The 245,113-nt window shown below is 42.4% G+C and overlaps 2 protein-coding genes and 1 long non-coding RNA gene across 9 annotated transcripts; 2 read left to right on the forward strand and 1 right to left on the reverse strand.

The window, feature by feature from the left end:
* Positions 1 to 33,631: 33,631 nt before the first annotated feature.
* SEL1L3 (SEL1L family member 3) lies at positions 33,632 to 103,890 on the reverse strand. The gene is given in 28 exon segments (XM_030565226.1): positions 33,632 to 34,800; positions 37,856 to 37,928; positions 38,023 to 38,125; positions 46,187 to 46,314; positions 47,619 to 47,728; positions 50,172 to 50,256; positions 50,362 to 50,452; positions 55,429 to 55,512; positions 57,290 to 57,417; positions 59,312 to 59,488; positions 64,779 to 64,841; positions 68,143 to 68,283; positions 70,145 to 70,170; positions 70,173 to 70,260; positions 72,502 to 72,681; positions 74,661 to 74,810; positions 74,812 to 74,873; positions 75,471 to 75,572; positions 75,575 to 75,616; position 76,404; positions 76,483 to 76,614; positions 83,166 to 83,298; positions 84,834 to 84,889; positions 87,368 to 87,483; positions 88,624 to 88,745; positions 90,286 to 90,412; positions 91,807 to 92,374; positions 103,700 to 103,890. Coding segments are annotated over 28 exon segments (3,294 nt in total). The 5' UTR covers positions 103,763 to 103,890; the 3' UTR covers positions 33,632 to 34,657.
* A 5,493-nt stretch (positions 103,891 to 109,383) lies between these two features.
* Positions 109,384 to 135,247, forward strand: SMIM20 (small integral membrane protein 20). 7 transcript variants are annotated; one of them, XM_030564235.1, is made up of 5 exons: positions 109,384 to 109,588; positions 116,388 to 116,444; positions 121,890 to 121,935; positions 132,046 to 132,176; positions 133,073 to 134,001. In XM_030564235.1, exons 1-5 carry the CDS (start codon positions 109,480 to 109,482, stop codon positions 133,195 to 133,197), a joined length of 468 nt encoding a protein of 155 aa, XP_030420095.1. In that variant the 5' UTR covers positions 109,384 to 109,479; the 3' UTR covers positions 133,198 to 134,001. The 7 variants fall into 7 exon arrangements, with proteins under 7 accessions (XP_030420095.1, XP_030420097.1, XP_030420099.1 ...); XM_030564237.1 differs by having other exon boundaries at positions 132,049 to 132,176; XM_030564239.1 differs by adding an exon at positions 123,320 to 123,437 and having other exon boundaries at positions 109,385 to 109,588; positions 132,046 to 134,009.
* A 7,968-nt stretch (positions 135,248 to 143,215) lies between these two features.
* Positions 143,216 to 204,038, forward strand: LOC115651875. The gene is made up of 4 exons (XR_004000476.1): positions 143,216 to 144,991; positions 155,673 to 155,748; positions 156,544 to 156,728; positions 201,479 to 204,038. It is a non-coding gene; the product is annotated as an uncharacterized LOC115651875 (long non-coding RNA).
* The last annotated feature ends 41,075 nt before the right edge of the window (positions 204,039 to 245,113 follow it).

Consider the following 245,113-nt stretch of genomic DNA (forward strand, 5'->3'; position numbering starts at 1 on the left):
CTGTAGTATAAACAAGCAACTTAATTACAGCAATAAATAATATTTTGCAAACAGATGACAGTAGCATGTAATTACTGCTAGTTTACACTATGCAAGAAGCATAAATTACAATTTGGACAATTTATGGGCCAGATTCTGCCCTCGGTTATGCAACATGCAACTCTTAGTAGCTTTAGCAGGAGCTGTGCACATGTAACTGAGGATACAATTCAGTCATTGACTATTTGACTCTGGCCTAGAGCATCAGTTCTCAAGCTGTTTTTCACAGAGAGCTAGTTGGTCATAAGGGGCTAGATCCACAAAGATGCTCAGTCTCTCCTGTTAAAGCTACTTTGCTTTGTATAAATAATCAAATGACCAGAGGCAGCACTATAGTCCAGTAGTTAAAACACTCAGCTAGTATGTGAGAGACTGTGACAGGGTGTTATCAGCAGCTATAAATTGAGCCCTTGGGAAGCACCCTGGGTCACTTAGAATAGCCAGGGTACTGGGTGTAGTTAGAGTATGAGGGACTTAGGTAGCTCGGGTCTGGAAAGGCAGAAGGCATCACTTGCACCTGTAGGGAGTCTGAGGAGCTAATGAAGTAATTAGCTTGCTTGCTGGATAGCTCTGAGAAGAAAGCAAGCAGTGTAAAAGGCAGAGCCTGGGAGCAGGCGGTAGGATGACCAGACAGCAAATGTGAAATATCAGGACAGGGGGTGGGGGGATAATAGGAGCCTATTTAAGAAAAGACCCCAAAATCGGGACTGTCCCTATAAAATCGGGACATCTGGTCACCCTAGCAAGCGAAGGAGGTTCTACATAACTGCTGCTATGCTGCGCTGTGCCTGGCACATAAACAATCATCAAGATGCTGGTGGACTATATGTGCTGCTTAATTCACAAAGAGGGCTTACTAGCTAGTGTTTCCAGGAGCTGAAGAGGAAACCTGTTCACAGAGACACAGATTCAAGTCTCTGCCCCAAATGAACATTTAGTTACTTATACAAAGTGGAACAGCTTCAGCAGAATAGGTTAAGAGACCCACCTCAGAATAGCCAATGGCCTACCGGTTAGGGGACTCACCTCAGATGCATGTTCAAGTCCGTGTTTCAAATCAGGCTTGAAGCTGGGTCTCCCACATCCTAAGTGCGTGGCCTAACCACTAGACGGCTGGCTACAACAGAGTAGGTCTCTCTTGCTGATTTTCAGTTGCTAGGGCATGGGTTACTTAAGCAGCTGACCTAGCTTATGTGTTTTACACCAGGAGATTGTTCATGGCTGAGGATCTCATAGAATCATAGACGACTAGGGTTGGAGTAGACCTCAGGAGGTCATCTGATCCAACCCCCTGCTCAAAGCAGGACCAACCCCAACTATCTTGAGCAGAGGGAAGCACCTTCCTCTGCCTGTCAGTTTAGTCACCTAGAGGCCCTGATCAATGGAAGTTAGACACCTAAATACCACTGAGTTTGGGTTCTAAGCCATTCCTCTTTCCTTTGCATTTCATTCCTGGCTAGCTTAGGTGGCTTCCCTCTTGGATTGCTGGTTTCTAAGGATTCCTTCCTCAGGTGCCTAATTTTCTCCATGCATTGTGCAGGGAGCCTGGGCACTTAACTCAGAGCTGAGAATTCTAGTCATTGGTGGGGTGTTGTAACATCTTACTGCCTTTGTGGATCTAGTCCCTGGTGCTAGCTCCTTCTTGTTGCCGGTTGCTACTTTGCATGAAAAGATGCTAAAAATGCATTAAGTATTTTCCCAGTATTAGTTTTCCATGGAAGAAATTGCTGTAGTTGCCGCAGGAATATTGTATGATCCCAGATGGAAGAGTAGGTGATTTATATAATCATAAGTGATTCTCTCTCTCACCCTTTGCCCCAGCGGGGGTTGTTCCTCAGCACAATTTATAGAACGTGAACCAAAAGACAGTCTAAAAGCATTACTAATCACCATGCTCACAGAGGGAGCAGTCCAAAAAAAATCAGGTCTAGCTTGTTCAGTAAAGCTACTGAGGTTGGTAGAGAAGGCAAGGCCAGATTCAAGCAATCTGAGACCTTGGTCTTGCCTCCCCACACTTGGAATTATGGTGGCGTGGGGATCCCCTTCCAGAGAGGCAGCATGGGGCATCTTCTTCCTCTTAGGAGCCGCAGCAAGGCCACTCTTGACTCAGGAGCAATGTTCCCGGCCAATGGGAGCTGCGGAGGGCCATGCCTGCGAACAGTCAAAGTAAACAAAATGTTTCGCTGCCCATCAGTGGATTACCCTGATGCGCCACTTGCCAAAGGTTGCTGACGACTGACCTAGAACCTTCTGCAGCTCCCTTCTGCCTGGCTTCCTGCTACAGTTTAAAAATATACATAGGCATATATTCATAGTCACCTTGCATACATACAACAGTCATTTTAAGTTGAAAAAAATCTATATTTTAGTAACATTTTTTTCCCTCAGTATGGTATGTATGAAACCCACACCGTATGATGATGGTCATGCATTAGACCAAGCAGAACTGGAAGAGAAGTGACACCTTCTTCAGAGACATTTAATGGCTGCATGAAAGACCATGTATTTTAAAAGGGTCATTTACAGACAGCTGTTATCGCTATGAAAAGAAACGACAAGGAAAAGTTAGTTACATGTTTGAATTAGGCTTTAAGTTTGGGCCAGGGACTGTCTTTTTGTTCCTAGCTGTGCAAACGGGTCCCAGTATGGTAATAAATAATAATAAAGACAAAATTTGGGCTAATTTGGCTTCCTTGAGTTTGGAGGCTCTAGAAAGTTTGGGACGGAGAAGGACAAGTTTGGGGAGATTTACAAAGGCACAAATCGTGTCTGGTACTCAACTCTTATTTCAGCTAAGTGGGACGTAAGTGCCTAACTGTCACTTGTGCCTTTGAAAATCCCCTCCCATTAACTTTAACTGTGTTTTGAGAATTTCTTAGCCCATGTAGCATTAGCAAATCCTAGATCCCTCTACCTTATTAGTAAATCATCTCCTTTTCTTTTGAGTCCCCTCCCTTTCTTCCCTCCCACCCAGCTCCCTTCACTTCAGTAAAACTTTTTAGGGGCACCTTGTGCCCTGTCACGTGCCATTATGCTGCTTTCTGATGCTAACTGCACTTCTGAGTTTCTGGGTAATGCTCATCTGTGTGGTGCATCTAGCTATGATACCTGAAAGAAATTGTCATTCTCTTTTCTGTGTACTGCTCCTTTAAATGTAGAAAGGTCTTCCAGCCCTCTTCGGGGGCAACTGTGAGGGAGATGCCATTTTGTGTCACTTCAGATACAGAATGCTAGAGGGTGAGTCATTGCTCTCTATCTTGATGCAGTGCCTGGCTGTTTTCGCTTGTTTTCCAGGAAGGCAGAGATCTGTAAATCGCACATACTGCAGGTGCTAACTCTATTTTCAGCGTCACTGTTGGTAGTGTTGTACCAAACATCCTAGAGATGTGACAACATAGTCTGAGACCTGCCCTCTGCAATGGTAATGAGGGGCAAAAATGAACTGAAGCATCCACCCAAACTACCACAATTAATTGGTATTTAAACAGGGCTGGCTCCAGACACCAGCCGAGCAAGCTCGTGCTTGAGGCGGCAGATTCTATGGACGGCATTCCCTCGAATCCTTTTTTGTTTTTGCCTCACCACTCTGGCTGCCCTGTAGGGGGCGGCGGTGCGGAGGAGGGGAGTGCCCTGTTGGGAGCGGGCTGCACACTCCCTCTGCCCCAGCTGGTGCCAGGTCTGTAGCAAGGCTGGCAGGACAGCTCGCGTACTTCCCTCCCCACAGACTGGAGCGGCGCGGAGCCCTCCTGGCAGGCGGTGCAGCGGAACTCCAGGCCGGTAGGCGACGTGGCAGAAGCCCTGGCTGCACCCCTTCTCTCACCACCCCGCTCCCTCCCACCCCCTACCCACTGCCCGGGGCACCTCTGGATGCCAGGAGTCCCCCTGCACTTGTGCTCTGGCTGCCCTCCATGGTTTTTTTCGCTCTGCCACTCCAGCCGCCCCACAGGTTTTTTTTTTCATTTTTTTTGTTTTTGCTTGGGGCGGCAAAAAAGCCAGAGCCAGCCCTGTATTTAAACAGTCATTTTTCCAATAATCATCATTCAGCAAGATCTCCCTGTGCTGAGAATAGCACATAATCAAGTACCTCAGATTCCCTGATGTGGAATTTTAACAGCGGGATTTTAACAGCGGCTACTTGTACCTTTGGTCATCGCCATCCTTTATTATAAGTCATTTTATCCAAGCATCTGTTATTAATAGTATTAGCCAAGATAGAATTTCCACAATCGACCTACTGTGAAAGTCCATAGCTGCACAAAGTATATCGCTTAGAAAGGTTTCTTTGACATTGGTGCTGCATTAGGTTATTGTATGTAACAAAATCATGGCGTGTTCCCTCACAAGATTTAGATGATCTTTACTGGAAAAAAAGGCGTGCAATCCAGATGAAGTCCCAGCAAATCTTTCCTCAAAAAGCTAATGACACATGTGAAACTGTAAAAGCCTAAGTCTCATCTTAGTTCTGCCACTGCAGCTCCCATTAAAATCAGTGGGAGGTGGTGTACGTGCATATCAGAAGACAGAATTAAGTCATGAGTGGATAAACTGCCCGCAATTCAAATTCCTCTACTAGGAAGAGTAAAAATCATTGCAATTAAATGGTTGTAAAAGATCCAGTGTGGCCTTTGTTCCATTGCCAGTGAAAGGTGAATTGCATAATAATCACATTTTTAGTGCCATCAACAAATAAAAGTGGTGAGTACTACTGTAAATGTGACCATGAACTGAAATAATCTTTCTGTTCAGTAGTCAGAAGGAACCCTCATAAAATCAGAGCTTTTAATGCCACTTGCTGAGCTGCGATGTACTAACGGCAAAATTTCCCTCTGAGGGAATGTCAGCACCTGTGCAGGCAGATCAGTGTTTGCCAAGTATGTGTCTGAGCATCCATGCTACAGAGCCACAGATGACCATACCTATGTAGCTGCATGCACACTAGCACTGCAGTTACATGGGTTTGATCCCAGGGTTCTTAGCACTTCACTAGCTTGAGCTGCTCTGACATTTAGTTAGCGGTATATTGTGGAGGATTTGTCTGTTCCTCCTGGCCCTCTTTGTGGAAGTGTTCTTAGTCCACCAGCACATCTAGCTGGGACACTTGTGGCTCTGTACACTCCTCGCTTCTCTCCATTCCAGCCAGTTCCAGACCATGGACCCAGAACTGCTTGTGGCTGAACTGTTATTGGAGCAGGGTGCAGCTAGAGGTTCTGTGAGATGGTGGATGATATTACAGCAGCAGTTTTGCCCCTAGGAAGGTGGAAGTAGTCTCTGAGGGAAGTTCATTCATGGCAGACTGGAGACACTTGTTACATATTGCAATCACTGCAAACTCCTCATATGTAGACCAGCACTTCTGGTGCAGGGCCACTGACACAGCATGGTGGGATCCAATCATTATGTGCACCTGGGAAGACCAGCAGTGGCTCCAGAACTTCCACAAGAGGAAGCAGACCTTCATGGAACTGTGTGAGAAGTTTGCCAAACCATCCAGGACCAGGACACACAATTGAGGGAGGCCATTATACCGGACCAGAAGCAGGTTGCTATTGCCATCTGGATTCTGGCTCCCAGACTGCTACAGTTCCATAGCTAACCAGTTTGGAGTTAGGTTGGTAAGTCAGCTCTTGGGGTTGTGGCGATGGAGATTTGTGAGGCAATTAATACTGTGGTGGACATTGCTAATGTGTCTGGAAAAATATCTGGCTTTGAGAGAATGGGTTTCCCACTCTGAGCTGGAGCCATCAATTGCACTCGTATGTCCATAGTTCACCTCTGACAAGGAGCACATGAATATGTCAAATTCAGAGGATGCTACTTTATCATTCTGCAGGCCTTAGTCAGCCACAGAGGCAGGTTCATGACCTCTAACGCAGGATGTACTGGAAAGAGGCCTGAAAACAGGGTGCTGAGACGATTTGGCCTTTACTTGTTTGGACAAGGGAACATGGCAAAAGAAAGGCCGGTTACACACCAAGCAATTGCAGGATGGTGCTGAGTGTCCATTTGGCAGGCTGAAGGCAGGATGGCACTGCCTACAGAACTGTTTGGATGCCAATGCAGCTAGTGCCCTGTGTACTGTTGTGCTCTGCTCAACTTATGCATGAATAAGGGCAAACATTTTTGCCTGGCATGGGCTCAGGACACTGTCATTTTGCAGGGCTGGTGCAGGCAACCAGAAAATGCACCTGCCATCTCTGGGTCGGGGGCCAGACCAGCAAGTGAATCTAGGGATGCACTGTGCACCCATACTTTTAATTTTGGGGTGACATTGGTGGGGAAATATGATGCTCTGGTGGGGGAATGCAATGCTATGTATTTTTGTAGTACCTGTATCAATGTATTTGTTATTTTGCTGATTTGCGATTGTTTATTTGCTATTGGTTTTATGTGATTGCAAGAGAGTTTGATCTTTATTAAAAGCTTTGGATACAACTTCCTTTTTTTCCAAGCACTCAGATACCAATGTATTATACAGCCAAACCAATTTATAAACAAAAGTATTAAAATAACTCAAAGTATTCTGATGACTGTTGCAGGCATCCCAGCTGCCTGTCTGCAAATAATGATGTAAAAGGACAAGAAAGTAAAACAGAGTGCAGAACTGTGCCATTAGCTAAAGTGCAAGCTGTGCAGTCTCCCTGGCAGTGGGACTGGATGTCAAAAGAGTGTCTGTTTTCCTTCCCCATGGCTGAACGGGTTTGACGGGGCGGAGTGAATAGGGTACATCTGCCCATTCCAGTTCAAGGAGCTGCTCAGAGCCCACCCCAAGCCACAGGGCTCTCCAGGGGCTGCACTGGATGTAGTAGTACAGAGGAGAGCCCATGGGCACTGCTTATGGTGTTGGAGCTGCGGGCTGTGAAGTAGTGACCATCAGGGCAAGTAGCTGTTCAAATAGCTGCTCCCTGTGCTGCATTCAGTTCTGATCCCTTACTCATGCTCAAGCAGAACACAAGCAGCCGTGCTCTCCTCCTGCTCCCTGTTTTGCTCCTCCTTTCCTCTGGCAAGCCAGGTGTTTGTCTGACCTGCACCCAATGTCATCTCTGAGCCTCTTCCTTTTTCCACTTTGTTGGGTGAACTCGCCTCAAAAGTCCTGGGCAGCTGCCTCAGTCCAAAGGAAATTAAAGTGTGTGTTATGTTTTGTCCATTGAGCAAGGTGGGGAGGCAAAGTGGAAGGAAAGAATCTCCCCATCCTGGCAAAGCCACAGTTTCTACGTTTATCAGTTTGGTATGCTTTTATTTAGTCCGTCTTTACTGACCTGTTCAGAAGCCCCTTCTAGCCACGTACCCATCAGAAAGACACACTGTGGTCAGAATTTCTGATTTATTTCCATTTAAAAAAATGGAGGTGGGGGTGATTTAGGGCTATGACCAGGGGCCTGTCACCAGTAGTAGTTTTATCATTATTTCAGGCCAGGGAAGCCTTAGAGAATATTAATCAATTGGAAGTTCCAAAGTGGAGGAGGGAGCAGCTTTTCCAGGCCAGGAATTGAATTCCATTTATCTGTGCAAAGGAGATTTTACATTGTTTTCTGACTGAACAGCATAGCGAGGCATGGAGAGGGCTAGTAAGTTATAGGGGTGGCTATGAGAAGTTTACCCTGCCCAGGGATCTCATTGACCATCTTGAGTTTCTTCTGTATTAATAATTCTCAAGAATTACCTGCCAGAAGGGGTGAAATTTTGGGCAAACATTAACAGTATGCCAAACTAGAAGGCAGAGGCTTGCTAACAGCAGACCAGGTTCCCCCTCCTTCCTTTCTCCAGCCTGGACCAGGACCAGGAGGACAAGTACTGATTTCCCAACGGATTTCACTTAGTATATCCACTTGTTCTTTTAATTCAGCAGACTATCTGGGACACTGCTGTAATGCTAGCATCTATATAACTCCATATGAGTCTATCGGAGTGACAGAGTTTCACAGAGAGCAGGTTATGCACTCATGCCTGCTAAGAATGTAATCCTGATTATCCTGATTTTTTAATAAGTGCAATTTTTTTTAATAGTAAGTGCTAATTGCATGTTTAAATCCCTCCTCTCTCCCACTTGGAATCCACCTTGGATAACCTGTGGCATGGAAAGTGAGTAGGCAGAAGGATCAGAACAAACAGGCCTGGGAATTGTGGGGCAGCACTGGACGATTAAGTGAACATGAGCTCTGCAATACATGCTTTAGCTATAACTTCACTGCAAAATGGACAGTTTGGAACATTTCTTAATATGAAACACAGGCCCAAAGCCCGAGCTGTACAAGAGTGCTCAGGTTTAAAACATATACAAGCATGAGTTTAAGGGTTTTAGGTGTGGATAATAGTGTGGTTGGGACTAAACCATGCATAATAACATGAGTTAAACCTGCAACTTAGAGACATGGTTATTGGGACAGAAGATTTCAGCTCTGATATCGCACTCATGTGCAGCTGTTTAACAACAAATTTATTGGCTAATCAGGGCCCTCTACTCTGATAAGCATCTCCTGTCCACACTATAAAAAGAAAGGGAGGAAAAAAGGCATGTAACTGTTTTGGCTGATTGGTTTTCTCTTATCCTGACCAAAAGCTTTTCAATTCTGATTTTAAATAAAGCTGTTCTGAAGGTGGTGAAGCTGTATGTTTTGTTTGCAACCTGCTGCGTTCATGCCCCTGCCCTGGCTTGTTGCATCATTCTGGGGAGGAGCAGAAAGGTGTCTTTATAGAAAGAGTGTGAAATGACACATACAGCAAGCAGCATGGTCTAGTAGTTAGAGCACAGTGTCGGAGTCAGGAACTCTGTGATCTGATGCTGGTTTCTGTCACTAACTTGCTGCAAGTGTGGCCAACTCACTCAAGGTTGATTTTTTTCTGAGAGGTGGACCATGCTAGCTCTGGCTGAGTTCAGTAGTAACTCAACAAATCAGGTCCTTCACTTCTCTGAGTCCCAGTTGCCCGTCTACAAAAGGGAGATAGCACTTACAGAGTGCTTTGAGATTTGCTATAATACTGTGCACCATCCTCTGATAAGTGCTATAGATAAGCAAAATATCACCCTTGTATCACTCTCCACCTTCTCCATCTTCAGTATTTTTGGGTCAGTTTAGGGTCAGTCTAACCCTGTCACTCAGGCCCTGCCCCACCAATGAGCTCCATGTAGAACTCATTTGTAGCTGACTCTTGTGAATTAACACAGCTAATCCAAATCCCTGCTGAGAAAGGGCCTGATCCAAAGTCCACTGATTCAATGGCAGCGCAAAGCCTTTATTCATAGCACAAGACCACATATTCTGTCTCTGGATGTATTAGCCATTTGTAGCCTTCTAGTTCAGCAAATGAATGCAGTTCTGATAAACTACAGCACATTCTGGGCCATCTGCCAGCTCATTCATTGAAATTTCTGCCATAGACTGAGGGGGTGTGTATGTATGTACATATATAAGAAAACTTCCCAAGTTTTCATCAAGAGCTGCTAGAAATCAAACAGGTATGTCATAGCAAGAATGTATTTTCACAATTCTGAACATTGGGCCTTATATAGGGGATAATTTTGCCCTCATACCAGCATAGTAGAGCTGCTTCCTTGCAGGAAAATGAAGTTTCTAGTCAATGCTATGTCAGCTGAGATTTGCTATGAAGATCAGAGAGGAGAATTTCAGCTATGAATCACACTGTGCTTATTTCATCCCTGCATTTCAAGAAGAGATGTGCCCCTCTGCTTTAGATGAATCAGTCTTAAATTGAATAGCACTGTGATGGGGAAATACAAATGCCACCCTGGACAGGCTAATGAGCTGCTGAGGGCTTAATCAGCTCTGATCCAGTCTTCCTGCAATAGGTAGTGGGCTGGAGGGAGGAGTTAATAGGGGACAGCCCAGCTCAGTTGAGATCTAGCTGGGAGGGAAAGCAGAAGAGAAGAAGCCTGGCTGGTAGCAATTAGGTTTGGGCTGGGGAGTGAGGTTCCCCCCCCCCCGGTTTTTGCTCTCACTCAAAGTTTCAGGCTGTGGAGCGTGGGGGAGGTGGCATGACCCCAACACTTTTAAGCAGGGGGCCTGCATGACTTCAGTACTAGGGTTGCCAGTTGTGGTTGGGAGTATTCCTGAAGGTTTCATCACATGATATAATGCTTCATTAAAAAATATTTAATTCCTGGGGACTCCAGGACAATCCTGGAGGGTTGGCAACCATAATCAGTTCAGCTGCTCCCAGAGCAGTCTGAAGGGTCGCTTCAGCTTAGGGTGACCAGATGTCCCAATTTTATAGGGACAGTCCTGATTTTTAGGTCTTTTTCTTATATAGGCTCCTATTACCCCCACCCCCTCCCAATTTTTCACACTTGCTGTCTGGTCACCCTATTTTGGCTGTGCGGTCATGACACTACTGAAATTTGAACTAGCCATATAGACTTTGCCCCCTTCCCCCAAAGAACTATCTGAATTGACACCATTGCTGTCTATGGCCAGGAACTAACTAGAGACTGCTGCTGCCAGCACCTCCCTGCGGGAAGGTAGGCCCGATGCAGGTCTCTCAGTGTGATTTGCTACCCGTGACTTCTCCATTGCTGCTGCATACGACTGCTGCAGGAGTTGCCCTGCCTGAAAGGGGAGACAGCCCAATAAACCCCTTTTATCTTTTGTGACCTAATGGGGCTACAGCAGTGGGTTGCTGCAAATCCAGGAATGACACTGCCACAATCTCTAAAATAAAAACAGCCTGTATTGTGAGCTGGCCCTAACAATATTGATACAAAATCATATATTAATTTATATAACAAATTTTTTCCCCACTGGCATTTAAAGATGTTTTAATCTCCCCAGCTCCTTCAATGATCTTGATAAAAAGTGGAATTATGGGTGGCCCTGACCTATTTGTTTCATATCACATTGATTCTGAGCTACTTATACAACATGATGGACCAAATTCCACTCACTTTCACCAAGGCCAGCCCAGGATCGAGATTTCACACTACTTTTTCCTTGACCTTCTCTGGAGCTGAATCATCAGTTTATCCTAGAAATTATCTTATCGAACTAATGAGCAGTTAATGAAGAGCAAATAACTCATGAGAATCGTGTGGGAGCATGTGCTGAGGGATACACTGAAATGACTGTATTTTGCTCTGCAGGCGGAGAGCGTTTCCTTTCCAGAACAATCACAACACAGAAAGGGAAAAACAAAGCAGGTAAGAGTCATGCATTTGTTCATTTCAAGTTGATTTATTTGGGTCCTGTAGAAATGTCTGATAGATGGCTCTGTAGGCTGCCTGGCCTTTCACCCTCACCTCCTAAGGATTTTGATGGTCTGGATTGAAATCTTTGCAGTATCTGTCCCATTTATTATTATTACAGACAAAACTACAGCATATAAGGAAGGCGAGGCAGTGGGATTCCTTCAGTTTATATATTGCATTTTAGTCCAAACCCATTGTCAATCAGTGGAAAGAATCCCAGTGATTACAATTGGGCTTTGGAGCTGGCTTTCACTGAAGTCTCCTGACAGTTGTTCTAGGAGAATCTGTAAGAGATTGCTGAGTGTTGCCTCTTTTGCAACCAGCTGCAGCCCTGCATGCTGCAGGAATTAGCAAAAGGATGTTGATGTGGCACATTTTCAGAAGCATGCCTGTATCTGAGTTTTGTACAATGTGTTTTTGGGATGCAAACAAGAAATCTTAGGCAAAACTTGGCCAGCTTGCACGATTAGTGGTGCTTTAACTGCAAAATACTCAGAATTGTGTACTTTCTCCTCTCAGCTCCAGCACCCCACCCCTTCTCTTTACTATCTTGAAATGAATTCCTCTTAATGTATGCACAACGTGCCTTGGGTGGTAAGTGACTAGGGTTCATCACCAAATTTGGTTTGCTGGTTGGATCATTAACTTCCCTGCTTGGGCCAGATCCTGACAGGGAGTGCAATATGAATGCTGATCCCTGCCCCTCTTGAAACCAATTTAAGAGACACGCTTAAAATTAAGACTCTCTTCTTGCCTTTCCCTCCGTCTCCAGACTGCCCCCAGCATTGCCAATTTAGCTAGGAGTTCACATATGATTTTCTAAACAAAAGATTCATTTTTCTTACACTTTCTAGAAGGTTCACATTCTTACCCTGACCCCAGCTTCCTGTTGAAGGGCTTGATCCAAAGTCCATTGGAGTGAATGGAAAGATTCACATTAACTTCTATGGGAATTGGAAAAGGCCCAAAATTAACAGGAATCTCCCTTGTCCCAGTGCTTTGTCTAAGCTATGTGTATGTGTTGATTTCCTGAGATTGGATCACAGCAAAGAGAGAGAATGTTATCAGATAAACTTAGCACAAAAGAGCAAGGCCCTGTGGCTGAAAATGTAATGGTTAAATTGCGAGATAAACCTTTTCTCTTTACATATGACTAGAGGTTCTGGTAGCCAGTCTGACTCTGTTTGACTGGAGCTTCAAGGAGCGTTGTTTTTGTCCTTTTCTAAAATAAGAATATTTTTCTTTTGAAGCAGATGTATTTGAGAAATTTGAGACCCCCAACCTTGTATATTGTGGACACCTTTGCTGCAGGAGACCTTTGCTCTGGCAAATGGTAAGATAAGAACCCTAGAAGAGAAGTGTATGTTCAGCTTTTCACTTTTTGGTTTTATTGCAGATTTTTTCCCCAGGATATGTTTCATAAAACCCTATCTACAAATGAATATGACTAAATCCATCAAGTTTTATAGTCTACCACTGAAAACCTTTTGAGCAAACCAAACGGTCATTAGTCCAAGATGCGTCACCTGTCCTTGTAAGCCACACATGCTAGGAACTTATACCGAGATAGCACCTTCCATCTGAGGTTCTCCGTGTATTTAACATTTTTTGTCCTTAATAGGAAACTGTCATATTCTTTTTTCTGTACATCTCAACCTGACAGGACACAAGTGTAGGATACAGTGTATGACAAAGTCCCAACAGAAGGGCAGAGAAAAAAAATTATGTATCTAGGAGGTTTACAAAGACATGGGATTCAATTCTTTAGTGGAAATGACTCTGTCTCCTCTCTGTTCCATGATTCTGTATTTCTGATGGAATAATTTATGATAATAAAAGAATGAGAGAACATCAGGGTGGTTTTTTTTTTAAAACATGGGTAGATTCAAGACAGGTCCATTTACTTGGTACTTCTGTGGCCACATGAGTGTAATAACTAAGCAGCTGGGGCTATGGGGAGGGTGGCATCCCTCTAAATGAAGGGCATTGTTCATGGAGATGGGGTGGAGAGGCATTTCTCACCAGTCCATTGTGTGTCGGAGGCAGAGAGGTCAAAGCTGAACGTCAAAGGCTAAATACCATTTGCTACAGCATGTGTGTTCTGGTTGAATCAATACTCACCTGCTTGTACCATGCACCCTTGCACAACAAGGAAGTGTGAGAGGGAGGGAACTTAATGAGGAAACCCACAGCAAAACTATCCAAATATATTATGCTGACACTGGCACAGACTGATTCCTGACCCCTGGTCTACATCATAAATTTACACTGGTATAAATACATTGTTCAGTGATGTAGAAAATCCACACCCATGAGCAGTGCAGTTATACCAACATAACCCCCAGCGTAGACAGGGTTACATTAATGGGAGGGCTTCTCCCATTGACACAGCTTCTATCTCTTGGGGCGGTGGATTCCCTACACTGACAGGAGAAGATCTTCCATTGGCATAGGTAGTGTCTTCACTTAGCATTAACGTGGAACAGCTGTACCAGTGCAGCACTGTAAGCGTAGGCAAGCCCTTAATTACTTAAGTGTTGTGTGCACTCATAAAAGGCAGCAAGTCTGAATACTAATGTTCAGTCTCCTCAGCAACAAGATTCTCCTACTAGTAATTCACTCCCCGTATGGGCTGTGCTATCCTTGTCTCCTGCTATTCTATAGGTCACGATGAAAGAAACACTCAAATCAGCTACTGAGATGAACTTCCTTAGCAGCTCTGTTGTCCCAGAGAGGGCTATCAAATGAGTCTGAGAGGCATGATCGACCTGCTGCTGAGCCCGGTGGTTAGGAAGGCCAGACATGCAGAATGAAGTCCTACACAATGAGGAGGTTCTTCCCCTACAGCAGATTCAGCATGTCTGGTTGTGATCTAGCTAACAGAAGCCAATCTGAATTAGAATGACCACTTACCAGAGTATCAGAGGGGTAGCCGTGTTACTCTGGATCTGTAAAAGCAGCAAAGAATCCTGTGGCGCCTTATAGACTAACAGACGTTTTGGAGCATGACCTTTCGTGGGTGAATACCCACTTCTTGAGATGCATGTGGTGGAAATATCCAGGGGCAGGTATATATATGCTAGCAAGCAAGCAAGCTAGAGATAACGAGGTCAGTTCAATCAGGGAGGATGAGGCCCTGTTCTAGCAGTTGAGGTGTGAAAACCAAGAGAGGAGAAACTGGTTCTGTAGTTGGCAAGCCATTCACAGTCTTTGTTCAATCCTGAGCTGATGGTGTCAAATTTGCAGATGAACTGAAGCTCAGCAGTTTCTCTTTGAAGTCTGGTCCTGAAGTTTTTTTGCTGCAGGATGGCCACCTTAAGGTCTGCTATAGTGTGGCCAGGGAGGTTGAAGTGCTCTCCTACAGGTTTTTGTATATTGCCATTCCTAATGTCTGATTTGTGTCCATTTATCCTTTTCCGTAGAGACTGTCCAGTTTGGCCGATGTACATAGCAGAGGAGCATTGCTGGCATATGATGGCATCTATTACATTGGTGGATGTGCAGGTGAATGAACCAGTGATGGTGTGGCTGATCTGGTTAGGTCCTGTGATGGTGTCGCTGGTGTAGATATGTGGGCAGAGTTGGCATCGAGGTTTGTTGCATGGATTGGTTCCTGAGCTAGAGTTATTATGGTGCGGTGTGCAGTTACTGGTGAGAATATGTTTCAGGTTGGCAGGTTGTCTGTGGGCAAGGACTGGCCTGCCACCCAAGGCCTGTGAAAGTGTGGGATCATTGTCCAGGATGGGTTGTAGATCCTGGATGATGCGTTGGAGGGGTTTTAGCTGGGGGCTGTATGTGATGGCCAGTGGAGTCCTGTTGGTTTCTTTCTTGGGTTTGTCTTGCAGTAGGAGGCTTCTGGGTACACGTCTGGCTCTGTTGATCTGTTTCCTTATTTCCTCATGCGGGTATTGTAGTTTTGAGAATGCTTGGTGGAGATTTTGTAGGTGTTGGTCTCTGTCTGAGGGGTTAGAGCAGATGCGGTTGTACCTCAGTGCTTGGCTGAAGACAATGGATCGTGTGATGTGTCCGGGATGGAAGCTGGAGGCATGAAGGTAGGCATAGCGGTCAGTAGGTTTTCGATATAGGGTGGTGTTAATGTGACTATCACTTATTTGCACCGTGGTGTCAAGAAAGTGGACCTCTTGTGTAGATTGGTCCAGGCTGAGGTTGATGGTGGGGTGGAAGCTGTTGAAATCATGGTGGAATTTTTCCAGAGTCTCCTTCCCATGGGTCCAGATGATGAAGATGTCATCAATGTAGCGTAGGTAGAGAAGGGGCGTGAGTGGACAAGAGCTGAGGAAGCGTTGTTCCAGGTCGGCCATAAAGATATTGGCATATTGTGGGGCCATGCGGGTGCCCATAGCAGTGCCACTGATCTGGAGATATATATTGTCATCAAATTTGAAATAGTTGTGTATAAGTATAAAGGCACAGAGCTCAGCAGCCAGTTGTGCTGTGGCATCATCAGGGATAGTGTTCCTGACAGCTTGTATTCCTGACAGCTTGTGTGTGTGGGATGTTTGTGTAGAGAGCCTCTACATCCATGGTGGCTAGGATGGTGTAAGCTGTCTAAACTCCTACCTGCCACATGGGGCCACAACCGTGGTACCCCTAACCCAGCCAGCAATATCGTCAATCTATCCAACTACACACTCATCCCAGAAGAAAAGTCTGTCCTATCTCGGGGACTCTCTTTCTGCCCTGCCACCCTCACCAACATGATACAGTTCTGTGGCGATCTGGAAGCCTACTTTCGCCGTCTCTGATTCAAAGAATACTTCCAGGACAACACTGAACAGTGCACTGATACACAGGTGCCCTCCCACCAACAGCACAAGAAGAAGAACTCCACATGGACTCCTCCTGAGGGTCGAAATGACAGTCTGGACCTATACATTGAATGCTTCTGCCGGCTTGCACAGGCAGAAATCGTGGAACAACAACATCGCTTGCCTCACAACCTAAGTCATGCAGAACGCAATGCCATCCACAGCCTCAGAAACCACCCTGACATTATCATCAAAGAGGCTGATAAAGGAGGTGCCGTTGTCATCATGAACAGGTCTGACTACCAAAAGGAGGCTGCCAGACAACTCTCCAATACCAAATTCTACAGGCCACTTCCCTCAGATCCCACTGAGGAATACACTAAGAAACTACAGCATCTACTCAGGACACTCCCTACACTAACACCAGAAGAAATCAACATACCCCTAGAGCCCCGACCAGGGATATTCTATCTACTACCCAAGATCCACAAACCCGGAAATCCTGGACGCCCCATCATCTCAGGCATTGGCACTCTCACTGAAGGACTGTCTGGATATATGGACTCTCTACTCAGACCCTATGCCACCAGCTCTCCCAGCTATCTCCGTGACACCACTGATTTCCTGAGGAAACTACAATGCATTGGTCACCTCCCAGAAAACACCATCCTAGCCACCATGGATGTAGAGGCTCTCTACACAAACATCCCACACACACAAGCTGTCAGGAATACAAGCTGTCAGGAACACTATCCCTGATGATGCCACAGCACAACTGGCTGCTGAGCTCTGTGCCTTTATACTTATACACAACTATTTCAAATTTGATGACAATATATATCTCCAGATCAGTGGCACTGCTATGGGCACCCGCATGGCCCCACAATATGCCAATATCTTTATGGCCGACCTGGAACAACGCTTCCTCAGCTCTTGTCCACTCACGCCCCTTCTCTACCTACGCTACATTGATGACATCTTCATCATCTGGACCCATGGGAAGGAGACTCTGGAAAAATTCCACCACGATTTCAACAGCTTCCACCCCACCATCAACCTCAGCCTGGACCAATCTACACAAGAGGTCCACTTTCTTGACACCACGGTGCAAATAAGTGATAGTCACATTAACACCACCCTATATCGAAAACCTACTGACCGCTATGCCTACCTTCATGCCTCCAGCTTCCATCCCGGACACATCACACGATCCATTGTCTACAGCCAAGCACTGAGGTACAACCGCATCTGCTCTAACCCCTCAGACAGAGACCAACACCTACAAAATCTCCACCAAGCATTCTCAAAACTACAATACCCACATGATGAAATAAGGAAACAGATCAACAGAGCCAGACGTGTACCCAGAAGCCTCCTACTGCAAGACAAACCCAAGAGAGAAACCAACAGGACTCCACTGGCCATCACATACAGCCCCCAGCTAAAACCCCTCCAACGCATCATCCAGGATCTACAACCCATCCTGGACAATGATCCCACACTTTCACAGGCCTTGGGTGGCAGGCCAGTCCTTGCCCACAGACAACCTGCCAACCTGAAACATATTCTCACCAGTAACTGCACACCGCACCATAATAACTCTAGCTCAGGAACCAATCCATGCAACAAACCTCGATGCCAACTCTGCCCACATATCTACACCAGCGACACCATCACAGGACCTAACCAGATCAGCCACACCATCACTGGTTCATTCACCTGCACATCCACCAATGTAATAGATGCCATCATATGCCAGCAATGCTCCTCTGCTATGTACATCGGCCAAACTGGACAGTCTCTACGGAAAAGGATAAATGGACACAAATCAGACATTAGGAATGGCAATATACAAAAACCTGTAGGAGAGCACTTCAACCTCCCTGGCCACACTATAGCAGACCTTAAGGTGGCCATCCTGCAGCAAAAAAACTTCAGGACCAGACTTCAAAGAGAAACTGCTGAGCTTCAGTTCATCTGCAAATTTGACACCATCAGCTCAGGATTGAACAAAGACTGTGAATGGCTTGCCAACTACAGAACCAGTTTCTCCTCTCTTGGTTTTCACACCTCAACTGCTAGAACAGGGCCTCATCCTCCCTGATTGAACTGACCTCGTTATCTCTAGCTTGCTTGCTTGCTAGCATATACATACCTGCCCCTGGATATTTCCACCACATGCATCTCAAGAAGTGGGTATTCACCCATGAAAGCTCATGCTCCAAAACGTCTGTTAGTCTATAAGGTGCCACAGGATTCTTTGCTGCTTTTACCAGAGTATGTTACACACAGATCTCCTTTTGGACCTGGTAAAATAAGATATTAAAGACAAGTAGATCTTGGATGTCAAATTTTACACTGCATACATATATCACTATGAAACTGTTATATGCCCATTTTAACTGGACAGTGTGTAACCCCCACAGGGCAATGTAGCTAATCTGACTAGGTTTCCCCTCCTCGAGCTCTGACTAATTCTTCCAGTCATCAGCTCAGTTCACTTGCTGAGGTGACTCGGCCCCTCCAGCTAAGTCACAAGAGTCCACTGCTTCTGTGGTATCAAAATCCAATAAAACAGATGACCAAGCAGTCTTTTGCCCTAGGCTTAAGCTGTGCACAGCCCATCTTGCCCCAAAGGTTTGTCTTCTGCTCACCTTTACCCCCTCTTCAGCCTGTACTCTGGGCTCAAAATTCTTCCCCTCTTGGGATAGGGACTCCACAACTCTTATTCTTGGGGCTGTACAGTGGGAACCTACCCTTGTGCTGTTCGATGGGCCCAGCCTGGGAACCTTAACCAGTGGGGCTGCCTTGCCCCAACAGCCAGGACCCAGTTCTAGGGGTGAGTGGGCAATCTGGGCTCCAGATTGCTGTGCTGCTCAAGATTTTTTTTTTAAAACCACTCCAATTGGTCAGATTGATTTTTTTATTTTTTTTTTTAATTGCTCAGCAGCTAGGAATGGATGGCTGGAAACTTTTTCCATCCTTGCCAGCAAAACAGTTAGGGCTGCTCTGCCTATGGCTACATGCTGCTCTGCTTCTTTCCCTCAGGGCTTCTTTCTATACTTCCTGCCCTCCTGTTCATCCCTGGCATACTAACTCCTGGACTCCTCTCTCTTCCCTCCTGGTGTCACTTTCAAGTCTCTTTCTAGCTCTCTGTCCTAGGCTCAAACATCTCCCTTGGGATAGGGCATCAGACACCAACCTCCTGCTACTTGGCTCTCCCATCCACATGCTGCCTTTTTATATCTCAGCATGTCTGGCTCAAATCACCCAGTTTACTCATTTCCTCCATCTGGGAAAGTGGATTAAATCTGGTGCAGGCACAGCTGAGCCCCAACCCCTTAATACAGTAAGGTGATGCTTTAGCCATCTAGCGTAACCCTAAGGATCTGCATGTCTGGAAACAGCAATGGAAATGGAACCAACCTCCTCAGTGAAATCAAATAATAAGTTAATTCATTTTAAAAAGTATTGAGTGCCTTCAATCTTCTGTAGGACAGAATGGCTGGGGAATGTAACTAGACAGTTGTGTCCTCTGGGAACTAAAATGAAAGTAACTTTATTTCTGCTACTGCCGTCAAATCCCTGACCTCATCTGTCAAAGTAAACACTGAGGTCCTGCTTCCCCAGCGCGCTGCATTGCAATCCTCAGGCAGCACAAAGCAGCCCCAAAGCCAGCTTGGCAGGCTGCTGGAGGATCCCTAGCCAGTGTGGAGGTGCTGTAGAGGCTCTTACATCCACCACCCCTCCAGCTGCCAGTTCTGGGGCTATAGCCAGGGCATTCCTATACTCCAACAACCCCCAGGGATATTAGGGACCCTGTGGGCCAGAGACAGTCAGTGTAGATTGGACCTGGTTTTGGTGACTTAAGTGCAACACTTCTGGACCGGAACTGAGGGCTGGAGCCTGAATGTTCATGTCTTGTTTTTATATTTGATCACCTACTTAAATGACTTGATCTAAAACTTTCTCAAACATTTTTTTTCCATTGGAAAGTTCAGAGCCCCCTTTGAACCCTTGTTTTGGACACATTGCAAATAAAACAGAGATGCGTGCAGAGAAATGACTATAACAAAGGTTTTTACATGCTGGAGTATCATAGTATGCTATGCACTTTATTACCTGGCAATGTTTTGTCTTGTGCAGCATGTGGTATATTGGATTAAAGCAGTAAAATGGGGTCTATAACCACCAGGACAATAATAATAAAAAATACTGTATTATGTTATGTGTAAACCTAGTTTGCAGGAGATACTGAGCTCAATTTAGTAACGAAACCCAATATCTTTTTGTTTTGCAAATCATTATAGTTACAGTCCCAGAGAGGAAAATTTCAAAAGCACCTACTGATTTAGGAACGTAAGTCCCATTTTCAAAAGGATCTTTAAAGATGGTTAAAGCTATTTAGATGCTGAAAGCTGCAGTTTGTGAATCCCACTGGGCTTCAGAATGAGTTAGGCACTGAATTGCTTGGTGGTTTCAGCTCTCAGGCACTTTTGTGCATGCCCACTGATAAACATTCAGGCATCTAGAGGACTTTACTAGTAGAAATTTGGGTTCCAAGGGAATTTAGGAACTTACAAGGTTAGTTGGCAGTTGAGCAGTGTTTTGTGAATGCTAGTGGATTCTAAATGTTGGACATAGGTGCTTAAAGGGGCAGTTAGTTGCCTAATGGTATGTCAATACTGCAATATAAGCCCAGGGATAGTGAGACTTGAGTCAGCTCACCCATGTTAGGGAACCCTTGACTTGAACATCTACATTGTATTTTAACCCTAGGGTAAGACTTTTCTAACCTGTACTTGAACCTAGGGCTCTGACGTCCACACAGCAGAGCATCACCCCAAGTCAAAGTAGCCATAGCCTCATGCCTAGGGCCCCTTGCCTCTGACATGTGGCTGCTCTAGCCCTATGACTGGGATGCACTGTGGGAAAACTTTACTGCCTGTCTTGTATGTTACCAGGAAGTAGCTTGCTTTGCAAAAGGGTTGATGGATTCGCTCTCCATTGCAAAGCCTGGAGGCTGTCTGACAGTGGGCTTGCAGATCAGTGATCAGAAGAGAATGGGTTAATAGTGACCTGAGCTTGCTGCCATTTGCAAAGGATGGGAGTGGATTCCATTTTCAATAGAGTAGATTGCAGATTGTTGGCCTAGAGAGGACTAAGGAAGTTGTCACATGGAATTTTGTCATACTTCCAGCGGACTCCCAAGACCTAAGTCAGCTGGAGCTGTGTCTATGCTTCTAAGCAATAGGGCTTGGAGCCTGAGTCCCAGCTTAACTTGAGCTTGGACCCTCCAGCCTTGCACAGTCCTGGGATCCTGGGTTAGCCCAACTGCAAGGAGAGATAGGCATGAGCCTAGGCTCAAGCACGGGCTTACACTACTGTGTAGACATACTCTACGACGTCCTCTTTGTGAACTAGATCCAAGGGCCACATTCAGCTATAAGTTGTTAAAATGCAATTGAGTATTACCCTGCTGTGAAAAGCATCTTAGAAATCTCCAGATAATCAAGTTGAAAATACAGACAGAAAATTTGCCCTTTGACTGCAATATACCAATATCTTCAAATGACAATAGACCTTTCTCCTGGCCTTGGTTGAATATGAAATAAAAATCATTCCTTTGGTCAGCTTCAGCAGGGCAGATTAATGATTCCTCAGGAAGGCTATTAATACAACTATGCAGACACTTCAACATTTGTTCCATTGGGCAAAATTTGCCTGAGGTGCATTTCAGTGTATTCACTCACTCCTAGCATGACATTAATCTATTCCTATTAGAGCTCATCACACTGAGGATCAGGTCTGTCGTTTATAACTCCACAGTACCAGAATCAATGTATAAGGATGCATTGACATTAGGGGGGAAAAGTGGGTTTTTACCAGGTTTCAGATTACATGTGGGAACTGCCATGGTAAAATTCTGAAGACAAAGCAATTTGTGCTTTTCACATGTAGGCATATTGAGGTTAAAAACTGCAATGGCTTGTCTCCACTAGACTAGTTATCTCAGTGTAAAACACACCCTTTTTGCAGTGAAGCTATAGCTCCCCTTATTAGAGACCAAGCTTCCCCTTCATACCTGGAATTGGAAGATGGATAATGGGCCACTATCACTCTACAGCATCATTCTCCCTGGGGAAGTGGCTTCACTAGGTGTCTTTTTAATCAGTGTTAAACTAAACCATGTTACAATCCTAGTGGAGACAAAGCAGCTGTAATTTTAACTTGTGTTAGCTGGTGAAGGAAAACCCTACGCTCCCCACTAGGGTTTACCTTCACCAGATAATGCAGATTGAAATTATAACTGCCTTGTCTTCACTAGGATTGCAAGGTGGGTGAGTTAAAGTGGGTTAAAATACATTTTTTTTCCCTAGTGAAGACACAACCCAGGCTCTGTGGATTAGCGTGCTGGATTGTGGAAAAGCCAGCCAGAGCTGTGCAGGAGGGTATGTGCAGGGGCCAAACCCACAGGTCACTAACTTCCTATGCACTGGGTCAATTGTGGACACAAATTGTGCCCCAAAATCCATGTTTCTCCATCTCTACCTGTGCCACTGATTCCTGTTGCCACAGATCTCAAACCCAGTCCTAATGCTGCTTCTTACCTTGAACTGAGTTCAAACCCCACAGTTGCTTGAAACAACTTCACCCAGTTTCCTGAGCTCATGTGCTGTAAACTGAATTGCAAACCTCTTCTAGTTTTCCTCTCTATGGGTACGTCTTCTTGATAGCAATAGCTTGTGTGATTGGCACCCACAGTAGCCTGGCCTGCATAACAGAGTTACTATGTCCCCACTGGCACTACAGTAGGACTTTTGGAGGCATCTCCTATGGTTTGTTGTGCTGCCATAAGCTGAGTTGCTCTATGATTCTTTCCCACTGAATTGTAGAACTTGTCTGTCCTTTGCGGCACATGGGGAGAGAGGGGAAAATTGTGGGAAGGCATCAGATGCCTAGCTGTACTGGAGAGGTTCAGCCTGCAGCCCCACTGCAAAATGGATGAGTTACGAGGCAGAATAAAAGTGACACCTGAGCTCTAGCCTCTATTACTGCCAGGCCAGCCAGCCTAGGTTTGAAACGCTACCACACTTGGGTGAGAGGGTTTTGTGTGTGGATGGGAGGGGGGGTTAACACAATGGTTCCATTAACTCTGCAGTGAAGTCATACCCTATCCATTGGATGCAGCTACTAAATATAATTAGTTTGGATGTCCCAGGGCTGCAATTCTTAACTCTAGCACAACTTTTAGATGTATAAAATCCAACATTGTCAGCCAAAGCATTGGAAGAATTCTGCAATGATTTACCAGTAAATGCAATCAAAGTGCAGTTTGTGCATCTCTCTTCAGCTTTGTTATTTGGACCTGATTTTTCAATATAGTCTCACATTTTGCACATTCAAATAATTGTGGGATTAACTAATGTGGGTATCTATGAGGGCAGTAAGGTGCCTAAGTACCTGTTTTTAACCTACAAGTCATTTATGCCCACACTTGGCTGCAAAAATTGCAACTGCAATATAGAGACTGGTTTTTAACAAAACAGATCCTTCAACATTAGTATAATATATGACGAGAGTCAAATGCATCGTAGTTGAATAATAACAATTAGTTTGGAAGACTGAAAATGTTTAGTCTTGCTAGTAAGTAAAGCTCTATATCGTCCCTGCTAACTAGGTTTAAGCATAGGATGGATAATAAAGTGTTTATTTTATTGGCCTCATAATTATGCACCCTTATTTTTATTACTGCATTCAGTTAAACTGTATGCTGTGCAAAGCATTTTCCATCTCTAGTATCTATGAATCTACGTCAAACGTTGTCATAACTTGATCTTCCGACACGTACAGGCATTTATTACAGTAATTTCTATGCACTTGCTTCTTGCTGTTTTGTTTGAGTTTAAATTTGCTCCAGACACTGGGGCAATAAAGTTTTCAGTCTTTAGAGTGCAAACAATATTTGATAAAGTTACAAGAAAGGTCACATAAAAATTATGGGCATAATAAAAGGATGGATTATACAGCCTTCCTGTTTTCTGGGTCTCTTTGCTGCTCTCTCAAGCTGCCATTGGGGGGGCAGTGGGCCCCCCGTTCACCTCAGAGGAAATGGCGAGGAGCACTGGCAGCTCGGATGTTCCTTTGTGATGAATGGGAAGGTGGATGAGCGATAAAGAACACAGCTAGACATGAAAAAATCAGAGAAGGGAATGGGAAGAGGAAAGTTAGAGACAAGAGCAGGGATAGAAGACAGCCTGGAGAGTTCAGGTATTTTGACTAAACAATGAAGATTAGATGATAAAAGAGCCAAATTTACAAAGGTGCAGACAGACGCCTAGTAGGCTTTACAAAATGCTTTTACAGCGTAAGAACCTAGGTCCCACTGAAAGGCCGGGAGAGTTAGGCACCTAACTCACTCAGGTGCTTTTGAAAATCCTACTAGATTTACCAGAGGGACTTAGGGTGAGTGTACGGCACCTGATCAGGCACCTTGCCTTTCAGTGGAATTCACAACCCCAAGATAGATGCCTTGGCTCCCCATCCAAGGGGAGTTAGGTGTCTACCAATGGAATTTACAGATGCAAGTACACTAAAGGGAGAGCTACTAAAACTAGCCATTAAGGAATTGCTGAGGAGAAAGGTGCAACCTAAGGCCCACCCAACTCTCAAAGGGAGTTAGGACACCAACTCTGGGCTGCAGGGAGATTCCTCCCTCCATTGGGGAGTCCCAGCTGTTATCCCTTTCCTGGCATTAGGTGCCTAAATCAGGCCACTCTTTTCTCAAGTGAAAGCAAAGAAGAGGTGGTGTCCCCTTTTACCCAAGAGCACAGTAGTTAGTGCATTCACCCCAGGATGTGGAAGACCTGGTTGGGGTGCCAGAACAGGGGGAGCCAAGAGGCGATGGCACACCCACTTTTTGCTACAGGCACATGGATGGCCCACAGCTTCCCACAGCTGCATGGGTGGCCCTTACCTATGGCCTGGCAGTGGGTCTTTGGCCTCTGAGATCCCACTTCCAGGCTAGGCTGCAAGCTAGAGCCAGGTTGGGGGTAAGAGCTGTGCGGGCAGCTGTGGGGAGCCCCAGACTCTCCACCTGCCCTGAGTGGGCTGCCCAGGGTGTGGGGACACAATCCAGAGGCTGCTTTTGGGACCCCCCATCCCAGGCAGGTGGAAAAGCCCAGGCCCTCAAACTGGCTCTGGCTTGACCAGGGAGACAGGATCTTGGGGAGAAGAGGAGGGGCGGGGGCAGGGCCTCATCCTCTCCCACTTTTAGGAAGAATCCGTCTCCCTGGGCCTGGGTTCCAGTCCCTGATCCATTCAATACTAGAGGCTAAAGCAGCTGCTGAACATGTCTACCAGATCAGTCCCTGCAGGCAAGCCAGAGCGGGGAATACTTAGTCTGTGAATTGGCTGGGGCTTAAGTGTGAATTAGGCACAGAGTTGCTCAGTGATCTCAGGATTGAGGGTGTAGGCATGTGTACCAGCAGAGATGTAGATAGCCAGGGAACTTTACTGGTAGAAACATAGGCTGGGTAATTTAGGCACTTACAGCATTAGGCAGCAGCTGTGTGGGAGTACTGTGGATCTAAATTTTTGATTCAGGAACCAAAAGTGGCATTTAGGTTCCTATGTTCTGCCTCATCCATGGTGCCACTATCTGCATTTTTAGGCCTTAAAATATCTTTGTAACTCTCATCCACAATGACTATGAATGTAAGATGGGATTTTCATAAGTGCTGAAAAATCTCCTTGTGAATCAATAGGATTTAGGTGCAACTGAAAACCATATTCCTAGCAATATCTACAATGAAATACTTGAACTGAATTATTTACGTCCTTGTCACCAATATTTATTTTGATATCCTACACATCATGCTACTTCCTGCATGAAAGCCAAGTACGGTGTAAATGTCTAACAGAAGCAAGCTTATGGGAGTGCAATTACTACTTGACACAAGTTCTGCGCAAGGCATACGCTGTAAATGCACGGAGGCTGAAAGTATGGCAGATTTGCTATTTTATTCTGCATCAGGTTCAGACACGTTGCTCCCGATTCACATTTTCATTAAAATCCCTTTACATTGCAGCATACAAAGGGCCTTAAAGTTCTTGTGCCTAGAGTGGTCTAAAGGGGCCTTAGAGTGACTAAGACTCTGGCTCTTGGTCTTCACTCCCAAGGTTTTGCATAGTCCCAATCCTGTTTACACATCTGTCCTACTATACTCTGGCTCATGGACTACATTCATTCTACTCTTCCAGGACTGCATAGCCCTTCGTCACCTACTCTCATTCAGGATTTTGGGCTATTTTCCAAGCTGTTCTCGGTCTGGGCCATCTCCTTCTGCCCAGTGCACTAAGCAATCTTGCTCTCATCCAAGATTCGCTTTGAAAACACTTACCGGTACTAATCTCACTCCAGGTCTCTTTCAATAGCTCAGTCATCGAATCTAGCTCACATTCTATCACAGGGGTGGGCAACCTTTCAGAAGTGGTGTGCCGAGTCTTCATTTAGTCACTCTAATTTAAGGTTCTGCGTGCCAGTAATACATTTTAACATTTTTAGAATGTCTCTTTATAAGTCTATAATATATAACAACTATTGTTGTATGTAAAGTAAATAAGGTTTTAAAAATGTTTAAGAAGCTTCATTTAAAATTAAATTAAAATGCAGAGCCCCCTGGACCGGTGGCCAGGACCTGGGCAGTGTGAGTGCCACGGAAAATCAGCTTGTGTGCCACCTTTGGCATGCGTGCCATAGGTTGCCTACTTCTGTTCTATCATATCTTTATGAAAACACCCAGGCAAACAAAAAACTCACCTTGTAAATCATAACGTATGTGCAACCTGTGACACTACGTCCCACATTCTTCATAGAAATATTGTTATAATATGATTATAGCATATCTAAGATGGGTCACGTGAGATATAATTGGAAAGGTTATGATGTACTGACTATGATTATCCTACTTGTATGCATGTATCATTTCTGAAGTTGGGAATATTGTCTATGAACCGACTACCCTTAACCACTCTGACAGTTAGGAAGTTTTTCCTAATGTCCAACCTAAACCTCCCTTGCTGCAATTTAAGCCCATTGCTTTTTGTCCTATCCTCAGAGGTTAAGAAGAACAATTTTTCTCCCTCCTTCTTGTAACAACCTTTTATGTACTTGAAAACTCTTATCATGTCCCCTCTCAGTCTTCTCTTCTCCAGACTAAGCAAACCCATTTTTTTCAATCTTCCCTCATAGGTCATGTTTTCTAGACTTTTAATAATTTTTGTTGCTCTTCTCTGGACTTTCTCCAATTTGTTCATATCTTTCCTGAAATGTGGTGCCCAGAACTGAACACAATACTCCAGTTGAGGCCTAATCAGCTCAGAGTAGAGTGAAAGAATTACTTCTCGTGTCTTGCTTACAATACTCCTGTTAATACATCCCAGAATGATGTTTGCTTTTTTTGCAACAGTGTTACATTATTGACTCATATTTAGCTTGTGATCCACTATGACCCCCAGATCCCTTTCTGCATTACTCCTTGCTAGGCAGTCATTTCGCATTCTGTATGTGTGCAACTGATTGTACCTTCCTAAGTGGATTACTTTGCATTTGTCTTTATTGAATTTCATCCTATTTACTTCAGACCATTTTTCCAGTTTGTCTGGATCATTTTGAATTTAATCTGATCCTCCAAAGCACTTGCAACCCCTCCCAGCTTGGAATCATCCACAAACTTTATAAGTGTGCTCTCTGTGCAATTATCTAAACATTGATGAAGATATTGAACAGATATTTTCACTGAATCCCTGCCCAGGATGATTGTTGAAAACATCTAAGATACAAGGACTGAGGGGGGCAGGGAGAAGAGCTGAGCCCAGATTGGAAATGGTATCTAGCCTGTGAAAGAAATACCTAGAGTTTTAAGCTGCAGGCAAGAGTAGCTTGTCTTCAAGAGCTCTGCTATCTGCCATAAAACAACATTTAGGGTGAGAAATTACTACATGTAACCAGTTTCAGTGGTATCTGTGTTAGCCTGTATCAGCTTCATATTAGTTTGTCCCTGTTACTCACACCTTCTTGTCCACTGCCTGTAATGAGCCACTCTCTTACCACTTCAAAAGTTATTTTTCCTCTTTTGGTATCCTGTTGTTAATTGATTTATCTAATTAGACTGACTTAACACTTGGTAAAGCACCCTCATCCTTTCATGTATTTATACCTGCTCTTGTATTTTTTACTTCATATATCTGATGAAGTGGGTTCTAGCCCACAAAAGCTTATGCCCAAATAAATTTGTTAGCCTTTAAGGTGCCACAAGGACTCCTCTTTTTTTTTTTTTTTTTAACTTGTAACCAGTTTCTTAAGTGTATTAAGCTTAGTTTGCAGGTTTGTTTTATTTGCTCAGTAATCTGCTTTGAGCTGTTTGCTATCATTTAAAATCTATCTTTTGTAGTTAATAAACTTGTTTTGTTTTTGTTTTCTCTAAACCTAGTTTGTGAAATTCATAATTGGGGAGAGGTGGGAGAGGGAAGCTGTGCATATCTTCCTCCACATTGAGGGAGGAGGTGAATTTCAATAAGCTTATGCTGTACAGTTCTCTCTTCAGTGAAATACAATACAATTTTGGGTTTGCATCCCAGAGGGGGTGTGTGCACTTGAGTGCTGGGCAATTTCCTAGCTGAGTCTTCCCAGGCAGAGCTGATTTCAGTGTCTGTGTCTTTCTGAAGCTGGGTGTGTCCCTACCTGTGTGTCATCTGGTGGAGGCTTGAGGGCCTAGTTCAGCAGGACAGTGTAAGGGAAACCAGGCTGGTGGAATAGGCGGGCTCAGTGGTACCCCAGTACATCAGGTGGCACTCCAGAGTGGGGGATCAACCTGTTACACAACATTTCTTTGTATCGTTGTACGGTACTTTGTCCAATACAGGGGCAGATCTGCAGCTAGTGTAAATTGTCAGAGCTCCATTACTTTAGAACGTTAGCCCTACTGGGAATGGTCTGTGTCGTCTTGCATTCTTGTAAAATGGCATGTGCCTCAGTGGTGCCACACAAGTACTAAGAAATGTTTCATATGTATGAAATTTATTTAATTTCAAATATAAGTATACAAAAGTGTTAGCATCACTGGGCCTTATTTTCATGCATGTTTATGTGTAACTACACACTCCAATATGCACACAGAATTGTATGCTTAAAGTTCATCCCCACATAAATTAGGGGAGAGCATAGTTCAGTGGCTAGGGCCATTGAGAACACTTGAATTCTGTGTCTACTCTGTCACTAACTCAATCTGTGATTCTAGGTAATTCACATGACTGAATTTTCAGCATGTCCTTTAATTTTGGATGCCTGATTTGAGACACCTCTGGCCAATTTTGCAGAAGTGGTAAGCACCTGTGCTACCCATTGATTAAAACGGACTTTATTTGTTTAAATCTAGGTCTTAATGTCTCTGTATTTCAATTATCCCATCTGTAAATTAGATGCAATTGTCCATGTTTCTGCTAATAATAGTAATTCCTATCTCTTATTTAGCACTTTTCATCCATAGAGTTCAAAGTTTTTTACAAAGGAGGTCATTATCATTATCTCCATGTTACAGCTGGGGAAACTGAGGTGAACTGCAGTGATGTGACTTACCCAAGGTCACACAGCTGGCAAGCAGCAGAGCTGGGAATTGAAACCATGTCTCCTGAATTCTAGCCCTGTGCCCTATTCATTAGGCAACACTCCTTTTTATCAAAGTTCTTTGACGTACATAAATGTTATCAATATTATTATTGTGCTATGACTAACTGGCCGTTTGCAGATACAGACACACATGTGCTTATTCCTTTGTTGTAACTGTGCACAAATTAGATTATGCACCCATTTTGGAAAATTAGGTCTCTAATACTCTGTAATGTTGCCATGTTATCATTTGTATTTTGCTGCAGGTGATGCAAAGCTGACACCAATAGAAATAATAGAAAGAAAGAAACCCCAAAACCTGAGACCTGGTTATGCATGGTACTACTCGAGTGATGGAACATTGTTAGAAGCAGCTATATTTGTGATGGATTATTGCGCGCTCTCTCTCTCTCTCTCTCTCTCTCTCACACACACTCACACACTCATCTGACGAGGTGGGTATTCACCCACGAAAGCTCATGCTCCAATATGTCTGTTAGTCTATAAGGTGCCACAGGACTCTTTGCTGCTTTCACACACACACTCACTCTTTCTTTTATAGTATGAAATGAATTTTGGTTAGTAACTTGTTTTTGGTGCTATACTTCTGAGCTCTTTCACCTCTCTTTAGCCAACCTAAATCTTAAAAATAGGTTATAGAAAATATAAACTTGAAGAAGTCTATTCTATACTCCAATTTAGGAAAACCACTTTTAAATATAACTAAATTGATAATTTTCCATTTCAGACCTAGTGTTTTCTGGAACTACTCAGTTTTCTTTCTTTAAGAAAAAAATCCAACTTCTGGTTGTCTAGGTTTTATAATAGTAATGACTTCCCAAAAATCAGTTATCATCACAAGTAAAGGACAATAACTTAATTAAATCTCTGTTATTTCAGCATTAATTAATTCAATCTTATTGTAAAGTAGTATTTATCTTCACATTACTTGATCGTTAATTACTCTTCACATGGCTTCTGTTGTAATCATAGAACAGTAGGACTGGAAGGGACCTCGAGAAAACAGGTGCTAACTTTGATTTTTCCCAGTGGGTGCTCCATCCCTGCTCTACCCCGAGACCCCGTGCCTGCTCTGCCCCCTCTCCTGAGGCCCTGCCTTTGCTCCATCTCTTCCTTCCCCCACTCCACTCCCTCCCCTGAGGCCTGCTGCTCCCTGCCCTCCCCCGAGCACCTGCCGCCAGCCGCCCAACAGTTGATTGATGGCCTCACCCAACAGCTGTGGCAGGTGGGTGCTGAGCACCATTTTTTTCCCCCATGGGTGCTTGAGCCCCTGAACATTCACAGAGTCAGCACCTATGCCTTGAGAGGTCATCTAGTCCAGTCCCCTGAACTCATGGCAGGACTAAGTGTTATCTAGACCATCCCTGACAGGTGTTTGTCTAACCCACTTTTAAAAATCTCCAATTCCCTAGACAATTTATTCCAGTGCTTAACCACCCTGACAGGAAGTTTTTCCTAATGTCTAACCTAAGCCGCAATTTAAACCCATTGCTTCTTGTCCTATCCTCAGAGGTTAAGGAGAACAATTTTTCTCCGTCCGCCTTGTAACAACCTTTTATGTACTTGAAAACTGTTATGTCCCCTGTCAATCTACTCTTCTCCAGACTAAGCAAACCCAGTTTTTTTAATCTTCCCTCATAGGTCATGTTTTCTAGACCTTTAATAATTTTTGTTGCTCTTCTCTGTATTCTCTCCAATTTGTCCACATCTTTTCTGAAATGTGACACCCATATTTGACACAATACTCCAGTTGAGGCCTAATCAGCACAGAGTAGAGTGGAAGAATTACTTCTCCTGTCTTGCTTACAACATTCCTGCTAATACATTCCAGAATGACTGGCAACTGGATCCCTACCCGAGCCCCTCTCACTGAGCATCTGGATCCCCCAGTGAGGTCCACACCCCCAGACTCCTCTGCCAAGCTCTCTCCCCCCACACCCAGACACCCCCCCGACTGAGCCCCAACCACCTTCACCAGAATCCCGCTGCAGAGTCCCATTACCGTTGCACCCAGAATCTCCCAACAAGCCCCTGTGAATCCAAATCCCCCACTGAGCCACCCGCACCCAGATTGCCCCACACAGAACCCTCTCAACCCACATCTGGATCCCCTCACACTAGCCCCTCCACACTTGAATCCTGCCTTGCTGAGCTTGCCTGCCCACACTTAGTGCACCTGGCACGGAGGGGCAGGGCCCTGGGGTGTTTCTGAGCAGGCTTGGTCCTTGCTCTGTCAGAGCTGGCTGCAGTCTCACTGCTGAGTCCGTGTCCTGGGGGGAGGTGAACAGTGATGTCCTATCTTGGTGCAACCAGTGGCCTGTGCTCCCCAGTGCCATGCTGGAGCCTCCACATTTATTTGACAAATAAAATTTGCAAAATTTTGCAGAATTTTAAAATACTGTGCTCAGAATTTTCAAATTTTTGGCGCAGAATGCCCTCAGGAGTAAAAAAACCACAATTGCATTGTGTGAGGTTAAGCGATTACTTTAATTGTACGGACCAATTAATATTTGGTTTGACACCAATGACTAGCTGGATATAAAACTTGCCACTTTTATGTACAAATACTTGATTTTCATGTAACCATAGTATTTGCACATGCACATTTGGCACAGAACGGAGGCATTTTAAAAACAAGTACTATGTGTCAAATATTGTTCTGCAACAGCAACTGCTCCATAATTAAAGTTTGCATCTTAGTTTCCATACTAGGCCCAATTTTGGTTTCCCTTCTAACATAAATTAAAATTTTCATACAAACTTAAATAAAGTGCAAATATCATAATGCAGTCTGCATTTAGGGTAATAATGACAACTTGTTTTCATTTATTTGGTTAGATATATAACAGGAGTTGGCAACCTTTCAGAAGTGGTGTGCCTAGTCGTTATTATTTATTTATTCACTCTAATTTAAGGTTTTGTGTGCCAGTAATACATTTGAACGTTTTTAGAAGGTCTCTTTCTATAAGTCTATAATATATAACTAAACTATTGTTGTATGTAAAGTAAATAAGGTTTTTAAAATGTTCAACAAGATTCATTTAAAATTAAATTAAAATGCAGAGCCCCCCAGACCGTGGCCAGGACCTGGGCAGTGTGAGCACCACTGAAAATCAGCTCGCATGCCATCTTCAGCACGCTTGCATAGGTTGCCTACCCTTGATATATAATATTAGAATTCTGCCAAAAGTCCAAAGGCGTGTGCGTACTGTTTGTGATCAAATGTAGCATTGCAAAATTTTACACTTGAACACAGGCTCAATAGAAATGAGCAATTATTTGCAATGGATAAAAACAATACAATACACTAGGTGCCTGATTATAATTTACATTTTACATTTAATTAATGCTGACCTTATGGCCCCTTACGTTGCTAGAGCAGGGTAAAAGCTTCTTGTGATTCAGGCCCTAGGTAAATAGAACTAGATTGATCACATGGCTTTTCAACTATAAGTGTACTATTTTATAAACAAATAAGCAATTCTACCATTCTAGTTTTTATTACTGAAAATAACTAGACTTTGGTAAAAATAGTTCGTGCTAATAATGGATATTGTGATGATATTGCTGAATTGAACATTGGGGATGGCCCCAAAAAAGTGACACAAATTGGGTTTTTGACTAAATGAAAATTTTTGCTGACAGGATCTGCTTTTCTTGAAAATTTTCAGATTTTTTGGTCAAAGTCTGAAAATGTTTTGGCTTTTGTTTTTTTTCAATGAAAAGTCAGGACTGTCCATGGGGGAAAACCCCATCTGCTGCTGAGCTTTTCTGAAAATGCTACAAATAGTGGAGCACTGCTTGATCGCAGTTTGATGAGATTACCTGCACAGATTATATCCTCTAAAGCCAATTTGTGGATACAAGATTTGTGTAGAACTATCCTAACTGTAGCACAAGATAAAAAGACAAATAAGCCAGTTACCATACAGTTAGCAATAGAAAAATAATTTTATTTACTCTTGTAAATAAAGCAGTGCAAAGAGATTAGATTTAACCGACAGTAATGCATAAATGGATACAATTACCTATGACCTATACACACACCTGCTGAATACATACAGTCATTCCTTCCTACATCCACTCACTTTGTGCAGCTTTAAAATCAGACAGATGAGATCTATGCTTTGTATGATTACTTCCCGTATATCCTGTTATCCTGCCTGTCCTAACTAGCACTTTTATTATTTATTATCATTTGTATTACCGTAGCCTACTGGACCTCTAGACATGGAATCAAAGACCCCACAGCACTAATGGTGTATAAACATATTAATTAATGGAAATGACACCTGATCAGTAATTTAGTTCAAGGACAATTAAAGATATACTGTAAAACTGGAGAGAAATCCCTTCCTATGTTACCCATATAAGAATTTGAGAAGAAGCTGTTCACTGATTTACTGTGACACTGCCACTTTTTTTTGTATTTTTTGGTAAAGGGAGCTGCTCCCTATAATCAGTTGCTTTTGTGCAGCTACCCGATACATTCAAAGCAAACAAAGACTGGCTGCCAAGCCTCCAGGAACAGGGCTACAGGAAATTTAGTCTTGCGTCTAAATGTGGGCAAAGACTGTTTAGTCAAATATTAGATACCGTGGGTGAAATCTTAGCCGTATTGAAATCAACGGGAGTTTTGCCACTGACTTCAGCGGGGTCAGGATTTCAGCCATTTTTCTATTCCCATCAAAAACAAGACCATACAATGCATGCAGACGTATAATCTCATGAGATAATCAACATGTATTCTTGGTTTGGTTTTTTAAAAATTTCCTTCTGCCTTATATAATAGATAGATTAGATCACTGGGTTTGCCCAGGTTTAACTAAGAGCAGGATTTAGCCCATGGGGTACATAGTTAATACCATTCTATACAGTTGTGAACTCTTAGTATTGTAACTGCTCAAGACCATGCCATTCTAATGTTTGCTTTGGAATTCCGATCTTTCAGAGAATTACCCCTCAGCTGATCAAATGGGGATGCTGAGCTACATTGTTTGTGAGAGTAGATTCCTCTTGCTCTGTTGATCTAGTGTCATTCGTGTTTTCAGTGGAAGAATGTACATCTGGAGATTGTTCTGGCCGTGGTGCCTGAGAATCATTGGCTGTAGAAAAAACACAAATACAGAATAAATATTGAAATGTAGAACTGTATATAAAGTATACACGTACCTATCTGGCTCCCTTACACACATCTAAATAAAACTACACAAAAGAAAAATCAAGCATTCAAAAATTAGGAAATGTCAAAATAAGTATCCCAATGTAACTTTAACTGTGCCCCCTTTGTGTGTATGCATTATGATGGCCCCTAAATTATATCAATTGCATCTGGTAATAAAGGACAGGGCTTTCAAAATCAAGTTTAGAATGTATCTGTGAACAATTTATATATGTTGTAAGTCTTATTTCTTAATAATCCAGTATATTTTATATTAACAAAGGAATATTTGTGATTATGAGAGATTATTTTCCAAAACGTAATTTATATCTAAACTGTTGATGGAGATGTTTCAAATCCTGCCTAGGATAGTATTGTACTTTCACTTAGGGCAGGGATTCTCAAACTGGGGTTCAGGACCCTTCAGGGGGTCACGAGGTCATTACATGGGGGGTTGTGAGCTGTCAGCCTCCACCCCAAAACCCACTTTGCCTCCATCATTTATAATGGTGTTAAATGTATTAAAAAGTATTTTTAATTTATAAGGGGGGTTGCACTCAGATGCTTGCTATACAAAAGGGGTCACCAGTACAAAATTTGAGAACCACTGATTTAGGGCTTGTCTACATTGTGCTGCAGTATGGCTGATGACATGGGGTGTTAACTGCAGGACACACCCAAGTATTGAGTACTAACTGCCTCGTGCGGACACTGCTAGTGCAAAGTAAAAGTTAGCTTTAGAGAGAGGACTACATTAATTGGAACTAGTATCTTTTAGTTTACACTAGCAGTGTCCACATAGGGTAGTTTGTGTGCAACATTTTGGTGTATTCTGCAATTCACAACCCCGCTGTCCACACTGTGGCACAGTGTAGACATAGCCTTAGTAACCGATTTTACTTTATTTGGTTACAGTAATAAGCCTGTCACCATACACCCATTCTACGAAGAGTAGACGATAACATTTTTAAGTTTGCAAGAAAATATAATATAATGGAAACTCTCTTTCCATAATTTGTCCATATTTCTTCCATAGTTTGCTGATCAAAAATTGTCTTGTCCTTAGATACGTGCCTACCTTTGCTCTCTTTTTTTATTTGTGGTTGATCATGCTCTTCAGCTTTGTTGACCAATGATTTACTGTCTATTGCACATCAGGAGCACTTTCCCCTTAGACAATGTTTTTTTGTCTGTAATATTCCTTTAAACTGAAAAAAAAATTCTAGGAGACTGAGGCCTGATATGTGGCCCCAACACTGATTCTCTACTTCCTCCCTATCAGAAAAGAAAGCAATGGGCGGGATTTTCCACTCTGTTAGATCCATTTTGACCCACTCTTGCTCTTCTATGACTGACTGTATACTGGTGTAAAGTATGAGCTTCCGCCCATTGGTGTAAGTCAGAGTTGCTCCCCAGTAACTATTACACTGGGACTGAGTGGCATGGGATGAGGCCCAACTGGCTCCACTGCCCATGCAGCTCAGTCAGGGTGCAGAATACAGCCCACTGAATCTGGTGGCAACAATCACCTGAAGTCATAAACTCATTAGTCTGATTATTCACAAGGTGATAGGTATAAGGACTATAAAAGAAAATGATCTATTCATTCAAGTTATTATCTCTTGAAGTTAATGATATACTAGGAATCTTCATAATCACAGCCTTAACAACAGGTTTAAATTAGTCATCAGTGCCAGGTTTCATTCAGACTTCAGTAACTAATGTGATGGTCAAAGCATCAGAAAGGCTTAACACAAAAGGTAACAAAAAAAAAGTGGTAATAAGCATAACCTCTCCTGTGATACTAATTACTTCTCTGAACCTTTATTTCAAGGATAGATTAAAAATCTTCTTACTGCTGCTTAACCCAACTCTAGTAATATAAAAATATTTTACTAGAATAGGACACATGAAATTGACATTACTGAACTGTTTGTTCTTTATTTTTTGTGTGTTTTATTCCCATTACTCTAGTTAACTGTACTTCAAGAAGGAGTACAGAGATGAGGAAAAGAAATGTGCGTGGGGCTGGAAGGAGTGATTTGTAATGTAAGATTCAGAGAGCTAAGTATGTATTACTTGGAGAAGTGATGACTACGAAGGGCCATGATAACAAATATCTGTGGGGTGTGAACATCAAGAAGGGAGAGGAATTACAAAATGAGGATCGTACACTGGGTATGATGAAGAATATGAAAATTCAGAATGCATTAGGAGGAAAAAATTCCTAAACCAAAACTTTAGGCTGGATTTCAGGGAAAACAGTATAATAGTGAGGTGTATTGTGGAATACTCTCCCCAAGGAAGTGACAGAAGATAGATCACTTGGAGCATGTGAAAACTTGTTGGGGGAAAAAAAAACACTCAAAGTATAGTGGGGATAATCCTGCACTGGCAGAGAGATGGGCTCTCTAATACTAGATCTTTTCCCATTTCTGTGACTATCATTCCAAACAAAAGGAAGCTGCAGTTTTCAAGCTACAATAATTATGTTAAAAACAGCCAAGGCCTTAGTAACAAAAGCCCTTAATTCACTTGTACATCTATTAATAGCTTTTTGGAGGATGAAAAGGTAAAAACAGTATCTTACTTAGGATGCTGAAATAAAGCAGAGTGCTACAATGCTCCTCCAATCAAATTGTGTTTGGTTAAAATTAATGAAAGAATGGTGAAATGGTTCCTGGGGGGGAAATGGCAAATATCAATACATAGTTCCAAATTACTGATCTGGTGCAAAATTATTATTCTGTGCTTGAGGCCTGAGTCTGCACACCCTTACTCATGCTGATGCTTTGGAAGGCAATAGGACTACTTGCGTGAGTTAGATCTACTCCTGCAATTAAGAGACTGAATTTGTAGGACATTACTTGCTTTAAATTATATATGAACTGCATGCTGGCACCAAATCTTGAAGTCTGTTATATCTTTAAAGTTCCCTATTTTATGTCTAGAATTATTTTTTTCTAGATTATTTCAGGCTGACCGTGGCAAATACTTACCAGACAGAGACTGAAAATATTGCACTGCAAATGCAATCAATATTGACACAAGAAAGGTTCCCATGAAGTAGATCTGCAATAAGGTTAGAAATGTGTGTTAGATCAATACAAAGGCAGGTACCGGGCTCTAACTGTACTGATGAATGTGACAATGGAATAATACATACCAGAGTAGAATGCAAAATGTTATTCCAGAAAACTCGTAAGTAAAAATAAAGCAAAGCTAATGAGCATGGATTAATTAATTCTTGATTGCAATGACTCCAGCACCTATAAACAAAAATAAAAAGTGGTGTTGAATATTTTGTTTTGTACTTCTATAGCAATGGGACTACAGGAAGTAAGTGACTTACCCAAAGTCGCACAGCCACTCAGTAGCAAAGCTGGGAATAGAGCTTTCATTCCCTAACTGACAGGTCTATGCATTAACCACTATGTCATCCTTCCTCAAATATCTGTAAGGTGATTCTACAATGTTACAGATTACTGAGTGAACTTTCAGAACATACTGTACTTCACTTAGAGGATAGAATGGGAATTGCTTTATGTGATATCAAGAAAACTAGCTCTCTGTAAGTAAACGGAACAGATATAACTGTTACGTATCCGTAACTGGAGTTCTTAGAGATGGAATCTGCGTGGTCCTAACTCGCGGGACGCACCGGGGGGGGGGAGGTGCAGTTGAGTCGGTGGATCCTTTTTGTAGCAGAGCCTCTAAGAATGCTCATGAACCCCTCCCTACCTCTCTCTTCTGTGTGCCTGCAAATTCTGAAGGTGAGGCAATGAGAGGGGGAGTGGCACTTCCTGCTGCCACAGTTCCTTCCAAACTTGCCTTCTCAAGTCAAAATTCCATTAGGATTCCCAGGAATGTGGGTGGGGAGTGCAGAGCCCATCTCCACAAAACCTCCAGTTACAAGTAAGTAACCTCCATTTCTTCTTCAGGTATTTGCTGCACAGTCCCACTCACTTGATAGTTTGGCAAGCAGTACCCCATCATGAAAGGTGGGACTCAGAGTTCCAATTGAATAGGAATTATAGTACTGCTCCATCAAACAGACGTTAGGTCTAGGGAGAAGTTTTGTAAAAAGTATGTGTGGAGCTCCAAGTAGCAGCCCTATAGGGCTCTGCAACTGGGACATGTCTAAGGCAATTGATGGAGGTAGCAATTGCTCTGATAGTATGACCCAATCCAAAGAAGGGGTGGAATGAATGCTAGCTTATAGATTTCCTCTATGCCCCGTCTAACCCCACTAGATAAAGTCTGAAGACAGTGTGTGTCTTTTATGGCTGTCTGCATATGAAATAAAGAGACTGGAGGATTTCTGAAATTCCTCGACTCTAGTAATACAGTAAGCCAGAGCTCTTTTAGCATCTAACATATGCAACTTTGACCCCCCTATGAGAGCGTAAACCCTAGGGGAAAAAATTCTGATTAACATGAAAGTCAGGTACCACCTTGGGAAGGAATCTAGGATTAGGGCAGAGGCCACCGTATCCTTGTAGACGATACCTGATGCGCCATGTGGTGGTAGTTCACTCATTTACCTAGCTGAGGCTGTGGCTACTATGAAAGCAATTTTTATAGATAGATGGTAAAGACAGCAGTCTTCCATAGGCTCAAAGGGAAGTGTCATTAGCTGTTTAAGGAGTAAATTGAGATACCATGACGGTATTGGATCCTTTATTTGTGGGTATATTTTGGCAAGTATGACCCAGGGATCTCTGGGTATCCACAGGCAGAGGGCACAGCAGGGCACAGGGCTAAATGGATCCCCTGGATCTGGTCTCTACATAATAGTATATCAAAGGGTCTCGCATAAGGTCTCTACTGAAAGCCTGTGTCACATGGATATCATATCCATTGCAAAATGTATGGGTGCATAATGTGTAATGAGTTATGTATATATACACTGAAGATATATACACAAACTTAAGGTTTGTGAGTTGGGATTGGTGAGCAAGAGGGGATAAAACAAGTTTCTTTCAAGCAGAAGATGCTCTAGATGGCTGGCTGTATGTAAATTGAATATTGGATACTTCACAATGGATGCCTATTTGCAGACTGAGTAAAATGCTAATTAAGAGACTGCAAAGTCCCCAGAGGAGTTTCTCTGGAAAAACAACCAGCAGGGGATACACTGTTTGCAGTGAAGAAAATGGATTGTTTGAACTATTTTGGGGTTGCACAGGTACACCTTAACCTAAAGGACAAGCTGCCAGTGTGTTTGTTTTATGAACAGAGCATCACAGCCGGTCTGGCTGTTTAACCCTGGGGGTGAGTCTTTGAGTAAGCCAACATTTATGAGGCAGGTTGTCCTGTTAATTAAGTTTAGGTTCTAGAAAGCATGTTACAACTTTATTTTATAGGTAAAGATTCATTTCCATTAAGTCTACTTGCTTCTTCTTGAAGCTCTATTATTTGTTAAATAAACTTTTACCTGATTTCACTATAACCATATCTAAGTGCTGTAAATTGAGGTGAGCAGTGATCCTGAGATGTAATTGGTAAGCTGAGGTATACTGTTTCTTTGGGAATAGTAGATCTGTGAATTCTGTGAGTGTCCATGGACAGAACAATCCAGGGGTATGACCCTTGCCAGGCACAGACAAGGCTTCCTCGCACTAAAGGCAGGTGGTGGTGAGGTGCCTTACAATCCCGGGTACCCCCAGGAAGCATCACAGCAAGTTCCTTCATAAATCTTCTAACTGTATTATGTGCAACCCTGCAAGGTGAGGATCTCATCTATATATTTCTTTAATGACAATTCATGAAGTTCTGTTACATCTCTGTTCAGCTGATCTACCAGGCAGTTGTCCTTGCCTGCTAGGTGTAGAGCTATGAGATAAAAGTTGTGCTGGATACAGCAATCCCATAATGCAACTGCTTCTTTGCAGAATTGGGAAGTGTGAGACCCTCCCTATTTGTTGATATAATCCAGTGTCATTGTGTTGTCTGTGACAATTGCATTATCTGTTCTGGCTGTGAGGCAGACATAATTTGAGAGCCCAATGGATTGCTCTCATTTCCAGGTTTTCCTGAGAACTCCAGTGACCTTGAACTGTCTATTTGCGAAATGCACTTCCCATCCCTGCTAGTGGCATCTGAGGTGACTGTTTCAGATAGGACTGGAGAGGCGAAAGCTACCCCTCTCAGAACATTGTAATGTTGAGTCCACCATGTCAAGGATATCAGTATCTTACTTGAAATGGTCAACTTCATGCACATGCCATCTGTGCTTGGTCCATAATTAACATCTGCCAAAGCTGCAGACTTTTCATCCTGAGCCGAGCATAAGTTTTGACATAAGTGGCTAAACCCATGAAGCCTAGAAAGAACATGCCTCTAAGTGGGATCTTGATGAAGCCCCTCTGTAGTGGATTGATGCTTCAGGCATCTTTCTTCTAATAGAAAGGCTTTGCCCTCCAGGGAACTGAGACCTGCTCCTATAAAAGAAAACCTTTGTGTAGGTGGCAGAAGAGATTTTTTTCTTGTTTACCATGAGTCCTAACTTTTTGAAGAGGGATTGTGCGTAAAGTTTTCAACCATGGAAAGGTACTTTGTAAATACCCATGGGACAGTAGCTGGGTAAGATTTAGTACTGGAAGTGGTCTTTGTCTAACCAGGAAATGAAGATATTTTTGATGCCTGTATCTGATACAGATATGGAAGTACATCTTTCAGACAGATTGACTTAACAGCTCTCAAAGGTGGTCAGGAACGCTATGACAGATGCTTGTGTCAACATGAGGAAATTTGATTTTTTGATAAAGGAGACAGGTCTTCCATAGATCTAACGTTGCACAGTCCTCAGTCTGTCTCTGATACCAGAAAATATCTGGAGTAGGAACCTTGTCCTTTGAATTCCCTTGGCAGCTCCTCTGTGGCTCTTGATTCCAGCAAGGAATGATTCTCTGATCTTAACGTACTCTTGTGAGAGGGTCCCTGAATTGGGATAGAAGTGGCATGCCGGCAGGGAAGAGGAAAGGAATCTAATCAAATGGCATAACCACTCAATAATATCTCCAGAATTCATTTGGGATGTGATGGAATTGTGAGCACTGACATAATAGAAAAGTCGGGAAAGTTGGCAGGGTTGGAAGGAGGTTACAGGTTGGTCTGAAGCTTCTGATCATCATGTCAAACTCAAGGTCTGATGTTTGAATTTGATGTTGCAACTGATGGTTGTTTTCCCTTCATTTGCGGCTTAAAAGGCTTTCTCTTCTGTGACTGAGTAGAAGAAGGCTGTTGATGCTGAAAATGACATCTTTCTGATGACAATAAGATGATCCACAATAAGATGATGAAGAAGGGGGACAGAATTTTCTATGGTACCTGAAGACAGGTCTCAAACTCCTCTTCCTCTGAGCTAGGTAGACACCTAAAGGTCTTGCAGTAGACCTCATGTCCTTCATCTTCTCCAGCATCTCCTTGGCCTTATTACTGAATAATCACAAGACCTCTGAAGAGAAGATCTTCTACCTTCGATTTGGTTTCAGGTTAGAGAAAGAAGATCTGAGCCAAGCGTGTCAGCATAATATGATAGCTGAAGCAACCATTCTCACAGCTGAAGCTACAAAATGAAAAGAAGCTCTAAGCATATTTAGTCATTGCCTTCCCCTGTGTTTCCAAGGTGTTGGACAGATTCCTTAGCTCTTTGGGGAGTGTTTTGGCAAACATGAACATCTTTTCCCATAACTGATATTGATAATTTAACATTACTGCCTGGTAACTTGCTACTCTAATTCTGAGCTATGCAGATGAAAATACCTATCAGCTGCTTCCATCTTCTTTTACTCTCTGTCAGAAGGTGTGGAATGTGATTGCCCTCTTCTGGATCTTTGTTCCACTCCTACCACTAAAGACTTAGGGGTAAGGTATGCATGAAAGAATGAAAGCTTGTAGAGCAATAGATATAATTTGTCAGCTTTTTTCAATATAGCCTGACAAAGTGAAGGAGTAGACCAACTGTCTTCACAGGCTGCAATAGCTTATCTAATATTGGACAGATAATCTTATTTTAAAACAGGATTGAGGCTTCCAGTGTGACCGATGGAATTGCAGTGCCATTGCCATTCTGTCCACAAGTCGTGGAACTGTAAAGCATCATCAGAGGGATTGGAAACTGAAGCAACTCCAATATTTTCATCCAGGAAAGATTCATCATCAAGTTCTGGCTCCAACTCTTGATAGTCCACCTGAGCTGTAGGCTCCTCCTCTTCTTCTGAAAGAGTATCAGAAATTACAGTAGGAGAATGAACTTTGAAAACAGGAGAAGTCAACTGATCTGGGAATCTCGGAGATGAGGAGTAAGACATTTTGTGACCCCTCGTCGGAGAGGGGTTCTGACAAGAATTCAAAACATTCCTATACTGTCTACATCAAGGCCAGTAGGGCCACCTAGCCTACAGTGGTATCTGCCAATCATGCCACTAACTAAACTCAGGCTGCATGTCATATTTAGGAGGACATGTTTTCTAGATATCAAACCTAGAAGTGTGTTCTTTCTCATGAGCATGGAAACTGGGAGGTATGTTGGTATACCTAACATGAGATGATCCTTCCTCAGACTCTGGATACAACCTCAGATCCAATTGGATCAGACACAGATTACTAGAGAAACTACAGGACTGACGTGTAAAACTGAGAAGGGGAAACAAATGTATTGGTAGAGCTACAGGGTGTGTTAGGGGGAGAAAGGGAGGTGTCTTATATTATCTGTGAGAATTCATCCAGTCTCCTCCTTTTCTCTCTCTGGGAGATCTGAGGAGTATAACAAGTGGGAGCTTTCCTACTATTCCCCTTAGGGGAAGAAATCATTTTTGTCCATTGTAGATCTGCGAACAGATCTGATTTCGCATTTTATGGTGCTCTTGCGATATCACTGTAGAGACTGGGGTTAGTTTGGATGGGTGATGTAGAAACAACTGTTGGCTCTGGAATGATCTTCAGGTCTGATGTGAACTTCAGGAGTGGTGGATGACTCTGAAGCAGGGATCTATCCTGAGCTAAAATCTATCTTAGTCTTTGATTTACGACCCAATGTTCTCTGATTTGGATCTGATGGATACAAGAAGTGTCCTGAACATGGTTTGGCCCTACTAATGGGAACCTTCTTGTCTCACACAGTTTTTCTCGGAACCAAAGTAGAAGGATCTGAAGGCTTTTCCTGTGGTTTAGCTCTACTTTCGGAGACTGGCACTGATGAAGTCTGAGTGTGTTGAGATCGGATCCAATCATCTGCAAACTTACTGCACTGAGGTCTTGGATCCTGATCCTAGGGCAGATACTGGACATTTTTGAATAGTGCTCTTCATCTTCTTAGTCCCTGATGGGCCAGGAGCTGACACTGGCCTTTTCAACTTAGATACAGACTGTTTAGATAAGTTGTATCTGGGAGGCTTTGCAGCCAGAGCTTCTTGCAGCAATAAGGTTTGCGGCCTGTTCTAGTGCTCCTTCTAAGTTCTTGGGCAAATGCTCTGCAGATGGAGCACCTTGCAGGAGAGTGCCTTCTCTGAGGCATGCCATGCATCTGGTATGGGCATCTGACACCAGGAAGACTGCTGGACAAGACAGGCATCTTTTGAAGCTAGGTCTCTTAGCTTTCAGAACCACCATGGAACTTATAGTCAGAACCGAAGGCTTAACTAACTATCCTAAGAATAGTATCAGGGGGTAGCCGTGTTAGTCTGGATCTGTAAAAGCAGCAAAGAGTCCTGTGGCACCTTATAGAATAACAGACGTATTGGAGCATGAGCTTTCGTGGGTGAATACCCACTTTGTCGGATCCATGCACCCATGAAAGCTCATGCTCCAATATGTCTCTTAGTCTATAAGGTGACACAGGACTCTTTGCTGCTTTTATCCTAAGAATAAAAATCTAACCACTAACACTGACACTACACTAAGCTAAGGCACTGAGTTGTTTTAGAGAGAAGAATCCAGGTTGAATGGAACTGGACAGGTTCACATTTGTCCGCTGCTGCAGCTGGAAATAACTGAGGGAGCACTGCACCCCCCTTTTCTATAGCCCTGTCATAAACAGATAGCTAAGGGTTAATGTCTCTTTCACCTGTAAAGGGTTAACAAACAGTGACCTGCAACACCTGACCAGAGGACCAATCAGGAGACAAGATACTTTCAAATCTGGGTGGAGGGAAGCCTTTGTTTGTAGTTTTGGGGTTTTGCTTTGTTCTCTCTAGGCTCTGAGAGTGACCACACATACCTACAGGCTCTCTAATCTTCTGTTCCAATTTTGTAAGTACAAAAGTAGAAAGACAGTTTAGTCTTTTTAATTGTTTTTCTGTATTTGCAACTATGTATCTGGCTGGTAGAGTTTTACTGTGTATTTGGGTGAAAGTATTCTAAATTGTATTTCTGCTGGAGAAAGCTTTCTTTCTATTGTCTATAAGCTGAAAAACCCTGTATATTTACCATCTTGATTACAGAGACAAGTTTTATGTTTTTTCTTCTTTTATTAAGTTCTCCTCTTTTTTAGAATCTAGTTGATTTTTGGTTATCTTTTGTAAGACTCCAGGGAAGGGATTCTGCACTCACCAGGGAATTGGTGGGGAGAAAGGAAAGGGAGGAGGGAAGAAACACCTGCTCTCTGTGTTTATCTCTGTATCTCTCTCCGGGGAAGAAAGGAGTGAGGAAGGGAAATGGTTTATTCCCCTTTGTTGTGAGACTCAGGGAATCTGGGTCTTGGGGGTCCTCAGGGAAGGGTCTGGGGAGACCAGAGTCTATCAGGCGCTCTACCTAAGTCTTGAGTGGCAGCCTATCAGATCTAAGCTGGTAATTAAGCTTAGGAAAATTCATGCTAGTACCCATTTTTGGACACTAAGGTTCAGATTTGGGAATTATACTATGACAAGCCCTGCCCTCAGAATGTTCAGGAACACAGAGGAGAGGAGCAGGAGGGGCATGTGTGCGTGCTAACAAGCACTGCTACGAGAAGGTTCCACTGTCTGAGCTGCATACACTAGTGCATCGCGTGAGTGGGAATATGCAAAGGACGCTTGAAGAAAAGCCAGAATTTCCAAAGTGAAAGCAGACATGTCAGCATGTCATAGCAAAACGAGCAGAAATAAATGGAAGCGTTCCTAATTCAGTACTCTATATTATTTCTCATATTTGCAGTTAAAAGCCTATCTTCGGCATTTTACAAATGGAACAGGTACAAATTGCTAGAGCCTAGTTTGGCAGTAAAATTTAAGGCTCCAGTGCGGGATCAGAGCACTCAACTAGTCCCAGTGATATTTGCAACAAGTAATAATGTGAGTAAAGATAAGAATTCTAGCTCTTGGTACTGAAAGATGAATATATAAACTCACCTTTGATAAAGCTCCTGAAGGATGGAAATATTAGTAGACCGGAGAGTCCTGTTAATCTGTAAGTGATCTAAAATGTAGGGAGGAATGGAATTACCCTCTTCCATGAGAAGGGCCAAATTAAAGAATCCCTAAAATACATAAAAGATACTATTATATAGAAGAAAATACATGAATCTAAGGTCTGACCCTGCTACACTGAGCTCAATGAAAGTTTTATCACTGACTTCAGTGGGAGATAGATTGGGCTACTGATCGGCATGTCAATAATTACAATTTTTTTTACCTTTTTTATTTTAATACCATATGGTTCTGTGATCTTCACTGAATAAATGTGAGCACCTTATTTCATTTCCCCAAGATATGCTCATGTGAACAATACATTTACAAGAGCATCAGAAACAAGAAAACATTCCCCATGCTAATTCTAGTTCATCTTAGCGTAATGTTGAGAGCCATTTTCTCAAACTAGCTCACCAAGGATCTAAGCTTTTTGTCCCTAGATCCTGTACAAATACAGCAACAACTGAAGAGTGCATCATCACATGTCTTATACAAAGACTGAAAGCAGAAATGGACCATGTTCTGTTCCCAATTAGTCCACTCCCACGTAACCCTATTGACTTCAATGGACGTTGCAATTGTGCATCTGAGAGGAGAATTTAGCTCAAAATGGCTTGGGCTCTGATCCTGCAACTGCATCTGCTTGGGCAGACCTCTGACTTCAGTAGGGCACTCCAGAGATACAAGGGTCTGTCTGTGTGGATGCAGTTGCAGGATGGAGCTCTGAAGTGTCTTTCCCATTTAAAATTGAAGACGCTTGTTTCTCTTTGCTTTCCATTTTAGCTGCTGTTGCAGACACTGGCAGCTTTTTGTTTAAAGATCCTCGGGGCGTGTCTCAACTCTGGTAACTGCTCAAATCACATGCAATAATTTTTCTGGTGTCCGTGAGAGTTCCATATGCCTAGGGACAGCAGAACACTGAAGAACATCTGCTATGGAGATCTGAGAAAAAAAGGCTGCCCAGTGTTAAACTACTCATGTCTTTGGTACAATGTCTTGGAATATCTTGGCATTATGAGAGCACATATGCTGAAGTTTTTGGTTGTTCATGGGAACATACTGGGCCAAGTTCATCCCAGGAGTAACGCTCGGCTTTAAGGGAAGTGCACTACTATTATTAACTTGTATTACAGTAGCACTGAAAAGAGTAACAATAAACTAGACTCTTCACCTTTAGCCCTGAAAACATCCCCCAGGCTAATTTTAGTTCATCTTAGTGTGAAATAGCAAACTCGTGACTCAGATCATACTTTAAAATAAATGATACATTTATACCAGTAGGTGTGTTCACTGCATGTGTGTATCTTGATTATTTATAGCTTGTTCTTAGAACTGGTATTTCAAGAAGGTATTTTTATAACTGTGAAGATACCTGTGAATCTCCCTCTAATGCAGCTTGTGCATACATCTGCACTGACAGCTCAAGGTCTTTAGAGTGGTTCTGGTAACCATAGTAATAGAAGTCTCCCATCTTCAAGTAAGCTGTAGAAGGTAACAGTAGCAGGGCATTAACAAATATTTGTATAGAGAGAGATGAACTATTAATATTTTGAAGAATTTACTGAATTTTCTATTCAGAGCATTGTGTTATGGATAATCATAGTTTCTCTCTGCTTAACATTGTGACCCTCTTTCTATGCCAAGCCCACCAACCTCGGAAAAAACACATTCTGAATGAAATTTCTCATTGTTCTTCTTGGTTCAATGCTCTTAGGAGGACATTTCAGGTTAATCAGGCAAGGCATTTTGAAGACATGAGTTTAATTAAAAATGGGTTTTCCTATGCTTTAAAAAATTTCTAAGAAGACTGTGCAGCATAATCTCTACCACAAAACGAACAATAACCTCCAAACCCCCCAGATCTAGAAACTTCAAATTGTTTTATTCATTCGGCTTCATTAAAACTACTGGTGTCTAATAGTCTTTTGGGGAAACACTGGGCTTAGTGGAGTTGTTAGCCCTGATCATGTGAACTGGCTTCAAACACTTGTGTTCTGTTTAGATGCTTCTTCTGTATCCATCACTGTGGTAGATGGAAATCTCTCCAAACTACAGAGCTGTGTTGTGCCTATGGAGAGAATTTCTCTAGGTTAGTTGTTCAAATCCTCCCCAAACACAGAGGAACTGAATGGCTAGAATATCTTAGCACAGAGCCAAGTGATGCCTGGGATGACTTTTAAGGACTCCTATCTCTGATATAGAATGGTGATGAAATGTTCCAGGAGAGGAAATTTGGTCCAAGTATGTGTGAACATCCTGTAATGTGATCATTACAGTAGCCCATGCTGCAGAGTTTATAACCCCCCCCCACACCCTACCCCGGAGCCTGTGAGGCAGATTTTATGAGCTCTAGTTTTCAGCTCTTGCAGAGTTTATAAATTTTCTGTGGGCTCAATCCCACTGCAGTCTATGGGAATTTTGCCACTGACTTCAATCAGTGCAAGATTGAGCGCTATATTACTTACAAACAAAAACTTTTTTTTTTAACATTCATTCCAAAAGAGACATGAAATCGTGACTCCATTTAAGTCAAGAGATGCTTTGCAATTAATTTCACTCCAGAAGTTTGATGAACTTTAGATGCTTCTCTGGCATAAGACTGCACTTGCGAAGTCTGTAAGTTCTGTGAGCCAAATCACAGGATGTTACACACTCCATTAGAAAAACCTGTGGTGTTTCTAAGTTCCAATGGGTGAATCACTCTGGACTGAGTTGGGTACAGGTACCAACCGTGTGGTACTGGATTCAAATATTATGTTGTTTTTCTGTTTCATTGAATAGCTTGCATTATTATTATACTACACTTATAACAACAAAACATTGTCTCAGAATGAAATATAGCAATTGTATCAGTGTTTTTAAATACAGGATAAAATTTTCAAAAGCTTCTAACTGACTTAGGAGACTAAGCTTCATTGAAAGTCATAGATTGATTTTAAGTCTAGAAGCAACCAACAGCTCATCTATTCTGACCTCCTGCATAACACAGGCCATAGAATTTCTCCTAGTTACCCTGTACTGAGCCCAATAACTTGTGTTTTACTACAGCATAACTTCCAGAAAGGCATCGAGTTTTGATTTAAAGACCTCAAGAGACGAAGAATCCATCACTCTCCTAGGTAGTTTGTTCCAGTGGTCAGTCACCCTCACTATTACAAATGTTTCTTATTTCTGATTTGAATTTGTCTGACTTTTAACTTCCAGCCATTGGTTCTTGTTATGCCTTTCTCTTCTAGATTAAAAAGTCCTTTTAGTACCCATATATTCTCCCTGTGAAAGTACTTACACACCATAATTAAGTCAGCTCTTGATCTTCTTTTTGATAAGCTACACAGACTAAGCTCTTTAAGTGTCTCACTGTAAAGTACTTTCATTAAGGGCATTTTTTCCAGCATGTGAATCAGTGACTTAGTCACTTCTGAAAATAAGATTTAGGCTCTTAAGTCACTCAGGTGCTTTTGAAAATGTTATTCACTAACTTAAAAAAAAAAAAAAGGAAATTATCTGACAAACTGCATTAAGATAAAGGTAAGCCTGCAAAGAGATATATATTTCTACTACTGAAATTCCTGTTGGAACACTGCATTTATAAAAGAAAAAGGTGTGAATGGCAGGACTTTCTAATTTAAAGTTTCCTTTCTGAAAAGGCTACTCTGCATATTTCTGGGGGACCAGTCCTGGGTCTGGAGATCCAAGAACCAAGGAAGGGCAAAGGTAGCTTACAACCATTTTGCTGTCCACACTCAAGTTGTGTAAAGTGCAAAAAGCTAGACCCCCCCATAATCCATCCCCTTTCTTTCCTTAATTTGCTCATTAGCACAAAAATTTCACACTGTATACACAGTTGTTACATTCTCATTGTAACTAATGATTAAAACTGAAATCCTATTAATATCTGAAATAATAAAAGTTTGCTATAGCATACCAAATGAGGGAGCATTGATCTGAGATATGGAGAAATTATAATATCGCCAAACACAATTAGTAGCTAAGTATCTTCTTGCTAGTTCCTGGAAAGAAAAAGAGTAGATCTATTTATATCACAGGAAAGTTATGAGTATTACAGTATCACTAATGATTTAAAAGGCCCATGTATTATGAATAAATTTACTTACTGGTCTCTCTTCACAGATATGTGCTAAGTTTGTCTGTGACACTTCAATCCCAGCCTCTGCTGCTAAAACATAATACAGAAGAGCTTCATGCCTAAAACAGAGGACAGAAATTAAAAAAAACCCTGAAATCATCAGGATTTAGCTAAAGTTAGAACAACCAAATAAATTCTGAAACATTCATTTGCCAAGCAGAATTTGTGAGCAAGGTTTAGAAAGAAATGATTGGATATTCTATGCAACAGCTACATCTACTGGCAACATTTGGTATAACAGAATAGAATTTGGTCTAGTGTGGTTTAAGCATCTTTTCTTCTGCTTTGAGGTAGAATCAGCTCCATGTAAGGTTCTACTCTTTTAAAGTGCGCCTCCAAGAATGTTTGGTGTGTAAGGCTGGATTATGACACTAAGTGAGATGGAGTGGCCTGTTTCAAGACATAATAACCCTTCTATAAATAACGTATTTAATGAGCTTCATCTCCGCAACCTGAAACAAATAAAAACAGTCCGCGCACACATACACCACCATCATCACAACATGGACCTAACATTACATTTGCCAAATTTCACTTCTGATTGTATGCTCCATCCCTTTTTCCTACATTTTGTCTATCTAGCTTGTAAACTCTTTGTTTGTGTATGATGTACACATATCAGCATCTAGCACAATGGCACCTCAGTCCTGGCTGTGGCTTCCAGGCACTATTGCAATACAACTAATAAAAGTCAATGTCACATTTTCAATAACTGGCAGTCTACTGGTGACTGATCCTGAGGGCAGCTCCTGTTTCCTCTTCTCCTTCATTCATGAAGGCCAGGCCCTACTCAAGAAATCATGAGACTGGCTTTAAAAATGGGGGGTGAATTTTGCTTGCTTTCTGGTTTTAGAGCCTCTAGGAGTCACATTTCCAAGCTGTTCTCTGCAACCATGAAGGCTAGAAACAGGTTTGTGGTCTTTTAAATGCAAATTAAGTTTCTCACATAATTGCATGACTTCCGAGGCTTAAGCAAAGAGACCTAAAATAATAAAATAATAACAATATCCTGATATTATCTAGTGTTCTTCATCAGCAGGTCTCAAAAGTGCCTTACAAAGGAGGTGAGTATCATTATCCCCATTTACAGATGGGCAAATTGAGGCACAGATGAAAAAGTGAGTGTTGGCAGCACTGTATATCAGCCGCACCATGCAAATAAACAGGCTTTGCTCCTGTTTTCCTGCTGCTTCTATAGGATTTTAAAGCATCCTTTTCAGTGAAGAGTCTAAAACCTTGTAGAAACAGCAGGGACAAAGAGAGTCAGCACCAAATGACTAGTCAGCTCTCCGTGCTCGACCCGCACGTATTTTGAGGATTACCAGTGGCCACTGGATCAGTCAGAGACCTCTAGCATATGCAAAACATTTTGGTCAGCAAAACAGTATGTTAAGATTGGGACCCAATGTGTCTAGGAGCAAGCTGTAACAAACTGAGCTCTGCGGCAATGTCCCCGAGCTCTGCGGCAATGTCAGCACTAAATTCTGCAACAAACTGAAGTTTCCACCTCTGTGTGAGATGAATGGAGACAAATTCAAAACCAGAGGGTTTTAATGTGAGCTAAAGATGAGAACGATCAACACATCGAACAATGCAAGACTTCCATAACTAACACCAGTCTTTGCAAACGACTGTCTAAACATTCTGTGCTGTCTCAAATCTAAATGTATAGTGGTGGGAAATCAAAAGCCAGGTGGCCCTCCTGCAGAAACCAGCTCACAACTCCTAGTTGTTGAGGGACTGACGACATAGCATCCCATTCTCAGCTATCTGCCTGGAACTCCCATTGATTTCAGTGGGAATGGCCTAGGGGTAATTGAGGATAGAATTGGGTGAACCAGGCCTATTTCACCCAGGCATCTTTTCTAGCACCCTGTAAAATAACGGGACTAAAATAGGGCACTATTTAAAATAAACAATTAGGGCTTATTAAAATTTTGCACATTAGAAAGTGCCACATAAAAGTAAACTGGAGAGTGCTTTCAATTCGCAGAACACAGAGGTCAAGTCGTCTGATTTGCATGAACCCGCATCAGAAAGATAACCCCCCATATTTTAGGATATAAACCTTCTTTTAGGACTAACCACTGCTAAGGGCAGGATACTACATGGACCACTGGCCTCATCCAGTATGACACTCCTTACGCTCTGCTGCCTGCATGCAGAAACTACGATGCTGATGCCTGCAAATGAGCATGCATGCAGAACTGGAGCACAAACTCAGAGGTTGCATCGAGACTCCATTGGCTGGCTTGTTGGACACTGTAACCGATTAAATTTTGGGGGAAACATAACAAAAGCTCTTCATAATGAAGAACATAGCTAAGGTCACAGCATGTGTTTCTGTGTTTTGGAAGACGCTTTGCTGTCAGTGTCTGCTTGTTGTACCAATGCCTGGCACAGAATAATGTGTAAAACAATGTGCCTAGGATTAGAGACACCAAGGTGTACAGTGCTGCGTATGACAAGGAGCATCTCAGCTCAGCAGTATGTGTTTGTCTTCCCTGCAGTCCACTATAAGTTCTGGGTGCCGCCAGGCTTAGGTCTCTAGAGGAAATTGTAGATAAACTAAAAAAAATAGCGCTAACTGAAAACACACACGATGAAGAGAGAATGAAATATGATGTGACAGTTTTGGCTGTTTGGTTTTTCATCAGATTACTTATCACAAAGACCTAGAAAGGCCCCAGGGCAAAAGCAACTATTTTGCCACCATTGTGCAGATGCAGCATAAATGTTGTTTTGTAAACTCCAGAATGATGTCCCAAAATTCCAGCTCATCAGAGCTACATGAATATTTTGGACATAATGTGCCAGACAAATTCACATGGACTGATAAAAAAGTGTCTAATATGAAATCACAAAATTATACAACAGAAAGAAAGTGGAATAAAAAGAAGGCAATATATTGTTTTGGGAGAAGAAGAGAATGTTACAGTTCAATGCCACAGGAAGTGCCACAAAATCCACCTGGAAACCATAAGGGAAACGTGGGCTACTGACAAAAAGTTAAATATCATGGGATAAAAAATGTAATATGAGAAGAAATTTACTGCAGAGAGAATTGAAGGAAACCTGCACAAGCAGGTGGCAACCAGCAGGTGCATTAAAATGACTGATATCAATGAACTATCTGCTACTGTAAATGAACAAGATGTGGGGTATAATTCTCAAAAGCACCTAAGTTACTTGGGAGCCTAAGTCTCATAGAGATTCCAGGAGACTTCGGTTCCTGAGTGGCTAAGTCACTTCTGATATTTTCAAAAGCAGCTAAGTATGTCCTGACTTTTTGATTCCAGGCTTTTTGTGACAGGCATTGGGTTTTCCTATGTTTTTACAGTGCCTTGCACAATGGGATCCCAATTCTGATTGCTTTACCCCTTGTAAAGCCCTGAAGGGCTTGAAACAGCCCAGGAGAGGGCTGTGGCTGGGGCAAGAAGCCTGGGCTGATTGGGGAAAGTAGGCTCAGCTGTGGCCATGCCCCAATCAGGCCCAGCTAGCCCCTATAAGAGGCAGTGAGCCAAAGTCCCAGTCAATCTCTCTCTGCCTGCAGGAAGCTAGAGACAGAGTACCTGAGTAGAGCAGGGCTGGGGAAAGGCAGAGGAGCTGGGGAGCTCCAGCCTGGACAAGCCCCAGGCTATGGATTAGCATAAGGCCAACTGGTACTGGGGGTTGCAGGGGAAAGCCCAGGGGTAGGCAAAGGCAGCAGGTCCAAACCCCTTTGCCTATGATAAGTGGCTGATAGTGCAGTCTGCCCCAGTGAATGGGGGCTAGATGGAGATTGGGCAGTAGCCAAAAGTGGGGGTAGTGGGTTGGGAGTTCCCTGGGGAGGGGAGTCCCAGATTGGTGGGGTTCTGCCAGGGGGCAGCACCCCAGTTAAAGGGGCACCGGGTCCAGGGAGGGACATGGGGGCCAGAGGACAGGTGGATCACTGGCCTGCAGAGGGTGCTCTAGAGCTGGAATGAGCTAATTCCCTGACAGACCAGTAGGAGGTGCTGCAGGGGTGAGTCCGCTCATCTATACCCCTTTAATATAATACTAAGTTTTAATAGTGTTTTGTGGGCACTGTTTTGACATCAATCTGTCTGTCTGCACGTGTATGTACATAGCACGTGTTAGACATCTAAATCTCCATTTATAGATCCATTTCACCTGATTCCAGCAGTGCTGTTGAAAGCCTAGTCCAGTGTTTGAGGGAGACTGGGTCATGGATGAGAACTAAGTGGCTGAAGCTCAATCCAGAAAAGATTGAGGTGATAGTGGCAATTTGGGGGAAGCAAACAGATGATATGGCAAGGCTAATATCTGACCCTTTGAAAGAGAGTGTTCACCCACCATTTGTGACTTTGGGTGTTGTGTTGGATTCCTCATAGACTCATAGACTCTAGGACTGGAAGGGACCTCGAGAGGTCATCGAGTCCAGTCCCCTGCCCTCATGGCAGGACCAAATACTGTCTAGACCATCCCTGATAAACATTTTATCTAACCTGCTCTTAAATATCTCCAGAGATGGAGATTCCACAACTTCCCTAGGCAATCTATTCCAGTGTTTAACTACTCTGACAGTTAGGAACTTTTTCCTAATGTGCAGCCTAAATCTCTCTTGCTGCAGTTTAAGCCCATTGCTTCTTGTTCTATCATTGGAGGCTAAGATGAACAAGTTTTCAACAAGTTTCCTATCTGCTGTTGGATGATCACATAACAGCTAAATAGATGAAGGAGGCCAGGTTTGAAAAAAAGCTACCCATAATTGTGTTTTGTCTACAGTTCAGTGAAAGACAACCTTTCTGTATAGTCCTGGTTTTGGTGTGTTTCATTTCAGTTGTATTTATTCTCATGTCTGGGAGACTTCCTGGGTGAAATCCCAGCTCCATTAAAGTAAACAGAAGTTTTGCTATTGACTTCAAGGGGTCATAATTTCACCCTGGGTGTATGTTGGGGAGATGTTACACTGTTTTACCACAAAAAGTTTATAAAAATAAATCACATACATAACAATGAATTAATTTTCAGAGACAGTGCAGATCAAACTTACCAGGACAATTCCAAATAGGCATTGAGAGCTTTTCTGATTACATGTCCTAAGTAGCCATTTTTTTCTGCAATATGTTTTGCCCAGCTGTAAAAGAAGAAACATGACAATAAATGAACATTTCACACACCATAGTCCAGTGCTATTCATATTGGGACCAATAGGACTTTTGTCATTGACTTAAGCAGGTGCAGGATCCGCCTCTTTGTCATTAAAGGCATACATTTCTATCCTGTATTTAGCCCCTGATGCAGTAGTAATGTTGAAATGTCCTAAGGTAATCTTTTATTTCTGTAACATTTTTAATGGAAATTTTGGTACTGCATCAAAACAAAACTCCAGGTCAAATTCAACATACCAAAAAGTGGCAATGTATACACTGGTTATGAATTGGGCTCTGTGCAGGTGTAGGTGGCAAAGTAGCCTAACTTCTACTAATTCATAGATTTTTAAGGGCAAAAGAGGTCATTAGATTACAGTGGTTCTCAGCCTTTCCAGACTACTGTACCTCTTTGACGAGTCTGATTTGTCTTGTGTACCTTCACTTAAAGACTACTTGCTTACAAAATCAGACAAATACAAATGTCGCAGCACACTATTACTGAAAAATAGCTTACTTTCTCATTTGTACCATATCATTATAAAATAAATTGACTGGAATATAAATATTGCACTTACATTTCAGTGTATAGTATACAGAGCAGTATAAACCAGTCATTGTCTGTATGAAATTTTAGTTTGTATTGACTTCGCTAGTGCTTTTTATGTAGCCTGTTGTGAAACTAGGTAATAGCTAGATGAGTTGATGTACCTCCTGGAAGACTTCTGCATACCCCTAGGGATATACATACCCCTGGTTGAGAACCACTGCACTAGAACATCTAGTCTGACCTCCTGTATATCACAGGCCATAGAATTTCACCCAGTAAGTCCTGCATCAAGACCACAGCTTCTGGTTGAACTAGTGCAGCAGTTTTCAAACTGTGAGCCGCCAGGACTGGCGTTAGATTTGCTGGGGCCCAGGCCCAAAGCCCAAGCCTGAGCCCACTGCCTGGCGCTGAAGCCTAAGCCTGAGGACTTCAACCCTTGGTGGTGGGGCTCAAGGCTACAGGCCCCCAGCCTGGAGCTAAAGCCCTTGGGCTATGGCTTTGGCCCCTCCTACCCATAGTGGTGGAGCTTGGGCTTTGGCTCTGGCCGCCCTGCCCAGGGCAGGCTCAGGCTTCGATCTCCCCTCTTAGGGTCATGTTGTAATTTTTGTTGTCAGAAGGGGGTTGCGGTGCAATGAAGTTTGAGAACCCCTGAACTTGTGCACATCTTTGCATGGAATTCCCATTAGTATCCATGGAAGTTCCCTGCAAAGATTTAGGACAGCATATGGTCCTATAGTTTTGCTGATAAAATTACTTTTGCTTTTTGGAGAAAAATGATGCAATTGCTCTAGGTGCTAAGAAACTACAAGGCCTCAGTGGTATTGGAAAATGCAGGTCCCACCTCTTGTTACAAAGCTGTGAATTAGATATCCTTTAACAAACCAGTAGACATGGATTTCACGTGAATAGTTTCATCAACCAAAAGACTTTCTGGGATAATGGGCAGCAACAACTTGAGTTTCTAGGAGGTAGCTGCAGGTGCTCAGCATCTCTGAAAATGAAGGCTTAACTATTTCCTAAACATTAAGATATGCACACATTCAAGTGGAGCAAGTATTATTGCAATGGAACAGTTTCTCAAGAAGAAAGATGCAAATTTTTTAGATTGAAGAATCAAGAACCTGCCATAATTGAAATGATTTTTTTTCATGATCTGAATCATCATTGGTTTAAAAAATAAGATTTTCCTTATAAAAAAGGGTTTAATTCCTTACATTACAGCTTTTTCTGGATCTCTAGCAAAGTTTTCCATATTTCCTGTGATGTAATACAGAGAACATCGTATGGTCCCTTCTACATGTCCACCTTGGGCAGCTTTATAGAAGTACTCGGCAGCTAGTGTCTGCAAAGAAACAAGATAAAAATGGCAACCTCCTTGGGAATTACTATTTCGCTGTATTTGCTTCATTTAAAAATAGATAGATAGATAGATAAATAATGGCAGTCTGGTTAATGAAACCGGTCAGTTTAATCACTTTCTGTGCAGATGGGTGAAATGAGTTTCTTTCTTCTACCACCTTACTAGGTTAGGTTGGAAGTTCTTTAAAGCTGAAATTGTGGTAGCATGTTTATCAGGTATATAAAATGTACAACTGGCCTCTGGTGCCATACAGTGTGGCTTTGTTGACACTAGGGTGACCAGACATGAAAAATCGGGATGGGATGGGGGGTAATAGGCGCCTATATAAGACAAAGCAACAAATATTGGGACTATCCCTATAAAATCAGGTCATCTGGTCACCCTAGTTGACACTGACAAAAATGGACCAGTAAGTCACCGTCAGTGATAGCAGCAGGGGAAGCTGGAGTGTAGAGAGAGGGTACAGGCATTTTAACCTCCAGGCTATCTAACCCTACATTCACTGTTAGTGGTAAAAACAACGCAGTCCTGTCTACAGGACAGCTTCCAGTGTCGTTACAAAAGTGGTGAATTAGGGGAGCTGTTTTTGCCAGTGTCACAGCCTGCTGGAACAAAGCTTGCTCTCTAACATCTGAGAAATCATTTGCATGATTGGCAAGAACAGAGCGTCCAATCCTGGAGACTTTAGTGTGTGGGTAGGCCCAGTGACTTTCATGAACTACACACGGGCATGGGCTCCGGGATCAGGCCCATAATTTCCCAAGCATATGCAGCTAGTTTGTATAAGGCAATACAGTCTCAGCAGGACAGAACAGAACTGCAGAAGGAGGGGAAACTGAGAGAGTATCCAGTTCTCATAATCAGTAAGCTTTATACAGTAGTTGTAATAAAGCAACAGCAACCACAACTAAACAATTTCTTTAATCCAGGAACTTCTAACGAGCAACATCTGCTGTAAAATGGAGATCCGGTATTTTTGTCAGTGGTCCCGGACTCTGGAACTATCTCCCTCATTCGATCCAACAGAGCCTGGTTTTATTAACTTTCAGAGCACACAGCAACATGTCTCTTTTCTCAGGCTTTTGGTGAATGAAGTAATACAGGACCATAGAGTGCTTTTGCAGGGGCTGTTATTAACTTGGAATTGTATTATTACGGGCAGGCCATTATTATGTACTATGTATTTTTGTCGCCTGGGTAGGAGAAATATGCTTGCCACCATTTGCTGGGTAGCTCTGGCTGCTGTCTGCAGCATATATGCTCACTGATTGAGGCACTAGACATGCTCTCGAATGCCTCCATTAGCCTGACGCATGAGGTTTGATAACTTTTGTTTTAGCATTCTGAACGATAAACAATGTGATTGGTCATAAAATTATCCGTCAAAATAATGCTATCCTCGGCTGGAAAAAAACATAATTGTGTGTATATATATATATATATATATACTTTATTTTTTCTTGATATATATATATATATATATATATAAAGAAAAAATAAAGTCCTTAGGTCCTGGCTTAGAAAGACAAAAATAAAATATGTAGGTCTATGAGGGCCACATTAACTCAGACTTTGAAAGGGAAATTTAATTAAAATTTGTCTTGAAATGTTTTTTTTTCACAACAATAGCAGCTTCGATATGAGTGCTGTGTAACTGCTTAAAAGTTCTAGCGCAGATTATGCAGCCCTTAATCACACTGGATAGTGCTCTGCTCCATGTAAAGTACCGTGGAAGTCAGTGGGGCTGCTACTGAAGTCAAGAGCTATTCTACAGGAGTAAAGAAGGCAGAATCTGGCCCTCAAGAAGGTATAAAACAACTTTTTAAATAAACACCAAATTTGATTGTTGTATCTCATTTACTGACTATTTACTTACTCGATTTCTGCTGGGCACTCCTGGGTAAATCCCATCTAAATGCAGAGCACCCAGGTTATAGGATGCATCTGGATTGCCCATTTCTTCAGCTTTCAACCAGTATTTTGCTGCTTTTATGTAATCTCTTTTAAAATTATGGTAATACCATCCCAAACCATTCATTGCCTGATGTAATCCCTGTGGATAAAGAAAAAAAAGTGTCCTCAGACCACTCAGGTTCAGCTGTGCTTTGCCACATCTTCTCTAGTGTCAGGAGTTCTAGAAAGTTAATCTTCGTAGCTTTTTGGCATATGTTATCTAGACAGAGTTCTACCAAGCTGTAACCAAGAGGTTTGTGACTGCTGGAACCCTTAGGGTCCCCTTATTTTTCTCTGCCTTTCTTCTCTAAGGCCCTGTGTTGAATGAACCTCAATGATGGGGATTTAACAACCTCCTGTGGAAATCTGTTTAATTTTGGAAGCTTAACTACTTTCCAGAAAGTTTTTTTTTTCCTAACCTAAATCTCCTTTGCTGTAGATTAAGCCCATTACTTCTTGTCCTACCTTCAGTGGACATGGAGAACAATTGATCACCATCCTCTTCGTAACAGCCCTCAACATATTTGAAGACTTATCAGGCCCCTATCATTCTTCTTTTCTCAAGACTAAACCATACCCAGTTTTTTTTCACCTTTCCTCCTAGGTCAGGTTTTCTAAACCTTCACTGTTTTTATTGATCTCCTCTGGACCTACTCCAGCTGAGTACAATGACTTCCCATGTCTTACATATGACACTCTTGTTAGTACACCCAGAATGATATTAGCCTTTTTTGCAGCTGCACCACATTGTTGACTCATATTAAATTTGTGATCCACTATAACCCTGAGATCCTTTCCCCAGTGCTCCTATCTAGCTAGTTACTTCCCATTTCATAGTTGTTCATTTGATTTTTCCTTCCTAAGTGAAGGATTTTGCATTTCCCAACTTTGCATTTGTCTTTACTGAATTTAATCTTATTGATTTTAGACCAACTCTCTAATTTGTCCAGCTCATTTTGAATTCTAATCCTCCGAAGTGCGTGCAACCCCTCCCAGCTTGGTGTCTTCTGCAAATTTTATAAGCATACTCTCCACTTCATTATCCAAGGCATTAATGAAAATATTGAATAGTACCAAACCCAAGACAGACCACTATGGAGCCCAGCTAGATATGTCCCCCCATTAGATAGCAAACCATTGACAACTGCTCTTTGAGTATGGTCTTTCAAACAGTTGTGCACCCATCTTACAGTGATTTCATCTAGATACTTCCCTAGTTTGTGAATGCCATGTGGGACTGTGCCAAAAGCCTTACTAAAATCAAGATATATCACATCTAATGCTTCCTCACTAAGTCAGTAACCCTGTCAAAGAAGGAAATTAGGTTGATTTGGCATGATTTGTTCTTGACAAATCCATTCTGGCTATTCCTTAAAATCCTATTATCTTCCAGACTCTTACAAATTAGTGGAACAAATATTAAACAACTATCTTTTTGGGTATCAAGGTTAGGCTGACTAGTCTATAATTCCCTGGGTCCTTTTTGTTCTCCTTTTTAAAGACAGGTAGTTTTCCCTTTTCCAGTCTTCTGGGACCTCACCCATTCACCAGCCGTGATAATCAAGATAATTGATAATGATTCTGGGATTGCTTCAGCTAGTTCCTTAAGTATGCTAGGATGAATTTAATCAGGCCCTGCTGACTTGAATACATCTATATATTCTTTAAATATACTTTTGGTATTTTGGCTTGCATTCCTTACATTTGCTCTGAAAATAAATGGGAGACAATTAACATGAAAACTTCAACATACTGTTTTTACAGAGTAGAGAGAGACGATCAGTGCCACACAGGTAAATTTTAGGAAACACCATGGATGCCTCCCACAGCAGCTCAGGTTATGACAGTGCTATACACTAACATTAAACCTCATCTTTGTCTCAGTAATTAGGCATCAAGAGAAGCTCATTATCCTATGACAATGTTCTATTTTGTCAACATTAACTCTGTCTTCTTGCATAGCCTGGTCAATTACAAGCATACGCAGTTCAAATTACTGTGCTAATAAGCATGCTCTTCACCACTTCCTTTTGATGCATGTTTAATAAGCACTATGCCAAAAACAGTAGAATATGCAGGATTAGAGCTATCTAAAAGACAAGACAAGACATTTGCTTGTTATTCTAAACTTACATCTAGAACAATCTCTGTGACAATCGGGGTCTGGACACCCCAAAGGGAGAACTGGAGGTTTGAACCCCACAGAATAAACAATTGAATCAACTGGCTATATGCTATGTTATTTTGTATTGATTAGGGCTGCCGATTAATCAGAGTTAAGTTACGCGATTAACTCAAAAAAATTAACAGTGTGATTAATCACAATTAAACCATAGAATACAAATTGAAATTTATTAAACATTTTTGATGTTTTTCTACATTTTCTAATACCGTATATACTTGATCATAAGCTGGTTTGTTTATAAGCTGACCCCCCCCCCAAGATGGATAAGTAAAAATGGAACATTTTTATAACCCGTTCATAAGCTGACCCTATAATAAAGGGGTCCGCAAACTTTGACTCCCGGGCCATCAGGATAGGCTGCTGGCGGGCCAAGATGGTTTGTTTACTTTGAGTGTCCGCAGGCACGGAGGTAAACCTAAGTAAACAAAGTGTCCTAGCACGCCAGCTGCTTACCCTGATGGGCTTGGACAGCAACTGGTGGGGAAATGTTTTTGGGGAGAGAAACTGGGAGTCAGGGGAGTAAGCCCTGTGACCACCCCTCACATGACCCCACCCCTAGCCCGGGACCCTTCCACTCTCCCCATCCCATTCCTTTCTACCGTTATTGGGGAGGGCCATGGGAGGATGTCTCTGGCCTAGCGGGAGCTGCTCTGGCAGGCTAGGCAGCGCGGCTGCAGCTTGCTCCAGTGGGCCAGACCAGGCAGTGTGGCAGCAGCAGGCTGGGGGGAGAGCTGGGGGGAGGCGGAGAGACTCTGGCCCTGCCTCTTCCCTTCCCTGCCTCTTCCCTTCCCTCCTTGCTCCCTCCATTGGGGGGAAGGGCTGTGTCCCACCTCTCCCTTTCTATACCCATTCATAAGTCGACCCCCTTTTCTGGTGCTTCCCTTTTTTACTAAAAAAATTTGGCTTATGAAGGAGTATATACGGTATACCGATTTCAGTTACAACACAGAATACAAAGTATATAGTGCTCACTTTATATTTTTGCTTACAAATATTTACACTTAAAAATGATAAACAAAAGTATTTTTCAATTCACCTCATACAAATACTGTAATGCAATCTCTTTATCATGCAAGTGCAACTTCAAATGTAGTTTTTTTTTTGTTAAATAACTTCACTCAAACACAAAACAATGTAAAACTTTAGAGTCTGCAAGTCAACTCAGTCCTACTTCTCATTCAGCCAATTGCAAAGAGAAACAAGTTAGTTTACATTTACAGGAGATAATGTTGAGGTTGCCTCTTTATGGTTATTTTCTGTGTAACTTGTATGTGTTTGCTTTTTCTTACTATTTCATCTTTGACTGTGATTTTTCTATTGTTCATTTTTTCTTTGTTTATTTCCATTGTTTATTTTTACTGTTGTGCAGTCTGGGTGGACTGGGCAGCCCCCAGTGAACTGATAACTGTGGGCAGGTTTCATTCTTTTAGGGGTGATGAACCAGAAGGGAAATATCAGAGTAGCTGGTAGCTAAGAACTTGGGGGATGGATTTAGGGAGATGTGGGACCAGAAAGGCTGTTGGGGTCACCCTGCACAGAGTATCTAGGAAGCCAGGGTGAGACTTTATGCTTGTGGGCTGGCTCCTGGTGTTAGAGTTCTGAACCATAGCAGCATAGCATTACAGCACCCACCATCAGAAGGCAGGTGGTGACAGAACCCCTTCCTGATCTGGGTGAGCCCCAAAATGTCACAATCACATTGTCAAATTTCTAGCTGTAAGAAGAGTTTTACATTGTTGTTGCTTTCAAAGGGACTCTGGAGGAGTCTTTTTCTTTTCAAATTTCAAATTAGACCAGGAATCCTTACTCATTAAAATCCAAAAGAAGAGCAACTATTCATTAATTATCTCATTTCTTTAATGAAAATGTGCACTGGAATATATGGTTAAATAATAACATCCTGATTGTTGCTGAATTTGGTTATCTGCCATGTGCCAGTTGTCTGAAATTTGCTGCCAGAGCTGGCCCTACAGAAAATCCAAAGTTAGCAGGTATTGCACCATGCTGTGAAAGGCAATCTGTTTAGTCAGGCTTCTCTTCAAAAGGTATTTGAACAGTGTTTTAAAGGGCTGGTAGAAATGCTGCTTTGAGTTTCTTTTTTATCTGGCAGTGGCTGATAAATTAATTTGGAGATTGTCCATTTGGTGTCAGTAGTTAGCAGTGGACTATGAGTGGTTTGAATAGTTATGGTTTTCAAGATCTAAATTTACCAGAAGCCTGGGGCAATATAAATAAGGACATAAATATATATGAAGATGTGGCAATCACTAGGGGCCAGATCATGGCTGCACAGCGCCATAAGAGGGAGGGAGATCCATTTTCCCCCATTATGCCCCCATGTGAGTTCTCTGGTCCAGTCACAGGAGTATGCAACCTCTGCACACCCATTGCTTCCCCCTGAGATGAGATGCATAAGGGCAGGGAGAGGATGGAGTCTGTTCTCAGCTGCTCAGCACTCCAGCTAGTATAGCTGAGCTGGAGCAGGAGGTAATGATCTGAAGATGGTAAGAGATGGTAACAGCTTAGAACCCACCAGGTGTAATGGGTATGAGGGAATGAATCCTGACTGTGAATTACCATTCAGTTCTGGTGCAGCTACCCACCACCAATTACACAGAGCACATTGCAAAAGCACAGTCTGGCTCTCAATCCTTCTTTATTCTTCTCCTTTATACTGTATTATTACAAAGTTTGTTGGGCTGATTTTTCAAAGGTGAGGATCACCTCTATCTCTCATCAGCCTCAGTGAGATTAGTAGGCACACAACGTCTCCAAACATCAGGCGAGGTGGGGATTTCTGTATGACAATTTAACACAAAACTAGGTCTAAAAGAACAAGCACAGGAATTGGAGGTAAGAACACCAGAGTTCTAATCCTGCATTTGCTACTAACTCATTGTGTGACCTAAGTCACTTGGAGCAAAATTCAGCTTTTGTGTATGCAGGCACAATTCCATTTACTTCCGTGGAGTTACACCTGCTTACTCCAGAATTCAGTTAGATTTTGTGGGATTCAGTTTCTCCATTCAGGATAATAATGCTTTCCTAATTTATGATTAGGATGTTGGAAGGACTGATTAATATTTATACAGCATTAGGGTGATGTAAAGTGCTACATAATAAATATTAATTATAATAATGTCAGTAATAATACTTCTTACTTATACAGCACAACAATAAATATTTACTATTATGAATATTTTACCTTGGATGCTGCTTTTTTCATCAGTTCTAAAGCAAGTCTTGTGTTCTTTTTCACACCATGACCCTAAACAACAAACATAATAAAATAAGTATATATAAGCAACCACTATTTTGAAAAAAATAATACATGCTAATGAACATTCACAACTAATAATTTTAAAAGCAAATTTAAAATTTTTGGATATTATAATTTGTTTTTTAACCTTAAAATGTTATAATGGGGGCCAGGGGTTGGGTGAGAAAGCTGTGTGACTCTGTAGGGCCCATTCACATTTAATATCCTAGTTTAACCTAATCTTAATTGAGCCTTGGAAAATTCCATTTCTCCAATTAACCTGGGTGAGTAACTTTTCTGATGGACAAGTGAAATATCCTTTTTCCCCATTTCTGTCAATTATTTTGGAAAAAAGAATAGTGAATAGCTTTTGTGCTTGGGCTGGTGAATTTTCATGACAATTTGGCCTGGGTCTCTGAATCTGATAGACCTGAACACACCCTGAAATAATTTTAGTAATTGGAAAAATATTGTAAGCAGAATCTCCTTGAAACCTACTTCTTCTAACAGGGCTCTCACTGCTAATTCTCTGTTGCTATAAACCACATTCCCTCACAAACGTTCTTAAAATGTAACCAACATGAAATTCAAACTGCAGCCAGCTTCTGTCTTATGCTCGCTATGGATATCCACACACTGAAAGGCTGCTTCCTCCTCCTCTTTTCCTCTGCAATCTCTACCTGAACCCTTTCATATTTGTTGCTGTATTGTTTTGTGTGTTCTGTAATTACAGCGCCCTGTGATGGGGTACACAAACATGACACTGGCCAGGAAAGGGTTAACAAGCTGTTTGTAGACTCAGCCAGCTCTGCCTTGCTACACTGGCAAAAGGTATCAGGCTGGGAGGAAAGGGTTAAAAGGAGAAAGCTCAGCTCAACTAGTTGTTGACTGGGAAGTAGAGTAGGCTTCTAGCTCTCAGTCTGTAAATGAGGCCTGGCTGGGACAAGGAAGTTAGGGTTGTCAGGTGCCCGGTTTTTGACCAGAAAGTCCAGTCAAAAAGAGAACCTGGCAGTGTCCGGTCAGCAGGGCTGATCAGACACAAAAAGTCCAGTTACCTGCAGTAACGGCCCCTGCCACCAGGGGAGAAGGAAGAGCAGCAGCTGCTGCTGGAGCCTGGAGGAGCACTCAGCAATGGCTCTGGCAGAGAGGGTTACTGGAGGCTCCTTGTCTTGTCCCAAGTGGGATCTCTCTTCCCTGCCCCACTGACTCCCCCCCCCCCAGAGCGCGGCTCTCCCTTCCCCGCCCCACTGACCGCCCCACCCCTGGAGCGTGGCTCTCCCTTCCCTGCCCCACTGATCCACCCCCCCACCGATCTCCCCACCCTCAGAGCGCGGCTCTGCCTTCTCTGCCCCACTCACCCCTCCCACCCCCAGACTGCGGCTCTCCCTTCCCCGCCCCACTCACCCCCAGAGCGCGGCTCTCCCTTCCCTTCCCTGCCCCACTGCCGAGCTCTCTCTCCAGTGTCCTGCCCCTGTCACCCCTCATCCCATGAGCTGTGCTCGGCTGGCAGGGGGAGGGTGGTGGAGAGAGCAGAGGATGGGGGAGGTTCCGGCACTCAGTGTCTGTTTTTCACAAATTAGAAAGTTGGCCACCCTAAAAGAAGTGCTTGAGAGGCTGCTGGCTATCTTTGAGGGGTGGTAGGCCTGACATGGGATTATTGTTCTTCTGATTTACTACTGGTGACTTGCCTGAAGTTATGGAGGCAGGTGGCTTCACCTGGTGCCCTGTCTGAGTGTGGTGAGCACAAATAAATAACCTTTTGTTTCTTTACACCTGACAGAGTGATTTGTCTAGGCCCGGAAGTGACTAGGTACAGGCCCAATTTTGCTAACACCAAGTGGTGTGAGTGGTCCCCCAAACTCCATTCAGGAATATTCATCTAAGTACAGTTCATACATCCAAAGCTTAGTACCACCTCTATGCATGTGGAAATCTTCTTGTTTTTCAGCGATGAGATCAAAAAAACCCCATGAAACAATAAGGATGTGGCTATGGATACCGGCTCCGCAGTCAAACTCTAATAGGTTGTGGAATTGTCTCTCAAGGGAAGATGTAGATATTATGGTGATGGGGGGCCATGTAAGTACCAGACATAAATTAGATAGATTAGACAGGTAGCTGCCCAATTGGTTGGGATGCTTAAAACTAACTGGACAAAACACTAGCAAATGTGCTGTAGTGAACAACCCTGCATGGGCTAAGAGATGTACCAGAGAACTAATAGGTCCTTTCTAACTTCTGTAATTCAGTGATATGGTGGACTGTCCTTATGAGACACACTGACTACCTAGTGCTCTTGTAATCATATAGGGACAAATTCTCTGCTGGAGTAGTTTATTTGGTCTCAGTTGAGTTATGCCAGGAGAGAATTTGGCCCCTAATTTCTATTGGTTCCAATGGGTATAACCCTATAGCTTGGGGGAAACTGTTAACTCTTGATAAGTGTGACTCCCACCCAGATCTTGCTGACACACAAACAGTCACTAGAGTAACTAAACTGGTTTTAATTCACCCCCTTTTGTTATTCAATGCAAGTCTGGGTGTGGGCTTCAGAGTGTCCTTTTTCAATTTAGCTCAAGTTGGTAAAAAGTGAAGTTATTTAAGTGGCGTAAAATGGTGTATCTAAAGCTATGTCTACACAACAGACTTTACAGCGCCACAGATGCAGTGGTACAGTTGTGCTGCTGTAAGGTCTCCCATGTAGCCACTCTACACCGGCACGAGAGAGCTCTCCCATTGGCATAATTACCCCCCGCACAAACAGTGATAGCTATGTCAGCAGGACAGCATCTCTCACCAACATAGCACTGTCCACACCAGTGCTTTTGTTGGTGAAACTTATGTCGGGTAGAGGTGTGTTTTTTTTTTCCACACCCCTGGCTGACAAAAGTGCTAGGTAGACATAGCTTAAAGGGTACAGCTACACAGCAAATACTCCCTCCACCAAGGCAACAAGTCTCAGAGCCCAGGTGACTCAGGCTCACGCTGCAGGGCTAAAAATAGCAATGTAGACTGAAACCTGGCAATGGGGGAGTATCTTCAACCCCAGGTTCCAGCACCAGCCTTAACTTCTACATTGCTATTTTTTAGCCCTGCAGCATGAGCCTGAGTCAGTTGACCTGGACTCTTGAGATTCGCTGTGACGGGTCTTTTTTGCTGTGTAAACATACCCTAAGAGTATTACGATGATCACATAGTAAGTATGTCACTCAGAAAGTGCACAAAGTTCTCTAAATTCTGAAGTACCCACACCCAAAAGGAAACTACTCTACAAGTGTGAAATGAACTAACAATTGGAAACATGTCTTACCTTGAATAAAATGATGGCGTAATCATATATTAATATTGGATCTTCAGTTTCCAGTGCACCCTTTGAGTACCACTCTATTGCTGCTTCTGGATTTTTTGCCACCCCTTGCTGGCCCCAGAAGAGCATCTGTGCCAATCGTTGCTAAAAACAAAACACCACAACTATCCTCATCATAAATCTTAAATTTAAACTGTAATTGGAGTTACAAGGATGGATTATTGTCACAGATTTACACTGGTGATAAATGTGTCAAGAAGGCAGTTAAGCATTCTGAAAACAAGCTATACTTGTTACTTGAAAGCTATACTTACCTACATGCCTCCAGCTTCCATCCAGGACACACTATAGGATCCATTGTCTACAGTCAAGCTCTAAGATACAACGTATTTGCTCCAATTCCTCAGACAGAGATAAATACCTACAAGATCTCTATCAAGCATTCTTAAAACTACAATACCCGCCTGCTGAAGTGAAAAAACAGATTGACAGAGCCAGAAGAGTACCCAGAAGACACCTACTACAGGACAGGCCCAACAAAGAAAATAACAGAATGCCACTAGCCATCACCTACAGCCCCCCAACTAAAACCTCTCCAGCGCATCATCAAAGATCTACAACCTATCCTGAAAGATGATCCCTCACTCTCACAGATCTTAGGAGACAGGCCAGTCCTCGCTTATAGACAGCCTCCCAACCTGAAGCAAATACTCATCAGCAACCGCACACTATACAACATAAACACTAACCCAGGAACCTATCCTTGCAACAAAGCCCAACGCCAGCTCTGTTCACGTATCTATTCAGATGACACCATCATAGGACCTAATCACATCAGCCACGCCATCAGGGGCTCGTTCACCTGCACATCTACCAACATGATATATGCCATCATGTGCCAGCAATGCCCCTCTGCCATGTACATTGGTCAAACTGGACAATCTCTACGCAAAAGAATAAATGGACACAAATCTGACATTAGGAATCATAACATTCAAAAACCAGTGTGAAAACACTTCAACCTCTTTAACCACTCAGTGACAGACTTGAAGGTGGCAATTTTGCAACAAAAAAACTTCAAAAACAGACTCCAAAGAGAGACTGTTGAACTTGAATTAATATGCAAATTAGATGCAATTAACTCAGGCCTAAACAGACTGGGAATGGTTGGGTCATTACACTAATTGAATCTATTTCCCTATGTTAAGTTCTCCTCACACCTTCTATGGGTCATCTTAATTATCACTTCAACCTTTTTTTTCTCCTGCTGATGATAGCTCATCTCAATTGATTAAACTCTTCCTGTTGGTATGCATAGTTCCACCTTTTCATGTTCTCTGTATGTATAAATATCTCCTGTCTGTGTTCTGTTCTATGCATCCAAAGAAGTGAGCTGTAGCTCACGAAAGCTCATGCTGAAATAAATTTGTTAGTCTCTGAGGTGCCACAAGTACTCCTGTTCTTTTTGCGGATACAGATTAACATGGCTGCTACTCTGAAACCATTCTGAAAACAGGTGGCCTCGTGTAATTTTCAGATTGGGCTTCCTATCAGTAATGTTTACAGATAACGGACTGAGTTCAGATCTGGCATATGTAGATGCAACTACCATGAGAGTCTCTGGATTGAGTTCAGTGGTGAATAAATGGTGATACAAATGCACTGGAAAATGTGCGCAGATGGCACAGTAGAGCAACTTGCAATGGAGCTGGCATTCTGTAGTTGTACAAAACAAGTGTCAAATTCAGTTCCCTTGGTGTGTAAGGACAGTTATAGCAAGTAAAGCAATAAACATGTAAGAGGAAATCCCCTAATGTGCCTTTCTCTTAGCCTTATAGCATCTTTTTAGTTGTTTTCACACTCAGGTTGAAGCACTGGAAAAGTTTAAAGATCAGAGAAGAAATAAGTTTGAGGGAGCAGCATGACAGCACTACCATCAATTTTATACTTTAATCCAACCTGTATGTACAAGCAAAATGATGAAACTACGTGCTATGGACTATACCTGTGCAGCTGCATTTCCTCTTGTGCTTCATATTTTAACCACATAAAGACATCACCATTTCTTAGTTGGGCTTTTAATAGTTCATCATCCCTTAGCCTTATAGTTTCTACAAATGCCTGAAAAGAGGGTGAACAGAGAAAACATTAAAACAGCACATTAATAAACCTGCCCACCTAAATGAAACATTAGATGTTTCCTGAAATCTTGAACAATTCCTTCTCTATTCTGGGCTTTCAAAGTTCTGATATTTTCTTCATTGGTCAATTTCTTAATCCTGAAACCATTAGTTCATTGCATTTCCTTTCATTCACTTAGGCCCCCCTCCTATTCTCTTACAAGCCTGTCTGACAGAATGGAACAACAGAGATACTGTCAACTCTGGGTGCATTTTTCTAAAGCTCCCCCACCATCGATACTACTCAGTGCAGCTCCACTAGTGGTAGGCAAAAGTAGCACTAGTATGGATTAAAATGCTAGCGGCAGCTGGCATCTTAACCATCACGTTGTCTACACCAGCGGTTTTTAACCAGGGTGGGACGCCCTGGGGAGCCTACAAGCAGGTTTCAGGGGGTTCTGCCAAAATACACCAGACAGCAGGGCCAGTGTTAGACTCACTGGGCCCAGGACAGAAAGCTGAAGCCCAAACTCCGCTTCCTGGGACTGAAACCGAAGCCTGAACAACTTAACTTTGCATAGCTTCTGGTAGTGTGAGGCCTGGAGCAATTGCCCTGTTTGCTACCCCCTAATGCTGGCCCTGGCTTTTAATCTACTGCATATGCAGAAGAACAGTTACTGGGCACAAGTGGGCCATGGAATTTTATGTATGTTGGGGGAAGGAGGTGGGCTTAGAAAGAAAAAGGTTGAGAACCCCTGGTTTAGATCTGCAGTGAGCAGACTGAGATGACATGGGTGGTGAAAGCACTGGCAGCTGGTCTCTGTTAAAGCTCCTACCTTTGGTAGTACTGGGGGTGGTAAAGATAGTGTAGAGAGATGCAGACGCACCAGGCACCAGCTATTATTTACTGCCACGCCAATATGGGACTGTGGGGTTGGGAAGGGTGTGGATAAGAGGAGGAGAATTATCAAAGCAGGAGAGAAAGGAAAAGGAATGTTGAGGGCAAAAACAAGAACGTGACTGGAGAAATTGCTTGGCATTTTTTTTAAGAGAAAGCAGATCTATGAAAACGGGTCTTATTTAAGATCTGGAACTTGCAACTTCCACACTCCATGTAATGGAACAGCTGGGAGAAACCTACACCAAGCAGAGCATTCTATAGCCTGGAAATGGTGAAAATCCGGAGACCCTGTGAAGTCCAACAAAGTGAGATATTGCTATTGCCAATATAATTAATGTAGGAGGCACTCAGATACGACAGCGATAGGTGACAGCACAAAACCGTAAAGGCATAGTTTACACTAAAAGGTTTACTGGTCTAGCTATATGGACAAACTCTCCTACAATAGACCCAGTTTATACTGGAAAATAAGTTATTTTACTGATATAGCTTATACCAGTTCCCTGAGCAAAATAAGCTATACCACCAAAAGCATTCCTTTCCCAATATAACTGCACCTACCCTATGTTTTTTTGCCAGCATAGTTATGTTACAAAAAAAAAATCCAATAAAATAATCACACCTTAACTGACATTGGTATGCTTGCATAAGTTTCTAATGTGAACTTGGCCTATGATACGTAATTAAAATCAATTTGCAGTCTGTATGTTCTGATTCTGCGATGTTCAAAATCCCTGTGTATCCTTCCTTTTGTTATCAATCTCAATCCTAAACAGATAACGTTATCCAAGTGTTTTTTCAGGCCAAGATCCTAGCACTCATTAGGTTGTTAAATATTTTTTCATCTAAAACTATATCGTTTCCTATTCACAAGCCAGTTCTGAAATAATTTTACTGGGTTTTCATACAGATATTAAACACAACTAAACAATTTACATTTGATTATGGAATGACATAGATACGGAGAATACAGGTGGCCTTTTTCCTGAATTTAATAAAGTCTGGGTGTTAAAGAACCAAAAGAAGAACAGATACTTAACAGTCCTTAATACAGATTCATATGATCTAGTGAACTAAGCATGAGACTAGGAACCAGTTACATCAGACTTCTTTCCCAGCTCTGACACTGACTTCGTAGGGTCGCAGTCAAAACATTTAAACTCTCTGTGACTTGGGGTAATGAGGTAATAATACTTACTGTTTCATGAGGTGTTGTGATTATTAGGTAAGGTAATGTTTGTGAAGTACTTTGAAGATGCAAAGCTCTGTATACATAAGTATGAATGCATTATAAACTGCTATCATGGCAAATACATTCAAATACACCTATAACTCTCTTACCTGATCTCCTTTTGTAGCATGTTGATCATGAGATGTCTTTAGTGCAATATTGTTGTAATAAGCATATGATAACTCCAAGTCTAGTGGATAATTGTTAATGCCTTGGTAATGTTTATACCCAAGATTCATCACAGCAAGTCTCTCACTCCTCTGAGCACCAACCAAACTGTATAGCAGCCCCTGGGAAAAATCAACAAACATAAACAATTAATTGGACCGCTAACAAGTTTACCTACTATTAACCATTTTAGTGCTGTCTCATAGACTTTACAGAATGAGCAACGTGCATCTGCAAAGTTAGCTAATACACCAACTATATCAGGTGAAACACCTGAACAACAAAGCAGTTAGGATTTCTTTTATAAAGAAGGGTATATAGAAACCCTATGACACTTCTGCTGACACACACCATGAGTATTACTGCCCATCATCTTGCTACCACTAGATAACCTTGCTGTTAAGTGCAGATGCTACTCCTGGGACAACCAAAAGGCACCAGCTCATAATTGGGGCACTAAGGGTGGGATTTTTGCAGGCTCTTTAAACTCTGCTCTCATTGAAGTCAATGGGTGTTTTACCACTTACTTCAGAGGAAGATTTAGGCTATAATGGGGCACTTTTGAAGAATCTCACCATAAGAGTCTGCCTGCACTAATGACCTGTGGCTGACAAAGCTTATCAGCAATAGGTTCAGCCGGTACTGAAAACAGCACTGCTAGTGCAGATTGGACACAACCATTCTCAGCACTCCAATAGTCTCAAAGGTTCTTTATGTAACGGTGCTGAAACCAGTTTTGTCCCACCTGCATTAGCTATTTAAACTAGTTTCAACAATATTTGAATGGTACCCAAGAAGCAACTTATTGTTAGCACTGGGCATATTTGTAGTTTAGACAAGACCTAAGTCTCAGTTTCTCTTCCCTGAACAGGATGTGGTAAACTTTACCTCAGGTAATCTCTTGGGAGCACCTTTTAACTTCCCCTCCTAAGATACTGACTAGTTCTACAGTGACATTAGGCAGCCCTACCATTTTTTGAGTATTTTATATTATTGTACCAATTTCATAGCTAAATGGCTGTCAGTAAGTTCATTATAAAAAGCCTCCAGTTTCACACATATATCCTCTCAGATTCTCCTCCTCTTTTATTTGACACTGTGAAATTACAAGGATAGTTCTGACCTTATGATTAATTTGAAAATTTTTGGTGTTCAGATGCTTTTCTGAAACTTTTGTGGAGTTTCCCCTCTCAGCCCAGTCTCAGTATCATGTCTTGCATAACAGACCACAGGATTTCTTCCCTTCTAGTCCTATACAACCTCGTTTCCACCAGAAGACCCCCCACTATGCCCTACCTAGTGCCAGGATTTCTTGAAGGGGAATACCTATGACTTGCTTTCCCCATCAACTCAAGGATATTTTCTTCACGACAGGTTTGGGGGCCAGCTTCCACCAGATCTGCTTTCTCCAGTCTATATTTCTGGAGGCAGCAAGCTGGCCTGCACTCCCATCTGGAGTTAAATGTGGTTGACAAGTGGGCCCCCATCCTATCTCTTCAATGGGCTGCCAGGACTGTCCATCTATCCCAGTTCACTGTGCCACCCTCTTTTAGGATCAGAGGGGTAGCCATGTTAGTCTGGATCTGTAAAGCAGCAGAGAGTCCTGTGGCACCTTATAGGACTAACAGATGTTTTGGAGCATGAGCTTTCATGGGTAAATACCCACTTCGTCGGATGTATGCACTCCGACGAAGTGGGTATTCACCCATGAAAGCTCATGCTCCATAATGTCTGTTTAGTCTATAAGGTGCAACAGGACTCTCTGCTCCTCTTTTAGGAGTGACTAATCAATGCATTCTCCCATTTTGTAGCAATGGGACAGAGAAGCTCTTCCATTAGGCGCCACTGCTTTTAGCTGCATAGTGTGTCAGGGAATTCAGAAATATCTGTGGCCAGCTGCCCAGTAAAGGGGTAAGGTAGAGGGAGCCTATTGGCCATGACATGAAAAGGAGACCAAATTTGAGATGGGTAAAACTACCAAAATTTCTTTCCTGTATTTTTTCTTCAAATGGCCAAGTTTCACTCTGGCAACCTACTGTGTAAATTGCTTTTGAAGGTAACTAATTTCATCTGAGATGATCAGACACATTGAATACATTACCTGCAAAGGGTCTATGGGCACAGCTAGTCCCGTTTCAAAAATAACTGCAAGGAAAAAGGAAGCTTTGTGGTATCCACAGCAGCTGGAATCCATTAGAAAAGGGATGGAGGAGCTCATGTAGTGTAGACCATCAGCCCTGGAAAGACCTTGTTGCAATCTTCTCAAATATCCTCCGGCCAACTTCTAAAACTGTATTGTTTTGGTCTTCTGACACTAAAAATATACCACAATGTAGATGCACAATTATTATATGTGAAAACAGTTTAAATCAAAATGGTGATGGTGCAACTGTGTGATTTATTCTTATTGGGACAAATTCTGCTATCCTTACTCATGCTCAAAAATACTTTTCTCCTCAGGAGTACCACTGAAATCAAAGAAATTCCTAGAAGAGTAAGGTACTACCCAGCATGAATAAGGATAAATCACAGCCTGGCCCAGTAGGAATAAGTCAGGCAGTCAGTTTAAATCAATAGGACTTGTTGAAGAGAAAGGTATTAGTCTACATAAATAATGAAGGCTGAAGCTGGCCCATAGTAATTACCACTCCATGACCGAGCATTTAAACAAATTGCCCGCATTTTGGCCTAGGACACTAAAACTCTGCGTGTTTCTGTATTTCCATCTTTTACATTGTATCCATTCCTCATTTGCAGTGCGATATAGGCAAATTACAGGTTAACCTTGACACTCCGTCCTTAAGTTAGTGATATGGAAAAAACTTCTGCAACATGAGGTAAGGTCAAAGTGTGCCAACTTCTAAGGGACACTGTATAGAACTTCAGAAAGACAAGATAAAGGCATGATTACCATCAGATGGACTGAAATCCATCTCTTGCAGCAGACTGAACAAGGTGTGGTATTTCTCCCTTAGCTCTTTGCCCCAGACAAAGGCATCACACTTGGTCTTGCCCCATATTTGTAGTTCAGCTCTGAATAATAGTTTTCACGGATACCTGAACAAAGTGAGAAATCAAGGAAATGATCTGACCTGGGAAATGAGCTGGTCTTTGGAGGAAGCTTATATTGAAAAGATGTCCCTATGGTGAATCAGAAAGTGTTATGTTGGATGGGAAGAGGCAAGAGACTGGAAACAGTGGAAAAACTGATAAAGTCAGTACAGCTCATTTATAATAAATCATTTATATTTTTTAAAACTTCTTCCATATCTTTCAGGACATACAATAATGTTGTACATACTAGAGGTCCAATATGTGTACTTGAGTGCTATAATAATTAATATTATAGATATAGCTAGACTTGTGTAACTCCACCATTACGGAACAGAATAGATGCTTTGATATGAATTTTGCCTCTCAGCTGCTTCACACTGAGTAAGTATGGAATAGATCTTCCAGCATAACACAAGTGTTGAGAATTTTAAAAATATGTATGCAGTTGCAGCTATTTGCTTGCTTGTACTCTAAAACATTGTGAATTTGATGTAATACTCAGGACAAATTTTGTATAACCAGCCACTAGAAACTTACATAGATATAGAACAGAAGAGAGGGATTTGAGAGGAATATCATATTAGTCTGAATTATTTTATTGTTCTTTTATTTGTCTGTCTTCTTATGGGAAAAAAAATCAATAATTATATTGGAAGGAAGCCTTTCCAGCACTGAGCAACACAGTTTTACCTTCCAGCAAGCATGCTGAAAAAGACAAATTAATTTCTTCTTACAAAGCATATGGTGGAATTTATATATATATATTTTATTAAAATAATCTTCTAGTCACACTCTGTCTCTGATAAAAGCAAGCAGAAGAACTCAAGAACAAGGCAGACTAATATTCAGATTCTGAAGGTCAGTACTACAATCTTTTGCACTGCTTGGCCTTGTTTTACAAGGTGTCCATACCCAGATACTATTTCTTGGATGTCTGCACATCTCTCATAGTAGAGTTCAATCTGTTCTGTAATTTCTTTGTCATAAAGATGATTAGAAATCTAGACAAATGCAAATGACCATTACACAGCAATGTTGGTAACTACAATAGCTGTGGCTATTTGCATTTTTCTAAAAAGAGATATCATAGAATCTGAGTTTAAGGTCAGAAAGGACCACCAGATCCATCTTTTCTGACATCCTGTTTATCACAGGGCCACCACCACCACCCAGCACCAGCCACTAACCCCAGAAACCAAAATTAGACCAAAGTAGTACAGCCCACAGATTTTACAGACTTGATGACAAAATAAACCCTGGTTACTTACCTTTCCATTAACTGTTATTCTTCAAGATATGTTGCACATGTCCATTCCAATGTAGGTGTGGCTTGCTCCAAGCACGGCTGCTGGAAAGTTTCCCTCGATGGTAACCATCAGGTCAGCTCTCGTGCCCCTGGAGTCACACCTCATAGCACTGGTATAAAGGGTCCTGCTGATCCACAGCCCCCTCAGTTCCTTCTTGCTGGCCGACTGACAGAGGTAGGAGGGAGGGTCTTGGAAAGGACATGTGCAAACATCTCAAAGAACAAGTTACAGAAAGGTTAGTAACCTTTTTTTTTCTTTGAGTGCTTGCACATGTCCATTCCAATGTAGGTGCCTCCAAGTAGTTGTGCAGTGGAAGGTTCGGAGTTTGACATGCTGATTGCAACACCACTTGGCTAAATCCAGCATAATCTTTGGCCTGTTGTTGATGGAGGAGTGAGACACAAGTGTGAACTGATGATGATGTTGCCACTCTATAAATGTCCTTGTTAGGATAGGAACTTGTGCTACGAAAGCTGCCGAAGAGGCTTGGGCCCTTGTGGAATGTGCTGTCAGGGCAGGTGGGGCAGGGACCTTTGCCAGGTCATAGGATTGTAGATGCAGGAAGTGATCCATGGTGAAATTATCTGGGCTGCGACAGGAAGACCTTTCCTCTTCTCTGCAACAGCTGTGAACAGTTGAGTAGTTTTCAGAAATGGCTTAGTCCTTTCTATGTGGAAGGCCAGTGCACGTCTGACATCTAGTGAGTGGAGCCTCTGCTCTTCCCTGTTCGAAGGTAGTTTTGGATAAAAGACTGGCAGAAAGACTATCCCATGGTACTATGGAACTGTGAAACCTCATTTGGAAGGAAAGCTGGATGAGGAAGCAATTGGACCTTGTCCTTGAAGAATATAGTGTATGGTGGTTCTCAGCTGAGGGCCCGGATCTCCGAGACTCTTCTGGCAGAAGTAATGTCCACTAGCAAGGTCACCTTCCAGGACAGGTAGAGTAGAAAGCACGTTGCCAGTGGCTCAAATGGGGATCCTGTCAATTTTGACAATACAGGGTTGAGGTCCCAGGGAGGGATTGGTTGACATACCTGGGGTACCATCTAACAAGGCCCTTAAGAAACTGATTACAGATGCTGTTTGAAAACCTGGAATGGCCATTGGTGAAAAGCTGAGATTGTGGCCAGATGGACCCTAATAGATGACATGATTAGATCTTGTTGCGTCAGGTATAGTAAGTAGTCCAGAATGAATGGCATTGCTGATTGTGTAGGCAGGAACTCGATTGAGAACCTCTTCCACCTTGCCAGGTAAGTAGCTCTGGTGGACAGCTTCCTGCTCCCTAGTAGACCTCATGGACCTGCCTTGAGCATGCTAGCTTGTGGGATTCAGCCATGGAGCTTCCTGCTGTCAGATGAAGGACTTGAGGTTCAGGTGATGCAGGCAGCTGTGGTCCTGGGAGATCAGGTCTGGATACAGAGGTAGAAGGGACTGGTGTCTCCATCAAGAGTTCTAGGGACTGTGGCGAACCAGTGCTGGCAGGGCCAGGCAGGGGCTATCAGAATAACTCATGCTCTGTCCCTTCTGATCCTCAGCAAGACCTTGTGAATGAGAGGAATGGGAGGAAATGCGTAGAAGGGATGCTCCATCCAAGGAAGGAGGAAGGCGTCTGCAAGAGATCTGAGGCTGTGACCCAGGAGGGAGCAGAACTAGAGACACTTCCTGTTGTGCCTTGTTGCAAACAGATCTATCTAGGGAGTTCCCCGCCTCTGGAAAATGGGGTTCATGACATCTAAATGAATGGACCATTTGTAATGGTTTGAAGAAGGATCTGCTAAGGTGATCTGTTAGTTCGTTCTGCAATCTCAGCAGATAGGAGGTCTTGTGGTGGATCAAGTAGGCTATGCAAAACTCCCACAAGTGAAGTGCTTCCTGGCACAGGTGAGAGAAGCACCCTCCTCCCTGCCTGTTGATATAAAACATCACCATTGTGTTGTCTGTGAGAACTGACACCTTCTTGCCTGCCACATGGGGCTGGAATGCCTGGCAAACATGCAAACTGCCCTGAGCTCCCTGAAATTGATGTGCAGCAAGAGCTCTTCCAGAGACTAGATGCCCTGAGCTCTGAGGGAACTCAGGCGAACAACCCATCGCTGAAGCATCTGTAATGAGAGACACTGATGGTTGGGGTCCTTAGAATGGGACTCCCTCATGCACCACCAATGGGTCTAGCCACCATTTGAGGGAGGTGATCACCGATGAGGGAACTGTGATAACTGTGGGCCAAATGGTGTTGGTTTGGCAAGTATACGGATGCCAGTCACACCTGGAGAGGTCTGAGTTAAAGTCTCGTGTGCTGCACTACACAGGTGCACGAGGCCATGTGGCCCAGGAGCTTCAAGCAGTTCCTTGCTGTTATGATGGGTGATCTCTGAGGCTCTCTATAAGCATCACTGTTGCTTGTAACCATGCTTCTGGGAGGAAGGCTCTGGCTTGGACAGTGTCGAGGATCGCCCCAGAAAACTCTGTCCTTTGAACTGGGGAGAGGTAGACTTCTGCGTGTTTATCAGCAGATCTAAATCCTGGAATATTGACTGGATTAACTTTATTTTAGACTCCACCTGGCTCTTGGTGTGACCTCTGACCAGCCAGTTGGCGAGGTAAGGGTAGACCTGAATCCCTTGCCTCCTTAGGAAGGCTGTGACTGCCATGCACTTTGTGAACATCTGAAGGGCAGCTGACAGGCCAAACGTGAGAGCCGCAAATTGGTAGTGCATGTGCTTCTTGATGAACCTGAGGAACCTTCTGTGTTCCTGAAAAATCGAGATACGGAAGTAAGTGTCCCTCAAATTGAGGAGGCATACCAGTTTCCTGGATCCAGGAAGGGAATGATGGAAGCCAAGGAGACCAGGTGGAACTTTTGCTTCTTCATGTATCTACTGAGCTTTTGCAGGTCCATAATTGGTCTGAAACTGTCGTTGGCTTTTGGGATTAGGAAGTATTGGGAGTAGAATCCTCGGCCCCTTAACTCTGGTGGAACCTCTTCCATGGTTCCCACACTTAGGAGTGACTGCACCTCTTGGGCTAGAAGATGGTCCTTAGACGGGTCCCTGAAGAGGCATGGGGAGGTGGAGAAGAAGTGAATTGAATGGTATATCCTACTGCTATCATGCTTGGCACCTAGTGGTTTGTTTGTAATACAGGCCCATACCTGATAGAAATGGAATACACATTATTCCATTTGCGGAGTCCACAAATATCGGGGAGGTTGGATCCAAGTTCTGTCCTGGTATGTTGTCTCCAAGTGTACCATCAAAAGGACCGCTAGAGTGTCTGGGAGGGAGCAGGCATGGACACGGACGAGGACAGGGGAGGATGTCATTTCCTAAAACCTGCTCCTCTTCCTGTGAGAGTACTGCAGGGCAGGTGGCGGGAAGAATTGAGAGACTGGTTGAGGCTTATTTATGTTTTCTCGTGTGTGCTGGGTTGTATAAAGACCTAGGGATTTCATGGTGTCCTTGGAGTCTTTTAGGCTGTGCAGCTTGGAGTCCATCTTCTTGGAAAGAGTGATATGCCCTCAAAAGGAAGGTCTTGCAGAGTCTGTTGGACCTCATGTGGTAGGCCTGAGGATTGAAGGCATGAGCTGCTGCCATTGCCACCACTGAGGCCATAGATTGGGCTTGCAGAGTCAGCTGTATCAAGGCTGCTTGAAGGGATGCCTCTGCCACTAATTTGTCTTCTTCCACGAGAGCTGCAAACTCTCGTCAGGATTCCTGGGGTAACAACTCCTTAAATTTCAGCACAAAGTCCCAGGAATTGAAATCATATCTGTTCAGGAGTTTGTTGCTGGTTTGTGATCCTGACCTGAAGACCACCTGTCAACAGATTTTCTGCTGAAAAACCCCTCAAATTTTTGGCATCTTTGGCCTTGGGTGATGGCCCTTTAGCACCTGTTGCTCCCACTCATTGGCTGCTGACACAAACAATAGCTTGAATGTGGATGTGTATATAAGAATTCATAACCCTTAGCTGGGAAAAAGTATTCTTTTCAGTCTTCTTTGCCATCGGCTGAATGGACCTGGGGTCTGCCACACTGCTTTGATGGGGTTCATAATGGCCTCATTAAGAGGCAATATCACTCTTGATGGGCCTGTTAACATTAGAAATCCACCAAAGCATGGGAGGACTCCCTGACCTCCTCTACCTGGATCCCCAGGTTTTGGGCCTCTTTCTTAAAGAGCTCCTAATGAGCCCTACAGTCATCCTGAGAGGGTGCTATATCTGCTCCCACCACTGCCTCATCAGAGAGGAGGAAGAAGCCTGAAAAGGTAGGAGGCACTTCACCTTCAGTACTGGATAGTGCTGGCTCTTGGTATTCAGCGTTGGTCTTGGTACTGGAGCCTGGATCCTGCTTGGAGTGGTGCGATGGTAAGTGTTCTGGACTCAGATGCCACAGAGTGTGACCTTCTGGACTGGGACCCCTGCACTGATGGGAAAGCCCAGGGGTTCCAGAATGGCCATTGTGCTGGTATCTGCCACCGATCCGATGGCCACGCCATGGGGTGGGATGCCTTGGCCCAGGTCCATAGGAGGGATAGTGCTAACTGGAGTGATGGTGCCGGCTTCGGCGAGAGACTCTGCCTCCAAAGTCCGACTCCAAAGACTCCTTTCCTGGAGACCAGGGAGGTACAGTGATGATCAGTGCCAGTGACCAGTGCTGAGAGGAGGAATTGGGTTGGGCCATCATGGTTTCCCTTTGAAAGGCACCTGAGATCTAGGTACCACAAAGGTCCTTCCATTCAGTGCTACTGCTGTCAGCTCCTGTGTAGCCGGAGACGCTGGTACCAGCAGTGAGAGTAAGTCTCTTGTTGTGGCAAATATCTCTGGTATTGACTGTACTGCCAAGGCACTGGAACGCTGGTGGCTTTCCTGCATAGGTGAGTCCATAACGGTAACCGCTATGGGGCTGGAATCAATGGCGCCACATAGCTGATGCTGGCCACACTCTACTCTCCCTGCCCCGCCGACCTTGGGGTTGGGAATTGACCTCTATTGGTCTTCTTCTGATAGAGGTCTGATAGAGGAATGGCAAATGGTGCCGAGGTTCTCTTGCAGGAGCACTTTTTCTTTTGTACTGGAGATGGTGGATGGTGGTGAGCTCTGAGATGTGAATTACCACATCTCCTTGGTATTGGTGATGAAGAAGAGCGCTGAGGGTCCCGAAAAGCAGCCAGGGAGCTCCTTACTGAGGCTGAAATGCTCAGTGCCAAGTCTGAGTGACCCAGCTCCAAGGGATGTAGTGCTGCCTCCATGTGGATAAATTTCAGTGTGGGTCTCTACCCTTTTTGGTGCAGGGCCTGAAGTCTTACAGATCTTACAATGTTTTCACAATGTGAGCTTCCCCCAGGCACTTAAGGCAGGTGGAATGGGGAATCACTCACAGGCATAGGCTTGGTGCATAGGGCTTAAGGTTCAGAGACCAAGTTCTGATAACCCAACTATCTATGACGGAAACAGATTGCAAGGACAAGGTAGTTCCAGCAGCTGTCATAGGCGGTAAAAAGGAACTCAGGGGGCTGCGGGTTGGCAGGACCCTTTATATCAGTACTATGAACACACGACCCTAGGGGGCACCAGGCCAGCCCGAGGGATACACTGAAGGAAAACTTTCTGCTGGCTGTTCTTGGAGTGAGTACACCCCTACATTGGAATGGACGTGTGCAAAAATAAAAGATTGTTTTCCACAAAACTGTTATGTTTGGATGCATTTATTTTGAGTCAGATGACATGATGCAAACCATGCCAAGCAGTCAGCGTAGACCAGGACACAATGGGATGAGTTCTTGACCCCATTGAAACCAATGGGACAATTTTCCATTAAGTTTAAAGAAGCCAGAATTTTCATCCCATTTGTGTTCAATATCATGTCAGGTATAATTACATAGCACTCAGCATTTTTAATATCGAGACATTTATTTAGACACTTCTATATGGGATAAGGAGCCTACCTTTAGGTACCCTCCATGAAAATCTATTAGCAGGTGTACACATTTTGTAGGCATCTAAAATAACTAGATCTTACAGACCCACGATCACATACTGATGTAACCCTTAAATTCAGTAATAGTTGATGACAAGCTATCATTTGCTGTGGCTTTAGTAAATACACAGGATCTGATCTTATCGGTCTGCACGCAGAACGCTCAGTGATATCCGTGGAACTTCCAAGGTGAAATGATGGCGGAACTGGGCCCCAGTAGTTAGACACATCCATACTGTGTGTCACTGTGTGCATTTTACCTGTTTTGTTTCCAGAATTATTAGACGGTAGTATTTCACAGGTCCAAAGAACCCTTCAATGCCAGGTGCATACCCACTGCCTCCAAGAACAAAGTATCCAGCCATGTCGTCATAATAGAAATCTTCCCTAAAACTGGAAAACAAGACACATAAATGCTCTGAGTATTTGGAGGTATCATGAAGCAAACAAGAACCTTGTGTCTCATACTTTGGTAGAGACTACCTTAAATTCATCCCAAACATCTATTTCTGTTCCCTATCCTTTTACTCTTACTCTCTTTGGAAGTCAAGGCAGTTAAACTGAAATAAAGCCATTTTAGCTCTGAATGAGCTTGTCTATACAGGGGGTTTAAATTGATTTAGCTAATCCACTTTTAAATCACACTTGTAGTTAATTCAGATTAATTTCATGAGTGTCCTGTGTAGAAAAACCCATAAAAAGATTTAACAAACATTTTGTTTCACAAACATTTTAGAACTGCTAATTTTTGTCTTTTGACATGATTTGCATATTTGAGGTGTCTGTCTTCCTGGGTTTTTGTCTCCTAAAATCCAGACAAAGATCTTGGTTTGTTTTTTTTTATATTTACTATGAGTCCATTGTCACAGCGAATATCTACAATGCATCTTACACAGTTCACATTTTGTAAACAAGAATGGAGAGGAAAAGAGTAAACACCAAAGCTTACAATATAATGTATTCCTTTATTAAAGGAATCCTAAAACTCTTTGCACAAGAGAGTCATTTGTATGCTAGAGGTACAACTAATAATTTATGAGATTTAAGAAGAAAAATGGTCTAATAGCTTGGAGTCAGGGATGGAGAAAGAGCACTAAGTCAGTGGGACAGTACAAATACAGGAGCCACCCCAACTGTTGACACTAGAGGCATGATCCTCACGCCACTGAAGTTGATGGAAATTTTGTCATCAACTTAAGAGGAGCAAATCTGGACCCTCTGGGTGAAATTCTGCTTCTTGAAATCAATGTCAGTTTTGCCATTGATTTCCGTGGGGCCAAGATTTCACCTTAAGAACAGGTGATTCAAAGCCCACTGAAGTACATTTTACTCTACCAGTTTCAGTGGTCTTTGATCAGACCCTATGAACTAGACTGCAATACCTTTACTTATGCTGAGAGTAGCAGGGGTGGCTCTATGTATTTTGCCGCACCCTAGCATGGCAGTCAGGCGACTTTTGGTAGCATGCCTGGGGGAGGTCCACTGGTCCCACACCTTCGCGTGCCCGCTGCCAAATTTCTGCTGAAACCGTTGGATTGGCGGACCTCCTGCAGGCATGACAGCCTGACTGCTGCCCTCAAGGTGACTGGCAGGCCGCCTCCCGTGGCTTGCAGCCCCAAGCCATGCGCTTGGTGTGCTTGTGCCTGAGTCACCCCTGCTGAGTAGTACTTACTTCTCAAATAGTCCCATTGACTTCAGAATGATTTCTCATGATGTATTCAACATGTGTACAGGTAACGTAATCTAGCCCTATGATTGTTGTAGTGACACAAGAGAGTAAAGAATAGTGTCAGAGAAGTAGAAAGATTTGGAAAAATCAGTTTTGGAATTTCAGTTACATCCCCTCTTCCCTGCCCTCCTCCTCCCCATCCATGCCCCACAATCAAACACCGACCACAATATTATGCAAAGGGAAATGTTTCACTTACTTAAAGGATTGATGATGCTGCCTTTTCAGGTTCTTCCCAACAATGATTATTTCTATCTAAAAGAATAGAAAATATTAAATGTCAGTTGTGATAGACTAAAAATTGAAAGTTAACTGCCATAATATTACTTGATACGCATTAGCACTTAGTTTTGAAAACTGTCGTTTGCATCCTGCTGTATCTTTCGGTATGTTAAGAGGGGCACTGTCAAACAGCTTAATCGGATTTTCAAAAATACATAGTTGCTTTGGAAGATCCCACTAGGTGGCTATCTGCATCTTTAGTGCCTAAATACCTTTAAAAAACTGGCCTCTAATCTCTTGCTGATTCAGTTTCCCAACTATAAAAGGGGGATGATAATCCGTACGTAATTCGTTCATGTTTTTGTGATACTACAGTGATGGGAGCCCTAGAAAAGCTAAAAAATAAATAGCTACTCAATAGGGATTGCACGTGTGGTGGGAGGGGAGGAGTGAGAGGAGGAGAGCAGTGTATAGAATTTCTATTACTCTAAGATTTCTACACATACAAAAAAGCCACATGGTATTTCCTTGTGGTAAAATCTTGGGAAACATCACAATGTTTACTGTGTGGTGTTTCCTCCTGATATTACCTCAGCAGGAAGGTATGTGGAGCTTGGCCTGTACACTCTATAGTGAAAGGGGCCTCCTGCCAAACACAAACTGAGAGCTGTCCATCCACGCTGCTCTCCAATCTCCATTTCCCTAAGGCTCCCTTAGGAATCCAGCCTGACTTCACAGGTATTGGGCAGGGCACCACACGGAAGCCTGTCTTGGAAGGGAGTGGAGGAATGTGCCTTGTAGAGCAGCTTCTCCCAGCCTTGTAGTGGGCCTGTGGAGAGGCTTCTGCATGGCTAGACCATGTCACGTTGCTTCCATCCATCTTAGGTACTTATAGTCCCCCCGATACTGTAATATCTGAGTATCTCACATAATATGTATTTGCCTCCCAACACCCCTGAGAGACAGGTGCAATTATTACAGATGAGCATCTGAAGCACAGCAAGACTAAGCAACTTGACTCTGGCTGAGCAGGGAATAGAGCCTGAATCTTCTATGTCCCAGGTTACCACTCAAAGCATTTGACCGTCCTCCTGTCTGGCTTTGTTCCTCCTGCCTCAGGAGGGTCTCTGACTAACCTTTTTATGCTCCTTTCATATCGATAGAGAAAAGCATGAGATTTTACTTCAAGTCTATGTGAACTAACTCTGCCCTAAGACTGCGGAATAATGTCTTGATTTAGCCATCCAAGTGACCAATAGGCACCCCCTTCAATAGGAAATGATTTATTTGCCTTATATTAATATTGACAATAACATTCACTTCTGCACATGAACTGGGCTTCAAGCCAGGTCCACATCTGTTCCCAGAAGTGGACGCCTGAATTACACAGTGCAGTTTAAACAAGTTAAAAAAGCCACCTAAAATTATTCAGAAACAAACTTTTTTTTAATTTCCTATTTTAAAAAGTAGGTTGGAGACAGAACCCACGTTAAAATGAGGTAATCAGTTAAAAATAAATGTACATTCCTATCTGATTTTTTTTGCAAGAAAATCAGGCTACTTTGTGGAACCCTGACCTTTTCCTCCATTTATATATTTATATTACAGATGCCTGGAGTTAAGGTTGCACAAATGTTTTCATTTTAAAGTGTCATTTTCCACTTTGTCCGTTTTTTATCTTTGGATCTAAACTGGGCATTGTGGTTCTTTTAATCCATGAATTAGTTGTTGTTTTTTAAAATCTGAGTGAAATCAATTCAGCCATTTTCAAGAATGAAGAGAATGAGAGGAAAAAAAGATTTGCACACTTAAACAAACGATGCAAACATTTTCAAAGCGCTCTAGTGCATTAGTGGTTCATGGTAGAGACTAGAAATAGGGCAGAGAGAATGATCCAGATGTGCCTTTAAGTGGTCTGGTTAAAACTAGTTGAGATTTGTTAAAATTAAAGGGGTTTAAAATATGTGTTTTGTCTGTGGGCAGTGGATTTTGTAATGTGATCTTTTAACAGCATTCTACTGGTTCTCTGTATGAAAGCAAAGCTTAGGAAATTGCATAGGAGGTGGAATATTTTTTCTTTAGGAGTGAAAGAAGCTGGGAGGCCTGCTTCTGAGAAGGGTAGTTTTTAGATTAGTGAGAGATGCAGGAGCTAGAGGAGGAGGCGGAAGTATACTTAATAGATTGGAAAACTGAGCCACAGAAAATCAGTCCTTCATTGCACTGGAAAACATTCACTTTTCTAGCAGCAGCAGAGCTACACTAGAGCTAGCAATGACTAATGTGTGTGGATTTGTGATAGATATTGGCCTCTAAATCAAAAGACCTAGTTTCAAATCTCAGGTCTCTCATTCTTTTGCTGTGTGAACATGTGCAAATCATATAACCTCTCTTTGCCCAGTCTGTAAAAGGGGATAGTGGTGGCATAACAGAATATAAATAGCTCTATGCAAACTCCAAACACTGTTACCCTCATCTTCAACTACAAGATGGCAGGTGTGACACCACACATACCTGTCCTCCATTAAAAGAGAGATCTAGTCTAAACCACTGTTTCAGAGGAAGGCTGAAGATAGTTTTCACTGCAAGGTCTTCTCCTTTCACAAGGCGCATCTGTATATGAACATAACCTGACAAACACAGCAACAAATAGAAAGAAAGAAGTAAAACTCACAAAAATATGAAAGCTAGGAACTGGCTTCCTAAATGTTGTTCACAATAACCCTGTCCTGTGAAGCAATACAATGATAATTTGACTGTGCTACTTAGAATCACAGAAGTTAGTCACAGAGTCAGCGATTTTAAGAGCAGAATAGAGTATTATGATCATCTAGTCTGATGCCCTGCATAACACAGGCCACAGAATTTCACCAAGTAAGCCTTGCATCAAGCCTGCTCTAGTTGAGCTATAGCATATTTTAAAACAAAAACATCCAGTCTTGACTTCAAAAGAATCCACCAGATCCTTAAGTAAATTGTCGTAACGGCTAATTACCCCCACTGTTTAAAAAATAGCATTTTACTTCCAGTCTGAACTTGTCCAGCTTCAGCTTTGAGTCACTGGATCTTGTGATGCCTTTTTTCCAGTTAAAGAGTCCTCAACTTTCAGAAATCTTCTTCCATTGTAGGTATTTGTAGACAATGATCAAGTCATTCCACAACCTGCTTTTGGATAAGATAAATAGACCGAGCTTCTTACATCTATCACTGAAAGGCAAAACTTGAATCATTCTAGTACCTCTTTTCTGAGCCCTTTCCAATTTTTCAACATTCTTTTTGAAGTGTGGACACCAGAACAGGACACACTGTTTTAGTTCCAGTCTCATTAATTCCATATGCAGAAGTAATACCATTTCCTTCCTCCTATTCCATATTCTCTTGTTTACCCAGGCAAAGACTATGTTTGCTCTCTTAGTCACAGCATGATGCCAGCAGCTGTGGGAACATCCTATAATATTTAGTTCATCTCCTGAGAGTGTGGAGTTGTTTTTAAAAACAAAATCAGAAAACTGACGCTTTCTGAGATAAGCCCAGGCTGGATGCAAAGATTCCTATGGAAATACCGTGGCCAAATTTAATCCTTCTTAATCTTACTCTAATAATATACTGGATAGTTTTTGTTTCCAAACACACAGGGCCAAAATGGAGCATTCTGCCAGGCACGAGTTCAGTAAAATAGGCATGACAAAAATGTTTGTAAATGTTGTTCTTTGTTACAGAGCAGGGGTGATAACATTATTTCTCCTCTGAAGGCCTTATACTATTATTACCTTCTTCATTTAGAAATACAGCAGGGGTACTATACATTTCTCCTGGGTCAATAAAGTAGAATATTCCACACAGATTCTTTTCACAGTGATGGAGTAAATAAAGCCAAACTGAAATAGTGAACCTGCATGAGTAAAAAGAACAAACAACCCACTCTGAGGATATAGATATATCAATTTTTAAAGTCTACATATTTTTAAAGACATGTTTTCCACTTTAGTTTAGCAAAGTTCATTTACTCTCATGATCTTCAAAACAGAACACAGAGCAGTTACCACTGCTTGGGACAAAACAAGCCATTTCAGAGTCTTGCTGCTGAGCTCTCCTCTTGGATATGCAGGTTTGCATTGATGTAGCACTGAGAAGTCTGATACAGTGCTTGATTTTCCATGATCAGAGAGAAGGAGCAATTCTCTAGGGCAAGCTTGTGGCCAGCCCTTCTGCTGGTGCACAAGGGAAGGACACAATAGCCTGTCTTCTACTCTTGCACCCCTGTGAATGGACCAGTTATAGTGTGGCTAGGGAGCATAGTCCCTTAGACCTCCCTTGGGTACCAGCTGTCTGAAAGGAGGGGTGGGCTGAGACAGATGTCAATGGAGAGCAAATCTTCACAACCTGGGGCCCAAAGGAAAGATGTATTCACCTGCCAACCTAAGATTTGACAGTAGGGCGGATCTCTACTATTTCTACTATCTACAAGTTGGGAGGGGTGAACACACATTCCTATCAAACAATGCTAGAGGAGCAGCTCTCAACTATCACCAGGTCCCACGCAAGTCAGGAGTTAAAAAATCAACTGACAACTAAAAAACAATCTTCCACTATAGAGGCACCCCATATAGACACCACGGCGGGGGCGGGGTTTGTGTGTGAGATTTCTAATCAGGGCTGCTGAAACCTGTGAACAAATGAGATGTGAACTGTGCGGTAGCTGCAAGCAGTGGAAATGCTCTGGGGAAGTCCAGCTCAGAATTATTACAGGAATCGAACCTCTGGGTGACATGGACATGTGCAGCTATTGCAAGGTTGTCACAGGATAAGTAAAAGTGCAGCCTGTACTAATCACATAACAGTGAAACTATCTGTACAGGGCCAAATATAGCTCTCAGTCACGTTGGTATAAACTGTTAGTATAAATTCCCGCAGATCCTCAGGATCAGCAAGCTTGGCAGCCACACTTCCTGTCCTTTAGTACATAAGGGGTGATATACAAATCTAGTGATCATTTTCCATGTTGCACTGAGGGGAGGTCAGGGAGCAACAGGAGCCCAGGGGAACAATAGGAATCCTCCTCTCTCCCCCTCAGATCCCTATGTGGTACCAAAGAGCAATGGAAGCCTGGGAAAGCTGCAGGAGGGGAGTTCTTTATGAAGTACGATTTCTCTGCATATTCTCACTTCGGTGCTGCTGAAATATTTTGAGGGAGTGGAGGATGGAAGAGGACTGAGCCTAAGTTTATTTGGTGTTGCAAATCTCAGTCCTGTCCTCTCTCCTCTGCTGAAAAAACCCCTTATAAACATCAGCAGGGTAGCTGCCCTATCACTTGCTTGAATTAGCGGAGAGTGCTTTTAACTTGTGATTTTCTGTACAAGGGTGGCTCTGAGGACAGATTTTAGCCATTAGGAATTAAATATACTCATCTTCCATGATCTGCATTTGCTTACTTTGGGTAATCGATCTGATGCTGCCTGATTGTCTCAAGCTCTCTGTTGTGAAATCTCTTGAACTTCTTCACAATTCCTGTCTTCTCTCCGCTTGATGCATATGGAAAACTGAGGATCTCAACAGCATCTGCCAAATGTAATCATTCTTAGTCTGCCAAGAAATGTCCATTCACATTGACACCCCACATTCATAGACTGTTAAATGTTTAAATGAAATATCTTGTAACATAGATCAAACGTTATGATCTAATCAGCCCACAAATACACAACAAATCCCTAATGTTAGGTCAACTGTCCTTTACGCAATACACTGCAGCCCAGGGAGAGGTTACTCATAGGAGGGAAAGAAGCATGGGATCCATTCCTCATGGCTATTTTGAGGCTAGGATCAATGTAATGAGGTCACAAAATGTGGCAAAAATTCCAGTTTTTAGAGACAGATCTGCCCATAGGATCCTGAGAGACTTCTGACAGATCGTAGGTTTCCCTAGACATATGGGGTTAACTAGATTTCTACAGAGATATCCTGCGTCCTGCAAGCTGTGCTTGTGGAACAATCATGGCTAAACCCAATCATGAGATGTCATCATGTTGCATCCCAGTGTGGTAGCATACTTATGCAACGCCACACTAGATCATAACATAAGATGGCTGTATCAAGGAACATTCTGAAAAGAAGCAACTCTCGGGTCCCACGTCCTTTAAATACATTATAGTAAATGCTCAGTTATAGTGGAGACAAAATTTTGGGTCACTGCAATGGCCTCATAACAGTTATAGACTATAATGTAAGTAAGACCATTCTAAACTACATAGAGACAAATTCTACCCTTAGGTACATGAGTGCACTCCCATCGATTTCATTGGCAGAAGTACTCATGTAATCAAGGGCAGAACTGGCCATAACGGCCTAAAATGGCAAACCTGTTCAGTTTTGGTGATAATAGACCTTTTCCTGAGACAGTGGTCACATTCTGTATTTACTACTGTACTCACACACTGTCTTCAATAGGGGTGGATGGGTGTAAATGAAAGCATAATCTGACTCACCATATGCTTTAACTCATTTCTGTTCCTTTCTAGGAAATGTAGAGGGATGCTTCAGATTTTGTTTATAAATAAAGTGTAGTATAGCAAAGCTACAGTTGCAGATGAGATGGACATTGCATTCTAAACCCTATTTTTCAGTTTGTTTCTGTATCATAAAACATTTCCTTCTGGGCTGAAATTTTGCATTTTCACTCTTAGTCCAAAGGCTAGTCGTCTGTGTGAGGGGAGGATGGGAGATCCATTTTAGGGCCTGATCCTATCATTCTTGAATCCAATGAAGTAGGGTGCTCTGATTTAAATCAAAACTATTTAAATCACTGATTTTAATAATTTTGCTACGAAAAGTAAATCCCTCTGGCAAAATATTTTTGCTAATAACTATAAATATACACTTTTATAGAAACGTATACAACGTGTCATTTTGGTCCCATCTTAGCTCTCTAAAAAAGGGAATCGTGTAGTTGTACCTACCAGTCTCATGCAGGCACTGAGGTATCCTGTTTGCCTGGAGCCTCCACATATGCTCAGAGCTCCACTTAAAACATACTTTGTGATCTTTGTATGGACGCTCACAAGGTGGAACTGTTTCCAACAAAGTATAATTTTTGGCAATTGCCTGTAGGTAGCTTTCATCCTGTTTGGCATCATAGCTCCCAACAGGTTTGTGATTGATCCATGCATATAATATCACAGTATGCACTATTATAGAGCGTCTGATGAAGTAATCATCTCTGTAAACCATGATGTTTGGAAATTTCAAATGCACTGTTTGAGTTCTACTTATATGAAGATGCTTCTCATTCTTCCACCTCTTCTTATACACTAACACACCAGTTCTGAACTCCGATGAAGCTACTGCTTCCAAAGTGACAGTGCAAGGCTTAGAACATAGATACTGAACTGAGACCTCAGAATTGTTAAGAACTCTTTTTTCTAAAATGTTTAAATGAATAAAATCTTCAGAATCTATGCTTTGGTCAGACTGTGGGATAACAGGTGTTGTCAGGAGTGTCTCCCTTCCAAATGATGGCACAAAACTCTGGAAAAAAAATTCAAAATGTTATATCCACCTGCCTGAGTTAAACTTATTAATAATTTTGCACTGGTATATTGCACGTTTCTTCTCATTTTAAAATGTAAAATGTAAGATACAGTATTAGATGCACAAAATGTAAAGACCCTTTCATACAGGAACTAGATATGGATTATTGAAGAGATATTGTTAGAATTTTAGGCTAATATTTGACCAGTTTAAATACTCAGAATTACGTACACAAACAAATATACATATAGATATATCCTGCAAACCTTATCAGGTAAGATCCTATCCACCAAGGAAATTACTTACTCTAGGAGGCACTAAGCACATTTTAGGATCAGACCATCAGAACTCCTATTGTAATTTATAGGATGGACTCTTGTTTTGTTATTGTTTAGCTGTGTTTTGTCAGCTTTTTATTAATACAATTTTAAAAATAAATTGTCCTACTACAGAAACCTTTAAATTAATCATCTGTAAAGTGGGGATAATACCTAATCCACTTCTCAATCACATTTTTGCTAGGATTAATTAACATTTTTAAAGTATCCAAAAGTGCAATACAAGAATGAAATACAGAATGGCAGTGTACTTACTAGTTGGAAAGCATAGTAGTCATTATTTGCAGCAGTGTAGACTGAGGTGCTAAAGTGTCAGTTCCCCGCCCCTCTGGTCAGACGGAACTGTTACATAGAGTTTGCCCAGTCTGGAGGGGCAGTCGGTCAGCCTTTTCTGTCTGAGTCTCTATAATAGGCCTATTCTGGACTATGAAGGTTTTTGTTTCTGTATCTCTTGGGTGTACAGGTTTCCCCTTATAGTTGGCCAGGGCTAGCTGGTCTGGAAACACCTTTTGGTACTTAAGTCTCCACAGAGGGATCAGCAGGCGAACCCACGCCAACCTACTCCACTGGGTTCCAGCTCAGGGCCCTTAAACCAATCAGGGACAATCAATCCTCAACAATTCCTCCTACTGTACCCAGAACGCCTTTCTACCTTACTTGGCTTTGTGGGCTTCTTCAGCCCATAGTTACAGTCATCCCTTGTCTGGGGTGTTGTGCATGGGCAGCTTGTCACCAATCTTCTGGCAGGACTTCCCTTCTCTAGCCTGCTAGCTCCTGTGGCACCCCTTTGTTTCACAGCACCTTTGTTTCACAGCACCTTTATTCTTCCAGCTGCTGTGAGGCTGCCAGTCAGCACTGGCTGGGGGATCTGCCAATATCCCTTGGTCAGATCTAAGGTCATTATATAATATGTGCTTGTCCTAGATGTTCGATGAGGTTATCTACTCAAGACATTGGGTAGGCATCGAACAGCAATAGTAAAACAGAACAGTGTCCTGCTAATTTCACATGCTAACACTCCACAGGCTCAGGAAGACAACACTGCATTAGTTTACAGCTGATTCACATAGTTATTTTAACATCCATAAGGGCTACAAACTTTTTATTAATTGGAGGGGAGTTAGATTCCACTGAATTTGATGGCATTGGTTCAATCGTCATGCCAGATTTCAGGGGAAGTTTCCTATTCACCAGTGATGAGCGAGGAAGTGGGTTTTCAACCTATGAAAAATCATTGATACCAGGCAACAAAAAAAGACAAAGGCTGAATAGGCATTATTATGAATTATTTCAATAGTATCAGGAATGATGAGCATGTCATTGGGGCTCATATTATTGCTGGACCAAATTCAGCTCTGGAGTAACTCCACTGACCTCAATAAAATTGCATCTGCTTACACAAGATCTGAACATGGCCCATAGTCCTCTACTGTACCATGCTGAATTTTAAGAGTGCAAAAGCCCCAATTCAGCACAAAGGGTTCAGTCTTGCTCCCATTCAGTATCAATAGCAAAACAATCCCCACTGACTTCAATTGGAGACCAAAAGAGCAAAAGCAGAGTCCTGAAATTACGCCGCTTTAAATTGATTTGTATAGTGGGTGCCATTAAAACCTCATTATTTACCACCACCCAGGTACCTGCACTAATGATAGTATACTCTTACATGTAAAGGAAGAGATACCACGGTACCACAATCCCTCTGGAAAGGAAAATGTTGAGCTTTTAATGGCATCTACTATACAAAGTTTTCTAATGCATTAATGGTATGACTCATCACTTAGATCAATAATGTACACTGAGAAATAGTGAGTAACCCTAACTTGGATAGGAGGAAATAAATATGTCTGGCCTAAATGAGGAGGATCTTCTTTAAAAGGTTACATTTTTAAGATCAGTAGTGCCACAGAGTTAATAATTCATGTGACATTTCCCACTTCATAATTTGTAACTCTGTTGTCAGAGACAAAGATAGTAATCTAAAGTCTGACCTAAGGCTATGCAGCAGAGATAACCACAGCCCTTTCTGTACAAGCGGTGCAGGCAGCAAATATGTAATGTTCTGAAGATAAATTTTGACACTAAAATAGAAACCAGGAGGAGAAGGTTTTTTTTCCTTTTTTATGGGTAAAAAAATAACTACATACAATAATTTTAAAATGATGTCAATAAGAGTTAGGTATGTTGCTTACCTAAGGTCACAAGACTTTAGAAATCGGAAGCTAATTTTTTTTAAAAAGCTATGGGCCAGATGTTCAGGTGCTCAAACCCACAATTGGAGCCAGATTTGGAAAGCTCCCATTGAGGGTATGGCTACACTGGAGAGTTGCAGCGCTGGTGGTGGGTTTACAGCGCTGCAACTTACTCACCGTCCACACTTGCAAGGCACATACAGCACTGCATCTCCCTGGCTGCAGCGCTGGCTGTACTCCTGCTTTGCCTGGGGAATAACGATTGCAGCGCTGGTGATGCAGCGCTGCTCCGCCAATGTGGCCACCAAAAGCACTGTAATTGGCCTCCAGAGTATTCTGAGGTATCCCAGAATACCTGTTCAGCCACTCTGCTCATCAGTTCGCACTCTACTGCCCTGGCCTCAGGTGACCCGCCCTTTAAATGCCCCGGGAATTTTAAAAATCCCCTTCCTGTTTGCTAAGCCAGGTGTGGAGTGCAATCAGAATCTTTCCAGGTGACCACGCCTCCACGTGCCAAACGAGCCCCAGTATGAAGCAATGGCTGGACCTCATCAGTGTTTGGGGTGAGGAAGCTGTGCAGTCACAGCTGTGCTCCATCCGTAGGAATTACGATACCTATGGGCAGATCTCAAGGTCCATGCTGGAAAGGGGCCATGACCAGGACGCGGTGCAGTGCAGGGTTAAAGTGAAGGAGCTGCAGAGTGCCTATTGCAAAGCCCGCAAGGGAAACCGCTGCTCCAGCGCTGCCCCCATGACCTGCCGTTTTTACAAGGAGCTGGATGCGATACTTGGGGGTGACCCCACTGCCAATCCGACGACCACAATGGACACTTCAGAGCGGGCGGGGAGGGGGAGAAGGGGGAGGAAACTGAGAGTGAGGGTACTGGGGTGGAGGGAGACATCCCGGAGTCCCAGGAGGCATGCAGCCAGGAGCTCTTCTCAAGCCAGGAGGAAGGTAGCCAGTAGCAGCAGCTGGTACTTGGTGAAGGACAAGCAGAGGAGCTGGTTCCCGGTAAGCGGCTTTTATTTTCAGGATGGAAATGTTTCGGGAGAGGAGGGGGGGTTATGGCTGCATGCATGCATGCCTAGATGTGGAATAGCCTATTGATGTGGTCTATCATGTCGCAGTAATTGTCCTCGGTAATCTCTTAAAAAGTTTCAGCCAGAGCGTAGGCAATGCGCTTGCGCAAGTTTATAGGGAGAGCCACTGTGGTCCTTGTCCCAGTCAGGCTAACGCGTCTGCGCCACTGTGCCGTGAGGGGTGGGGGGACCATTGCTGCACATAGGCAAGCTGCATAGGGGCCAGGGCGGAATCCGCATTGCTGTAGAAGACCCTCCTGCTCTTCCCAGGTGACCTGCAGCAGCAAGATATCTTCCAGGATTAACTCCTGTGGAAAATGTTGGGAGACTGTTCACTGTAGGTGTCCCCTGCAGCAGTTTGCTTTCCCCAACGCATAGAAACCCCAGCACAGCCCTGAAGCAATCATTCCCCCTTCACAGGTGACCCGCAGCAGCGAGATATCTTCCAGGATTAACTCCTGTGGAAAATGTTAGGAGACTGTTCACCGTAGGTGCTCCCTGCTGCAGTTTGCTTTCCCCAAAGCACAGTCCCCCTTACTCACCATTTCGTGGCTTCTGTGGGTTATATGCGCTCTGTTTGGTATGGGAAAAGTATGCGAAATTGAAGACTGTAAACTCCTCACTGTGTGGGAATAACTTTCTGGGTAAGATTATAAACAATGCAGCCTCTGTTAACTCTTGCCATTTTTGCCTTTCGAAAAGTGTCCTTGACTACTCGATTGCCCATATCATCCACTGCTCAGAGGCTACAAAACCTCAGGAAGAAGCAGCGAAAAAGCAAAGAAGACATGCTGAAAGCAGTTATGGATCACTCTGCCAGAGAGAGTAAAAAACTGCAGGACTGGAGGGAAAGGGAAAGCAGGCTCCGCCGGAGAAATGCAGTGGCTAAGAAGAAAAGCACAAAACAGCTGATAAGCATCCTGGTGCGCCAAGCGGACTCTATCCAGTCACTCATAGCCATGCAGGCAGAGCACTACCGTGCAGGCCCACCCCCCGTCCCAAAGCTCTTTCCCTTGTGCCCCAATGTCAGCTCCAAACCCCCTTCCCCAGCATCCAGGTTCTTACCACCACCAGCTGCTCCCAACACCTGTACGTTCACCAACCAGCCCTGAGAACTACGACCCTTACCCTCTGCACTCAACCCCCATCACCATGCAGTATTTTCATCCTGAAGTGCAGCCGTCATTGCCCAGCACTCCAGACAGGAGTCAAACCTGTGACTGTACAGCTCACCACCTCACCCCTATGCCCTTTTAGGTTCCCAAAATGTTGTCTGTCTGTCAAGAAAGTTATTTTCTTTTCAATAAATGAATTCTTTAGCCCAGGAAAGAAACAGGCACTGCAAATCATTTCAGGAAAAAGCAGATTCCTACTAACATTGTAACCACTGCACTTCACTCCTGTGCAAGGCACCACATATTACTGTTGGTTTTCAGCCTCAAATTCCTCCCTCAAGGCATCCCTAATCCTTGTACCCCTGTGCTGGGCCTCTCTAGTAGCCCTGCTTTCTGGCTGTGCAAATTCAGCCTCCAGGCGTTGAACCTCGGAGGTCCATTCCTCACTGAATGTTTCACCCTTCCCTTAACAAATATTATGGAAGGTACAGCACGTGGATATAACCACAGGGATGCTGCTTTCCCTCAAGTCTAGCTTCCCATACAGAGATCTCCAGCGCCCTTTTAAATGGCCAAAAGCACACTCCACAGTCATTCGGCACTGGCTCAGCCTGTAGTTGAACCGGTCCTTGCTGCTGTCAAGCTTCCCTGTACACGGTTTCATGAGCCAAGGCATTAATGGGTAAGCGGGGTCTACAAAGATCACAATGGGCATTTCGACGTCCCCTACTGTGATCTTCTGGTCTGGGAAAAAAGTCCCGGCCTGCAGCTTCCTGAACAGGGCACTGTTCCGAAAGATGCGTGCATCATGAACCTTTCCAGGCCAGCCTGTGTTAATGTCAATGAAAAGCCCACGGTGATCCACAAGCGCCTGGAGAACCATAGAGAAATACCCCTTCCGATTAATGTACTTGGATGCTAGGTGGGGTGGTGCCAGAATAGGAATATGTGTCCCATCTATTGCCCCTCCACAGTTAGGGAAACCCGTTTGTGCAAAGCCATCCAGAATGTCCTGCACGTTCCCCAGAGTCATGGTTCTTCTTAGCAGGATGCGATTAATGGCCTTGCAAACTTGTATCAACACGATTCCAATGGTCGACTTTCCCACTCCAAACTGGTTTGCAACCGATCGGTAGCTGTCTGGAGTTGCCAGCTTCCAGGCTGCAATAGCCACCCGCTTCTCCACTGGCAGGGCAGCTCTCAATCTCGTGTCCTTGCACCGCAGGGTGGGGGTGAGCTCAGCACACAGTCTAATAAAAGTGGCTTTTCTCATTCGAAAGTTCTGCAGCCACTGATTGTCATCCCAGACTTCCATGACGATGTGATCCCACCACTCGGTGCTTGTTTCCCGAGCCCAAAAGTGGCGTTCCATGGTGCTGAGCATTTCCGTGAATGCCACAAGCAATTTAGTGTCATACACGTCAGGCGACTTGATATCATCATTGGACTCCTCACTGTCACTTTGGAGCAGAAGGAATAGCTCAACTGCCAAATGTGATGTGCTGCGACACTCATCAGCAAAGTCCTCAGCAGCTCGGGCTCCATTTCCCACAGAAATCGCACTGCACAGAAACCATTGGGAGACTCACAATGGCGCCAAACGTGGACGGAAAAACAGTGACTCCTGGGATGTGAAGCGATGTACCACGGGGCATTGGGACAGGAAGTGGAATGACCTGCACTCTTCCATCCCCTTCCCACAACCCATGGTGCCAAAATGGGACAAGGTGCTCTGTGGGATAGCTGCCCATAATGCACCACTCCCAACAGCACTGCAAATGCTGCAAATGTGGCCACACTGCAGCGCTGGTAGCTGTCAGTGTGGCCACACTGCAGCGCTTTCCCTACACAGCTGTACGAAGACAGCTGTAACTCCCAGCACTGTACAGCTGTAAGTGTAGCCATACCCTTAGGTATTTATATAAAGGCAGATTTTCAAAAGCACTCAGGATACAGCAACTTCCAGAGTGATGCTGATGGTTTTCCAAAATTGAGCTTTTTTGAAAATGTGGCCTTGATTGTTGGTGCTGAAAATCTTGTTAAAATCTTGCCCATGTAGTTTTCATTAAGTATAAATTACCAGATTAATGGCCCTGTTATCAACTCTTCAGCTCTTACTCTCACACACTGTCCTTAATCAAAATAAGAGAACAGGTTAAAGATTCAGAGAAGTTAGATGTACTCAAAGTCGGCAGGCCCTGATGAAATCCATCCTAAGGTACTTAAAGAACTAATGGAAGCAATCTCAGAACTGTTAGTAATTATCTTCAAGAACTCCTAGAGAATTAGGTGAAGTCCCAGAGGACTAGAGAAAGGCAAACACAGTACCTATCTTTAAAAAGGGGAACAAAGAGGACCTGGGGCATTATAGACCAGGCAACCTGACTTTGATACTTGGAAAGATACTGGAACAAATTATTGAACAGTCACTTTATAAGCACCTAGAGAAATGGTTCTCAAACTGTGGGTCAGGACCCCAAATGGGGTCGCCAGGGCTGGTTTAGACTTGCTGGGGCCTAGGGCTGAAGCCTGAGCCCCACTTCTCAGAGCTGAAGTCAAAGCCCGAGGGCTTCAGCCCTGGGCAGCAGGGCTCAAGTTGCAGGCCACCTGACTAGGGGCTGAGGCCCTTGGGATTCAGCTTTGGCCTCCCTGCCTGGAGCAGTGGGCTCAGGCTTCCTTTCCCCCCTCCCCGGGGAAGTGGGGCTTGGGTGGGTTTAGGCTTCGGTCTCCCCCTCCTGGGGTCATGAAGTAATTTTTGTTGTTAGAAGGGGGTCATGGTGCAATGAAGTTTGAGAACCCGTGACCTTGAGGATAAACAGGGTTATTAGCAACGTCCAACAGGGATTTGTCAAGAACAAATCATGTCAAACCAACCTCATTTCTCTCTTTGACAGGATTACTGGTCTAATAGATAGGGTGGAAGCAGTAGACATGATATATCTTGATCTTAGTCAGGCTTTTGACACAGTCACATATGACATTCCCATAAGAAAATGAGTTAAATGTGCTCTAGATCATATTACCATTAGGTGGGTGCACAACTGGTTGAAAGACTGTACTCAAAGAATAGTTCTCAATGGTTTGCTGTCAAACAGGGGAGGTGTATCTAGTGAGGTTCTTGAGAAGTTAAGTCCTGGGTCCAGTACTATTTAGTTTCATAAATGACTTGGCTAACAGAGTGGAGAGTATGCATATAAAATTGGTGGATGACACCAGACTGGGAGAGGTACTTTGGAGGAAAAGATTAGAATTCAAAATGACTGTGACAAATTGTAGATTTGGTCTGTAATCAATAAGATGAAATTCAATAAAGACAAGTGCAAAGAAAGAAAAGTCAAATGCACAACTGAAAAATGGGGAAAACTGGCTAGATAGTGGCAGAACTGAAAAGGATCTGAGGGTTATAGTGAATCTCAAACTGAAAATGAGTTAACAATATGAGACAGTTGCAAAAACGACTAATATCATTCTGGGGTGTATTAACAGGAGCGGTGTATGTAAGACTACTCTACTAGGCATATCTGAACTACTGTGTCCAATTCTGGGCAACGTTAAGAAAGATGTGGACAAACAGCATAGAGTCCAGAGAAGAGCAACAAAAACAATAAAAGGTTTAGAAAACCTGACCTATGAGGAAAGGTTAAAACAACTGGGCATATTTAGCCTTGAGAAAACACTCCGGGGAGGGACTGGTAACAATCTTCAAAAATGTTGAGGGATGTTATAAAGAAGATTGTGATCAATTTGTTCATGTCCACTGCAGGTAGGAAAAGAAGTAATGGGTTTAATCAGCAGAAAGGGAGATTTAGATTAAATATTAGGAAAAACTTTCTAACTATAAGGCTAGTTTAGCTCGGAAATGATCTTCTACGGGAGGTTGTAGAATCCCCATTTTTGGAGGCTTTTATGAACAGGTTGCACATACACCTGTCACAGATGGTCTAGGTTTACTTGGTCCTGTCTCTGAGCAGGGGACTGGACTTGATGACTTCTCAAGGTCCCTTCCAGCCTTATATTTCTATGATTCAAGTGAATATAGTCCTATGGAAAATAATGGGATTCTTCTTTCTAATAATGATCGTACATGAGTAGGGGCTGCATGATTGGACCCTGTCAGTGGAAAACTAGAGGAATCTATTTTTTTAAATCAATGTTAGAAAAAATGGGAGGAGTTGGTAGGGGAAATCAACATCACTGGGAATGGAAATAGGAAAATGTTTTAATGAGGCTTGGCAGATGGGTGGTGTATTGATAGGGGAGGGTGCAGTTGAGTAGGCACAGGATGAAAAGAGGAAGGGTTGTGTAAGGGGATAGGTATGCATCTTGGGGAAACAGAAAAAGAGAAAGAAAGGGGAGGATTATGAAGGAGCAAGAGGTGGGGCAGAATAATGGCGAGATGTCAGGGTAGGGCCAGGATTTGTGTGTACTGGGGGGAGAGGGGGTATGGAGGGCATATATTAGGGGTATTGGTGTGGGAAATGTATTGGGAAAATATTTGGGGTTGTACTGGAAGTATGTTGGAGTGGGTGGCTGGATGGATGGATGGATGGATGTACTGGGACGGGGGGCTGTACTGGAAGTGTTATGGACGGAGGTGTGTATTGGGTGTGCGCTGGGGTGGATGGAGAAATGTGGAAGGGTGTATTAGCAACATACTGGGGTGAATGGAGGGGTATATAGGAATGGACAAGTGTATAAGGAGTGTGTTATGGTGGATGGAGGGTGTACTGGGTGTACTGGGATGGAGGAATGTAGAGGGAGTGTGCTGGGGTGGATGTAGGGGAGTCCTGAGTCCTGGGGTGAATGAGATGGAGTGTATTGGGATGGAGGGATGTATTGGGAGTGTGCTGGGGTGGGCGGAGAAATGTGCTGGGATGGAGAGGCATATAGGGAGTGTGCTGGGGTGGATGGAGAGGCATATAGGGAGCGTGCTGAGGTGAATGAACAAAAGAACGGCCATACAGGGTCAGACCAAAGGTCCATCCAGCCTAGTATCCTGTCTACTGACAGTGGCCAATGCCAGGTGCCCCAGAGGGAGTGAACCTAACAGGTAATGATCAAGTGCTCTCTCTCCTGCCATCCATCTCCATCCTCTGACAAACAGAGACTAGGGACACTATTCTTTACCCATCCTGGCTAATAGCCATTAATGGACTTAACCTCAATGAATGTATCTAGTTCTCTTTTAAACCCTGTTATAGTCTTAGTCTTTACAACCTCCTCAGACAAGGAGTTCCACAGGTTGACTGTGCACTGTGTGAAGAAGAACTTCCTTGTATTTGTTTTAAACCTACTGCCCATTAATTTCATTTGGTGGCCCCTAGTTCTTATATTATGGGAACAAATAAATAACTTTTCCTTATTCACTTTCTCCACAGCACTCATGATTTTATATACCTCTATCATATCCCCCCTTAGTCTCCTCTTTTCCAAGCTGAAAAGTCCTGGCCTCTTTAATCTCTCCTTATATGGGATCAGTTCCAAACCCCTAATTATTTTAGTTACCCTTCTCTGAACCTTTTCTAGTGCCAGTATATCTTTTTTGAGGTGAGGAGACCACATCTGTATGCAGTATTCAAGATGTGGGCATCCCATGGATTTATATAAGGGCAATAAGATATTCTCCATCTTATTATCTATCCCTTTTTTAATGATTCCTAATATCCTGTTGGCTTTTTTGACTGCCACTGCCACTGCACACTGCATGGACATCTTCAGAGAACTATCCATGATGACGCTAAGATCTTTCCTGATTAATTGTAGCTAAATTAGCCCCCATTATATTGTATGCATAGTTGGGGTTATTTTTTCTAATGTGCATTATTTACATTTATCCACATTAACTTTCATTTGCCATTTTGTTGCCCAATCACTTAGTTTTGTGAGATCTCTTTGAAGTTCTTCATAGTCTGCTTTGATCTTAATTATCTTGAGCTGTTTAGTATCATCTGCAAACTTTGCCACCTCACAGTTTACCTCTTTTTCCAGATCATTTATGAATAAGTTGATTAGGATTGGTCCTAGAACTGACCCTTGGGGAACATCACTAATTACCCCTCTCCATCCTGAAAACTGACCATTTATTCCAGCTCTTTGTTCCCTGTCTTTTAACCAGTTCTCAATCCATGAAAGGAGATGGAGAGGCGTATAGGGAGTGTGCTGGGATGGATGGAGAGGTGTATAGTGAGCATACTGGGTGGATGGAGAGGCGTATAGTGAGCTGCTGGGTGGATGGAGAGGCGTATAGGGAGTGTGCTGGGGTGGATGGAGAGGCGTATAGGTAGTGTGCTAGGTGGATGGAGAGGCGTATAGGTAGTGTGCTAGGTGGATGGAGAGGGGTATAGCGAGTGCGCTGTGGAGGAGTATTGGGAGTGTGCTAGGGGGTACACTGACGGGTGTGCTGGGAGAAACAGGGTATCCTGCAGAGCACAACGGGGTCCTGCACAGCCTCAGGGGCTGGCAGCGGAGGATGTGCCTGCCGCGGGGCAAAGGAGCTGGCAGCCCACCCCAGGGCGCTCCCGGCCGCAGGTTTCGGCCAGCCCAGCAGCAGGGTGGCGGCCGGACCGGTGTGCGGGGAGTGGGGGGAGGCGGGCTCACCAGCAGCCAGAGCAGGAGGAAGCCTCCGTGGGGCACGGGCCGGGGCTCCGCTGAGCACCACATGGTTCCGATGCGGCTCAGGCGCCAGCTGCTCCCATGGGCTTCGCGGATGCCGCTGGTGACGGCGCGCGGCGGGTCGGTGCCGAGAGCGGAACTTGCTGGGGCCGGTCGGTGCGCGGGCCGCCTGGGGAATCCGGCCACGGGGACTAGGTAGATCCTGCTTCCTGGAGCTCAGCCTCCGCGCGGGGAGGAGGGGCCGCTCGGGCGGGGCTGGAGCCTCCCCGAGCAGGTGCAGCAGGAAAGGACGCGCTGGGCTGGGGGGCCGGGCGCTCCCCAAGGACGGACAGACAGCCACCCACCCACCCAGTCTCGCTTTGCCCTTCCCCTTGGTATAACTTGTATGTGTGCGTGGATGGGTGGGTAGGGGGTGTTAGATCAAGGGAGACAATCCGCCGGTTTTGCTCCTCTCTAACGCTATTTATCTGAGTCTGTGGCACTGCCTTAGACGCTGGCTTGTGTAGTGTTCAGCGTGTGTATTGTTTATTCCCCATATACTGCCACGCTTTGCGGGGGTGGGGGAGTTGGGAGGAGGGGAAAGTAATTGGAAATACACCTTTTAGTTTGGAGGTGGGCTAACAGAAGGGATCATACTCTTGTTGTCCAATGTCAGGGTAAATGTATCCAGCATTATAATAGTTTGTGCTAACACATTATAGAAGAACGATAAACCCTCATGTTTCAAGGTTTAAACCATGGGTAGGCAACTTATGGCATGTGTGCTGAAGGCAGCACACGAGCTGATTTTCAGTGGCACTCACACTGCCCAGGTCCTGGCTACCGGTCCAGGGTCTCAGCATTTTAATTTAAACAGTTTAAAAACCTTATTTATGTTACATATAACAATAGTTTAGTTATATATTATAGATTTATAGAAAGAGACCTTCTAAAAATGTTCAAATGTATTACAGGCATACAAAACCTTAAATCACAGTGAATAAATGAAGACTCAGCACAGCACTTCTGAAAGGTTGCCGACTCCTGGTTTAAATCAATTGCTAACTATTAGGGACCAGGATGACATGAGACCTAATGTGAGAGGCAGATTATTTCAAATCTGTTGCTGTGGGAATTCTTTCACCTCCTTCTGAAGCCTCTGGTGCTGGCCTCTGTCAGATGCTGGATTAGCCTGACCTGGAGTCTTGATCCAGTCTGGCAATTCCCATGTTACTATGTCAGCCTTCAGGTTTTCTGGATTTTATTCTTCTACAGACTTCCCATGTTAAGTCTGGCATATCACTTAAGTTTGCTGTGCCCCAGGAACCCATCAGTCAAACTGGAATAAGTTGTAACGCTTCATTAATGCTAGTGAAGTGCTTTGAGAACATCTGTCACATATCTATAGACGTGCACATTATCGTTTTATTAATTATTAACCATAATCACAGAATAACAGAAATTACAATAAAAAAGACATTGCATGGGCTTTAGTCCTTGGAACATTTTATTACTATTAATTATTATATATCTGCATTATGTTAGAGCATATAGTATGTTAGGCATACACACATAGGAAGGCATAGTAGCTGCCATGAACAATTCACATAAAGCATGCTATTGTTTTTACTTATGCTTTCAAATCTGAACTTGAATAAAACATATGGCAGGACAGTGTCAATTTAATTACCATTTTCTAATAATGGAGTTAAAATGATTGTTTAATATGTGTTTCTATCATATTGTAATTAAGAGCTGTATTAGATAATGGAGTTCAATGTTATCTGTCATTTATGTAGACCAATAGAAATGCATGGCACTTTACAGGCTTATGGGCTTCCTGCCCTAACCAAACTATAGTCTAAGGCCTTGGTCCTAGTCAGTAGGCTTTGGCAGATCTCTTGCACATATATGGAGCCCTTAATGCAAGACTGAAGGGACCTTAAGTAGTATGTAGGACAATGTGTGGTTCCTCTATGTTTTGTTGAATTTTAGCCTTGCAGGATATGGCTCCTATCCTGCTCCCATTAAAACAAATTCCCACTGGCTTCAGTATTAGCAGGATTTGGCAAATATTGCTTCCCAACATCTGAAGTATTGTACTACATACAAGTTCTGTCCTTGAAAACATTTGTATCTGGTTGGGAAGGACACAGTGTTTAGGATGACAACTATGCCTTCTTCACATACCACAAATGCTTGTCCCTTTAAATATCCCAAACTGAAAATTCAGCTTATACCATTATTTTGCTTTTTAATGATGCAAAACAAAAGCCTGAAAGGGTTTGTTTGTTTGTTTGTTTTTTTCCCCTCAAAAAGGGGCATTGGGAAAGGAGAGCTGCTTTTTACATAGAACCAGGGTTCTCAAATTTCATTGCACTGCAACCCCCTTCTGACAACAAAAATTACTTCACGACCCCAGGAGGGAGGACTGAAGCCTGAGCCAAAGCCTGATCCCCATCACTCTGAGCAGGAAGGCCAAAGCCGAAGCCCAAGGGCTTCAGCCTCAGCAGGGAGCCTGTAACCTGAGCCCCGCTGCCCATGGCTGAAGCCTGCAGACTTTGGCTCTGTGTGGTGGGGCTCAGGCTTCAGCTTTGGCCCTGGGTAGTGGGGCTCGGGCTTTGGCTCTGGCCCCAGGACCCAGCAGGTCTAAGCCAGCCCTGGCAACCCCATTAAAATGGGATCGTGACCCACTTTGGGGTCCTGACCCACAATTTGAGAACTGCTGCATTGGAGATTCAGATCGTGTCCAATGTGCTTATCCTGAAAGATTCTCTGGACAACAGGAGGAACTGTAGATGTAAGATAGAGTTATCCTGCAAGTGAAAAGATAACTGAGAGGAGCAGTAAAATAAATCTTTGTTTTTGATAATACATTCAACTCTAACACCTAACAAAATACTTGGGACAGAAAAAACTGTCTGTTAAATATTCAACATCCTCTCCCCTTCTATTAAAGACTGAAAAATCTCTTGGTCCACAATCTGGTATGCCCAAGGAGCCCTCCAGCAAAACCAGAAAAGATTGACCACGACATCCTTAACTGAATATTTGTAATGTAAAAAGCAAGCAGAACATGACCCTTTTTGAAATAAATTATCCAGGCAGATGATGATTGATGATGCTTGTACAAGCAATTTCCTTCTCTTTGCAGGTTACATTCAAAGCACCCAAGAAACTGGATTCTGCTAAAATCAATTATCAGGCTGGTTATCTACTGAAAAAGACAGTTTGGCATCTTTGCTTAATGTAATAAAAACCTCACATACTTGTTTGTTTATTCTGCTGTGTTTGAAGTCACAGGTATTCGTCTTTCTGCACGATGATGTTATAACTACAAAAAGACTGACTGGAGTTTGAATGTACTAGTAGCTTCAATTGCGTATATTATCATTCACTTCATGGGTTGCCAAGTGGTGTTAAACAGCTGTTCTGTTCCACTCAGGAGGTGACCTGATTCATGTCCACATTTGTAATTCACTTTAGGATCAATCACAATGAAAAGCACAATGTAGATGTATTGTTATTAAACTATATACACCATTATATTCCTGGGGGAATTCTGTGCCAAAAAAATTAAAATTCTGTGCACAATATTTTAAAATGCTGCATATTTTGTTTGTCAAAATAATGCAATATAATGATGCTGGTTTCAATTATTTAGTTAACTTATTTAAACTACAATACAATGGATGGAGAATGGGAGCGGGGAGCATTGGAGGAAATCCCCAAACCCTCTTGCCTAATAGTAATATAGATAGGTTTGATCCTTTATTTCTAGTCCTTAGTCAACAAATATATGCAGCCATATCCTCAGTGTTACATCATAGGTAAGGCTATGTTTTAGTCATGGGTATTTTTAGTAAAAGTCATGGACAGGTCACGGGCAGTAAACAAAAATTCATGGCCCATGACCTGTCCATGACTTGTATTATATACCTCTGACTAAATCTTGGGGGAAGAGGACGGGCCATGGGTGCTGGCAAGGGGGCAGCCTGAGGGCATGTAGCCCAGGACCACTGCTGGTGGTGGGGAGAGGCTGGCAGGCTCCCTACCTAGCTCTGTGCCTCCCTGGAAGTGGCAACATCCCCCTCCTTCAGCTCCTCGGTGGAGGTGTGGCCAGGCAGCTCTGCATGCTGTCTCCATCCCGAACGCCGGCACTGCAGCTCCTATTGGCCAGGAGGAGGATGCTGTCACTTCCGCGGAGCCCCCAAGGTAAGTGCTGCCCAGAACCCTCACCCTCTCCCATGCCCCAGCCCCGTCCTCTCCCATACCCAAACGCCTGCTGCTACGGGGGGTGGGGAGTAACAGTGGCCCGGGACTGCCCCAGCAGGAGCTGCTGCGACTTGCCCAGGGGCTGCCTGAGCTGCTCAGGCGACCCCAGGGCCAGGCTCACCCGCTCTGCAGAAGTCACGGAGGTCAAGGAAAGTCATGGAATCCATGACCTCTGTGACAAACTCCCAGCCGTAATCGTAGGCAACTGAGGAGCAAGGGAGGGCTGGGGAATCAAACTCATAATTTATATTGGCTACTGATCATCTCCAGAATGGTCAGTAGCAAACAGTTCATGGAGCACATTTTGATAGGAAACTTTTTCAGTCCAAAAATGTAGACCAGTTCTAATCACTAAAGCACCATAAGCATTTATAAGGCCATACTGTCCTTTTCACCACTCTGGCAATGTAAAGGAGCCTTAAAACTTTGAGACCTGTTTTATACTCCTGGTGGAATTCACAAAGACAATGGGAACAATTCACTAATAAGGCAGACTGCTGTATTCTGCTCTGCCTGAGGGGACAGGGCCTCCCCCACGCCTAACTCCTCAGACGCACCCTGAAGCTCTGCCCCTCCATGCCAAGTGTGCAATAGAGAGCGAGGACAGAATGTGTCTCTCTCACAAGCCCACAACCCTCCCCGCCCCCCCCATGATTTACATCTCTACTGGCTACTCCACGCGCCTGATCTGACCTGCCTACGCTGCCAGGGAGAAGTGCATGACTGTTTGTGCAGCTTCTCCAATAGAAGTCATTTTTCTGCAGGGAAACATAGAAATCTGCAGGGGACACGAATTCTGCACATGCACAGTGACACAAAATTCGCCCAGGAGTACATTACAATGTGACAGGATGGGATGTAACAAAGGGTTTTAAATCATGAGCTGCTCCATTAGTTGGAAAGAGGGGACACTAAACATGTGGAAAATGAAGGGTACTGAGATTATGGCAGATATAAATGTACCATACATTTTATTTTACAGATGTAAGAAGTTATACAAAGCTGACACCTCTCCCCTCAGCCTCCTACAACGCTAACCCCTCAGGAATCATTCGTGTACCCCTCTCTCCTGTGTGCCTGCCTGCCTGTCCGCACAGCGCGGCTTTCGAGGCCCCCCCGTTCTACCACTTGCTTGTCCAAAGCCCGGCCCACTGCGCGCCCTCGTAGACTCGGGCTCAGCCTGCTACGCGATTTGCAGCGTCGCTGCCGTGACTCCGCGCCTCCCGGGAGCACTGGCAGGCGGCAGCCCCGCCGCCCAAGCTCGCAGCCCGGCTCTAGGACGCAGAACGGGGAGCTCTGGGCGAGACGCTCTGTCACAGCAAGAACGCGGCCCCCTCCCGGACGGGGCGTGGCTTAGCTCTCGCCCAGGCCGGAGAACCCACGTGACCCATGCTGCTTCCCGGGATCCCCGCGCTTGCCCCGGAAGCGGAAGTGTGCAAACTGGGAGGTGAGAGGGCAGGGAGGGCAAGTGCCGCTAGCGGGGAGGGTTTTCGCCTCCTCCCTTGCTGGCCATGGCGCCGATCTCCCGCACGCTGCTCATCTTCGGTGGGTTCGCGGCTGTGGTGGGGGCGGCGTTTTACCCCATCTACTTCCGGCCGCTGCTGCAGGTGGAGCAATACAGTGAGTACGGACCCCCCCGCCGAGCCTCGCGTGACCCCGCTGGGGGCAGGCAGCGCAGCGACCCCCCCCCCCCCGCCGAGCCTCGCGTGACCCCGCTGGGGGTAGGCAGCGCAGCGCCCCCCCCCCCCCCGCCGAGCCTCGCGTGACCCCGCTGGGGGCGGGCAGCGCAGCGACCCCTCCCCCCCCCCCCGCCGAGCCTCGCGTGACCCCGCTGGGGGCGGGCAGCGCAGCGACCCCTCCCCCCCCGCCGAGCCTCGCGTGACCCCGCTGGAGGCGGGCAGCGCCGTTACCCCCCCCCCCCCCGAGCCTCGCATGGCGGGATCCCCGGTCTCCGCGCCCCTCTGTTGCTTCTCCCCTGTACGCCTCCGCTTTCCGTGCATCATTCTGGCGGGCCCTTCCTCCAGGCTGTGCCCCTCACCCTGAGCTCGTGGACCTACCTCTGTGACCCTTGTCCTTGGGGACGGCCACGGGTCCCAGTGAGCAACATTCCCTTCGGGCATGCTCCACCCAGCTCCCCTCCCTAGATAATCCCTAGGACTCATCCTCTCGCCCCTCACAACACTCCCTCTATGCCGTACAGCAAGTGCTTCATTTACCCCGTGAGTTATCCCTTCCTGACTCTCCTAATCACGAGTTATTTACCCCACCTGTGTTAACCTCATCCTCTTGGCTGTTGCAGGGATTCAGATTTTCCTTGGTATTTTTAACCAGCCTATAAATATATACATATAATGTTGACATCCTGACAGAGCACCATTACTCCCTCTCAGAATAAACGTCCCTAACCTGACAACTAACACCTCCCTGCTGTCATCTGTTCTATATTTTCAGTAACCACTTAGCATGAAAATCCAGGAGAGGTGTTCTCTTCTTTCAAATGAAGTGCTTTGAAGAAAAAGGTTTTGTGGTGATGGTTTCCATGGGTGGTGGTTGTGGCTGTATTCAGTTAGCTTGGCAGTTCATCTGTAATTTACCTACCATCATGATGGATATAGGATGGCTTAGCACCCCTAATCCTACCATCATCACCCCCAAAGAATTCTGTCCATGCTGCATACTGAATGGTCTTGTGGAAATACTGTTAAGACATCTGACGTTAGCAGTAGAGGAGTGATTTTTTTTTCACCTTTTACATTGTAAACTGTAGCGTGAGCATGGGTTTCATATCCATAACACTTGCTAGTTTGCTTGCAAGAACCTCCCATGGTGTCTAGAATACATTTTTTGCAACAAACTCACTTAACACCAGCTGCTATTTTCACTATTTTTCCTTATTTCTTGTCTCTATCTCAGATAAAGATGACTTGTTGCAGATCAGGGAATAAATGTTCCTAATGTATACTGCCTGTTGTTTCACACCGTGTAAAACAGCCAGTCATTGCTATAGAAATATTTTTGAATAACCTCTTCTTTTATTATTTGTTTTCAATAACCCATTGTTATAGAAAAGGGAGCTGAGGCAAACCTTTTACAGTGGAAAATAGAACCATATTAAACAACTTGAAACTATCAGTCAAAATAGGCCTATCAATGATCCACTACACAGTAAATGTGTGCGTGTGTGTATATGTACAACGTAGGAGGCAGTATGGACTGATGGCCTGAGCACAGCTGGAATCCAGGAACTCTAGATTTTGAATCCTGGCTGCATTGCAGTGTTCCATTTTCTACTGTGAACAAAAATAAGGCAGGGGAAGGCACAGGAACACTTGTTGTACCTCCAGTACCTAAAAGGCCTTTATTTTAAAAAAATGCCTAAACTTCAAGTTGATGGTTTCCCATTACTTAAATATCTCATATCCATGCAATTGTAATTACTTTTTCAAGCTCACAGAAACAACTACGGATATGGACCTATCCCTAAAGAGTCTGAGTTTGATGTGACAGCGTATGGGGGAATCAAGAGAAGGGGAAAGGAAAGGTCAATTATGACAATAATTACGTACAGCTATGTGGACCAGTGAGGCATGAACACATCTTGAAATCTGTTAAAAAAATCTTTTCTACCTTCCGCTCAGTTCTGATAAATATTGCAGAAGAAGTGAGTTTTAAGGAGTCATTTGAATGAGGCAGAAGAGAACATTCCAAGCTTGAGGGATGCATAAAGCTTCCCATAAGTATACCACGTATGTAACTTGTATATAGTGTGAATTTAAGAGCTACCTTAGTCACTAGTCATGCTTTCTTGAGTGACTAGATTGGGTTAGGCAACCTGTGGCACGTGTGCCAAAAGCAGCATGTGAGCTGGTTTTCAGTGGCACTCTCACTGCCTGAGCATGGCCACCTGTTGGGAGAGGTGGGGGGGGGGCTCTGCATTTTAATTTAGTTTTAAATGAAGCTTCTTAAACATTTTTAAAACCTTATTTACTTTACATACAACAATAGTTGAGTTATATATTATAGACTCATAGAAAGAGACCTTCTAAAAATGTTTAAATGTATTACTGGCGCGCAAAATCTTAAATTAGAGTGAATAAATGAAGACTCGGCACGCCACTTCTGAAAGGTTGCCGACCCCTGGACTAGAATGTCGTGAACATTGCCTTGAATGCTAGTCTAAACTACATTCTCTTTTTTTTCTTTGTTTTTCAGAGTTAACTGTCTAGGATATGCTGCTCCTCTAATCTACTGTTTCTTTGACTCTTAAATAATATTTAAACTTGCCATTGTATTCTGTAAACAATTTTTTAAAAAATCAAATGTTTTTTATGCAAGACCTAGATGAGTCAGTGTTTAGTGTTTTGCTGATGCAGATCCAGCAGGGGGAGCATAAATTAACTTTCAGTTGATTCCAAAGTTTATTGTTGCTCCATTGTGCGCAAGAGCCATATAACAACTCAGATGGAAACAGACAAGGAAAAAAGTTTGAAAAATCACAGATCAAATTTAGGCACAGAAATTTTATATCAAGCTTTTAAGAGCGAACTCTTAATGGCGAGCAAAGGATCTAATCTCTAAAATTTATATCTCCATTTTAACACAAACTTTATTGTGATTCATCTATTGAAAGAATTTGAAAATATTTCTGAATTGTAAAAGAGAAAGTGAAATATTAATTTCATGGCCACCTCAGAGGGACTTTGATTTTATTTCAATTTTGCTAATTGGTAAGCACCTACAGTCTATTAGGGAAGCTTCACTTCTTCAAACTGAAGCTTTCCACCAAAATACACTCTTCTCTATACCCTGTTCCTCCTTACAATGCAGTTTAAATATAGATTACATACAAAACGCTATGCTAAAAGAACATCATTAAGGTTACAAAGTCAAGCACTCAAAAGTTTGGAAATTCCCAAATTAAGGTTGCCTGTGCAATCTTAATTCACTCCTCCTTGTCAATAGACTGTATCAAAATGTATATCTCCCAGCTCCTCATCTGATCCTAGTGATATTTCCCTCCCCTCACAGCTCCTAGTCTGCTTCTTCCACAGGTCTGTCTCATTAGCTCCAATTTCTAGACTCTTTGGCCAGCAAGCGCCAATCTCCTCTTCCAACTCTGTCACAGTTTCTCTCCCTCCCTCCTCCCGGGGGGATGGGGAGCCTGAGGCAGACTCCTGAAAGGGAAATTTTCAACCCAAATGGTTAAAGTTAAAAGCTATTGCAAACCAGTTCTTCTGTTGGGAAGTGTCAGGGAAACATTGATGTTTAGTTCTATCAGCCCTGTCTTTAAGAAGATACATTATTATAATATCATATTACAGTAATCTAACCACACTCCCAAAATGTGCTAACCACACTCATTTTGTAAAAATGGCCATACTGGGTCAGACCAATGTTCCATCTAGCCCAGTATCTTGTTTTCCAACGGTGACCAGTGCCAGATGCTTCAGAGGGAATGAACAGAACAGGGCAATTATCACGTTATCCATCCCATTGTCCAGTCCCAGCTCCTGGCATTTGGATGTTTAGAGAGATTCAGAGTATGGGGTTGTGTCCAGATCATCTTGGCTAAGAGCCATCAATGGACCTATTTTTATGAGAATATCAGATTCCTTTTTGAACCCAGTTATACTTTTGGCCTTCACAAGATCCCATGGCAGTAAGTTCCACAGGTTGACTGTGTGCTGTGTGAAGAAGTACTTCCTTTTTGTTTTAAACTCCTCCGCCTATTAATTTCATTGGGTGACCCTTGGTTCTTGTGTTATGTGAAGGGATAAATAACACTTCCATTTTCATTTTCTCCGCGCATTCATGATTTTATAGACCTCTATCATATTCTCCATTTAGTAGTCTCTTTTCTAAGGTGAACAGTTCCAGTCTTTTCTTAATCTCACCTCATATGGAAGTTGTTCCATACACCTATCATTTTTGTTGCCCTTTTCTGTACCATTTACAATTCTAACATCTTTTGTGAGATGGGGCGACCAGATCTGCAGGCAGTATTCAACGTGTGGGTGTACCATGTATTTATATAGTGGCATTATAGATTCATAGACTCTAGGACTGGAAGGGACCTCGAGAGGTCATAGAGTCCAGTCCCCTGCCCTCATGGCAGGACCAAATACTGTCTAGATCATGCCGGATAGACATTTATCTAACCTACTCTTAAATATCTCCAGAGATGGAGATTCCACAACCTCCCTAGGCAATTTATTCCAGTATTTAACTACCCTGACAGTTAGGAACTTTTTCCTAATGTCCAACCTAAATCTCCCTTGCTGCAGTTTAAGCCCATTGCTTCTTGTTCTATCATTAGAGGCTAAGGTGAACAAGTTTTCTCCCTCCTCCTGATGACACCCTTTTAGATACCTGAAAACTGCTATCATGTCCCCTCTGTCTTCTCTTTTCCAAACTAAATAAACCCAATTCTTTCAGCCTTCCTTCATAGGTCATGTTCTCAAGACCTTTAATCATTCTCATTGCTCTTTTCTGGATCCTCTCCAATTTCTCCACATCTTTTTTGAAATGTGGTGCCCAGAACTGGACACAATACTCCAGTTGAGGCCTAACCAGTGCAGAGTAGAGCGGAAGAATGACTTCTCGTGTCTTGTTTACAACACACCTATTAATGCATCCCAGAATCACGTTTGCTTTTTTTTTTTGCAACAGTATCACGCTGTTGACTCATATTTAGCTTGTGGTCCACTATGACCCCTAGATCTCTTTCTGCCATACTCCTTCCTAGACAGTCTCTTCCCATTCTGCATGTGTGAAACTGATTGTTCCTTCCTAAGTGGAGCACTTTGCATTTGTCTTCATTGAACTTCATCCTGTTTACCTCAGACCATTTCTCCAGTTTGTCCAGACCATTTTGAATTTTGACCCTGTCCTCCAAAGCAGTTGCAATCCCTCCCAGTTTGGTATCGTCTGCAAACTTTAATAAGCGTACTTTCTATGCCAACATCCATCTTCGTGGATGAAGATATTGAACAGAGTTGGTCCCAAAACAGACCTCTGCGGAACCCCACTTGTTATACCTTTCCAGCAGGATTGGAAGCCATTAATAACTACTCTCTGAGTATGGTTATCCAGCCAGTTATGCACCCACCTTATAGTAGCCCCATCTAAATTGTATTTGCCTAGTTTATCGATAAGGATATCATGCGAGACCGTATCAAATGCCTTACTAAAGTCTAGGTATACCACATCCATCGCTTCTCCCTTATCCACAAGGCTCGTTATCCTATCAAAGAAAGCTATCAGATTGGTTTGACAAGATTTGTTCTTTACAAATCCATGCTGGCTATTCCCTATTACCTTACCACTTTCCAAGTGTTTGCAGATGATTTCTTTAATTACTTGCTCCATTATCTTCCCTGGCACAGAAGTTAAATTAACTGGTCTGTAGTTTCCTGGGTTGTTTTTGTTTCCCTTTTTATAGATGGGCACTATATTTGCCCTTTTCCAGTCTTCTGAAATCTCTCCCGTCTCCCATGACTTTCCAAAGGTAATAGCTAGAGGCTCAGATACCTCCTCTATTAACTCCTTGAGTATTCTAGGATGCATTTCATCAAGCCCTGGTGACTTGCAGGCATCTAACTTTTCTGAATGATTTTTAACTTTCTTTTTTTATTTTATCTTCTAAACCTACCCCCTTCCTATAAGCATTCACTATGTTAGACATTCCTTCAGACTTCTCAGTGAAGACCGAAACAAAGAAGTCATTAAGCATCTCTGCCATTTCCAAGTTTCCTGTTACTGTTTCTCCTTCCTCACTGAGCAGTGGGCCTACCCTGTCCTTGGTCTTCCTCTTGCTTTTAATGTATTGATAAAAAGTCTTCTTGTTTCCCTTTATGTTGTTATCTTGTTTCCCCTATTATGATATTTTCTGTTTTATTATCTATCCCTTTTCTGGTGGTGTCTAACATTCTGTTAGCTTTCCACTGCACATTGAACGGATGTTTTCAGAAAACTATTCACAATTACTCCCAAGATCACTCTCTTGAGTGATAACTAATTTAGATCCCATCATTTTGTATGTATAGTTTTTCCAATGTGCATTATTTTGCGCTTATCAGTGTTGGATTTTATCGGCCATTAAGGTGTTGTATACCCTAAAATCACTTTGTGGTGATAGCTGACACTATATTATAGAAACACAGGTACTTCTTCCTTTCACATTATCTCTTTTTGGTCTGGTTATATATCCAAAAATTGTCTTGCTGTTTATTGGTCTAAGATACCAGCTTTCATCCTGTGTGGTGATTATATTTTTGTTGAGAAGACTGCTGTTCACTAGCATCATGTCAGACTATCACATGCAGATTTTTTTTGCGTGGGGGCTGGCTTTCTGATTCATAGCATTTTGTTAGCTATGGTGTCCTTTCTGTGTGATTTTACTGTTTGTTGTGTTTACCAGGGAAGGACCAGGCAACAAATCGATCTGGTGTTGTTCAAGAGGATGTTCAGCCTCCAGGTATATCCAGTTTGTATTTCTGAGTTTATGCATTTAATAAAACACTCATTGAATACTCTAATTTCAGCATTTAAGTAGACTTTAAAAGCAAGTATGTTAAATTAAATACTCTGCCCATTTACTTATTCCCTGTTCTTATTTAAAAAAAGAAAAAATAAAGCTTGTAATATGTGACTTAATGCTAAACAGTTATCTCAGGCATCGTCTGTGATGGGATCCCAGAGGTGCAACTTGGGACTGTGGGACCACTGTGCCCCCTTAACTTTCCAGCCTGGGCTGTCTCTCACAATGCTTTGCTAGTTATAAGCAGCAAACCCCTCCTGGCACTGTTATCTCTCAGCACAACTGCATGTGGAGCCCAACACCCAGCTAGATTGCATGAATGCTCCCAGAGCCACTCATGAATCACACAAAGAAAGGCGCCAGCCAAATCTCCACAGCTCCCAGCCTTGTACCTCAGAAATATATTATCTTGTACTGCTCAAGACGAGCAGTGCAAGTTTATTAATTGGTTCACCACTTAATCAGTGGAAGGTGGATATACACCAGCTTTTGTGAACCTGAGCAGATTTACCAAACACTTCAGGCAAGCTCACTGATAAACTGTAAAACAAGTTTGTTGATTACAAAAAGTCAGAGTGGTTACGAAAAGAAAAGTACGCAGTCTAAACTCTCAACCCTATTAGACTGGGCAACATCTAGATGAAACAGTTTTTTCTCGACCCACTTGATATTGCAGATCATAGTACGCAGATTTCGCCCTTGAACCTGGGCCAGTCTCCTCTGTTGGAGTGTCCTTGTTGCTTGCAGCATAGGTTGGGGGAGGAGCAAAGGCAAAGCATGGAGCCCCTGTATTCGGTTTTATACACTTATTCCATCCATGTGTTTGGAGAACATAAGTTAAGGCATGTCTGGTGGGCATTGCTGAGTCACCACTAGGCAAGGTTGATCAGTTCCCCTGGTGAGGCCTTGTGCAAGTAAGTCATTGAATTGTAACTCCCTTGCAGGACAATACGTGTTGATGATTACAGGGCGCTCACCTGGGGTGTAGTGTGTCACATTGTTGTTGCACAGAAATTTCACCAATTTAACTAACTTGGTCTTGAAATTGATTTAGTTAAATTAGTGCAACCCCTTTGTGTGGAGATATGTCACTTTTAAACCAGTTTCAGAGCATCTATACAGAGGGGTTTTACAGATTAAACTATAGATTTCTGAACCAATTAAAATTGATGCAGCTTGTATGTGTAGACTGGGCTTTACTGTAAAAATGTACATTTGCACTCCCCATTGCTGAATAGAAGCTCTAACCAAGAAATTTTGTAGAATCCGTATTGAGGTTGCAGAAACTATCCCGATGTGTCGAAAGAATAGTGAATATGGCAGGTGACCAGCTTGTCTTAACAGTGAAATCCTTGCTGATCTTAAACACAAAAAAGAAGCTTACAAGAAGTGGAAGATTGGACAAATGACCAGGGAGGAGTATAAAAATATTGCTCAGGCATGCAGAAGTGAAATCAGGAAGGCCAAATCACACTTGGAGTTGCAGCTAGCAAGGGATATTAAGAGTAACAAGAAGTGTTTCTTCAGGTATGTTAGCAACAAGAAGGTGGTTAAAGAATGAGGGAGGCAACCTAGAGACAGAGGATGTGGAAAAAGCTAATGTACTTAATGCTTTTTTTGCCTCTGTCTTTATGAACAAGGTCAGCTCCCAGACTACTGCACTGGGCAGCACAGTATGGGGAGGAGGTGACTAGCCCTCTGTGGAGAAAGAAGTGGTTCAGGACTATTTAGAAAAGCTGGACGAGCACAAGTCCAGATGCACTGCATCCGAGGGTGCTAAAGGAGTTGGTGGATGTGATTGCAGAACCATTGCCCATTATCTTTGAAAACTCATGGCGATCGGGGGAGGTCCCAATGACTGGAAAAAGGCTACTGTAGTGCCCATCTTGAAAAAAGGGAAGAAGGAGGATCTGGGGAACTACAGGCCAGTCAGCCTCATCTCAGTCCTTGGAAAAATCATAGGTAACCCATTCCAGTGCTTCACTGGGAGGGTGGTGAGGCACTGGAATGGGTTACCTAGGGAGATGGTGGAATCTCCTTCCTTAGAGGTTTTTAAGGTCAGGCTTGGCAAAGCCCTGGCTGGGATGATTTACTTGGGGATTGGCCCTGCTTTGAGCAGGGGGTTGGACTAGGTATTCTGTGAAGCCTGATATTCTATGAACTGAGCTGCCTGAGCATTTATCGTTTCCAGTGTCAGAAATATTTTGTTGATAACTACTGTTATAATTTCCAGCTAGCTTCTATGGCTTGCTGTGCCAGTGAAAGAGATTCTTCCTGATAGCCCTTATATTTACTTGGCCTGTGGGAGGGTTAAAGTACTAGCTAAAGGTTGGCCATTTGTTGTTGCAGACAAGAGGCTATTTGTGTTTCTGAAATAGACCATATCTATTAAGATGTATTACAGGATTATTTGTTTCAATTTTTTTTTTATAAAAGTCCAAAATCAACTGCAGGGGAATACTCCTGTATATGGTATCAGTGAGACTATTACTTCAATATTGTATCCACTGTATCCACAGTTCAAATAGGATGTTGAAAAATTAGATAGGGTTCATAAAAGAACTACAAGAATGAGTTGAGGTCTGGACGACATGCCTTATGGATTGAGACTAAAGAAGCTCAGTCTATTTATCCAAAAGAAGGTTAAGCAGTGACTTGATCACTGTCTACAATGTCTGATAATAGCTCTATAATCTAGTGGAAAAAGACATAACAGATGGAAGCTAGATAAATTCAGACTAAAAATAAGGTGCAGTTTTTTAACACAGAGAGTAACTGGAACAACTTACCTAGATTCTTCATCACTTGAATTCTTTAAATCAAGGCTTGGATGTCGTTCTAAATGATATGCTATAGGTCAAACAGAAGTCATGGGCTTGATTCAGAAATTACTGTGTGCAGTTCTTTGACCTGTTATGCAGGTCAGACAATAATTATAGTTGTCCTTTTGGCCTATAAAAATCTATAAACTCTTGATGGTGTTTTTTTTTTATTTGATTTGTAGGGTTAAAAGTGTGGTCTGATCCATTTGGAAGGAAATAACAACATTGTCTGTGTACCTCACAAGGTGTGCCTGAAGATGGATATGTTCAAAGCAACTGTTTTGACTCATACACTAATGAGTGTATTGTTCAGGTGTTGCTGGAGAAGGATTCTCAATATGGTGGTTTAGGTAGTCACTGCAATGAATGCTGCTGATTCTGAAGATTGATACTAAATTTTTCTTCAGAGTTCTGTAGCTGCTGGAACAAAATGGACTGACACTGAGATGGCTGAATGATTTTCGAGTTTAGAACCGAATCACTTTTTCATGGGTTTGAGGGAAGAGAAGAGAACTTGCTATTGGGGTTAATCTGTAGCCACTTATAGAATAAATCTGATCAGAATAAATTATGCAGATCATTGTACTTTACTCCACTGTTTGAGTATTCCTTTCTGAGTTTATAAATACAAATGAAAGACATAGTATATGCAAGATGAGTGAACAATGCAGAAAGCATGTAATGTGATATAACTGTAAATCAGTAAACAATATTAAAATCATGTTTTTATTAAAACTGATGTACATTTTCTCCATTTCATTGTTTGTTTTGACCTAATTTCCACTTTTTGTAGGACTTTTTTGATTTTTAGCTCATTGAGGATCTCCTGGTTAAGCCAGGGTGGTCTTTTGCTATACTTCCTATCTTTCCTACACAGTAGGATAGTTTGCTCTTGTGCCATTAATAATGTCTCTTTGAAAAACTGCCAACTGTCTACAGCTGTTTTTCCCCTTAGACTTGCTTCCCATGGGATCTTACGTACCAACTCCCTGAATTTGCTAAAGTCTGCCTTCTTGAAATCCAATGTCTTTATTTTGTTCTCCCTCCTACCGTTCCTTAGAATCATGAACTCTTATCATTTCATCATCACTTTCACCCAAGCTGCCTTCCACTTTCAAACTCTCAACCAGCACACTCCTAAGTCTAGATTTTCTCTGAAGCCCCTGGCATAAACTAGTCCTTGGATGCCTGTCACTGGTTGCCTGTGGGCTGCATCACTGCCAAGGTTACATGCTAAAAGGTTACTTGCTGTGAGTCCGAGGCCTGACATGCCCTATCCCTTATACCAGGACTTGTGAGATGGTCCTCAGAAAGCAGCCTTATGGTTGTCTTCACGAGTTCCTGTGCTGGGGGAATCCTCTGGTCAAATATGGGGCTTTTAGGGCTCCTGTATGCTGCTCTGGTGGACTTATTCATATGCAGGAGCTGGGATCAGGCTTTCACGTCAAATATGAATTGGTGTTGCTGATAGCAGCTTTGCTGTATTACGTGGCACTGTCACTATGCTGCTGTTTGAGTCTTGGGTAGAAAACCAAGAATTTAGTTTAATAAACTTGAGGTTGGAAAATTTCACACCCATTCAGGTATGTTCCTCAACAAAGTAAGATTGAGAAGGAGGGGAGGAGGGAGTTGGTTCTACCTCATACAAAAGTCATATTGATCTGTTTAAAGAAACAATTCCAATAAAGTTGCTTCTGTTTAAAAACGGAACTAAAATACTTCTTGGCTATATCTATTGTTCATAGCTTTAATCACTCACAGAGTAAATGTGTAGATTGAAATATAGATGCATGCACTGTAGAACAAAATATTTGGAAACCATTTCTGAAGGACAGCATTTCTTCTGCAAGTGCTGACATCAAAAACAGGGTAAAGAAGGTGCAATATTTCCACCTGTTACATGGTTATTAAATCACTAATCCTTACAGGACAAATGTTGTGTGGGTCAGAAAGTTATGTAAAACTGTGAAAGAGCTGATTGAATTACATGATCTGTAGTTGAGAGACATAGGTTCTAGTCCTGGCTATGCCACCGATCTAGTTTGTGGTGGTGGGCAACTCGCTTATATCCTGATCAGACCTGGAAATCCATGCTTTTAGATGACTACACTTATGTGGGGCTAAGGTGTCTGTGCTAGTATAAGCTGATGCAAAATCTGAGTCTTTTACCTCTGTTTTCCTGTGAAAATTGGTTAAGGAGCATTTTGAAAGTGTATAAGGTTTTATAAATACTGTTTTAAATTTAAGATTACATATCCATTGTTTTTGACTTTGAAGATCTTAAACAGTTGTGTTTTTTTTAAAGGATATCAGTTTCAGCTCGTGTAAGTTAACAAGCAGAATATACAAATAGGAATCAATGAGATTTTGTATTTAGTTTGTATGTTAAGTTTGCCCTGATGTGTAGAGTCTTCATTTTCTACTGGAATTAATTTCAACTCACGAATGTAGATTTGTATAATAAACATATAGCACTGGACACATCATAGAAGATGTTGGTGATCTGATATATGTCATATGCATATGTTTGTTAAGAAAGAGTGAATGTATCTCCCTCCAGAGTTTGCCGATACTTTTGAGTGGCCTTCAAAGGAGGGTTACAGGAGGTAAGTCCGCCTGTTAGGATCAGTTGTAAGGAATATATTGCACTACTTCTCCAGGAGCTGCTACTCTACCTTCCTATTGCTGTTATGTGCAATTTAGTGTTGACTTTTTATCAGTGTAGTGCTATATGTTGCTTGGCTTCTTCCTTAAAGAGTGCCTACTGAATAGCTGAGATCAGCTGGGTGCTTGAGCTGGCAATACCTATCTCAGGCTACGTCTACACTACAGCATAAAATCGAAATTACTAAAACTGGTTTTATAAAACCGATATTATAAAATCGATTTTGTGTCCACACTAGGGCACATTAATTCGGTGGTGTGCGTCCATGGTCCTAGGCTACCATTGATTTCCGGAGCGGTGCACTCTGGGTAGCTACAGTAAAAGAATGAGACCAATAACTTCGATTTCCGTCCACACTAACCCTAAATCGATACAGTAATATCGATTTTAGGGTTACTCCTCTCGTTGGGAGGAGTACAGAAATCGATTTTAAGAGCCCTTAAAATCAATTTAAAGTGCCTTGTAGTGTGGATGGGTACAGCGTTAAATCGATTTAACGCTGTTTCAATCGATTTAACTGTGTAGTGTGGACCAGGCCTCATAGGAAACTCCTTAAGCCTAATTGTCTACCTAAGGGTGGAGTTGGGAGAATGTGGGGCTCCAACCCTTTTTGTTGCTTAGAAGCAAAATTGTATATTTTCATTGGGTCTGGTACATGCACCTCAAGACATTAGAAGATGCATTAAAATATTAAAAATCTCAAATTAACAAAACAATTCAATCAGTATTATACTGAGGTAACCCTGGGGGGACTGTAGCTTGCATTTAGGGGAAGAAGGATGGCCTTGATTGTTTAGGCCATGTTCTTGTCCTCTGAATTGGTCCAGTAGGGGAACTGGAGAGAACCTTCCACTAAAAATTCCCTTTGAAATCAGTTTTTTAAAATAGATTACATTTACCTTGGTTACTTTAGACGGTCAATATTTTTTTCTGTAGCTGTTGTAAAAACAGTTAAAATAAATTTAACTTCAGACCTAGGCTCATGGGACTAACCTTAATTTTGGATAGTGTCTTAACTGAAACAATTGGCAGTGTAAAGTTTTCACTACATAAGTAAGTAGCTTTTATTTAATGTTGGCTGTCAAATAGCTTATCTGAAATAGACAAGGTGGGTGAGGTAATACCCTTTATTGGGCCAACGGAACTTGATCCAGTAACCTATATTACCTCACCCATCTTGTCTTCTCATGTCCTGGGACCAACAGTGCTACAACTACACTGCTTACTACTTTGAAACAGGCAGTTTGGATTGAATCCAGCAGACTTATAAAGAGTCATAGATTTTTACAATATGCTGAAACAATCAAACCTAAACTTCTGAACAGGAATGAACCTGGCAACTGCTACAAGTCAATTGATCAGACTATACAAATAGATAAGAAGACTTTGACCCGTTGTGACATGCAGATAATTTCACTGATGTCAATGGAACTATTCAAGTTGGTAAGGTTAATGTGATTTGTTAATACTCTTGTCAACTTTTATTTTAAAAGCCAAAAAAAAAAGAGCAATCCTCATGACTTGGCTGTACTTCTACACCAAAATAAATCAGGTGAGCTTTCCTTGTTGCATTCTAGTAATGATTGGTAACTAGTTTTCCCAGAACTATTTACAGTCTTACTGACCTCAGTTATGCTACTACGCAGGCACAGATGTAAACAAAGATCATCCATAGGCTTCTGCACTGCAACATGTTTGCTAAATGGAGGTCACGTTTGATAGGGGGGAAAGGATTGCTTTGAAACTTCTCAAAAAGTACTGTAAACATTCTGTGTATATGTGTAAAACATAACTGGTGGGTAAAAACAAACTTACAGCCTAAAGCCTAAATCATTCCAATTTTCACAATTGGAATCTTAAATCCATAGCCTGGGTGTACATCTACTAAGATTGCATGGTTCTGGCCCTGAAACTTGAATTCTCTTTCTGCCTTTGACAGCAGCTTGCTGTGTGAGTTTGGATAAGTCACTTAACTTCGCTGTTTCTCAGTTTACCCACTTATAAATGGAAATAGCAGCTGCTATACTTCCTAAGTGAGGAATGAACTCAAGTCCATAATCCCACTGATGTGAATAACTTTTAGTTATCATTATTCAAGATCTTTTGTTGCATTTAATGGGAAAATATGCTCACCTTGGAAACACTGATATTTCTGATCTTTGTTTCTTTCCTCATCCTCCATTTTCTGTTTTCTTTCTTTGTAAATCTGTTCTTTCCCCTCTGTACTTGCTTTTCTTCAGCAACCCCCAATTCCTGCTTGTTCCTAGTGACTTCACTCCCACACCTTTCTTTAGTCTACCTACTACTGAGGTCAGCAATGAAACAGGTAATGTTGTCGTCGGTGTGATGACTTATAGAGCACTTGTTACAGGCTTTCTGGAGATTCTGGAAGACAACACTGTTTGCACTCAGTACATGTCTCAAAAGCATTTTTCACAACCAGGAGAGTTGGAAACAACTATGTGGGAACTCAATTTGATCTTTGATTTTGGGGGAGTCTTGTGATTTTTAAATTTTCCACAAACAGAAGTTCCCCAAACATTGTTTGGCTGACGAAAACATTTCCCTTATACTAACTGTGGCTCTTTGAGCAGCGTTGTTCTTGTATAATATATTCTATGACCTGCCCTCCTTCCTTGCTACTACAGTCTTATAAGACCTGGATTCTGTATTGGTGAAGGAACTGAGGGATGGTTGGGGTCACACTGTCCTTTATGCCCTCCAGTAGGAGACATATGGACACTCTGGGTGCACATAGAGCCCCCTTCTCCAATGGATACTGCTGGCCAAAGTAATCTGAACTTGAGTACAGAACAGGGCAAGCGAAACAGCAGTGGAATGTATGTGGACAACACCTCTAGAAGAATCACTGTAATTACTGTAAAATAAGTAACCCTTTCTTTTTATTCCATCCATTTATTCATGATGTCTGGAAACCTCACCAACCCTTACTGAGCAAGACTTCATGGTTTGTTTTTTTTTCCAGATGTACCTCTTAGGTTCTTTAAGATATATTATAGAATTAAGTAATTTTAACCCGTTTTAGTGTAAAAAGTAAAATATATCTATTTAACTTCTCAGTTTTCCATGGAAAAACAATTTAATATTACTTTAGTATCCCATGATATCCTTTTAAAATGAAAACTACACTTTTTTGCCATAAATAAGCCATTACTATTCCCCACACCTGTCATGACAAACAATCTGCCTTAGGTTCCAATTTGGTAAAGCATGTAAGCACATATTTAAGATCCCATCGAAGACAATGAGATTTAAGCACATGCTCATAGTCAGAAATGTTCTTCAGTGCTTTGCTGAATATGAGGCCTTAATGATGCATTTTGTTTTTAGCATAGCTGAGGTAAATTCTCTCTTTGACCACTAGATAGTGCCAGTGAGCCTCTATAGGTTCATGATCCTTTCTTGAGCAAGCTACATTTTCTCAAAGGTTTGGGGGGTTTTGCTTTTGTACTGCAGTCTGGCCTTTTTTTTTCTTTTTTTAAACATAACAGAAGCCTACGGACTAACATAGCTCATGTTTGGAAAGAAATTATGTGGTTAAAATGGAGATTATTTCACAGAATACCCATTAGACCAAAGTCACACCATTGTAAATCTAGCGCAGCTTCTCTGCAGACAGTGAAGTTACTCTGGCTGTACAATGGTGTAAATGTAGGATCTGGTCCAATGTTTCCAAAGGAACAAGCTTATTCCTCTGGGGAGCAGTTTATAATCACCTTCCCTTCATGTCGCTCAAGGGTTGCTTTGATCTCTCTCTTACTCAGACCCAGGCTATCACCAGTCTTGTTGCTTCTTCCCTCTCTATGCACTTTAAAAAAACTCAACCCTTTATTTCCATCCACTGTCAAAATTTGGTTTGTGCCATTATTTTCTCACCTGGATTCCTGTAACCTCCTTCCATCCAGGTTCCCTGACTTTCCCCCTCAGTCTACTCACCATTCAGCACTTGAATACTTTTGCTCCTGCCATAAGACCATATTGCCGCCTACTCATATATCTCATGTCTCTTAACAGCACTGGCTTCCTATATTCTGCATGAAATTCAAGCTCTTCAGTGCTGCCAGCATTTTCATTTCATTGTCTATTTATTCACTATCTAAACCCACTGACTTCACTGGTCTCACCTTCTTGATCCCTTTGTTTTCTCTTTCCCACTCCTGCCTTTTCCCACACTGTTCCCTATTCCTACATAGCAGAATGGACACTGAGGGTGGGATGGAAGCTTGGGCTCTGAAGCCCACCCAGCCCCCTGAGTCTGAGCTTGGTGGCTAGCCTGAGTTTCCACGGGATCCACAATGTCCACACTGCCATTTTTAACATACTAGCTCATACTATGACTCCAATAGCCTGAGTCTGTCTACCTGGGCTTGGAGCCTCGCTCCCAGTTGCACTGTAGACATAACCTCTGTGCCTCAGTTCTCCATCTGTAAAATGCATACAAATAACACTTCCCTTCCTCATAAGGATGTTGTAAGGATATATACTTCAAAGAGTAGGATTATGACATTGTGGCATACAATCCAGACCACTGAGGGGCTGCTATCACCTGCCCTGCAACCTTGGGTGCCTCATAATGCTTTGTTGTTCTTACTCCCAGGCTTGGCCCCTCACTAATAGCTAAACAGCAAGCAGATCATACCCAAGTGTCTGTGTATAACTGCAGCCTGCCAAAACTCTCCAATCACACTCTGGCTTCCACCACTCTTGGTTACCACTAGCAGAGTGGCCCCAACACACTCCCAGTCACAGATCTCCCCTCAAAATGTGTGTTTTGCATTGTCCAGCCCTCTCTTGGACAGTCTAGATATTAGAGGTCCATTTCCCCTGTGACAGGTCAGCATTTAACAGTTTGCTACTTTAATTGGAGTTATCAAACAATTCAGTTTAAACACAACACTGGTTTAGTTATGATTAAAGAATGAAACAAGTTTATTTAACTATAAAGGAATAGGTTTTAAGTGAGTATAAGTATTAAAATCAGAAATGGTTGCAAGAGAAATAAAGATAAAATGCTTCCTGGTAACTAAATTTAAACAAATTAGATTTGGTTCAAGTTAAATGTTCCTAGCAACTGGGCTGACCAAATTCTCAGGTCAGAGCCCTCCCAAAATCCAAAGGCAGCTGCTTTGTCTTCTCGGGTGACAGAGAAAGAGAAGGTTCCTGGGATGTTTCTGCCACTCACTTTTATAGTCCAGTTACCCTTTGAATGCTTTTTTTCCCTGAGGGTTACCTCTACATAAAGTTTCTTCCAGCTCTGAGGATGAAGGCATGGTTATGAGTGAAAGAGGTTACATGTTTACTAAAATGCAAATCAATATGGTCCTGCCCTCCCTGCCCTTTATCATCATAGAATCATAGGACAGGAAAGGACCTTGAGAGGTCATCTACTCCAGTCCCCTGCACTTCTGGCATGACTAAGCATTATCTAGACCATCCCTGACAGGTATTTGTCTAACTGCTCTTAAAAATCTCCAATGGTGGAGATTCCACAACCTCCATAGACAATTTATTCCAGTGCTTAACCACCCTGACAGTTTCCTAATGTCCAACCTAAACTGAATTTGCTGAATTTAAGCCCATTGCTTCTTGTTCTATCTTCAGAGGATAAAGAGAACAATTTTTTCCCTCCTCCTTGTAACTGTTTTCAAGAACATTAAAAGGTTATTTCCCCTGTCAGTCTTTTCTTCTCCAGGTTAAACAACCCCAACTTTTTCAATCTTCCCTCGTAGGGCATGTTTTCTAGACCGTAAATAATTTTTGTTGCTCTTCTCTGGACTTTCTCTGATTTGGCCACCTCTCTCCTGAAATGTGGTGCTCAGAACTGGATAAAATACTCTAGCGGAGGCTTAATCAGAGCTGAGTTTAGCAAAAGTACTACTTCCCGTGTCTTGCTAGCACTTCTGCTAATATATCCCAGAATGATGTTTGCTTTTTTATGTAGGTTGGGGTTTTTTTGTTTTTTTTTGTCACAATGTTACACTGTTGACTCATATTTAGCTTGTGATCCACTATGATCCCTTTCTGCAGTACTCCTTCCTAGGCAGTCATTTCCCATTTTGTATGTGTGCAACTGATTGTTCCTTCCTAAGTGGAGTACTTTGCTTTTGTCCTGATTGAATTTCATCCTATTTATTTCAGACCGTTTCTCCAGTTTGTCCAGATCATTTTGAATTTTAATCTTATCCTCCAAAGCACTTGCAATGCCTCCCAGCTTGGTATCATCCACAAACTTTATAAGTGTATTCTGTATGCCATTATCTAAATCATTGATGAAGATATTGAACAGAATTGGATCCAGTACTAATCCCTGTGAGATCCCACTCTATATGCCCTTCCAGCTTGACTTTGTACCACTTATAACTAACTACTCTGTGGGAATGGTTTTCCAACCAGTTATGCACCCACCTTATAATAACTCCATCTAGGTTGTATTTCCCTAGTTTGTTTATGAGAAGGTCATGCAAGACTATATCAAAAGCCTTACTAAAGTTAAGATATACCCCATCTACCACTTCCCCCATCCACAAGGCTTGTTACCCTGTCAAAGAAAGCTATTATGGATCCATGCTGACTGCTACTTATCACCTTATTACCTTCTAAATGTTTGCAAATTGATTGCTTAATTATTTGCTCCATTATCTTTCTGGATATAGAAGTTAAGATGACTGGTCTGTAATTCCCCAGGTTGTCCTTATTCCCCTTTTTATAGATTTGCATTATATTTGTCCTCTTCAATCTCTCCTGTCTTTCATGACTTTTCAAAGATAATTGCTAATGGCTCAGATATCTCCTCAGTCAGCTCCTTGAGTATTTGAGGATGTATTTCATCAGGCCCTGGTGAATTGAAGACATCTAACTTGTCTAAGTAATTTTTAACTTGTTCTTTCCCTATTTTAGCTTCTGATCCTACCTCATCTTGAGTGGCATTCACTGTTAGATGTCCCATTGCTACTAACCTTTGTGGTGAAAACTGAAACAAAGTCATTTAGTCCTTCTGCCATTTCCACATTTTCTATTCTTGTTTTCCCCACTTCACTGAGTAACAGGCCTACTGTGTCCTTGGTCTTCCTCTTGCTTCTAGTGTATTTGTAGAATGTGTTCATAGAATATCAGGGTTGGAAGGGAGCTTAGCAGGTCATCTAGTCCAACCCCCTGCTCAAAGCGTGACCAATCCCCAGACAGTTTTTTGCCCCAGATCCCTACGTGACCCCCTCAAGGATTGAGCTCACAACCCTGGGTTTAGCAGGACAATGCTCAAACCACCGAGCTATCCTTCCTTTGTTAACCTTTTTGTCTTTAGCTAGTTTAATCTCATTTTGTGCCTTGGCCTTTCTAATTTTGTCTGTACATAATTGTGTTATTTGTTTATATTGATCCTTTGTAATTTGATCTAGTTTCCACTTTTTTAGGACTCTTTTGAGTTTCAGATCACTGAAGATCTCCTGGTTAAGCCAGCGTGGGCTCTTACCATACTTCCTATCTTTCCTATGCGTGGCATAGTTTACTCTTGTGCCCTTAATAATGTCTCTCTGAAAAACTGACAACTCTCTTGAACTGTTTTTCCCTTTAGACTTGCTTCCCATGGGAATCTTACATACCAGCTCCCTGAGTTTGCTAGTCTGCCTTCTTGAAATCCATTATCTTTATTGTGCTGTTTTCCCTCCTACCATTCTTTAGAATCATGAACTCTACTATTTCATGATCACTTTCACCTAAGCTGCTGTCCACTTTCAAATTTCCAACCAGTTCCTCCCCATTTGTCATAATCAAATCTAGAACAACCTCTCCCCGAGTAGCTCTCTCCACCTTTGAAAATAAAAAATTGTTTCCAATACATCCCAAGAACTTGTTGGACAATATGTGCCCTGCTGGATCATTTTACCAACAGATGTCTGGGTAGTTGAAGTCCCCTATCACCACCAAGTCCTGTGCATTGGATAATTTTGTTAGTTATTTAGAAAAAGCCTCATCCACTGCTTCTTCCTGGTTAGGTGGTCTGTAGTAGACCCCTGCCATGACATCACCCTTGTTTTCTACCCCTTTTATCCTTACCTAGAGACTTTCAACAAGTCTGTCTCCTCTGTCCATCTCAACCTCAGTCCAAGTGTACACATTTTTAATATATAAGGCAACACCTCCTTCCTTTTTCCTTGCCTGTCCTTCCTGAGAAAGCTGTACCCTTCTGTACCAATATTCCAGTAATGTGTATTATCCCACCAAGTCTCTGTGATGCCAATTATGTCCTAGATATGTTTATTAATTACCATTTCTTCTTTTTTCTTAGTATACAGACATCTAATATACTATATATAATACTGCATATTATATATACAGACATCTAAAATACTGATTTGATTTCCCCCTATGTTCTTTCTTGTTTCTCCCTTATCCCTGCTATAATGGTCTATGCTCCCCCCCACACCAGATTCCAACCCTTCTCTCAGGTCTCCATGTTTTTAACTTACCTTTGGGTTTTTGTCACCTGCCCCCTATGACATTACTCCCTACATTCTTCATAGAAATGTGGTTATGAATATGGCCTAAGATATATTTTATGCAAGATGGGTCTTGTAAGGTATCATTGGAAAGGTTATGATTTACTGAGTATGATTATCCAGTTTGTATGCATATATCATTTCTGTATCTAAAGTTAGGAATATTGATTATGTAACAATTACATAAGAATGGCCTGAACGGGTCAGACCAAAGGTCCATCTAGCCCAGTATCCTGTCGTTCGACAGTGGCCAATGCCAGGTGCCCCAGACGGAATGAACAGAACAGGTAATCATCAAGTGATCCATCCCCTGTCACCCATTCCTAGTTTCTGGCAAACAGAGGCTAGGGACACCATCCCTGACCATCCTGGCTAATAGCCGTTGATGGACTTATCCCCCATGAACTTATCTAGTTCTTTTTTGAACCCTGTTATAGTCTTGGCCTTCACAACATCCTATGTCAAGCAGTTCCACAGATTGACTGTGCGTTGTGTGAAAAAATACTTCCTCATGTTTGTTTTAAACCTGCTACCTATTAATTTCATTTGGGGACCGCTAGTTCTTGTGTTGTGAGAAGGAGTATACAACACTTCCTTATTTACTTTCTCCACACCAGTCATGATTTTATAGACCTCTATTATATCCCCCCTTAGTCCTCTCTTTTTCGAGCTGAAAAGTCCCCGTCTTATTAATCTCTCTTTATATGGCAGCTGTTTTATACCTTTGCTCATTTTTGTTGCCTTTTTCTGAACCTTTTCCAATTCCAATAATTACAACTGTGTGTATTTGGGAGATACCCACCACACAACCGGCCACCACAGCCTTGATGGGCCATTAGGAAGAAACTTCCTGAGAGATGTCCTGGGAGGTAGCTGTGACACTACAAAGTCAGGTAGTCCTGTCACCTGATACAAAATACCACCTTGGATACTGCTGGTACTTTCCTTCTGTAGGGGCATGGGGATCAAATAAAGGTTTCTCACCTTAGGTAAATCCTTTTTAAGGCTGGGAGGGGGTTAATTTGGACTCTTCTCCATTGCCTACCCAAGAAGAAGGACTGCTGAAAGTACTTGAAGGGACAAAGGAACTAACTTGAGGGGAAAGGCAGGGAAAGTCCAGTCTGAGACAGGCATCCAGTCTGTAAGAAGAAATAACTGGAACTCTAAGCTATAGAAACTCTGCAACTTGCCTAAAATAATATTTTGGGTGAGAAATTACTTCCTGAAACCAAAAAAAGGAACAGGAGTACTTGTGGCACCTTAGAGACTAACAAATTTATTTGAGCATAAGCTTTCATGGGCTACAGCCCACTTCATTGAAAGATCTTAGTCTGCAGTGTTTTGTTCTATTTGCTTAGTAGTCTGCTTTATTCTGTTTGCTATCCCTTATAATCACTTCAGATCTGCCTTTTATAGTTAATAGATTTGTTTTGTTTATTATTAAATAGGGCTGCCAATTAACCACCATTAACACACGTAATTAACACACAGCATAATTAACCTGTTAATTTTTTTTTAACATGCATTAATCATAGCAGGGCAGCATCAGCTGCTCCAGAGGCCCTACACCAGGTCAGGCGCAGTAATGCAAGCTGCCACCAGAGGGCGAGCGGAAAGAGAAGAGGCTACAGGAAGACGTGGTTCTCACACCGGCTCCACCAGAGAAGTATTTTTTAAGTAAAAACAAGATGGCCAGGGGCTTGCCCAAGCTCCCTCACAGCCTTTTAGGGCTCGCTCCAGCCATCCTCTGCACACCTCTTGGGGCTGACTGACCCACCCTCTGCTGCTTGCATCTGGGGCTAAGTCCTCGCCCTGAGCTCTCCACTGCCCATGCTGGGGTCTTCCCCCCCACTAGCCCTGTACCGTCAACCACTGGGGCTGACCCCCACCCCGAGCTCCATGCCACCTGCAGCTGGGGATGGGTCTGACCCCATTCCCACCCCGATTTCGGGAACTGATATGCACACCCCAAGCCCCGTGCTGCATGAAGTTGGGGATGAGCTCCTTCCCATCTCGTGCCGCCTGCAGCTAAGGCTGAACCCCCACTAAGCTCTGCCCCTCCCCTGGCTGAGGCTGATACCTTCCCGCCACCTCTGTGCTGCCCAGAGGTCAACTCTGAAGCCAGGACTCCTCTAAAGTACACATACAAAATAGTATACAAAAGGCTAATCCAGCAGCAGCAGGCGAAAAAAAAAGCCTCCGATCAGTCTCCTACTGAATGTTAATCCTGAGGTAAAATCTTTCCATATCCTTGGCAAGGACTCTTTTGAACAGGACACGAATATATTGATCATATAGAAGAATGTATTGAATTATTGCAGACATGGATTCAGTTCTACTGTGCTTTCATGACCTGGAGTGATTAAATATCAGAAAAAGATAATGGAGCAAAGCAGCAACAGTTCAGGTCTTTTGAATGGGAAGTTTCTTTAAAATACTTCCAGATTGTTCTTTGGATAAAAGGACTGTTTTTTGTAGCTATTGTAAGGCTGAGTTCCAATACCATAGGAGCACTTCAAGTCTGCAGTACCACCTATGTTCTAAGCATGCTTTTGTGTCCAGATAACCCACCACCAGCAAATGAATCCAGCCAGCTGCGACAGAGTACCATTATAGACTTTCAGGATTGCTACAGGCCCCTGGATCAAAGAAAGGACAACACCTTAACCAATGCTATTGCAAAGTGAATAGCTATGGACTCAATGTTGTAAATGACAGAGGGCTAAGAAATATATTCAAATTGCATCTTCCAAGCAATCATACACCTTTCCCTCCTAAGGAACCATTGCATCATGAATAAATGACCTCTATGACAATGAGAAGACTACAAAGTTGGAGCATCTGAAAAATGCACTGGCTGTTGCTTTGACTGATGGTCACTGGACATCCTTGAACAATCATAGCTATCTTGGTGTCACGGCACACCTTATTGATGCTTGCAGTTGTTTGCTGTAACAGTAACTCATACTGAAGAGAGACATTATGCTGAAGCATGTGCAGAACGTTTCATGGATGTTGCAAAAGAATGGAATATTCAAGAAAAGGTGACAACGATTAGTACTGACATGGTAGCAGCAGCCAGTTGCTTGCCTTTTGAACACATGATGTACATTGCTCACAGCTGCAGCGATCCATTACAGGAGTGCTCAGTGATGGTGGTTTAGAAAACATGCTGGCAAAAGGTAGAAAACTTGTGGGCCATTTCAAACACAGTCCAGCTAACAATACAGAACTAGAAATACAACAAACTGCAAATGGACAGAAACAAAAACCTCTTGTACAAGATATTTCAACCAGATGGAAGTCCACATTGGCTATGATTCAGCACCTTCTTTGCAATAAAGCTGCTATCACATCCACATTAGCTCTTCAAAAGCACCATCTATCAGTGCTGAAAGACAAGGATTTTGAAAAACTTCAAAAGCTAGAAACACTACTTGAGCCCTGCAGGTTTGTGACTGAACTCCGAGGGCAGGGGAGGGAGGGGGATTGGTATGTCTCCTGGTCCGTGGTTTTACCCACATTCTGCCACATATTCCACGTTATGGCAGTCTCTGATGATGACGCAGCATATGTTGTTTGATTTAAGAATACTTTCACGAGAGATTTTACAAAATGCAAAGAACATACCAATCTGAGATTTCTAAAAATAGCTACAGCACTAGACCTAAGATTTAAGACTCTAAAGTGCCCTTCAAAATCTAAGGGTGAAGTGTGGAGCATGCTGTCAGAAGTCTTAAAAGAACAACACTCTGATGCGAAAACTACAGAACCTAAACCACCAAAAAAGGAAATCAGCCTTTTACTGGTGGCATCTGACTCGGATCAGATGATGAAAGTGAACATGTATCGGCCCCCGCTACTTTGGATCATTATTGAGCAGAATCCATCATCTGCATGAATATATGTCCTTTGCAATGGTGGTCGAAGCATGAAGGGGCATATGAATATTTAGCATATCTGGCAAGTAAATATCTTGCTACGCTGGCTACAACAGTGACATGCCAACACCTATTTTCACTTTCAGGTGACATTGTAGACAAGAAGTGGGCTGCATTATCTACCACAAATGTAAATAAGCTTGTTTGAGTGATTGGCTGAAAAAGAGGTAGGACTGAGTGGACTTGTAGGCTCTAAAGTTTGACGTTTTATTGTTAAGTGCAGTTATTTTTTTTTTACATAATTCTATATTTGTATGTTCAACTTTCATGATAAAGAGATTGCACTACAGTACTTCAATGAGGTGAATTGACGTTTCTTTTTTGTAGTGCAAATATTTGTAATAAGTAAACATAAAGTGAGCACTGTAGATTTTGTATTCTGTTGTAATTGAAATAAAAATATCTGAAAATGTAGAAAATATCCAAATATTTAAATAAATGGCATTCTATTATTGTTTAACAGCGTGATTAATTGTGATTTATTTTAATTGCTTGACAGCCCTATTATTAAACCCAGTTTGTGCAATCCATATTGGGGAGGGTAAGCAGCAGAAGAAGCTATGTATATCTCTCTTCACATTGAGGGAACGGGTGAATTTTTATAAGCTTGCGTTGTGCAGATCTTTCTATAAAGCGCACAAGACAATAAAGCTTTGGGTCTGCACTTCAAGGGAGGTGGGCACTTGAGTGCTGGGGAAAGTCCCTTAAGCTGAGTCTTCACAGCTGCTGTCAGTGTCTGTCTTTTTGCAGCTGGGTGTGGCCATGCCTGTGTGTGTGCTAGAGGAGGCTTAAGAGCCTGGCTCAGCAAGACACGCAGGCCCAGGCTGGAAGAACAGTCGGGCTGAGTAGTGTCCCAGGACATCAGGTGGCACCTTAAAGAGGGGCAATCCATCACATCCCCATCAAATCTGTCATGCCTGCAATCCTCTTCAACATTGCCATCGACTGGGTAATACAGCATACAACAGAAGACATACCAAGGGGCATTAAATGGATACCCTTCTCATCCTTTGAAGATCTAGACTTCACAGGTGATATTGCTCACCTATCACATACCCAACACCATATTCAAGAGAAAACAACCCAACTGAACACATTCAGCCAGCAAATTGGACTGAAAATCAACTACACTAAGACAGATATCATGACCTTTAATATTGCCTCACCATCATCAGTACAGAAAAAGGATCATATTCTCACTAATGTAGAAACATTCACATACTTGGGCAGCACTATGAGCTGATGGTGGAACAAGCCAGGACATCCAGAACAGAATCAGTAAAGCCAGGAACACCTTCAGGAGCTCAAATAGTCTGGAAATCATCGAATTCAACACAAAAACCAAGCTTAAGATTTATCAGAGCTGCATACTTTCAACACTACTTTACAGTGAAGAATGCTAGAGAATGACAAAGTACAACATGTCCATACTGTCTGCATTCCATATAACCTGCCTCAGAAAAATCCTCCGTATCTTTTGGCCAAGAACAATCTCAAACCAGGACTTGTTCACACAGTGCAGCCAAGAAGATATGAACACCGTCATTACCAGAGGCGTTGGAGATGGATTGACCATGTGCTTCTGATGGAAACTGATTCCATCACCAGAATAGGAATATGATGGACACCTGAAGGCAAGCGAAAATGAGGCTGCCCAAAAACAACATGGCAAAGAGCTGTGGAAGCTAAGCTGAAAAACCTGGGGCACAGCTGAGGAACCATTGAAAGTCCTGCCAGAAACAGACAGGAATGGAGGAGCTTCATTGCTGCCCTAAATGCCAGCGGCATAATGGGTACTAAATAACTAACTAATCAACCCACTCCATCGAACCTATTTAAAGCCCTCCTCATTAGGTTAACCAGAGTGTATCCAAGTATGTGCTTTTCCTTCCTTGATAAGTGGACCCCATCTCTGGTTAGGAGTCCTTCTTCCCGGAACAGCATCCCATGGTTAAGAAGGCCAAAGCCCTCCTGGTGACACCATCCTCGCACCCAGGCATTCACCTCCTGAGGAACCATCACCTCCAGGATGCATCTGTTTCTGCCTGGGTTCCTACCCTGGACCAGAAGGATCAAAAAGAGCACACCTGCACCCCCAATTGACAAATGTTGTCACTGGCTGGAATACTTCCAAAATGGTACCATTGTTTTGTATGCTAAATGGTTCAATGACTAGTAGACCTTTGAGAAATGTTACATAAACAGCAATATCACAGGAGGATTTTGAGTTGGTTACTGAGCTCATTGAAATGTTAAGCATTGACAGCAGATTCTCCATTCATGAGAATGTGTAATGCACAATAATAACTTTATTTGCCTGAAGCAAATGGGTACCCTAGAAAATGCAAAGGTACTGCTAAATATATATATTACTACAACTCCCTCTGTATAGTATCTTTCATCTAAAAATCTCAAAACACATTGCAAACATGCAGAGCTCTGCGCAGATACAAATTTATATCTCTGGATATCTGCTGATATAAATAGGTGTCCACAGAGCTGCAGGGCTGTACCAGGTACCACAACGGTGAAAGGAGCAGCATGTGGGGCCGCCACTCTCCGGAGCCAGCACCCTGTGCTGGCAGCTCCTCCAGCATGGTGGTACCGCCCCCAGCTCTGCCTCTAGCCCCATCCATTGCCCTAGTGTGAACAAGGACACCCGCTGGTGAGCCTGGTGCCCGCCCCAGTGAACGGGGCTGGAGACAGGAGTGAGGCCGGTACAGCCATGCTGGAGCAGCTGCAGATGCTGCTTCTTTCACCACTGCAGTTCCCGATAGAGTCCTGCAGCTCTGCGGATACCAAATTCTATCTGTGGATATCTGCACCCATGGATATAAATTTGTATCCGCACAGGGCTCTGCAAACATGAGTAAGTAGCATTATTCCCATTTTAGAAGTAGGGAATCTGAGATGCATGATCAAAGTGACTCATCCCAGATCACACAGCTGAACTTCGAATGAGCTGTCCCTCCTTTTCACTCTTTCTTCTTAAAAAGTTATTTATTTTTTAAAAAAGAAAATGGTGCAATTGGCCTTTTGAGTGAAAAAACTAGTTTCAGGCTGAGGCAGTTCACAACAACATCAAATGATCAAAAGGGCAGGGGAATTTTTCTCTTAAAATGTTTCCATTTTTGATTCTATTTGACTAACTCATGTATTTTCTTATGAGCCATCAGATACATCTCTGGACACTAAGCCCAAGATATAGAGGGTGAGGTGACTTTGTTACTTTCTACTCTTCAGAGGCATGGACAGTATTTTGTTTAGGTCCAGGTCAAGAGAATTAACCCAAAGGTTCTTAACCTTTTTCTGGTGGAGGTGCCCCTTGTGATGGTTTGGTGGCCTTTGGCTGTGCTGTTCTACAAAACACAAGGCTGGGGCACAGTCTGAAAAGGAGAAGGGATTTCTGGGCTTGAAACAGAAACTTCTGCTCTTCCTACTTAGATTTTCTGGTGAAAAACACAAGTTGTTCCCCTGTCCTTTGCCCCACTAAGGGCTTCTATACACTACCACTTCTGTCAGTGTAACTTGTATCGCTGGGTGTGAATAAGCCACCCCCTTGAGCAATGTAAATTAGACTGACCTAAGCACCAGCTAATGTCTCTTGCAGAGGTGTTATTATGCTGACGGGAGAACTCACTCCCATCAACATAATGCTCTTCACCAGATGCGCTACAGGGGTGCAGCTGCATCAGTGCAGCTGCACCTCTGTAGCGCTTCTAGTATAGACTAGCTCTAATTTCCTGCTGTTTTTCAGCAGACATTGCCTCCAGCTGATCTTACTTCAAACAGAGCAAGGCAAAGGGTGCATGTCCTGCCCTGACTCCTTAACTATTAAAGTACAGTACTTAACTATCTGGAAAGCTTTTGTTTTCTTCTCATCCTCACAGCTGCCTGGCTGAGTGTTGTGGGTGATGCTGCACTGTGTAATGGCAGAACTATATATTTGATTGAAGGGGAGCCTTGAAATGTGCTCTCTTTGGTGCTTTACTCCTTTTGAGCCTTTCACAGAACCGAGAGGATCAATAAGCCTCACTGTTAAATGCTTTTACTTTTTATGTCTCAGTTGCTGGGCTGCCTCACCCTGCTTTTTAAACTGACTTATTTTATCCTTTTTTGGATATGACAAAATTGTGGGGTTTAATTGGACAGGGGTTGTGAGTGTTAAGCTCTTTCTTTTTCTGGTTGTCATTAATAACTTACCTTTATATTGTGCTCCAAGTGTTCTTACAAACCAGAATTAAATGGCAGCTACCGTCCTGCAGATAGTGGGAGGTTTGGGCCGAGGACTTGGGATAAGACTCTCCCCTATATGAAAAGTGTCATGAGGCATGCTGAACAGACATGAATGCTTCTGAAAGGCACGTCCCTCTCCATAATACATTGTATGGAGCTCAGTTGGCCAAATTCAGTCCCAGGGTAAGCAGGGGTAATTCTGTTGCTTTAAGTGGCATTGCACCCATTTGCACCCATGCCTGATGTGGCCCAGTGTGTCTTCTAGTCTGGGTTGAAAAAGAGTTTATTTGAATGTGGTGGGATGAAAAACAGTGATTCAAGGAATTCCAAGCCAGATGCTTAGGATACATCTTCTCCCTATGGATATGGCTGTGTGTGCATTTTACCATGGGGAGAGGTGCACTGAAATGAACTAATGAAGTCAGTAGGATGATGATTTTGCCTGATTCTTGAAAACTGATATTTAAGTATTAGCCTTGCAGGGATCCATAGAAATTATTCTGGCATTTTAGAAATCTAATCCTTTCTATAGATTTTTGAACAATTCTATTGCAGGGATAGAATTCTTGGTTCAATTGTAAAAGATGTTTCAAAAACCTATAAAACAGTCACCATTTCCTCTTTGTGCCTATTAGACTTTTCCAGGCAAATTCAAAGAAATAAATCTCCCTGCAAGCATGGCAGAAATAAAGGGAAACCTGTCCTTTGCAGTTACACACATCTGTAGTGAAAGAAATGACTTAGAGGAAAGAAAATTTGTCACTTCAGTGTGAAATCAGAATGGTGTGAAAATCAGAATGTCCTCCCACCATGGCATGTTTGTGAGGGGTGGGTGGGGAAGATGCAGAGAAGAGGTGATGGTATATAAATACCTTGTAAAGCAAATATTTGGCTGGGGGAGAGAGTCTGTCACTTCAGCCAGACTAGATGGGGAAAACCAGACAGCTCAGGGGAGGAAAGGAACTTAATGTCATTTTGGTGATGTATATAACTTGCTGAGGAATCTCAGAAGTAGTAGGTCATACATAGCTAACTAGCACAGGAAGCTCAGCTACTAAAGTAATAGATGCCCTAGAAAGACCTAAGAAAGAGAGAGTGATACAAGCTAATGAAATAAGACAATTAAAAAAAAAAGTAAAGATGTTAGTAACATCTAACAGAATCAGTGCATAAAGAGTGCTCTGAATGCAGTACATGAAATTGCAACTAACCTCCATTTACATGAACTATGACAAGTTTTACAGATAGATTTTCTCATCTATCTGTAAAATAATACAGAAGGTTCAAGAAACACACACCAATGGCTCTATGTACAGATGTTAAATATAGCATTATAAGCACAAGGCTCTCAGTGTGATGTTTTCCTTACCATCCCATATGGAACATTTTGTACTGTTTAAAATGAACAGTACTTCGCAAATGATATGACAGTAATGTGACCACCTGGAGGAAAAGAACACTTTGCCTTGTTACACTCAGAAAGAGCTTAGATCCCACAGTGATAGATGCTGTATAAAAATTTAGGACCAGATTCTGACAACCTTCACTCTCCCTGAGTAGACAACCCAATGTTACTATTTGCAAAATAAAGTGCCATTCAACGGGAATAGGGGGAATCTGTCCCTTCGAAGTCTGGGCCCAGCTATCTCAGAGCATCCTGGCAGCAGTTATGGTTGAGGAAGCAGTTTCCTTCTTAATCTCTTATTTTAGGAGTTTATAACTTTTTTAGAAAATTTGTCCTTGGGTTGAAATGTCGCCCATGTGGGGCGTGGGGATGTGAAATTCTCTTTGGCTGTTATTCTGTTATCCAAACATGATGTCTTGCCCCACTTTATGGACAGCTTCAGAACCCTTTTTTTTTTTTTTTTTTTTTTTTTTTTTGCATTTGACTAACTCCTCCCTTTTGATTTAATCTTGAAAGTTCAGAGTTGGCTTTAATGGCACTCTCCATGACAAAAAGGCTCTTTGCTAAGTCAGACGCAAACTGATTGGAGAGTAAATAACTTCCCAATGAGATGAGAGAGCACTGCATGGTATGTCATTCCCATGTGCAGCAAGGGGCAAATCCCGACCTTTCTGTGGTGCCTGCAGAGGAGCTTGCAAGGCATTTGTGTTGTGAAGGACAGAATTTCAGCAACTTATGCCAGGAGGTCTGCACCTCTTGTAGGAGTTCATTGCAACCTGTTGCCCCAGGGGAACAGGCATAGGTAAGGTTTAAGAAAATACAGAGCCAAGGGCCTCTTCTCCCTACAGGCAGGCTAGGTAGTAAGTGTTAAATATGCTGCTGAAGCTGCAATACAGAAACAAGCAATCTAGGTTGGAAAGAGATTCAAGTCTTCTCCTCTCTCTACCCCTGGACTAAAGCAGTTTACTCCAGACTTTGCACAAGATAGGTGTTTACTGAAGTAGAATACAATACAATTATGGCTATATCTTGATACCTGTATATGGCACTGTGCAGTCATTTCACACTCCCATCACACAGGAAAACAACTTTTTTCCCTTTTTTTAAAAAAAAGGTGAATAATTGCAAAGAAAATATACTTATGAGAGATTATTGTGGAGATTTTGCATGCACCAAAGTCAGCAAATTCAAATCTATGGTGCCTATACAAATCCTAGCCATGCAGCTGCATTATCATTCTGCACATATATGCTTGAGGGCTGGATTATGATTAATGTAGGGATTAGAATTTTGAGTTTCCTGACTTTGGTGCATGTAAGATTTCTATCAAAATGTTGCAGTAATGTGGCTTTTTGCATTTGAGATTAGTTTCCCTTTGACAGTTGGTGGATTTGAACTGCAATTGCAACAGCTGTCAAAATATCATAATACATGACATGCCTTGATGGGTGAACTAACATGGGTTGTCATATTTCACTGTTTTCCCACAGTACGGACACTACCTAGCATTCTGGGTTTTATGCAGGTCTCAATCTAGTGACACAGTGTGTTTTTCTTTCCTACAAGATCACAGATCCCAGTGTCCCTCCATTATGGCTTCCACTGATTTAATGCTCCATTCTTCTCTGTGTAGTGCTCAGATACAGTGGTGATGAATGTAGTACATAAATGCCTTTGTAGATATGTCTGCATTTATGTCCTGACCCATACTTCCAACACTCCCTGAGTTCCACATGTGGAAAAATTGCAAGATCAAGTCCTAAATCTGTGTAGAACACTAATGCAGTGGCAGAAGACTGGAGTAATAAAATAGCTGATGTTATGATGATGGTCATGTCTTGTGATTCTGAGGGAAAGAAGAAGAAACTTTGTTATATTGGTTCTGTACAAACCTATGCCTTTGTTTGATTAAAAATCAAGCGCAAAGGCATCCTACCTCACTCACTAATTTCTTCTCCTTTGGCTCACAGAAACTCCAGATTCGATGTCATCCCCCTTCCATGTGGACCATAAAGAATTCAGATAAACTAGATCAGCATCTATTCATTCTTTATAATTAATTGCTCCTGGATTGCAAAAGAATGAGATTTTTATTTTGAGATGACTGCCTCTCCAGGAGAAAAAGTTAGTGACAAAATTTTAATGGTGAAAATGTTACAGTTTCAGATGCAGCTTGATTTTCTCACTTTTCCCCATTACATTTCTCTTTTGGTCAGTCCAACCACCAACCTCAGATTAAAGAAGACACAAATTCGAAATAAATCATGAGGCAGTGGACTGAAAATGCAACAATGGCCCTGGATCCAGCGCAAATATGTGAAGTATGGTTTGAAAGTTTGGATTTGATTTCAGCTAAGTGCCTGGATGAAAAATAAAGTCCCAGTGGATAGCAACCATAAATATCTTAAATCAGCATAATTGCTATGTTGACAATACACTCTGCAGAAAGTTCCTGAGGCTGGCCCTGATCCCACAAGGTTGTGAAATTTGTCCAGTGCAGAAGGTGCTTAGAAACACCACCCAGTCTTCTTAACAGGCACCTAGGGAAAAAAACACATTTGGCAATTTGTTGTCAATATTTGCATAACTCCTGATGCCACTAAAACTGCATGTGTTGGCTTTAAACTAACAAAAACAGAACATCAGCCAAGCTGGAGAGCTGGATATGTTTCCATGCGCAATTAGGTTTATTTGTTTAGGTCTCATTTTATTTGCTTTCAGATGACTCAGATAGGAGTATTGCAATCCTTTCAGAGTGAAGTAGTGTTCTGTGTATTTTGGGTATCACGTTAGCCAAATGTGGAAAGCATTGGCTGCTCAATAGTATTTTCCTATCAAGGGGTTTGTCAAACTTTTAAGAGGAACTAAAGGAATGTCCTTTCCAAGCCAGACTGTTTTTCTAAGCAGCCTTTCTCCACATAATTGTAAAAGAGCACAGGAATTTAAAAACACTGCATTGTGCAATGGCTAAAAATTGTTTTAATTAATTGCTTTACCATTTTCTTGCATTCTTGAATTCTCACCGGTATTATCCATAATGTGCTGCCGTGAGCCCTCTGTAGCCTGTTCCAATAAGAGTGTACAGTAGATATACTATAATGTGAAAAGTTTAGAATCTCCCATACCAGCAAACCAGCTCTGGTTTGCTAAAAACAATTTCCTGCATAGACACAGGGATATTTACATTTTGGCAAGTTCCCAAGCTTTCTACTAAGAGTTAGTCACAAAAGACAGATGGCTTCCAAATGGACATGCTCACACACTGTTTGTGTTCAGTTAAATCTCTAATGTTTCAGTCATCCCCATGTGAATCTTCTCAAGAAATACATACATAAATAAACACAGGTTTTCTCTTTTAAAACCACCAAAAGGATTAGGAGACAAAGATTTGTTACCATTTTTTAGGCACATGCATGGGCACATGCACACACTCATGTTTCCTTTTGGTAATTCTGCTTCTGTAAATGCCTCCCTGGGTGATACTTCAGAACACTTGGACAACCCCAACAAATCCACATCATTCTAAAAAGAATTATGAAATGTAACGATTAATGTATTTAAAGGAGTTCCTGTCCTCACCAAAAGTATACATCTGATTCATGGCTTTCTTGATTACACTTCCCACTTGCCCTCAGAAAAGAAATATAATAGCATAAGCTAATAGATGATCCACTTAAAAGTGTGATTTGATCAGGCTGAGCTATATTTTAGTTCAGTCTTCAATCTCAAGCCTGAAATTAGGAATATTTTTCACATCAGGAGTAAGAGGAATGCATGAAGTGCCTCAGTGGAACAGAGCCATAGCCTAGCACCCTGCCTCTGATGGTGGCTAGTGCCCAGTGCTTCCAAGAAATGTGTAGTCCTCATGTGACGCACAGTGAGTTGAAACAACTTATCTTGAGGGGGGTGGGGGGAAAACTTATGGCCTGAAGCTTGAAACACAACAAAACATAGAGAAAAGTAAAACAATAAAAAGATTTGTTCTGAGGTTCTAAGTCTCCTAGAAAATGTGCTCCATCCCCTCAGCACCTAGAGTTAATGAGTAGGAGTAGGTGAAACACAGCATAATGCCATTTTAATTTAATGCAGTATCACTTTACAATACATTCAGGCCATTTCACTCTCTGCACCCACAATACCCACAGTAACCTTCAAATCACTGTCTGGAGCAAAGGCAGCATGTCTCTCTCTCGCTCTCCCCGTGACTAGTATGTACACACACCTCTGTATTATCTAGCTCACTGTGGATCTGATTCAAAGCTCAGTGAAGTCTATAAGAAGGCTTCTACTGACTTCAATGGTTGTTGGATCAGGCCCAGTTCTTTTTGAGAATGTTTTCCCCAGTATAACAGATCTACTTCATATTTGATTAAACAAATTGTGTTTGAAGATATAGCTGAGTAAACAGGAAATCAGATATATTCAAACACTGACAGGATTCACATAGAAACATTCCAGTAACATAGGAAAGAATATCAAAGCAGTAATATTACCTTGTAACTCCCATTCTGGATAAGATGTTCCGTCACGCTCAGCTACTTTCCTAGCATGTCAGAGCCACTTCAATATTGTATAAAATTTGCCATGTATGAAGAATGTGGGAGTATAATGGATTATTTTATGTATTATTGTTATTATGTATTATTTTATATTTTCTGAATATTTCTTTACTATCATGCTATCTGCTATGTGGATGCAAAGAGTTAATGATATGCTTACCAGGTGACTTTGGCAAAGGAAAGGAGGAAACTGGAACAAATAACTTGGAAACTGTTAAAAGATATCAACCTTGAAGCTGAGGGAGAGAGATAAGATCTTGAGCAAAGCAGGTTGGACTCCATTCTTAGATGCTGGGAAAACTTGGGCCTACCAAAATCTTAAGGAAAATGCTAACTGTAGGTAAGATACGTATGTTTTTCCTTTTGTTGTTTTAATAATTTTATTGCTGTTATGTTTCTATAGATAAATAATTGTTTTGAAGAGGCTATTCTGTGCTTTTTTTACGCTAATAGCAGTCTCCTAAAGGGAAGCGTACCAGACGATAAACTTCAGCTGGAACTGCTAAGAAAACGTGGTTGTTGAACAGGGATGTGGTAACTGGGAGACCCAGTCTGAAAGTAGGATGAATTGTGGGATATCACTCTGAGAGAAATACAGGGGCTAGATGTGTCACTTGAAAGGAGTGCCAAGAGAGGAACTGAGTGAGGGCTCAAAAGTACAGTTTACCCTGAACTCTTCAAGACCACACATTGCTCAGCTCAGTTCCCTAAAATAGATTCTAGCCTCTCCTTCCTAATATGATCTTCAGGTATTACAACTGAAAGATCATTTTCTTATTATTTGTAATCATGTTACATATCATCTCATCAACAACATTGACTGGCTTTGATCATTGATTTGGTTCCCTTTCTACAATGCCTTTATTCGCACAGAGCCGCAGATCATCATATGATTTTCAAACAGGGCCTTTCTAGGAATGAATTATAGCCTTATTGTGACGGAGTGTCTACCCTACATAGGTTTTGAAAGGTTAAGGTAAGCCTATGATGCCAATTTCCAGTTTCCAGTAATGCACAGCTGATCCCTCTGCTTGGAACACAAGGGGAAAAGCCCTTTGCCTATTATGCTAAGGTACGACAGAAAATGGGGGAAGTTTGTTTTTCCTCACCTCTTTAACTCACATTTAATTTTACAAGCTAGTTGATTCCTGCAGTTTCCTCTCAAACCTGCCATACACTCTTTCCCCTTTCTCCTTCTCTGAATTTCTCCTGCTGGACTCGTTCTCCTAACTTCGCAGTTTAAGAAGTTGAATAGGAAGGGGGTTAATGACTCCCAGTTCAGTTTCTTAAACTGCAAAGATTAGTAGGATTGTAAATTGGGGGTTGGGAAGTAGCAGTCCTATGCCCTTAGGGCAGGCAGGCAGGCATATCAACAGCATCATATCTGTTGGCTGCCTTCAAATCTTTATTTTATCTCGGGGGGGGGGGAGGGGGGAAGCTAAAGGCCTCTTCTCCTTCTATCCCACTCCACCCGAAGAGCTGAGCCTCATGTCTCCAGCTAAAGTCCATTAGAACTGCCAGTGCTCAGCATCTCTTATAGGCCGACCCTAAGTAACTTGCATTACCACTTGTGATTTAGGTATTAACTGTTGTGAAGGGGTAAGAGATCCTAGAGCTCTGTGTAGCTTATTCATTAGACAAGAAGTGTGGAAAATGGTGGTTAGGCCACAAACCATTCCTGAACAGGCAGCAACTTGGAGGTGTTCAAGTCAGATAGGTGCTGGTTTTTCCCTCATTCTCGTGGCTAATAATATCCAGTTACGCAGTGCCTTCCATCCAAAATGAAGTTGTGAATGGGGAGATATCAATAATGAGTGGGGCTGTTTCTAGTGGGGTTTCCCAGGGATCAGTTCTTGGAACCAATGCTATTTACACTTCTTCTCAATGATGTAAATGTTAAGATGAAATCTTTGCTCATAAAGTTTCTAGATGATGCCAAGATTGTTTGTGTAGTAAAAATGAGGAGACCAGGTTACTGTTAGTGATCTGGATCACTTGGTTAGATGGTCACAATTCAACAAAATGCATTTTAATACATCCAAATGGAGGATATTATGTTTGTGAATTAAAAATGTAGGCCATGGCTTTGTTGGAAAGCAGTGACGTGGGCGTCACTGTAGATAATTTCCTCAACATGGGCTGTCAGTGCAATGCTGTGTCAAAAATGGCTAATGTGACTCCTGGATGTATAGAAAGGGAATATCCAGTAAGAAGTAGTTACCTCTTTACATAGTATTGGTAAGAGCAGTTCTAGAATATTCATGTCCAGTTCTGATATCCACACTTCAAGAAGGATGTGGAAATAGTGGAGATAGTTCAAAGAGAGGGCTACAGAAATGATCCAAGGACTGGAAAGCAGGTCTTATGATACAAAGGTTAAGGAGCTCTGCTTATCCAACTTACCAAAGAGAAGGTTGAGATGACCTGTTTGCTGTGTATGTGTATTTACACATGGAAAAATATGCCTGATAGTGGAGTTCAGGGCAGGGGGACTCTTCAATCTTCCTGACAAAAGGATAACGAGATTCAATGGCAGGCAATTGAAGTCAGATAAATTCATCCTTGAAATAATATGTAACTTCCTCTCTGTGACGGTTACTAAACATTGGAACAGGGACGTGATGGACTCTCAATCACTTGCAGGTTTTTAAAGTGAGATTAGAGATCATTCTAAAAGATATGCTTCTGGGAGAAATTCTACAGCTTCTGTATGTGGCGGTCAAGCTGCATGGTTACCATAGTTCCTTCTGGCCTTGGAATCTATGAATCCCCTGTTCATTTGCTTCCTTCATGGGGAGTACAGGAAGCTCTACATTGCTCTACACTCCTTCAACATGCTCATAACATTTGCAGCTCTGCATTAAGGCCATAACTATAATCAAATCTCATGCCTCAGGACTTCAGCCAGTCACCTGTAGGGCTCAGAAAGGATAGTTGTCCCCACCCTGATGCACAATTGGCCAGAAGTATTCAGTTTTTTATTGTCCTCTGAAAAGCTTTCAGGTGGTACAGAAAATCCTTAGATGCTTGGTGTGTCTTGGTGTATGAGATCAGTGTCAGTCTGATTGCCAGATTTGAGATCTGGTCTCTGTTTGCCAGAAGCTGGGAATAGGCAACAGGGGATGAATCACTTGATGAATACCTGTTGTGTTCATTCCCTCTGAGGCACTTGGCATTGGCCTCTGTTGGAAGACAGGATATTGGGCTAGATGGACCATTGGTTTGACCCAGTATGGCCATTCTTATCTGAGGTTGAGAGAGAATTTTCCCTTACATCAGATTGGCAAGGACATCAGGGGTTTCCTCTTCCTCAACAGTATGGGGGTTGGATCACCTGCTACGATCATCTGGGCATCTCTCAGCTACTCGGTTCCCTGCCTTGATTGCAGTGCTGTTGGGTGTTAATGGTACTCAATTTCTCCTGTTCTCTGCCTGTGGCACACAACAGTTTAGTCTCCTGCAGATTGAAATACTTTAGTCTAACTGAAGTAATTGGGCTCAATATGGAGGTAGCTAGGTGAAGTGTAATGGCCTATGATATATGGGAGGTCAGACTAGATGATCTAATGATCTCTTCTGCCTTAAACTCCATGAAATCTAAGGAATAAGCCAGTTTAAAAATAAACAATAGTATGATTAATTTACATTATCTTCCAAGTAAAGAGGTGGGTGCATGTGTTTGTCATATTGAAATGACGTTACTTTGGGAAGGGAAGAACGTTTTTGGACTGTATGATGATTAATTCCTGATTACCCTGAGGAATCATGACCTTGATTTACCAAAACAAAAAGCACAGCTTGTGACAGTCTCACCATTTAACATTTCTTTGAAGCTCATCGCACTATTACAGTATTTCCATCTGTATTTTGGCAAATGCCAAGCCACCACTCCTCCCCAGGGTTGAATTTGTCATGATTGCAGGGTGGTCAGGAAACTTGGGTCTCTCAAAATAGATTGTTTACTTTTTGGGAGAGAAATAAGTGGATGTAGGCATGGGATTAATAAATTATCTTAGGTAGAGTTCCTGCAGTAATAACTCTGAACAGACATGGATACTAAATAAATAGCAAACATTGCATGGCATAGGCCCACAGCAAGGGCTTCTCAGGAACAACTTTCTCTATGTCCCAGCCAGCAAAGAGCCTCTCTGCTGTTTCTACTTCAGCTGTTTTAAATACAGATATCTGTTGTGTTAACTGGAAACACCTGTGCTGAAACTACTCATGCCAATAAAGTTATTGAAATTGAAGGCAATGGATTGATAAAAGAAAGGAGGGATAATATCAGCAAATGGTGGGGGGAAGAGAGATAGAGGAAGGAAAATGAGAAAATTAAAAAAGAAAACAAAGCAAATGTGAGAAGAAGAGAGAAACCAACCACAGGAAACCTGAGGATGGGGCTGTGGTGGAAGAACTGAGGTAAAGGGGGTAGAAGTGATTGGGATATGAGAGGAAAAACAGAGAATTCACTAATCAATAGATAATTCAACATCCTATAGCAAGCTAGTCAACTTTCCTCAAGCACACCATGAAGGAGCTTGTGCCCCATTCAAAATATACTCTTCTTGGTTCCAAAGTGCCATTCTCATAAGGTAAGCTCTCTCATTGCTCATGGATGTCAGCATCTCTCACTCATATGTCAGTGTCTAAGCTCTTTCAAGTAGTATGAGTAGCAAACTTAAGTCCCCTGCTTAAGGGACCTGAAATACAGTAGGCAGAGCAGGTTTTGGAAAAAAATCCAGAAAAAACTTCAAAATTTTGATGTTTCTGCTGAAGGGTTTGAAATGGAACATTTTTGATTTAAAAATAAAGGATTTTCTCCATTTTTCCTTTTGCCACTGAGTTTAATAAAATGAATAATGCCCAGGGTTTCTCCCCAGTACACACATACATTTTCCTTCCCCCCTCCCCAGCTTTTCAAAACTATACATTATGCAAAGTTTCATTTTCCCTTTTGTCATTCTGTCACTGTTCAAAACTTCATGTAGTTTTGAAAAGTTGTAGTTGAAAAATGGATTAAAAAGAAAAGCAGGGTAAAACACCTTCTGTTACATTCAGTGACAAAGAAAAAAGGGGCAAGGAGAAACAATCAAAACAAAATGCAAAATTCAACTTGAAATGAATTTTTCATTTAAAAAATTCTCATAAAAAAGTAATTGAAAATTATTTCCCCCTCCAAAACAAGCTCTTTTTGAAAATCATTTTTGGGTCTCAAAAGTGCTTAAGATGCTACCACAGGCTCTGCTCAAACTTGTCAGAGGTCAGCTCATTTCTCTCCAAGATACCCAAGGGTGTTTGAACAATTTGTATAGTAGGGATGCTGAGAGCCATTGACCCAAACAATAAACCCTGTATATGATGGAAAACACTTCAAGCCAGAGAGTGTGGCAACAACCGCAGCAACCCTCGATCCAGCACCTGTGAAGGTACCCAACAGAAATGATCTCCAATGTAACTTTCCTCATCCAGTTCCAGTAATTTTTGAATAAAAGCCATTTTATTGGCATAATACAAAGAAAAGCATGAAATAAAAAATGTTCAAGACTATATTACTGAGCAGGTGACTATGCAAGTGTCTCTAAGAGAAAGTTTAGTCACAGGATGTTATTGAATAGGTTACATAATAGCAAGCCCTTCTGGTATCTCCCGTTTCGTTGCTCCAAAAGTTTGTGAGTTTCTCAGCCTGTTAGCCTACAAGCACACCTCTAAGTAGTTTTCACAGCATCTCCCATGTCTTTAGGAAGAAGTGCATCATTCCTAGAGCGGCATATCACTGTTTATAGGAAGCACGGCTTTTTCTTCCCCCAAAGTCCACTTGCTCATAAAAAATAAAAGAAACAGATTATACATTATGGCTTTGTCTACAGTAGACAATTGAACCAATGATAATTGAATGGATGGACCATATTAATAAAAGGACCAGTGGTGTAGTGTGTCCATAACAGTAATCTTTTTTCAGATGTTTTGCACAATGTTCCTACTTAGATTACTACATTACTGTATCTTCTATTGTTGTTTGCTGGTTTGTTGTAGCCATTTTGGTCCCAGGATATTAGAAAGACAAGGTGGGTAAGGTAATATCTTTGATTGGATCAATTTCTGTTGGTGAGAGACACAAGCTTTTGAGTTTACTCAGAACTCTGCATCAGGTCACTGCAGACTTAAAGAAGAACTCTGTAAACTCAAAAGCATGTCTGTCTCACAAACAGAAGTTGATCCAATCAAAGATACTGCCTCTCTATATTACTGTAGTCATATTGCCCCTGAGAACTTGTTCCTAAGTTCCCAGAACAGCTTCTTCAAGGAGCAATTTGTGGTGAACTTTGGGGGACTCAGGGAACTGTTGTGTGAAAAGTTCAAAGTCCCATAACTCTCTAGGAAACTCCCATAATTCCTTGGGGGAATTCTTACAAAGTCCATGTGCTGGTGCTATTTCCTAAGTAGGATGACCAGATGTTCTGATTTTATAGGGACAGTTCTGATTTTTGGGTCATTTTCTTATATAGGCTCCTATTGCCCCCCGCCCCATCCCAGTTTTTCACACTTGCTGTCTGGTCATCCTATTCCTAAGTCTCCTCACTATAATGGAGGCCAGGAGGAGTGCTTAGCTCCTGCTTGGCAAGAGAGGTTTCTGTTGAAGCTTTTGCAAACTACCTGTAAGGTAGTGGAGGGTGCTTCTTCAATACCTGTGGAGAGCAACTTCTGAGACCGGTAACTGATTGAGTTCTTCCTTTGACAGTCATGCTTATACCCACATCCAGAGTACATGGCTCCATATGGTGTGTTGAAGAGAAAATTCACCAGATGATGCACTACTTTGGGGGTCTGGCCCATGAATGCAAACAAATAGGACTGAATTGGTTTTGAGACTTAATACAAGCAACTAGACTGCAGGGCTTCAGAATGAGGAAGAATGCTTTTGTGTACATCTGTGGTGAATTAGTCCTGATAGTGCCATGTCAGAGAATCACGATGAGTGATGATCACTGCTCCCCAGGGAAAAGAGAGTGGTAATGTTTCTTGCACCTTCTTCTGAAGTATCTGGTGCTGGCCACTGCTGGAGAGAGTATACTGCTCTAGACGAACCTTGGCTCTGATCTGGTATGACAATTCCTGTGTTAAACAAAATCACATTTGCTAGAAACTTTAACCAAGCTAACATGTATGTAAGCAGAGTCAGGATGAGCTCTACCCTGACATCTGGTGGTGAATTATGGGGAGTGTGGAAAGAATTTCAGGGAGTGTGGAAAGGAATTTCAGGTATTTGTATTGGCACACCCACCTCATCTAGCATAGCCCACGGCAGCCTGGGATGGTTATTTTGACAGCTCTGGGATCCCCAATTTCTTTGTTATTGGGGCAGGAAGAATAAAGTGTTGTCACCCTGATTATGTGAATGAGGAACTATGAGACTGCTTTATGACAGAAATGACTCAACCTCAGATAAGTAGTACTTGCTAGTCAAGGGACATGGGTTCCAAAACCCAGTGAATTGAGAGAGGTTTGGGACTGGTGTGTGTACCTGATGGTAGGGGTCCCTTTTGAGGGCCTGGAACACCAATTGCACATCCTCCTCTCTCCACTGTTAAAGAGTAGAGCTAATTTTGGTTCCATTAAATTTGGTTCCATTTAAAGGCTGCTGAGCTGAATTCATGTTGGGCCAATGGTGCATCAGCACTGGGGCTCCCCTACTACAAGCTGAAATCACTGAGTGCTGCGTTAACTAGTGGAGGAGCCTGAAGACTTATTGCTAAGCAACTGGCAGAGTGGAGCAGTTTGCGGCATGTTGGAGCAGCCCATGGAACAGTGAGCAGAGAGGAGCGGTTTGTGGGGATGGCTGGAGTGGCTCGCAGGCTGGCTGGAGGAGCATCACAACTGGTGTAGTGGAGCTGGTCGGGGCAAAGGCTGCAGCAGAACTCCATGAAGAGGCGGAGCAGTTGGCCTTGGCCCACGTAAGGTGCCCCTTACCATTCTGTGTGGGCCCTACCACCCTGTGTGGCCCCCCACCCATTTCCACCCAGGCTGAGGGGGGTAAAACTCTGCAGACAAACTTTTGAAGTCTGGGGTGGCACTGACCAGAGACTTTTGGGTTGTTGGACTTTTGGGTGATTGGACTTAAGACCCTAAGGGGGAAAGGACACTGCCAAAAGTACTTGGAGGTGGGTTTTTTGCTTATGGTTTGTGTTATAATCCTGTTTGTGGTGTTTCTCTAATGTGATGCCGCATTTTTTCCCTCCTTTATTAAAAGGATTTTGTTACACTCAGACTCTGTGCTTGCGAGAGGGAAAGTATTGCCTCCTAGAGGCGCTGGAGGGGGGGTGGTATGTAAGTGTCCCAGGTCACTGGGTGGGGGCTCGAGCCGGTTATGCATTGTGTTATTGAAACAGAACCCCTGGATACTGAACCTGGCCCTTGTTGCTGCCAACTCAGAGGGGCAGAAGGGTTACTTGTATACTACAGAACTCTATTGTTGAAATTATTTATCTCAGTCTGTTTTGCATTTTTGGTGTGTTATAATAAACTAGATTAAGCCTTCATTGTAGAGCAACTAGAGACTGAAGTGAGGAGGGTCGGGGACAACAGATGTGATTGCACAGAAATAGGTTAGAAGTTTAATCAAACCAGAGGGAAAATGGGAATCTTTGTCTCAAGGGGTCATTGCAAAGGAGGAAAGGGATAGCTCGGTATATGTTTCTTAAGAATGATTCCCAAACACAGCACACACATTAATTTGAAGTGTGTCTTTTCTGCAGTGGAGAATTTCCAAAAGACACAGAAAACATTAATCTGAAACAAAAAAATTAGGCCGAAAGCCCCAAGCCAACTTGAAATAGTACTGTTTAATTTGGAGGATTATTCCTCTGAGTCAGGAAGAGGGAGGGGCATGGAACACCACTTGGAAAGATTCTCTTCTCTTCCCCCCCACCCCCACGCAATTGCAGGTTAGTGCTTAATTCCACAGATAGCTAATGGAGAACAGCATACATGGTGCTTCATGTATTGACTGAGCAAGGAAAGCATCTCTTCATACCCTTGATGGAGCTTGTTAAAAGATGTTTTCCAAAAACAACAACCCCAAAACCCATAAACCAGTAGGAGCAGGAAGAGGATGAAGCATGGTGCAGTTTCCATGGTGATGAGCATGGTGCAAAATCATGGGGCCATTTTCACTGATACCTCACTGCCCCCTCCCCAGCTATTGTATATTGCCAGAGTGGCACAAGGCAGCTAGCACATTCCAGTGAATCTGGCCCTTACATACACAGCATTCCTGCCCTCTTTTCATAATGAAAACCAGGGTGATATGTATTATCCAAAGTGGCTCAGGTATTGCTCAAAGCAAGGACGACTTACATATGGTAGAATCACGAACAAATTTTTTATAAAATAATCCTATGATTTCTCCTTTTGCTGCCTAACCCTTTTCTGTTGTTGTTCATTCTTCTTCTAACTTCTACCTTCTGCTTTTCTCTCTCCTACAATTCCATCACGCCAGGGTGTTTTGAACATCAGGAGTTTGCCTTCATGGAGAAGTTGGGTCATCATTTCCATGGAATGACGTTATTATAAATGGAGCTACTGTCCCCACTGTTATTCTAGGGGACCCCACATACCCTCTCCTGCTATGGTTTATGAAACTGTATGGTGATTTCAGAGGACCAGGCAAAAGAAGTTCAACTACACACGCTGTAAAATGTACATTTAGCCGATTGAAATCCTGTTAGTGTATAGATGCCAATGTCATTAATGCAGTCCACATTATTATGGCTTCCTGTGCTTCGAACCATGTCTGCGAGGAGGAGGAAACCTTAGCAGACACAGGACACTGCTGCATATCTGAACCAGTACACACAGCCAGACAGTGCACCTGTCATGAGTGGTGTTGACTCCAGATGCGCTATAGAAATCAGGGATGCTTTACATGTCCATATATTGGGTTTGCATTGTCCCATGCATGAGAGGGAATGAAATGTTATTTGAGGTTGCTCTCTGTGGGAGCGTGTGCCAGCTTTGAGAAGATTTTTGTAAATACATAGGTACTGTGTATCATGAATTCTGTAAATACTTTTGTGTTACACATTTTATCCATACTGGCAATGTACTGCCATTCACAGTTTATGGATTACTGTGATGACTATTTAGAAAGTTTTATTATGAAAGTTTGACATTGGGCATGTGATGATTTTCATTAAAGTTTGTGCCACTTTTACCATTCCATATAATACAACTTGTTGTTGTAGCCTTGGGTGTAAATTGAATATGTTATTTTACATGCATACCTAATGATCAGAAATGCAGACCAGCTGCCTTCATTTTGTGCACAGCAATAACCATACTATGTGCTTAAAAAATTGTCAAGGGTCCATGTTGTCTTTGGTCTTTTTGCCACATTTGGCATATGCAGGCCATGCCTGGACAGGTGTAGATAAATACACAGGGTACATTTGTCCATTCCATGTGCTAGTGTTTGCCTGTGATGTGGTCTAGTCACCCCAGGATGGCTGCTCTCAGGGTTCCATAATGATGAGTGGGGTTGGGAACAGGAGCCCAAGGTTGCACTGGAGCCTGTAGTCTAGTAGCTATCAGGTGAAGTAATCGCTCAAACAGCTCCTTCTACTACGTTCTGTCTTCCTCCCTCTACTTGTGACCATACTGAGCATGCTCCATGAATCCATCCAACAATCTCTCCTCATGCTGTGCAGCTTCTGTGTTCCTTTCTGCTCTCCAAGCATCCTTATAATTTTGGTACTACCTTTGGGCCTTCTGGATCTGCTAATTAGTTTTATGTAGCAAGTCTCCAATCAGCTCATTTTTCCAATTAGCATATTTTTCTTCCCACCTGCGCTACAGTAAGGTAGTCTGCTCCTCCAGGTTCCTGGTGCAATGTATTTGCCCTATGGGAGTAGAAGGTTCTTGAAAGAAGAGACAGAACATCGTCTGAGCATGATAAATACATTTCACAGTTTATGAAAGGGGTTACTTTAATTCAAGGTCCAAAGATGATACTTTTTTATTAACAGGCTGTATTCTCATCACACAAAAGACACTCGCCACTTCAGATGTCTTTTTGAGCAGGACTGAAAAGCAGACATCATGGTAAGCTACACATACAAAATTCTATTCAAATTATTTCTATATACCCTTTTTTGTTCTTTAGGGGGGAGGACTGATGAGTGGTGTAGTTACAAGTTACGGTTGGCCAATCCTGTTTAGGCAGGGCAAGCTCTGGAGAATGTTGATATCCTGGAGGCCCCATATTGAAAGTGTGAACTTCTGTTCTAGGCCAACAGAGGAAAACTATCTGTGTATGATAAAAAGCTATTTTGGCATATGGTGATCAAATAGCACATTGAGGAAAGGAAACGTGAGTTACAGAAGTGGCCCTACTAAGTATGCCCTGCCTTGTAACCTAACAGAACATCTGGAGTTCATTCTCCATTAGACGTTCATTTTCATCACCTGCCAGCAATGGGTGAAAAATTGTGGTAAAATCAACAAGATGCTGAATTAGTATGGATTACAGTCTCTTTGCAAGCACCCTACGTCCGCGCAAACACTCACTCACTGCCTTCCATCGGGATGCCTAACACAGACAGGCTGACACCCTCCATTGCAGTGTGGACTCTTACATTAAAGCCAACAATGTACCAAATATACATTCCAGTTTTGTTTCGACTCTTAACAGCCAGAGTTTTGGGGACTCCGTTCACAGGCAGTCCAAAACAATATGTGCATGGCTGATTTAGAAGGTGTGTTGTATTATATGGCGAGGAGGAAGGGGCAAAGACGTGAGGCTATGAATTGTGGAGCACCAACCCATACATATACCAACATCATGTAACTATTAAAATTTTTATAGTTGCTTGTTTACCCTTTTCCCTCTCTTTCCAGTTTCTATTTTGAATCTCATGTGGTATAAGGGAGAAAGAGTGGGTGGTAGGAGAATGCCATGGGTCCTGCCCTGGACGGAAGTGCACAGAAATCCTGGGCTGAATTAACAAACTAACATGCCCATAAGCCAGAAATACCTCCTATCTGTATATCAACAAGAAACATGGTGGAAGAACCAGAGCTTGGTAAGTTTCTATCATTGTACTACTTGTACAAGTAAGTTTCAGGGCTGTTCCCACCACAGGGGTGGGCAAACTTTTTGGCCTAAGGGCCACATTGGGGTTGCAAAGCGCTATGGAGGGCCGGGTAGGGAAGGCTGTGCCTCCTCAAACAGCCTGACCCCCACCCCTATCCGCCACCTTCCACTTCCTGCCCCCAACTCATCCACCCCCCCGCTACTTGTCCCCTGACCACCTCCTCCCAAGAACCCCCCCACCTCTAACCACCCACCCAGCCAGGACCCCACCCCCATCCAACCCTCCCCCACACTCCCTGTCCCCTGACTGCCCCAAGCCCTATCCACACCCCCACCCCCTGACAGGCCCCCTGGGACTCCCACATCTATGCAAACCCTCCCGTCCCCTGACTGCACCCCATCCAGAACCTCAACCCCATCCAACTGCTCCCTATCCCCTAACTGCCCCCTGAAACCCCACCCCCTATCCAACTGCTCCCTGTCCCCTGATTGCCCCACAGGACCCCCTGCTCCTTATCCAATCCCCCTGCTCCCCACTCCCTTACCATGCCACTCAGAGTGGCAGGATTGGCTTATTGGAAAGCCTCAGAGGTGGGTGGGCGCAAGCTGTGCAGCCCAGCAGGAGCGATGGGCCAGAGCGCTCCCGTGCAGCGGCATGGCTGCAGGGGAGGGGCTGGGGGCTGGCTAGCCTCCCCAGCTGGGAGCTCAGGGGCCAGGCAGGACGGTCCCGTGGGCCGGATGTGGCCCATGGGCTGTAGTTTGCCCACCTCTGTCCTAGCAGGTCAGGCTCTTGTACCAGACACAGGCTGGCTACTGAGATTCCTTGTGAGAGAGGGATATGCCTGTCATAAACAGATAGCTAAGGGTTAATGTCTCTTTCACCTGGAAAGGGGTAACAAAAAACACCTGACCAGAGGACCAATCAGGAAACAAAACTTTTTCAAATCTGGGTGGAGGGAAGTTTTGGGTGTGAGTTCTTTGTCTTTGTCTTGTGTCTGTGCCCTCTCGGCTCTGAGAGTGATTTTTCTATCTCCTGGCTTTCTAATCTTCTGTTGCCAAGTTGTAAGTACAAGGAGAGTCAGACAATAGGTTTATATTGTTTTCTTTTGTATTTACATGTGTGTAGTTGCTGGAATGTTTTAAATTGTATTCTTTTTGGATAAGGCTTTTTATTCATTTTTCTTTTAAGCAATTGACCCTGTATATTGTCAACTTGATACAGAGCCTATTTTTAATGTCCTTTTTCTTTCTTTTTATATAAAGCTTTCTTTTTAAGACCTGTTGGAGTTTTTCTTTAGTGGGGACTCCAGGGAATTGAGTCGGAAGCTCACCAGGGAATTGGTGGGAGGAAGAAGTCAAGGGGAAAATCTCTTTGTGTTAGATTTACTAAGCCTGACTTTGCATACCCTCTGGGTAAGGGGAGAGATTAGATCTCTCGGCACTTGTGTTTCCAGGACTGGAAGCAGGGAATCTCCTAGGGTCGTCCAGGGAGGGGAGCCTGGGAGGAAGTAACAAGGAAACAAGGGGAGGGGGTTATTTCCCTTTGTTGTAAGACTCAAGGCATTTGAGTCTGGGGGTCCCCCAGGGAAGGTTTTGGGGAGACCACAGTGAGCTAGGCACTGTATAATTCCTGGCTGGTGGCAGCATTACCAGGTCCAAGCTGGTAACTAAGCTTGGAGGTTTTCATGCTAACACCCATATTTTGGATGCTAGGTCCAGATCTGGGAAAAAATGTTATGACAATGCCAGAGATGTTTTAACTATAATATCCTTTAATGTAGTGACTGGTTCTAGCAGTAACCAGCTCAGATAAGGTATGTTACACATGGCGCTATGTAGTGGCTGAAAGGTATAATACAGTTTAGCATTCCATTACTTCCTCCCCCTTCAAGTTTTCCATTCCTACCACTTACAAAATTTTACAAAATGTACACTGTCAAGCTATCTTTAGTGTGTATCAGTCTGTTAAGTGTCTCTGGATCATACTGGCTTTCTAATTACACAACCCACATGCATAGCAAGCTCGTCATCTGGCTGTCCATTAGTTGCAATTACTGTCTCTGTTTGGTTTGGAATCTTTGAGTTGTTGTCGTCATCTTGTTCTGCAGCTGCCATTTGTGGCGTTTGCTCTATTTGTTGTTCTTTCTGAAGAGCAAACTGTAGATATTGAGGGTTTCTGTTGAACTATCCACTGTCAGTCTCGATCACTTTTACTCTGATAGCTGGAGTTGTCCATTCTTTTTCTCCATCCAGATTGATACAAATATAGTCATCAGCTTGTAGAACTGATGGTGGTCCAACTGAGCGTTGTCCACTGTAAACGTGTTTGTGAGCTCTGTTTGCCTTTTTATCCGATTTGGCTACTCTCTTCATGTCTGGCCACTTTGGCGATAGCTTTGGAAAAGAATCTGGAGAGTAGTTCTGTGTGTCTTCCCATCAGGAGTTGTGCTGGACTATATCCAGCAGCTGCTATTGGTGTTGATCTGTAACTCAGAAGAGCAGGGAACGGATCTTCCTGCTGTAGGATTTTCTTGGCTGTCTGTACAGTTCTCGTAATCACTCCAATTTCTTGTGGATAATGTGGGCTGCTAGTAATGTGATCAAAATCATATTTCCTTTGAAATGCTTTAAATTCTGCTGCAATGAATTGTGGTCTATTGTCCATCACAGTCATCATAGAATACTGAAATGAGTAAAAGTGCATTCAGTTTCTCGATAATATTGAAACAAGTCTCTCAAATACATCATTTATTTATTATTATTTTATATACATATATATTATTTAGGAAGTTTTGTCAAGTTTATAAATCCTTGCCATGTAAATATCAGAAACACAACAACAATTACAACAGTTAGCTTTTGTTTAAAGAGACATTATCCAAGAATATAGTCATGAGATCTGTCTATTTAACACTGTGCTATCATATTACAGATTGAGCATCATACAACACCTATGTTGTTTCTAGTGATTTCATTAAATTGAGTGAAATCTCTATTTATGCATTTAACAGACCGATATGTCTATCAAATATTAATATTTTTAAAAAGGAAAGATGTGCTGCGATTTTTGTTGGTTTTTTTTTTTTGGAGGTGAATGTACTTTTGAGTACTGAATAAAAAGTAAACATATCTAAGTATCTATCTGTCTTCTATTTTGCTGGGTACGTAATTGGTCTGTTAATTTTTCTATAACCACAACCTCTCTTTTTTTTTTTTTTTTTGAATCATACCTCAGTGGTTGGACTATTTTTCTTTTTGCAATGAGAGGCGACCAATAGCTGAGCAGCTACTACCAGATGAAAGAGTAACTCTTCATTCCTATTGTGTGTGACCACTACCACTAAAAAGCCTCAGGAGGATGACCAAAGGATCACTTGGTAATAAATATCCAACAGTTTTTGATATTTGGTTACGGATTGCATCCCAGTACTCTCTAATGACTGGACACGTCCACAGTATATGCCTAAAATATCCTCTTTCACCACAGTTTCTCCAACACATATTCTCATTCAGTCTCTCACTTTATTTTTTTTAACCTTACTGGTGTGAGGTACTATTGAAATGGTATCTTAAAGAAATTTTCTGGTCCTCTTTTCTAGATCAAATCCCATTCCTCTGGGGTAATTTGTCTATCCACATCCTTTTGCCAGCACATCTTATATGGACAATTTTTTGTGAGGAAAGTGATCTTCAAGGATGGATATAAATTAGTTATAATTTTTTGTTTCCTAATTGAGCAGATGCCATCACTTCTATTAAAGTTAGCTTTCTGGATAAAGCAAATTTTCTAGAAAGTTGAGAGACAAAGTGCCTGACTTGGAAGTACTGATACCAGGGGAGAATGAGCCAGTTTAAGTTAGTTTTTGGTCTCTAAATAAGTTACAAAAGTTTCTTTACAGGATAGCTGTGTGTATTCCTTTGGCTCTCCAAGTCTTAGAAGCTCTCTGGTTCACAATTTGGGTTAAGATCTGGCTTATTTGCAATGATAGTCATTGGTGAGGGAACAGAACAGATTTTATCTCTCATTCTATTCCAGGCCAATAGAGTAGCCTTTGCTAAAGGTAATGTTTAAATTTCTAGTGGGTGTGATTTTTTTATAGTAATCCATGGTAGTCTAGCAATGTTTACATTGCTGCAATTTTCTTGTTCAATAGAGACCCAGTGTTTGGCTGGGTTAGAGTGTCCCCAACCCACTACTGCTTTAAGCTGTCTGGGTTGGTGGTACTGTACGGTAGACTATTTGAAACAGTCAATGCTCCCTGTCTAATGGGTCTGTACATGGTATCTGCTTTGATGCTTGGTCTTTCTTATTCCATTTAAATTCTAACAGCATCCTCTGCTCGGGTTTTATCCGAGATACTCTCAGAAAGATTTTGAAATAAGAAAGATATCCTTGGCAGAATATTCATTTTGACTGTGGCTACTCTTTCCAACCAAGAAATTACATACTCTCCCCCATCCCCACCCAGCTGCCTTTTATTTACTGATGTTATGGTTTGACATCTGAATTATAGAGCTCTTCTAGATTGTTTGAGATTTGAATTCCCAAGTATCGTATAGAATTTGTTGCCCATTTGTACCCATATGTTTTGTGGAGGAGTGACTTTTCAAAGTCTGGAAAATTTATAGAAAAATATCCTATAGATTTAGGATAATTTACTTTTAAATCCAGATGCTTCCTCAAAGTCCTGGGTTTCTTTAGAAACTAATTTTAGGGAAATACTTGGTTTAAATAGCATTGTATTCAGATGATGGAATATTATTTTTATTTTCTGATGTGTTTCTGCAAGTTTTTATTGTGAGGGATCCATTATTCCTTATCCTCTGCTAAAGGCTCCATAGCCAGTGCAAAAAGTAAAGCAGACACTGGATATCCCCACCTAGTCCCTCTGTGTAATTCAGTAAGGCCTTGGCTACACTACAGAGTTGCAGCGCTGGTGAGGGGGTTACAGCGCTGCAACTTAGGATGTGGCCACACTTGCAAACACAGCCAGCGCTGCAACTCCCTGTTTGCAGTGCTGGCTGTACACCCGGTCGAGCCTCGGGTGTAGGGGATCCAGCGCTGGTGATCCAACGCTGGTCAGCAAGTGTGGACACCCACCAGCGCTTTTATTGATCTCCGTGGCATAAGGAGGTATCCCAGCATACCTTAGAAGCCTCTCTGGTAATCATGCACACTCCACTGCCCTGGGATCAGCTGACCCCTCCTTTAAATGCCCCGGGAATTTTAAAAATCCCCTTCCTGTTTGCTCAGCCAGGTGTGGAGTGCAATCAATCATTCAATCAATCAGCGACCATGCCTCCATGCCCCAAACGAGCCCCAGCATGGAACAATTCAGAGCTGCAGGACCTCATCAGTGTTTGGGGTGAGGATGCTGTGCAAGCACAGCTGCGCTCCAGCCGGAGAAATTATGATACCTATGGGCAGATATCGCAGTCCTTGCTGACAAGGGGCCATGAATGGGATGCGTTGCAGTGCAGGGTCAAAATTAAAGAGCTGAGGAGTGCTTACTGCAAAGCCCGTGAGGGAAATCGCTGCTCAGGAGCTGCCCCCACAACCTGCCGTTTTTACAAGGAGCTGGATGCCATACTTGGGTGTGACCCCACTGCCAATCCGAGGACCACGATGGAGAGTTCACAGCAGGGAGAAGAGGGGGAGGGTGTAGAGGAAGCCGACAGTGAGGCTACTGGTGTGGAGGGAGACACCCCGGAGTCCCAGGAGGCATGCAGCCAGGAGCTCTTCTCAAGCCAGGAGGAGGCTAGCCAGTCGCAGCAGCAGGAAGTTGCTGGTGAGGAAGAAACTGAGGAGCGTGCTCAGGGTAAGTAGATTTTTATGTTTTGGGAGAGGAGGGTTTGGGTTATGGCTGCCTGCATGCATGCCTAAACGTGGAATAGCCCATTGATTTGCTCTATCACGTCTCTGTAATTTGCCTCGGTAATCTCTTGAAAAGTTGCAGCCAGAGCGTTTGCAATTTGCTTTCTCAAGTTGATCGGGAGAGCCACCGTGGTCCTTGTCCCGGTCAGGCTAACTCGTCCGATACACTGTGCAGCGAGGGGTGGGGGGACCATGGCTGCACACAGGCAAGCTGCATAGGGCTCAGGGTGGAATCCACATTGCTGTAGAAGACCCTCCCTCTCTTCCCAGGTAACACGCAGCAGTGATATATCTGGCAGTAGGAAACCCTGTTGAGAATTTAGGGATACTTGAGTGCAGGGCGCCAGGTTCGCGGTCCCACTCCCCAGCCCCGTGGTGCGCTCCGGTCACCCCCCCCTTTCCCAGCATGTAGCTATCCCCGCGGTGTGCTCCGGTCTCCCCTCCCCCTTCCCAGCAGGCATCCAGCCCCGCGGTGCGCTCCGGTGTTCCAAGCACGTTGGTAGCCCCGCGGTGCGCTCCGGTGTTCCCCCCACCCCTCCCAGCAGGCAGCCAGCCCCGCGGTGCGCTCCGGTGTTCCCCCCACCCCTCCCAGCAGGCAGCCAGCCCCGCGATGTGCTCCGGTGTTCCCCCACCCCTCCCAGAAGGCAGTCAGCCCCGCGGTGCGATCCGGTGTTCCAAGCATGTTGGTAGCCCCGCGGTGCGCTCTGGTGTTCCCCCCACCGCTCCCAGCAGGCAGCCAGCCTTGCAGTGCGCTCCAGTGTTCCCCCACCCCTCCCAGCAGGCAGCCAGCCCTGCGGTGCGCTCCGGTGTTCCCCCACCCCTCCCAGCAGGCAGTCAGCCCCGCGGTGCGATCCGGTGTTCCAAGCACGTTGGTAGCCCCGCGGTGCGCTCTGGTGTTCCCCCCACCCCTCCCAGCAGGCAGCCAGCACAGCTGTGCTTCCCCCCCCCCCTCACCAGCAGGACGGCATTAACGCAGCCCCCCCCCAGCAGCAGCTCGCCACCTTCCTGTTCATTACTGTCCCCTGTGCAGGACACCAGCTACCTCCTGTACCCAGTGCAGATAAACCCCAGTGACCCATCGGTCAGTTCCACCTCCCAAGGGGTGGAACACTCACCCCATTGCTCACCATGACTTAGCTTCCCTGGCCTCTCTGTGTTATGTGAGGTATGTGCGAAGGATGCTACCAAAAGTCTAAAAACTCCTTCACTGTGTGATAATAAACAATGTAGCCTCTGTGTATTACATGGTTCTATCTTTCTTTTTTCTAGTGACCTTGACTAATGCAGCCGGATCACCAGCCTCACGTCGTTTGCAGAACTTGAGAAGAAATCCCAGAAAATCAAAAGAAGAATTGATCAAATCAGTTATGAATCACTACAACAGAGAAAGTAGGAAGACACAGGAATGGAGAGAGAAAATGTATGAATGGAGAGAGAAAATGCATGAGTGGAGGCAAAAAGAAAGCAAGAGAAAGGAATTGGCTAGCAAAAAAACCTCAAAGCAGATGATAAGCCTCCTGGCTCGCCAAACTGAGTCTTTCGAGTCTCTCGTAGCCATGCAGGCAGATATGTACCGTGGTAACCCACAGCCCTCCCAAAGCTCTCTTTCTTGTTCCCCAGTATTTGCACAAAACACCTTTCTCCAGCAGCCAGTTTCTTATTACCCCCATCTGCCCACAACACCTGTACGATCACCTACCAGCCCTGATAACTATAATTCTTACCCTGTGCACTCCACTCCCATTACCCTGCAGCATAGTAATCCTGAAGTGCAGCAGACATTGAACAGTAATCCAAATAGGACATATTCAAACCTCTGAATGTACAGTCCACCACCCTAACCCCCCTTGCCTTTTATGTACTGTATGTTGAATAAAGGATTTTATGTCTTTTTCAATACGTTTTATTATTGCAGGAAGTGGTAAATTTTGTATCCCAAGGTAGAACAAAGCACAGCAAAGGCACCAAACATTACTGTTTCTCTCAGCATCAAATTGCTCCCTTAAAGGATCCCTAATCCTTGAAGCCCTTTCCTGGGCCTCCCTATTAGCCCTGCTCTCTGGCTGTGCAAATTCATCCTCTAGGCGTCGAACCTCGGAGGTCCATTCCTCACTGAATCTTTCACCCTTCCCTTCACAAATATTATGGAGGGTACATCATGCGGATATAATAGCAGAGATGCTGCTTTCCCCCAAATCTAGCTTCCCATAAAGACACCTCCAGCGGCCTTCCAAACGGCCAAAAGCACACTCCACGGTCATTCTGCACCGGCTCAGCCTGTAGTTGAACCGGTCCTTGCTCCTGTCAAGCTTCCCCGTATACGGTTTCATGAGCCATGGCATTAGGGGCTAAGCGGGGTCTCCAAGGATCACAGTGGGCATTTCGACGTCCCCTACTGTGATCTTGCGGTCTCGGGAAAAAGTCCCGGCCCTCAGCCTCCTGAACAGGGAGCTGTTCCGAAAGATGCGTGCATCATGCACCTTTCCAGGCCATCCTGAGTAAATGTCAGTGAAACGCCCACGGTGATCCACAAGCGCTTGCAGAACCACGGAGAAATACCCCTTGCGGTTAACGTACTCTGATGCCAGGTGCAGTGGTGACAGAATAGGAATATGCATCCCATCTATTGCCCCTCCACAGTTAGGGAAACCCATTTCTGCAAAGCCATCCACAATGTCCTGCACGTTCCCAAGAGTCACAGTTCTTCTTAGCAGGGTGCGATTAATGGCTGTGCAAACTTGCATCAGCACCATTCCAACGGTGGACTTTCCCACTCCAAACTGGTTCACCACCGATCGGAAGCTGTCTGGAGTTGCCAGCTTCCAGATTGCAATAGCCACCCGCTTCTCCACTGGCAGGGCAGCTCTCAATCTTGTGTCCCTGCGCCGCAGGATAGGGGCGAGCTTAGCACACAGTGCCATGAAAGTGGCTTTTCTCATCCGAAAGTTCTGCAGCCACTGCTCGTCATGCCAGGCTTGCAGGACAATGTGATCCCACCACTGAGTGCTGGTTTCCCGAGCCCAAAGGCGCCGTTCCACGGTGCTGAGCACGTCTGTTAATGCCACAAGCAATTGAGTGTCTTCAGCGTCAGGCGTTTCAATATCATCATCTTACTCCTCACTGTCACTTTGCAGCTGAAGGAATAGCTCCACTGCCATGCGTGATGTGCTGGCAACATTCATCAGCAAGGCCCTCAGCAGCTCAGGCTCCATTTGTAACAAAAATCTCAGAAATCGTGCTGCAGAATCACAATGCCGCCAAACTGCTCGGAATGTGTAGCAAAGCACCACGGGGCGTTGGAACAGGAAGCGGAAAGACCTGCACACTTCCTTCCCCTTCCCACAAGCCACAGCGTCAAAATGGGACGAGGTGCTCTGTGGGATAGCTGCCCACAATGCACCACTCCCAACAGTGCAGCAAGTACTGTAAATGTGGCCACACTGCAGCGCTGGTAGCTGTCAGTGTGGCCACACTGCAGCGCTGGCCCTACACAGCTGTACGAACACAGCTGTAACTACCAGCGCTGCAAAACTGTAAGTGTAGCCATACCCTAAGAGTAGATTTAACTCCATTAATTTGTACAGCTGCTTTTGGACTGGTTTAAAAAGCAGTTATCCACGTTAGGAACTGGGGATCAAAGTACAGAGGAACAGGACTTGAAACATAAAGTTCCACTCTAGTCTATCAATGGCTTTCTCTGTATCTAGTGATAAGTGATATTGATTTTTTTTTTTAAATCTGCCATTACGTATGATTCCAAGTACTCTCTAAGTATTGTCTGACATTTGTCTGTCCTTAATGAATCTAGTTTGATCTGGGCTTATATAAGCTCAGAACATAGGCCGTAATTGGCTAGCTAGTATTTTTCTAAAATCTTTGTCTTGATTCAACAGAGATATGGGCTTATAGAAACTGCATAAACTAAGGTCTCTTCCATCTTTAAGGAGAACAACCACAGTACCTTCTTTCAGAGGTTGTGGAAGTTCCTCATCTAATAGAATAGTATTGGAGGTATCTCTCAAAGGACCCACCAATACCTCCTTAAATATCTTGTAAAATTCAGTTGGAAAACAACCACGTTCTGGAGTCCTGCCATGTTTCATACTTGCTGTTGCCTCTAGGATTTCTTCTTCTGTTATTTCTTTATCCAAAGTTTCTTTCATCAATTTTGCTTACCTTTGGCAAGCTTTCTACTTCCAGATACTTCTAAATAACTTCAAATCATGTGAGGTATAGAGATTTTTATAAAAAGCTGCAAAAGTAGCACATATTTCAGTATGGTAATTTTGCGCATTGGTCTTCATTGGTGGAATAGTATATTGCTCTTGAATCCATTTAAGCTTTTGAGCCAATAGCCCATCACTTTTATTCTCTTTTTCATAAAACATCTGCTTGGAATACCAAAAGGCCTTTTCAGTTGCATTTGTTATCAATGCATTCAACTTCCCTCTAATACTGGTCAATTGTTGCTAATTTTTTTTTTAATCTGTGTCTAGTGATCTTTGAATTTCCTGTTCTAGTTCTATTTTTTCCTGAGCTCTTTCTTTTTTTCAGTTGAAGCTCTGCTTATCAACCTACCCCTAAATACTGCTTTACCTTCCTCCCAGAAAAGGCCTCTTTTTATATTGTCAGTATCGTTTATTTAGAAGTAGTGAACAATGTCCTCTTTAATTGCTGCATCCTGATCTCTTACTTGGCGAGGCAAGCCGTTTGTTTTCCAATAAAATGATCTTTCTAACCCAATCAAGCTATCAAATATTACTTCCACTGGTGCATGATTGATAATGTAAAGTTGACAATTTTTGCAGATCAGGTCTGCTTCATTGAAGATTTAGAGATTAACATTAAATCTATTCTAATATATAACTGATGAGGTCGTGAATAAAATGTGTAATCTTTTTCCCCGGGTGCGATTCTCTCCAGCAATCTGAGAGATTGAATCATTGGCACAGAGAAGTCAATGCTGTGCCTATTTTTATGTTCCCCATGTCTCTCTTTTTCAGATCTGTCCCAGTAAGGAGTCAGTATGCAACTGAAGTCTCCTCCAACTATAATTTGCCCTTCCCTAAAGCATTGCAGTGATGTAAAGAAGTCCTTCTTATGGAAAACTTTTTTTTGCCTTTGCATAGTAGCACAGGTGCTGGCTTATTCCTTGCACCGGGGGTGCTCAACTCCCACTCCACCCCTTCCCCCACCCTGCCTCCTCTCTGCCCTCTTCCCACCGAGTTCCACGCCCACCCCCAAGCATGCCCTGTCCCTGCTCCTTCCCCTTCCCCCCACCCCAGCGACTCCTGCACAGCTGATTGTGGCAGGTCGGAGGTGCATGGAGGAAGGGGCACGCGTTGATCGGCAGGGCTGCTGGTGTGGGGGAGGTGGTGGGTGGAGAAAGTAAGGAGCTAATGAGGGAGGGTTGGTGGGTGCTCAGCATCCACTAATTTTTTTTCTGCAGGTTCTCCAGCCCTAGAGGATCCACAGAATTCATGCCTAGGCATCCAAGCCTACATTGAGCCCACTGTTTTCAATAACCCAGCAACTTTGCCCTTTAACAGTATAAATCATCCCTCCCTATCCTTAAATTGATAGTTAGTCTGAAAAGGTACATGTTTAGCAAATATTATGCCCACTCCTCTTGTCTCGTCTTTTCTTTAACTGAAGCAAAATATGTCTGTTGAAACCAGTTACCTTTCATGCCCATAATTTGCTCCTTTTGAAAATGAGTTTCTTGAAGTGGAATAATCTGAGAGTGGAGTGTGTGTGTGTTTTTTTAAGTTCTGTGAGGGATTTTTCCCTTTTAATGACATCATTTAGCTCTTTTAATGATGACATTGAAAGATATTACTTTAAAAGGATGAGATGTTGAGAGTAACTGTTTAGCTTATTGAAAAACCTGAAATTACTGTGATTCTCTAACTGTTTGATGACATAAACCTTTGCGTTGCCAATACTTCTCTGGTTTCTAATTATGTTGCATTCACTATTGTATGCCTAAATATATCTTGCTTTCTGTTTGTAAACTTCCATGTTGACTTCTTGTATTAATTCCCCCCAGCCTTCCCAGTTCCCTCTCTTCTTCTGCATTCTCCTTACTCTAAATCCTCAAATGAAATGCCAACATAACATGTAACACAGTCCCCAAATGGCTGTGGTTTGCTGAAACACAAGCCCCTGTACTCTCCTGATGAGCACTTGGACTGCTTCTCTTGCAATCCAAGGTAGGCACATTTTCCACTTATAGGGCCTTCACCCTAGGGGTTGATTTGCCATCTGATCACTTGAGTATGGGAAGGGTTTATACAGAACCCCTAAAGGCTCCTCCTTTTCCCTTTCAATTTTTCTACAGTCCCTTGCAGCCTTGAAATACTCCCCTTCAATTTGCCTTTATTTCCTCTGTTTTAGAGTTATTATTATTACTGATCACCCCAATTTAAGTAAACTTCATATTTATAACATGAACACAATTATTGTCCAGCTGCTCATTCCTGCTAACTCCCAAGAAGTCCCATTCTGATTGGATTACTACTCTGGTATCTGAGTTCTCTTGCTCAACTTCATTTCTGATATTGCCAGTACGATCTCTAGAGTCTTTTGTCTTTTATTTTACAGTCTTCTTTTTCCTTGGTTTCACCATTTGCCAAGAGTTTTTCAGCAGTTTATCTGTAGTTATTACCTCTGGAGAGTCATCTTGTACATCTGAGATTTGGCTTTCTACCCCATGTTCCTGGAGTGTATTTTTTTCTTTGTTTACAGTATTGCATAATACTAAATTTTTTGGAAGCTGGATGAGAGTTTAAATGGGAATCCCCATCTGTAGCGGATATGTACTCTCCTGAGGGCTGCTGTAAATTCCCCCAGTTCTTGTCTCTCTTTTTTAAAGTTAGGGCAGAGAGGTCATGGAAAATTTGCCGCTTGTGGCTTTTCAGTATGAACTCTGCATGCTCTCTGGCTTTTTTTTATAATTAAATTTTTCTGATAATCATTACTAGAGTCTCTGGGTTTTTTATTATTGAGGCCCAGGTTGGGGGAGCAGCACTTTATATGCTTTCTCCACTTTTACCTCTTCCAGAGACCTCAGATGTAACAACTCCACAATAACAGTTTATACATACCGGATTGGGTTTCCTTCTTCAGCATTTTCAGCCACTCCCTTAATTCTGATGTTATTCCTTCCTGATCTATTTTCTGTATCATCCAATTTTAAACTGCATCTCTCTCTCTGCTCCATCACTGCCATGAGCCTCTGAAACTCTGTTTCTCTCTCACTTGTTTCTCTTAAGCCAGTCTCTAGTACAGTGACTCTCTTCCAAGTCAGTAACTTCCTTCTGTGGAAAGCTGAGTCATCAAATCATCTCTCATGGCCTTAAACTGGCAGATCAGCTCCAGAATGTCTGCTGCTGTTAGCCATTTTTTTTAGGGTTGCCAACTTTCTGACAGAACAAAACCAAACAACCTTCTCTGAGGCCCTGCCTCACTCACTCCATTTCCCTCTTTCTCTGTTGCTCACTCTCCCCCACCCACACCTACTCGCTCATATTTACCAGGCTGGGGGGAGGGTTTCTTTTTGATCAGGTGTTCGGTTGAAAACTGGACAACTGGCAACCCTATTTTCAGCTCTGGCATTTCTCCCTGATTTGGCTACTGTGTGTTCACTTGGAATCTGAGAGGCTTCTCCACTCTTGAGCCTAAAACATTCTTTTTAGTGAAGTATCTTTAAATTTTCACATTTCCTTAGAGAATCCATCCTCTGGAACTCTATGCTTTAGGGGAGGGAGGAGGGTTAGTAAGGTTTGGCGGTCAATGGAGGCAGATTGCTTTGCCATGTGCTCAGGCAGCCATGTTATTGCTGGTCCCCATTATCTCTATATGCTTGGATAAGTTGCCCACTATGATCAGGTAATGATGTTCTCTAAATCTGCATTAATCTGCAGGTAGACTCTTCCAAGGACTGTCTGGTAGAGGTGTTTGTATACTATATGGTTCAGCATAGTCTCAAGTTTATTTGCACTGGATCACTTTTCAAAAGTCCAATCAAATCCTTTGAGTTCTTCCACCTTTCTCACTAGGCCCATTATGGAAGCCATGCTGCAGCTGAGAAGTTTGTTGGTCTTTGATCCTCTCATCACATGCACTTTTGTCTTTGTAAGTTGTTTCTGTGATGAATTGACATCTGCAATTCAGAATACCTCCAAGAATAATCAAAGCTGTATCAGGTGATTTCGGCTCTGGGAGGGCCTGAAGCTTATTTAAAGTTCCTTCTGTGATGATGGTCACATCTGCTCCTGAGTCAATTTTAAAATCAATAGTCTATCCGTGAATAGTCAGTTTCACTCTCCAGACAGGCTCTGTGCCATCATATGTAATAAATCCCAGAAACAATGTCTCTTCATTGTCTGTCTTTCTGTCTAATGGTAGTTAGCTCTCTCACTGCCTTAATGTTGCAAACAGTTGCAAAATGTCAATACTTCATGCATTTCTTACATATTTCACCTTTAGTTGGGCACATGTCTTGAGCTGTGAAATTTTCCACATCTTGTACACTTATTCTGAAAGGTTTTGTAGTCTGATTGGAATTTCCTCATAGTTTCAGGCTTTTATGATGATGACTTTTTGAGCTCAAGTGTCTGTTTACAGCTTCTAAGGCAGAACCCTTGTTTAGTCATCTTTGTGACTATCTTCCTGAAAGTCAAAAGTCAAAAGATTTAAAGATATGCTCTGCTTACTTCTGCATAGGATAAATTAAAGTGCAAACCTGAATGTCTCCAGCTTCCTTGTGAAGTTTGTTTGCAATGCAAAATGTTGCAAATTTTTTCTAGTTCATCCATTCTGTAGGTCTAGTAAAAGTGAAATTGTCTGGGGGCATTGAAGAGTTACATGTTGATAAGATCGATCCTGCAACCTTTGCTGCTTTCCTTCTGTTTCTGTTCTCCTCTGTCACGAGTTTACTTCTGACACCATGTCATGTACTACTTATACATGGTAGGCTGCAGGCCTCTCCTAGCAAGTCAGTTTCTTTACCAGATATGAACTGGCTACAGAGCTTCTTTCACTGAGAGATACACCAGAGATGTGTTCATTATAAGATCCTTTATTGTAGAGGTGGCTCTATCTATGACCAGCTCAGATAAGGTATGCTATGATGCCACGTAGTGGCTGAACAATATAACACAGTTTAGCATTCCATTACAGACTCCAGCATAAGTTCTGCAGCAGGCTGCTCCCTACTGCCATCCCCAAATAGGACCTCTGAGGAGGTCCTAGGGTGTGGTGTAGCTCCTCTAGCGGCATAGCTCCTTTGGTTACTGACTTGAATTCCAGGGTCACTCTTGCCCTTCGTCTGGCAGCTAGCTCTCCTCTGGTAGTGCCTGTGATAGTGGGGGAATGGGGGAGTTATAAGGTCACACTCCCAGCTCAGCATGATAAAGAATCCCTCAAAGAATTTTGAGGGTGTCAACTAACATGTAGACAAAGGTGATCCAGTGAATATAGTTTACTTGGAGACTCAGCCTTTAACAAGGTCCCTCACCAAAGGCTCTTAAGCAAAGTAAGCAGTCATGGGATAAGAGGGAAGGTCTTCTCATGGATCAGTAACTGGTTAAAAGCTAGGAAACAAAGGGTCAGGATAAATGGTCAGATTTCACAATGGGGAGAGGTAAATAACAGGGTCCCCCAATGATCAATATTGGTACCAGTGCTGCTCAACATATTCATAAATGAGCTAGAAAAAGGGTAAACAGTGAGGAGGCGATGCTTGCAGACGATACAAAACTATTCAAAATAGCTAAGTCCAAAGCAGAATGCTAAGAGTTACAAAGGGATCTCACTAACATGGTTCACTAGGCAACAAAATGGCAGATGAAATTCAGTGTTGATAAATGCAAAGTGATGCGCATTGGAAAACATAACTCCAACTGTACATACACAATTATGGGGTCTAAATTAGCTGTTACCACTCAAGATAGAGATCTTGGAGTCATTGTGGATAGTTCTCTGAAAACATGCACTCAATGTGCAGTGACAGTCAAAAACGCTAACAGAATGTTGAGAATCATTAGGAAAGGGATAGCTAATAAAACAGAAAATGTCATAATGCCTCTATATAAATCCCGGGTAGACCCATATCTTGAATACTGCCTGCAGTTCTCATCACCCCATGTCAAAGAATATATATTAGAATTGGAAAAAGTACAGAGAAGGGCAACAACAATGATTAGGGGGATGGAACATCTTCCATATGGGGAGAGATTAAAAAGACTAGGACTGTTCAGTTTAAAAAAGAGATGACTAAAGGTGGATATGATTGAGGTCTATAAAATCATGAACGGTGTGGAGAAAGTGAATAAATGTATTTTACCCCTTCACAAGAACCAGGGGTGACCCAATGAAATTAACAGGCAGCAGGTTTAAAACAAACAAAAGGAGGTGGTACTTTATACAATGCACAGTCAACCTGTGGAACTAGTTGCCAGGGGATGCTGTGAAGACCAAAAGTATAACTGGGTTCAAAAAAGAATTAGAGAAGCTCATGGCGGATAGATCAGGATGCAACCCCATGGTCTGGGTGTCCATAAGCCTCTGGCTGCCAGATGCTGAGACTGGACAATGAGATGGATCACTCAAAATTGCCCTGTTCTGTTCATTCCCTCTGAAGCATCTGGCATCAGCCACTGTTATAAGACAGGATCCTGGGCTAAATGGATCATTGATCTTCTCCAGCATGGCCATTCTTATATTCCTATGATCATTTCTCATGCTCGTCCTGAGGTCTAATGTTTTGCTCACCTCACACCAGAGGTGAACTAAAATCTAGCTGTGTTCCTCTAACCAGCTGGCAGTGTGCTTGAGGCAGGACTTCCACTTACTGCTGGCCATAGCTAATATGTGTTAGCATTGACTGTGGTTTCCAGTTGAGCTGCCTGTATGGAAATGAAGTATTAAACATTGAGCGGCTGCATTTGAAGAAGGAGGCTGCTTCCTGTTCCTGGGAAACAAGTGGCAAGTTTTGGGGTTGAAGTGCTGGGAAGCACAGTCCCAGGAGATTGCCATGCGGCTCTCCCTGACCTGTACCGGTCCCAGAAATGGTGCTTTGACTAATGAGGAGGTTCATGATTCAGCCTCACTGTGCACACGCTGCAATGACTGGCTCTGGGGTGTGAAGGAAACCAACATGTTGGTAAATACCATCCTCATTAGAATAGCTTTCTGCTGCACATGGCGTATATACCATGCAGATGAGTGAACTGTCCTTAAGCGTGTAATTGTTGTGAATATTGGGAGTCAAAGGATTAAGCCTCAGGAAATGCTTCACTTTACTGGGATTCCTGCTCGCTTTACTCATGCTGGGATTCCTGCTGCCGTTGTATGTACTCCTAGTATTGAATTTAAACCCTTGCTATCAGTGACTTGGATTTGAGGGAGCTGCTGGTCTGGGCCCTGTTATTTAAGCATGTCCATAACTGTGATAGTGAGTTTGTTTCAGGCAGGATGGCTTTGTGAACAGTTAGATGAGGGAGGAGGGGAACTAAGGAGCAAGGTCTGTCTGCCATCCAAAACATAGCACCTGAAATGGATATCAACATGCCTGCAAATCTACAGTTATCAGTGTGGGCTGAGGTTGTCGGGCACATGTTGAAAATTATTTCTTTGTTTTCATAGGTTCAAAAGATTTATACATCTTTAGCTGCAGCTGACTAGCAGTAGAATTTAACAGCTTGTAGTGGTGCTAATTATTAGCCCATTATCATTTGATTGAACTGTCGTGGCACCAATAAACCTTGCAGTACTTTCTCTGTCCCTAACAAATGGACACTGCTTCCCTGCACGTGTCTGATTTGGGAAGTTCAGTGTATTATGGATGCACACGGCATGGTGATTTTGCATGTATTAAGCAAATAGGAGATGCCCAAAACTTTTGCCAGTATTTTTGAGATGAAGGAATTCAGGCTAAATACAAAGAATATTTAGATTTTTTTTCTTGTCTTCTCCACCTCCCACTCTCTTTACCCTAGTTGGAAAACTTTCTAGAAATATTCTCCCTAATTTTGTCAAGAGTGCTTCCTTGCAGAATGAAATCACTGTCTGAAATTTGAATGCTTGCTTGTGCCTGCCATACTATGCAATGTGAAGCCTAGTAGAGGCTACCATTTGCTCATGTATGGGATGACAGTTTTTCCATTGAAAGTTCAGTTTTTCTATTAGATTCATCATTTTTTAAAGCCAGAAGGGACCATTATGATGATATTGTCTGACCTCCTGCATAACACAGGCCAGAGAACATCACCCAATAATTCCTGGGCAATGAGCATGAACCAGAACTCCAGGTCCAAACATCTTTGAACACAGAAAGTTGGAATCCAGGCTTCATGGCCCCCATTATCCAGACTAGGTCTAATGGAAAGCTCAGACTCAAATAGCCTTGAACTTTGTAGAAGATTGGATTTGATTTGGATTTAAATTTTGTGCATTTAAGTAAAATTAGAAGCTGGCAAAAAATTTGCTTAATGGGGAATATTTTTCATTAGCTATTACAAGAAGTGTAAGAAGAGAAGTGTAAAATGCAGAACAGTGTATTTCTTTGGAAAGATCCATAGTGTCTCAAAGATAGAACAGTTCAGACGATAGCAGATGCAGTAGCATTATTATTTTAGCATAGTAACTAACTGCATAACACTCTGATTAAGACCGAACCACAAATCAAAACTGCCTGGATCAATCCTGATCCAGGCATTGACACATTTGGAAAAAGTTTGGATTTCATTCAATTTTTTTGTTTTTATTTGTTTGTATAACTGTAGACACAAGGAGAGAATTGCCTGTTTTTATTAGCTGATTCCCTTTCCTTCCTTCTTTGGCTCATGTGTCTCTCTGGTGAGTAATGGGGAGGTTGCTTCTCAGGAACACAAGGGCGAAGTTTCAGTAAATTACAAAATCATGTTTTTACTTAGAAATCTTTTTGCACATTTTAGAGCAAAGTTCATGGAAATTTCAATTATTTGGAAGAGGCATTTAAGGGATGCATTATCAAAAATGAGCATGTGAGGTCCAGAGGTCTGTGTGCAGAATTCATTGCAGGTTTGGGGCCCTAAACTCTGTGAGCATGTAACCATGCAAAAAATATACATTTGCACCTGCGGATTAGGTAGTTTTCCTATTTGTGCACTTACAGACATCTATGCTAAATGGATATATGTAAGTTTCATAGGCACAATTTAGGTGCCCATTTAGTTTGAAAATTTTAATCTAACTTTCTTGAATTTCCTTATTCTTCCTGGCCTTCCCCCATATTGTGAATACAGAGTAATTTCTCACTGCAGTATAACTGATGATCCTTGCAAAGAAGCCATGAGGTCTATTTTGCCCCAGGGGTGGTAATATATAAAATAGGATTGTATCAAAATTTTATTGCAAACTAGTGTGTTTGTGAAGACCCTTGGTGTTGGGTGGTGCCACAGAGGACAAGGAGTATTTTAAAATGTATTAGGAACAAAAGGAAACCTGATACTGGTTTTGGTCTATTACTAGATGGCAATAGCAGAATTATCAATAATAATGCAAAGAAGGAAGAGGTGTTCAGTAAAGATTTCTGTTCCGTATCTGGGGGAAAAAACAGATGATGCAGTCTCAGAAGATGTCAGATATCAGAGGGGTAGTCATGTTAGTCTAGATCTGTAAAAAAGCAACAAAGAGTCCTGTGGCACCTTATAGACTAACAGATGTGTTGGAGCATGAGCTTTCGTGGGTGAATACCCACTTCGTCAGATGCATAAAAAAGATGGTAATGATAACACACTTTCCATTCCACCAGGAGATCTGGGGGATGTTAAACAAAAGCTAATAAAGTTAGACACTTTAAAATTAGTAGGTCCAGATAACTTGCATCGAAGAGTTTTAAAAGAGCTGGCTGTGAATCTTGCTGGACCATTAATGTTGATTTTTTTCAATAAGTTTTGGGGCACGGGGGAAATTCCAGAAGATGGAAGAAAGCTAATGTTGTGTCAATTTTAAAAAGGGTAAATGGGATGACCCAGGTACTTATAGGCCTGTCAGCCTGAAATCAATCTCTGGCAAGATAGAGTGGCTGATGCGGCACTTGATCATTAAAGGAAGGTAATATAATTAATGCAAATCAAAATGAGTTTGTGCAATATAGATCCTGTCAAACTAACTGGATATAATTTTTGATGAGATTACAAGTTTGATAAATGTAATAGTGTTGATGTAATATACTTAGATTTCTGTAAAGCATTTGAGTTGATGCCACATGATGTTGATTAAAAAACTAGAAAGATATAAAACTAACATTAAATGGATTAAAAACTGGCTAACTGAAGCCTGGTCTACACTGGGTGGGGAGGGGATGGATCTAAATTACGCAACTTTAGCTATGTGAATAACTAGCTGAAGTCGACAAACTTAGATCAATTTACCGTGGTGTCTTTACCACGGTGAGTCGACTGCTGCCGCTCCCCTGTCGACTCCGCCTGTGCCTCTCATGGCGGTGGAGTACAGGAATTAATGGGAAAGAGTACAGGAGTTGATTTATTGTGTCTAGACTAGATGTGATAAATCGACCCCCACTGGATTGATCGCTGCCTGCTGATGCAGTGGGTAGTGTAGACATATCCCGAGAAGTCTCAAAATATAACTGTAAATTGGGAATCATCATCAACTGGTTTGTTTCCAGTGGGGTCCTGCAAGGATTTAGAAAAGCTGGACATGCACAAGTCCATGGGGCCATAGATGCCGACTGCATGGGTGCTGCAGGGCTGGAGCACTCACAGGGAAAAATTAGCAGGGTGCTCTGCACCCACTGGCAGTCAAGCTTCTCTCATCCCCACCCCTCCTTGCCGCTGCCTCCTCCCCTGAGCATGCCGTGTTCCTGTTCCTCCCCCTACCAGCGCTTCCTGCCCACCTCCTAACAGCTTTTTGGTGGTGCTTAGGACTTTCCAGGAGGGAGGATGCGGCATGCTTGGGGAAGGAGATGGTAAAGAGGAAGGGCAAGGGCGGGGACTTGGGGGAAGGGGGCAGAATTGGGGCAGGGCGAGGGTGGTGCAGGATTGGGGGGTTGAGCATGGAGCAGAGAGGAAGTCAATGCCTATGCATGGGGCCGGATGTAATGCATCTGAGGCTGTTGAGTAAGTTGGCTGATGTGATTGCAGAGCCATTGCCCATTATGTTTGAAAATTTGTGGCAACCAGGGGATGTCCCGGATGATTGGAAAAAAGGCAAATGTAGCGTCCATCTTTAAAAAAGAGAAGAAAGAGAATCCAGGGAACTACAGGCCAGTCAGCCTCACCTCAGTCCCTGGAAAAATCATGGAGTAGGTCCTCAAGGAATCCATTTTGAAGCACTTGGAGGAGAGGAAGGTGACCAGGAACAGTCAACATGGATTCACCAAGGGTAAGTCATGCCTGACCAACCTGATTGCCTTCTAAGATGAGATAATTGGCTCTGTGGATATGGGGAAAGTAGCGGGCATGATATATCTTGACTTTAGCAAAGCTTTTGATATGGTTTCCCACAGTATTCTTGCCAGCTAGTTAAAGTAATATTGATTTGATGAATGGACTATAAGGTGGATAGAAAGCTGGCTAGATCATTGGGCTCAGCAGATAGTAATCAACAGCTCAATGTTTAGTTTGCAGCCAGTATCTAGCAGAGTTCCCCAAGGGTCGATTCTGGGGCTGATTTTGTTCATCTTCATTAATGATCTGGATGATGGGATGAATTGCACCCTCAGCAAGTTCATGGATGACACTAAGCTGCGGGGAGAGGTAGTTATACTGGAGGGTAGGGATAGGGTCCAGAGTGACCTAGACAAATTGGGGGATTGGACCATAAGAAATCTGATGAGGTTCAACAAGGACAAGTGCAGAGTCCTGTACTTTGGATGGAAGAATGCCATGCACTGCTACAGGCTGGGGATCGACTGGCTCAGCGGCAGTTCGGCAGAAAAGGACCTGGGGATTACAGTGGATGAGAAGCTGGATATGAGTCAGCAGTATGCCCTTGTTGCCAAGAAGGCTAATGGCATATTGGGCTTCATTAGTAGTATCATTCCCAGCAGATCGAGGGAAGTGATTATTCTCCTCTATTTGGCACTGGTGAGGCCACATCTGGAGTACTGCGTCCAGTTTTGGGCCTCCCACTATAGAAAGGATGTGGACAGATTGGAGCAAGTCCAGTGGAGAGCAACAAAAATGATTAGGGGGCTGGGGAACATGACTTCTGAGGAGAGGCTGAGGGAACTGGGCTTATTTAGTCTGCAGAAGAGAAGGATGAGGGGAATTTGATAGCAGCCTTCAACTATCTGAAGGGGTTCCAAAGAGGATGGATCTAGGCTGTTCTCAGTGGTGGCAGATGACAGAATAAGGAGCAATGGTCTCAAGTTGCAGGGGGGAGGTCTAGGTTGGATATTAGGAAAAACAATTTCACTAGGAGGGTGGTGAAGCACTGGAATGGGTTACCTAGGGAAGTGGTGGAATCTCCATCCTTAGAGGTTTTTAAGGCCTGGTTTGACAAAGCCCTGGCTGGTATGATTTAGTTGGGGTTGGTCCTGCTTTGAGCAGAGGGTTGGACTAGATGACCTCATGAGGTCTCTTCCAACCCTAATCTTCTGTGATTCTCTGATTGGTTCTTAGCCTTATGTTTAACATTTTTATCAATGACCTGGAAGAAAACATAAAATCATCACTAACAAGGGCTGCTGATGACCCCAGAATTGCAGGCATGGTACATAATGAAAAGGATAGGTCATTGACTCGAAGCAATCTGGCTTGCTTGGTAAACTGGATTCAAGCAAACAATATGCATTTTAATATGGCTAAATATAAGATCCAGGAATAAAGAATGTAGGTCAGACTTGCAGGATAGGGGGTTCTATCCTAGGAAGCAGTGACTCTGCAAAAGGCATGGAGGTTGTGTGGATAATCAGCTGAACATGAGTTCCCAGTGTGATGTTATGGCCAAAATGACTAACGCAATCCTGTGATGCATAAATAGGGGAATCTCGAATGGGAGTAAAGAGGTTATTTTACCTCTGTATTTGACATCGATGCAACCAGTGCTGGAATACTTCGTCCATTTCTGATACCCACAATTCAAGATGGATGTTTATAAATTGGAGAGGGTTCAGAGAAGAGACATGAGAATGACTGAAGGATTAGAAAACCTTCCTTTTAGTGATGGCCTCAAGGACCTCAATCTATTTAGCTTACCAAAGAGAAGGTTAAGGGGTGACTTGATTACAGTCAATAAGTACGTACATGGGGGAAAATATTTTATAATGAGCTTTTCAGTTTAGCAGAGAAAAATATAATGTGATCCAATGGCTGGAAGCTGAAGTTAGACAAGTTCAGATGGGAAATAAGGTGTAATTTTTGAATGGTGAGAGTAATTAACCATTGGAATAATTTAGCAAGAGACACAATGGAATCTCCAATTTTTAAATCAAGAGTGGATATTGTTCTAAAAGGTATGCTGTAAGATTTATTTAGGGGAAGTTCTTTGGCTTGTCCTATTCAGATGGTCAAACCAGATGATCACAACGGTCCTTTCTGACCTAAGAGTCTATGAAACTTTAATTGAGGCTTTATTTCATTATCCAGAACAAAAGCCAGAGTGGAGGGATGTGGAAAAGGAAACATATTTGGTCTGAAGGCATGACAGAGGCGGGGTGGGGGCGGAGGGAGGGGCAGAGACAGAGAAGGATAGATGTCCTCTGGCAGCCCTGGAGTGATTAAGAAGAGGTGCTCACAGTAGGTCTTTCGGATGCTGGTGAGCTGCCCACTGTAAGTCTCTCAACAGTGCTCAAAAACCCAGTGACTTGTTCATTTCTTCAATGCTTTGTGAAGTGAATGTAGCAGTTGTGACAGGCACTAAACAGGCATGTGGAGACAGACTCAAGACAGATCCCACCCTGGGAAGTGCAGTCTCTCCCCGCTACGCTGCCAGGGTATCTCTACTATGATCTGAAGTGGCCACAACCAAGAGCAAGAGCGTGGCTCACGTTCCATTCCTATTCAGTCTTTAGCCTCTCCCCTGAGACTGTTGACAAGCATGTCAAATTAGTCACTTCCGATGATGGTTTATGTGATGCAGACAGTGGTAAACTGGCCTGAGACCACAATTTTTGCATAACCCAGTAAATAGTAGATAATGACTTTTGATTACTACTGACCTGGCAAGATTTGACCTGGGGATGTAGGCTTAAAATAAAGCTTGTATCACAGTGTCAATCTCCTGAACCATCCATATTTCTTTGAAAACTACACTTGCATATTTTCACCATCTCTGTACCCATTTGAAAGCAGTTTGGGATGAGCTTGTACCAGGTTTAAAATATCTTGTATGTGTGTTTCTGTTCTTAGCAACTTGCAACACTTTCATTTGCCCAGTTCTACTTCTTGCACATGTAATTACCCTGCAATGTTCTGGAAACCGTTTAATTCATTTTTAATTTACTTATAATTCATTCTCTTGGCTTTGACAGGAGTCATGTCTGGCCTGTTAGTATGAGTTCAGCAACATGCTCATGTGAAAAAGAAAGAAAAGTGATTTAAAATGTCCTGCTTTGGGAGAGCATGGGCAAAAAAACCTATAATTCATCATCCAGAATAAAACCCATTATAAAATGAGAATAAGGGTCAGAGGTGATCTAAAGCAATCTGCCTATACATGGCATTAATGATCTAGAAAAGCTCTATATGCGCCGACCATAACTATCTAACCCATAAGAACATCCATACACATATTAAACAACAATCAATGAAAATAATGATGTTGGCAAAGGGCGTTTCCTTAGGATTGACTGGTTGGGATTAATGGCCTGCAATGGTGCTTTGAGTCATCAATGCTCAGTGAGATATTAACCCACATGAACAGCCCAGAGCAGTCTTTGTTTCTGATTAGCCATTTGTAGTCTGACAAGCTGAAAACATGTTAATTTAAACCAACACAGAAAAGTTTCTACCAGTATAGATCTGCAGTATCTTCACTGGTTGCTCCAGTTATACAGATGCAAATGCATGTAGAGTTTGGTCCTAAATTATTTTTTTTATAAGACTCTTGATTCACAGGCTTGTACTTCAAAGTAACTTCTTATACAGTGCAGGACCGTAGAAAGGTAGTGCTTCCAGGTGCTGTGCTAATGACTCACATTTAAGGAATGTGCGACTAATAACTGCGAGAATGTGTAACTAAAATGGCAAATCATGTAGATCACAGGTGTGATTGCACTTTCAGTGCATGTATGATCATAGGTGACACTGCATGCAAATGAGAGGCTCTGCAATAATCATTGCACAACTCTTATAACCTCTGAAAACAAAGGGCTTGGTCCTGCAATCCTTATGCCTAATCCAGGATTTGGGCTTAGGTTTCCAAATGTGGTCCTACTTGCTACTCTACAAAAATGGCCTCTTTTAACTCACAAGATCTTCTCTGTATGTGTAAGCAGATGGGAGTCTGGATACCCTGGAGACAAAAATCTTGAGCTGAAGGAGACACAGCACAGGGTGGGAGTGCAGACCACATGGGAGTAGGCTGCATAGTTACTTGTTAGGGGACTAAATACACAAATGGATGGTACTTGAAGATTAAAACATGGTCTATCTAGTATTTGATCCCAGGACCCAGAGCTAGGACCCTATATCCAATAAAAGAGAATACTATCCAGCTTATTGCAAAGACTGCAGAATATATTTACTTGGATTCTATTATGGTGTCCATCATAATGGTGTCTGATGGTCTGAGAATGTACAGCTACTTATCTTGTGCCCAACCTCTATGTCTACTAATAAGGGTTAGAAAGAACTTTTCCTTGCAACAGTTCATCCCATAACTGCCTACCTCATAGTTTCTTGCGTTTTCCTCTGAAGCAGCTGTCACTGGGCACTGTCAGGCAGGGTATTAGACTAGACAGACCACGGTTCTGATTCTGTATGGCAATTCCTATGTTCCTATGGTGCTAGCAGCTCATAGGACCGAAATAGCTGATCTATTTAGGTTCTGAGCTAAGGCTAGAGCAGCTGAAATGGAGGAGTAGAAAGAGATAAACAGGAAGAACAGCTCAAACCGATTGTCCTGGTTCTTCAGTAATTGAAATGTATAGTTGAAAGGGACTGTTTATATGTGTGCCAACTTCCAGCAGAGGTAGATCACTGATGTACAGAGATGGTCCCTCAAGGACAAGGAGCAGGGAGCACTTGTAAGATGCAAACAGACTGCAATACTTGTAGACCTAGAAATATCAGTAGCTGGGTATGTAGTGGCCCTAAGAAGCATTCACTGTGGCAGACTTCATGAGATATCTTGACAAACTTCCAGTGAGTGCTGGAGAGTGGAGTCCGGGGTCATAGTACCAATAAAGAAGTGAGCTGTAACAGAGAAGTCCTGAAGCTAAACTTGGGTTATTAGGAAAAGATTTAAATCATGGGCTTTCTCTGAATGACTTCAGGTTTCATGAGCAAGATCAGTCAGACATTGGGAAACTTCAAGGTATCAATGCATTGATGAGCAGGCCAGGCTCTGTATTAGGCATAGGGAATATTTGGGAGAAGTGGGGAGCCTGCTTTGAGGGAATAAGCTCCACCTTAGCCAAAGGAAAGCAGACTCCTGGCACAGAAGGCCAACTTGATTTTGGAGGATTATTTAAACTAAGAGCAGGGGAAAGATTAAGTGTACTGAAGAACACTCAGGTGGAAAAAAGACCTCTGTTAGAGCTGTCAGTAATATAAAGGTAATAAGAGGTGGGACAGAAGTGGCAGCTTATCTGGAGGAGGGTCACTGAGATCAGAGTTACATTCTGTAGGAGCACCAGGGAGTCAGACAAAAATGTTAAACATAAGCACACAGCCATAATTAAACCATAAACGTCAGTTGTGTGAATGTTGAGTGCAAAAATAGGGGACCTGGAATACCTGGCAATAGAAAAGGAACTTAACATAGTGGGTTCTTCTGAAATATGGTAGAATGATAAAAATCAATGGGATATTTTAACCTGGGTATATGATACAGAGAGGACCGATTTGGCCAAAGAAGTGGAAGAGTAGCATTATGCTTAAAAGATTTCATAGAGACTGACAGAAAACTTTTAAGTGGAGAAGACCACACAAAAGAATCTGTATTGATAAAAGTCCCAAAGGTTAAGAATACAAATACACAAGTAGAATTATACAAGTGGTTTCCATATTGGGTAAAAGAACATGAATGTGCAACATTAAACTAGATGAAAGAGGCAATGGAATATAATAGTGGGTGTCATCAGTTACTCACACAAACTGATTAAAGATCATGGTGGGATGGATAAAGAAACAATTTCTGTAAAAGTTCTGCCATGGGTTAGACTAGCTAAGAGATCAACCATAGTAGGAATAGGTGGCTGATTTCCTTTTCAAGATGAGAAAAGGAGAAGAGTGAGTTGCTGCAAGGATTTGTGTGTTGATCTGAAAAAGGATTTTAATAGTTGTGTTAGGGAAACTGGGCATAGCTGTGAACAGCTCTTTCTGTTATTGTATTTATTTATTAAACTAATTGTATTTGACTCTGTAAAGTTTTGTTTGCAACTGTTTATATGTAAGATGCTAAACAAAATAGTTGTGTTGCATTTGACTGCAAGAAGACTGATCTTCATTACATTTTGATGAAATAAAACAGTTTTCTGGCTCTCCTAGGTGGAATAAGATTAAAAGGAGCTGTTATCCCCCAAGATCTCAGGCCATATATACTTGCAAATAAGAAGCCACCTGCATTTTCTTCTGCCACATCCCTATCTCCATCAGATTCTTTCCTCTCCATCCATCCTCCTCACTAATGGACTTTTTGGTCTCTTCTAACGCATTGCACCTTTTGATTTCTCTTTGATGCCCTGCCACCAAGGCCCTCAGACCTGGATACTCTAGGTTTCTGACTTCATATGCCCATGGTTATTTCTAGAATACACACTTGGAAACTTATTCATAGAAATTTAGGGCTGGAGGGGACCCCAGAGGCTATCTAGTCCAGCCCCTGTTCTGAGGCAGGACCAGGCATATGTAGACTGTTCTTGACAGATGTTTGTCGAACCTGTTCCTAAAAACCTCAAATGATGGGGATTTCAAAACTTCCCTTGGAAGCCTATTCCAGAACTTAACTATTTTATAGTCACACATTTTTAGTAATACCTAACCTGACTCTCACTTGTGACAAACAAAGGTAATTACTTCTTGTCCTACTTTCAGCGGACATGGAGAACAATTAATCACTATCCTCTATATAAAAACTTTTAACATAACTGAAGGTTGTTATTAGGTTCCCCTCAGTTTTCTTTTCTCAAGACTAGACATGCCCCAGTTTTTTAAACCTTTCCTCATAGGTGAGTTTTCTAAAACCTTTTATCATTTTTGTTGCTCTCCTCTCAACATTCTTCAGTTTGTACATGTTTTTCCCAAAGTGTGTTGCCCAGAACTGGACAGTACTCCAGTTGAGGCCTCACCAGTGCTGAGAAGTGTGGGACAACTACCTCCTATGTTTTACATATAACACTCCTGTTAATACATCCCAGAATTATATTACCCTTTTAAGCCACTACATAGCATTGTTGACTCCTATTCATCTTGTATCCACTCTAACCCTTAGATCATTTTCAGCAGTACTACCACCTAGCCAGTTACTCCCCATTTTGTATATGTGCATTTGACTGTTTTTTCCTTCTAAAGTGTAGTAGTTTGCATTGGTCTTTATTGAATTTCTTCTTGTGGATTTCAGACCAAATCTCCCATTTATCAAAGACTTTTTGAACTGTAGTCCTGCCCTTTAAAATGCTTGTATCCCCTTTCTGCCATTTGCAGAGTTTAAGCATACTTTCCACTCCAACATCTAAGTTATTGCTTTGTATGCCTCTAGCATCTTTAATCCAGTGTGACAGTGTTTTACAAACATTCATGAATTAGATCTTGTGTGGAAGGTGAGCTAAGTAGTACCCTCCCCATTTTACAGACGGGGGAATCAGAAGCAGAGAGAAGTAAAGTGACATGCCCAAGGCAGCAGTGTTTTAGCAGCAGATCTGGGAAGAGAACACTGGCATCATGATTCCCAATCTTCTCCTCTACCCACTAGAAAATGGAAAAATGTTGCTTTGTAGTGGTGTGGTTGCCTGTTTACTGATGATTGTACATCAGTGTTACCATGGTATTCACAAAAAGATGTGTTTTTAGGCAAAAAGCATAATTCTAAAGATCTAAATGACAAATAATGTGCATATTTTTGGGGTGGAAATTGTTGATATCAAACAAAAAGTAACTGGGAACTTAATTTTCAAAAATCTAAATGACATCAGTCAGCTCAGCTGAAATCCTACACAGCAAGAGGCTCTGATGAATGCTGCAAGATTTGTTTATGTTTGCACTATATGCCAAAGTGAAATAACTGGCAGCATCATTCAGCAAAGATTCATTCAGTGTTTATTAACAGTAATTCCAATTGATCCATAGTCCATTTTAATTTAAACAAGAAGACTGAGATCCAGTATCCAAAATACTTTAAAGCATCTGCTACTCTTTAGAGAATTTCATTCTTGTAACGTTACCTTTTGGTATGATTAACATGGTTTCATTTGGATGGAAATAGTTATGATCCTCCCAACAAATTATTTGATTGATAAAAAGAATAATAAATTTTCCAAGTGACATTAAAAGACTTGGGTCTTGAAGTTTTAAGTGTAAGTAATAAAACTTGACAAGGAGACTACACAGCGTAAAAGGGCAAACACTACAGAGCTATAGCCCAGTTTTTCAAACCTGATTTCCTAAAGTCAGTTACCTGAACAGAAATGACCTGATTTTCCCCATCCCTCACAATACCCCCACTTGCAGTTGCTCAGCACTTGCACCTCCCCTTGACTTACTTTATTTATTTGTGTTATGGTAGCACCTAGAGCAGTGATTCTCAACCAGGCGTACACAGAGGTCTTCACAGGGTACTCGGTTCATCTAAATCAGTGTTTCTCAACCTGGGATGAGTTATGGGGAATTGCAAGTGGCATTAGGGGGGTGGTAAGCAGGGCAATTGCCCTGGGCTCTATGCCATAGGGGCCCCTACAAAGCTAAGATGCAGGCTTCAGCCCTGCTACCTGGGCACTTCATGCCTAGGGATTGTTGAAGGTGCCTATTTTAGAAAAAGTTTAACCTACAGCTCTAACTTTTTTAGGTTAGAAATAAAAAATCCTGTACAATGGAAACAGGTATTCTATGCTCATGGTGCTGATTTTGATAATGTTCTGTAAAGAAAAAGAATGGTAAGGATGGGAGGATCTAAACACACACACACACAAATTCTTATCTGCTCTTCCTACATATATTCTTTAAGCACCACTCCCATCCCCTGCTGGACTAATTTATATGGACTTCTAGGTACTTGGGGAGAAAATGGCTGTGATTGCAGTAGTTAGATCTACTCCTGCACCCTCTCCCTCCCAGATAATTGGCTGGGACAAGCTCTTCAAAAATCTGTTCTATTCACATGTACATTAACATAAGAATGGCCCTACTGAGTCAGACCATCGGTCCATCTAGCCCAGTATCCTGTCTTCTGATAACGGCCAATGCCAGGAATGAACAGGGCAGGTAATCATCAAGTGATCCATCCTCTGTTGCTCATTCCCAGCTTCTGTCAAAAAGAGGCTAGGGACACCATTCCTGCCCATCCTGGCTAATAGCCATTGATGGACCTGTCCTCCATGAACTTATCTAGGTTTTTTTTTTAACCCTGTTATGGTCTTGGCCTTCACAACATCCTCTGGCAAGGAGTTCCACAGGTTGACTGTGCATTGTATGAAGAAATACTTCGTTTTATTTGTTTTAAACCTGCTACCTATTAATTTCATTTGGTGATGCCTAGTTCTTGTGTTACGAGAAATAGTAAACAGCACCTCCTTATCGACTTTCTCTACACTGGTCACGATTTTCTAGACCTCAACCATATCTCCCCTTAGCCATCTTTTTCCCAAGTTGAAAAGTCCCAGTCTTATCAATCTCTCTGTCAAGGATTTTTCTCCACTTTGAACTTTAGCGTCCAAAAAGTGGGGACCTGCATGATCACTTTTAAGCTTACTTACTAGCTTAAATCTGGTACGCTGCTAGCAGCCAAAAATATAGCGTTTGGCACACTTCTGTTCCCCCAAAACCTTCCCTGGGGCACCCAAGACCCAAACCCCTTGGGTCTTAAAACAAGGAGAAATAAACCATCCCCCCTCCATTCCCTCCCCCCAGACTTTCCCGTCCCTGGTTTGCCTTGGGAATCTACACAGATCCAAACTCCTTGGATCTTAAAACAAAGAGGAATTACCCATTCTCTTCCTTTTCCCCCCACCAATCCCTGGTGAGTTTAGACTCAATCCCTTGGATTCCAAAACAAGGAAAAATCAATCAGGTTCTTAAAAAGAAAGCTTTTAATTAAAGAAAGAAAAGGTAAAAATTATCTCTGTAAAATCAGGATGGAAAATGCTTACAGAGTACTTAGATTCATATAGCCTAGAGGGACTCCCTCCGCCCCCCCCCCCCAGCCTGAGATTCAAAGTGACAGCAAACAGAGGTAAAAATCCTTCCAGCAAAAGACACATTTAAAAGTTAAGAAAACAAACATAAGACTAATCTGCCTTGCCTGGCTATACTTACAATTTTGAAACATGAAAGACTGATTCAGAAAGATTGGGAACACCTGGATGTACGTCTGGTCCCTCTTGGCCCCAAGAGCGAACAACGAACAAAACAAACAACACAAACAAAGACTTCCCTCCACCAAGATTTGAAAGTATCTTGTCCCCCTATTGGTCCTCTGGTCAGGTGTCAGCCAGGTTCACTGAGCTTCTTAACTCTTTACAGGTGAAAGAGACATTAACCCTTAACCATCTGTTTATGACATTCTCCTCATACAGAAGCCATTCCACATCTCTAATAATTTTTGTTGTTTTTTTCTGAACCTTTTCCCACTCCATTATATCTTTTTTGAGAAGGGGCAACCACATCTGCACACTGTTTTCAAGATGTGGGTGTACCATGGATTTATATAGAGGCAATATGATATTTTCTGTCCTATTATCTATCCCTTTCTTAATTATTCCCAGCATTCACTTTTTTGACTGCTGCTGCACATTGAGTGGATGGTTTCAGAGAACTATCCACAATGACTCCAAGATCTTTCCTGAGGGGTAACCACTAATTTAGACCCCATCATTTTTATATGTATGGTTGGGATTATGCTTTCCAATGTGCATTACTTTGCATTTATCAACAATGAACTCCATCTGCCATTTTGTTGCCCAGTCACCCAGTTTTGAGAGATCCTTTTGTAGCTCTTTGCAGTCTGCCTGGGTCTTAACTATCTTTACATTTAGAGGCCAGAAGTCATATAAAATTAACATTTTAACATTGTCGACGTACAGTATCTGCCATCATGTAACTGTTTCACCCCCAATGACTCAGTCATTCAGCTAAGGTTTTATATCTGACAGCTCCAACTAGTCTAGCATCAAGAAAAATGTGGAAACTAGGAAGAAACTTCTATCATTGACTTTTTATTTTCCTTTCATGTACCAAATGAGTTACTGATAACCCTGATTTGAATAAACCAATGATTTATACTGTATTTATCAATGCTACTTCTGTGTGGTTAACGTTATGTAGCCTCAAACTTCTATCATATCCACAGATATGAATCCATCAGTGCCACCCTCTTTCCCAGCTTCCTCTAACTCCCAAATACTTCCTCCATCTCAGAGCAGACTGAATTCACATGGAGAAATGGGTGTCAAACCTTTATACAGGACTTCTCCACATCCCACTCCCTGTGCTGTGTAGAATCACACTGATTCCACTGTGCACAGGTCCTTATGTGGCCCTTCCTTGGATTAGAGGAATAGATACTAATAACTACCACTTACTTGTAAGCCACGTGCCTTTCAAATATCCTACATTCTAATCCTAAAGTTAAGTGTGTTTCATTCTGACCATGTTCCCTCTCTCTTCTGGTTTACATCAGAAATAAAGAATGATGCAACAGAAGTTATAGAGCAAGTTCTTTAAATTAAAGGAATGAAGCCCACAGCACTTTGAGTTTCCTGCAGGAATAATTAATTTTAATTATGACTGTGCATTTGTGCCCATGGCAGGTTGAGAGGAATAGCAAGGCAATTGCAGATATGTCTAAATAGCAATCAGATGTGAGATTGCAGCTCAAGTAGATATACCTGCAGTAGCATGGTTTTAAAGCAGCAGTGTAGCTGCAGCAGTGGAGGCCAGCAACCTGAATAGATACTCAGGATTCCCTGTGTGCTTGTACAACCTGCACTGAACCCTTAAGGCTGCATATACACTACTTTTTTTTAAGTCGTGCTAGTGTGGGTATATCTGCCTGAGTGCCACTCTTCTGACTGCAGAGCAAGCACACCAAGACAGGTACTACCCAGGTAAACTTTGTTCTTACAGAGTGCTGGGATATGTCTCAGTGGGACTAGAGGCTGTTCAGCAAATTGCAGGATCAGGCCGAAAGTCATTATCAAAGTTTTCTGTGAGGCACCAGCAATAGTTCCAAAAAAATTCTACAGGGCTCTGGTTTGAAGTTAGGAAAATATCACAGTTAGGAATTGAGTTCTTTTCCTCCATCTCTATGAGGGCTACTGATTTCATTCTCTGCAGTCCTATTTTATGACCCATATCACCCCTGTATCAGTGTCACACAATCATTTGTGTACTTGTTTTCTCCATAGTCCTGTGGTATAGGGAACTAATTCCATTTCATGGATGGAGAGCTGAGTAATGGCGATTAAGCAATTTACCTAAAGTCACACAGGAAGCTTGTGGCTAAGCCAGGAAATGAATTTAGAACTCCCAAGTTACAGTCCAGTGCCTTAACCACAACACCAGCCCTTCTCTTTTTAATAAAGGCAAATCAGTATTGCAGTACTGATACTGAAATATTGTGCATCAAATTGGCTATGGAGTTTTCTTGGCAGTCACATGGATGGGATGTATAGTTCTAAAGTCACTTAGCAATCATTAGTAACTGATTTATTAGAGACTACCAATCACTTTATTGCAAAATACTTCTAATCAGATCACATCTAATTAACATTTGGAACAAGCTGTACAGTGATTTATTTCAGCTGCTACTCAGCATAGCTGCAACAAGTGACCACGTTATTCATTTTATTTTCTCTCATTATAGTTGATTGTGATACACCTCTCCACATTCATCAGGCTACTCGGTAAGGAGCAATTCCATAGGAAATTAAACTAAAAAAAGAGCTTGCTGCTAGCCCCAGACAAGGGTTAATGTATGCTTTTTGACTGCACCCTTGCTATGTGCAAGTGGCCAGATTATCTTGCTGAGAATATCTGCTGTTAACCATGACACCCATGAATGCGTTTCAGAAATATAGTGATCGGTCACAGATGGTGACAGCTATTAAAAGATTAGTTTCAACAGCTGTGGGCAGAGCATGTTGCTGGAATCAACCACACAATGTTGCTCAGTTGTTTTTTTTTAGATGCTGGCATGTACCTTAGATTTTTTCAAAACCTCCAATGGAAAAGCAGTGCACTTGGTCATGTAATAAAGCCATCGGGGCTCACTACTGCCTGTTCCTTCAAGCAGAAAGCTGTTTGGAGGCTCACCGGTAGGGCATGAATTGTTATATGCCTGCTAGCTCCAGCCTACAGCCGGCCAAACCAGCAGGAAAGCAGTTCAGAATGTCCTTTCACATACAAAATGGGAGTTGTCTTTGTCAGAATTCATGACCCCTTTCACTTTTTTTGTTAGTGAAGATTCTTACATGTAACCCTTCTGCCAGGCCGAATTGATAGCAGCAAGGCCGGGTTCAATACATAGGGGTATCTTCCCTACAACTTAATGCAAAACCAACTCGAGCCCCCACCCAGTGATGTGGGAAAATGTTACACACACCCCTTTGCGCCTCGAAAAGGCAATATTTCCCCTCTCGCAAGCACAGAGTCTCGGTGTAGCAGAAAAGGTTTAATTACATGAGATAAACAACAAGCATTAAATGGGGAAAACACCTCAACTAGAGTTCATAGACCAAACCGTGAGCAAACATCCACCCCAGGAAATTGGGCCGTGTCCTTTTCCCTGGGCTCTTGAGTCCAGCAACCCCCAAATCACCCCAAGACTCCAAAGTCCAATACCCCAAATGTCCCTAGAGTTCAGCAACCCAAAGATCACCCACAGTCCCAAAAGTCCCACAATCCAAAAGTCTCTGTCCCGGGTCAGTGCAGCCCCAAAGTTTGAGAGTCTATCTACAGAGGTCCCCCTCTCCCCAGCCTGGGTAGAAAGGGGCACCTTATGTGGTCCGGGGCAAACTGCCCTGCCTCTACGTGGGCTTCTGCTTCCGCCTTCTCCACGAACTGCTCCGCTCTACCAGCCACTCCACTCTGCTCCTCCAGCCTTCCACACAAACTGCTCTGCTCTGCCAGCTGCTCTGCTCCACCAGCCATCCCCGCAAACTGCTCTGCTCAGTTCACTCCATGAGCCGCTCCACCCGTCCCACAGCTGCTTCACTCTGCCAGCTGCTCTGCTCCACCAGCTGTCCTGTGATCTGCTCCAGCCATCCCCACAAACTGCTCAGCTCCACTCACTCCGTGTCTCCACAAATTGCTCCACTCACTCTGCCAGCTGCTGTGCTCCGCAGTATAGCTTCAGGCTCCCCCACTAGTTAGCACAGTACTCAGTGCTCTCAGCTCAGCAGTTCCAGCTCTTTAGTGATTTCAGCTCACAGAAGGGGAGCCCCAGTGCTAGTGCACCATTAGCCCATAGTGAGTTCAGCTCAGTAACTTATATCTAGATTCTTAAAGGAATCAAAAATCAACTCTGATATTCTACAGTGGAGAGAGAAGTAGGTGGAACTGGTGCTTCTGGCTCACACAAGGCACCTACACCACCAGGTACAGATACCTGCCCCAAGTCTCTCTGTGTCTCCCAATTCACTGGGTTTTGGAACCCATCTCCCTTGTCTAGCAAGTGTTATTTAGTTGATAGTGAAACCCTTTATCATAAAACAGTTTCGTATTTCCTCATTTACTTAATCAGGGTGACAACACTTTATTCCTCCTGTCCCAATAACAAAGAAATTGGGGATCCCACAGCTGTGAAAGTAACCATTTTAGGCTGCCGTGGACTATGCTAGGCAGAGTGGGTGTGCCTATGCAAACACGATCAGCCTCTGAAATTCTTTTCCACACTTGCCATAATTCACCACCAGATGTCAGGGTAGAGCTCATCCTGACTCTGCTTACATACAACTAAAATTCTGTACACAAGCGTGGTTGTGGACAGGGCAACTGTCCCAAATACTCACCCAAACATGAATTTGGCCTGACATATTTGCATGGCCACTCTCATTTATTAGTTGGCTGCACTCAGATCAGGATGAGGGCCCCATGCTATACGTATGCAGACAGACCCATTTCCTGTCCCATACAGCTTCAAATCTAAAAGATAAAACAGAGTGTGGGGAGGGGCGAGGGGCTTAGAGATAAGGAATCCAATATACAAGCAAAGCAATCAGGACCATATGGCCCATGGCTCTGTCATTCCAGCTCGGTCACCTTTTACCCAGTTGTGGGATTTTTATTAGGGTGGTTGAGTAAACAGGAACAATAGAGCAGGGGAAAAGAGGGAAGGATTAGAAAGACACCTGGAGGGCAGGAATGGTGAGGCTGACAGTGGAGGAACAGGAAGGGAGAAAGGGGCAGGAGGAATTTGGAACAAACATCCAATCAGCAGAAAAGAGAGTGTCCAGACAGAGCTTAAATTGTGAACAATAGTATGAGTGCACTAGCAGCTGTAACCTGCGAGACAGAAAGAAACATGAATAGCGGCTGGCCCTCTCCTTGCCTGGCTGCTGCTGTAGGCCATTTCTAGGGGAGCCTCTGTGACTGCCAAGGCTGCTTGGGCACTGTATAATAAAGCTAAAACATACGTTACGCTGGCAAAACAGAAGTGAAATTAGAACTCCTAAAATATCAATGTGTGTCATGAGCTTTAGTGTGAGAGCAGAGTTTAACTTTCATGAGCATCTGATCCTGCCTTATTGAAGTCAGAGAGTCCTAGCCAAGGACAGCAGGATCTGGTCTTTACTCTTTACTCAAGAGCCCAATTCTGAGAGATGTTGAGCACCTACAACTTCCATTGAAATAAATAAGCATAGAGGGTGCTGAGCACCTTCTTCAATGTACATGCAAGAATGAATGGCCATTCCCACTGACATCTTTTACTTTGAAGGAACTGTTGAAGACTTCAGTTAAGTTTCTGTCAATAACCCCTTCAGAATTGCTATTAAGGAAAATTAGGAGCCATGAATGACATCAAGGGCCCTGTTCCTTTATAAGATGAAGCAGGATTAAGTCCTATGATTGTAAAATCCATGGGGCAAGTTCTGTGTTTCCACAATGCCCAGCACAATGGGGTCTTTGTCCATATATAGGACACCTAGATGCTACTGCAATACAAATAATAATTGTAAGTCTCAGAAATGTGTTCTTTTCTTCTAGCCAGAATTCCCATCTCCGTGGCTTGTCTAAGACCCACCCTTTATGGTAGGTGTTCACTAGGAGAGAAGATACAGTCTTAACTTGAGTTAGTGAACATAGGTAACTAACCAAAGGGTGGGTGTATGGGAGTGAGAAATATTAAATACATATCACCCAGTTTGTTCAGACAGACGTCTTTTCTAAATGTATCAATTAGCTTAGCTCAGTGCATCAATCAACATTTCAGCTTATGCTGACTTCAGTTTTTGTGGTATCCTCTCCTTTGCAACAGCTGTTGCTCTTAAAAGAAATTTTTTTCCTGTGGTCCATTTTTAGAGTTCCACGCTCTGAAACATCCAGATTCTTCTAGTACTGGACATTTTGGGTAGTTAGGGTTGCCATTTTCCAAAACCACATTTAATTTGTTTATTACCTCATCCCAGAACTTACAACCAAAACATGTGTAACTAGTTACTTTGAGAATGTCCACAGCTCCAGTAAGTATCATTCCCTTTAATCCAGCTATTTTTCATTCTGTCTGATGTCCAATAAATCCTACAGAGAATTTTCTGCTGGATCAATTTGATTTTGTGCTCATGTGTAAATGCATTTATGTAGCAGAATATACTGTTCCATCTCCTGTTATTAATGTGGTATTAGAGATCCCAGTTCCAAGAATTCCTCTAACTCTCTGTCAAGCATTTCAAGGATGTTAAAAGGAAGGTTATAAAATGAAGACCCCGAGTCTCTGGTCTTGGTAAATAGCTTCTGAAATTGCCAAAGAGGAAGCTGATTTAGGAATACATGGTGCCTGATGCTTATTCAGTTGTAAATAATTCCACTATATTTTATTTATATGATCCTTTTGAAAGAACTATTGAGTAAATATAATACACCTATTGATCTGCAATGGAGTTACAAGGTGGATAATGCTGACCTATTTTGCCTAGAATATTTTAAGTTTCTGCGTATTTGGATAACTAAGTTATTTCCATATAATCATATTTATATGGACAATTTTTAGAAAGTTTAGCCTAAATTTTCAGGCAGTTGGATGCCAAAAATCCCCAAGCATAAATCAGTGTTGCATGTGCACACCGTAGGAATAGACTCTTTCAAGTAAAGTTTATGAATAGGATTGTCTGACTGCGTTGCTTGCAGCCCCAGGGGGCTGAACTTGATGATTGGGAGGTTCTTTCCAGTCCTACATCCCTAACCATGCTTGCTCATATGAATTGGAGAAATTGGACATTTAAATTAGATATGTACAAAAGTGCCCACTTGGTTATGCACATACCTGTTTAAATTTGCGACTGAATTGCCGGAGTGGTTGGCTGCATTAGAAATCCATATGCATATGTACATTGAAGATAGTGCTCAGCACCCTCTATTTAATTCATTGGAGGTTGTAGGTGCTCAACATCTCTCAGGATTGGACTTTTGACTTAAGGCCAGATCCTTCTGTCCTTAAAATCCATAGCTAAACTCTCTGACTCCAGTCAGATGCTAATGAAAATTAAACTTTTCTCTCACATGTGACTTCAATAGATTTGCACCACTGTAGCTGACAGCAGACTCTGGTTGTAAGTATTAACTATTATTTCTAGTAGGATTGGTTTCCACAAAAAGTAGTGCTTAGTCACCTGGGTTCTAATTTAAGAACATAAGAGTGGCTATACTGGGTCAGACCAATGGTACATCCAGCCCCATATCCTGTCTTCCTTCACTGGCTGGTGCCAGATGCTTCAGAGGGAATGAACAAAACGGCAATTATTGAGTGATCCATTCCCACTTGTCCAGTCCCAGCTTCTGGCAGTGAGAGATTTAGGGATGCCCAGAGCATGGGATTGCATCCTTGACTATCTTGGCTAATAGCCATTGATGGACCTATCCTCCATGAACTTATTTAATTCTTTTTTGAACCGAGTTATGCTTTTGGTCTTCACAGCATCCCCTGGCAACTAGTTCCACAGGTTGACTTTTCACTGTATGAAGTAATACTTCTTTTTGTTTATTTTAAAACTTCTGCCTATTAATTTCATTGAGTGCCCCCTGGTTCTTGTGTTATGTGAAGGGGTAAATAACACTTCCTTATTCACTTTCTCCACATCATTCATGATTTTATAGACTTCTATCACATCCACCTTTAATCATCTCTTTTCTAAACTGAACAGTCCCAGTCTTTTTAATCTCTCCCCATATGGCACCAGTTCCATTCCCCTAATAATTTTTATTGCTCTTCACTGTACTTTTTCCAATTCTAATATATTTTTTAAGATGGGGCCAGCAGAACTGTAGGCAATATTCAAGGTGTGGCATTATAACATGTTCCATTTTATTATCTATCCCTTTCTTAATGGTTCCTAGTATTCTGTTTGCTTTTTTGACTGTTGCTGCACATTGAATGGATGTTTTCAGAGAACTATCCACAATGACTCCAAGATTTCTTTCTTGAGTGGTAACAGCTAATTTAGACCCCATCATTTTGTATAAATTTGAAATATCTGTGAATAATCTCATGAATAAGGGAATTTTAATACCTGTAAATCTATACATGTGAACTTTCATCCTAATCTTTCTCTTAGCAGTACATCATTATTTTGAGCACAGTTCCAATTTTTGTTAAAAGGCATAATTAAGGTTATTAAATACTATCTTTTATTTTGTCAAATGTCAGCAATATGGTTGGTGCTGTTCAAGACACTCTGCCCCAGCAATTTTTGCAGTCTAGAAGACAAACACAAAAAGACTAACTTCCTTGGGAGACCTAGGAAAAGGGCTGACTTCAGATTTTCATTTCCTCTTTCTCATTTTGATAATTTTCCATTTATTATGCATATGGAACTTGGAGGAGATGTTAGTCTTCAGGATAATAGACCTTAGATATGCATGATATTATATGCAGAGTCCAAGCCTGAAAACACTTACATGCACATAAGTGTGTGTGCACTTATGAGAATGTGCGTACACACTCATTACTGCTTGTAGTTCCATTGACCTTAATGAGCCTATGCACAAGAATAAATATGTGTGATAGTAAGAATTTCCAGGATCAGACCATAAAAATCAAATCTTAACATATGTAACGTGACCAAATGTACTACATTCCATTCAGAAGTCCAGATGATCTCATGTAAGGTAATTCATTGTGTCCCCATCTGTTTCAGATTTGAAGAAAACTATTTAGTTGGAAGAACACATTTTGTGTCATCCCACTGTTGAACAGCTTTAGCAGCATAGTTGTTTTTCATAATCTACAGGACTGGAAAGTCCTATAAACTGAGAATGATATGCATCTCGGATCAGATTCTGGTGTAAGATTCATCAGTGAAACCCCATGGACTTAAATGAGCTTGCACCATTCTAAATGAGAGCAAAATTTCTCTTATAGGGGAAACGTGTGCCTGGATAATCTGAATATAGTTACACCAAATGATTGGAAAGTATTTAATAGTCCATCTGTTGCATATTTCCCAATTATGACATTGCACTGTGCTGTCCTTTTGAATAATTAGTCTATTTTTCCATAGAGTAGAGAATTTAGACCTGTAATTCACAGTAATGCTAATTAGACAGAGGATAGACATAGACTCATAGAACTGGAAGGGACCTTGAGAGGTTATCTAGTCCAGTCCCCTGAACTCAAGGCAGGGGTAAGTATTATCTAGACCATCCCTGACAGGTGTTTGTCCAACCTGCTCTTAAAAATCTCCAATGATGGAGATTCCACCACCTCCCTAGGCAGTTTATTCCAGTGCTTAACCACTCGGACAGTTAGGAAGTTTTTCCTAATATCCAACCTAAACTGCCCTTGCTGCAATTTAAGACCACTGCTTCTTGTCCTATCCTCAGAGGTTAAGAAGAACAATTTTTCTCCTCTCTCCTATGTACTTGAAAACTGTTATAATGTCCCCTCTCAGTCTTCTCTTCTCCAGACTAAACAAACCAGTTTTTTCAATCTTCCCTCATAGGTTATGTTTTCTAGACCTTTAATCATTTTTGTTGCTCTTCTTTAGATTTTCTCCAATTTGTCCACATCTTTCCTGAAATGTAGTGCCCAAAACTGGACACAATACTGCAGTTGAGGCCTAATCAGTGCGGAGCAGAGTGGAAGAATTACTTTTCATGTCTTGCTTACAATACTCCTGTGAATACATCCCACAATGTTTGCTTTTTGCAACAGTGCCTAACTCAGGCTTTGTGAATCACAGTGATTTTTTCAGGTACCTAAATCCTTTTGAGCATTCAGCTCATAGTCTCTCACTGTGATAGAAAGCCCATCTCTGGTATAATTTATTCACAAAGCTCCATGCAGTATTTCCCTCAAACCTTGTAGTAAAATCCACTTTCAAATTTCTATAATAAACATAAAGGAACGGCAGTTTTTTCCCATTCCTCTCTCCCAGAACCTCACCAGCAAATAACTCACCCGAGAGTCAATAGCAGCACTTTGTTCTCATTCCTTTTCCATTGAGCCCGAGCCCCACTCTTCAGACCTCCCTCTCTGAGAGTGGCCAGTCTTCCTGCAGCTCTTCATCCAATTCTTCACCCTGAGGGCTCCCCATCCGGCAGTGCTCCTCTTCTCCAAGCTGCCATGCTCCCTCGTGATCCATCCTCCCACAACAACCCTCTTGATTCTTGGAGAGCTTCGCCTGACCATGCTGGATCTTCCCCTTTTTCTAGGGCCACTGCTTGAGCTTTTTGCTCCTCAGGGATCCTCAGCTTTGATCAGTTCTCCCCAACAGCTTTCCTCCAAACTCCTCACTGGCAGCTTATGATTACTGATCTTCTTCCAAGCAACTCCTCCTTGCTGCTTCTTTCTCCTCTGGGTCTCAAGCAGCTCTCAGCTGCCCCTTTCTGCTTCACTGGGTTCTGACTCACCTGGTGTCCTTCCCTCTAGGACCCAGGTGGCCTCTCTTAAACCTAACTGGAGGCCAACTGACCAGTCACAGGTGCACTAGGGCTCTTCCCTCTTAAAGAGCCCGTGTCACCCTGTGACAATATGACTGAGTCAAAGAGCTTAGTAGGAGTCAAGCAAACATTAGACACCCCGGGACATAGAAGATTGTATGCTGTGATACTAGCTAGCCACGTCATTGGACAGAATCCTACCATGAACTATTGATAGTGAGGAAGAACTTTGCTCATGGGCATTTTACTGCTTATATTAATATTACAGTAGTGCCTAAAGTGTGCTAAGTGCCATACAGGCACATGTGAGCAGTGTGGTGATGAGCACACATTGTGTAAATTCCAGTTTTGGGCACTTGGGCAATGTACTTATTTACTATTAGTTCCTTTTTGAAAAATTCCAGAACTGTCAATTACATGGATTCTTGAATCTTCCCTTGAAACTTCTGGTATTAGCCACTGTCAGAAACAGGATATTGGATTTTTATGGACCGGTGGTCTGACACAGGATGGCAATTCCTATGTTTCAGGTACTGACCTACATCACAGAGGTTTTAGAAGGATTGATTTGCAAAGAGCCTTGCGATCGCTGATGGAAGTAATTAGAGAAGTGTCATCATTGTTACATGTGGTTGACTTGTAAGAGTAGCATATTAACAGATGCAGTTTTCAATTGACATGGCTGTTAACAACAGGGTAAGAAACAATAAAATAATGCAAGGACAACTGCAGGAAAAACTGAGCAACAATTCTTTTACCAGTAGCCATCAAATTTCTCATTTTTCCTTTCTTTACATTTCAGCATTCAAGAAAAGCAACCAAAAATCTGTTTTGAAGCTTGATTCCTTGAGACTCTGCGTTTCATCAAAATTTAATGTTCTGTCTCATTATACTATTTGCTATTCTCAGTAACACAGTCAGCTATTAGAAGAAATGTTCACCATCTCGTGTACATTTCCTCTATGTGGTATAGAGTGCGATGTCGCCATGGTATATAGGATCCGTTCCATTCTGAGAGAAACAGATGGGAGTGTTCATAAGTTTCATCTTTTCTTTAGTTAATTGGATCTTCCATCTGTCTGATGGAACTAATGCAATAAAAAGGGAGCCAAAAGAAGTGCAAAATAGGGAAAAGAGGTTCTCTTTTCAATATGTTTATTTCTCTTCTAGCTCAAGCTTTCTGGAACTGCTCTCCTTTCATTTAATTAATCATTTAAAATCACATCTCAAAACCTCTCCCTTTTCCTCTTCTTAATACTTCCATTGATACCACTCAAATGGTTATTTATTGCACTGTGATATTTACCACTCAACATGTACGTCCGGTTTGATAGCACCCGCTGTGCCTGCTCTTGTGCACTGACATTCCAGTTCTTTTTTTATAGCCCAACATAATAGTTGTATTGGTATAACCAGTCTACCTTAGATTTTTCTATAGCAGTTATCTGTGTAGTGTCTGAGTAGAAGTTGGCCATCTCAGTAGGGTTGCCAACTTCCCACTTGCACAAAACCAAACACCCTTGCCCTGCCTCCTCCGAGGCCCCACCCCTCCTCCGAAGCCCCATCCCCACTCACTCCATCCCCCTCCCAGTCGCTCGCTCTCCCCACCTTCACTCACTCGCTCGTTTTCACCTGGCTGGCTCAGGAGGTTGGGATTCAGGAAGGGGTTCAGGCTCTGGCTGGCGTTTCAGGCTCTGGGGTGGGGTCAGAAATGAAGAGTTCAGGGTGTGGGAGGGGACTCCAGGCTGAGGCAGTGGGTTAGGATGCGGGAGGAGGTGAGGGCTCTGGCTGGGGGTACAGGCTCTGGGGTGGGGCCAGGGATGAGGGGTTTGGAATGTAGGATGGGGCTCTGGGGTGTGGGGTGGAGCTGAGGTGTTCGGAGTATGGGAGGGGGCTCTGGGCTAAGTCAGGGAGTTGGGGTGTGAGAGGAGATGTGGTCTCTGGGTTGGGGGTGTGGGTTCCAGGATGGGGCCATAAATGATGGGTTCAAGGTGCAGGGGGGGCTCTGGGCTGGGGCAAGGGGTAGAAGTACAGGAGAGTGAGGGTTCCAGCTGGGGGTGCGGGCTCTGGTGTGGGGCCATGGATGAGGGATTTGGGGTGCCGGAGGGGGCTCTGGGCTGGGATCGAGGCATTGTGGAGGGCAGGAGGGGGATCAGGTGGGGCAGGAGGCTGGGATGTGGGTGTGTGTGTTGGGTGCAGGCACCAAGCGGCACTTACCTTAATAACTACTGTTATTTTTTATAAGAAATCAGGTTCAATACATGTGCTTTTATGGCAATGGATCATGAAAATTAATTAACTGCAATGCTTTACTGGTTTTAAAATATATGTTCCACAAAGCAGTAGCTATTACTTTTAGACTTGATCTGACATCATTTAGATAAGTCATAAATGCATTTTTGAGTAATATGTTGATAAAATACCTGTTGACCTATGTTTCAGTTTTTGCCAGTCTAGTCAAGAAGACTTCAGTTCCTCTACATGACTAAAACTGAGACAATGACCAGGGAACTATTGTAGAAAATGGCACTTAAAATACCTTCTGATGACTGCAAGATTACAAGTTGTGTAACACTGTCTGCCTGAAATATGGAAACGATACTAAAAGTTGCTAGACAAAGAAAATGATGCAGCCTACGGTATCTGTTCAGCTTTGAGTAACCTTGTTGAGATGCTACATGTATATTTTTTCCATATTGTGATGTTAAATATGAGGAAATTAGAAACATTTGTAGACCTACTTTTAGTTACTGTGTCTGATGCTAAATTTTAATTGACTAATACAGGACTATGTTCTGCAAATATTATTTCTGTGCTACTGTCTGAAAAAGTTTGAAGCCTTTTGAGTGAGCATAAACTGCAAGTGACTTTAGATGGGATAACTTATATTCTTGAATCTCCTCAAACGTACATTCATGAGGGAATTATATGAGAACATGCAGTCAGACTTTTCGATTTAATCAGAGAGCCATTTGCAAATCTAGAACTTAAGGACTTCTGATAGCTAGAGTACCTGATGGAATTTGGATTCATAAACCAACTGAGGAATTAAGCTCCACCATTTATATTGCTTTTTTCCATCTGTGATAGATGTAGTTTTGAGATTTTTCATATTAATAGGAAATAATGTTTGTTGAATGCATTCCACCATGCAATCACTATGTAACAGTCAAGGTTGCTCAATGCAACAACCACCAACCCAACATGAGAAAAATCAGCAGCTAACTTGTGTTAAACACACAACACATAAACAATGATTTTATAGAAATCTGGCCCCATTCTACAAGTGCACATCTCTCCTCACATTCAGAAGCAAGTGTTTCCCCAAAACAATCTTGAAGCTGTCACTGGAGTGATAAGTGCATAACATTTTAAGAAATCTGAGGCAATCTTTGACAGCCATAGCTGGTGACACTAAATTTAAGAAATGGAGAGAGCCTTTAAAAATCGAAGGGGCCAGTCAAAAAGTGAGGTAATTAAAATCCCTTGACTCAGCCTGAAGGGAACTCAAGCATGCCATACGAGTCACAAAAGTCATGCATGCCCACTAACTACAGAGGAAACAAGAAAGCAAGAAACTCAAGTAGGATTGAATGTCAAACTTCAAAAGATTATTTATATCAAACAGGTAAATAAAAGTTAAAAATCCAGCCCTATATAATAGTCAAGAACATAAACTATGGCTGTTAAAATGTAACTTGGCTCAGAGGGATTTTGAAGAGCAAATACCCAAATATATCAAAGTAGGTAAGAAATTAGTTCAGCAAGTCAGTATTAGGAAGCCTGTGAGAATCAACTGGTGTACTAGAGCAGCGGTTCTCAACTGTGGGTCGCAACCCCTTTTTAATGGGGTCGCCAGGGCTGGTGTTAGACTTGCTGGGTCCTGGGGCTGGGTCTGAAGGCTAAACCCCGAGCCCCACTGCCCGAAGTTGGAGAGCTTCAGCCCTGAGCAGCAGGGTTCAGGTTATAGGCTCCCTGCCTGAGGCTGAAACCCTTGGGTTTCAACTTTGTCCCGCTCTCCCATGCAGGGCAGGATGGGTCTCAGGCTTTGGCCTTCCCATCCAGGGCGGTGGGGCTTGGGAGGGCTCAGGCTTCAGTTTCCTCTCCTGGGGTCGTGTAGTAACTTTTGTTGTCAGAAGGAGGTTGTGATGCAATGAAGTTTGAGAACCCCTACCATGGAGTTAAGGGAAAGGGTGCAATGGTGAAAGATAACTACACTCTAGAGATTTCTTCACCCCAGAGGTTTCTTTGCAGCAGCGTTCATTACAGAGGAGATACCTACCCTGGGTACTCTTTTCAAATAATAAAGATGAAATGCTGTCAGAGACAGTGCAGCTGATGGATGATCAAGCCAGTTGTTGCTCAGGAAGTTCATGCTGTGGTCAAGTTGTAAACTGAACTCAGTACACTGAAGATGGCTTTGAAATGTGCAAAATTACAGGAGATGTATCTGTTGACCTGTTGGATGCTTATGACACTGTGAACCATTGTACACTTTTGTTAAAACTGGCAAGAATTCTGAGAAATAGCAAGGTGCTCTAGGTCACCTCCTCCCTGCTCAAGCATCAATATTCCTTTGTTGAAATGGATGATCAGAAGTCAATGGAAGGATTACCCCAAGGTTCAGTACTATTACCTTTGCTGTTTAATGTCTATACAACTGCCCAACCAGAACTCCCCAATGCGCAAAGATTCATTTGTGCAGATGATCTTTGCATCATCACCCAGTTGGAAAGATTTGAGGACACTGAGCACATTCTAACTAGTACCCTGAATGTGCTTGGAAAATGCTACTGCACATGGTTCCTAAATGCCAACCCTAGCAAGACACAAGAGCGTGCCTTCCATCTAAAAGTCAGGCCAAGCAACAACTCTAGATATAGTGGGATAGTAAAACAGTACAATCCTTGAGCACTGTGAACATTGGGTATACTTTGGGGTCACATTAGAGCAAATGCTGACATTCAAAAGAACACATCAAGAAGTTTAAAAAGAAAGTGAACTTCAGGAATTTTGTACTCCAGAAATGAGACACTGAACCAAAATGCATTGAGGTGGGGTGGGGCCTTGGGAGAAGAGATGGAGTGGGGGCGGGGCCTGGGGTGGAGCAAGAGTCAAGCACCCCTGGGGAAACTAGAAAGTCTTTCTAGTTAATTTATGGTTAAACTAATGTCTTGCAGGAAACAGGCCTGTAGGTTTCTTGCATTACAACTGAATATAATGAAAGCAGCTAAATATAATGAAGGCAAGCCAATGAATATAATAGACAAGCTTGCCCTATGGGCACAAGGGGAAATGAAGGCAGCTAAACAAAATTAATATAAAACAAATGGAAGAAAAAGGAAGTTAATAGTAATAAATATAAATCAGAAGCTAGCAATTGTAGAAAAAGAATAGGGGAAGAAAAGAGAGACAAGGCAAACTCTATGGCTAGCAGAGTTAAGGACAATAAGGAGGAAATTTTTAAGTATTAGGAATAGAGAATCCTAACAATGGTATTGGTCCATTGCTAGATAGAACTGATAGAATTATAAATAATGATGCAGAAAAGGCAGAAATGTTAAATATTTCTGTTCTGTATGGGGGGGGGGGAATAGATGATGTAGTTATATCATACTGTTCTTTCCATTTCACTAGTATCTCAGAAGGATGTTAAATAGTAGCTACCCAAGTCAGATATTTTTAAATCAGCAGGTCCAGATATCTTATATGCAAGAGTTTTAAAAGACCTGGCTGAAGAGCTTGCTGGACCATTAATGTTAATGTTCATTAAGTCTTGGAACACTGAAGAAGTACCAGAAAACTGGAAGAAATTGTGCCAAAAGTTTAAAAGGGTAAACGAAATGGCCCCAAATAACACACCGCTGGAGAAACCCAGAGCTGTAAGTCATTGTGTTATCCCTCTGCCTCAGCAAGAATGAGGTTTTGCTGTCGAATAGACTATGTGTCATCTCCCTGACATACAAGTCTGACTTGGTCATCAACAAACTCCTCAAGGCTCTCCTGGCCCAAATCTGTACTAGCTGGTAACACTCAGTGAACTCCAGCCCCCAAGCTCCTCAGAGATCTCTCTCCAATGCATAGCCCCTAGCGCTATGATTGCACAGAAGGTATTACCTGCTCTGTTAAAGAGTCAGTATATTACAACTTATTAATTTAACTGGGGTAAATAAACCTTCCCTTCAGACACAGTACTGAATTAGTTAATAGTAAAAGTAAAACAAGTTTATTAACAAAAGAGCATGGATTAAGTGATACCAAACAAAAAAGATAAGGTGGAAATGGTTACAAACAAATAAAAGTGAAAACATGCATCTGAAAATCTAAAACTTAATCTAGCAAGGGAGTCTTTGTTCAAGATGGTTTTTCTCTGGGTTGCAGGAGCCATATTAATTTTTCATCTTTTGAGTTCAGATCCCTGTAGTTTAGCTCGATAGCTGTAAACAAAGCTAATATGTAAACTGAGGTAAACCCAGTCTATTATAGTCTTGTTTATCACCTTTACCTAGGCCGGCGGTCTAGTTTTAAATATGTTCTAGTAACATCATACAAAGGGAATTCATAACTTCATGAATAATGTTAACACATGTATTGTACTGCTATTAATAAAGAGCATGTTATTAACTTTTGTATAATACCTTACAAGGCATATTTTGTACAAAACATATTGCAGTAGTATGTAGGGTGTGAATACGGGGTGCTTAGTCACACCCAGGTAACTATAAGCCTATCAGCCTAACATCAATCCTGGGCAAGAAAATGGCTGATACGGGGCTCAATTAATAACGAGTTAAAGGAAGGAGCAATATAATTAAGTCAATCAACATGGGTTTATGGAAAACAGATTCTGTCAAACTAACTTGATATTTTTTAATGAGATTACAAGTTTGGTTGATTAAAGGCAATAGTGTTCATGTAACATACTTAGCATTCTGTAAAGCATTTGACTTGGTACTGTACAACATTTTGATTAAAAATCTAGAATGATAAAAAATTAACATAGCACTCATTAAATGGATTAAAAATTGGCTAACAGCACTTAAAATGTAATTGTAAATGGGGAATTGTCATTGAGCGGGTGTGTTTCTAGTGGGGTCCTGCAAAGATCCATTCTTGACCCTACGCTATTTAACATTTTTAGCAATGACCTGAAGGGAAACATAACATCAATACTAATAAAGTTCGAAGATGACCCAAAAAAACCTGGGGGGGGTGTGGCAAATAATGAAGAGGACAGGTCACTGATGCAGCGTGAGCTGGATTGCTTGGTAATATGGGTGGAAGCAAACAATATGCATTTTAATATGAGTAAATGTAAATGTATTTATCTATTCGTGAACAAAGAAGGCAGGCCATACTTACATGAAGGGGAGCTCTAATCTGGGAAGCAGTGACTCTGAAAAGGTTTGGGAACTGTAGAGGAATCAGCTGAATAAGAGCTCCCAGTGTGATGCTGTGGCCAAAAGAGCTAATGCAATCCTTGCATGCGTAAACCAGGGAATCTCAAGAAGGAATGGAGGTTATTTTACTTCTTTATTTGGCACTGGTGCAACAATTGCTGGAATACTGTGTCAAGGTCTGGTGCCCATAATTCAAAAAGGGTGTTGATAAATTGGAGGGGGTTCAGAGAAGAGCCATGAGCATAATTAAAGCATATGAAAACATGCCTTATACTGATAAACTAAATGGACTGAGCTCCTTGGAGTCTAACAAAGAGAAGGTTAAAGGGTGACTCGATTACAATCTATAATAGGGGTGGGCAACCTTCAACACACGGCCCATCAGGATAATCCACTAGCAGGCCGTGAGACATTTTGTTTACATTGACTGTCAGCAGGCATGGCCCCCTACAGCTCCCAGTGGCCAGGAATGGCGAACCGCGGCCATTGGAAGCTGCAGGGGGCCGTGCCTGCGGATGGTCAACATGAACAAATGTCTCATGGCCTGCAGGTGGATTACCCTGATGGGCCACATGCCAAAGTTTGCCGACCTCTGGTCTATAAGCACCTTCATGAGGAACAAATATTTGATAACGGGCTCTTCAATCTAGCAGAGAAAGGTATAACATGATCCAATGGCTGGAAGTTGAAGCTAGACAAATTTAGTCTGGAAATAAGATGTACAGTTTTAACAGTGAGAGTAATTAAATATTGGAACAACTTACCAAGGGCCGTGATAGATTCTCTATCACTAACTCTTTTAAAATCTAGATTGTATGTTTTACCAAAAGCTATGATCTAGGAATTATTATTGGGAAATTCTCTGGCCTGTGTTATACAGGAGGTCAGGCTAGATGATCACTCATGGCCTTGGAATCTGTGAATACCCTGTACTCCTGAGAAACTATTCAAGATAAGTGACACAACCCAATCCTGGCATTGATTTTGGAATAACAAGCTATGATGATGACTATCAGACACTGAGGGGTCAAAATAGGAGGTGTTGGAATGTATTGATATGTTTATGAGCAATATGTCACCAGGACTCCGTGATATGTACCCAAGAGTTCTAAAGAACCTTAGACAAGCAGTGGCTGAGTTTCTAACAAACATGCAATCTTTCATTACAATCAGGTACTCCATGAGAGGACTGTAAAATAGCAAAAGTTGTACCTATCTTTAGAAAACGTACTGGAGTGATACTGGGTATTAAGGATAAGTGAGCTTTACTTCTAAAATGGATAAATTGGTGTAAAAGATAATTAAAAATAGAATCCTAAAACATGATATGAGAGGAACAAATGAGCATGGCTTCTGTAAAAGAGAATGTATATCTATAGTCTACTAACGTGTAAGAGACTGTTATGGAAACTTAATTAGTAATGTGTCTGTTCACACATAATAATGTATGGAGTGTGGACAAGCCCTAAAACTAGATAGTGAGGGAAGGATGGTCAGAGCCTACCCTGTGTGGGATTTGTGATCCACTGAACACTGACTAAGAAGTTCTGTCTCAGCGTACAGAATGGTGGCCCAACAGATGGATAGGAAGACCATAGGACTTGTCTTCACTTGAAAATTACAGTGAGATAGAACATGACCTCGACGAGTCATTTAACTAACAGGATGTTGACCAAGGCTTTGTCATCACTGGCTGACCTTGTGAAGGCCTTACACACAAATCAATGGTATTTCTCTGTCCGTTTGTATGTTTGTAACGTGATAACTTTTGAATACTGTATATGATCAATTCCAGATTTTCAGGGAATCTGCTGGGCATCAGTGGCCAGAACCATATTGATCTGGGAGGGGTGGGGGAGTGGGGAAAAGGAGAATGGGAAAACCAAAATGGGTAAAATGAGGGAACACATTTGCCAGCTCTTTAGCACAGCCACAGCCTCAACACCTCTGCAAGTCTCCAGAGATCAAACAACTGCTGCTTGCAGAGTTGCCAACTTTCACACAGTAAATAAGCACCCCGACTTTCATGATAAGCCAAAAATCAAGCTAACCCCATTTCAAAACAAGCCAGTCCCTAAGAACCCCAACACTCTATGTGACTAGATCCCCCCGACGTGCAGTCTGAGACAGTGGTGGGCCTGCTGTGCACCCTTGACTCTCTCCCCCCCTTGCCCCTGCTTGCCAGAAGCTGATCAAAAAAAAAAAAGCAGCAGCAACAAGCTACAAGCCAAACAAGCAACAAGTTGCAAGCCAAAAACTAGCCAGCAAGCAACTCACAAGCCAATTAATCCAAAAACAAGCCCAATTTCTGCATTTTTTCATGGGTTTGGCATGTCTGGCTGGTTGGCATCTGTTAACTTCTTCTAGCATAACAATGCTCCCTCTCATCTCTGCTCACCCTCCCAATAGAGTTTGACATGAATGACTTACCTCCAAAACAGAAACAAGAATAATGTTAGGGATTGAGGAGGAAGAGGGAAAGAAGGGTTATAGGGGGAAGAGGGTCATGTGAGGCATGTACACGGCCCTTCGCAGGGAGGGAAGAATGGAGACCCAGGTATGGGGGGTGGAGTGGGGAGAGAGTGGAGGGCTCAGAATCCCTGACATGAGAGGGAAGGGGATAATAAGGGTGAACATAGAGCCACTGGTATGGTGAGAAGACTGAAGGGAGCTTGTGCTGGAATAGGGAAGAATGGAAGTCACACAGAACCCCTGGTAGTGGGAGATTGGGAGGAGTTACAGTGAGACATAGTTACAGTCAGATATAGTTTAAGGGTCCAAACGTGACAATGGTAATTAGCGCTGGTTGAAAATTTTCATACAAATTTTCATTTTGAAGGACAAATGAGCTTTTTTTAAAAAATGAAGAATTTTGCAAAATCCATTTTGCGGTTATTTTATAGTTTTGATCAAACAATTTGTTTTTTTTTAGTTTTCCCCCTTCGGCTCTTCCCTTGTTTCTCCTTTTGCAGTGACAAAAAGGAGGAAAGGAGAGAGGAAAGGAAAATGGAGGGGAGGAGGGAAGGTGGTAGGGGGCAAAGGGCGACTGAAGCCAAACCAAACCAAACCAAACCAAACCATCATTTCAAGAACTTCCGAAAAACCAAACATTTTCAGTAAAAATTTTCACCAAAATAAAAAAATGAAAACAAAATATTGTTCCTCTGAAAATCCTACAGAATGAAAATTAGTTTGAAATCTTCCACAAAAATATATTGGCACTTTTCACCTAGCTCTTGTGGTAAAACACAACAGCCTCACTTCATTCTTCTGCTTTGTATTTCCCTCTGAAAAGTGAGCTATGACACCCTATGCCTCTCCTGCTATGTGGTGATCACATTTCAACCCATGATTTCCATTATATTTGTACCCAAACCAAATCTGAATGTTCTCAGACATTTCCTGTTAAAAATAAATCTGAATCTGGATACTGGCCTCCTCACTCATCCCTAGCCTTCAAAACTGTTAAGGAAATAGGAATTCCAGGAAGGAAGTAGCATCTATAGGTGCAATCCAGGGGAGGGTGTATTTGTGTATACAGAGGATGTGAGAAATATTTGAAGGAACTGAGCTTGTAAAGTCCAGTAGAGGATCTGCTAACTCTTACATCTGTGAAGACTCATTCTTTTACAAACCCTGATTTTTCCCTTAGCTGCAGTGCTTAATTTGTGTCAGGATTTGCCAGAGCTGAGCCCCAGCACCTCTAACCATAGCAGTTCATAGCCCGGGCACTTCTGGGTTTTCTGCATCAGTTATGAATGTAAAAAAATTGCTTGAGCCCTGGCACCTAATTGCTTGAGCTCCGGCACCTCTTTCATTACAAATAAAGCACGGCTTAGCTGCAGCAAAGCCCACTTGATGATAGTATCTGATCTCCATTTTCTCAGTATATTGCCTTTTGAGTTAAAAACTACTAAAAGCTGAGTCTCTTTGCCTATGGTTGAGTCCTGTGGTTCTACATTCCTATCCTAGAAGGGGATGCTAAAAGCCCAGTTGGAATCTCTTATGTGCAGTGTTGTTATGTAAACACAATATAGCATTCTGTTACCTCACCACTGCTGTATGATCTCCATAACCCTTGACATAAAGAAAGGAGATTGATTATATGGGCTAGATCACAGCAGCCAGAAAAGACTTCCGAATTTAAGCAGAACATACCTTGTTTAATTAAGAAACATCCCCCTTCCCGAATACCACTCTGAACTCATAAAACGAAGTAAATTTATATCAGCACTTTACATCTGGACAGACTTAAAAAAACATCAGGATCGAATATTTTTGTTGAATCTTCCAAGGGGAAATTTAATAGCAATTTTTAAGGCCAAATGCTGAAGCCAGTAGGATTTTCCGAGTCAACTCAGTAAATAAACTGAGTGGTGACTGCAAGACATCAGAACTTTACAAGCAAAAACAGAGGAAAGAACACTGATGATTTCTGGAATAATAGTGCCAAACCACAATACTCCATTTAAGTCTCTTCTAAAAACCAGCTTCTTCCAAGGTGCCCACATGAAATGAATAAACTTACAATTACAGCAAAATAATTTGAATGGAACCATCAACATAGCCAACAGCCTGATCCAAAGCTTGGTGCTTCAATGGGAGCAAAGCTGGTCCAGTGGTTAAGAAGCTATTCTGCCAATTAGAAAACCCTAATTCAATTCCCTGCCTCTGTGATCTTAGGCAAGTCGCTTAGGGTGTGTCTCCACTGCAGTTAAAAACTTGCAGCTAGCTTGAGTCAGCTGACCCAGACTAAGGGGCTGTTTAATTGCAATGTAGACGTTCAGGCCTGGGCTCTTGTACCCTGCAATGTGGGAGAGTCCCAGAGCTTCAGCCCGAGTCCAAATGGTTCCACCACAATTAAACAGCAAATTAGCCTGAGTGAGCTGGCATGGGCCAGCTGTGGGTGTCTAACTGCAGTATGGACATACCCTTAGATGGGCTCCATCCCACATGGGAATATGTACACTGCTATTTTTAGCCTTGCAGCCCGAGCCCAAGTCAATTGACCCAGGCGTTGAGACTTGGTGCCATGGGTTTTTCATTGCAGTGTAGACCAACCTTTAGTCTTGCTGTACCTGAGTCTGCCACCTATAAAATGGCAATAATGCTAGCACTTTCCTGCCTTGAGGGGTGTTCTGAGGATAAATGCAGTAAAAGATTCTGATTCTATGTGCAACAGTTTCAGGGTAACTGCAACTGTATTCCTCCTCCATGATCACTTGAGGGCTCCCATTTAAAGTTTCCAGTCCCCAGCTGTCATCTCTCTTGCATGAAGACCTGCATCTCTCTCTCCTTTCTGATAAGCCCCTCCATTACAATATGATATCTCCTGTAAGCCAGACTGCCTAAAGACCAGTGCCTCTGCTTTTCTTTTTCTCCACAGGCTATATGAACAGTACATTGCCAACAGTTACAAGTTACCACACAGCTCTTTCTAAGCAACCACATGTATTCTTAATGTAAAGCATTACAGAGAAAACATAAAAAAATAAAAAAGATTTAAACTCATACTAAACATACCAAAAATTGCCTGTGTTCTCTGTGGGGCCTCTGATAGGCCAAAGTCCTTTGCATGAGGGTTGGGGCCTCCCTTTGGACAGAGTCATAACCGTTTGCTAGTTCAGAAAGTTTTCTGGAAAACCCAGTTTGAGCCAGTATATGCAAGTCTCCCCAGAGGGTAGTACCTCTCTGGAAATGTCTACAACCTAAGAGATTGACCACCTTACTCACACTGGTTTTGGTTCCTGGAGGTGCCGTGATAACTCTCCCCAGGGAGTTGCATACAATCCCTTGCCCATAGTGATTCATAAACTTAATACAATATGGCATCTCAAAATATTTCATGGGGTTTCAATCTCTGTCACAGTGTGGTAATGGGGGGCATATAGATATCTTAGATAATCTTTCCATTGACTTCTATGGATTTTGAAGCAGATCCTTATTAAGTAATAATGCGCTCTTTAAATTTTTTTTTTCTATAGTCCTTCCTCTCTGCTTTCTGTACCCTTCTGTTGTCTCACTTGTGTCAGATCCAAGTTTAGACTATATTCTTTGGGTCAGAGAACCTGAGGGCTGCTCTAATTTATATCAGAGCTATAGGGGGCTGGAAATGCAGATGAAAATTTGCAGGACCTGAGGCATTCCAGCCACTTCCCTTTTTCTTCTCCTAACTTCAGCAGGGTGTGTGGTGTAAGAGACCCTATGCTGGATCTATGCCACTGGAGTATCACTTTACACTGGGGTGATTCTCCCTTGACCAGTGCAGCTCAAAACAGCCATGCTGCACTGGAGAATCTGGCCGAGTCTTTTAAATGGATTGTCTTCTAGATATTATGTGGGGCGACAGAGAAACTGTATGTGTGTGTGCGTGCCTTGCCTATAGTACTAGGGTGATGAAGTCTTTTGGATGATATTTTTAGAAACATAGGCAACACTCCTCTCTATATTCCCCCTTCTCCCCCTCCCCGCCGCCTTTTGTGGTTAAGATGTTTTATGCCTACTGCAGCTTCCACAAATTACTTACTCATTTTTCTCTTCTTACTAAGATCACTCTTTCTAACCAAAATCATCCTGTAATAAAGCACTTTAATAGCTGGTCCCTGGCACTGTATGTTTAATGAAAGTAAATGAATTCTCTAAAGTTGGTCTGGATTTCTCAGCAGTAGCTATGTAAAAGGTTACTTTACAGATGTGACAGTCATAGTGAAAGAGGAATATAACCTACTCAAGACATGAACCGGGAAGTCTAAACTGTTTCGTAGACATAGTGAGTTTCATTTAGACTTTGAAATGGAACATGTAAATTGCCTCCCATTTCCCACTTTAAACTAATAGCAACATGTCCTAACCAATGATGCCAGCCTCCCTTGGGTGTCTTTGGGAAAGAGGAAGTAGAAGAAATACAGACTTCGTGGTTCAGTTGGTCTGCAAACTGCTTGAACATCTATACTTTGACACTTTAACCCAGAGCTACCAAAACTCTCATCTCCAAGTAATTTCCTTCTGCTCAGCTAATAATACTTGCACTCTTGAAGCTGTTTCCCTTGCAAATGATGTGTCCCCCCCCCCACATACACACTTTATATTGGCTTAACTGTAAAAAGAGACATTTTCCCTAAAAAGAAGGCCAGACATAAAAAACAGATTGCTCATTAGACCATCTGCACCTGATGTCATAGCAAGTAGAGAGATGTAATTTCCACTGAAGTCAATTACAGTTTTTCATGCCACTAAGGCCTAGTTTGGAGAAAGAGGTACTCTGGAAAGCTCTGTACATTGATTTCCCTCAGGGAGAAAATGCATCAAATGAATCTAAGGAGGAAGTGTATTAACGTATGTGAATAATATTTTTATGAGCTTAACCATTACTTTTCAGCAGTACTAAATGAAGAAGTGATTAGATAAAAATCACAGGATTGACTGTTCCTTCAATCTGAAGACTCCTGGAATTCTTAGGATGTATTATAGTAGCTGCAGTTTCTTCACCAAGTACTGCCAGTAGACTTGAATGTTCCACGGAAAAATTGCTTAGCTGTGTTCATTGTGATAATCAACACAGAAATGTTTACATTTTAATTCCACTAAAGCTATGGGATGCTTCAGAAAGTACAGGGTTTTTTCCAAAATGAGGTGTGTAGATGACCCTCTGATCCATATGATGGGGTAAATTATCAAAGAAGAGCATGGGAATACATACAAAGATCAAATGGTTTTAGAAGGCTTTTGCCTTAAATTATGGCAGGCATCACAGCATTCAAAAGAATAATGGAGAAAATTAAAAAAATACACATTGTATGTGGCCCAAACAACATATTGCTTCCTTATGTGGTAGGACTGGATAATTCTTTTCATAAAAATCCTATTACTGGTTCTTCATTATAATGCAAAGTTCTTCCGTTGTTTTTTCTTCAATGCCTTATTTCCTGATGTTTTCACTACACAGTATTTAAATTTTTTTTCTTTGATACAGTGGGACTACTTATATAGTGAATTAGTTCAGTTCTTTTTATAGACAATTGGAAGAACAGTCCCAAATAGCATCAGTGCAGTGCAATGTGCACAGTGATATTTGGGTTAGAGTGAACATCTGCTTATAGGGAAGTGCTTCTGTTATAAAAAATAGTCCATTATGGACAAACAGGAGAATTTTACAGGGCATAGTTATGGACTTGTGCTTAGAGGTAATGGGACTTGGTGAGTGGTGTGATTGGCCCATCTATTGATTGTTTGTCTCTATGTGGTTTGGGTTTCAGGCCCCTGAATGAGACCAGTAAGAGAGTTCTGTTTGTTTGTGTCCCTGTTAGCATTCCGTGGTTTCGACCCTTGGGTCTTTGAACAGACCTAGTTTTTGAAGTCTCTGAATGACTGATCCCTCCTTGACAGCACGGGGGTGGAGCTTAGCAGCAAGATTTAGTATACAAATCTGTCACTACGCAGCATCGTGAGTGGGCAAACAGGAGTGGCAAACAGGGTTGTTTCTGTATTTGGTCCCAGTGTGACCGCCACTGGAATACCATGTCCACTTCTGGCGTCCACAATTCAAAAGGAATGTTGATAAATTGGGAAGGGTGCGGAAAAGAACCACAAGAATTAATAAAGGATTGGAAAATGTGCTTTATAAGCAATAGACACAAGGAATTCAATCCGCTTAGCTTATCAAAGAGAACGTAAAGGAGTTACTTGATCAGACTATAAGTACTTAGGTGTGGAGCAGAAATATGATAATAGAAGGCTCTTCAATCTAGCAGACAAAGGACTAACATGATCCAATGGCTGTAAATTGAAGCTGGACAAATTCAGACTCAAAATAAGGTACACTTTTTGTATCAGTGAGGGTAATTAACCTTCAGAACAATATATTAAGGGTTGTATGGATTCTCCATCTTTGGAAACTTTTAAATCAAGATTGAAAAATGTCCTTAAAGATACACCCTAGTTCAGTTCTCAAACTGTGGGTTGGGACCCCAAAGTGCATTGTGATCCCATTTTTGGGTTACCAGGGCTGGCTTAGACTTCCTGGGGCCCCAAGTCAAAGCTCAAGCCACACCACCTGGGACCAAAGCCGAAGCTCTAGTCCCATCACCTGGGGTCGAAACAGAAGCCTGAGGGCTTCAGCTCTGGGTGACGGGGCTCACGTTAAGGTCCCCTGTCTGGGACTGAAGCCCTTGGCCCTGGCCCTGCAGTTCAGGGCGGTGGAGCTCAGGCTTTGGCCCCCTCTCCCCACCCAGGGCAATGGGGCTTGGGTGGGATCAGGCTTCGGTCCCCCCTCCTGAGTTGTGTAGTAATTTCGGTTGTCAGAAGAGGGTCATGGTGCAATGAAGTTTGAGAACCCCTAGCCTAGTTTAACCACAGCTATTGGACTGTTATGCTGGAGTTCAGACTAGCTGATCACAATGGAACCTTCTGGCCTTAAAATATATGAATCTATATTTACATTTTAAGGCCCTTTTAGATTGCCAGAGTGGTTTAAATCAGTGGTTTAAATAGTATAAATGAGACTCAGGCCCTATGCTTTTACCACTTCAGTTATATTATGAAGTCTCCTTGATTATCTTCCTTCTCATAGTTTGATTTCATATGTGATAATATCATTAAAACAGGCAGAGTAAAGGCTGCTGCTAGTTCACAATAGTAGATTACATTCCATTATCTGATGTGCAATTTCCTTTGCTGAGGAGGCCAGACTCTAGGTTAACTTTCAGAAGTAACTTTGGAAACTTTCAGGCAAAGCTCCAAGAAAAAGAGGCACAAGTTGAGGAACTGACATAATTTTTTAACACCGCAACCTGCATATTTCTGCAGGCAAACACAGCCAAAGCCAGTTGCCAAAACCAATATTGATCTAGTCCTTCATCCAATCAACAAATGCCATTGTTTAGGAGATATAACTTTTCTTGATTAAAGTTCAAAGCTAAACTCCAAGGATTTTCAAAACGATAGAAAAGAAAGGTTTTAGGTTTCCAAAAATCCCTGGCTTGCTTTCAGTCACAGTGGGTATTCTAAGTCATTAGAAAAAGTGTCCAAATAACCTCTATAGTTTTTAGATCTAACCCAAGTCCAGAACAGCAGGAAAGTGCATATATATATATAAATGTAATGTGTTCTACAAAGTTTATGTACCAAAAAGCTACTAAAACTTTCTGGATCACCGGGATTCCTTTTGAATCTAAGAAAGAGAATTGTATGGTAGGATTAAATGAAATTTGCAGGATCTCTGTGATACTGATAACTATCTGCTGTTCCACTCCAGCAGAATAATTCATTGTTGGATGCAGAATTCCATGATCTTATATATGGTAGTTGTAAATCTGTGGAATTACTTCATAAGCATGAGATTTATATAACCTCATGTGTGTCCAAAGTAACAGGTGCATGTCACAATAACAATACTCAGCCAGAAATAGACAAGCCCACAAGATTAAACACAGAGATGTTGATGGTTTTATTCACTTATAGGGTCTAAAGAATCTTCTCCTTTCAAACCAAGCATAGCATTCTGTATCCAGCCTCCATTTAGGTCAGTGTAGGATGCTAAACAAGCTTTGGACAATGCGTTTATTAATCTTCTGGGGCACGAGTAGGGATTTAGGGGGAACTGCTGCTAAAAACACTTTTGAATGATATTCTGTATTCCTAACAGCATTAAGAGAAAGTCTCATTAGAAAGCAGCCATTTCTATTGTCCTGCCTTGGAAGAGCATTATGTAGTTAGGATACATCTTGCCCATCCATTTGGTGCTACAACTGGATTATTTTTTATTGCCTGTACAACTGCTGGAGATGCACCGTGATGCCAGGAAGTTCAATTTATAACTGATATACAGGGCACCTCATTTAAAGACTGCTGGTGCTCTAGGATTTGGGATTTTTCATTGCCAGCTTGATGGTGAAGTAGTTGGAATCAGCCATCACTTCCAATGTTAATACCAGACTCCAGCCTAAATACACATTTGATGAAGAATCTCTCTACTACTGGCGGCTTACTGTATTGAGTTGGGATAGTATTTCCATCCACCCGCCATTGTCCTGTTTCAGGTCCAGGACAATCCTTACAGAATTGAAGCATTTTTTTTCTTTGTGTGTGTGCATGCATGTGACCCAGGAGAAGGGGGTTTCCATTTAGTCCATGTACAGAACAATAGTTGGGATTATCCCTCAACAGTACAGGAATCCTAGAGCTAACTGGCTGCTTGGATCAAGATGAAACACTCCATGATGTGACCTATAGTCTCTGTGGGAGGCACAATCTGATTAAAAGTATTCAAATCTAATCTATTTTCAGTAAAGTAGATGTGGCCCTTGCTGTGGCAAAGTGTGAACAGCACTGCATTAGATTTACTCCTAACTTCAACCAGATCCAGTTTTCTTGCTTAAAGAACACTTGACTGACCTATAGTACTTAGTAACCAGGATGAAAATATGAAAAATCTAGTGTATTACTGAATGAGGATCTGGTACAAAGTGTGAAAAGGGTGTTAGCCTTTTAAAAATATGTTAGAATCCCTAGTGCCTCTTTTAAGTGGAAAAATGAGAACTTGTGCTGTTTACTGCTGAACACACACACACACACAAAATAGCCCTTCATTTTTCCATAAATTAATCATTATTGTGGTCACGCAGTATGCTGGATTTTAACTTTGAGGTTTTAATAGTTCCAGCGTGGAATCTGTGAGACATACATTTCATGCAGTTATTTTTATTATTTATACAACAGAGAACTGATTTGCCTTTAAGTGAGTCTCCAATCCCTTTGAGGCTTCTGCTGCCTAGCTAAAATCCATCATTTTAGAGTTAGAGGACGATTTCAGGAGCACAATCCTATGAATGTGCACCCAAAATGTGAGTGGACACAGAGTAATTTGCTCCTATCCCTTATAATGGATTGTCTTGCCTTTGTTAGAGGTGGCTTGTATTTTATTCACTAGAAAACCAGAGCAAGAGCTGCTCAGTGCTTGTGATCCCTCCTCCTCCTCCACTCCAATTCTACTCTGGGTGTTAGCCCTTTCAAAAGGGATGGGGAGGACATAGGGCCATTGACCCAACCTCCTCCACTCTAGCCAGTAGAGTCAGCTGTCTATCCATGTCCTTACATGGCCTTCGTTTATGAGCTCTTTGACTAGCTATCAGGTGGAGCACATGGTGTAACTTCTAAAGGGATAGTATGGCGGATGTGCTTCTCAGGAGTTTCAGGGTGCCACAATTCTCCCAGAATTCCCCATACTCAGGGCTGGGCCTCACTAGCACAATTGGGCCCTTGGTGTGTTCATTCTCATCTTTCAGTTTGGCAAAGGCTCATTTTTTTATATTTATGCTTAAAAAAATTCATTGAGGTTCTATTCTCTGCACATTGACATCTAACTCCCATGAACATGGATGAGTTTAGAAGGTATTTTCATTATGAGACCTCCTCTATCTCCCACTAAAATGTATATTCTTTGTTTTTTTCAGTGGTATCTGAATGAGCTGTATTTTCTATATGCATCATACACAATAGTGATTTCTATCAAAGGAGAAAAACTTTGTATATGACAGGAATATCCTGCACATACTGGATTTATATGTACCAAGTTTTGCAGGTTTTATATATTTAATGTGCATCACTAGCACATTTCATTTGACATTTCTTTGGGATGGAATAGAATTCCATGATATACCCACTGGCCCTCTGCTTAATAGAATGGACAAAATTCATCTCTGGTGTAAGCCATAGACTTCAGTATTCAGGGATGTATTTGGCCCAATATCTTCAAGGTGAACCAGATTAATCTATTTTATGCTATTTAGGCTATAAGACTTTTACTGGAAAGCAACACTCCCACTGAATAAGCTCCTCAAGACAGGCCTAATGTGTTCATATGATTTTGTACAGAGTGTAACACAATGCGGCCCAAATCCTGATTGTGGCCTCTGGATTCTACTATAATATATTTCATTTTCACCAGCATTAATACATAGGAATGGCCAAATAAAATATCTGTCTAGATACTTATATGGCCCTGTATTTATCCTAATAGTAGCTAAAATATATAGGAGATTTTTTTCAATATTCCAACACTTAAAGATTTGTTTGCATTGGACATTTGTTGAATAATGTATAATAGTGAACAAAGGTGTAAAAATCAGTCTATTTATGAACAAAAGGCTACGTTTGTCATATAAATTGTTGACTAAAATCCATCTCCTGGCTCTAATTATAATTAGTCCCTCAAAATGATCAACCTGTAGCTAGATCAGTGTGGCGCATACCAAAGTAAAAGACTGATAACGTTCTTCCACCCCCTCCCATTTCATGGAGTAAGCATTGCATTCTGCACCAGCTGGTTTCCAGATGCTCATCAAGGCACCAAGTAGATTGCATGGCAGTAATCTAGCCTGAAATTGTCCCAGGCGTGTGCATGGTGGGGCTAGGCCTGTACCCTAGAGAAGGCATTGGAGTTGTCTAATGAAATATGGCATCTTGTCCTTGTGAGAACTGTGAAGCAGTGATGAATTGGGTACAAACTAGAAGGCACACTTAACTTTGAAAAAAAATGAGAAGTCCTTGTGGTACCTTAGAGACTAACAAATTTATTCAGGCATAAGCTTTTGTGGGCTAGAACCCACTTCATTCGATGTATCATGAGTTTTTTTCATGAAGTTGGTGGATTTCCACTTCATACAGTTAAATTCAGTGCCTTGCATGGTGACAGGTTTCAGTGGTAGCTGTGTCAGTCTGTATCAGCAAACCCCCCTGAGAGCTTTCAAAAGTTTATGCCCAAATAAATTTGTTAGTCTCTAAGGTGCCACAAGGACTCTTCGTTATATTTGCTGATACAGACCAACAGACTGAAATTTAAATTTGAGTCATCTGTTACAATAGCATTTTCTGTTTTGTCTATTTGTTTTTATTGACCCCAAAAATTCTAATGGATTTTATGGACTTGCTGAATTAGCAATTGCTCTGAATGAGGCTTTATACCAGTACATTGGATTCATTGATGCATCAGTCTTGGAGCCATTGATTCACAATTTCCTAAAGGACTGTTCCTGTACTCCCAAAATTAAAATACCTTGTTTTCTTGCAGTCTTTGATTTCTTGCAAAACTTCAAGATTTTTTTTAAATTAGAAGTGGGTGCATCTTCAGATTTGTCTCTCCTTAGATGTAACAAGTCAATCTGGAGTGATTTATTCTAATCTCCCTTTCAGGGAGAGATTTCACAATATTTGGAATAATAATCTATTGCCAGTAAATACCCATTCTCATTCTCTGTGGAAAGTTTGTTCCCAGAGTTTGCCACAGGTGACACGGAAATTTGTGAATGATAAATATTTCTTTTTGTTGTGATTTTCACATTTTCTTTTTGCTGTTGGCATTTAGATGAATTTTTCTGCTGACGTTAGGTGACAATTTCTTCTCTCTGTCCAGACATTCCTGGCCAAAACATAACTTTTTGTGCTTGCTTTTACATTGTTCAATTCCCAGTTTTCCTAGATGAATTCTTTGTTATTGATCTAATGATTACCAGTTTTAAATTATACTTGGTCATTCTTTCACTCTTATGTCTCATTTCTGTAGTTCCAGCATTTGTGTGTGAGATGACTGAAATGTCACTTTTTTGGAAGTTCAGTTGTTTGGTTTTAGATTAAACCCATTACCTCTTGCCCCTCCTTCAGTGGACAAGGAGAACAACTGATCACCATCCTCTTTATAACAGCCCTTAACATATTTGAAGACTGGTATCATGTTCCTTCTTCAATCTTCGGTTCTCAGAACTAAACATACCCATTTTTTTAACTTTTCTTCATGAGTCAGATTTTGTAAACCTTATATCATTTTTGTTGCTCTCCTCTGGACTTTCTCCAATTTATCAACATCGTTCCTAAAGTAGGGTGCTCAGAATTGGACACAGTACTCCAACTGAGGCCTGACTAGCTGAGGAGAGTGGGACAGTTACCTCCTTGCATATGACACTCCTGTTAATATACCCCAAAATGATAGTAGCCCTTTTTTTGCAACTACTTCAAATTGTTGACTCATATTCACTTTGTGATCCACTATTACCCCCAGATACTGCCTAGCCAATTATTTCCCATTTTGTGGCTTTTGATTTTTCCTTCCTAAGTGAAGTACTCTGCACTTGTTATTACTGAATTTCATCTTGTGGGTTTCAAACCAATTCTCTAATTTGTCAAGGTTGTTTTGAAATCTAATCCTGTCCTCTAGAGAACTTGCAATCCATTCCAAGTTGACATCATCTGCAAATTGTATAAATGTACTCTGCCTTCTATTATCAAAGTTATTAATGAAAATATTGGCCCAGGACTGATGCCTCTAGAACCCCACTAGATACATCCTCCCAGTTTGACAATGAACAATTGGTAACTACTCTTTGAGTAAGATCTCTCAGTCAGTTGTGCACCCCTCTAATAGTAATTTCATCTACACCAGTTTCCCAGGTTTTGAGAATGTCACGTGGGCTTGTCAAAAGCCTTAATAAAAATAAGATGTCACATATAGTGGTTCCTCCCTATCCACCAGGCCAGTAACCCTGTCAAAAGAGGAAAGTAGGTTGGTTTGGCAAGATTTGTTCCTGATAAATACATGCTGGTTATCCCTTATAGCCCTATTGTCCTATAGGTGCTTACAAATGGATTGTTTAATCACTTGTTCCAGTATCTTTCCAGGTATCAAAATCAGGCTGATTAGTCTATCATTTCCTGGGTCCTCTTTGTCCCCTTTTAAAAAAAATCTTTAGTATAATGTAATATGATATTGTTTTAACTGGTTTTTGTTCACTCCATGTCAGGTTGCTGCTGATTTACAATTTCCTTTTCTCTTTTGCAATCTGAGTCTATAACATTTTTCATTCAGGTGTGCTTGAAAGTGGATCTACCCCATGCATTTGCTGCCATTGTTTACATATTGTTCTGAGACAATATGGTTGAAATTTCATTAACAGATTATTAGTTTTTCTACTTTAGTAATCACTCTTAGCTTTTTCTATTCTCCTCAGTTCTGGTTAGGTATTTCTCTTAACATCAGAGTCTGACAGAATTTGACATCTCCTGTTTGTAGCCCTGGCATGGTGAATATCTACAGGTTTGAAGATGCCTTGCCTTCCATTAAGTCTCTGCCTGAGATAAAGTACAGAAAGTTGGAAGGATGTACAATATGTGGAAGCCACGTAGGTAACAAAAGGATTGTGCTATTGTGGATGCTGAGGACACTTTCTAAAGGAATTGTGGTGCTATCTGTGGAAAAAATAAGAGAGCCTGTTCCAAAAAATAGTCATCCAGTAGGTCTAATTTTTCTGTATGTTATGCCTCTGCAGCCCCTGGTGAGGTCAATGGAGTTGCACAGGTGTAACTAAGAGCAGAACTGGTCCAGTAGGGTTTGTGAAACACAATTTCTATATACACTTGAAAACATGACACCTTCACATTAGGTAGCAAAGAGTGTTACATGAATAACAGGATGTTTCCTGCTGAGGCAGGAAACTATTTTAAAAAACTGTCAAAGCCCACTGCACAATTGTAATTACAAAATAGTGATGGTTCTTTTTTTTTTCTGGTGGTCTGGCATAGCATACTGACTAAAGGGACTTCCTGTTTTTGAACTCGAGAGCCCTAGAATCAAAGATTCTAAAAATATGTGTTTTTTTTAAGTGCGAGGTGTCAGAAACACAAAGCAGCACTAACAAATACATGCTTGACGAGAGGGCCAAATGTTAGCTTTGCAGAATTTGATATTTCTAAAACTACATTTGGGCTGCCTAGCATATTCTCAAGCTATAGAGTAATCCCTAACTCAGACAGGTACCAGTGGGAATGGTCTTTCCTTCTCAACACAATTCTATATTGTTCAACTGTATAAGCACAGGAAGTTTAAGAATCAGGAAGCTGTGGATTTTTATTTTTGATTATAGATTGATAGGGTGCTTATTGATGTAGCACTTAATTACATGCTTAAAAAGCATATGACTACCCTCCTTCCTGTGGATAGTATTAAAAATTACTGTGGCTGCCCCCAGAAATGTCTGCAACCATCTTACCATTTTGTCCATGAGAGAGGGCCAGGATCTGACTGACTAGAAAGAAAGCGCTGCTCTCTCATAGGAGGCCCTAGTTAAGCAGAAAAGTCTCTGAGTTTCCAGTTTATTCACGAGGTCCTTGTTCACCTAAATGAACACAAACCAGCAAAGTCTCTGCTACAGTCCTCAGCTGGGACTCTGAAACTCCAGTTGGGATTTTACTCAAGACTTATGCCACTCTTTGGCTTGATGGGCCTATTCCTAGGGGCATCACTGGGACAGGCTGTATCCCAGGACTATGGAGTGCTAGCTCGTACATCCCATCACAGTCAGGAATAAAAACATACCGCCCAAATCAGACAAATAATACAGCTTACTTCCTGTCATGAAGCCTACCAGGCTTTGGAATTTGCTTCCCTTCATGGCCTTTCAGAGCCAAAGAGCGCAGGGAGCTCAACTATGAAAGTCCTGACATCAATCCTGATTCTAATCCCGGGAAGTGGAAGCGAAACCTACCCATTTGATCTTAATTGTCATTTTAGGGTAGAGATTGAGATGTCGTTTCTCAGATAATCCTGTCCCAGCACACACAGAGCATTAACACCACTAGTACCATGAGTTGATAAAAAGAGGCATGATATGACCAAACTCAGACTGTGCAAGGAGGTGTGAAATCCTGGCCTCATTGAAATCAAAGAGAGTTTTGCCATTGACGTCAGTGGGGGCAGGATTTCACCTGAGGTAAAAATCTGTTGATTTCAGTGAATAATTGTCCAATTAAATCAGGACTGAATTTTGACCAAAGAGCTGAGCATCATCTGAATAATGACAAGATTGATCAGTGTTACCAGCAAACTAGAGAAGACCTGAAGAAGAGGTCTGTGTAAGCTTGAAAGTTTCTGGCTCACACCAACAGAAGATGGTCCAATAAAAGATATTACCTCACCCTTCTTGTTTCTCCAGCAAACTAGGCTGGCATGCAAGAAACATCTCAATTACTAAGCTGAGGTAGTTGTACACATTGTGATTACTAAACACTATAGCACAATAAACATTGTGTGTAAGTATTATAACACTAAAACAAACTGGTTCAATTTAACACTACTTATTTATGGGCATTTTTGTAACGCTTATTTCTGTAGGATCTAAGTGCCTGGTCCTTCTAACCCAGTATCTTATCCCTGAAAGAAGGCAAAACCAGATTCTTTGAAGGTATTGTCAATAAGTTTATATTGCTATAACATTAGAAGGAATTTTGTCCCAACTCCAAAGTTAACAGGTAAACATTTTATTTCTGAACCACACTGGTAGTCCTGTGATCTCATCTGGCTAGTGCAACTGCAAATTCAAATGCAAAGAATTTCAGAATCTAACATCCCTCACTTTAGTGGATCAACTCTGTCCCTTTGGTACTATATATGAATGTGGGGAGAAGAGCATGGGGCTGGCTGTGGAGCAGTAGGAGGGGTGCATGTGTGGAGCAGGGGGAAGAGTGTGGGTCCGGATGCAGGTGCAGCATGAGAGAGCTCAGAACTGGGTATGGGGGAGCAGCAGGGGATGAGTTCAGGACAGTCTGTGGGGCAATGTGGGTGGGGAGCACAGGGCTGGCTGTGGGGCTAGGAGGCTTCAGGGTTGGGTGCAGTGGGAGAACTCAAAGCTGGGTGCAGGTTGGATGCAGGGAGAGAGTGTAGGGGAGAGAGCTTAGAGCTGGGAGAGGCGGGGAACTTTGGCCATCTCCTTAGGAATATTCTGTTCGCAGCCCTGGCAGGAGTCATGTGTGGAATGAAGGTCAGAGATGGCTTTTCTGAGAAATAATTAATTACACTGGTCCCATTTGCCTAATCTCATAGAAATACCCTGGGATGAGAGAGAACCTCAGATATCCTAATATCTCCCTGTGATAAATGACCAGGGGAAGGAAGATACCCCCCATCCAATGTTGGCTCATATGACCCCTTACTTATATTTCTGGTCCGTAAACTCCTATGTCTTGGTGTCTCCATGGACCTAGGTGACCTGAATAGGTGCTGCTATCTGCAGCAGCTCAGATTTGATTTAACTCTCCTCTACTGACAGTTAGGCACACTCTGAATCCATTTATCCAGACACTATCTCTCATTCCAGCTGCTCAGACACAGTACACTCCCTGGGAGCCCTAGACACTGGTAACCTCAGCAATAGCACATTCCGCCATTGTCATGTTCCATACAAGGTAGAATTTCTTTGTCCCTCTGACAAAAAGAAAAACAGAGAATAGAGAAAGCTGGTGTTTCCCCCCCCCATCATATTCTGGCTGAGCATCCTTATTCCTTTTGCCTTCCCTTTGCAATCCTTGAATCCCTTCCTTTTATTTTTCTTTGATTGTTCCTCTGTCTGTCCCATGGAATGTCCGTGGCTCTCCGGCTGCTCCACCTACAGGTATTCTCCTGTTTGTTGTACAGCCTTGGCCACTTGTGACAGCTAGTCCCAGCACACCCAAGTCTGCAGGCTCCTAGCCAGAGTTTCTAAATTGACTTCCAATACAATGATGTCCCTTGGTTTCCCTACTGTCCAGAATTTCAGAGGAGCTGGATTTTTAATTTTTAAGTTTGGAAAATGGCCTTTAAAAATTGTGCTTTTGTTTGTTTAGTTTTATTTCTTTCTAAGATTATATGGACTCTGTTAAGTAAAGATTCATAATGCTTCTGTCTAAACTTCTGATTCTTGAAACACCAACAAAGTGCATTATGTTAAAGAATGGCTTTTCTTGTGCCCAGAATGACAGAAGATAAATTTGTATTTTAGATTTTCATATGGAAACTGACATTGCAACATAATTCAATGTGAAGTAAATTTCTCATAGCCCCATTTCTACTGTAGCATTACAATGGCTCTATTTGCGCTTGCTGATGACTGTTTTGTGTAATGGAATGCTGATCCTAATGTCTGTGACTATGAGATTTTGCATCTGTTGTACTTTCTGGGACAGAGTTAATGTTGTGGTTGCTCTCAGAGTGCAAGTCGTTGTCTTTGAGAACCTTAGGTCCCAGTTCAGCAAGATGCTTAAGCACATGCATATTCTGAGACTTGAAGTCAATTTATGTACTCCAAATTGTATGTGTACTTAAGTAATTTAGTGAGTCAGGGCTTTAACTCTGTACTAGCTGGATTTCTAGCATTTGAGGTTTTATGTAACTCCAACCTTCTTGTACTCAGACCACTGATATGTGTCTGCAACTTCACCTTAATGATTTGTTTGTGAGTGACAGAATAGATACCGTCTAGTTGATACAGCACAGACTTTACTATAAAAGGTCTTGTTCATGTGATACAATTTGGGCTGGATCCTGGCCCCTCCTATCACTTTGGCTTCAGTGATGCAAAACAGTCATAATATTCATTATGCAATTAAAAACGAAGCTTGTTAACTGAAAATGATCATAATGTGACTCCTGCCCCTACCAGATGTGTTGGCTGCTGGGGCAACCTGTTTTTCCTTTCCTGACTCTTTCTCTGTTAAGGTGTATAAACAATTAGTAGAACACTTCAGAAGATCTCGCTCTCTTATGCTTAAGTAGGACCACCAGCCTAGAGGACAGGTACCATTTAGGATGATGAAACCTATTCCACCAGACACATGACTCATTCTGTCTATCATATTGACTTGCATTTGTCTGGTGGTGAAGCTGATTGGTGATATGCAGAACTAGTCGCAACAGAGGAGGAAGTGAGGTGCTGAGGACAGATTTTGATTAAGGCAATGTGGTGTCCTAGGCACACCGTGACATATGGGGGTATGTGGCTCCATCCTGTAATCCAACCCTCTGACATAGTTCCTTCAGTCTCCTTCCTGGTGTGGTTGAGGCAGCAGTGGCAGCAATGGGCCCCCCAATAACTACCTCAGCATCCAGGTTTATCTGGGTGGGCCAAGTCCTTTTCACTCTTCTGCTCTGGCTACATGGATGCCTCTGATGGATGGGGTTGGTAGGATCTTCAAAGCAGTGGGACTAGGACTTAATACATCATTGACATGCACTGTACAGTTCACACCTCTCAGAACTATTGTTTCAAGCTGTCTGCAGACTCAGGCAGGTATCACTGCTTTGGTTACACTTATCATGCTTCCAAACTTCTCTTCACCAAGATTTACTTTTTATTTTTAAATTAAAACTGAGATGTGATGTAATCACATGACTCCAGGAGCCATAGTCTTCCTTAAGAGGTCACGGCTTCCAGTCTTGTGCTCAGTCTGTTAATGGAAGTGATAAGTAAGATGGCATGTTAGCCTTTTTCCCACCCTCCATCATCCTTTCAGTATCATACACATGATTAGAGTCTCTCAGACCTTCTTGCCCTTGCCACTGTACCAATGTATATAAGGGACCCTAATTTACATCACATCTTAATTTGGCCCAATAAGTAGAGAGGACAATATGGTCTAAAGAGACAAAATAGACATGTGGGGATAGTAGAAACTACTAGTGAAAAACTGAGAAGTGCACAGTAAGAAAGACAGAAAATCCGCCCTTCTAAAATATCTCATCAACCACAGCACATTGTAACCTAAGGGATACAAGGTGATTATTGTGCCTGCTAGTTAGTCAACTGTAAATGTATTAATTAATTACTATTATTATTATTGTAAAGTATTATATACCCAAATATTTTGTAGGCTTTGGACACTGAAAGTATTAATTGACAATGGGGGATGTTATACAATTAGTATTTACCGGCTTTCTCTTTTCTCCAACAATGTCAGTGATGAAGAAATGTGTCTAATTTGCGCATAGCCTGATTATCCATTGCATTGGACCTTGTATAAAGGGGAAGTTAATGTTACCATTCGTATTTGGTAGAAGTTAATCTTTATCCAGAGAATGTTATTGAATGAGTAAATTAAACAGAAAGAAGTCCATACTGAGAAATCTGTCCTGGTTTAAAGAACATTTGTTTACCTTGTAAGTTGCTTGGAAGGTGGAATGGATAAATGGCAGAATGTTGTGCAACTGCTATGATAGATAGGCAATATTGCTTATCACCTCTGTATCTACAAAGCACTGTTCAGCCATTCACTAATTCTTACATATTATTCCCTCTCCCTCTCCATATAAAAGATGGGAAAGATGGGATACAGAAAGATTAACTGAGGTTTTTAAAACCACCTAAGGGATATGGGTGTTGTGTCCATATCTTCTAGGTCAGTGGTTCTCAACCAGGGGTACATGTACCCCAGGGGGTACTCAGAGGTCTTCCAGGGAGTACATCAACTCCTCTAGATATTTGCCTAGCTTTACAAAGGCTACATAAAAAGCACTAGCGAAGTCAGCACAAACTAAAATTTCAAAGACAATGATTTGTTTATATTGCTCTATATAGTATACATTGAAATGTAAACACAATGTTTATATTCCAATTGATTTATTTTATATTTATATGGTAAAAATGAGAAAGTAAGCGATTTTCAGTAATAGTGAGCTGTGACACTTGTGTATTTTTATATCTGATTTTGTAAATTTTTAAGTGAGGTGAAACTTGGGGATACACAAGACAAATCAGACTCTTGAAAGGGTTACAGTAGTCTGGAAAGGTTGAGAACCACTTTTCTACACAGCTTGCAAAAATATTTCATCCAAAGCCACATGGCATATCAGTGGTGGAGCCATGGACAGTATTCAAGACCTCCTGGCTCTTGAGCCCATGCACATTCCACAGGTCATGCTGCCCCATGTACTGATGAGGTTTTCCCATTTGCTGTTTCTTTACATAATCCTCATCGCAAAACCATGCTTTTAAAATATGTACTTTTCACTTATTTTTAAATCTAGCATGCTATAAGATGTTTCTCTAAAAGCCTTCAAACAGTCCGCTTTACTCCATACGGTAAGAGCAGAGAAAAGTCAGTAAAGTTAGCCTGTTTTCATTTAATGTCTGCAAACTGACTCATACTCTCCAATCCCTTGCCCTTAGGGAAGATACAAGGAAATGATGTAATTCTTTTCGGATTTTTAATGCCTTGAACTTTTTATTTTGGCATAAGCTGTATGGGGCCTGTTTTGTAATTAGTCTGTGCTAAACGAAAATGCAGCCCTTTCTCTCCCTACAAACACACACACACACACACACACACTTGTAAATGAAGTACACAATGTTTGTGATTTAAAAGCATTTGATTTTAATGACTTGTTGGATCACCCATTCATTGTAAGCCCACTTTACAAATCTAACTTTAATAAATTGCAGCCTACATGTAACATACAGCTATTGTAGGTCTTGCAATTATGATGTGATTATTCCAATTTAGAGACATTTTACCGTTTTGTGTTTTGTTGACTAGAGAGAAACACAAATCAAAGTATGGATCCAAACACTCACCCAGACTGCAGGTACTCCAGATCTGGATCTGAATTTTGCTAACAGCCCCCTTGTCTTTTATTGGGTTGAAGTGAACAGCAGATCTGAACTGTGAACCATCTGAAATCCAGATGCAAAGTGTGGCTTGAGGCTGTATCTGGTGTTTTGATTCTAGGTGCATGTCAGTGGGTCTGGAGGTCTTACATGAACTTTTCTTAATGTTTTTGGACTAGAAATTGTCCAAAAACAATGGACAGAAATGGGAATGTCAGAAGAACAGGGAAAGAAATATTTTTCAGGGAAAGAAATATTCTTCTCTCCTGATATCTAGGTAATAATAATAGGCCATAAAAGCACATTGGTTCCAGTCCTCTCACAGGGGAGTACATGGCCAAGCTCTCGGTAACTTCAATGGGAGCATGTGACTGGATGCTATCACCAGCACCCTGATCACTGACATTGCTGCAGCCAGTCAAGGGCAATTATATGCTGTCTGTTGGTGGGTCTGGGATTGTGAGCACCTGGGTGACAGGTTGTTGGGGAGAATATAAGGGGAAGAAACAGGAAGTAAGGGGGCAACTCAAGAGGTGCTCACAGGGTGAGCTGGGGAGTGAGGACTGCAGGGAAGCCAATCCTTGCTGTAAGTCTGTGTTGTTATGTAAGAGGGAAATAAATGCACATCTTGGTGACGGATAAACAGTCCAGTTTGTATTTGTGACTGTGAAACCATTTGAACTGGCCAGGCAGTGAGGTCACTGAGTAGCGACAGAGGCACCCTGTGACATGTGGGGGCTTGTCCTGGATCAGTAAGTCCCTCAGCAGAAGAGGATACATGAGGGGGGACCTGCACGAAGGCAGGAGAACTGGACTGGCTAGTGGAGCAACAAACAGGAGATTCAGCAGACCCAGCAGGCAGAGAGGCAAAGACTCCTGAATTGGCAGGCAGAGCAACAATGAATGCTGCAGGGATCCATCGAAGGGCAGCCCCAGGTACAGCAATAGCTCCTGAAGAGGCTGGTGAATGCCAGTGAGGGGACTGGGAATCAAACAATAGGCATGGCACTATCTAAAACTATGTACAATGGTGCCAGGGGATGACCCTGATGCCTTTTTATTAACTTTAGAGTGGTGGCTACTAGCACCGGATGGCACAAGGGTGCACAGGCACTTCAGCTGGCTCCTCATCTGGCCAGTGGGTCTCAGGCAGCCTATATGGCCCTGAGTGAACATCAGGCGAAAGACTATCATACACCAAAAGCTGCTCTTTTGGACAAGGTCAGCCTGTCAGCTGAGAAATACCATCAAAAGATCAGGGCGGCCAGTTGGGATAACGGGATACGCCTCAGGGCCTTTGTGCAAAAATTGTTGGACTGGGCAACTCGATGGTTGCAGCCAAATAGAGAGGACATTGAAGCCCTAATGGACTCTGTTATTCTGGAGCAGTTTATACAGAGTATTCCCAGGACTACAAGGATCTGGGTTTGGAGGCAGCAGCCAGAATCACTTGGTGTGTCCATGAAATTAATGGAGTACGTGGAGGTGGACTTTCCACGAAAAGAGGTCTGTCTCCTGATGACTAAGAGTGAGGGAGCAAAGCCCAGGAAGGAGATGCAGGGGGCAAACGAGGGTGCCCCAGCTGCCCAAGTTGTAGTCTGCTCCCTGACAAAGGACACATAAGGCAGGACTGCCCCTACATGTACTGTGAGTTTGCGGAGTTCTGAGGATGGACAGCTGTAAAAGGGGTACTAGGGAGAAAAATGATTACGAACTTTAGGGACCACGACTGGTGGATCAGTGTGAGAGGCCTATGAGTACAGACAGAGCAGTATCAAACTCATTAATGAATCCTTACAACACCTTTGTGAGAACGTTAAGTATGAGTAGCTATAAGAGCTGAGCAAATACTGCAAAACTACTTTTTGGTAAACTGGTTCAAATTTTTAAACAAATTCACTTTGGCTGAGTTTTTGCACCCTTTTTGCGTTTGCTGTGTGCAAACTTGTGGGTGCTCGAGCTTTAAAACCACAAATACTTGTGGAAAGCAAATGTGATGGCCACACCTTCAAGTATTCACTGAAACTGAATTTTAAACTTCTTTCTATGAGCAATTGCACTAGAAAACTGTTTTTGAGTTATGGTCATCCAGTCAGGGAGCTGAAATGGCACTTCCTGACTTGTGTGACCAATCACAATAAAGCTACTCAATTCAAAGCGTAAGCCATTGGGAAGATGAAATTCAGGACAAATTTGTAATAAATTAATTAAAGAAAATCACAATTTATTCAAATACATTCTATGGACAGAAAGAGGCAAAATAAGTCAAATTGTTAATTATTCTCTCCGTTCCTGGAAACATTAATATCCCTGTTTCTCAGATTGGGGAGACCAAGACATAGAAAATTGAAGCAACTTGTCCAAGGCCACACAGCAAGCCATTGGCAAAGTCAGAAGTGGCACTCAGGCGTTCCTGATTTCTAGATCCATGGTCAATGACTGTACTTTCTCTGCCCTGTGCTGTGCTCTCACAGACTGTCGCCTCAGTTTCACTTCCTATCAGCCCCTCTTCTCTCCAGCCTGCCGTCCATTCCTCCTGCTTTACCCTTTTCTTTCCATTTTAAATAATCCTCTGCTCACTTAACTCACCCTCCCATACTACTGATTGCTCTGCTTCTGTGTTCTATCCTTCCACCCCACCTTGTGCCTGTCCTAGTTACATTGTAAGCTCTTCGGGGCAGTGACTGTCTGCTATTGTGTGTTTGTACAGTGCCTAGTACAAAGGGGGCCCTGCTTTTGGTTGGGCCTTAGGCACTACCATAATAAACATGTTAAACAATAATTTATTAGTGCACACTCTTTCCCAAGCATATGGTACCTGCATTTCTAATAGTACCTGAAATTGCCACTGGTGGAGATGAGTAAAAACAAATGAAGAGTTAACCACACTTTTTTTTCCCCCCCCGACTTCAAATTCTGATTTGGGTCGATGCAAATTTTGAATGATGGCTTTGGCTAATCAATAATTTTCTGAACCATTTTGTTGACACATGGCACATTTTACACTGTTTAACTTACTCTTCATGAGCTTCAGAATACCTCAACTTGCTTTTCAGAATCAAACACCCAGCTAAGCTGGTGTACTACAGGAAACGCCCTGTTTTGTTCAGCTTCTAAAATTTGTTTACTGAATTTAACATTCCTTTACTTGATTACTGAATGTTTTTCATGCAAATTGTTTTCATTAAGTTTACATAATATTAGATTTTTTTCTTCTCCTCTCTCTCTGTCTCTTTGAAAGCTCATTCTCTGATGAAAGACAGTTAATGCACATTTTCTGATTGGCAAACCTTTTTTTTTTTTTAATTTGGGTAAAACTTCCTCCGTCAACGCTGCAGTTTCCTCACCAAACAGCTTGATAGGAAAATAGCTTTTTATATTTAATTATATAAGGATCCCACTAGCTATCACTTTATAAAATACAAGTTACTTTTTTGAACTGCCCACTGAAGAACATATTTAAGACCTCCATGACTGTGTGATAATTCAGTGTAGATGGTCTAGCTCAGGGGTGGGCAAACTATGGCCCGGGGGCCACATCTGGCCCTTCAGACATTTTGTCTGGCCCTCAAACTCTAGTAGGGGAGCAGGGTCTGGGGCTTGTCCCACTCCAGCTGAGGAGCAGGGTCAGGGGCTTGCCCCACTCTGTGTATGCCATGGATCCGCGCAGCTCCCAGAAGCAATGGCATGTTCCCCCTCCGGCTCCAATGTGTAGGAGCAGACAGGGGGCTCCACATACTGCCCTGCCCCAAGTGCTGCCCCCACAACTCCCATTGGCCGGGAACCACAGCCAGTGGGAGATGCAGGGGTGGCACTTGCAGACGGGGCAGCTCACAGAGCCGCCTGGCCGCGCTTCCACGTAGGAGCCAGGGGAGACGGACATACGGCTGTTTCCAGGAGCTGCTTGAGGTAAGCAAGCCCGGAGCCTGCACCCCGACCCCCTCCCATGCTTCAAGAGACAGCAAGGCCTCCTGGGGTTGCACATTCCATCTCACATTGAGATTAGGTGGTCATCTTCCCCCCTTGCTCTTCTGATGGCTTTATTTACCTCAGATGTAAATGTGCTTTTCTTTGTCTTTGGGTCACACCTTGCTTAACTTACATTGGAGACAGGCAGACAGCTGCATTCACTGCTGTCTGGGAGAGAACCTGTTTCTCCCTTTGTTTGGTCACAAACTTTAAAGCATAATATCAGTGAATATCCACAATTCCTCCTATAATATTAATACATACATTTCACAATGATATTAATCACCAGTGTGTTATCAGTTTTCAAATGATATATTACATGCCACAGTTTAGGTACAGATAATGACAACAGTGTGTTAGGTGTAGTGAGTATGTCAGGCCTGACAAGTTGCTGACACAGAGTTGTGACTAACCAATGGGCTTCTGTGCCACAGAAGTAGACCCCTTTGTGTCTTCATAGCCAAGTTCTCCTCTCAACAGCACCTGTGCAGCCCCATTGATTTTAAAGGCACTTTTCTAGTGTAACTCAGAGGAGACTTTGGCCTTTATCATACGTGGAAAAATAATCCAACTAAACAGCTAAAACTTGGCATGCCAATTGTTATGATTATATTTAAAAAATCTCAATCGTGTGTTCTGGCATTACACAGCATCAGTCCGTGGGGAGTATTGGGAGGTGGAAAGTTTGCTTCTACATATTCAGCCAATTCAGACCTGGATAGACATGCGCAGCTCCCATTGAAGTAAATGGGTGCATTTCTACTTCTATCTGTTTCTGATTTTTGTTGTAAGCATCCCATGACCCCTCCAAGAAGTGCTGAAGGTCCCTATAAAAACGATAGACACACAACACTTTATCAAGCAGTATTAACTCCTCTGTGTGCTCTGGTCCCATCTTAGAAGGCTCACAGAGCACCCAGACACCAATGGCAGTATAGCTACTTATCTAGCCATGTTGCTGTAATTGGTAGAGGAGATGGAGTCCCTCTGGATGGCTTTGCAATGTTAGGGCTTGATCTATCTGTAATTCCCTGGCCTCTGCTGCTTTTGCTCACCCTGTTGACATCCTGGTCCCTCTTCCTATGACTGGGGAGGGAAGGTGAGAATGAGACAATTCCGTGGCCTTGTTTTCTGTTAGTTTGTTCCTCTCTGCACTTTTCTATGCAGGAGGGGCATATATTGGTCTTTGTGTTTCTTAGATTTCTTCAATTATTTCTGCTTCTCTCTGGAACTAGACAATGTGCGTGGCATGGGGCTAGAAGCTGGGCATTTCTGCAGTTTATTGCTAGCTCTGTCACTGACTCACTGTGTGGCCTGGGGTAAGTCACTTAAGTGCTTTGTGTTCCTTTTCCCCATGTGTAAAATGGTGATTATAATACATATTCACCTATATTGCAGAGGTGCAGTGAGGATGACCATCTGTAAAGCATTGCATTAAAGGTGAACTTCCTTATTATGATTATTTAATTTTATTAAGTTTAGGGCAATTCTTTTTCTTCTGACTGTGCTCTTTTATTTTGTTTGCTCCTACACTCTCATTTCTTCTTCCCCCTCTATTCTTTTCTCTGCCTCTCTGCGATCTCTTTCATTGTCACATTCTGCTCCCTCAAATGTAGCACACACTTTGTCAAGGGTGCTTCTGTCATGGCTTGAAACTAACAAGACAGTGAACTGCTGCTTGCCTGGCAATAAGAGACCAGCTTTTTTTTGTCAGTTTTCAGCTGCTCTGGAGACAGTGTCTGTTAGTTTCCCTCTCTGCTACAGAAAAGACTGACACATGGGGGGGGGGGGTTTGTAACAAATTCTGGCCTGTTTTCAGAGCAGAGACTGGAAGCAATTTAACGCTGTCTCCTCAGCCAACCCCCATACTGTTTATTGCAATGACAGTCTCTCACTCTACCTTGCACCTCCTTTTCTTTCCTGTCTTTCCATTTCTCTCCTATAACATCTCTTCCCTCTCACTAGATTGTCACCCCTTCCATCACTGCTGCTCCAGAATAGCCACTGTTTTTGTAGGACTTTAAAAACAATATTTTCTTTTCTTGTGCTCCTGCAACAAAATTTAAACAGATGATGAGCAAACCCTATTCCATAGCTGTCTGTGTTCATACTAATAACAGTTAATGTGGTGCAGGAATAAGGAAGTAAATAAACTAATATTGGTGTCTTTTCCATTTTTACATAAAGGGAAAAAGCAAATGTTACAAAACTGATCAAAACAAAACAGCTAGATTCTCCCTCCCAAGAAAAGGATTCTACAAACATTGAAGGATAAAACATATGGAAAATAAGAGAATAAAGCTATTTCAGGGTGTTGACTGGGGAATGGCTGTTTAGTATATTTAATACTCTACAACTTTTTTTCCTCCCAGTGTTTTATTTATTTATTTTTATTTTTAGTATCCTGAAACCCCAGTCATGATGGGGGACTCTTTGGGCCAAGTGTTGTGCAGACATACAAAGTAAGAGGTGGTACCTGTCTTGAAAAGCTGTCCATTTAATTAAGACAAGATGCAACAAGTGGGTGTAATAAACAGCTGAAAAGAACAAGCGATAGTAGCATGTGGTTACTATATGCTCTTAGCTGGTTCTGAATAATTCAGAATTGCCTGTTTTTAAAATTACAAGATATGATTTTTTGTTTGTTTTGTTATTTCAGTATTCCCTTCTGGCCATTTACCCAGCCATTACCTGATGGCATTCTTCTGTAGAGATTGTGGTAGAAGTGGGTCTTGACAAGAGATTTGAAGGACAGGGTAGTGACATTTTGAATTAATTCAGGGAGGGTGCAGAAGTATTGGCATAAGAGTGGCAAAAGGTGGTTGCGGAAAGAATGTGCAATCAAGGCTGATGCTGGCAAAACAATGAGGCAATACAAATTCCCGGCCAGATATTCAAAAATGCCCAACATGCACACTTTATGCTAGATTTTTTTAAAATTACTCAGCTACCATTTTGGTGCCTAAATGAATTGTTTTCAATGGGACTGCTGGGAACTGAGCTCTTTTGAAAATCTGGCCACTTCATTTAGGTGCCTATGTGGAGCTCTTCTGAAAATACATCTCTAGATTTATAAAATGGAGCCCTATCATATGGGTCATCTGCAACATGAAACTTTGTAAGTGATTTTTATTTAGATTAGTTTTAAGAGCAGACAAAGATGGACGAAAACTTCATTGAAAACCTAATAAAAGGAAAAATAGCACAGTTTAACAGGAGTGCACACAAACATCCCCACATACATCTGTGCATGAGCATGCACACATACTTTGTTTATTGTTCGGAGACATTTGAATTTTTATATGTAAAATTATTTTATGAAGCTGGAATGCATTCTTGCGTTAGCTTGTTTTTTTTAATTAATTTAGCACTCATGAAATATTCCTGGATTGTTAAGTCCTACATTTATCTGAAGAACAGGTAAGAGTAGTCCTTGTTTCCTACCACGTTGTCTGTCTGACAAACGTGCCTGAACTCTATTCAGGAGGCACCACTTACGGGGGTGAGAATGTGATTTGTTCCCCACACTCATTCAGTCCTTGACCTCTCTGCTGAGGCTGCCAATAAGAGTGCAAGTGAGTGCCAAATGGGATGATTTCCATGACGTGGATACCTGTCCTCTAGGAACTAGACTGAGAGAACAACAAATAATGTCTCATAGGCTACTGGACAGTTATCAGATGGTCATGACTCAGTGTCTCACACTTCAACCAGAGTTAGATCACTGACCTAGAGGTGAAAGGCTGTTCTTCCCTTTATCCCATTAGTAGTCCCCTGAAACATCCAGTCTGTCAGCATTTTTTTTTTGTTTTAATTTAAGGGGCACTCAAATTATTTACACTTTAAACGTTCAGCACTATTATATAAATTAACTACTGTTCTGACTCCATGTAGCTTTTCTTTTTAAAATCAGTCCTTATAACATTGATATATTTTTTAAAACATATCCTGTCTTTAGTTCTGGCTACTCACATAACGGCTATATGAATAGAACATGAACTTTGTGGAGCCCAATTCAGAACTGAGATATGCAGGTGCTTCATCAGTGTACCTCCTGAGCTAGTGCCAACATGTACTTCTTCCAGTGAAATTTTTGCAGAGTGGAGTAAGTGCTTCTCCACGTTCAGCAAAAGGCTGCAGAACCAGCTTCAGAGCTCCTGCACAACCTGGTGTGTACTACTGCTGGTCAGGCCAAGTGGGTGAAGTTTGGCAGGAAAGTAGGTGCAGCCAGCCTGAAGGTCTACTGCTACATATTATGTACCAGGCAAAAACAGTGCACAGTGGAAGCAGCAGGCACCAGCCTTATAGCGGTTGCTTAGGTGTAACAGGATATATGAGGACTTACCTCTGCCAAGGCTCAGGCAGGTGTTAGTAAGGACATACTAGAACAGCTCCACCAGTATCTGGCCTGCATGGGTCCAGGCTGATGATTTGCTAACAAGACCATGCAGCTTAAATGAACTATCAAGGTGGAATGTGAAAAACACTGTGTAGCAACACAAGACAGACTACAACCATTTCCACAGGCAAAGCTGTATATTCTCAAGGGATGGATATGCAGGTGTTATCGTTTTTGTACAGGGGCAATGGAAAGCCCTGCGTGTATGTTTTGCAACAATCACCACTATGCTATCTCGTGAGCCATGTTGCCACTCCTGCATCAGAGAGGTGTTTTTTTTAGGTGAAAGTCAGTTTCTCACTGGCTGCCTTTAGGGCTGAAGAAGGGCATAGGCCAGGCCTGCACAACTCGTAAAGCGGCAAGGGCTATATTACTCCAAAGAAAACAGCTGACGGCCAAACACCCTGGCCCTGACAACCTCCCCACAGCGCCGCCCAGCCCCCTGAAATACTCCCCCCCCACAAGCACCGCCCGCCCCGCGGAAACAAACCCTCCTTCCCCAGTGCTGCCCCACCGAAACAGCGGTATTGAACCTTGGTAATAGGTTATAGAGGGCCCCTAAGGTAGTATAATTAAGGTAAAAGAAAAATATCTTTTTGCTGGAAGTAGAATAAGATTTTCCTCCAACTTTGTAATCAATTGCTCTGTTGAATGAATGAGGTGTGAAGGAGGAAGGCGTGGAAGGCAGCACCTCCAGACAGCTGCAACCCTTGGAGAGGGGATGGGAGCCAGACCAGTTCAGTAGAACAGGTCAGCCATTGACTCCTCGCTTACCTCCTCAGCCCCCCACACTCCTCGCTCGCCTCCTCACCCCCCTCCCACTCTCCTCCTCAGCCCCCGCACTGCCCGCCTGCCTCTTCCGCCCCCCTCCCTCACCTGCTGCTTGCCTACTTACCCCCCGCGGGCCAGCATAGTGAGCCCACCTACTCACCCCCTGCGGGCAGCACAGTGAGCCCATGCGGGCCACATGTCCCCCCCGGCCGCATGTCGTGCAGGCCTGGCTTAGGCCATGGCTACATTAGAGAGTTTACAGCAGCACAGCTGCTCGGATCCAGGTGCACTGCTGTAAGTGCTCTAATGTAGCTGTTCTAAGCCAAAGGGGGAGAGCTCTCCCATCGGCTTAATTACTCCAGCCCCCATTATCAGCTACGTTGGCTGGTGAAGCTGTCCTACTATGTTGGTGCTTAAGTTGGCATAAGTTATGTGTCTCAGGGGAGTGGCTAACTTATGTTGACTTAAGCTGTCGTGTAGCCATAGCCTTAGACTCTTAGATTCCTCAGAAGTATCCTGGTTGAAAAGCCTGACATGAAAAGCAGAGACACCTGGCCAGACTAAGGCGCATCACTCTAACACAAGAGAAGATCCTTGTTTTCCCCCTCAGCCATCTCTGCTTTATGAGACATTTATTTCACTCCCTGATGGAAACTTAACTAAACTCAGCTTAGAAAGGTAGGCGAAAGGAAATTGTTAGTGAGAGCTAAACTACGAGTTCACTCTGTGCAAAGCAGATTGTAAATTGGGAAGCTCAAAGGATCCTCTTGATAACATGCATTGCCACATAAAAATTCTGTTACTCCATTGGTTACTGGAGCTTGTTGAAGTGTGAAATAAGCAAAAATCCATCTAGTTAGAGACTCTTTGTGCACTTAAAGAAAGACAGAGTCACAGATTGAACTATACAGACATACATGCAGATCCATGCACAGAAAGATACAGAGATGCATGAAAAGGTCTAGTTCTTTTTTAAATTATGGAGAGCTTGCTGCCGGAGGCATCTTTCTCAAGTTCTCATGTCTCTGAATCCTTTACTATGTCTGACACAAATACACTGCTACGATCACTATTTTTTCAGCTGACTGGTGACAGTTTCACTCCACCCCCATTTGTGTTAGCAGCCTGAAATTACAAAGATGAGATCCCCAGTACGTCTTTTGTGATGCATATCAACTTTTGTTGTGTTCCTTTGTTTGGAATGTGACACACTTTTGTGCTGCCTGTGTCTAGGGAGCAGGTTTGCTTTATTGTTCTTGTAAATATGTACTGCCGGGTGCAGCTCAGTGGTAAGCATTTAGTTTGTGCATGACTGATGCTGACCCGGACAACTGCTCTGACCCCAAGCAGATGGTGGTGCAGGGACTCCAGTGATCTGGAACTAAAAGCATGTGCCATTTCTTTTTGTTTTGAGCAGACAGCCAGGCCTTACATTTCCCTCCCCTATGCAGCAACAGCTGTATATACAGTACAAGCTGGCAAAACCTTAACTGTCACTTCAGCGCTCCTCCTCTGTCATTAATCATAGGTCCTAGGGTGATGAGACTTCATCAAAATGAATACTGCATGTACACAGCATGGCTCTTTCCACCATTAATAAAAATGATGTGGGCTGGAGAATAATTCAGACCTCTAGCTGCCCAATTCAGTTGAAATTTTCCTGGAAAAAGAAGTAAAATGGGTAATAAATATAAAATATAAATATAAAAATCCTCCATCGGAAATACTTTAATTTTGATATATATCCTTAAAAGGGCAGAGAAGTGGGTCAGGATTAATTATACCATTTGATTTTTCCAGCATGCAAACAAGAGACACTATGATTTCATTAATTTTTCATCTCCATTTATTGTTGTTTTTGTCAATGGGTCAAAATGAAGAACTATTTTGAAAATGATACATAGAACTAATGAAAGTCTCCAAACTGAAGTTTCTTTCCAGGGCCACAGAGAATTTATTTCTTCCAAATGACAGCAAAGCAGTGGTGTCTGTTTTTATAAATGAGAAGCTGCATTTTATATAAACTAGTGTCATTCATAGTGTGCGGGGTATCTTGTAGGCATGCAAACAACCTCCCTTCTTCTCCTTTCCCATTCCACTCTCCCGAAATGTTGCATCTGACGAAGCAGGTATTCACCCACGAAAGCTCATGCTCCAAAACGTCTGTTAGTCTATAAGGTGCCGTAGGATTCTTTGCTACTTTTACAGATCCAGACTAACACGGCTACCCCTCTGAACCCTGTTATAACCTTAGTCCCAGATCTGGACCTTAGCGTCCAAAATATGGGGGTTAGCATGAAAACCTCCAAGCTTAGCTACCAGCTTGGACCTGGTACTTGCTGCCACCACCCAAAAAATTAGAGTGTTTTGGGGCACTCTGGTCCCCCTGAAAAACCTTCCCTGGGGACCCCAAGACCCAAATCCCTTGAGTCTCACAACAAAGGGAAATAATCCTTTTTCCCTTCCCCCCTCCAGGTGCTCCTGGAGAGATACACAGACACAAGCTCTGTGAAACTACACAGAGTGACTCCCCCTCTCTATTCCCGGTCCTGGAAACAAAAAGGACTTTCCTATTCCCCCAGAGGGAATGCAAAATCAGGCTAGCAAATCCAACCCACACACAGATCTCCCCTGATTTCTTCCTCCCACCAATTCCCTGGTGAGTACAGACTCAATTTCCCTGAAGTAAAGAAAAACTCCAACAGGTCTTAAAAGAAAGCTTTATATAAAAAAGAAAGAAAAATTACATACAAATGTTCTCTCTGTATTAAGGTGACACAACACAGGGTCGATTGCTTAAAAGAATATTGAATAAACAGCCTTATTCAAAAAGAATACAAATCAAAGCACTCCAGCACTTATATTCATGCAAATACCAAAGAAAAGAAACCATATAACTTACTATCTGATCTCTTTGTCCTTACACTTAGAAACAGAAGATTAGAAAACAGAACTACTTCTCCAAAGCTCAGAGAAAGCAGGCAGCCAGAAAACAAAGACCCCAGACACAAAATTCCCTCCACCCAAAGTTGAAAAAATTCGGTTTCCTGATTGGTCCTCTGGTCAGGTGCTTCAGGTGAAAGAGACATTAACCCTTAGCTATCTGTTTATGACAAACCCGAAATGTTTGTAGCTCATTCAAGGCTTGATAGACAGGCTCCCATTTATGTTTACACAATGGTGTAAAGCAGTAATAGTTCTGGTGTGGGAGGACTCCTGCCTTAGTGTAGGGGTCTGGACTAAATGACTTCTCAAGGTCCCTTCCATCCCTAATTTCTATAATTCGATGACTACCTGGATCCAGGGACAACAAGAGAGGGGAGAAGCCGGTACAAATTACCAGGCCCTGGCGGTCCAGAAAGGGGCCTGGCTTCATAGGCCCTATTTAGCCGGTCCGCCCCGAAAAAAAAATTTTCATCGGGGCCCAAACCTGCTCTCGTCGGCCTTGCATACAGAGACAGAGTAACCACTCTCTGCTACCCCCCAATGTAAGCAGGCATTTCAGAGAAAGGGGTTATGGCTGAAGTGCAGCTGCACTCTAAATATTCCTGGCTGCCACAATGTCTCCCTGGGGCCCTTGACAGCCAGTCAGAGGTAAAGCAGATCCTCAAGCTGCTCTAATTTTGCTAGGGGTCTATACAAATATTGTCTAGCCCCAGAATTTGGGAGATGCAAAGGTGATGTAAAGTGATCTTTCCACCCCCTCATGTTGGAGCCAGCCTCAGCTCAGGCAATACTGATGACCTGGACCCTATGGATGACAAAATTAAAAATAAGAAACCTGTTCCATACTCATAAGCAGGGGAAGAAGGTAGCACAGCTGAAAAGCAGACTACAGTAAATTCAAGTGATAATGCCAATTTATAGGGAACTATAGACCTTATCCTTAAAGATGCTGAATACCTGTAACTCCAATTGGAACTGAAAGTGCTCACCATCAATCAGGATTAGGCCCAAGAGAAACTGTGTGAATGTATCTACATGTGAGCGGCAAAGAAAATGATTCTGCTCAGTCTGAACTCCTTCCAGGAAAGGTTTCACAATCTTAAATAAATAAAGGTCGCCAGTGATGCCAGGCTCAAACCTGCAGACACTTAATCACATAAGTATCTTTACTCCTGAGACTAGTCCCATTAGTTTCAATGGATCTACTCACATGAGTAAAATGATGCATGTGACTTAACTGTTAGCAGGATCAGGGCCAGAAATGAGCAGAAAAGCAAACTGACAATTAAGCAATGAGAAATATGGGTGGTAGTCTCCAAGGTGCTGTAGAAAGGGCTGTTGCTGGCTAGGCCATTTAAAAACTGAAAAGACGGCATTAAGTGTAAAGAGCAAATAATGTTAGGTTAATTCTGAAACAAATATTGAGATAAACATTCACTAGAATTTCATTTAAAACTAATCAAAATTAATGACGTTTCCACTTACTTCAGCAATAAATATAAAGTCAGTACCTCAGTCATGAGTTATCTGTTCGACCATTCATTTATAAAATGCCCATCACCATTTTATCCAAGCACTAATGGGCTAGACCAGGGGTAGGCAACCTATGGCACGTGTGCCAAAGGCAGCACGCGAGCTGATTTTCAGTGGCACTCACACTGCCTGGGTGTTCTGCATTTTCATGTAATTTTAAATGAAGCTTCTTATACATTTTAAAAACCTTATTTACTTTACATACAACAATCATTTAGTTATATGACTTATAGAAAGAGACCTTCTAAAACATTAAAATGTATTACCGGCATGCGAAACTTTAAATTAGAATGAATAAATGAAGACTCGGCACAGCACTTCTGAAAGGTTGTTGATCCCTGGACTAGACAATTACCAAATCATATTTCAGTCACTCCCAGAAGGGTTATTTTAATCATGAATGTCAGAGACATTGCATAAAAGCAGTAAGATATTCCTATGTGCTTTGGAATTTACTTCCACTAATAGCTATTTCAGAATTCAGTGGATTATCATTGATACATTTTGTCAGGATGGGATGTAAGCAAAAGTGATACAGAAAAATAGAGGTTCAAAATGAAAAAATTATGGCATAAAAGTTAGATAGGCCCTAAAAAGGTCAAATTCATACAACTATCCCTTCTGCTACAAATAATCCAAAATGACACTGACTTGGCAGTATCCCACACTAATTTTCTTCAGGATGAAGTTTCCTCAACTTCTGATTCCCTTCTGATTTAAAAAACAAACAAAAAAACACCCTTCATTCGGCATGTATAACTTTCCCATTTATTTTTGTTCTAACTATAGAACCAAATTAATGACAAAAATTGTCCTCCTAGATTGAGAACAAGGACAGTTTCTTTTATGTCACTGAGCACATCAGGTTAAATTTGCCTCTGTGCCGAGGACCAGCACAATGCCTCTACATCACATGCATGTGTCAAAGTAGGGTTTAAGTGGGACTAAAGTAGTTCCTCTACCTTGTCCTGCCTCCCGGCAAAGACGTGAATGTCCTGGTTCTGTTCTGAAGTCATTATTGGGAAAATTCCTGTGTGTACATGTAACCCACACACCTTCTGGGTGTAGTGTTCTATCCCATAGAGTGGCACTGAGACCACTTCGAGAGAGAGAGAAAAGGAGTCTGCTCTACCGCCTTAGCTAACAGCAAGTTGGCTTTTAGCTTATTCACTAAGTTCCAAAGGTCCCCAGTTGAATCCCGCCTGCTGACGACGGGGGTCTGTTGGCATTTCACACGTACAGTGGCACTGGTTTGTAGAATTGCAGGTTAAGGATTTCTGTTGGTTTTTTAGCCCATTCTACATAGTATCTGGTTATGGTTGAGACCCAGACTTTGCTACTATATAGTAAAATGGGTTGAATTATGTCAAAGAGTTTCAGCTGTAGTTTTATCAAGGTATTGCATGTGTCTAGTAACTTTTTGATGGGGCAGGTCTGCTGAGGTCTTCGTTGTAATATTTTTATAGCCAGTTTGAAACTCCCGCATGCACTAACTATGAGACCAAAGTATGTACAGTAAAGGTTGTGGTCTGCCTTTCCGTCTGCAAAAATCAAATTTGAGTTTTGGTTATTTCAGGGCTTTTCCTAGAAAATCACGATTTTGATCTTTTCCATGTTGACCTGCAGACTTCATGTGCTGAAATATATAAACATGCATTATTTC

Source organism: Gopherus evgoodei, chromosome 5, assembly GCF_007399415.2.
Source record: "Gopherus evgoodei ecotype Sinaloan lineage chromosome 5, rGopEvg1_v1.p, whole genome shotgun sequence".
Lineage (NCBI taxonomy): Eukaryota > Metazoa > Chordata > Testudines > Testudinidae > Gopherus > Gopherus evgoodei.

Bases quoted from the DNA above. Each gene is read 5' to 3' on its own strand.
- SMIM20 (XM_030564235.1), top strand. From the start codon at position 109,480: ATGGCGCCGATCTCCCGCACGCTGCTCATCTTCGGTGGGTTCGCGGCT. The intron at 109,589-116,387 runs GTGAGTACGGAC...TGTGTTTACCAG, and splicing joins GCTGCAGGTGGAGCAATACA to GGAAGGACCAGGCAACAAAT. The intron at 132,177-133,072 runs GTATTTTTTAAG...TTTTGTGTCCAG, and splicing joins ACACCGGCTCCACCAGAGAA to ATAACCCACCACCAGCAAAT.